Source organism: Pelodiscus sinensis, chromosome 5 (genome assembly GCF_049634645.1).
Source record: "Pelodiscus sinensis isolate JC-2024 chromosome 5, ASM4963464v1, whole genome shotgun sequence".
Lineage (NCBI taxonomy): Eukaryota > Metazoa > Chordata > Testudines > Trionychidae > Pelodiscus > Pelodiscus sinensis.
Genome location: NC_134715.1, coordinates 3,034,340 through 3,278,132, shown reverse-complemented (window position 1 = coordinate 3,278,132; position 243,793 = coordinate 3,034,340). Strand labels below are relative to the sequence as shown.

Sequence of the window (243,793 nt, the reverse complement as noted above, 5' to 3'; positions counted from 1 at the left end):
TGCCAGACCAGAGAGTTCTGGACTAGAGAGGCTCAACCGGTCATCGTTCTGCGAAAAGTATCTCCTAGTTTTAAAATATTCAGTAGACGCTCTCTTCAGATGTAAACAGGCTGCAGAGACTTGGAAAACAACACTGACCGGATCTGCCAGATGTTTTAATGGGATAAAATCCAACTGCATTAAGCTGTTTTCCCCTGAACTCATCTTAGAGGGTAGATAGCTTTAAAAAAGAGAGAGAGAGAGATCGAGTCTCCATTCCTTATCCTGACACCAAAGTTGGTCCCAACCGGCTCTTTTTTAACAGGGAATGCCTGATTTTTCTGAAGTGCTCAGCACCTACAACGGTGACCAGACATAGAGGAGAGATCCCCAAAGGTATAGGGGTGTATGGCTAGTGATTGTAATGATATGGCTTGTTCCAAGGGCTGTGGGAGTTTGGTTTTGTGTTATTGTGGATTAATCAGGTGGAAGTCATTAAACTGGCTGGGACCTAGCTAGCCACTGTGCAAAGAAAGCCCCAGGATATGGGGTCCCAAGAAGGAATTTGATTGAACTGTGCTTGAATTGAGTGAGTGTTTAGAAAAGCTCGGAAGGGGGCAGCGAACAGAGTAGGGCAAGGGTACCGTGATGAGGCGGCCCCGCCCCGCACTATAAATGAACTTGTGGGCAGGGCCCAGCTAGCGGAGAGGGTCCCTCCCCTATGGACTTGCAGGGCATGCTCACTGGTGAACTGCAGGATAAAAGGCCCAGAGCCGGCTCACTTGGGGCTGATAGTGGAGGGGGAAGGACCAGCAAGGCCAGCTCCGGACCCAGAGGAGTCCACAAAGCTGGAGCAAACGCTACAACCCCAGCCCTGGAGACAGTGGAAAGGTACAACTGCAGGGGAACGGCGGGGAGGTAGGAAGCAGCCCAGGGCAGGGAGTAATAGTACCCCAAGTGCTCAGCGCATTGAGGGGAGGAACCCCTCGCTGAGCAGGCAGTGGACCGAGTCACTGCCAATAGGGCCCTGGGCTAGGATCCGGTGGAATGGGAGGGCCCAGGTCCCCCTAGTCTCACCCCCTGTGGTGCCCCAGAGCCAAGGAGGACCTGCAGGCCTAAGGACTAGGCCGCAAGGCCATATTTACCCCAAGGGGGGGGGGATTCTAAAGACTGTGCCAGAAGGCCGTAGTTACCCTAGAAGGGGGGACTCTAAAGACTGAGCCGCTGGGCCCAAAATGAGGGAGATCCTGACCGAGGGGCTGCACCCCTCGACAGGTACCATGGCACAGGGGTGTCTGGATGGTGGCACTAGCTCAGCTGATTAGCAGAAGTGAGTACTTACAACTGGCAATGTATGTTCAGCTGCCCTTGCTCCCTCCTGCAGCCATGCTGTTCCCAGGAGTCTCCTGCTAGCCATGCAGAGTGCATGTGTGTAGGGAGGCGGGGAATAAGGGGAGAAGGGAGTTTTAGCAGCAGTTTGTAAAAAAAATATACTTTACAATATACAATAAAATATACACCAATATACAAAATATAGCGTAAAATATACCATAGAAATATATTGTAGAAAAATATACAGTACTTGTATTTGATAACTAGTCTCTGATTGTGGAGTTGAAGACCATACCCTATTGTACACATGAGGTGGGCAGAGTTAAGGTTATAAGAAGGCAGTTTTAAAGCCAGGCCAAATTCTGGCATCCTGGGTGGGATCTGACTCCATCTCCTGACCACTTAGGAGCCTAGTGCCCTCACCGTTAGCTAGTCTGGAATGAAACATTGCCTTAATTGGCGATTTCTTTAATCTTCTATGATTGGCTACTACAGAATATACATGAACAGCCTTAACTGTAGGGTGTGGATGGGGTGCGTTTGAGAGGGGGACACACAAATAGGCTTGAGAGTTTGAAATACAGAGGAACTTCACCCTTTCTCTTGAATGCTGTTTTTTCACTGAAGGAAGAATGAAGTTGCTTTTGTCATTTTGCTGTATTCATTTTCTAGGCTCTCCAAAGGCCAGCAATATGACATTTCCAGTCTGTATTTATCAAGCATGTAGTTCTCAGTCCTGGGATCAGTGTGCAGCCTGTGTTGGCAACTACAGTGCACATTTTGTGTAGGTCAGCTTTGAGATAATATCTGGCACCCTTTGACTTGCATCATTTTCCTAGGTGAGGGATTGTTTTTCATTTTGGCCGCTTTACGGGTCCCTCCTGACACTTACCAGACGCTAATTGACATTTCTGAGGCATCTCAGAAGAGAGGGACAGTACAAAAGGTTGATCTAACTCATAACCATTTTCAACAACACCCTACGTGGCATTTCAGAATCATTTTCTAAGCCCTCATTTCTTTGCCGACAAGGGAGATAATAGACGTGACCGAAACAACCTCGGAGGGTCTCAGGTGAAGTAAATTGGCATAACGTCATTGACGTCAATAGAATTATGGTAATTTTCACCAGCTGATTATGGTGACTTCCACCTGGCCCTTGACTATCTGCCTCTGTGTATTTATAGTCCCCCTGTCATTAGTGGATTTTTATCTTCTTTCCGTGTGTTTCAGGAACATTGTCTTGTATTATCCCCTTTTCATAGATGGGGAGTTGAAGTGCGGAGTTGTAATGACTTGACCAAGGTTACCAACTGAGCCTGTGGCAGAACTGAGTCTTGACTCCCCCTGCCCCCAGTTTTCTGAGTCCCAGTACGATACCTTAACCCTAAAACCTCTGTTTCTTTCATGTGTGCTCTCTCTTGAGCCTTATTTTATCAAATGTACTTCTGCCACTGCATTGTCGAAGTAAAATGAAGGCTGCCTAAGACTGTAGGTTGTCAGCGAATCTCCGTTGTTTCCAGGGATGAGATGCGACTCTTTTTGATCACTTCTTTAATTATCTTCACTAACGGCAGTCAATTAGTTAATGTACTAGTCTGAATAATCCTTTGCTAGGATTTCAAGGTGAGCTTGGATGCTTAAGATTCATTGATGCCTCCTGGAAAATCTTAAAATAGTTTTCAGAACTTTTTCTGCACTCCCATGAAACCAAAACTCCTGGTGGGAGCTTACCTGCAACGCCTGTAAAAGCAGCACTTTAAGGTTCCTTCTGGTTCAGTCTCACATGGGTTCTCTGTACTCCATCCAGAGATTCTTGTGTGAAACGCTGATCTTTAAGATAGAACCTCAGCTCGTGAAATTGACTGCAATTGATTGCAATTGAACTGAATTTATTAAGCACCAGAATAAATTGCCCAGGGAGGTTGTGGAATCTCCATCACTGGAGATATTTAAGAGCAGGTGAGAGAGACATCTCTCAGGGATGATCTAGAGTCTAGCCGTGGCCAACCCGCAGTTCGCGAGCCGCATGCGGCTCTCCCCCCCACTCCTCCATCAGTGTGGATCACGAAGCCTCCCCCACACCCTCTGAACACGGCCCACGCCTCCCAGCTCCCCTGTGCTCTCCGGGGCAGGGGAGACATCTGGATCAAAATGGCAGAGCCAATATTCCATCTGCCAGTTCTCCCCTCCTCCTTCTCTTCCCGATCTCCCCCGGCCAGCCCCCTACCTGGCCAGCCCTGCTTCCGCCGGCTGGTTCCCCCGCCCCCCAGCTGAGATCAAGAGTTCTTTATTTTTTTTTAACTCACCTGGTAACCGTAGCTATGCCTCTTCCGGAAGCCAGGAACATCTGGCTGCAGACTCTGCCCAGCCCAGCCGAGGGCTTGGGGGACCCAGTGCCACACGGACACTCTGGGAGCTTGGAACACCCCGGCAGCCATACTGAGGCCTGATATCTTTTTCCCCGGGCCGCGGCCCATAGTTTGGGAAACACTGCTCTATAGCGTGCTTTGGAAACAAGTGAAAGATTTGCTCATTCTCATTCTCTGAACCCAGCAAGAACTAGACCGGCCTCTGCTTCTTTAATGGGAGTTACTCGCTGTTGGGGCCACAGTGATGCTCAGTGTTTCAAGATGCTCTTCCCAAATCTGGGTGTCTCCTGTATGGCTGAAAAGCCTTAATCTGTCTTGGGAGGTTTTCTGCACAGCTCCCAAACACCCGTGTGTATCTCAGCACAATACATGTCTGTGTCAGAACCACAGAACACTAGAACTGGAAGGGACATCGAGAGGGCATCAAGTCCAGTCTCCTGCCCTCATGGCAGGACCAAGCACCATCCAGATCATCCCTGAGAGATGTCTGTCTAACCTGCTCTTAAATATCCCCAGTGATGGAGACTCCACAACCTCCCTAGGCAATTTATTCCAGTGCTTAACCACCTTGACAGGCAAGAAGTGTTTCCTAATATCCATCCTAAACCTCCCTTGCTGCAGTTTAAGCCCACTGCTTCTTGTCCTATCCTCAGAGGTCATGGAGAACAACTTTTCTCCCTCCTCCTTGTGACACCCTTTTAGGTATTTGAAAGCTGCTAACATGTCCCTTCTCAGTCCCCTCTGTCTGTGTAACTATCATTCAAGAGGTATGTTTTTTTCTATGCCTTTATCTTGTATGGTAGTTTGTGTTCTGCTGCAATCTTGTTACTAGCTGAGTGCTGGGTTTCTATTTAGATATATTCTTTGTACCTCTTCTTTAAAGATTCACACTTTCTTGACTTAAAAAAATGTTTCTCAATTGCTTTGCTTTGTTATGGAAATACTATTTACCTGGCATTTTCTCTGTTAAAAGTAATACACCTCTCTCTCCTGCTTTCAAATTGCAGGTCTCTTCAACTCTCCAGAGAGCTTGTCTTTATATTCAAGCGACTGTCTGTCTGAGGAAAGCGTAAGAGTCTCTAGGAAGAAGTTCTCACTCTGCAAAAAACAGGACTATGTAGCACTTTAAAGACTAACAAGATGGTTTATTAGGTGATGAGCTTTCGTGGGCCAGACCCTCTTCCTCATCAAACCACTTTATTAGTCTTTAAAGTGCTACATAGTTCTGTCTTTTGTTTCAGCTAGACCAGACTAACACGGCTGCATCTCTATCACTATTTCACTCTGCAAAAGTGAGTCTGTCGGTTTGCCCCTTGTCTCTTTTCTGCCAGTTTTTCTGCTAAGGAAATTTTATGATTAACAAAAATGCAAATGTAATGCAAGGTCCTGCTGTCCTTATTCTGAGTTACTGCAAACTCGACAGGGGGTCTTAAAGGTAGAGCGCCTCAGCTGTTGTAAATCAATGGAGCATTGTTGATTTAAATACAACTACACCAATCTACTCTCGTGGGGAATCTGTTCCAAATAAGATGCCAAGCTGGTTTACACTAAGACTTTATTTTGAAATAACCCCTCCCCCCCGGTTGAATTTACAAGTGGAGCGTCCACACTACCAAGCACGTTATTTCGAAATAACGGGCCAACGAATTCAAAATCTGTACTCCTTTTCATCAGGAGTATTGCTAATTCCAAAATAGTTATTTCAAAATAGCGGGACTGGGGACACTCCGGTCCTGCTATTTTGAAATAACGACTCCCCAGAGTCATTCAAACTAATTACTCCCCGGTGCTTCCTGGGGCTCTAAATTGAGGTAATGCATCCACCTTAATGGAGCCTGTCTCAGACTTGTTTCAAGGCTTCCCCCTTGTGTGGACACGCGATTTGGATTTTGTTAAATCGGAAGTTAAGTCAAATGTAGTAATTTTGAAATAATTTCCTAGTGTGGACAAGGCCTCAAGTGTTTGAGTGGCAGAATCTGGCCACGGTAGTTGTAACTAGGAAAGGATTTTCCCCCCCCTTGGCAACATTGTTGAGTTGTAAGTACAGGCTGAGAAGCTGAGCCTTTTCCTCTTTTTCTGGGTGGGGGAGGATTTTGCGTTTGATTTCACGTCCTAGACCAAAAATAGAGGCACTCTCTTGACCAGACCACAGTAGTAGGCCTTTTACAGGTCATCTGAAGAAGTGGGCCATACCCACGAAAGCTCATGATACCATCTATATGTTTTCTTAGTCTGTAAAATGCTACCAGACCATTTGTTGTTTTTTTAGTTTATCCTGTACAGACTAACTTGGCTACCCCCTGATGCTTTAGAATAGCTTTAATTAGCGTGATACATTCTACTTGGATTCCGTCTACTCCAAGTCTGTCTTGGGCTCTATGCTTGCAGAGGATTTGAGTTCAATTTAACATAGTTTTGAATAACATAGTTTCCTTGGTCTACTGGACCCCCATCAGCACCACCACATAAGGTTCTGACCTTTCCCCTCAGTTTTGTGGGCTACTCAAGCCACATTTAGCCTACATCTTGCATGAGAGGAGATTTGGGGTGCCCATGTGGCATGCCCCGGGAATGTATGATGCGTTTGGTCACCAAACAAAAATACGTGCGTCATAAGGCATGCACTTAAAACATTTCCAGATGAGAGTTAGAATGGAGGTGGTCAATAAGCAACCATGATGTAATTGATGTCCTGGTGTCAAAGTACAGCTGCCTGAGTCACTTATTGACTGGCATCCCTGTCCGTGAAGGAAGAGAGAATTAGATGACTCGGCTATGAAAGAAAAACGGTAAGAATGATTCCCCATGGCTCCTTTGAAATGAAGACCCAAGACTGAGTCTCTTTATACTATTCCCCCTTGAGCTCCACAAGTAGGCGACTTCTTCAAAGGGTCCATTTTCAGCATCACGAATTACATAAAACGTCCATCGAGCTTTGTCTCGCCGATAGTTTCTCTGCTTGTTAGACATATGCCACTGTGCGCGTGCAAATGTCAGGCTTCCAAAGTGCCAGAAACAGCACAACGAGAATGTGAAATGGTCTTGGCAGGGCATCTGGGGATTCGTCTCTGCAAAAGGTCCCTCCAAGTGACAGAGATACCATGTAGCAGATCGAAATCTATGCCGCAGTGGAATAGGTTATGTACTGGGGGCAAAGAGCAAGTGTCTAAAGTAGTGTTTCCCTCCCATCTGTGGTTGCAGAGCACCCCCTAGGGCAGGGGTGAGGAACCTCAAGCCTGTGGGCTGGATGTGGCCCTGGAAAGTCAGGGTTCTCCCCCCAGCACTAGGGAGTCCGTGCTGGTGCTCCAGTCCCCCTGCTACCCATGGTGGGGCTGGAGGCTCTGGAGTGTGAGGGGAATGTGGGGAGTGTCTCCCCTTCTCAGTTGGGGACCACGACAATGAGGGTTTGGGGGATTTTTTGCTTCTTGTGTGAGGTCCCTAATTGATTTTTCTGTGGGGCAGTGTACCCCGACATAAAAAAGTTTCCCCCATCCCTGTCCTAGAGAAACGTTCACATTTCAGTGCCGACAGGTAAGCTCTGAAGTTGAGTGCCTGGTTCTCAGAGCTCTCTGAACTCCCTCTGAAGTCAAGAGGACTTGTGGGTGCTCAGAACCTCTCAGTTTTAGTTTCTCTGACTTTAGGCACCTGAGTTTGGGAGGGTCTGTCCCTAGCGTTGACTGATCCAAAGCCCAGTGGAAATCTCGCTGTTGATTTTGAGGGGTGTTCGCAGTCACCGCACAACTCTTAGGAAACATAACTGCTCATTTCTGTGCAACTTTCCTGTTTGGGTTAACAAATCGAATTTCCCTAGTCTCTTTAGGGATCCATCGCCACTTCCATACAATGGAGTGGATGGAAAAAGGCCAGACACATTTAGCCCTCACTCAGGCAAGGAAATGTCACTTATCAAAAGTTCAGGTACATTCCCCAAGGCATCTGATGACCTCATTGTAAACACTATGAATCCATTTGTCTCTGAGATGCTAATGGCATTTTATGAAGCCTGCTTAAGGTGCACTCACCAGCAGAAAAGACTTTTCTGTGGATGGCTGTCTGGCACTCCATCCTAAGCGGTCAGCTGATCTTCCTTAACATTTGTGAAACTGATCGACTGTATAATAAGGCATTGCAAAGGCATAAGCCCCACCAGCTCTCCCCCGGACTGCAATGGAAGAGGGGACAGAAGCGGGGTGGATAGAAGCATATCCAGAGCCCCATTGCAATCTGCCAATTTCCAGGTGGTGGATGGGGTGTGGGGATTGTTACCAGATGGTGAAAGCTAGATTAGCCCCATGGCTGCTGTAGTCTATGCTGGGATAGCAGCTGTTCAGGACAAGGAACTGGAGGGTGCAACAGACTCCCAGATGGCCTGCCCACCCCAGCCTTGCCTGGGGAAGGTCCTTATACAGAATCAAATTAGTGGCTAGATTTCCTTGCATGCTACGTGCCCTGAATTGCAGCGGGTCACCCCTTTCTGGGAATGCATTGAACCGTGTTTGTAACACTCAGAGTCCCCATGAGTTTTATGCACACTGGGTGCCATGGAGAACTGGGCATGTCCCACTGTCAGCTGCATTTCCCCTTTGGAGAGGGAGCTGATGCACAAAGGCAAGCCAGTACCATGCATCTGTGCGTCTCCGAGTACGTGCCCGGTTTCGACACCTGCATGGGAATGGCAAGTGTGGCTGCAGCAGCCAGAACCACTTGAGGCAGGGTCTTCTTGGTGCCTCCTAACCAGGGCCGGCCTGAGCCATTTTGGCACCGCGGGCCCTGGGCGGGCGACGCTGCCCCGGGTGTATGGTGCATGCACGGGCCCGCCCCCAGGGCACATGGGCCTGCCCCCGCACACACGGTGCATGCATGAGCCTGCCCCCAGGTGCACAGGCTCACCTCCAGGTGCACGGAGCATGCACGAGCCCACCCCTAGGGTGCATGGGAGGGTGGACGGTGCATGCGCTGCCCAGCCACTGCCGCTGGTGTGCAGCCCAAGGCCACCCGGCTGGACTGTACCTGGCCATGCAGGACCCCTTGGCCATGGAGGGAAGGGCACTGCGGGGGTTAATGCAGGCCCTGCCCCAGGCAGCCACTGCAGCCTGCCAGGAGCCGGGCACGCGGTGTCTGATGGCAGCTATAAGGGGTGCCGTGTGCCCCTTACAGCTGCCATCAGGTGCCCCCCCATCGGTTGGTGCCATTGGCACTGAGGGCAACAGAGGCCTAACTGCCTGGTCCCCCATTTCTCTCTTGTTCTGGGAGGGGAGTTGGCTGCTGGCCTCTAGCAGAAGCAAGTTACTATCTGACCTGTGCTGACGTACCCGAACTGACTGCTGCGTACTCTCCCTTCCACCCACGTTTTGTCTGTGTGTATCTTTGCACTGAGCAAAGATGGCTTGAGCAGAGTAGAAAGGGTTTCTTCCTCTTCCCTTGCAGTCCTGCCCGGGTTTGTTTCTGATCCACAAACCAACCCTTCGGGCAGGAGCTCTTTGAGGCCTTGGCTGTGTGCAAGCAAAAGATGACGTGAGTCTGACTGGAGTCTCTGGATGCCACTTCATAACTGCAAAGAATTAATTTGCCTTCAGAAAGGCCATGTCTTCACTATGCTGAAGATCAACGCGGCCACGATTGATCTTCCAGAGTTTGATTTAGCCGGTCTAGTTAAGACCTGTTAAATCGCACTCAGAAGGTGCCCCCATCAGTGCCAATACTCCTGCTCTTTGCGAGGAGTAAGGGAAACCGATGGGAGCATTTGCTTCCATTGGCCTCCCATTGTGTAGACCAGGTGGAAACTCAAGTTAACAGAAGTCAACTTCAGTTACATAATGAATGAAGCTGGAGTTGCATCTCTTAATTTGACCTTCCCTCGGAGTGAAATCATGGCTCAATTGCTTTTCCTCTTTGTGCTTCTGTTTCCCCTCCTCCACTTTCTCTTGTTAGCTCAGATGGCAAGTTTTTTCTGACAGAACTCACCTCCTGCTACCTGCGTATACAACACCAAGCACAATGGGGCACTGATCTCTGTTGAGACTTCTATAAATAACAGAGCATAATTTACAAGGGTGCGCTTAGTTTTGTGCAACTGATTCCTTTCTAACCAATGTTTCCACAGAATATCCTGGTTCTCGTAGTGTGATAGAGGATTAAGACGCAACATTAAATTATACCATCTCTTCATGACCTGTCCCCCATGCACTCACTACTGATGCAGATTGTACATCATTTGCATTGTCCTTTGTTTCATAATTTTCCTAGTAACATCTGTCTTCTGGCAGACAGCCTCGGGCTGCAACTAAATGCCCTTCATGACTTGTTTTTCCTGTTCTCCTGAGATGGGTTGCTCTGAGCCCAGACTTTCTAGGACCTCCAGGCCTGGGTCACCTTCAAATACTAACAGACCAGAAACAGTTTCATATCATGTCTGCAACATTAAAACAAGTTGGCAGCGTTAAGTCTTGCCCTTCCAGTCTTCTGCAAGAAACAATCCCTGGAGCTGTGAACCTAGCAGACGGTGCCTCTAACTGCTTGAGCTAACAGACCGCCTGTGTCAGCAAGACGAGCCCTAAAAGCCCATGTGTGGTCTAGCTACCAGAGGGAGACACAAACGCACTGCTAATATATGCCCTTTTTGTCCCACTTCATTCATAAATGTCAAGATTCTCCTGTTTTCCTTGACTTTTCAGCTCAGAGAGAACCGTGGGAAACCTACAACTTTAGGACCATTCACTGTTAAGGGTCAGATCCTACTCCCCTTACTCAAGAAACACTTTGCAGCACAGGTGAACCTATTGACGTCCATGGGACCATTGATGGAAAGAAGTGAAACTAAACATCAGTAAGGGTAGGAAGAGCTGGCCTTAAACTATTTCTGTGTCCAATGCCCAGGTGAGCTGGACTATGAGTGCCTGCTGTGTAGGTGTGGAAGAGAGACCTACTCAGGGCAGAGCGAGTCACCACAGTGTTGTGGTCACCTGAGCATAGAGACTTTACATGACGATGGCCACTCAAAAGGAGACAGGCTGGAATAGAGGGAGGAAGCTGCCTTCCTCCTTGGAGCAACTTCTCTTACAACCTCACTGGAGGTGGTTAGCCAGGTTACATGGCCTTTAAGGGGGAGAGCAGCAGCACTTGCTGTCTGTAGGTGCCGGGTTGCTCCAGGATTACAGAATTCCTGCTACACAAGCAGAGCAGATACATATATACTGGTCCCAACGTGGACCAGTCATTGCCATTGTTATTAGCGCACTGGAGGTGATGGTAGGGCCCTGAATCTTGACTATTTGGTGCTGTACACATCGTCTGGAACTATTCCTGCCGTGACGCCTTGCCACCGAAGTAGACAAAGCAAAGGATGGGAGGGGAAACTTAGTCATGGAAAAGGGAAATGACTTGCCAGAGGCCAAACAGCCAGTCAGACCTGGGAGTAGAACAAAGTGAGAAGGGCCATACTAGGTCAGACCAATGGTCCATCAAGCCCGGTGCCCTCCCATCCAACAGGGGTCAGTAGATACTTCGGAGGGAATAGACAGAACAGGACAATTACTGAGTGATTCATTCCAAGTTGTCCACTCCCACCTTCTGGCAGACATAGGCTGTGGGACACCCAGGACGTGGAATTGAGTCCCTAACCATCTTGGCTAATGGCCATTGATGCACCTCTTTGCCTTGAACTTCCCTAATTTTTTTAACCTTGTTCTACTTTTGGCCCCTAGCCACACATTCAACCATCTGACTGTGTGTGGTGTGATGAGGCTCTTCCCTCGGTTTGTTTGAAATCTGCTGACTGTTCCTTTTATCTGGCAAGCCCTGGTTCTTAAGTTCGGTGACATGCTAATGACACTTCCTAATTGGTTTCTCCATGCTATGATTTTATAGCCCCCTCTCATATTCTCCCTCTTTAGTGGTCTCCTAGCTAAGCTGAACACCCTCTCCTTTTAACCTCTCCTCATATGGAAAATATTCCATACTGGCAATTATTTTTATTGCCCTTCATTGTACTTCTTCTAACTCTGTGATCTCTTTTGAGACGGAGTGACCAAAGCTGTATGCAGCATTCTAGATGTGGGTGGATTTATATTATGACATGGTATTATTTTCTGACTTATCTATTCCTTGGTCAATGATTCCGTACATTCTGATAGCTTTTTGGATTGCTGCTGCATGTTAAGTAAATGTTTTCCGAGTTCTATCCGCAATGACTCCCAAGATCTTTCTTGACTGGTAACAGCTAATTTAGATGTGCCATTTTGTCTGTATAGTCGGCATAATGTTCTCCAATGTGCTGTATTTTGCATTTATCAACATTCATGTTCATCTCCCATTTTGTTTCCTAGTCACCCAGTTTGGGGCGATCCCTTTGTAACTCTTCTCAGTCTGCTCTGGATTTAACGATTGGGAGTAGATTAGTGTGATCTACTAACTTTACTGCCTCACCGTTCACACCTTTTCCCGGATCTTTTATCGGTGCATTGAATTTCCTCTCTCCAGTGTGATAAGTGACCATTCATTTACAAATACAACATAGATGGGGCTACTATAAGGTGGGTGCATAACTGGCTGGATAACCATTCTCAGAGAGTAGTTATCAATGGTTCACAATCCTGCTGGAAAGGCATAACAAGTGGGGTTCCGCAGGGGTCTGTTTTGGGACCGGCTCTGTTCAATATCTTCATCAACGATTTAGATATTGGCATAGAAAGTACGCTTATTAAGTTTGCAGATGATACCAAGCTGGGAGGGGTTGCAACTGTTTTGGAGGACAGGGTCATAATTCAAAATGATCTGGACACATTGGAGAAGTGGTCTGAGGTAAACAGGATGAAGTTTAATAAAGACAAATGCAAAATGCTTCACTTAGGAAGGAACAATCAGTTTCACACATACAGAATGGGAAGCGACTGTCTAGGAAGGAGTACGGCAGAAAGGGATCTAGGGGTTATAGTGGACCACAAGCTAACATGACTCAACAGTGTGATGCTGTTGCAAAAAAAGCAAACATGATTCTAGGATGCATTAACAGGTGTGTTGTGAGCAAGACACGAGAAGTCGTCATTCTACTCTACTCTGCACTGATTAGGCCTCACTTGGAGTATTGTGTCCAGTTCTGGGCACCACATTTCAAGAAAGTTGTGGACAAAATTGGAGAAGGTCCAGAGAAGAGCAACAAGAATGATTAAAGGTCTAGAAAACATGACCTATGAAGGAAGACTGCAAGATTGGGATTGTTTAGTTTGGAAAAAAGAAGATTGAGAGGGGACATGATAGCCGTTTTCAGGTATCTAAAAGAGTGTCACAATGAGGAGGGAGAAAACTTGTTCTTCCTGGCCTCTGAAGATAGAACAAGAAGCAATGGGCTGAAAGTGCAGCAAGGGAGGTTTAGGTTGGATGTTAGGAAAATGTTCCTACCTGTCAGGGTGGTTTAACACTGGAATAAATTGCCCAGGGAAGTTGTGGAATCTCCAACTCTGGAGATATTTAAGTGTAGGTTAGATAAATGTCTATCAAGAATGATTTAGACAGTACTTGGTCCTGCCGTGAGGGCAGGGGACTGGACTCGATGACCTCTTGAGGTCTCTTCCAGTCCTAGTATTCTATGATTCTATGATTTCTGATGCTTGTTTTCAGTCCTTTAACCTGTTACTCATCTATGAGAGGTGCTTCTCTCTTATCCCATGACTGCTTATTTTGCATAAGAGCCAAAGGCTTTCTGAAAGTCCAAATATACTTTAGCCACTGAATCACCTTTGTCAGTATTTGTTGTCCATGGCTTCTATAGCTGGGGAAAGGCATGTTTGTCCCCTGGCTGGGGGACAGACTGAAAAACACACACACACACACACACACACACACACACACACACACACACACACACACACACACACACACACACACAAACTCTCTGAAATACAAAGTAGATAGGTGTTCCTTTCTCCACCCCTGCCCCTACTGGCCCAACAGGGTTGTAACTGTCCTGGTCTCCATCTTTGGCCCCTTGCTATTCCCATGTGGTCATTCTACAGTATAACTGTCCCTCCTATCAGACCCCTCCCTTTCCATTTTATGAGAAACAATCAAATTCCAGGCACATCCCATTGACCTTGCTTTAAGTTTCAGTAAGAGGAAGGTGCCTACCAAATTTGATGGTCCTGTTCAGGAGTTCTTGAACAGACTCACAGACAAATGGACAGACAGGGGCACATTTCTAAAATACATAGTAAGATTTGCACATAGGGCTTTGGTTTAGATGAATCTGATTTCCCTCTTCCTGATGGGGAAACCAGGTGATCAGTGAATTCATTTAAGGAGGCTTAAATCTGTTCTATTCCCCTGGATTTAATAATAATACATAGTGCACAGTAATTCAGAATACATAGTATCAGAGTGGTTGCCATGTTAGTCTGAATCTGCAAAAGCGGAGAGGAGTCCTGTGGCACCTTATAGACTAACTGAAGTGTTGGAGCATAAGCTTTTGTGGGCAAAGACCCACTTCGTCAGATGCATGCATCTGACGAAGTGGGTCTTTGCCCACGAAAGCTTATGCTCCAACACTTCAGTTAGTCTATAAGGTGCCTCAGAATACATAGTATTTCTCTTGTTGTTACTTGGATATATGCATGTACAAAACCACAGAGAAAGAGGGAAATAACCCAAATTGTAGGTATCGTGCTCTGAAATCATCTTCCCCCAGCCAGAAGTTCATTAGTCCTCTTGTCGGGCTGCCTCCCAGCCCCAGCACCCTCGGGGTCTGACCAGTCCTGAATGAAGGGATTTGCAGGACCAGGGGAGGTTCCCTGCCACTGGCCTCCCAGCCCACCTCCCTTCGTGGCTTGTGCCCAGCCTGGATGCAGCCAGATTCCAACTCCAGCCTCCTGTCAGCATCCCAGCTGGGACTCCCCCAGCTACCTAGCCACCACCAGCCCCACTGCCACCTGGGCCAGAGCAACCTGCCATGCCGCCCAACCCCTCTTGCTGTGGGGCTCCTGGCTGAGTTGCTGGCCTCCTAGCCCCACTCCTGGCCATGCCACTAGGAACTCCCTGCCCCTGGACTCTGTGGTCCAGGAACATCTGTGGTGTGGCAGCCTGACCAGAGAGTTCTGGTTGAGGGAGGTACAACCTGTACAAAATGATTTAATAGAGTTCACAGCAAACATGCAGAATATAAATCGGCCAGGCAGACAAGAACGGCTGCAGCATTGAATGTGTTTATGACCCTTTGAAAATATTGTGTGGTGGGAAGAGGTACACTCGTGGTTCATCCACCTGTGGAGTGTTGTTTTATTTTTTACCGTGTGTCTGTGGTGCTCTGCTTTGCTACAAGTTTAGCATGGAATGTACCTTTAAATGGATTGTGTCCACCATTGTCCAAATAGTAATGAAATGACTCTGCCCGTGTACATGAATTTAATCAGCAATAATGTGGCAATATATCCAGAAGCATGACAGCAATGCTCAGTACATCTGAGAACTCCTAGCATTTAACCCAGACCCGGGAGCAACACAGAGGGATCTCTATGAGGATCTTGATTTTCCAGGGTTTAACATTAAGATGCATGAACAATTTAATGAGAATTCATTGGATTTGCCTTTTTGAGTCTCATATCTTGCTTTCCCGTTAAACATCTCTTTGGATTCAGCCATGCAGGGAGTCCTCGTTCCCATTCGAAACGTCAATAAGGTGGATAAAGATTCCGAGTTCAACACAAACTTCCAATAAACCAGTCTCGGCTGTTTCCCGTAAATCAGGGAGATAAAATTGTAAGTGTTGATAGCTTGAATGCGCCGGTAGCTATCTTTTTTCTTTTGGCTCAGCGAAATAGCATCTCATTCTGCAACTGTTTGGAAATATATATATATTTTTTTTTGCTGTGGCCAAATGCGACACGTGTCGGGGTTTGCTCAAAGGCTTTCTTCGAAAAGGCAGCGATAAGCCATTCGCTAGTGGGTTAGGTTAATATTTTAGAGGGTGGGGTCCTTTTTTTAAAACACAGCCCTGAATAAAATGCAGTATTGGTGTGGTTCTTTCATTAAGATTACCAGTGCTATGAAAAAATGCTATGAAACAATGAATTCAATACAAACTCTGCTTTCCTTTCTGATCTCTGATTGCTTAGCTACACCCTGGTGTTCATTTTCAAAATAAATAAGTACAAAGATCTATTGTCTTCCAGGGTGACTCAGGCTGGCTGCTGGCTTATATGATGAGCCACTCCTTATATTTCCCTAGGGATCCGCACAAAGGAACATGCCGGAACAATGGCAGCCATCTTTGTTTGTTGATTGTGAGGGCAGGTTGTGACATCCTTACCCTGAATAACACTTTACCATCCTGAGTGAAACACTGTGTCAGAGGAACACTGCCAAAAGCATATTAGGGTTAGATCTAAAAATAATCTAGAGGACGCTGGGTGATTTTTTTTTCCCCAGGCTGACCTCATTTCTGCCCCAAACTGCTGATTTAGGTTGACCAAAAGTTTTGATACATTTGTAACAAATTCACCAGTACAATTTGGTTGAGAGTAAGGATGCCGATTTTTCTAATCCTGGAAACCAGAACCCTCTAATCCCGCCTCTTCTACAGAGACCCCGCCTCTTGTCCCGCCTCTTCTACAGAGACCTCGCCTCTTGTCCCGCCTCTTCTACAGAGACCCCGCCTCTTGTTCTGCCTCTTCTGCTGAGACCCCGCCCCTTGTCCTACTTCTTCTACCGAGACCCCGCCCCTTGTCCTGTCTCTTCCCCCAAGGCCCCAGCCCTGCCCTGTCTTGCCCCACACTCATGCCCCAGAGCCAGGCTGGGAGGAGTTGACCTACTGGCCTGCACAATGGGGGCACAGTGGGACATGGCCGGGGACAGTTCAAAGCACAAGGGTCCGGAATGGGGAAATCAGGGCATAGTGGAGGCAGCGGGGCAAGAAAGTTTAACACCCCCCATGTGAGGCTGGTACCTACTTTGGAGCCCAGTCTAGGAGCCAGTCAGTTCTCTCCATCAGACCGGGGGAAGCAGGGGTAGAAGAGACACAGCTGCTAAGTACATTGGGCATGATGAACCATTGGCCTGTCCCAGTATGGCTGTTCTTACGGTCCCTGACGTGCAGCAGAAGTCCAAAGTGGCTCCTAATGAAGCAACTCGAATGCTCGACATCTGGAACATGAGGCTGTAACTCCGCGGCAGAGGCAGCAAAACATCGGATTTCAAGAGACGTTCCAGTATAATTAGCTACCGCCTCGTCCTTCTTTTGGAAGTCACTTCCTTGGCACAAAAAGGGACTTGCTGGAGAGCCAGACTCATTCTCCCATGGAGGCGCGGCATTTTTTCCTGTGACATTTTGGCAATGTTTAAAGTGCAGTGGAGACTGATCAATGTCAGAGTGGAAGTTGGCAATGTGAGAGAGCTCTTCCCAGAACCCCAGCAGGGATGTGAATTGATGCCCGGAGTAATCCTTATGGAGCCCAGTTTAAACACACATCTTAAGTTACGTACGTCTTTAAGTACCATGGTGAATGGGGCTCGGGTTTGTAATGCAGGGACTACAGTTTGCTATGAGAACAACTACAATTAATGCTTTATTTTTCAGCAACGTTTTGGCTACGTCTACACTGGCATCCTTTTCCGGAAATGCTTAAAACGGAACAGTTTTCCGTTATAAGTATTTCCGGAAAAAGCGCGTCTAAATTGGCAGGATGCTTTTCCGGAAAAGCACTTTTTCCGGAAAAGCGTCCATGCCAATGTAGACGCGCTTTTCCGCAAAAAAGCCCTGATCATCATTTTCGCTATCGGGGCTTTTTTGTGGAAAAGAAATCTGTGCTGTTTACACTGGCCCTTTTCCAGAACAGTTTTCTGGAAAAGGACTTTTGCCCGAACGGGAGCAGCATAGTTTTTCCGGAAAAGCACTGATGATTTTACAGTAGATCGTCAGTGCTTTTCTGGAAATTCAAGGGGCCAGTGTAGACAGCTGGCAAGTTATTCTGGAAAAGCGGCTGATTTTCCGGAATAAGTGGCCAGTGTAGACACAGCCTTAGTGTTTTATGCATAAAGCTAAAAATATCTTTGGTTTTGAAATCTGGTTTGGTGAAAATGCTTTGCTTTTGAATCTCAAAACCGTATCTTTTTCTAGTAGTTGTATATTTTTAACAACAACAACAACAACAGATTTTATTTTCACTGCAAATCCAGTACATTTCAAACAAATTTACAACAAAAAAAGTGAAAATCTTCCTTTTGGCCAAGCCATTTTTCATCCAAATGTATACTTCATCCATATCGGCTCTGGGTGCAACTGAAATATAAAATAACCGTGAAAACATGTCATTTGTGGCCCGCAGAATAAGGTGAGACACAATCACTAGCATGAGAGGCATGTGTATTTGAGCTTGTGGTGGGGAGATTTTGTAGAACCACATCATAAATTGTAAATACCTGAATTGAACCAGCAGGAATTGACGTTTTCTCTCTCCCCCTCCCGACTTTTGCTGCAGGAGGAGTTGGGGGAACACTAGATCAGCCTAAAGGTCCATCTAGCCCTTGTTGCTCTGAGCTGCTAATATTTCATGGCCCGCTGTTGCAAAGTCTGGGAGTTCAGACAAAGATTGAAAACATTTTGTTTATATTTTCACCTGCTTCCTATGCATCAAGTCATATTTGCTGGAGCCATTGGACACTCTTCCTGACGCCAAGCCCTCAAGGAAAGGGCACTTTTTTGAGCCAGATTCTACCATCTTCTTTCACATGATTCAAAGTGTAATTCTATGAGAAACCACACTCATTCCGGTAGGCTAGCTTGTACTTCGGGTTTGCCATATGGTTTCCTCCACACCCCTTTCACACGCACTAGACCTTGGCTAAGGTCTTCTTCCATGAGACTTATCACTGCATATTTCCCCCATGTATTTGGTGACTTTGGGGTCAGCAAATGAAATTAATACATAACAGGTTTAAAACAAACAAAAGCTCCAACCTGTGGAACTCCTTGCCAGAGGATGTTCTGAAGACCAGGACTTTAACAAGGTTCAAAAAAAGAACTAGATACATTTCTGGAGGTTAGGTCCAGCAATGGCTATTAGCCAGGAATGGTGTCCCTAGCCTCTGTTTTTCAGGGGCAGGGAATGGGTGACAGGTGATGGGTCACGTGATGATTCCCTGTTCTGTTCACTCCCTCTGGGGCACCTGGCACTGGCCACAGTTGGAAGACAGGACACTGGGCTAGATGGACCTCTAGGGTGACCTAGTGTTCCCCCAACTCCTCCTGCAGCAAAAGTTGGGAGGGGGAGAGAGAAAATGTCAATTCCTGCTGGTTCAATACTGTCTCATAGGCAGCCCAGGGAAGGAGCAATCCAGGACTGTATCCCGCTGATTTCAGTGGTGCTACTGGCAGAGTGGGGTAGGATCTGGTTATAAATAATTGCAGAGCACCCAGTCTCTGATTTTTTGGGCAGGAGTCTAATGGGTTCAATAAGCCTCTTCATGAATGGTTGAACTTCAAAATCCATAGGCATTTCAGAGCTACCCCTGTCATCCTGTTCCCTGTTAATCTCACGTTGCCAAGTGCAGCTGGCACACAGCCCTGACAGGAGTGTTTGCGGCAGTTCCCATTCTAGGCCCCTGCGGTTAGCAAAGGTTCTGCAAACTTTGACATCCACAGATCTCATTACACGGGGGAGGAGGGTGAAATACTGTGATGCAAAAAAGCAAGGCGTGGGTGTCTTCAGGGAGCGCCCATCATCGCCTTAGCCTGAAGAAAACCTGGACACCTCGTTACCATCATTTGAAATGGTTGGGACGGACTCATAAATAATACAAACAGAAATGTAGGAATATCGTATCCTGTGAAGGCAGCCAGGAGCAAGCCTTCCAAAAATAACATCGGAACAGCTCTGCTTCGCAGTCATTAAATGGCTTGTGGGTAAGTTTGTCGCTCAAAGTGACAAACCTAGAAGCACTCGATTTTGATCTTTCCCCTGAAAAGAATGTATTTTAGCAATATTTAGAAAGCCCCCGCTGTCTTTAGATGACTAATTTATTCTGGTGCTTCTCAGCCAATAAATGAGGTTTGCCTTTTGATTTTTAAAATAATAATGATTGTGTTTTATCCTCAGAGGTAGAGCTGGGTGATTTTTTTGGCAGGGGGGAGGGAAGGGGGCAGGGATAATAGCAAATTCACCATGAAAGTGCTGTTTTCAGGGAACACAAAAACTTTCTGGAAATTAGGTGGAATCTGGTAAGTAGTTTCAGTTGATTTGAAAAGAAGTGGAAACACATCTTGGAAATGTCAAAATGGTTCAGTTAGAAAAAATCTAAACATGAATTTGAGACTCAAAAAAAAGGTCAGTGAAAAATGTTATTTCGATTTGACATTGTTTTAATGGTGCTTCAGTTAGACATTCAATGTGGTTTTTTTTTACCTGAATGACTTTCCCTGTGTTTTTTTTTAAACATGGGTGCAAAAAACCTTGAAAAGTTAGTTTTGATATGAAACCAACTGAATCTATTTTTAAGCTTGCCTACCACATTTAAATGATCTATTTTTGTTAGCTCTTCTTTGCAACGTGTTACCTTTAAGGGAGATTGTCTGTTTGTAGAGAGTCAGTCAGTCGGTCCGTTTGTCTGTCTGTCTGTTCCAGAACTCCTCCTAAATGGTAAGAGCTAGGACCACCACATTCAGTATGTGGCTTCCTCTAATTTAAACCAAGGTTTGGTTGTGCCAGGACAACAGGATGTGCCTGGAATGGGATTGTGTTTCATAAAACCAAACAGAGAAGAGACGGAACCACCAGGCAGGTAAACGGAGCTGGCTGTGGACGTCCCCCCTCTGGGATTGCTCCGGCCCTGAGCTTCCCAGACACCCTTTAGGGAGGGTGGAGGGTCTGAAGCTCCCCCCACCCATTCACATGGGAACAAAGCAATAGCCATCCAAGCTACCTAATTAGAATTATGATGTAGGATCTACGCACTGTGGAACAGATTCTCAAAAGTATGCAGCACCCGGTAGCTTCCATTTTTCTCTGTGTGCTAAGCACATCTGAAGATCTGCCCACTTCATTTAGGTGCCTACATGGAGGCTGCTCCATTTTGGAGGGCTTGCCCTAACAGGGGAGAAGAGCAGAAAACAAAAGCAAAATATTTTCCTTGGCTCCAAGAAATCAGAGGGGCAGATTTTGTGTTTTATAATGGTGCCCCATAACACATGGCGAGTAGACCCGCCGATTTCACTGAGGCTACTGACAGAGCATGCTCCACTGGGGGAAGGTTGCCAAAATAATCACAGGAGCCAAATGTCTGAGCTACTATATGTGGTCAAATCAGCGATGTTGCGCCAGGAAGTAAGCGGGGTTGCATGGTTTGCGAACAGGTAGAGTAATGCCAAGAGTGACTTGTTTGGTTTGGAAAATGCAGACTTGGGTAGGTGGGATTGCATCGGAAAGCAAGCCATGTTTGTGGCAGATAACTGCAATGCCTATCGGTTGGAATTAGTTGCTATCCTCTGTTTTCTTCTTTCCTAGGGGCTAGGTTATGCCATTGGACTTGCAGCCACCTTTGCACCCTTGTCCCCAAAGTTGTGCTGGGGGAAGAGGAGATAGTTCACATGATCCGGTCCAAAGGACTGAATGTTCTCCCTGGACATGCCTTTTCCTTAAGCGTTCAACCCATTTGTCCAGCTGGCTGTCTCCTTAGTTTGGATCCCAGGGTCCCTTGAGTGAGAACTAGTTTCCACTTTACGGTCTTAAGACAATTTTCTATGGCTGAATGAGAATGGTGAACTTTATTACATGGACTGCAGTTTTCCAGGGCAAACTCTCGTTAAGTCCATGAAGACACCCAGGGAGGTTGTGGGATGGCCACAACAGGAGATATTTAAGAGCAGGTCAGATAGACATCTCTCAGAGATGGCCTAGATGGTACTCGGTCCTGCTGTGAGGGCAGGAGACTGGAATTGATGCCCTCTCGAGGTCCCTTCCAGTTCTAGGGTTCTATGATCCTATGTATCCGATAGTAGATAAGAGTAACTCACAATTACTTTTCTTCTTCCTTTTTCAGTATCAGGCGTGGGGTTGCCTGAAGTTCCTTCCTGTTCTGCAACTAGCCAACAAGTACTGCGGCTCCCCCAGGGGAATATAAATAAAACTCTCCCACTTCCTTTATTTAATAATCAAAATGGCAGCCCATTGGGGGGAAGTAATTATGGACTTTATTACATGATTTATTCTGATAATCTTATCTACTCATTTTTGTTAAATTGAATGAACTTGTTTTTAAGAAACATCTCATTATTTGCTTGATGACAACTTTTCATTCCTTGGGAACTCTTATGAAGAAACGCATTGTGAGGTCACATAAGCCAGCTGCTGTCCTATCCACGCTCTAGTAAGAGTTTCATATATGAGAGCTCTGAGCACTGTAAGTGGGATTTTTCATTGGATTCTAGGGGAATTAGGCACTCAACAACAATGGAAGTCCCAAATTGCCTTGGGCACCATTGGAAAACTACCATTTCTTTAAGATGTTTAAAAATGAGGCCTTTATACAGAGTGAAAGACAGCTGGAAAATGAAAGGCCTGACCTGATCTTGTGTATGTGGTTCAAAACTCTGCATAACACACATTCCTGAATTCTGTCCTCTTTTGTCAGGTCCTGACTATGGAGATAACATGGAACACGCTCCCATGGTCCTGACTTGCCAAACAACTCATCTTCTTGACCTGCCGCTGGGGGCATGTGTTGCTAATGCTGAGGCCTTTCACAGCAAGGGTATGTCTACACTGCACAGCTATTTCGGGATACTGGATACCACGCATCTACACAAGCTGCCCATTATTTTGAAATATTTTTCAAAATAATGGGCATGCCATTTCACCATTCTGGTAAACCTCTTTGTACGAGGGATGGCTCAAAATAGCTTATTTTGAAATTTGGCATGTCTACATGGCCCCAAATTTCAAAATCACATGCTATTTCGAAATAAAATTAAAATAAGGTACACAATTTGCAAAGCACAAATTGCGTAGCTTTTTTTGAGTTTGGGGTGCTGTGTAGATGCGCCCCAAGAGAAACAAGAAATAGACCCGTTGTCTACCAAGTACTTCTGTGACTTGTTCTGAATGGGTCTCTGAAACATTTTTGCTGATTTCTGGAGCTGAGTGAATTACTCTTTGTAAATTGTGCATTAGGTGAATTGGGCATTGTTTTCAAAGAAGTAATGAATGGTCTTTGGAGTTACTCCCTACAGAGGAGAAAAGATTTCAAGCCTTGTGTATCCAGCATTTTTAACCTTAATGATTTAGCAATCCATTCTTCCTTCTTCGTACAACTATTAATCTGAGAGGGTAGGATCTATTACCTTTTACGTCAGTGCCGGTGCTCTTTTCTAGCACACCCGAAGTCCAGGCTGGCTAGTGTTCTCCTTTGGAATTTACTCCTCCACTTCCACCTCTGAGTTACTTTAAGGAATGCATGGTCCTGTCGTAGAGTTGATCCTCCACGCTACGAGTCCTGCCACTGAGATGGCCAAAATGGCATGAAAAAGACTAGAAAGAGGAGGTCAGGTCCTCACCTGGTTTGAGTAGGCCTGACTTCATTAAGGTCAGTAGAGCTATGCTTATGTATACCAGCTGAGGACGAGGCCTAAAGTCGTTTTACATGGTTCATATTCATAAGTAGCTTGGGAGCAGGAGAGAATGGTCACAACTCAAAAGCAAAGGACCAGAATGTTTCACTAAGGAGGTTGTGGAATCTCCATCACCAGAGATATTTAAGAGCAGGTTAGATAGACATCTATCAGGGATGGTCTAGATGGTGCTTGGTCCTGCTGTGAAGGCAGGGGACTGGACTCAATGGCCTCTTGAGGTCCCTTCCAGTTCTAATGTTCTATGGTTTTCCTTTTTACTCCCCAACCTCTACTGAATAGCACTGCTGGAGCAGTAAGATACTACTTGTTCTGAGAGTAAGGCTGCCAGATTCTGGGTTTCACAGTCTCAAATGGGGATTAGCGGATTGAGTTTGCCCCACAGAGAGGTGTGGCACTGTACATATTTAATTAGCCTCTGGACAAAACACGTCCAAGCTATGTTCCTTTCCCTAGCACCCCGTTTGTCTCTGGACTCAGAGAGGGGTACTTGCACAGACAAGATCTGAAATGGAGACTACCCAGGTGACACGATCCTGGAAGACAGCACCAGCCAAATTCTGTGCTGTTTACATGGCTGGGGAATTGGTGAAAGAGATGTCTGTGGCTAACATGATAACCCTAATCTTTTTAGCATGCAGTCAAGGGGGAAAGACGATGGAGGGGCAGTGGTCACTTGCAATGTATTCCCCTTGGAGAATGGCGCGCCAAATCACTAAACCTTTTTCTGATTGCACATCCTTTGTTGGCCTAGGGATGAAAAAAGAAAGTAGAACCTAGCGCTGCCATCCTTGACAACAAAGGACAACTAGATTGATTGGATGCACCTAATGTGTAATACACATACAATAAATGGCTGTGGTAACTGAATGCAGAATTGACACGAGAAGTAAAAATTCTCTGAGGAGGGGGAGAACCATGCCCTCTACTGTCATGAAAATCAGGACGAATAGAATGAATTTTTCCTAACATGTGTCTTCCTACTAAATCTAGCATCTCTTTTTAAAAAATGCCATTGTCCTCTCATCTTTACGCATGTCTGGGGCCGGACGAATGTGTGAAGTGCCAGATTTGGCCAATTTGCTTTTGGCTGCACTGGAGTTGCTCCCGGTCTGCAATGAGGAAAGCTGAGAGTCAGGCCCGTGCAGAACCACCAGTGAAGACTTGGCCATCCCTAGTCTGCACTCCCTCAATGCCCTAAGAGAGATACCTATGCCCAGGTTACCATGCCGATGGAGAGCAGGCTCCATGAGGCTGCTATGCAGCCTCCTTCACCAGTTGGCAGAAAGAGAGGGCAGGGGTAGTTCCCCGGGAAAAGCCGAGCATGGACGTAGGAGGTGTGGCAGGCGCAGGTAACAGCCTTCCTTCCAGGGGTTCGATGTCCTGGGGTAGAATGATTGTGCCCTGCCCTTCCCTCAGGGTGTGAGGTGTCCTGACAACCAGATGTTTAGATTGTAAGCTCTGTAAGGCCGGGACCAGCTTTGCCTCGGTACCTGCGCAGTGCCTAGCACACCGGACTCTGACCTCAGCTGGGAACGCCAGTGAACTGTCATGCAGTTAACGATGAATAATCATAGAATCATAGAATACTAGGACTGGAAGGGACCTTGAGAAGTCATCAAGTCTAGCCCCTTGCCTTCATGGCAGGACACAGTACTATCTAGACCATCCCTGATAGACGTTTATCTAACCTACTCTTAAATATCTCCAGAGATGGAGATTCCACAATCTCCCTGGGCAATTTATTCCAGTGTTTAACCACCGTGGCAGTTAGGAACTTTTTCCTAATGTCCAACCTAAACCACCCTTGCTGCAGTTTAAGCCCATTGCTTCTTGTTCTATCCTCAGAGGCCAGGAAGAACAAGTTTTCTCCCTCCTCCTTGTGACACCCTTTTAGATACCTGAAAACCACTATCCCCTCTCAGTCTTCTCTTTTCTAAACTAAACAAGCCCAATTCTTTCAGTCTTCCTTCATAGGTCATGTTTTCTAGACCTTTAATCATTCTTGTTGCTTTTCTCTGGACCTTCTCCAATTTCTCCACATCCTTCTTGAAATATGGTGCCCAGAACTGGACACAATCCTCCAACTGAGGGCTAACCAGCGCAGAGTGGAGCGAAAGAATGACTTCTCATGTCTTGCTCACAACATACCTGTTAATGCATCCCAGAATCATGTTTGCTCTTTTTGCAACAGCGTCACACTGTTGATTCATGTTAGCTTGTGGTCTACTCTGACCCCTAGATACCTTTCTGCAGTACTCCTTCCTAAACAGTTGCTTCCCATTCTGTATGTGTGAAACTGATTGTTCATTCCTAAGTGGAGCACTTTACATTTTTCCTTATTAAATAATAGACTGAATAGTAAACTTGGCTAGGGCAGGCTCTGTGTGTTGAACCTTCTGAGTTCCCTGAGGGGCCAGGCCACGGTCCCTGTTATAGTGGTCAGAAGTGCAGCCCCCTGAAAGGGGTGTTTCCGGAAATTAAATCCCATCACCCACCACTCAAACGAAACCAGAACATTTGCAAAGTCCAAAATGGTGTTCGATTGCCTTTGTTATTTTTTGTAAAAAAGGGGGATTTTCTGCATGTGCCGATGCTTAGCTTGGAAGTACCAAACATCCTGCAAGAGCCATCCGTGGAGGGAGATTTCCAGGGCAGGTTCACCTATCACAAAGCATCCTCCCCATTTTTTACTTTGTCAGTGTAATGGATTGTCCCATTGCCTCACCCGGATAATTATCACACTTTGCTGATATGGATTTCACAAAGATCGCAGTAAGACCTGACAATCCTATTTCTGCCTTTCGTGAAGTCTAATGTGCTTAGATAAAAGAAGCTCCCTCACTCACCTCCAAACAATGAGGCCTATTTTCTACCTCAGTAGGATATTACGTTCCCAAGTGGATCAGCTACCGTTGTGACATGTGGTGTGTGAGAGACTGGGAACTCAATAAAGAAAATAAAGTGGAGGGAATGAAATGTAAAGTGCTCTATTAGGTTTATTCCGGAACATAGATCAGAGTTATTGTCCAGAAAGAGCAGAGTGGAATCTGATTATATGTCACTATTATATCTTTATATTGTCCCTTTGTTACAGCTTGGAATTTTTAATGCAACCCCTTGCAAATAGATGGGCTTTCACTGTGGCCGTCTATCTATCTTTATTTTATCCAAACCACAAGATGAATGGGGAAGTGATGGGAATTTGACACCGCTTGTACTATACTTCCTCGTCCCGCTTCTTATCGATCATCTTCATACCCTCATTGTAAGTCACTTGGATACGGCGCCATCTCTCAAATGCAATACCGAGCTTCATAGAGGGAGGACACAAGAGAAAGTGAAGGGAATTGATGTGCTAGACACGAGAGACTCAAATTTCCATCCTTTTATTTATTTATTTGCCAGCAACCCACTGAAAATCCCTCTTTTGTGGCAATGGGGGTGGTTGCAACTTCTCTTCTGTCTCCAGAGAAATCTTTTGTCTTGTGTTTGTGATGGGGCCAAGCACAAAGGAACTTTAGACAAAGCACAAAGGAACCATTAGACAAGGAAAGTGATGTTTGTTTACTTTCAAGCAGGTAGGCAGATTTCCAGGAACAGGAGTCTAACGTTAGGTCCTCCCTTAGTCTTCTAAATAAATAACCTGACTTCAAACATGTTGCAAATCTATTGAGAGCAATGGGAACTCAACGGCTTTACCAATGCAGTGACTTATTTAGAAGCTTTAACATGGGTTATGGAACAGACCTTTCAGAGCCACTTGGTAGATTTAATCAATTCCTACTAATTTCTATACAAGAACATTTAGGGCAAAAAAGTTGAAAATATTCAGCACTCCAAAAATCCTCATGAGATACCAGAAACCTCTAGAGCTGGTCAAAATACAGCATTTCCATCCTGTGACAAATTCTGAGATGTCAATCTTTGTGGATTAAAAACAAAGGGGGAGCGAGAAAAAATGTAATATTCTGAAAATATTTTGTGCTGGACTTACTGAAACATGAAATTCAAAATTGATTCTGATCATTCCCCATGGTCACATTGATTGCAGCCGTATGTTTCTGCAATTGTTCTGATGATGTCAGATGAACAGTTGCTGATGGAACACCATTCCACAGGCAAATTTTCAACCAGTTCTCCTCAGCACTTAACAGCTCCCATGAAGGGCCCTATAGGAAAAGGCCAATTTTCACCAACCAACCAACCAACCAACCAACCAACCAACCAACCAACCAACCAACCAACCAACCAACCAACCAACGGCTCCATCTAGACTGCAGGCTTCTTTAGGAAGATGCTTTTCTAGAAGAGATCTTCCGAAAAAACTTCTTCCGAAAGAGCGTGTCCACATAGCTTTTTCGATGCACTTTGGCAATCTGCTTTTTCGAAAGATAGCATCCACATTGAATGGACACCGTCTCACATTTAAACTGTGATTACTATGGATGGCGTGCTACCAGGGCACCTGTGCTTTTTCCTCTCTCCTCGTCTTCCAAAAGAACTCATAGGCTGTGTTACACTGGCAAGTTATTCCGGAAAATCAGCTGCTTTTCTGGAAAAACTTGCCATCTGTCTACACTGGCTGCTTGAATTTCCAGAAAAGCACTGACGATCTAATGTAAAATCATCAGTGCTTTTCCGGAAAAACTATGCTGCTCGCGTTCGGGCAAAAGTCTTTTTCTGGAAAACTGTTCCGGAAAAGGGCCAGTGTAGACAGCACAGTAGTGTTTTCCACAAAAAAGCCCCAATCGCGAAAATGACGATCAGGGCTTTTTTGAGGAAAAGCACATCTAGATTGGCCATGGATGCTTTTCTGCAAAAAGTGCTTTTCCGGAAAAGCGTCCTGCCAATCTAAACGCGCTTTTCCGAAAATGCTTTTAACGGAAAACTTTTCCGTTAAAAGCATTTCCGGAAAAACATGCCAGTGTAGATGTAGCCATAGACTTTAGGGTCAGAAGGGACCATTATGATCATCTAGTCTGACCCCCTGCACGACGCAGGCCACAGAATATCATCCACCCACTCCTGGAATAATCCTCTCACCTATATCTCAGATATTGAAGTCCTCAAATGATGGTTTGAAGACCCCAAGATGCAGAGAATCCTCCAGCAAGTGATCCGAAGGCGAAAAACCTCCAGGGTCTCAGCTCCCTCGTCCCCGTCCACACACGCCTTTTTCCTGAACGAGCTCTTTTGGAAAGAGGCTTTTTCCTCGTAGAAAGAGGATTACCAATGCTAGAAAAACCCTTCTGTTCTTTCAACTTTCTTTCAAAAGAAAGTGATTGCAATGTGGATGTAATTGAAGTTTTTTTTCCAGAAAAACAGCCGTTTTTCCGAAAAAACTCTGTAGTGTAGACATACCCAAACTGAGCACCTAGTACCTCCACCCCCTCCCCCATTGTTCTCAGTAAGGACCAATCCCTCTTGAAAATCTCGCCCCAATTGTGGGTGCTAAAGTCTTATGAACAGGTGGCCTGTGGAGCCTAATCTTAGTCTCCCATTTTAAAAAATCATGGTGGTAACTTTCCAAAGTATAGTCATTGCTACAGATGGCTTCTGATAATGATGTATTGTCACTAGATATTCAATGGGCTGTTTAGTAGAAATTATGCCTGATGTCTGTAGCAAAGGTGGTTTAATTTGGAGATTAGGAAAAACTTCCTAACTCTCAGGGTGGTTAACCATCGGAACAAATTGCCTAGGGAGATTGTGGAATCTCCATCCCTGGAGATATTTAAGGGCAGGATGGATAGACACCTGTCAGGGATGATCTAGACGGTGCTGAGTCCTGCCATGAGGGCAGGGGACTGGACTTGATGACCTCTCGAGGTCCCTTCCAGCTCTATGATTCTATGATTCTTGGCATATCTTTTTCCATTGTGCCTAGTACTCTGGGATAGACAACCAGCTGAGAACAACCTTTGCATAGAGGAGCCCATGGGTGGTGTTTGGTTCTGTCCACGATCAGCCCTCCCCAGGTGAAGAGAACATGCCTGAAGAAACTCTGCAGTAACTGGAGTGAGATGAAAAGTAGGCTGTTGGGAGTCGAGGGAGCCAGCCAGCCAGCCAGAGCCGCTGTCTGGCAGGAATGCTTGTCTCCTCTTCCCAACCTGAGCCCTCTAGCCAAGCTGTCCTTATTCTCAGAAGCCACCAGGACTCGATTTCATATATTTTAACAGCTTGGTATCATTTAGCTCCTGGCCAGGGTGACATAGGGGCTCTTGGGCAAATGTCCCATGTTCTTTGCAAACAACTCTTGTCTCAGACCCATCAAAACACATTATGCCAATCATATGTCTTTCAGTCTCTTTATCCTTGTGTGGTATAATGTAACGTACCTCCACAAAGCATGTGCCGTTGCTAGGAGGGATGACAGTGAGTAGGCATAGACCCCATTTTGTGTCCTCTGGTTTTGTTCCTAGTGGCAGCGTGGTTCTTTCCTATGCTAAAACAAACCCGGGCTGATGAGGTCATGTAGCTGTCATCTGGACAACATGGGCCTGGATCCCTCTCAAGTAGGAATAAGAGATCCTCCGGAATAGGGCTTTATTCCGGAGGATCGCGCCAGTCTGGACGCTCTTTTCCGGCTTTTCCCCAAGCCAGAAAAAAGTGGCGACCATGTTTATTTAAATCCCCCCACAGGGGGATATTTAACTCCCCCGCGCATTTCCCTATTCTGACTTCTCTCATTTCCATAGCTATTACGGGTTATATGGCCAGTGTAGACACAGCCCAGGTGTTACAAGGTAATGCCCAGCCCTGGTTTGCATGAGATCCATTATGGCCACTAACCAAATGACTTCTCTTACTCCTCCTCATTTTGACACCCCCTCTTTGATGGGAGTCCAAGTGTGGCCATAGTGCCTAAGAGACTCCCCCCATCAAAGGGAAGACATGGCCTTCACTAGCCACTAGCTTCCAAACCAGGCTATAACAGAGCTCACTTGTGCATGACCAGGGCAAACAGGGTTGTCATTAACTCCTTCAACCCAGCAGGGATGTTGCCCGGCATAATTCTGGAAGAATTCACGCCAATCTTTGCTTAATTATTCTTCCCACAGTGCGGGGAGGGGCCAATCCAGTAGCCTCCTGTTGGGTCGTTAGAGCCCAAGGAAGCTTGGTGAAGGCGGGTTGGATTCACGCTATCGTTCTTACTTGACCAGAGACGTGGAATGCCTTCGGAGGGGGAAGCAAAGGGAATCCCACCCATCTTAGAGACACATTGGTGGGTTTTCCCCTGAAGCAGGGTTTTGATGGCACCTCAGAAGGAGCCATGGTCACAGGCCCAGGTCCGACACCTCATATGAAGCCACCGGTAGACAAGGAACACAATCTACTTTGACAACAATGGTAGCGCTTCAAAACCCATCCATGCTTTGGACAGCACTAATACCACAAAGCCTCTTCTATTGGCTTACTTGGAAGCCACCTTGACCTTCTTTTACCTACCTGCACATCAGCAATAACTGTACTTCCTGTCGTCCAAACTTTTCCCTCTCTTGTCTCATTACATTGTAACCTCTGGTGGGCAGAAACGGTCTCTTACTACCGATGACGGGGATCCTGCTCTCATTTGGAGCAGTAGAAATGATCAAGGCATTTCTTCTCCATATATTTTAAGACATTGTGAACTCGGAGAGGCAGGTGTGTTGTTCTTTAAAAGGAAAAAAGACACGTAGTGGATGAGCATGACAAAGATATGGAGAAAGGAACACATTTTAACATGGCAGTTTGACGTAACACAAGCAATCTTTAGCAATGTTTAACCGTTCAAAAATGAGTTATCACACTCATTTCATGAGGTAGGGTTACATATTTGGGTTCCGGTACATCAGGCAAAATTTATATTCTAGGTTTTGATTAACATGGGCAGGAGGAAAAACAGTCTAAAAAAATGAAATGCACCTCTTTCAGCATCTCTCAGGTGTATATCTGTTCCCGAGGAATCTCTCCTTTGAAGATAAAGTCCTCTATGATAGCAGTGTTTGGTATCAAATGGCAATTGTGGAAAATTGGGGACCTTAGCTGGATGTTAGGAGAAGCTGGTATTAGCCATTTATAAATGAGAAGGTATTTTATCGTTAAATCAATCTCTTTTAGCTCCCAAAGAGGTGGGCTTTCCAGTAACAGGATGACAAAACCATTTTCTCTGCTTGTACTGCCTAGTCGTGCTTCCCGTTGCAATTTTCTTCTTTCACCTTGGCCAATCTGACATTGACAAATGCCTCATATTGCAGGAAATACCCTCGACTGGGAGGTGAAGCTATCACACGTTGTGTACAGAGTGTCCTACATAGGTGACGGTAATGACTGTAATATATCAACAGGAAATGCTGCTGGAGAAAATGGGGTGATTCCAAATCCCAGGGACAAAGGTTATTTATTTTTGCTGTTTTGATAGGAGCTGCTAGAAGCATTTTTCTAATGGGCCTAATGAGTCTCTGAAGGTCTCTCTTCTTGTCTTATTTCTTTCAGGGGCTAGAAATAGAAGTTTGTGGTGTTATAGGGCTAGGTAAATAGATTTCTTGTGAGGTCAATAAACGACTTTAAACCACTTATTTTCCCCTGAATGGACTATATACTCCAACCTAAAATTGGGTGGTAAGTTTATCCTGAAAGCCTCTGAAGCGATGGAGTGAATGTTACACATGTGGCAGCAGTTTCTAGGCCGAGTTTGCCTCCTCTTTGGTTGGAAAGGTCTTTGCAGCACATCTGTACTTCTCTGTAAGTGTTCCCTGCTCTTCAGGGCCCATTACAATGGAACGGATGCGGATCCTTGGGGGAGGGTGCCACTCGTCATCTATTGGAAAAGAATCCTGTTTCATTGAAAAGGAACTTACTTGAATTTGCATGAAAAACAAGGAGCAGTCCTGAAGCCGAATCCATTTCCTAGGTCATGAGTTTTCATAGGCAAAAGTGTGTTAGGTCATGCACTTTTGTGGTAAAACTCAGATGGCTCCCTCTGCAACCCATTGATGCTTTTGAGCGTGGAGAACCATTAACAAAATTCCAATGCCAGCTGCCTTCTGTTAACTAGACTGTTGTGCATTCAGAGTGGATCGGAACCTGCTTGGAAGGAAAACTGATTTCCATGTCAACATGGGGAGGAGAGTAATATAACCAGGACAGATGAACTACATTGATAGTTTTCAATGATGAAAAATACCCCTACAGAGTCCTTTTTGTAACGCTTGCTTACTGCTGAAGAATTGAAAGGACAAAATCATCCTGCAGATGATGTGTTCTTGACTTATGAAGAGAGGCTGAGGGATTTGGGTTTGTTTAGTGTGCAGGAGAGAAAAGTGAGGGGAGATTTGATAGCAACCTTCAACTACCTGAAGGAGGGTTCCAAAGAGGATGGAAAGAGGCTGTTCTCAGTGGTGACGGATGGCAGAATGGGGAGCAATGGTCTCAAGTTTCAGTGGGGGAGGTGTAGGTTGCACTTTAGGAAAAAGTATTTCCTTAGGAGGATGGTGAAGCACTGGAATGGGTACCCTAGGGAGGGGGTGGAATCTCCATCCATAGAGGTTTGTAAGTCCTGGCTTAACAAAACTGTGGCTAGGCTGATTTAGTTGGGATTGGTCCTTCTTTTAGTGGGAGGTTGGACTCAGTGACCTCTGGAGGTCTCTTCCAACATTATGATTAGATTTTTTTCCCCCTTAAAAATATTCTGTCTGACATGGCAATATATAACACACTTCTGCACGTCTGTCCTGCATCTGACTAATGACTGCTTTTGGAAATAAACATTTCCTGCTCCCAATGAGATCAGCAGGAATCTTCCCATTGAGTTCAGTGACAAAAACAAATGATTATCTATGGCAAGGTCCACTAAGGCATGGAACCGTCTGATGGGCACAGTCTAAGGCCTTGTCTACACTGGCATATATTATCACCAAAACAGTGAGAGCAATTACACTACAATGCAACTTTTGTTGAGAAAAACACACAGTGTTCTGGCAAGAAAAATCTTCCACCCTGAAGTCCACCAGGACTTTTCTTCCTGGTGAAAGACTTTTGTCTTTCCCCCTCCCTTTATTGTTGACAAAGAGCCAGTGTGGACTCTGCTGTTTGATTGTTGAGAGAACTGGTTTCTGCCAGTATCCCACAATGCCGGCCCTGATGGATCTGCTCAGTGTTTTGTGATCTCTGCTGCCCTGTAAGCATGCCCCCCCCCCCCTTCAAAACTCTGGGAAGTGTCCGACAGCAGAGTGAGCTACTCCCTTTGGGGGACAAAGAACAAATCATTGGAATGCTCCTGTTCTGCCCTGCTAGGAACCCAGTGGCAGGCAGTCTGCTGCTGCAGAAGGAGGCCTGGAGAGACGGCTGTGCTGTTTTGACATTCCTCAGCATGGAGCTGAGCTATGAGGGAATTCCAAAAAGCACAGGGATCAGCTCTGCCTTCCCACCACACTGCCTATGGGATGCTTACCCACAATGTTTTGCTCTCTGTTGACAGGGGAGCTAGCAATGTGGCCATGAAATGTTGACAGTGGGAGGCAGAAAAACAAACCTGCCCAGTTTTCACATTTGCCAACGTTTTCCCATCGACAGAACTTTTGTCACCACACCTCCCCAGCGTAGACATAGCTGGAGTCTAACAAAGCATAGGAGACATAGACTAGCTGGGAACATGGAAAGAGGCAGGACCTTCCTCTCCTGAATCTAGATTCCATTTGTTATGGTTCTGATGTAATTCTTAATGGAAAATATTTTCTTGAAACCAGAGACTCCTGGCTTTACGGAGAATAGTGTCTACATGTTTCTGCAGGGTGCTTTTTAGACACACAGAAAAGGAAGGAGTGGGCTTTAAAGAGCTCTTTAGCTCCAGAGAAGCAGGGACGGGAGACCATAGGCAATCCAAGGAGGCAGATGGTAAATAAGTATGCATGGGTTGTTGCACAGAGCATGGTCTTGTGGACAGGCTCAGAGTCAAGCTATGCAAATAGGCTTGAAAGGATTAGGTTTTTACTGGTAAATGTTGATAAACATTTGGTCATTAGTGAGGCTACCTTTACACTGCAGGTATTTGTCGGCAGAGAGTATGCTAATGAAGCACTCATTAGCATTTGTCGTGCTGTCATTTGCATATCTCTGCCGATGCTTTTTGCACAAGAGGTTTTTGCGCAAAAACAAGCAGTGTAGCTGGGTGCCTTTTGCGTAAAACACCCCTTTTCACAAGATCCCATAGACCTCCTTTTTTGAGGCACAAGAGATCTTGCACAAAAGGGGGACTTTTCCACTGGTGATGATCAACATTTCCAGACAGGCAAACCAACTGAAATGACATGTCAGAACTTATTACATATGGGTCTGATTTTCCAAAGCACCGAGCAGCGTGCAGTGTTGTCTTCAAGTCGTCATTGACAAGTCCAAGTTGAGTCTCAAGTCACTACAGTTCAAGACTCAAGTCGAGTCTCGGGTCCCTAAAGTCACTTTCAAGTCAAGTCCCAAGTCTAGTCTCAAGTCTTAATTGAAAAAATGTCAAGTCACTTTTGTACAAGCCATTAATATCGGCATTTTCGGACAATCTTTTCACCAAGATGACATAACAAAATTAGCAAGTCTCAAGTCGAGTCTCAAGTCACAAACAATGAACCCGAGTCAAGTCTCAAGTCGAGTCACCTAGGCAACTTAAGTCGGACACGAGTTCAAGTCATGGGACTCTAGTCAATAACTCTGGCAGCCTGCATGCTGAGCTCTTCCAAAAAAACCAACCCCCGAGTCCTTTTGGGTGAGATTGTCAGAAGAGATTGTCCCGCTGAACCAGAAAGGTGTCAACCCCAGCAGCTAGCGGCTGAGTTTTGAAAATCAGACACGTGTGTAGCTGCTCCGATGGGAGGTGAACGCTTCTGGAAACCTGATGCTTTGGATTGGAATGCACGACAAGCTGCTAATTATCTTCCCAAACCAGAGCTCTTAATGGGCCTCTGGTTTCTGTACTCTGCTGCCTCCCCTCCAGAAACAACCATTATTCAATAACAGAGAGAGGGCTCTGATTTCTCCCATTTTCAGAATTAATACAGAGCGACTCACGAAGCCGCTGATGGCCTCGTTTTATTGTTTTACCAATTAACGGAGCCGGCGAGCCTTTCCAGGATCAGCTGTGATAAACTCCGTTTGACACGGTGCTGTCAGCCACCTCGTTTCCAATGAAAAGTGACAGTCCAAAGATTAAACTTTTATTCCCTTTTGAAGAAGACAGGAAGTCACATTTGCTTATAATTAGTATGCAGGATTGGACGGGCCAGACATTTGAAGTGCAATTTCAAATTACCACCAAAAAAATAGACTTATTAACTGCAGATTAATATTCATGAATTAGACAAGAGGTTAAATGTGACTTCCTTTAGTGAAGGATATTTCCATAAAGGAATAGTGGTAGATCAAAGAAGATTTCTTAAAACAAAACTTCTGGTTCCTTGTACCTTCTTTGTCTGACACACGTATACGTTATGTTTATCTAGAGAGAGATAGGATAGATGAGATGATATTGTTTATTGAGACAACTTCTGTCTTACCCTACTTGACTCCTCCCCTTAACTGGGCCCTTCTGACTATGCCACTAGTAGGACAAGTTCCAGTAAAAACGGTTACCTCACCCACCTTGCGTCTGTAATATCTTGGGAGCAACACAACCACACCAAAGCTGCAAGCACGTTTGTCCACAGGCCAGAGAAAATGGTGGACTTTCATTGCAATAATTTGGGGGCAGAACTTCAAAAGCATTCAATTCCCACTAAGAACACTGACTTAGAGCTTATTTCTGATATCCAAGGGCGAGGTGAGACCGTGGGAAAAGTCAGGTCCCAGTGCCGGGTGTTGTGATTTTTTTCCCAAAACTTTTCTGCAGGAGCACAGTGGGTGGCAGAGAGAAGGGATGGTCCCAGGGTTAAAATACTAATTTGGGAAAGTTTGTTTCAAGTTCCTGGTCTGTCAGTGTCTTCCGATGTGGAAAGCAACAGAGCACTAGAGCTACAAAGGAACTATGGTGCTTAAATTCAACTTTTAGACTCTGCTGAGCTCCTCAAACCCTTCCTCCCTCCCCTGCATCTCCGGATTCTGAAGTACCCAAATTCCCTGTGTATTTATGTGTCTTCTAGATGGTCATGTGCAAAACCATCTACATGCTGAGCTTGAGGGTGTCAGCATTGCCTACTTAGACTCATAGACTCATAGACTTTAAGGTCAGAAGGGACCATTATGATCATCTAGTCTGACCCCTGCACAGTGCAGGCCACAAAATCTCACCCACCCCTCCTAGAATAATCCCATGATGCCTGTTGGGTTGCCCCCCCACAGAAGGTAGAGCATGATGTGTCCCCTCCAATAATGCAGTAATTATACCACTCACCTGTGATGTGGGGGAGAGACTTCTTGGAGCAGGGACTTGATCTTGACTTTGTTTTGTTACAGGTGTTGGTCCCAATTGACAGATGAGAAAGTCATTCTCTGGCTGGCCCAATATAGGGTTTTATTTCTTCCACAGGTGTGTGAAAGACCTACATCAGAGTAGCCTGTTGTTAGGCTCCTAATTACTTTGTGGGGTGGGCAGTAGACCCAACCCTCTCAGCATCTCCTACCAGCTTGCTTAGGCCACGTCTACACTAGACCCAGAAGGTCGGCTTAATGTACACAACTTCAGCTATGTAAACAACGAGGCTGGAAGCGATATGCCTTAAGCCATGCTTGGCACCGTCTCTAGAGCAGGAGGTCAACAGGAGCAAATGCTCCTGTTGGCTTCCTTTACTCTTCACGGAGAGTAGGAATATTGGCGCCAACCAGGGGCAGCCTCAGCATTTGATTTAGCGGGTCCTTACTAGACCCACTAAATCAAATGCCAGCAGCTTGATCTCCAGTGTGGAAGTGGAGACGTGGCCTTAGATGGTTTCCTTCTCAGCTAGCTTTCTTCTGAGTGTCCCCTTCTTAGGTGCCTACTGCATGCCCATACTTCCTGTGCAGCATAGGTGACATATCCCAGGATGTGAATGACTGGGAAGGAGGGCACCTAATAAATAGATGTTGCAATGCCTAATCCCCCTTTCCAGACTTGCTCAAGTCAAGGGCAGAGCTGGAACCAGCCCACAGCTTTCCTTCTTCTGTCATTGTAATGAGCATCTGTTTGAGAAGAAATGGAAAATGCATCTTCTGTAACCCAACGGTACCATGGGGACATTACCTCAGGTGCAAAACTTGTAAAGTCCTTGGTTAACCTAATTCCTGAAATAGTGCCAAAAAACTGGGGTGAGCAGAGTGCAGTTATCCACTGTAAATTACAGAGCTGGAATCCAGGAACTAAGACGGTTTGCAGAAGCAAGCTTCGAAGGACACAGGTGGCAATAGTTAATTCTTAATTTCATCCCTTTTGCAATCTAACCTGGAGGAAGAGAAATCCTCTAAAACATGGAGAAATCGTTACGTATTCTTTTGAATCGCCTCTTATGAGAGAAATTATCACTGGACAAAGGAATAATGATTGTGTTTATTTTCCCAACCTTTAGATTCATTGCACATTAGAGTTATATATTTAATTTAGCCCCTTTTGAGGTCGGGCCTAAAGAGGGAAGGACAGCCAGGTATGTACAGAATTCCCCAAGGGAGCACATGGATTTAGTGGAGCAGGCCAAACAAAATTAGGTAACTATCACAGAAAGGTCTCCGGTCGGATGCCAGCCTACTATGAATCCACAAACATCCTTTTGACGTGCCCTTCAGTAGGAAGGTCTGGGGATCCCACTCTTGATTTATTTGTTGGCTTTCAACGGGAAGCCGGTTCACAAATCACATAAGTATTTTTGAAAAATGTTATCCATTGAGCTTAGTGTCCATAATTTTCCTGCCCCGGCACTCAACTCACCCTGACTTTGAACTTGTTTTGTTTGTCTTGGGATCTATTCACCGGGCATTTTCTAGTCTCAGCCTCTTGAGCGTGAAAGGTCTATATCAATTTGGCAGTGGTGAGGAGAAATGAGCCCTAGTGATGAGACATTGGGATATTGGCTCTTAGCAAAACTTGCTTAACGTGGAGTCCTGAAAATTAAATGGAAAAGTGTCATTTGTATTGCTTAAACTAAAAGCACTTTGAGACAGTTGTTTGCGGGGGAGGAGTGTGTGTGTCTGACTGGAATCTCTCAGTCCTCGCACAGTGCAACTAATAAAAAAGAAACAAAAGGGTTTAAAATTCCTTTCACGTGTCCTGTTGGAACATGCTCCCATTGTGTAAAAACAGGTGTTGTGGGACCAGGTATTTTTAAAAGCACTGAGGTACAAAAAGATGCTAAGAATGGTAACTTCCACAGGGCCTAGACACCTAACTGCGGTACCTGAAAACCTTTAAAAATCTTGCTTGAGGTGTCTTGGAATCAGGAGCCAGTACCTTGCTTGCACCCAGGTCTTCTTCATGAAGGCTGAGGGTGGGCATCTGCTCACTGTAATTGATTCTGAAACTCCAGTCCCAGCCAAATTGTCAAATACTCAAGAAGCATCATAGGTAACACTGGCTATCTCTTTCATAGCCGCTGTGAAGAAGTCATGACATCAAGCTTGCTAGGAAGCTATAGCTTGGTAAAGCCACAGTGATTCCAATTTCATTGTACAGCAGGGAGACACGGGTTTTGAGGAAGGCTGAACATAAGAATGTCCATACAGGGTCAGACCAAAGGTCCATCCAGCCCAGTAGCCTGTCTGCCGACAGTGGCCAATGCCAGGTGTCCCAGAGGGGGTGAATCGAACAGGCAATGATTAAGTGATCTCTCTCCTGTCATCCATCTCCACCCTCTGACAAACAGAGGCTGGGGATACCATTCCTTACCTATACTGGCTAATTGCCATTGATGGACTTAACCTCCATGAATTTATCTAGTTCTCTTTTAAACCCTGTTATAGTCCTAGCCTTCACAGCCTCCTCAGGCAAGGAGTTCCACAGGTTGACTGTGCGCTGTGTAAAGAAGAACTTCCTTGTATTTGTTTTAAACCTGCTGCCCATTAATTTCATTTGGTGGCCCCCTAGTTCTTATATTGTAGGAACAAGTCAATATTTTTTTCTTATTCACTTTCACTGAAGGATGCCAGACAGAGATTTTCAATTCTCATTGTTCTTATCAGCTGATCTGTGTTAATTGACAGGGTGAGACCCACAATGGAGATATTAGTAGCAGAATCCAGCAACTGCTACCATCTGCCTTGGTTTGCTTTCAGTATCTTGCTCGGGACCTGTTAGGAGGGAAGACCAATGAATTACAGAGCATGTTTAACAGGGAAATGCAGCTGTGTGGCCAATGATGGTCCATAATGAATGGAAGGTGGTCTGGATAGATGTGCAGCATAAGGACCTAGCCTAGAGTTAGCTCTGAGCCTCACCCAATGGTATAAGGAGGCTATAGCCTGCTAGAACTTGCAGTGATGGTTCACATCAACTGAAGATCTATCCCCATGTATGCTATGGTACTAGTAGATATTGAGAAAACTTCTCTTTTTGCTCTTCAGTACTCCAATAACATGTGTTACCAGGAGACCAGACTATATGGTCACCATGGTCCCTTCTGGCCTTGGAATCTACGATAGGCCTCATTTTGCACCCCCTGAAGTCACTGGGCAAACTTACCTTGACTTTATGGGAGCAAGAGCTGGCCTACAAAATGTAACATTGATTAATAATACAACACACTATAGGACAAAGCTGGCACTTAGGGGTGAAGTTTCATGGAAGTCATTAGCTGTGGAGATGCAAAAAGGAGAAGCAATTAACAGTAGGTACTATTATCTGTGCTCTCAGCAGGGGCTGGAGCATGCACAGGGCCTGAAAATCAAGTCTCTCATTTGGGGTGCAATTTTCAAAGGTGCCTAACTCACTTAAGTGCAAAAGTCCCATTGGCTTTCAAAAGGATTTATGTGGCTAGGTGATTTTTGAAAAATATCACCCTTAGGTACACAAAAGTGGATTTAAGTGTTCAACGTCAGGCTCTTGAGTTGGAAAATACGGGCCTATGGGTGCCATTTTTAGAAGAGCCAAACTTTCTTAGTAGCCCAAGTTCTATTTTCAAAAGAGCTTTAAGCATTTCCTAGCCCAATTCTCATTGAAGGTCACTGGGACTTAGGATCTCAAGTATCTGAATCACTTTCAGATAACGTTACATACCCTTTATTCATTAAACTACCTTCAGCCAAGGGACTGAGACAGATTCTCTTTTGATAGTGGAAACATCATTAGAGAGACTGTAAGAAACAACCAAGTTATAGGCATGGTGTCAAAGCAAGCTTAGATTACTGTAACATAAATATTGATGAACAGACTGTAAGGGTATGTCTACACTACAGCGTTATTTCGAAATACCTTATTTAAAAATAGTTAATTCGAAATAAGTTATTCTGAAATAACGTGTCTACACACGAAATGGATTTTGAAATAGCACGTCCACACTGAGTGGACGCTGAATCGCATTTAAGGCCGGCCAGAACCAGGTCTGGCAGGGCATCAGGTCAGGAGTTACTTTGTGTGGCTGCTGCCTGAGGTGATCTGAGGCCTGTGCTTAAAGGGACCCCCATGGACAGCTGGTTCCCAGCTTTCCCTGCTTGCTTGCCTACCTCGATGAGGGACAGCAAAGCATTTGGTCTTTGTGAGCTCTGGTTACCCTCACTCGGGACACCACAGCACTCTGCAACATGGAGTGCCCCCAGGCACTCTCGTGCTTCTCTTGGATGCGTTGCTGCGAGCCTGGCTGCACTTTCTGCAGGCTGCCATCCAGGAGGTCCATCAGAGGGCTGTCAGGATCCAGGAGGCCATGCGGGAGAGCTTCCACCCTGAGGAGCACTGAGAGCCTCCCTGGTCTGCCCCACTGGGGGCTTGTGCCTCATTCCTCCCTCACGTCCTTCCACTACCCTTCCCTAACCCCCCTTCCTGATGTCAAATACAATACATGTATTTTCATGAACACAAACTCTCTTTATTTAACAAAAGTGTGTGGGGGGATGAAACTCTGGTGAGACTGTGGAAAGGAGGTGGGCAAGGGGAGGAGGAAGGATGGGAGAGGGGAGGGGGGAACCTGGGAGGAGGGAGCTGGAAGGGGGAAGCAAGAGGAAGAAGGGGGAGGGGAAGCTCAGGGTTGGGGGACTCGCTGGACCAACTTGATTTTCATGCAAACCTGCTCCTGGGTTCGCGTGTGGCCTTTGGTGGCCAGGCTGGCAGCTATCCCGCCATAGACGGCTGCATTCCTCCGTCTAGTGCAGAGATTATGGACATTGGGGGCATCCCCCCCAAATCTGAATTAGGTCCAAGATCTCCACCCTGGACAAGGAAGGTGCCTTCTCTGGGCCCTGGCAGGCTCCTGGGCGCTGGCAGACTGCTCCTGGGGAGCGGTGGAGGGCTGGCTGACAGGAGCTTGCTGGCTCATGTTCTGGGGCCACTGGGTCGGGGCAGTGACGGCTGACTCTGGGCTGGCAGGCTTGGAGCTGGCACAGGCACTGTGGCCAGAGTCTACCCCTTTAAGGGCTCTGGGGAGTGGGGAGGAGTGTTCTTGGTTGAGGCTGGAGGCCCCCTATTTCAATATAAGTGTCTACACAGCACTTATTTCAAAATAGCTATTTCAAATTTGGCGTTATTCCTCGTGGAAAGAGGTTTACCAAATTCTAAATAAGTACTCCGCTATTTCAAATTAATTTCAAAATAGCAGTTTGGCTGTGTAGATGCTAGTAAAGTTATTTCGAAATAACGGCTGTTATTTCAAAATAACTTTGCTGTGTAGACATACCCTAAGTGTGGATTGAGCAGAAACAATAATCTGTGAGTAAGGTGACCAATCAGGTAGCAAAAATAACACCTGCATAGCACACAGGTTCTTGTTCATGTGACACCGAGTTTCAGCCAGACCCTGTTGCACTAGACACACTACAGAGGTAATAAAAGAGAACCAGAGGTGTGAAGAACACCCAGGATGTTCACGGCAGAACTTGGAATAGAACGCAGGTCTTCCGCATTACAGTTTAGTGTCTTAGTCATTTCCTCACAAATCCAGCTTTCTTTTTTTTTTAAATATAGCGTGCCAAGTTTGCCAAATACTCTATTGGGATGACGAGACTGATTCCATTCGGCTGAGCTCTGCTCTGCTAAAACTCAAGAGTGATTATTACAAAAGTTTCTGTAGTATATTTTTGTGATGCCATTTGTTATCCTGCACTGTTTGACACAGTGTAGTATATTGCGCCTATAAATCAGCTCCAGCAAATTATTTAATGATGCATTAACTGTAGAATTTCACATACATTACAGTTCTTTAGCCAATGCTGAATGCTTTTTCAATAGCTTAATCCATCCCCGAAGTAGCGAAGCAGGCATATTCATCCATCATGCTAGTGCACATAGTTTTCTCGTTTGCTCTTTTTTATTTTATTAAAGCCCTCGATCTACAGACACAGCGCTAAATAACAATCCCAAGAACCATTTTACCTCCTGGCATTCCTACTCCTTTTCTAATCTTTGTCTCCCACTCTAGCTCTTTTGATATTTTTTCAACGGAGCTAGGGAACAGCATGTTTCACCTAATGCGGTGTTCAGTTGAGCAACTTGGTTTGTAACCAATGGCTGGATTCCACTCTTGTGAAGGTATGCGAAAAAACTTCATTCAACATAAGGAAAAGGAAAAGATGAAGGATGGTCTTCTAGTTGAGATACAGGGTTCGACTTCAGATGGTCTGGATTGAGAGCCCAAATCAGCTTCTATTGTTATCTGGGCCTAAGTCCGCTTTGGGAACGGTTCTGTTCAATATCTTCATCAACGATTTTGATACCGTCATAGAGAGCACACTTATTAAGTTTGCAGATGATGCCAAGCTGGGAAGGGTTGCAAGTGCTTTGGAGGACAGGGTCATAATTCTAAATGATCTGGACAAACTGGCAAAATGGTCTGAGGTAAATAGGATGAAGTTCAATAAGAACAAATACAAAGTACGCCACTTAGGAAGGAACAATCCGTTTCACACATATAGAATGGGAAGTGATTATCTAGGAAGGAGTCCTGCAGAAAGGGATCTAGGGATCATAGAGGATCACAAGCAGAATAGGAGTCAACAGTGCGATACTGTTGCAAAAAAGTGCGAATACAATGCTGGGATGCATTAACTGGAGTTTTGTGAGCAAGACATGAGAAGTCATTTTTCCGCTCTGCTCTGCGCTGATTAGGCCTCAACTGGAGTATTGTGTCCAGTTCTGGGCACCGCATTTCAGGAAGGATGTGGAGAAATTGGAGAGGGTCCAGAGAAGAGCAACAAAAATGATTCAAGATCTAGAAAACACGACCTATGAGGGAAGGCTGAAAGAACTGGGCTTGTTTAGTTTAGAAAAGAGAAGATTGAGGGGAGATATGATAGCAGTTTTCAGGTATCTAAAAGGGTGTCATAAGGAGGAGGGAGAAAACTTGTTCATGTTGGCCTCTGAGGATAGAACGAGAAGCAATGGGCTTAAACTGCAGCAAGGGAGGGTTAGGTTGAACATTAGGAAAAACTTCCTGCCTGTCAGGGTGGTGAAACGCTGGAATAAGTTGCCTAAGGAGGTCGTGGAATCTCCATCACTGGAGATATTTAAGAGCAGGTTGGATAGACATCTATCAGGGATTGTCTAAATGATGCTTGGTCCTGCCATGAGGGCAGGGGACTGGACTTTTTGCCCTCTCGATGTCTCTTCCAGGTCTAGTATTTTATGATTTTAAGTCAACAGCCTCTCTAGAATCCATGTGGTAAAATGAGGATAATACTTCCTTTGCAGGGACTGTCTCTTACTATGAGTATTCTCAGCACAGCTGCTAGGTGCTTAAGGACTATAGATAACACAATCAGGCCCATAATATGCCATGTTACGAGGACTCCCTTATTGACTCTGAGACCTGCCAGAGAAATAGTCCCAGCTCTGTTGTTTTTCTTGTAGCATCCCTACTTCTTATTAATACCGTTCATATCATGGCTTCAGGTAGCAATAAAACTGTCCAAGGGCTACTCTCCGTGTAATAGCAATATTATTCTTAGAGTTCAGAAACTATATTGGATTTTAAAACAATATCTGAGCAGTACAGGGTAAGCACAAATGTATAACAATAAAATTAGAATAAAGGAGGTGGCATTATGAAAATCCATTATTTTGTATTCAAAAGCATTTTTCACCCCCCATGACAGAGTCACTGGGTGTCCGTTGTTAGGTGACCAAATTCCATCCTCTCTAAACTGGATCCTTAGTGTCATCAAAGAGAATTACAATATTTGCTTTTCTGAATACAGCCGCTCCGCTAGTTGCGAACGGTCGAGTTACGACCATTCGCACTTATGACCAAAGCTCCCATGGAGTGGTCGTAAAGGCAGTCCCCGAGTTATGAACGCGATCCGCGCTTACAAACAGTGTGGTCACATGTAACTCAACGGGGTCCGAGTTAGGAACAGCTCGAGTTATGGCCAAGTGTTTGGTCCGTAACTCGTTCGTAACTCGGGGAGAGGCTGTAGATTTTTTTAGGGAGGGAGAGAGGAGGAGAGAGAAGAAATGTGTACGTCTCTAGTCACGAAGAGGTAGCTCTGAGCCATCTGCCCAGTGCTGAACAAAAGGGAGGGACAGTAGGAGTCCGATACCACCTCAAAGGATTCCTAGCCTGGTGTTTAAGACCATGCCCCTTCCTTTTTGGGGATAGATTGCAATAAGCTCTGAAAGTGCGTCTTGCAAAGGTGCCCCTGCAGCTCGTGAAACTGCCCCTACGCCCCTGAAAATGACCCCTGGCTCCCTGTGCTCACCAGGGCAGGGGAGCCATCCACAGCAGCCATTCAAAATAGTGTCTTCAAGATGGCAGCAGCTGGGGGGAGCCTGATGTGGCCAAAAAGGCTTTAACCGCGTTTCTTAAAGGGGCAGTCCTCCCCCCCGCCCTTTTTTTTTTTTGCTCAACAACTCTGGGGAGCTTTTTTTTTTTTGGCTCTCCCTCTGCCCCGGGCTCTTTGCACTATATGCACAGCTAGTTTGACTCTTTGCCCATAACTGAGGTGTCCAGGAGGTGCCTAAACAGCTCATCAAAACCTCCTGGAAACGTGACCCCTTCTCCCAAGGATGCCATCTTCTGATGCTTAGTGCTCATGTTCTAAGCAAGTAACATGGCTGTCCTGGAACTGTGGGAGGGGGCTGTCCAGGCAAAAACGACTGCTACCAGATTTAAGAACACAGGGTGTTTTTGTGTTGGAGAAACAACTTTCACACACTGAGCGAACCCTTCCCTGTTGCCAGGAGACCGTAAGGGAAGTAGTGTTTCCGCTATGCTATGTACATTCCCTGATATCTACAGCATGAGGCTTTCTCAGGAAGGGCAACATTCTTTATTTAATCTCCCCTCTGTAACCCGAAGGACGCCCTTGTCCCAGATTCATACACCGATGACAGGGCCAGATCACCACCGCTTGCTGTTACTTTTGGCTCAGTCAGATACTGTTCCTTAGCATCTCTTTATGAGCCCCACATTTGTAAACTGAGGCACATTTTTCAAAAGCGCCTAAGTGACTTAGGAGCCACTGAAAGTTAATGAAGCATAAACTTGTCAGTGCCAAGGTCACTTTTGAAAAAGAGACTTTTTCAAACCATTAGGCCAGAATTCTCCTTGGCCCCTGCTTCCCAGCGAGGATAAAGAGAACTGTCGGGTGCTAAGCATTATTGAAAACCGAGCCTTATGGTGCTCAAAGAAGCCAGCCAACATTTTCAAAACTTGGAGCCTACAGTTACGCTTTGAAATCTCTATTTGGGCTCCTATGTAGATGACTGAACGCTCATTGGTTCCCCATTGGCTTTCACAGGGTTCAGTTCCTGTAGGATCCACCCTTGATATTCTTATCTGAGTTTGACCAAAAGAAATGCAATTGTAAAAAGCTGGTCAAACTTCAGGGAAAACGCTGTGTCTGCCCAAGAATTCAGCAAAGCACATGGGGAAGAGCAACAAATAAGGAAGAAGGCATGCTGATGGGCAGATTATAAATGCCCTTCAGGCTATGTCTACACTGGTGGCTTCTTGCGCCAGAAATATGCAAATGAGGCTAAGCGTGGAATATCGCTGAGCCTCATTTGCATACCTAATGAGCTGCCATTTTTTTGCAGAAGAGGCTCTTGAGCCAGAAAGAGCATCTACACTGCCCCTTCTTGGGCAAGAAAAGCCCTCTTGTGCAATGTCGCTATGCTGATTATTTTCAGGAATAACGGCATTGCGCAAGAGGGGTTTTCTTGCACAAGAAGGGGCAGTGTAGACGCTCCTTCTGGTGCAAGAGCCTCTTCTGCAAAAAATGGTGGCTCATTAGGTATGCAAATGAGGCTTGGCGATATTCCACGCTTAGCTTCATTTGCATATCTCTAGCGCAAGAAGCTAAGCGTGGCCCCTGAGTTAGAAACTTCAGGTCTATGGGGAAATTAAATCTCAGTTGGAAAATGTCGGGGAAAAAAAGGGAAATCAATGAAAGTGTATAAAAGATTAATTTGTAAAAAAGTTTTGTAAGTGCTATATTTAAAATGAACGGTGCTCACAAATTAATATGCAGAAAGGAGTGGTGATTAAAATGGGTTTTTTCCATGTTCAAAATAAAACCCCAACCCCCCATCCATTTTTAAAAATGGGGTGAAACATTCCTCAAATTTTTTGTAAAAAAATATCTTTTCTGAATGGCCTAAAGTAAAAGTGCACCTGTTAAGGGAAAGGTTGCCTCAAATTGAACAAAAAAAGAAATTATTTCTAGAGGTTGCTTTCGTTTAAAACCAGCTCAGCACCAGAATCTCATAACGTTGCTTGTGTTGATGAGGGATTGATTTCAATGGGGAAGTAGGTGGCTAAATACTTTTTCAGGATCTGGCCTTTACTTTGTGATGTGTCCTACTGACGTCAACATTACTAGATCTGCAGCAACATGCCACCTGATGTAAGTATTAGCATATCCGTCTGGCTCAGAGAACTTGCTAAGGAGTTGCTCTAGTCTAGACGTTTATGAAATATTTACATACTCTCCCGTAAGTCTGTATTATAAATTAGTTATGGTAGCACCTCCCAGCTCTGGTTGTGATTAGCGCTGCATAGTGTTAAGTTCTGTAGGAAGATGTAGACCTTGTCTAAATACAAATGTGGATATCCTTTACCAAGACAGGTGCATTTCAAGTGGCCCAAACCCTTTAGTGTGGACATAATTACATCGGTCTACAGGTGCTTCTGTTGGAATAGTTTATTCCCCTGTGGGAAAGGGCGAAGCCATGGTGGTGAAAGCCAACTTTATATCAGTATAACCATGTCCGCACTAGGGATTGTATTACTCCAAGTATGAAGATTAAAAAAAAGTCATCGTCAATGAGAATAGTTACAGAAAAGCTGTGTAGACCATTCCCCTTCAAAGAGATTATGCTGGCTTTGAAGACCAGTGAAATGACTTGCAGAGTAGTGGGACAACCTAGTCCAGTTTTGGCCCTGCTTGGTACCCTATCCGCTGGGCCAAGCTACGGATCCAGTACTGCGGTAGCCTTTTGGAATAATGAGTATAGAGAGACCTATTGGCTTTCTCTCTCTGAATTCGATAGTACTGTGCCACAACGGAGTCGGAGATATTTCATGCCATGCAGTGGGCCTGAGGTTCTCCACTCTGTACCCCCGAAGGTGCATGTTAATCATGAGTGGTTTCCTGGATTCAGGCCTTTCTCTCCCTGCTCTTTCGAAGCATTTTTGGCTCCCTTCGACTGCCACAGAAAGTAGCATCCATCCCACACCAAAGACAGCAATGTTTCTCTGCGCTGACCTTTGGCCAACTCACCTGGGGTTATTCCGCTTGGCAGTGTCCCCCGTCCCTCCTCGCTTGTGACGATAAACATTGGAATGGCAGAATCTAGCCATCAGGTAGTCATTCTGAACAGCGGGCCACACTAGCATTGGATGGCACTGTGTTAATATTGAACCCCACATCTCCTTCTGGCTGGTTTCTTTCCTTGCTCCTATTCCAATCACCTTCTGTTTCTCATTGTCTTTGCTTGTTGAACCTGGCCTCCTAGTGCAAGGCTGAGGCTATGAGGAGAATACTGAGTAGGAGTGGGGAGGGTTATTTTACCTCTGTATTGGGCACTGGTTAAATCCTGGGGGCAGGGTGGGTGTTCACAAGCAAGATGTTGACAAATTTGAGGCGGTTCAGAGAAGAACCAGAATGCTTCAAAGTATTAGGGGTAGGGTTGCCAGGTGTCTGGTATTGACCCGGACAGTGCGGTGTTTTCGCCTCCTGTCCGGTAAAAAAATCAGAAAATACCGAACACCTAAAATGTCCGGTGTTTTCTGATCATTTTCCCTGCCAGGAAGCAAAAATACCAGACATCTGGCAACCCTACGACACTCGGTGACTGGGCCTAGCTCCCGCCCCCCCCCTCCAACCCCAGACCCCTGGCCCTCTCCCCCACTTACCTGGTTCTGCAGGGAAACTGTCTTGTGGCAGGGAGGAAGAAAACAAGATGCCCCCCCCCCCCAAAAAAAAGCCTCAAAGGCCTTGAAAAGGGCCATGCTGGTTTTTTGTATTTTCTTATTTTTAATATTTTTGCTTATTCATTGTTGGCGTCTTTTTTTTCCCCCTCAACAACTTTGGTCTCCCCCTTTTTTTTCGCAACAGTGTTTTTTTGGGGGCAATTGGGGGGCGGGGAGGGTGTTCGGTAGTTTTGGTTAAACCATCTGGCAACCCTAATTAGGGGGAAATGCCTTTATTGGGAAAGGCTCAAGGAGCTAAATCTGTTTGTCTTCAAAGAGAAGGGTAAGGTGTGACTACAGGTTGTAAGTATTGTGCCTGTTGGAGTCTGGGAGGCTGAAGGACTGGCTGGAAGGGGAGAGAGGCAGCTCTTTTTTTTTTTTTTTTTTTTTTTAAACATTAAAGGCCCTGGCTAATTAGAGGCAGCTGAGACAGAGTGGCTATCAGTCAATTAAGGGCCAGGTGAGCTGATTTCAGGCTGCCTCAGAACTACTTTATACACCTTCCCTGTGAAGAAGGGTGAAGGAAAGGGGAGAAGGAGTTTGGAGGGGAACCAGCAACTGATAAGGTGATTCAGAGGAGCTGAGCAGACCAAAGTCAGCACTGCTGGAGAAGAAGGTGAGGGGCTTGAACAGGGAGTGTTTGGAGGCTCCCTTCCCTCCAGGGTGGCCAGAAACTTCAGTGGGTGTCTAAGGAGGACTGTTGACTCAGCCCTGACTGGCCAGGGGCATTGGCCCCCAACACCACTTTGTTCTGCCAAGGGACAGAAGGCTGCATGCTGAGGAAAGGCAAGTGAGACTTGTACTGTGGTCTCTAAACTGTGGGCTAGTGGGCAGAACAGGGGTCTCTGGGACCCAGGAGTGGGACTGCCCCTGCCACAGTATCTTCATTGGCTAATAGGCTCTTTAGTTTTGCACACAATGGTGTGATTGATTCTATGGCTGGAAGTGGAAGTTAGACAAAGTCTGAATGGAAATAAACCCTGGAGGTTTTTACATCCTGGCTGGGTTGACTGAGTTGGGGTTGTGCCTGCTTTGGGCAGGGGGCTGGACTTGATGAGTCCTGAGGTCTCTACCAGCCCTGGGATTGTATAATTGTAAAGCCTATGCCTTTAAATGTGAGTAATTAATCATTGGAGAAATGGAGTGAGAGCTACAGTGCTCTCTCTGTCCCTGGGTAACTTTAAAATCCAGACTGGCTGTTTGTTTCTGAAAGCTCTGCTCTAGTTCACACAGGAATTATTTTGGGGCAATGCTCCGGCCTGTGTTTATGCAGCTGATCAGACTGCAGCACAATGATCCCTCTGATTTACAATCTATATCTTGGAATAGATCATGGCTTTCTGATTTAGAAAAATCCATATAATCCTAGCCACAGGTTTGCAATGCCACGTGCATGTGACAATTGGCATCATTCTGGTGTTAGAGAACTGGACCAGCGATCTGGAAGGCAGGATTATGTTCTGTACCAAAGGCCAGCTGCATGCTTTGGGGGGAAGATCACTTCCTTGCTCTGTGCTCATGTTTCTCTGGTTCCTGTCTCCCTTTTCCTGTCTGGTCTGTCCTTTACCACTTGTTTTTACTGCTCCCAACAGAATGGGATCTTGGTACGTATCATATGGGTGCATATAACTCTCAAGTGATAGAAATGTAGCTGTGTTAGTCTGGTGTAGCTGAAACAAACAGGACTATGCAGCACTTTAAAGACTAACAAGATGGTTTATTAGGTATTGAGCTTTCGTGGGCCAGATGGATCTGAGGAAGTGGGTCTGGCCCACAAACTCATCACCTAATAAACCATCTTGTGAGTCTTAAAGTGCTACATAGTCCTGTCTTTTGTTATTCTCAAGGTCTCAACACTTTTATTGGTAATCTCTTTAGATCTCTCTGGAAGCTCTAATCCACTCCATCACTTTTTCCAGTGCATCTCTGTCACTCATTCGCAATGCCCAGCCTTACTGGTTTTTAAGTTGCCAATCTGGATTTAAGTTGCCCTGTTGTGACAGCATCAGCAACTTAAATGTTGTTTATATAATTCAGTCAGAAGTCCCTTTGGACCCCAGCCGTGTCAACTAGTTCTTTGAAAGTGCAACAGGTCTGGCTTAAAATTAGCTATTCTCAGTACAGCTTGCATGCAGAATAATTTGGTAGCTTTGTTTAAACTGTAGCTCAGCGTATCACAGAGCAACAAATGTGATTTAAAGGTCTAAAAGCAACAAGAATGATTAAAGGCCCACAAAACATGGCCTATGAGGGAAGGCTGAAGGAATTGGGCTTGTCTAGCTTAGAAAAGAGAAGACTGAGAGGGGACATGAGAGCAGTTTTTAAGTACCTAAAAGGGTGTTTACAGGGAGGAAAAACTGTTCTCCTTGGCCTCTGAGGATAGAATAAGAAGCAATGGGCTTAAATTGCTGCAAGGGAGATTTAGATTGGACATTAGGAAAAGCTTCCTGGCAGGGTGTTGAAACACTGGAATAAGTTGCCTAGGGAGGTTGTGGAATCTCCATCGCTGGAGATACTTAAGAGCTGGGTAGACAGACACCTGTCAGGGATGATCTAGATGGTCCTTCATCCTGCCATGAGGGCAGAGGACTGGTGTTGATGACCTCATGAGATCCCTTCCAGTTCTTGTGGTCTATGTGTTGGAAAATTACATGCATGTCATGCACAAAGACCAGCCCAACAAAAATCAAGTAATTATAATCCTCAAGGTTCGATTTCCATCAGGCATTCTCCTCCCCACATTTCCCCAGCGCGCCTTGCAGATGCATTTCGTTTGTGTCAGTCCCATGCTGACACCTCAGCCAGGAGGAATGTAATGATATGGCGGGGGAGTCATAAAAAATGATGAAATTGTTCAAGTCCCAACATGCTGGGTTTCACTGAATTCTTATTTTCTATCGTTGAAACCCTCTTCCCAGTCCCATGGAGAATAAAAGCTATTAAGCTAGATTGTCTGTAGAGTAGGCTCCTGTGACTGAAAGTTGCCAAGCTACTCCTTTGTTAGGATGTCCTGGATCACGTTGAATCAGTCCCAGAATGCTAAGGGACCGATGGTATGTAGCGACAGGCGAGTGGTTAGGGACCAGTGGTATGTAGCGACAGGAGAGTGGTAATCAAACAGGGGGAGACACTGAGACGTAGATCAGTGTCGCTCACCATTTCAACAGGGCAGCTGCTGGGAGCTTGTACCTCAGCATGGATTTTTAAACCCTGAAGGGACCTGTTTGATGGCCCAGTCTGCCCTCCTTCCTGTATTATGTGCATTACGGCACTGGAAAATCCCCAGGGAATGGGTTGTGTGTGGTTGGTGGTTTTTTTTTTTTTTTTTAAAAGGTGACATACCCTGTTTGGTTTTGGTGGTTCCCCCCTCCCCCAAATTCCCAGTAAAGACTCTGACAATGGGAAAGGGGTTTCTGAAGGCGTATTACCTAACGTAGTCTCTGCCTGGTTTTAGATCCTGTTTGCACCTGATGAACTTTTTTGTTGTCCTCTGTAATAACCAAATTACAACCTAGAGTGCACAGTTGAAGGGTTAATATTGTTCAGCTTCCTTTTTGAAGGAGGTCTGCTTGTCTTCAGTGATCAAGATAAGAACATACAAACGGCCATGCCAGGGGAGACCAAAGGTCCATCTAACCTGAAGTGCTGTCTTCTGACCATGGCCAATGCCGAGTGCTTCAGCGGGACTGAACAGAACAGGGAATCATCAAATGATTCCTCCTCTGTCACCTATTCCCATCCTTTCACAAACAGCTCATAGCCATGGATGGACATAACCTCCATGAATTTAACTAGCTCTTTTTAAAATCCCTGGTCTTCATAGAATCCTCTGGCAAGGAGTTCCACAGGCTGACTATGCGTTGTGTGAAGAGAAACTTCCTTTTGTTAGTTTTAACAAAGCTATTAATTTCATTTGTTTCTTGTCTTATGAGAACAAGACCAATCATTTGCATGGACTGAGGCCTTGTTTGCTTTGCGATAGGCTCTTTGAAATGCTTGCTGGGATTTATGCACAATTTGTGTTCTATTCATTGTTCCCATGTTTATGAATTTTCTGGCATTTTAAGCATCTGGAACTTTTGGGCCCCAATCCTTCTGGTTCCTTTGAGCATGGCGAGGAATCCCATGGATATGACCAGGTTTGCTTGTGTATTTCAGTCACAGGCTACTGCAGGGCCGGAGTTCTGCTTTATAGGTTGCCTTGTCATCGGTTCGGCAAGAACGGCTCCATCGGAAAGTGTTTGCGGAGGTGACGGACCTGAAGTTCTGACCATGCTCCACGGCGGCCAATGTGGAGAGCTCTGATGCATGTGGGCTAGGAGGGCTCATGTTTGTATGGTCACGGCACTTCATGTGGGGGGAATCCCCTCTCCACTAGCACTGTTCTGTAGTCTACCTCTGCGGCGACTCCAGGTTCACGGAGGGCTCTGATTTGAGGTGCAGGGTGCAGATTCCCTGATCAACGCCTTTTCTTGTGTGCATACAGCTCCCTCCAGTTGCTGCACTAGCAATACTGTGTTTTAACTGCCCCTCCACCTCCAGCTTTCCTTGCCTACCTGGGCTTAGAAGGCATTGCCCACAAAGTGTATCTGAGCCCTGCAGGGGTTCTCCTTCTTATGGTTTTATGCCCAGGTTTCTTTTATGCCAGGTTCATTTCAGAGCATTATGAGCTTCTGAGTTCCCATCACTTTTTTTCATCCCAGTCAAGAATCATAAAAACTAAAACTGGAAGGCACCTTGAGAGGTCATCAAGTCTAGTCCCCTGCCCTCATGGCAGGACCCTGTTCTGTCTAGGCCATCCCTGATAGACATTTATCTAACATACTCTTAAATATCTCCAGAGATGGGGATTCCACAACCTCCCTGGGCAATTTATTCCAGTGTTTGACCACCCTGACAGTTAGGAACTTTTTCCTAATGTCCAACCTAAACCTCCCTTGCTGCAGTTTAAGCCCATTGCTTTTTGTCCTATCCTCAGAGGCCACGGAGAACAGTTTTGTTTTTTTTTCTCCCCACCCCCTTCCTTGTGACACCCTTTGAAATACCTGAAAACCGCTCTCATGGCCCTTCTCACTCTTCTCCTTTCCAAACTAAACAAACCCAATTCTTTCAGTCTTGCTTCATAGGTCATGTTCTCTAGACCTTTAATCATTCTTGTTGCTCTTCTCTGGACCTTCTCCAATTTTGCCACATCCTTCTTGAAATGTGGAGCCCAGAACTGGGCACAATACTCCAACTGAGGCCTAATTAGCACAGAGTAGAGCAGGAGAATGACTTCTTGTGTCTTTCTCAACACACCTGTGACTGCCTCCCAAAATCATGTTTGCTTTTTTTGCAGTAGCATCACACTGACTCATGTTTAGCTTGTGGTCCACTATGAAGAAGACATCAAGCATGGGCAGCCCTGCTGAGGGGAAACGAAGTTGGAGGATGCCAACAGACTCCAGTGGCATAGTGTACCTCATTGCAGGAGAGCCAAGTTCACGGAAAATAATCTACCCTGGGGAGCGCTGGTTGAGTTTCTTGGTTTGCTTTGGTTTTTAAAAACAAAAAAGCAAACCAGTTGAGTTCTTTTGATTTAGAAAATCAACATTTTTCTCTCACACACATCTCCTTCTGGTTTTCTGTCAGCAAACGAGCAACCAGAAGGTGTTTTCTCAATTATTTTTGCACCCGCCTTCACCCCCGACCCTGCAGTTTTCAGGTTTCGATCTGTTTTTCAATGAAAAACAGAAACATTTTTCTCAGCAAACTGAAGAACAGGCACCCATTAAAAAATGTCTGGCAAAGAATAAATCGCATTTATCACGCAGCCGAAACATCCCCACAATAGCCTGAGAGGGACATCAAAAGTGGGCGGAGCTTATTTTGTGCTAAGAGCTTGAAAGGTCAAAACCACCTCCCTCCCGCTCCCCTCTTCCCCCATTTGACTCTTATTGTCAACTCCTTTTGATCAAGTAGCTCCCAGCAAGTATTTCAAGGACTATCATTTGGAATCTGCTGGCAAAAGCCATTAGTTGAAATTGCTTGATGCGAATAGTTCTTCTCTACTCTGTAGGGTTCTGTTTCTTCCCTTTCCGCATGCTCCTCTCCTCTCTCTAATGGGGTCATTTCTAACCTGACAATTCAGGTGCCTCGTCTCAGCTGAGCATATTTTGTAATGTGTCACTGAATTGGTAATCCATCTCCTCCTTGTCCTTTTCACTGGGTATGGAACATTTAATAATTGACACTTTACACAGCCAGTATTAAATCATGTTGGCAGCAGTCTTTCATTTATTGGTCTCCACACAATCATAGCTCTCTCTCTCTGTGTTTGCAGAACGGGGGGAGGGAAAGTGAGAGCTGAATCTGAGAAATAGTAAGTTTAAATACATGGGGATGAATGTTTCAGTTTTTAAAAAACTCAGAGGTTGTGTTTAATGAAACTTCCCTCCTCCCCCCGCAACTTCCAAAGAATACCTATAGTAATCTGCACCAGAAAAGTTCCAGAAAAGTTCCATGTAATCTGCACCAGAAAAGTTCCAGAAAAGTTCCATGTAATCAAAGCCATTTTTTTCCATTTGGAAAATAGTGGCACGTTGTTGTGAGCACTGGCAGTGGTGGTGAGGGTCATGTTGTAATAAGGAATTCCAGAGCTCATGGGATCCTGGCCTGTGTTCTCTCTCTCTCTCTTGTCCTCCACTAGCTTGAGACATGAGGTTACTGCCTTCCCCCTTTGTTGGTAGCAAGACAGCTGGCTCACTCTGACTCGGGCATTAGTGAGGCTGGAGCTCTGTCTTTTTCTCTGTTGCTACAGAGTTACCTAGCCTGTCCCTGTGTGTGGATCTAGACCTTCATGGGGCGTTTCTCACACGTTAGTTTCTCCCTCTTGATCTCACTGGATTGAAAGGAAAATGTTTGTATTAGAAAGTCACATGACTCCTCGGGAGGGTGTGTGTCTCACCAAATGAAATGAATAGGCTGAAGGTTTAAAACAAACAGGAAATTTTTTCTTCACATGCGCACAGTTAACCTGTGGAACTCCTTGCAAGGGGATGTTGTGAAGGCCAGGACATTAACAGGGTTCAAAAAAGAGCTAGATTCATTCATGGAGGTTAGGTCCATCAATGGCGATTAGCCAGGATGGGTAGGATTGGTGTCCCTAGTCTCTGTTTATCAGAGGCTGGGAATGGGTGATAGAGAGGGATCACTTGTTCTCTCCTTTCCCTCTGGGGCACCTGGCATTGGCCAGTGTTGGAAGACAGGACACTGGGCTAGATGGACCCTTGGTCTGACCCAGTGTGGCCGTTCTTATGTTCTCTTCCATCCCTTGCTACACAAGCAAATAGCCTGGGGTTAGTCATGGACAGATCTCCTCTCAGACATATACACAGCTTTAATTCAGTTTAATAATTCAGACTGGGATGTGTTTCCTAGGGCGGGGGTGGAATCTCCATCCCTAGAGGTTTGTAAGTCCCGGCTTGACAAAGCCCTGGCTGGGATGATTGAGTTGGGGTTGGTCCTGCTTTGGGCAGAGGGCTGGACTCTGACTCCAGAGGTCTCTTCCAGCCCTCGGATTCTGTGATTCTATGAGACTTTATTGAGACAAGAAGTGTCACCAAAGAGTTAAAAAACATGATCCCTGAGGTATCCATTTGGTGGGGGGATGACAACCCACCCTGTGTCGGGTCACATGCTGTATTTGGGATCTGATCTCCCCTGTCCATTTATTATTGCGGTCCATTCCCGATCTGATGGCAGGGTGTCGAGGAAGGCAGTACACCCTAGTGGACGGAGCATTAGACTTTTAAATAGGAGATGTTGGTTTAATGCCCAGTTCTGCCCCAGCTTGCTGGGTGACATCCGGCCAGGTATTTCACCTCTCTGTGCTTCTGTTTCTTTATCTGTGAAATGGTACTGGCCTGCTTTGTAAAATGCTTTGAGATCTATCGATGAGCTACACAAGAGCCAATGCAGTGCTATCTCTCTTTTTTTTTTTTTTTTTTTTTTCTTTCTTTCTCTCTCACACAGATACACACCCCTTGCTTTAGTCAAGGGGTAGCTGTGTTAGCCTGTATATGTAAAAACAGCTAGGAGTCCAGTGGTGCCTTACATACTTAGGCACAAGCTTTCATGGGTCAAAACCACTTGGTCAGATGCATGGAATGGAAAGCCGTGTGCATGCATCTGAACTAGCAATGACATGCTGCCCAAAACAGCTATTGCAATGATGCAGCCTTTGTCTTCAGACTCTTGTGGAGCTCGGTCATTGGGTTGCCAGTTTTGAACCAGACAGGTGAGTATTTGAGCTTCCTGTTTGGGAAACAAATTGAACATAAATGAGCAAATATAAGTGTCCGGTATTTTCTCAATAAGATGTCATGTAGATTGTGATGTCATGTTAAGTGTGTCCGGTATTTTCATTGGAACGATCTGGCAATCCTATTCAGTCATGAGGCCATTTACAGGAGGACAGAGAAATAATGAGCAGGCTGGGAAAATGTGTTCCCCGTGCTATATTTGCCTGCTTGGCAAAAATTATTTTGTGGGGACAAAACACTGCAAAATGTGCATTTTGAAATGGCACCCCATTTGTAGTTCAGGTCCCCCGTGTTGTCACCATCTTCCATTGGCTAGACTCTCTGGTCGGGTCACAAATACCCAGGTTCATGGCTTACCTGCCTCTTGGGGCATGTCTACATTAGGGCTACTGTATTTTCTGGCATATAAGGCGACTGGGTGTATAAGATGACCCCCTAATTTTCTAGTTAGAAGATAGGTTTTCGTCTTATACTAGCCGTATAAGACTACCCCGCCCCTTAAGAGGCCAACCGGTAGCGCCCCTCCACCTTCCCGGCTTTGCTCCCGGTGTCCCTGGTCTGCTGTAGATGGTATCCAGCAGTCCAGGGGCACCAGGACCAAAGCCTCTGAGGACGCCGGCAGCGGGACAGCTGCGGCGTGCCTGGGCTGCCCTGCTGCCGGAGCCCCTCCACGGCTTTGCTCCGCGTCTTCCTGGTCTGCAGACGAGGGAGACGCAGAGCAGCTTTTCTCGCCCCGGAGTACACAGGCGGCGGGACCGCGAGGTCCAGCAGTCTGTGTCCTCCGGGGCGAGAAAAGCCCCGTTTGTACCTGCAAGTCGGGGACTGCCTGTATACCCGGCGTATAAGATGACCCCCGATTTTTGGGGGATGTTTTTAGCATAAAAAGTAGTCTTATATGCCGGAAAATATGGTACATCTAGATTGCAAGCCGCTTTTGGAAAAAGGGTGTCTAGACTACAGCCAGTCCTTTCAGAAAAGCAAGCTGCTTTATTCGAAAGAGAGCACCCAGGCAGTCTGGATGCTCTCTTTTTGAAAAAGCACAGTTTGCATTACACAGCGCCTTTTTTCAAAAGAGCACTTTCAAAAAAAGGCGTTCTTCCTCGTAAAACGAGGTTTTCCACGGTTGATAAAATGCCGTGTTCTTTTGAAAGAGCAGCAGCAGTCTAGATGCAAGGCAAGTTTTTTTTTTTTTCAAAAAGGCCACTTTTTTCAAAAACACTGGTCTAGATACATCCTATGAAGCTAATTTGACTTAACTCTGGATTTTTACAAAATTGAACTAGCATGTCCACACTATGGGGAACCCTTGAAATGAGTCACAGGCTCCATTATTGTGGACGTGTTATCTCAGCTTAGAGCCCGCAGAAGCACTGGGAAGTAATTAGTTCGAATGACTCTGGTGAGTCGTCATTTCAAAATTGCAGCACTGGAATGTCCACCCTACAGCTATGTCGAAGTAACTCTTTCGAAAGTAGCGCTATTCTTTGAGGAAAGCAGGAGTACCGATTTTTTTTTTTTTTTTTTAACATATATGTGGCCCGTTATTTCGAAATAATAGGCTTGGTAGTGTAGACTCTCCGCTTATAAATTCAATCTACCGGGGGGGGGGTGTTATTTTGAAATAAAACGCTAGTGTAGACCAGGGGTTAGTGACCTCAGTCTGACCAGGGAACCCAACCCATTGAGAGTGGAAGCAGGAGACAAGCAAATGTCGGCACTCCTAAAGAATCGCGGCAGCATTTCCGAATCAAAACGTGGTTGTTCCTATTGTCAGGGAAGAAAGTCTTTGGAAGCCTTGTTGTGCAGGCAGTCTAGGGACTGAACTCCTTGTGTCAGGTTATTAACACAGATGGGAAGGAGGCGTCAAATGCCTATTCCATTCTTCATTGTAAAGCAAGGACTTGATTTGACCCTGTCCCCATGTGTTTTACCAGCCCCTCATGTCAAAAGCACCATCCAAGTCTTAATGAATATCCGTTGAGCGAGCGAGTACGCCTTAACCGTTGGAGCAAATCACTGGCGTTGACGCTAGCATGTAAAACTTGATTGATAACCCCCGTCACCACCTCTTTGTCAAGCTGTGACTCTGATAAAGAGACCCAGAACAACCTTTGTTTGTGGTGGTTTCTAGCAGTACTGGGCTTCCTGCCTCAGGCCTTTATTTGGTCTTCACCACATGATGACGGTTGCTGTACCGAAATACTTACATCTCCTTCAGAAGGCTGTGTTGCCGCCCGCGTGGCATTTAGGTGACCTTCACTTCATTGGTATTCTGTGAGTGTTAGAGACATGCTTGCCTCAGCTGTCTGGGCCTTGGTGAGCAGGTGGAAAAATGACCAGTTGAAAATGAGCTGTTAAGCCCATTACAGCGAAAAGATTGATGCAATTAATTTTTCATTATGTACAGTGTCTGCGGATTGTAATCAGTTTGGATTGTTCCTCCTCTGAGGCACAAATAAAATGCAAATGGCTTTGGAATGAAAGGAAATGGGCTTTGATGTACAGTGCTTATTCAGCATGGCAAAAATGGCTCGGAATAAATCGGAATGGCGAGGATGAGGCGATGAATCTCTCGGAGAATTAAAAGCTGCGTTTTGCCCAACGAGTGACCATTCCACCCACCAAGCAGTATTCCCCTCCTTCCCCCGAGCATTGCTATTTAGCTCTTCTGAGAAGGTCTCTCAGCACTTTACAAAGGTGGTTCATACCTTTGTCCCCATTTTACAGGTGGGAGACAGAGGCACGGGGAAGTGTTGTTTTTTTTTTTTTTTCTTTCCTCAAGGCCAAACAGTAAACCAGGACTAGGATCCAGCTGTCCTAGCACAGTAAGCTATCCTCTAGGCCACACCATTTAATGAGGCACTGGGATTTGGATTTGAAGAAGATGCTGTGCTAATTGTTATGGCAGACCAAACCGCTGGGTCAGACCAAAGGTCCATCTACCCCCGTATCCTGTCTGCCACCAGTGGCCAATGCCAGATACCCCAAAGGGAGTGAACAGAACAGAGAATCATTTAAGTGATCTCTCTCCTGTCATCCATTTCCAGCCCCTGACAAACAGAAGCTAGAGACACCATTCCTACCCATCCTGGCTATTAACCTACATGAACTTGCCTATCTCTCGTTAGAATCTTGGCCTTCCCAACATCCTCTGGCAAGGAGTTCCACAGGTTGACTGTGCGTTGTGTGAAGAAACACTTCCTAATGGCAACAGTCTCTTACCCAGCTAGACAGGAGGAAGCCACGGTTTATAAATCCCTGGAGATGCATGGCTTAGACCGTCTTTCCCTTGAGCTTGTGCCCAGTGCTGCTACCATGGAGAGTCCAACCCTGTTGCAAACACCAGGCCTGGGGATGGTCTCCTGAGGTAACCACAGGAAGGGCCCTGTGCCATCCAGCCACTGAGGAGAGCCCTAGCTAGCAACTGGGGAGCCCAAATTCTGTTCCTGGCATTGTCCTTCACTGTGAGGCATGGAGAGAGACATTGGTGCGGATGCTGCCAGAGCTCTCGGGTCGCTCAAACTGAGTGTTAATGACACGTCATAGGTGTTGCGCGAGAAACTCATTCATCTCGACACTTTCTCACGTGTTGTGTGTCAGGCAGCCGGGGTTCCCTGTAAATAGCTGCAACCTCTCTCTCTCTCTCTCTCCCTCTGGGGTGAGGCCTTCAAGAAATCTGTCCATGCTTAGGCAGTCGGTGTGCAGAGACTAAGTTTCCTTACTGACCCAGAACATCTCATTTCCTTACGAGCCTCCATTTGCTTGTGACGTTCACCCCCGGCCTTACCCTTTGTAAGCTCTCAAAGGCAGAGAGATTTTTTTTTTGTTTGCACAGGGGCTGGTACAAAGAAGGTTCTGGCCAAAGGGCATTACTGGAATAAAAATTAATTTATTCAAATGATAACACTGAATTAATAGAGAAAAACCTTCTCCACTCTGAGATTATGGTGTCAGTCAGCGGATCTTATTCACAATCTCATGAGGCTATATATAATTAGTTTCTAAGGGTGCATCTACACTGCACCATTAACTCAAAATAAGACACAATTTGAGCTACACAAATTATGTACATCTTGTCTGGATACTCTTTCAAAAGGGCTTATTTCATCTACATGGCGCCACATTTCAAAGTGAAGTGCTATTCCAAAACGTCCCTGACTCCTCGTGGAATGAGGCTTACTGGGACGTCGGAACAGCAAGCCTGAAATAACAGGTTTGCTGTGAAGACGAGGGATAGCTATTTTAGGATACTCTGGTGATTCTAAAGGGCATGGGGTTTCCGACGGCCACTCTGGGCAGAACTGAGGGCTTCTGGGGAAAGCACAGTGTTCTCCATGTGGTGCTGAGGACTACATAGATTCAGCCCCACCCCTTTTGCCCAAGGCCACACCCCTTCCAAGACATAGAGCAAAGCTCCTGCCTTGTCCAGGAGGCCCGGCCAGACTGTCAGCCCTGCTGTTGGCCATCTTATTGCCCTATCTTCCCTCCCTCCCCCAACAAACCCTCTCCCACCTCCAGGGCTGGCCTTACCATGAGGCAAACTGAGGCAGCTGCCTCAGGTGCCAGACTATGACGGGGGTGCCACTAGGACTCAGAGCGTTACTTAATTTTTGAACAAAGCATTTTAAGTTGTTAGTTCTCCTTCATTGGGGTAGGTAGCAGAGCAGGACCATGAGAGGATAGAACAGGGAGGCAGAACTGAGACTGTTCAAAGTTTTGGCCCAAGCAAGGGGAGCATGGAGGCGTCATTTGAGCTCCCCGCCACAGGTGCCAAAATGTTGTGGGCCGGCCTTGTCCACCTCCCCAGTGCCTGCTGAACGCCATAGAAAGGCTGATTGCAGCAGGCGGGAAGTGCTTGGACAGAGGGAGAGGAAATGATCTATCAGGTTTCTGAGCCCCCACTGTTTGCTTTCCCTGTGGGTGCTCTAGGCCTGGAGCACCCCTGGAGTTGGATCCTATGGTCAACATAACCTTTGTTTAAAAAAGGACACAACTTCCCCCACCACCACCATCAGAGCATTTCACTTCAGAATGCAAAGCCAGAAGGAAAGCACCTCATTAGGCATCAACTTTCTGTGGAGAACATGGAAATATTTTATCAACTGGTGCTCTCGAAAATATTTTGCTGCCTTTAGTGCACGCTCTGGGCCTGCTCCAGAAGCCCACTGCTGTCAACTGGCGTCTTCCAAATGACTTTGTGAGGGGTTGGGCCAGAACCTGCCTTCTGTACCATTATAGAGCTCATTGTCCATCTACCGCACATACAAACACATAAGTGAGATGACCAAAAAATGCCCCCGCAACTGAACAGAGATAAAGAGCCCAGGAGAGATGAAATGACATCTTTTTAAAAAGTGGAAGTCAAATCGTCCTGAGGAGAACAGGAAGCCTGAACTCCAGCAAGACAAGGCTAATTTTAAACTGAACAAAAGAAATAATTTGAAGCGCAACAAGCAAAAGTCACTCAAACTAACAGACTTTTTTTTTCTTTTTTCAAGCACATCAGAATCAGGAAGGCTGCCAAGCAACTACCAGGAGCCACTGGATGATCAAATTGCTAAAGGAGCACGGAGGGAAAACAAGGCTATTGCACAGGGACGAAATGATTTCTTTTTATCAGTCTACGCTGCAGAGGAGACGAAGGAGATCCTCACACTTTTTCAGTGTCCGTTCTGAGGAACTGTTCGAGAGTGAGGCGTGGATAGAGGTCGTTTCCAGAACAAATTGAAAAATGGAACAGTGGTAAGTCAGCAGATGGCATTCCCCAGGGGTTCTGAAGTATCTCAAAATATGAAATTGCAGGACTGCTAATTGTGGTATGTAACTATGGCTTAAATTAGCCTCTGTATCAGATGACTGCAGGAAAGCTAATATGGGAGGAAAAAAGAAAAGCTCCAGCAGCAATGTTGACAATTATAGGCCATTAAACCTAGCCTCAGTACCACACAAAATTCGTTGAAATCATCATGAAGTGCTGAATTATCAGATATGTTAAGGAACCGTCAATGTATCCTTTTCATTTAGGTGACTATTTTAAGGGAAATCCTGACTGGGCAATATACTAGGCTTCTTTGAGGGGATCAAATGTGTGGCAAGGGTGATCCATTGGAGATAATGTATTTGGACTTTCAGAGCCTCTGACAAGGTCTCTCACGAAAGGCTCTGAAGTGAAGTCATGGAAGAAAAGGCAAAATCCTCTGGTGTAGGATGGTCAGTTTTCACAGTGGAGAGAGGTAAATAGCGGTGACCTCCAAAGATTGGTGATGGGACTGTTGCTGTTAAGCACATTTGTAAATGATAAATGGTGAGACAGTAAAATTTGCAGACCATACAAAATTACTCAAGATAGTGAAGTCCAAAGCAGATTGAGACATTCAAAAGGGATCTTACAAAACTGGGCAACAAAGCAGTAGGGATGCGTCTACACAGCAGGGCTTAACTCTAAATAAGCTATGCAAATTGAGCTGTGTCCATTGTGTAGCTTATTTTGAAATAGCTTATTTCAAAATTGGGAGTGTCTACACAGCACTTATTTCGAAATAGAGCACTCTTCCTCCGACTTCCCTCACTCCTCGTACAATGAGGGTTACAGGAGTCAGAGTAAAAAGTCCCCTGGCTTGACAAAATTTCAAAACTGCCTGCTGTGTAGACACGAAGTAAGTTATTTCGAAATAACGTTGCTGTGTAGACATACCCTAGGCAATAAATGGAAAATGTATATTGGAAAACATCTCTCACCTATACATGCAAAATCATGGGGTATAAATTAGCTGTTACCACTCACACGAGAGATCCTGGAGCCATTGTGGTTAGTTTTCTGAAAACATTTGCTCATGTGTAGTGGTAGTCAAAGCTAACAATGGTAGGAAACATTAGGAGTGGTATAGATAATAAGACAGAGAATTTCATAATGCTGCCATAAATCCCATAGCTAGAACACTGGGTGAAGTCTTGTGACCCTGAGTGAAAAGAGGTGTGTTAGATTTGGGGAAAAAGTACAAAGAAAGGCAACAAAATTGAGTTTAGGGCATGGAAGAGGCCTCCCAAGAGATTACAAAGACTAGAAAACAGACGGCTATAGATGGCAATCTGTAAATCCATGAATGCTGTGGAGAAAGAATTAAGACGCATAGTTTACTTCTTCACATAACACAAAAACCATGTGTCCCCCAATGAAATTAGTAACAAATAGGCTTAAAACAGAAAGGTGTACTTCTTTACACAAGACACAGTCAACTGGTGATACTCCTTTCCAGGCAAGGTTGTGCAAGTCAGAATGGCCAGACTGGGTCAGCCCAAAAGTGCATCTAAGCCAGCGTCCTGTCTGCCAACAGTGGCCAATGCCAGATGCCCCAGAAGGAGTGAACACAACAAGTAATCCTCATGCGGTCCCTCTCCTGTCACCCATTTGCAGACAAACAGAGGCTAGGGACACCATTCCTACCCATCCTGAGCAATAGCCATTGATGGACCTAACCTCCATGAATCTATCTAGCTCTTGTTTGAATTCTGTTAAAGTTCTAGCCTTCGCTGCATCCTCTGGCAAGGAGTTCCACAGATTGACTGTGTGCTGCATGAAGAAAAACGTCCTTTTATTTGATTTAAACCTGCTGCCTATTAATTTCATTTGACTCCTACTTCTTATATTGTGGGAAGTATCTGTCTCTGGGTGATGATGGAAAGCAGGATGCTGGTCGAGATGGACTATTGATCTGACTTAGAGTGACCTTTCTTATGTTAGGTCAACGTAAGGCCAGATTTCTCAGAGCCCAACATCCGCATCCACTGTACTGAGCTCTGGCCATGAGGGTTCCTATTTTTCAGGTAGGCCACTCAATGTCGGCCTAGCAGAGCTGTCCCTGCAGTCAGTGACCCTTTTCACATTGGCTTCAAGGGAAGCAGAGTTACTTCTGTTCTGAGTAGAATTATAATTCACATGTTCAGGGTGAAAATCCCAGTTCCATGGAAATCAGTGGGAGTTTTGTCACTGACGTTAGTGGAGCCTGGATTTCCCTCTAGATGTCCAGCCCAATGGAGTCGCTGTCTTGAGTGGAGCCTTTGGAAGCCCCAAGAACATAAAAATAGAAACTCGACTAACCAAAAAACCGAAATCTTCAAAGGTGATGGAGCTCTGGATACTGGTCCACTGTGTTGTAAATCATCTTAATTGTTTTACGCTTTCTGCCGAGGGAGAATGTTTGCACGCATTTAAAATAAAAGCGTATATAAAACAGCGTATCTGTTGGGTTTCCTTGAATAGTATGGCCAATTGAACGGTGCATATTATGGAGACTTAAACAGAATCAGCAATTATGGAATTTGTGCTGGGTCTGCACACAGAGTTTCTCTGAACGTTGCTCTGGCAGGGTATGTGATACGCAGTGACATGGGGCGGGGGAATGAGTGTTCAGAAAAAAGCCCAGGCAGCCAGGAACCAAATTAAACTATTAATGGTTGGGAAGCTGGGAAGAAAGGCTGTCTGTCAACCTAGGTCAAGCCAGGGCTGTGAAGTGTAACCGCACTCCACCTCTGACCTGCCAAGTCATCAGTCTATCAGCACTCCCCCCAGCTCTTTGCTTTATGGGGTGATTTTAATGGTTTTTTTAACACACACCTTTGACCTTATCTGAACATTTTTTCCTGTGTGTGTGCTGCCCTCATGTTGCCCTTCAGAGCCTTGTTTTGTCATGCCCCGGTCTTCACTAGACAGACAGCGTCGTGCAGCCATTCCTCAGTGCAGTCAAATTTGCTGATGTGTCATTTTAACTAGGGGCTTTGTTAACAATGAAATCTTTCCGTAGAGCAGGTACAGCACACTTGCACATCACCAGCCGAAAGCAACCTTCATCCTCGTAATACCTTCCTTTGTATTGTAGACTGCTGAGATTGGCAAAAGTGCTATTTGCAGTTCTGCGTATTCATGGATGTCTCCTGGCTTGGCCTGCAGAGGGGGTGCTACCGGGCACAACCGTGAGCACCCCAAAGAGAAGCTGAAAAGGCACTTCATATACAATTCACTGTAGGCCACATGACAGAAGTACCCTTTTAAGAGGACTTAAAAATGAACACTTGTCTAAATTTTCCTCTGGAAAAAAAAATCTATGCTTCTTGTTTTCAGGAGGTGAGGCTAGACAATCATAATGCTCCCTTCTGGTCTGGGCGCCATTGAAGTCAATACACAACTCCCATTGATTTCAATGAGGTCAGGATTTCAGCCGGTGAGTATATTTTCAAAAGCACTTTGGTTTGTTGGGAACTATTGATTTGATCGGATCTGGCGTCATTTTGTTTTAATCGACCCCTGGGGATAAAGCACAGCTGAGAGGTCTAGTCAGGAATGGGTGGTGAAGAAATTAACAGCCCTCAAGGAACTCAGCGGATGCAAAATAAAGCCAATGACGCTATGTTGAATTACACCAGGAGAAAATTTTGTCCCAGAGAAGACTCTTTTTCCCCCCAGAAACGTGCCAATATCCAAGACAGTGGTACAAGCAGGGAAACCCTTCTGTCTGCATGACATCAGTTGATTGGTTGTTTGAAAGGAAAATGTCTCCATCGCTATTTCCATTGAATTGTTCCAGCGTATATTTTGTATTTCTCGCAAACCACTAAATAAGGGAGGGGGCAATTATGTCACGATCCATAAACAGGTTTTACCAACAAAGACTGGAAAATAGACAGTGTCCAGAATGGCTAGACTTTTTATCTATAGTGCCAGGAAGCAGGTGAAGACCCTTTTGGTATTGTAATGCACTTTCTCTGATCATTGGTTTTTTTTCTCCTTCGCCCTTGGATATGTTTCTGTGTCACTTTGGAGTCATATCAGTTATGTCAAGATGCATCAGATCACGGAGAGCGGCTATAAAGAATCGCTACTCTAAAGTCATTCAGACTTCAATTAGGCAAGCAATTAGTAATAACTTTGGGGCACCATCACACTTCCCTTCTCCCCCCCCCCCCCCACACGGGTGATAATTTGTCAAGCATCATCAGGTAGTATAAAGAAAGCTATAGAGTAATAAGAATGCATAGTCTGCCCTTTGTTAATTACACTTGAATGAGCAAGCGGTCCCCTCTGCTGAACAAAGTCCGCAGCAAAAGGTTGGTTGGTTTTTTTTTTTTTTTTTTTTTTCACTGTTTGCTCATCTGCTGGCTAAGTGCTTAACATTTAAAGCAATCAAAACAACAAGCAAGAGGTGAAGATGATCACACTCAACTGAGACTGAAAATGGTCAAATGTTAGTTGAAACTGATTTTTTTCAATAACAAATAGCTTTTTTTGGTCAAAATCACAACATTTAGAAAAAAGCATCCATAATTGAAATTTTGATCAAAATACTTTGGTGGGGGATGAATATGGAGCAATTTTCCTGTCTGACAGTTTTGGAGATTTCTTTCTTATATAAAAATACTTAAACAAGAAGTATTTTATATGAAAACTTTTTAAAGATCAAAAACCAAAAGACATTTCACTTCTGATTTTATCAGATGGGGCTTCTACTTTTTTTAATAGAAATTTCCATTTCTTTTGTCTTGTTCCAACTGAACTGACAATTTCCCATGAGCTGGAAAATCAGATTCCCATCCAGCTTGAACTGAAACCTGATCTTCAGGCTAACATGGTATAACTGCAAGAGCAGCTTGATACCTATTTTATTGAATACGAAATTCTGTGTGTTTGGAGGAGTTTCTGACATTGGAGTTAATTGGGGGACTAGTCCTGGTTTCTTCATAAAGTTAGCTGAAATAGTTCAGATGGTAAAACCACCCCTCCTGTTGGTTTGCCATTACCTCCAAGATTAGCCCCATCAATTTCAACTAAGGGGATCACATAGAGGGAGAATGACTTTATGGTTAAGGAACTGGCTATGGAGGCAGCAAACCTAGGTTCTTCTTGGCTCTACTCCACAAGAGTCTTCCTGGATCGTATGGACAATTTACTTAAACTCTGGTTGTTTTTTTTGTTTTTTTTTTTCCAGACAGGTTTGAAAAAAATGAGACAATAGTATCCTCTTTGTTTAATCAATTTTCATTGAAAACTATTTGTATATGTAGAGTGTCTCACATAGGGACCCAAATGTCTCTGGAAACTTTAGGTCCTACTGTTTTGCAATCTATGATGTAACAAAATAATTTTGGGTGTCTCTATTCCCCAGAGTGAGGAAGGAGTCTACAGTATGTCTCACAAAATCATGACAGGTATGGAGAAAGTGAATAAGGAAAAGCTATTTACTAGTTCCCATAACATAAGACCTAGGGGCCACCAAATAAAGTTAATGAGTTGTAGATTTAAAACAAACAAAAGGAAGTGTTTCTTCATACAGTGCATAGTCAACCTGTGGAACTCCTTGCCAGAGGATGTGAAGGCCAGGAGTTTAACAGGGTTAAAGAACTAGATAAAGTCTCGGAAGTTAGGTCCATCAATACTTAGCCAGTACAGGTAGGAATGGTGTCCCTACTCAGAAGCTGGGAATGGGTGACAGAGGGATCGCTTGAAGATTCCCTGTTCTGTTCATGCGTTCTGGGGCATCTGGCATTGGCCTCTGATAGACAGGACACTGGGCTAGATGGACCTTTGGTGTGACCTAGTGTGGCCATTCCCATGTTCTTCATTACTATCCTATGGAAGCCACTGACAACCTACCCATTGTTTACAAAGATGTCAGTATGTGGTATTCTGTCGTTGAGCTTACAAATTAGTCTCCCGTGTCATGTGGCCTTGTCACTTGTTCCTGATTAGGTCACTTAAACTTCCCCAGGAGCCCAGTGAAGGAAGATCAAAGAGAGCACCTCCAGCAGAAACTCTAGAGTCTGCTGGTTTGTGGAAAATTCTACCAGAGCTCCATTTGTGACTCATGAGCAGGGCCGGCTCGAGCCCTTTTGGAGCCCTGGGCCTGGGAGCGTGGTGCTGCCCCCAGGTGCAGGGTGCATGCGGCGGGAGCCCACCTCCCCCAGAGTGCACAGGTCTGTCTCTGAGGCGCTTGGTGCATGCGCAGGCCAGTCATGGCTGCTGGCGCGCAGCCCGGGGCCCACCCCCAGGTGCATGGCGCTTATGCTGCACTGCCCGGCCAGCACTGCTGGCACACGCGGCGGGCCTTGCAGGGCCCCACAGCCGTAGGGGGAAGGGTGCTGCTGGCTGGCACCATGGGGCCAGCACTGCGGAAGCCAGGCGCGCGGCTCCTGATGGTAGCTATAAGGGTTGCTGTGCGCCCCTTACAGCTGCCATCAGGCGCCCCATATCGGTTGGCACCCTGGGTAGCTGCCCAGCTCGCCCATGCCAGCTCGCCCATGCTCGTCTGGCCCTGATCTTGAACAGCAGGACCCCAGGCATACCAGTCCATTCAACTGGAGCGCTTTGCGCACTCTTCGTAGGCGTGACGCTCTGCGCTTCGCAGTCCACACCCAAGCTCCCATGGATCTCGGGTGTAGACACTCGTCCTACCCGCTGAGTCCTAGTCACATTTTCCTGCCCTGCAGATTAGCCTTGACCGACTAGCAAAACCCTGGGGCCTGGCCTACCCTAGACCAGGCAGGTCAGCTTAAGATACGTCCTCCATTTATACATAATGCATAGCTGGATTTGGCTTGCCTTAAGCCGAGCTGCTGCAGCATCTATACCGCGGGAAGCTGCCGGGAGCACACCTTCATCCAGCTTCCCTGACTCCTCACAGAAAGAGGAGTATGCAGGGGTGGCCCACAGCACTCGATTAGGGAGTCTACAGTAGACCTGCTAAACCCAACTCTGACAGATCAACCTCCGGAGGCTGGTCTTCTCTGTAGCGTAGACAAGCCCTGAGGGAAGGGATGGTACAAAACGATACCGCCCTGCAGTACCTACCTAAGCCCATTCCGAAGAGATGCTACCAGAGCACTCCAACCTCTCAGAAAAACAAGGAGGGGTGATTGGCTAATGCACATGGATATTTTGTTCAGATTGGCACCGGCCAGGATTAGGGTGGTAACTACCAACAGCAGGAGGGTAACCTGTAAGCAGTTTGTATCGGTGATGATTGAAGGGTTACACTGATACGCATATGCCCAAGACAGGTGGACATCGCTTTGGTGCGAGTACTCCACCAGTGCTTTGTGAACCACAAACCTGGCTGAGCTCCTTCACTGTCAAGCCATTGTGAACATGGAGGCCTGCTGAATCAGCAGCTAGGGGGGTGAACAGCGAAGCCCCCAGAACAGCAGCGCTAGCAGAATTAGCAACTTTTCAGAGGCTGGGAATCCTTCCCAACAGCCATCACCGGTACCTGCTGCCCAAGTGTCAAAAGCACCTGGGGGTTTAGAAGCACAAGTCACTTGTACTCCTAAATCACTGTTTGAAACTGTCTGCCGGCTGCAGTGCAGATACCCTATCCACAGGTTTCTTTGAAAACCTTGTGCTGGTTCCCATTAGAACTGCCTGTACTTAATGAGCTCTGCAAATAACCTTTCCCTGAAATGGAAAAAGCAATTATTAATCAGATTTCACAGATGTTTATAAAGGAAAAAAATAAGATTGCTGGGGCCAGGTCTTCTGGTCTGTTGTGGGACGCAGGGATCTGGTCCCTTTCTCTTGTGGAGATGTTTTGTCTGGATAGAAAAGCACCAGTGACGGGTAGCAAGCTACTCCATGCGACACAGGAGGGGCGGTTGGCAAATGGAATACAGAGTAGGCCTTGAATATTTGGGCCACTATACCCCCATCACTTACACAGAATGATTGTTCTACCCCTTTGGGTTCAGCCCCACTGTACATCTGGGTACTATTGTGATTGACAAGCCCCTTAGTCCAATAAAGCACAATGAGCGATGAAGAACTAACGGTTGGGGAAAGTTACAAGTGAGCAAGGCAACCCTGCTGGTGTCTGTCCAGCATGCGACTGATGGAAGTGCAGGCAACAGACACAATCTTTTCACCTCCCACTGATTTGGAAGAACCGCTGCTGTTCAGGGAGAGAGTGCTGAACCTCATTTGATTGAACTGTTAGTCCCTGCAACACAAGCCTCCTAGTGCACGAGGGTTGAGATCCAGGCTTATTTCAGACACGGATCAAAGAAGAACTAGAGGCACAACTGATGTCGTTTTGCCCCAGTGCAAGCTGCTATGATGGAACGCAGGCTCAGTGAACCACTCACGTAGAATAGTGATAGAAATGTAGCCGTGTTAGTCTGGTGTAGCTGAAGCAAAATACAGGACTGTGTAGCACTTTAAAGACTAACAAGATGGTTTACCATGAAAGCTCATCATCTAATAAACTATCTTGTTAGTCTTTAAAGTGCTACATAGTCCTGTTTTTTGCTTGAACCACTCATGTTATTTATACCACAAACTTTGCCTCTGACGGTGGGTTTCCAAGGTTTCCTGGCCTGCCAAGCACATAATCTTGGCCTAATGTCTATTATGATGCTAATCTACTTGTTTGGTAAGGAGTCATTAAAAACCCATCTTACAAAGTGCAGGGAGGGGGGGTTGCTAGCAGCCTTCAACTACCTAAAGGGGGGTTCCAAAGAATGGAGATAGGATGTCAGTGGTGGCAGATGTCAGAATGAGGAGCCATGGTCCCAAGTTGTAGTGGGGGAGATCTAGGTGGGATATTAGAAAAATGTATTTCCCTAGGAGGGTAGGTCAGCTTCACAAAGCCCTGGCTGGGATGACTTAATTAGGGTTGGTCCTGCTTTAGAGCAAGGGATTGGACTACACTACCGCCTGTGGTCTTTTCCAGTCCTAATCTTCTATGATATTTTCCCTTGACTTTGATGGGCTTTGGAGCAAACCCATAAATAGCATAATTTGTATTATCTTAGCTTGTAGGACTCCATTATGCTAGGCACTGTATACACTCAGAAGCACTAGATAGTTTCTACTCCGAAAAGCTTACAGTCCAAGAAGACAACAGATATATAGGCAGACTATGGGGAGATACAAGGAAAAGGTGAGCTGATAACTTATAAGACGGTGGGTTAAATAACAAACTTTGGTGTTCTTAAATGCCTTCACAGCACCAATGGTCTCCATAAAGAGTTGTGCTGGACATCAAAATCATCATCTTTTTTTTTTTCCCTTGGGAACATGTTGATTTCAAAATTTCCAGAATTCCATTGAAACAGAACACTGTGCTGCCCAGCGACATTTCAAAACATCAAAAATGTTGACAGTTAGGAAGAAGCGATATCATTGCCCTTGAAAATGTTGACGTTTTTTCAGTCTGACACTTTCACATAGTTTTCAGAGGTGTTCTTCAAAAATGCTCAGTGTGTCAACTTTCAATCCCATTTAGGAAATAAGGAGCAAAGTAGAAGAGTTGGAATTTCCTGTGACATGGCAACTGGGTTTTCCCGATAGCTTTAGTAAATCGTAACCACTCTACTAGGATTTCGTATTCAAATGTTGTAGTCATTTATGGTTCGTCAGTTTACATGCTGAGTGGTATCTTGTCTGATTTCTAGGAAAACTTCATGCTGTAGTGGGGTTTTTCCCTCATTAAAAGAGATCTTGCATGGTGGTGGAAAAGGATGCCCTATTTCAGTGAGGGAATTAAGCACGCATCTAGCTTCAGACATGTCAATAGCACCCTGAAATCAGTGCTAAAATGGGATATCAGAATATAGATAAAACCTCTTATCTGAATCAACATGAAACTGTTGGCCTTTAGCCGGGGTGTTCTCATGTGCTCTCTCTCTCCCTCTCTCTCTCTCTCTCCTTAGACTACCAACAATATTGTGGGTGGATTTGTACTGAGTCAAAGAACAGATCATGAATCCTAACTTCCATTGTAAGACTTTACATTTAAAGTACAATGGATTTTCCAAAACCACCTGGTCACCTGGCTCTTTTCAGCTTTGCCTGTGAAAACATTGCCCTCTAGTGGAAGGAAGTGGAATCTCATGTCTGTTTTGCTCCCAAGCCTACCCAGCTAGTTTATGATTCTACAGGGATACTGCTGAGATACCGCTAATAGATTTTTTTTTTGAAGGCCCAGGATTAGGTCCTGGAGTACCTGCAGCACACGTGTGATGTTGTAATTGACGTAACAAATCTATGTATGGCTTTAATGGTACTAAGGACACTCCACGTTGGTTTGAATGGCCGTAGAAATTATATGCATTGTAACCAAAGATAATGAAGTACAAGAAAAAAATCAAGCTGTGCAATCGGTAACATCTCCGTGGGGTGAATGTTATAAAACATCAGACCGTATGCTTCTGTAGACAGAAGGGGCTAGCAAGTTGGGATGTAAAATCCCATTTAATTAATCAGTCAAACGTTACGTTTAACCAGTTAACTGATTAAATAAGGGATGGAGGAGGGGGCATAACCCGTAAGCATCACGCAGTAAGAATGATGCCTACTGGTTAACCATTCACATCCCTACTAGCAGCATCCATAACTCCCACTGTTTCCCAAGAGTTTCTGCTTTTTGAATGTCAGGCTCCTTACTTAAATGCTGAGCTCTTCTGAAAGATTGTCTATGTACTGCCCCTTCCTCAGGTGGTGTAGATAAGCTGTGCTTTCTGGAAGCCTATGGGACAAATCCAAAGTTGGTGTAACTTGACCTGCCTCTATAGATGTCCATGGAGTGATGCTGAGGCTATAGCATTTATAACTGGAAAATACCATGAAAATTGGATAGGGTAATAATAGCCAAACTCTATTTGACAGGTAAAATGAAAAAAAATAGTCTGGTAGCACTTTATAGACTAACAGAACATGTCAATGGGATCATGAGCTTTCATAGGCACAGCCCACTTCTTCAGATGCTTGGAGCGTTGAATGTCTAGGACCAAAATAGATAGGGGACACAGGAGGAGAAGTGGAAGAAGGGAAAATTGCAAGGGGGGGGGGGAGAAAAGGCAGGGGGTAAAAAATATATCAAGGGAAAGCCGAGATGGAAAGCAATTGGAAAAACAAATAGTCTATAAGCATCTAAAGACTAGATAGTCAAAGGGGACAGATAAGAGCCATTAATTAGCGAACAATAAAGTCAAACACTTAAAGACTGATGAAACATCATCTAGATGGAATCATGAGATTCTTCAAAGAACCATTGTCGCCTTCATTGTTTAATAGATAGGTAATGACCTAACCATCCAGTATCTTTGTTTATTCCAGAGGTGTGAGAATTGAACTTGTGAATGAGTAGAAGTTCCAGTCTTTCCCTATGTATTTGGCTTCTGTAATTGGTTTGTAACAAAACAGCCACTTGAAGATCTGTTAATGCACGCCCAAGGAGGTTAAAGTTTGTTAGTTTATAAAGTGCTACCAGACGATTTGTTGTTTTTTCAGTTTATCTGTACAGGCTAACTCGGCTATCCCCTGAAGCTTCTCCCTGACAGGTAAATAAGATATTAGGGAGATGCACAGCAAACAGTCAACCAGTGGAACTCCTTGCCAGAGGATGTTGTAAAGACCAGGACTTTAACAGGGTTCAAAAAAGAGCTGAGGAATTCATGGAGGTTAGATCCATCAATGGCTTTTAGTCAGGAGGGGTAGGAATGGTGTCCCATGTCTGTCAGAGGATAGGAATGGGTACAGAAGAGGGATCACTTGATGATTCTGCTCACTCCCTCCAGCACACCTGGCATTGGCCACTGTCAGAAGACAGGATCGGGGCTAGATGGACCTTTGGTCTGAACTAGTATGGCCGTTATGTATCAGAGTGAAATAAATGAAGATTTTAGGCCCTGTCCTGCTGTCCAACTAGCCCCCATCAAAATTGTGTGAAAAGTGTGAGTCCATGAGGAAATGTGCAGGAAAAAGCAGTCATCTGGCCTGGCCCTCAGGCATGCTGTTTCCACTTCATAGCCACCTAAACTCCCGTTACTCTTGTGCATTGCACAGTGTGGATGAGAAATAGCAGAGAGAAAGGGGGAGGAGCTTCTCTTATGCCCCACCCACCAGCAATCAGATTTCTAGAGCTCTACTGGAAAAAGGTGTACGTTCACGGTACAGTCTTATCAATATACTGGAGGCAGCATGATGTAATAGAGAATTTCCCAAAGTTTTCTTTTTGTAGTCTCTATGGCTTGTAGGAGCCTGTGATAGACCCAGTGTTCAGGGTTAGCAATATTTTTTTCCCTACAAGTAGCCAACGTATTATCTTGCTGTACACTCAAGACATGTCAAAGGGTACACTCTCGATTATTTTTTTTTTTTTTGGTAAAGGTCTTTAAATCTAGTCAAGCTCTTTTGCAACCTGAAAAGCAGCATATGCTTTGGTAGTCCTAAAACTGGATCTCAGGTTTTGTGATGGCAACATGAGTTGATGACTCATTCGTTCTGCAAATAAAAATACATTTTTTGAAGCGGTCCGCTGTTGTGAAAAAATTAGATGTAGTGATTCGTTAATTCATGTGGCATTGGCGCTCTTTCTGGCAGCGATCATGGATCTGTTTGTGAGCTTCCTTGGCAAAACACCAAAATGCTTCCCGTAGAGGGCAAACCTGAGGTGCTCTCTTAGCACCAAGGGGTTTTGTATTCACAACAAAAGGAACGTTGAATTCAGTTCCGCAATCTGTAGTTAGGCACTTAACTAAATGGCTTCACCAATTTTCCTGTAGTTTGAGAAATGACTCTATGTAGTACCTACTATTTGTTAGATGCCTGCAAGTCACCAGGGCCTGATGAAATGCATCCTAGAATACTCAAGGAGCTGTTAGAGGAGGTATCTGAGCCTCTAGCTATCATCTTTGGAAAATCATGGGAGACAGGAGAGATTCCAGAAGACTGGAAAAGGGCAAATATAGTGCCCATCTATAAAAAGGGAAATAAGAACAACCCAGGAAACTACAGACCAGTTAGTTTAATTTCTGTGCCGGGGAAGATAACGGAGCAAGTAATTAAGGAAATCATCTGTAAATACTTGGAAAGTGGCAAGATGATAGGGAACAGCCAGCATGGATTTGTAAAGAACAAATCATGTCAAACCAATCTGATAGCTTTCTTTGATAGGATAACGAGTCTTGTGGCTAAGGGAGAAGCGGTGGATGTGGTATACCTAGACTTTAGTAAGGCGCTTGATATGGTCTCGCATGATATTCTTATCAATAATAGGTAAATACAACTTAGATGGGGCTGCTATAAGGTGGGTCCATAACTGGCTGGACAACCGTACTCAGAGTAATTATTAATGGTTCACAATCCTGCTGGAAAGGCATAACAAGTGGGGTTCCGCAGGAGTCTTTTTTGGGACCGGCTCTGTTCAATATCTTCATCAACGATTTAGATATTGGTATAGAAAGTACGCTTATTAATTTTGCAGATGATACCAAGCTGGGAGGGGTTGCGACTAATCTGGAGAATAGGGTCATAATTCAAAATGACCTGGACAAATTGGAGAAATGGTCAGAGGTAAACAGGATGAAGTTTAATAAAGACAAATGCAAAGTGCTCCACTTAGGAAGGAACAATCAGTTTTAGACATACAGAATGGGAAGCGACTGTCTAGGAAGGAGTACGGCAGAAAGGGATCTAGTGGCCTACCAGTTGAATATGAGTCAGCAGTGTGATGCTGTTGCAAAGAAAGCAAACATGATTGTGGGAGGCATTAACAAGTGTCTCGTGAGCAAGACACGAGGAGTCATTTTTCCACTCTGCTCTGCGCTGATTAGGCCCTCTGACTTTAGAGCCCTGGTGTGATGGGACTTCATAGTGGTGAAGGAGCTGGGTATGATGGGGTGACACTGACCTTCTCAAAGCTCACAGAGAAGGGAAAGTTACACGTGCTTCCCCCATGGATACTACTGATTTAGAAGAGTCTCAGAACTATGCGCATGGGACATGCATTCATCAAGCATGGAACATGTACATGATGCTAATCTCAAAGATGTTCCCTTACTAAACAAGTTAGTTTCCTGGGATTTAAGGGTAGAATTTTCAAAAACACTCAGTCCTGATCTACACTAGGACTTTATTTCAAAATAACTCCCCTTAGCTTGAATTTATAGGCAGAGTGTCCACATGACCAAGCAAAAATAAAGGGCTGCAGAATTTGAAATCTGTACTCCTGCTTTTCATCAGGAGTAATGCTAATTACCAAATAGTTATTTTGAAATAATGGTAGTGTGGACACTCTGGTGCCACTGTTTCAAAGTAATTACTTCTCAGAGTAATTCAAACTAATTACTCCCCTGTGCTTCCTGCAGCTCTTCATCCTAGGTAGCACGTTCACATTAACAGAGCCTGTCTCGGACTAATTGCAAGGCTTCTCCATAGTGTGGACATGCAAGTTCGAATTTGTAAAATTGGAAGTTAAGTCAAATTTACTAATTTCAAAATACTTTCCCAGTATAGACATGGCCCAAGTGAAGTAAGTGCCTGATTCCCATTGGAAGTCAATGGGAGTTGGGTGCTTGACTCGTTTAAACGATAAAGCTAAGATTTTTCCCAAGTGACTAGTGATTTCTGAGTGCAAGCTCATTTAATGCTTTATGAGGGCCTGGTCTTCAGGAAGGGCTGAATACCCGATCTGACACCATCAAACCCCTTTAAAAAAGTATAAATTGGGCATCATCATTTTGGAAAATTATAAGTTCAGGGCCAGTTCAAAGACTACTGAAGTCAATGGAAAGACATTTCCTCTAGGGACTTTGGATCAGACCCTGGAATCTAACCCTACACCCAACAAAGTTTTCTTTTTCTTTCCTTTCAGAGGGTAGGAAACAGCTGAAATAAAATGGAGGGGGGCGGGGTATCAGCGAGATATTCACATTTAAATAAAGCCCATTTTGCAGATGTTGGGGTTAAGGTGCATGGCAATCAGTGCAGCTGCCATGTTTTGTGCTAATTGTCATCCCTGTTGTTCTTTTATATTCAGCCCACATGCTCGAAGAAGAAGTGAAGAGACAATTTCCCATCAGCTAATTATTATGTTGATGTTATTAATTTGGACTAAGGATAATAATAAGATAGTGCACACCAAGAAAGAATTCATTATGCAATTAATTGCTCTGATTAGGGTCAACACACGAGATAAGGTTTACATAGCATTTAAGAAACAATTAGTTTTGATGGCTATTCTGCCGCCTAAGACATGGAAATCCAGGGTGTGAGTTTTACATTTTTCTCCCCACCCGCATTCATATGCTAAGTTCTCTGATAAACATCACTTGTTCAAAAGAAAATGGAAATCAGTGGAGTGAAGCAAAGCGGGGTAATGAGGTATTATTGATACAGTCTGTAAATGTTCCAATTATTCCTGCCTTTGGTTTGGAAATGATTTTGCAGCAAATGCAGGAAAAATGGCTTGGACAAAGTCAGTTGGGATCCTTCAGTTGCTGCTGCTGTGTTTCCCCCTAATAGCCATGGAGAGGGCTTGATTATAGTCCTCTTTCTGAATTTATTTTTGCTCTCCCTTTATGGTTGCCGGCTTTGGAGTGCTCTCCTGTAGCCCAGCATCCGTGATACGTGGAGCACCTGCTGCCTGTTGGTTGGCCGTCAATGAAACTGAACGTGTCCTTGCATCTTCCGTGCGTTGGTTCCCGTTTCCCCAAGATTCTGAACGAGGAAGCCAAAGCAGCATGGCCTCATGAGGCATCACTCGTGCGGGACAGACTATGCACCTCATGGGTGGGTTTAGCTTTGGCCTAATGCGGTTCCTACGGAAGTCAATGGGAGGATTTTACCGTTGGCGTCAATGGGAGCCCAGTTGGGTCAAAATGCTGAGGAAGGAGAGCGAAGGGATCCCAGCCGGTTCTGAGTCTCCCATACTAGCACTGAAAGCGTTAATTGGAGCACAAGCTCAGTGAAGGTATCTAGCCATACCTGGAAGGTGGGCCAGCCCCATTGACTAAGGAGTTCCATATGGAGGAAGAGCTGGTGGTTAGAACTATGGGAGGAAGGTGGATGTGGAAGCGGGAGGCAGGAACTCTGTCAGCCTCTCTCGGGTATGGGGGGGAGAGCCCGAGGAGGGTTTTAGCTGTGGACCAAGAGAGGGCTAAAATACCAAGCCTGCGGAAGACGAGTTCCATTTTCACCCTGGGACTGAATGTGGGATCCCCGTGAGCCCCACATGAAGGCTGAGTTGAGAGGCTGTGAAGAGGCCTGACAACAGGGTCAGTAGCAAAAGTGGGTCTGAGTATGGATAGACCTTGCCTGCTAAGTGCAGGTTCCCTGCACTGGAACCCAGAGGGAGCTAGGAAACCCCCATGGAGAGAATGAAGGGTGATGGGAGCCGCTGTGAGAGAACGTTATAAACACCCCAGAATCTTGGCGAAAGGAAATTGGATTTTGTTACCCTTGAAGGGGCAGATTTGAAGAGGAGAGCTGTTAGTCAAGTCCTGAGTCTCTGATTCTCAGATCTCAGCTTCCACCCACTCACCTAAATAATTGGCTAGATTTTCAAAACACTCAGCACCTAACATTTCCCATTGATCTCTTCTGAAAAGCTGGCCAATTACTTAGCTGCCATAATGGGAGTGAATTGTTGTTTGAAAATGTGGTCAAAACAATCCACGTCCTCCCCCCACCACAGGCATCCCTTCGAATACACTTTTCATTGCATAGCCGCATACTCTATTGTAGCATTGTTCAGGATTGTCCTTCGACTTAGAGCCCTGTGGACACCTCTCCAGAGAATGTACATAAACAAGTTGAACTAAGCCGTAGCAATTAGAACGGTGGAAATAGGTCTCTAAGGGTACGTCTAAACTACATGCCTCTGTAGGCAGAGGCATGTAGATTAGACAGATCAGCAAAGGCAAATGAAGCCGCGATTTAAATGATCGCGGCTTCATTTACATTTACATGGCTGCCGCGCTGAGCCGAGAAACAGCTGATCAGCTGTTTGTCGGCTCGCCACTAGTCTGGACGTTCCCCCTGTCGACATCAAAGCCCTTTGTCGGCAGCCCCGGTAAACCTCATTCCACGAGGAATAACGGGGCTGCCGACAAATGGCTTTGATGTCGACAGGGGGAACGTCCAGACTAGCGGCGAGCCGACAAACAGCTGATCAGCTGTTCGTCGGTTCAGCGCGGCAGCCATGTAAATGTAAATGAAGCCGTGATCATTTAAATCGCGGCTTCATTTGCCTTTGCTGATCTGTCTAATCTACATGTCTCTGCCGACAGAGGCATGTAGTCTAGACACAGCCTAAGATGCTACATCTGTGTATCTAAAGGCAAGGACTGCATGGCTGAGCATTGGTGTAACCAACTAACCAGTGGAACGCATTGCCATGGGATGTTGTGATGACCCAAAGTGTACTTGTGTTAAAGAAAGAAATGGAGAAGTTCAATGAGGACAGGCCCATCCATGTATGAGCCAAGATGAAGAGGGATGTGACTTCATGATCCCTAAACCCGACTCCCAGAAGCTGAGCAAAGGAAGAGATGTATCACTCTATCATTGCCCTATCCTTTACTCTGCCCCTGAAATCCTTTACTCTGCCCTTGAAGTCTCTTATGGCCTGTTGTGGGAGACAGGATACTGAGCCAGCAGGGCTCCTCTTAAGCTCTGAAGAATAACCAACCCTGTAGACTCCTGCTTTGCCTCTCTGGATAGCTGAGCAGGTGGATGGGGAGTTGGCAGAGTGTTGGCTTTCCCCTTCAGGCCCCGGCCAGCCCAGCTGAGCTAGCTTTCAAGGCACCATAAATTGTTGCTGTAGTGGACCAATACTTAATTACAACCCCCTTCCTGGAGCAAGAGGGAACTGTATTGTTCTCCCTGGTCCACTCTTGCTGTTTTAGCACATGCCTCCCAGCATCGGGCATCTTCCTTAAGGCTCCAAGAGTCAAGTGCGCACATGAAAATCCTGCTTGCTTTTTCTCTCAAGGCCTGACACAGTGTTGTAACCCTTGGGCCTGGCAATGCCGGGTAGGGGCTAGACGGCACTTTTAGGTGCAGCTCTGAGCACAGGGCAGCGTGTAAGCTGCCCCAAATGGGAGTGGCATGCAGTGGCACACTGAATCCATGGGAGGTGGGGTTTGTGCCCTGCCTAGTACAGGTGCGTAGTCTGACTCTCAATCTGGCACATCAGGACTAGTTCGAGTGTAGCCAGCTCCTTCCGTTTCAAATGTTTGTTGCGGTTTCAACGAAGTGCCGGCGGCCGTCCCCATCTGGAACTCTGGGCACAGAGATATCCCTGGCGTTACCGCAGAATCTGGACCTTTGAATTAACCAGTGATTTCCTCAGGCCTGTTAACTTCAATGGTGCTATGCTCATTTACACCAGCTGGTCCCTTAGGCCTTGCACAATTCCACATGCATAAAAAGTTAGATTAAGTTCCTCCCTCTCTTATCCCCCACCCCCGCCCAATCACAGCGCTCTGTTGCCTGGGGAGAATTTAATGGGGGTGATTGGCTTGTTTGTTCTTTAATTTCAAGGTGACTTACTGTCTGTGTTTCCATAATGAGATGTGGACGCCTTCCGTCAAGAGCTTTTATTAGTGGCAAAAGATAGGCAGCAATCAATTTTTTGTAATTGACTAGAGAATGTAATTTGCCCTGGGGTCGGCTTGGAAATGGTGCTTTTTATGAGTAAGAAAAAAAAAAAAGGAGGAATTGGAAGGAGTAACTGGAAGTGGGACTGGAGCATGCATGGCCATTAAAGACTAGCACTTAAGTCCAGGACAACCCCCGTTAGGGAACTGTACCAAAGAGTCCAAGTGCAGAAGTAGTGGCTCTCTGTAGACAGGCCCTCAGTCAAAGCCCAATGAGAGCAGGGTCCATGGATGGGAGGAATCCGAGGGGTGCAAGAGATCTTAGGAGTCATCGAGTCCAACCCCCTACCCAAAGCAGGACCAACCCAACTAAATCAACCCAGCTGGAGCTTTGTCAAGCTGGGACTCAAAAACCTCTAGGGATGGAGATTCCACCCCCTCCCTAGAGCACCCATCCCAATGCTTGCCTACCCACCTAATAGTTTTACCCAATATCCAACCTAGACCTCCCGCACTGTAACTTGAGATCATCGCTCCTTGTTCTATCTGCCACCACTGAGAACAGCCTCTCTCCAGACTCTTCGGAACCCCCTTCAGGAAGTTGAAGGCTTCTATCAAATCCCCCCTCACTCTTCTCTTCTGCAGACTAAATAAGTCCAAATCCCTCAGCCTCTCCTCATAAGTCAAGTGCTCCAGCCCCCTAATCATTTGTTTTGCCCTCTGCTGGACTGTCTCCAATGCGTCCACATCTTTTCTGTAGCGGGGGCCCCAGAATTGGACATAATACTCCAGATGTGGCCTCACCAGTGCTGAATAAAGGGGAATAATGACATCTCTGGATCTGCCGGCAATGCTCCTCCTAATGCACCCTACTATACCGTTAGCCTGCTTGGCTACAAGGGTGCCCTGTTGACTCATAGCCAGCTTCTGGCTCCTACTGAGTCGAATGGGTCTGCCATGCCACAGAGGTCAGTCCAGAACTGGGCAGAAGATGGCACTTGTATGAAGCAAAGCGGCCCAGCAGCTCTCAACCTCACCCCCCAGCAATCCCCCAGAGTACGTCTCAGGCCAGAGACCAGCTGACAAGAAGGGTGGCAGAGGGTGGAGATTTCAGATCTGTTACAGCCCAGTCTGCTACCTCTCTGCTTGTGTTAGCCCGGTGGGATTAACAACCCAACATGCCCCAGCTTTAGGGACTGGCAGGCCTACCTGAAAACAGGGACTAAATTGTCCCTGATAATTCAGCTACCACTAGATTCCCGGGGTTGGCAGACACCATCTGAGCGCGATGTCCCATGCTGTGCGGTTGTAATATTGTACATCTCTCCGGAGCGGCTGCTGCCTGCTAATGATGCCAGGAATGCATGCAGTTAATGTGCGAGAGACTGACTTTCCACACTGTGTTGTGTCAGCAATTCCCTCCTAGCAGTAGCTGTGTCTTGCACCTCCTGAGCACCAAATTCCTCCTTTGCCTCCCCTGGTGTTCGGGTGAGGGGGGAAGGGGGTAATAGCTTTGTTAGAAGGAAGTAGCAAATTATCACCCTGTAATCCCAGTCTGGCTTCTCCCCAAGCCTGTATTGGCTCAGATGACCTGCGATCACGTAACTTATTCCCTCCTCAATGCCTTCTCCTGTGAGAAAGTAGGTGAATTCCTTACTTTTACACCCCTGCATCTCACCACTGGTGAAAACACCAATCTTTTTGATTAAGTGAGCAAAATGGAAAAAAAAAAAAAAACCCTCCAAAAATTAATTTAGGATCAACCTAAACTGAATATTTTTTTTCTTTTCTTCCAATGTTTGGGTTGAGTGATGAAGTGGTTTTCTTTTTTCGTTCTCTATGCTGGTCTGTGTCGGTTTCAGTTTGGCTTTAAAAATGAAAATGAAATAAAGTTGGTTTTCTCAATAAAATTCAAAACCATTTAGGAAACATCCAAATAGAGAAGCCGTTTGTTTTTCAGTCTGTCTCGCTGCCATTTTAAAAACAAATCGAGGAGCTGAATTTCACCCGACTTCATAACTAGTTTTGGCCAACTTACAACTGCACTTTTTCTCTTTTTTTGGCAAATAAGCTATTTTGTCCCCCTTGTGCCCCCCCAAAAAAACCCCAAAACACTTTAGTTCTTCCTCCTTCCCCTTGCTCAGGTTCATAGCCAAGATCTGGCTCCGTTCTAACTCAGAATTCTGTTCTGCCACATGTACATTCAACTCCTTGGAGGAGCGGGGTAAGATATTGTACAAAATGGGTAAAGGGCGCAGAGTCAGGCTGTCTGTGTTAATTGAGCATGTGTTATATGAAGAGATTGATTCTGCATTCTTAATTCATCCAGTGTTCCCAGTGCAGTCCATCCTAACTACTGATTAGCATCAAGCAAAACCCAGTGGCATCGCCTCATCTTCAACATGTGTACAGGTGGACTCTGAGTGCTGCAGGGACATATCTTAACACAAGTCAAGCTGCGAGGGAAGAGAGTACAACAGTGACTGATTTCATTCTGAAATCTGTGATTCCTCAGTTGTCAGTTATGTACCAATATACTGACTATAGCTTCTGGGGCTGCTTTGAGTTCATATGTCCTTGGGGAAAAAATTGTTCTCTTTGGGCTCTCAGGAAAAGACAAGAAGCAATGAGCTGAAATTGTGGCAGGGGAGGTTTAGGTTGGATATTAGGAAAAACGTCCTAACTGTCCAGGTGGTTAAACACTGGAATAAATTGCCGAGGGAGGTTGTGGAATCTCCATCTCTGGAGATTATAAGAGCAGGTTAGACAGACACCTGTCAGAGAGATGGTGTTTGGTCCTGCCATAAGGGCAGGGGACTGGACTTGATGACTTCTCGTGGTCCCTTCCAGCTCTAGTGTTCTATGATTCCATGATTCTGTGTGGGGCTTTTGCCTCTGATGATGAGCTTTGAGAGTTTGTGGAGTTGCATGATTGCCAGAGTTGGGGATTCAGGAAAGATTTATTTTAGGATAGGATCCTCATTGATAAGGGTTGCGGTTATTTGATACTTGTATGGGTTTCGGAGTTGTGTGGTAGGGGTGAACGGTCAGAGGAGGTTTTATTTCTGTACTGAAGCAAATTCTTTTAGTGGCATTTGCGTGGCCATTTCATGATGCGATTTACTTCTCTGCTGGAGTGTCCTTGTTAGGCGCAGGCAGTTTTAAGTGTATATACCCCCAGACTTTTTCTTAGGCATCTTTTCTGTGGTATCTGAATGCCTGACTGTCGACAACAGATCTCTTGGTGGGTTTGAGATGGCTACTGGTTCTGTGATGGTAGGTGTGGTAATTTGTGGGTTTCTTGTATATAGGTGCCTATAGGCAGGGTTTGACGAATCGCTGTTTCTATTCACCCGTGGCAAGTAGATTTCAGCCAGTTGCCCCGTTCACCAGCGGCGCGCGCATGCGCAATGCGGGTCCTGCGCATGTGCAGTGCAGGGCTTACGAATAGATTTCGTCGCTGTTTATCAAGCCCTGCCTATAGGGTTCCATTGGTGAAGCTGACCATGGTGTGTACGAAGTTGATGCTACTGTGGGTGTGTTCCGGGGGGAGTTTAATGGACTGGTGGGTCGGTATCATATCTGAGGAAGTTTGCCATGTATCCAGAGGAGAAAAATATTGGTGGCGTAACTCACACATATCATAGGTGTTGTGGTGAGTTTACAGTATACAAATACCATAAAAATCCATTTACATATGCATAAAGATTTATTTCTTAAAAGGGAGGAAAAGACTTGACTGGGAATTTTTAATAGCCCACTTGTTTTTTGTATCTACCCTGCACTTTACCTTCTTGTGAAATATGAGGCAATAACAAATGAAGATAGATAACCTAGAGAGAACAAATGCACAATAGAATAGTTCAGCCAAACTTTGTTTTTCAAGCAGCTACAGAAGAAGCCTCTAAACTTAATATGACCTAGAAACTGCAAATTATCCACTACTCCCAGCAGCCTTAATTAGTGGGCGAAACTGAGCGTTTTACCACAACCTTCAAATCATCTCTTTGAATTTGCTCTTTGCTTCTAAGTCTCCCGAGTTTCCCCACGAGTTTTGCTTGTCTCATTTCATACAGTTAATGAAACAACTCAATCAAGGAGCCGACTTTGTACGTGAGCAGATTTCGCCTGAATTCCGAAAGGCTGCCCATGAAAAGATCTGTCCTCGTCTTTGTCTTCCTCCTTTTAAAACTGGGCGGTGGATTGTCTTTTACTAAACACGCAGCTTGTCAGGTGTAAAAGACTGTGTCCTGCTTTTTCCTCCAAGGGCTGCCTTCCGTCTGACACCTCTATAGGAGAGTAGTTATGTAATATGTGAGCCGCACATGATTCAAAGCTAATGACCACCAGGGTTTCCTTGCTCACACGCTGCCCTGCCTTGTGTGTCGTGGGATCTTGCTTCGTGCCCCGTGTCAGATCTTGTGACTAAGACACAATTTGCCCTTGGAAGTTGATTCGAAATCCGAAACACATGTCCACCTATGTATCTGTACATCAGACGACACCAAAACCAGAGAGCAAGGCCATTAGCCCGGGGAAGAAGCAAATCATCCCTAGCACACATTTAGGTTCAGATCAGATCTGCCAATTTGTTTTTTATTGAATTGATCCCAACCGTGTGATTATTTACTCTGTGAAAGAGACAGACCATTAAATGGTGCACCCAGCTTGGTTAGCGGAGCTCGCGTTTCACTGTGTCCCTCTAGAGACCCCAGCTGATTGGAGGCAATGGGAGATTTCCTAATGTGACGGACCCAGTCTCAGTCTCATGGTAAGTTACTATACGGGCTTCAACTGGATCAAATAAATCACCACCAATTTATTGCAGGGAGTGTCCCCTTCCGAGGAGGGAATGGGCCACTATCTCTCCTGGTTATAGGTAAGGTTGCCAGATGGTTTAACAAAAAATACCGAACACACACACACACACACAGGGGAAAAAATTCTGTTGAGCAAAAAAAAAAGGGGAGGGGGAGACCAAATTTGTTGAGCAAAAAAAGCAAAAAACCAAACCAAAACAAAAAAACCCACATCAGCATGGCCCCCGTAAGAGAAACTTTACTTTTGAGGCTTTTTGGCCCTAACAGGCTGCTGGTGGCCACCCACCATCTTGCCTTCCTCCACCAGGAAAAAAAAATCAGGTGTCTGGTATTTTCTGAATTTTTTTTTACTGGGCGGGAGATGAAAATACCGGACTGTCTGGCTCAATACCGGACACCTGCCAACCCTAGTTATAGGCTAAATTTAAGCAGGGGTTAGACAGGTCAGGAAGCTCAGTCTTGTAGGCCCCAAAGGAAAAGGTAAGAACCACAGGAAACAACCCACACCTGAGTCCCAGTTCAGGGTTACCTACCCCCAGGAAGGGTGTGGCATTCCACAGTTGTTTGTCCCAGCCCTGCTAGGTGTTCTTTCAAGGAGCTAGCACAAAATATACACCCGGTCATCCTCGTCCGCTACAGCCCTGGGCTGTTCCCCACTCTGTGTGACTCACTCACACCCCTCCTGGGGGACACACTTAACAGGGGCTGACCACAGTGCCCCTCTGCAAGTGTCTCCAAGTTTGTTCCCCACTTGGAGAGAATGGTGCCTCCAGGACTTGCCCTACTAGAGGCAACTTCTTGCCCCAGCTCCTTATCACAGTTCAATCTTCTCCAGTTGAAGAGGTTCCTTGATTGCAGTTCCAAGTAATCCAGTTTCCAATGCAAGTAGTAGAGTGGTCGCTCGCCACCGGCCCGCAGAGGGCGATGGATTGCAAGCAAAGCTCCCGACCTGTCTCCCCAGGGCTTGGCACAGCGCTGCAGAGCTCTGGGCTCTTTTGGGATGTGCTTGCTGCATTGCTGCAAGGCCCATCCCCACTCAGCGTCAAAGCCTACTTCTGCCTGCGTTTCCCCTCTCTCATGGAAATCAATGGGCCACCTCCATAGCTGAGGGAATCAACGTTTCCTCCTCATTCCACTTTCCCTCTCTTTCCACGGAGGTGCATTTATGGGCCCCATTTCTTTCCTCACTCAGAGAGAGTGGTGCCTCCAGGGCCTCCCCTACTTGAGACAACTTCCCCAGCCAGCCTCACACTCTGCTCTCCTTGAGCTCTGCCCTGCGCTGACTGCTGCTCTGCTTTGCAGCTCCCTTTGTAGGCCTTCCTGGCCCCTGATTGGCCGGCTACTCCGCTGCCTCTCTTGCTTGTTTGGAAGACCTCTCTATGGTTTCTCTGAAATGGGGTGAGGCTGGACCACACTGCCACATATCTACTGATCATTTATTAACTCTTTATAAACTAGTTACATGAGTACTTTGACTGGTTAGGGAAACAAGATCACCCATTCTTCTTAGCCGTTCTTCACAATGATGCATGTGGTTTCCCCTTGTTTCCATCCAACAAAGGTAGCCGCCCTCTGAGACCTTGGTCAATGAAGTGACAGAGAGCTACTGGCTAAGCACAGAAAGGTCCATAAGACTCTGTTATGTATTTATAAAATAAGAAACCCTTTACTAAGGATGTGCAGGACTAGTTGACTAGTCCTAGCCCTGAGGCTGGTGCTACACTTCAAAGGTGGAGGCACCCTATCGACTAATCAAAAAGTCAATGCAAAACGAATCGACTATTTGCTTAGTCAATTAGTCGATATTTAATATCCTTACTCTTTACACCCCCGAGGCCTCATTTTGTAAGTGTCTGTGTCTAGCTGATTTCTTGCTCCCTAATATTCAAAACTCAAAGGTGCTTTGCTCTCCCTGAAAATCACCATGAGCAAGAGAACTAGGAGGCATGAATATACACTCCGATGAAATCATTTCACCACAACTGGGTGTTCTTTAAATGTGTGCCGGTGTCCCTGCCAAGAGAGTGAAGAACGTGGATTTGTTACTGTACCAACACCGCCACCTGGTGCTTACTGCAAATTTGTGCGACTTCATTCCTTACCACCCTGTAAAATGTGTGCCAAACTGACAAGACTACAGAACTCCATATAAGACCTTTTCTCAGCACCGGTGTTGCGAGGAGAGATGTATTTTTCTGTGTTCTTCAATTGATACACCCTTTTCCTCTCTTTGAAATGAGAAACTGTTACGGTGACTATCTTTTGTCAGCTCATTGAAGGGTTAATGTGACCTGCCAAAGACAATTGGTTGCTGGTCCGGGGGTGGGCCACAATTAAAAATGAGTCCCAGGAGGAAGGGGATAAAGGCAGTTTGTGTGGCATAGGAAAAAAGCTGTAAACATAGACACTAGTGTGTTGTGCCAACGTTGTGAGAAGCTCCGTGAGGTACTCCTATTTAGACTATTAACTGGTCAGTGTGGGTTGACTGATGATTTATATTTGTTGGCGAGACACACAGGTGACTGATGCATGGCTAGTAAGGCTAACCCTCCTCCCCCAGCTGATCACCTGATATGGGAATGCAAAGAAAAGCTCTTCATAAGCATAACTCCAACTCTACATACAATATGATGGGGACAAATTTAGCTACAACTACTCAAGAGAAAGATCTTGGAGTCAGTGTGGATAGTTCTCTGAAAACATCCATCCAGTGTGCAGTGGCCATCAAAAAAGCAAAGAGAATGTTAGGAGTCATTTAAATGGGATAGAGAATAAGACAAGAGAATATCTTATTGGCTCTATATAAATCCATGGTACGCCCACATCTTGAATACTGCGTACAGATGTGGTCACCTCATCTGAAAAAAAGATACCTTGGCGTTGGAAAAGGTTCAGAAAACAGCAACAAAAATGATGAGGGGTTTGGAACGGGTCCCATATGAAGAAAGATTAAAAAGACTGGGACTTTTCAGCTTAGAAAAGAGGAGACTAAGGGGGGATATGATAGAGGTCTATAAAATCATGGCTGGTATGAGAAAAGTGAATAAGGAAAAGTTATTTACTTATTCCCACAATATAAGAAGTGGGGGTCAAATAAAATTAATAGGCAGCAGGTTGAAAACAAAGAAAAGGAAGTTTTTCTTAATTCAGCACACAGTCAACCTGTGGAACTCCTTGCCAGAGTATGTGGTGAAGACCAGGACTTTAACAGGGCTCAAAAAAGTGCTAGATAGAGTCATGGAGGTTAGGTCCATCAGTGGCTGTTAGCATGGGTAGGAATGGTGTCACTAGCCTCTGTTTGTCTGCAAATGGATGACAGGAGAGGGATCATGTGAGGATTACCTGTTGTGTTCCCTCCCTCTGCGGCATATGTTGTTGGCCACTGTCGGCAGACAGGACACTGGGCTAGATGGATCTTTGGTTTGACCCAGTCTGGCCGTTCGTATGTTCTCTAGAACTAGAGTATGGAGAGTCTGGGAGGGTTGAGGAGGAAGCCCCGGGGGAACTCATCCTCTCAGTTACAAGGTTACGAGGCCAGGAGAGAGACAGACCAGTCACTGTAGAAGCAGTAGAAGTGAGGAGCCCTGACAAAAGGGCAGGATCTAGATGTCTGGGGAGAGACTCTGGGGAACTATTTCAGAGGGCTGAGAAGTCAGACCTGAGGAGGGCATAAGGGGGCTTACATTTATATTTTTGATTCAGGATTTATTAGGAGGCGGGGGTGGGGGGGGGGGTGAGGGGAGGCAGTTGTGAGTAATAAAGCCAGCTTCCTCTTTGGACTTGTGTACACAAAATCCAAATGTGTCTGATGGTGACTTCACCACAGTGCTCATTCCTTGGGCCAGTCCCGGGGGGTTGGTCTAGTTGGGTGTTATGGAGGTGTATCAGTAGAGACACATTCACTTCCCTCCTAACTTGCTGTGATCCAGGATGTGAACCCACATCTACAGCGATTACCTCAAATACCCATTTGATGTCCAGATGGCTGGATATCACCCATGTGACAAAAGGGCACATAAAGACCTAAGTTGGCTGTGTGGTGTCTACAGGCGATGCCCTTACTGAACAGAACAGTGCTCTGTCAGATGAAAGCACCACAAAAGCCAGCCGTGATGCCACAAAAACGAAAATGGAAGCCCAAAGTTTGAAACAAAGTCATTCTGTACTGGAAAAAGTCAAGCGGGTACAGAAAATTGATGTAAGAATTCATGGAATATATATATATATATATATATTTGGTGACTCGGGCTCTCAGTGGGAAGTTTCATATGATAAATATCACCAAGGTCTATCTGGAACTCAAAATACCAAGATTGGCTTAAAAATTATTTGTTTCGTTAGTTGGGTTCACCACAGTCCCAGGGGGTTTTGTCGTGGGATTGTCATGCTTTTGTCTACTCGCATCCTAGTTGCAAAAAACCATAGATTCGTAGAACACTAGAACTTGAAGGGACCTTGAGAGGTCATTGAGTCCACTCCCCTGCCCTCATGGCAGGACCAACCACCAATTAGATCATCCCTGACAGGTGTCTGTCTAACTTCTCTTAAATATCTCCAGGGATGGAGATTCCACAATCCCCCTAAGCAATTTATTCCAGTGTTTCACTACTCTGACAGGGAGTTTTTCTTAATGTCCAACCTAAACACCCCTTGTTTCAATGTCGGCTCATTGCTGCTTGTCCTGTCATCAGAGGCCAAGGAAAACAATTTTTCTCCCTCCTTTTTCTGACACCCTTTTAGCTGCTTGAAAGCTGCTCTTATGTCCCCCCTCAGTCTTCTCTTTTCCAGACTAAACAAACCCAATTCTTTCAGTCTTCCCACATAGCTCATGTTCTCTAGACCGCTAATCATTCTTGTTGCTTTTCTCTGGGCCTTCTGCAGTTTCTCCACAACTTTCTTGAAATGTGGTGCCCAGAACTGGATACACGACTCCAATTAGGCCTAATCGGCGCAGCGTAGAGCGGAGGAATGACTCTCGTGTCTTGCTCACAACACTCCCAGAATCATGTCGGCTTTTTTTGCAACAGCGTCACACTGTTGACTCATGTTTGGCTTGTGGTCCACTCTGACCCCTGGCTCGTTCCCCGCAGTGAACTTGCTGCCTTGACCTTTCCAATGCACGTCAGTGGTGCTCACGGAAAAGGGCAAGGCCTGGGCAGCAGTTTCATGGGCGCTGCTCTTCCATCCAGACATGGGCAGTCCTTGTGCGCTCCCTTGGGCCACCGTAGGAGCTGCCACCGCCAGCAGGGGCACAGTCCATGCTGTGTGCTCCACTGCCCTCTCCGGTTCGGCCCCAGTGCCCCCAGCAATGAGTAGGGAGGAATGGAAGGAGAAGGGGTCAACCGGAGTGGCGGTGAGGTGCCCCAGGCTGGTTCTCCTTGCCACGGCTGTGGACCTGGGCCCTGTATCAGTACCTGAGCCAGACCAGATGGAGCATCACTGCTGCTATCCAGGCACTGGGTGGAGGGCTTCCTGCATAGGGGAGCCAGTGGGAAAAGGGGAGGAGAGAAGCCCTGGTGTCACTCACTGGGCAGGTGTGGGCAAAGGCACCTGACTATAAAAGGGGGCATGCAGGGCAGACTGTTGGAAGAGTCCAGTCATGGCGGGGGGTCATTTTCAGGATAATTCCAAGGAGATTTTTTTAAGGAGGCCTATGTGATTTGAGCACCTAATCCCCTTAGGCTCCTTTGAAAATCTCAGCCACCTGAGTTTCTCAATATGAAAATGTTGGCTTTCAGATTAAGATTTTATGCTTTAACAGAAATCAATAACTAGATAACCTAAAAAGACGGGGACTTTTCAGCTTAGAAAAGAGGAGACTAAAAGGGGATAGGATAGAGGTCTATAAAATCATGACAGGTATGGAGAAAGTGAATAAGGAAAAGGTATTTACTTGTTCCCATAACAACTAGGGGTCACCAAGGGCACATTTAGACTTGCTTTCTCTTTCGAAAGAAGATGCACAAATTCGGTACGAATTTGCATATCTTCTTCCGATGGCTTTTTCGAAAGAGGTTCTTTCGGAAAAGAAAGTAATCTAGATGCGGTTCTTCCGAGGAAAAACCCTTTTTTGAAAGAACCGTTCTTCCTAAAAAAAATGAGGTTTACACAGTTTTTTTGAAAAAGGTTTTTTTTTCTTGAAAGAACCGCGTCTAGAATACTTTTTTTTTTCAAAAGAGCCTCTTTCGAAAAAGCGATCGGAAGAAGATATGCACATTTGCACTGAATTTGCATATCTTCTTTCGAAAGTGAAAGCAAGTCTAGACATGCCCCAAATGAAATTAATAGGTAGCAAGTTGAAAACAAACAAAAGGAAGTTTTTCTTCATGCAGCACACGACCTGTGGAACTCCTTGCCAGAGGATGTTGTGAAGGCCAGAAATTCAACAGGGTTAAAAAAAGAGCTGGATAAATTCATAGAGGTTAGGTCCATCAATGGCTATTAGCCAATATGGGTAGGAATGGTGTCCCTACCTCTGTTTGCCAGAGGCTGAGAATGAGTGACAGGGGAGGGGTCACGTGATGATTGCCTGGTCTGTTCACTCCCTCTGGGGCACCTGGCACTGGCCACTGTCAGCAGACAGGATCCTGGACTAGATGAGCCTTGGGTCTGACCCAGTCTAGCCGCTCTGATGTTCTCACTGAAATGCTGTTTCCTCTCCTGTGTGCACATAAAGAGGAGCAAATCCTGAGGAGAAACAAAATAGTCTGCTACTGCAGCAGAGAGAGAGAGAATTCCCATTGAATTCCTGTCTGCCCCTACTTATGGAAATGTTGGTAAGAGCAGATAAGGCTAGAGGAGGAATCACAAAGGTCTGAATAACGTATCTGCCCACGAGAGGGCGCTGCTGCCCAATCGCAGAGGAGAGGTGAGCGTTAGGAGGAAAAGAGAAATGCAAATAGATGATTTCATTCCAAGTGTCTCAGTACAGATTTCATCTGAAATTCAGTAAAGTCATTCCGCTGCTCCTCCCTTACTTGCTCGTTCTGAAAACCTCCCTCGTTCCTGGCCTGAAACGCCTTGGCCCGGGCTCGAATCGAGGCGGGGATTTGGAGGGACGGCCGGGGGCTACGGTTCTGAATGTTCAAAACTAACACCTGGTGGAAGAGAGCAGAGGGGACGGGCACCCGGCATGCTCCGTGACCGATCACGCTCCTCTGGATCGTCCTGGTGAACCGGCTCCCTCGTGCCTTCACGAGGGTACGTGCACCTTTCTCAGCAGATGCAGAGTATGTACCTCTGCTATTTCACTGGTGGCTGGCCACGGTGCTGGGTGTGAATGGAGCCAGGCCAAATCCCAGGCAGTATTCTGTGGGGAGACGTGCTGCAGTTTCCACCCCAGGAAAACAGTCAGATGTCCCATTGGTTCTCTGAGGGGACAGGGCTAAGAGTTTCTGACTAGATTGTTGCAGGTTGTAGTAAGTTGAGGGTCAGTAACATGGAGTAAGTAGGCCTGAATAGAGGCCTGTAACATGAAGGCAGCAACAGGCCTAGAATTTAGTAAGCAAGACTTTGGTTCAGGAACACAGGAGCCAAGAAAGAGGCCCCACTGATAACTGTGTAATTGTGTAAGTTAGGTCGAGCATGGAAGGGCACAGGGAGGCACTGGGTACAGACTGTAAGCCAAAGGGGAGTAGCGGAACATCTTAATAAGAAATGTCTTGGTATAAAGACTCCTTAAAAACTAATGCACATTAGTTGAGGACCAGGTCGGAAGTGACAGTATGAAGGATAGTAAGTAAGCGCCTGTTCCGTAAGGTGAGAGGTGGTAACTAGGCAACAGAGGGTGGTAACCTGGTACGTAAAGAAGTAATGTAAATTGTTTGTACCTGTCTCTAAAAGGACACTGCAAAGGATGCTCTCCGGCTGACCTTGGGGGGGCGCACTAGGCGCCTGAACGGCAAGTGTCATTGCCTGAACTTACAGAACGCACAGTAGCTTAACTCTGACTGACCGCTGTTAATATCTGTTCTATGGCAATAGGCCGGCCCGGTGTTGGTACCTTGTCAACGTGGGCCATAGTGCCCAGTGGTGTCACATTGTACTGATCTCTGTTACCAACTGGTAGAGCTTTGCATTTGACAAACCTGCTCGATTGATTTCAAACCTTGCCTGCATCTGTTGTTTCCGGGGCCTCTCAGAGATCTCCTGTGTTGACCCAAGTGCACGGGGTCTAACACTCTAGATAAAGGGAGTACTGATTGTTACGCACGCAGCCAAACGTTTATCATCACCGACGGAGTAGAGGTCCTGTCAGGAGCGCGCCAGGACGACCCCGACCAGATGACGCTGACACTGACAGTCCAGACCACTGAAGGTACCGAGGTACGAAAACACCGAGGTATGACACAGGCTGCAGTGGAGAGTACACCCCTCATTATGGAGAGCTGGAGAACTGAGGCACGACACCTGGTGGCAACCGCAGGGCATGGCTTGCTCAGTGAAGGAGAAGACCTTGGATGGCTAAGAAGAAGGCTAAGGAAGCACAGCGGGAGTCGGCCTTGGGATCTTCCCAGTGAAGGAAAAAGTGAAAGGAACCTGGAAGGAGTCCCTGTAGGGTTCCTGGACTGGAGCCCAGCGTAGGGGGGCCTGCCCTCCATTAAGAAGGGGCATAATCTGCCCCCCCCACTCCGATTCAAGATCTGAGGACTACTGAAACCCAGAGAGAAGGGGGATCAGAACCACTGAGCCCGGAGTCGGGGCCTGACACGTGGTCATTGGGCTATTTGTGAGCAGACTGGTTACCCCAGAAGTGGGGAAGGGGATGCTAATGGACCTGGATGGGGGGCTGCACCAAGAAGAGGCACCCCCTCACAAGGCTACAGCCGGCAGGGCAGGGGCTAATGGAGGAAGAAGACCTGCTGCAGCGCCCCAAGCCACGCGGAGGTGCCCACGTCCATGCGTCACTCCTGCACCCAGCAGCTTCCCGTGAGGCTCTTGGGGTGGAATTAACTCAAGAGTCTAACGTCAGGCTCTTCCTTGTCAAAATTGTGGCCAGATTTCCGGGAGCCACTCCGTACCAATAGCCCGTCTCCTGTCTCCCTCGCACTGAGCAGTGCCCTCGGGAAAGGAGGGCTTGTCGGGGCCTTCTGAGCAGCGTGCCCAAGGCTGTGGGCAAAGCCACACAAGTTCAGCACAGGTCCCACTCTGAAGTGAAAAGGGCCTGGGGATGGGGCTTTGCGGTCTCTTGGAGGGGCAACACGCAGACCCACCCCTCAGGGAAGGGCACTGGGCTAACATGGCTTCCCTAGGGGGTCCTGTCACAACTGTGGTAGCACTGGGGCCTAACTGAGAGCAGCCAGCGTGGGGTGGGTAACTCTGCCTGCAGTTTCCACAGGGCATCCCCTCTCTGCTCCCTGACGTGCCTTCCCTCCTCATGACACGTCCTGTCAAGGGAGGCTTGGTGCTGTACAAGGCCACTAGGGAAGCCAAACGTCCATGACAACGACCCCGTGCCAGGTCTTTGGCTCTGACTCTGGGCCCAGTAGTTCAGGTACCCCCTTCTCTCTGGGTGCTGGGGAAAGACTCTCCGGAGGAGCAAAAAGTCCTTTCTGGGCTCTCTACGTTACCACAGCAGTGCCCAGGACATGGAAGGGGTGGATTCCCACCCTTTAAATTCCTTAGCAGCCCCTCTAGGTGCAGCTACTATAATCTGCCAGACAGGCCTGGATCCAAGAGGTCCCTCTTTGCTCTCTGGGGGGATCCGAGCACTCTGGGGGGAACCACTAGGTCTTTGTCACCTGAAGACCTAGAGACTGCCTTGGGAACTGGATTGCTTGGAACTGCAATCAAGGACCCTCTTCAACTGGATAAGGTGTCCAGAATGCCAAGCAGCAAACGGCCTAGTCCCTAGAGGCTGGATGAACTATTCCTTACAGGAATGGTCAAGTCCGGGGCCAAAGACGGGATCCTGCTTTGAGCAGCAGCCAAAGCCAACGGGAAAGATCCCAGGAGGAGCGCCCATGTGCAGCCGCTTTGAATTGCCCTCGTTTTGGCAAAGTGACAGGGCGGCGTGACTATTTCAGCGAATGTTACCACGGTGGAGAAAGCAGCACTGCTTAACTTGCATGGCCTTCACTCGCTGGAATCTCGAAATGGAACTCAATTAATGGGGCGCTGCCGGGCGTGCCCGAGGCAAAAGAAATACATTTGCCAACTGCAGTCCAAGCAGCAAGAGGATGCAAAACAGTCAAACTCACTCGTTACAGGCCAGATTGGGAGCCCAAGAGGATTACTTGTATGAGCAACTGCTTCTTGGGGGGAGTAAGAAGGCCTAATTGTGGAGTTACCTGTTCTGTGTGGGTGGACGTGCGAATTCCTTCACGTACTATAATGGATTAGAAAGAGAAAGGATTGTTAGGAGATAAACCTAGAAATGTACAGGACACTCATTTGTTAGAATTTCTCCCCTTTGAACAATGCAACTTCCCTGTTAAAAACGTACATCGGGGGGGAATCTTTTCCTGGGTCACTCATGGCTTCTTTCCATAACTGGGATCCAATAAGATCTCCTGCAGTAGGTGACAGTGCCCGATGAAAGCGTGGAAGGTATCTTTGATGTCTTGAACAACAGTAAAGAGCCACATTCTGATCTTATTTATATTACAGGTTGAACCTCTCTAGTCCGGCACTCTCTGGTCCGGCAACATCCGTGGTCCAGCTTGATTTGAGTGAGCCGGATGTTCACTTACCATGTGTGTGGCCAAGTTTCCTGCAGTCCCATAAAATTTGTTTCCAGCCACAAGGCCTGGCTGTCAGTGCTTTGGGCTGTTCTTTAGCTCTAATTTACCCCAAAATGTCTTCTAAGAGCCCAGCAAGTAGTAGAAATGTTGGTCATGCTGCTAGACGATATCAACCTCCCATGGGCCGGCAAATTCTCTGGTTCAGCACCAATCATGTCCTGAGGGTGCTGGACCGGAGAAATTCAGCCTGTAGTGTAAATCCAGACTAACTCCAATGATGTGAATGGATTAACTCCAGATTTATACTGGTGCAAGTACCAGAGTTTGGCCACAAGACCTAGTTTAAGTTTAGTGTTAGCATCTCTGGAAATCTAGCCATGAAGCCATGCAACTGCCTTGAAGTGTGATCCTTTTGGCTTCTAAGAACAATTGTCTAACAAATTCTTTATGGCGATTTCTATCTGCAGAGGGGGAAGGGACGGGTACTAAAACGTAGACCCCCTCCTCCACACGTGACATAAATGAATGCGGCTCCTGTGACTTCAATGAAGGAACATTGATTTTTACCAATGGAGGATCTTCTCTTCAGGTTTTTGGGGCACCCGGTGGCTCAGGTATTCCTGACTGCAGGCGGTCAGTGCTGATCAAAAGGTAGAAACTCTAACCAATGTCCCAAACTCCAATATTTCAACACTGGCTTGCATTCTGCAGCAGGAGGAGCGATGAAAACATCAACTTCTGGCAGAACACTTCAGAAATGTCACTTGTTTTATTTTGACATTTGCAATTGAAACAAAATGATTTTGACATTACTGAAAGGAAACATTTAGTTTCAACTCAATTCATACTAATCTCTGTTCCTTCCTGAGCTACTGCAGTGGTTCATCAGAATTGAAATTCCAAGTACCTCGTAACCCCATTGTCCCTATGTCCTTTGGGAGACGACATTTGCTCCCTGGGGGTATGTCTACACTTGCGCCCTAGCTCGAGCTAGGGAGGCAAATGAAGCATACCGAAGTTGCTGATGAAACGCGGGATTTAAATATCCCACGCTTGACTAGCATATTTGTGGCTGGTCGCCATTTTAAAAAGCCAGTCACCCTAATTAACTCACCCCTTGTAGATGCAGTAGTCTGATCCAAAATCCTTCCTCATTGTACAAGAAGTAACAGTTAATTCAAGGGAAGGGTATTGGATCGGACTATTGCGTGTACACACAGCGAGTTAATTCGGGCTACCGGCTTTTTAAAATGGTGACCGGCTGTGAATATGCTAATCAAGCGTGGGATATTTAAATCCCGTGCTTCATTAGCAACTTTGGTATGCTTCATTTGCCTCCCTAATTTGAACTAGGGGGCAAGTGTAGATGTACCCTGGTAGACTACATTTCCTATCGTGGATAGGGGTCTGTGGCTAAGCCAGTCCAGTGCTTCATGGGACTTTTGGCTTGACAAATGGAATGAAAACTTTCTTTCAGTTTTCCTCATGGAAAATTCCATCAAAGTCCATGTATTCCCATGGGACACTTCAGTTAGAACATGGAGTTTGTCAACATTGGAAAATCTTATTACAAACTTTTCAACCAGTCTCTTACTGGATATTTTACTGTGACCCACAGAAGGCTACAGAACAAGACTTCCAAAGAAAACTCTTCTTTAAATGGCCAGTCATGAAATACAATTTAAAGATACGCTACACAACACTGAGCAATTTTTTCCAGTTCAGTGTCTTTGCCTTCCTCAGCAAGTTTCTCCTGAAAAAGAAGATTCGAAGGCGAAGGAGAAAAGAAGAGGGAACTGCAGAAATCTTCATGCATCAAAAGATGCCCTTAATGATGGGTATTTATGCAGCATTAATAGTAGCACAAGAACGGATGTTTATGGTTCTCTGGCTTTCTGCAGGAAACATTAGTGCCTTATGGATCAGTGAAGAGCGTACAATTGAAGAGGCAAAACAAAAGGATGAAGCATGGAGACCAATGGGCATGAAAAAAGGAAAACAACAGAATGATCCATGCCAAACTAATTAAAAGAAAAATCATTCTGTCTCCTGCGCTCGTTCTTCCAGTACATTAGCTGTTGCCATTAAATGCAATCCGTCAAAGTGACAGGATGCGCCCCATCATCTTAAGAAAAAATCTAATTAAGCGGCAAACAAAAGAACTACAAAAGCAGTGCTTCGGCGACATAGCCGGGAGTGGTGTTTGCCTTTGAAAGGGGTTTGCAAGGGTGATATGATGGTACGGTGATTGGCAAGGGGGTCAAGTTGGCATGCAGGGGTTGGCTTATTTGATAGTTTAACATGATGGATGAAGAAGTGGGTTGTGCCTGTGAAAGCTCGTGATACTATCTATATTTTCTGAGAGCCTCTAGGGGCTTGTCTAGACTACATTCCTCTTTCGAAAGAGGAATGTAAATGAGCCCGATCGAAAGTGCAAATGAAGTGTGGAATTGAATTTCCCGTGCTTCATTTGCATATTTGCATCCGCGTGCTTTTTCGAAAAAGGGTTTTTTGAAAGTGAAAGTGCAGTTTAGCCGCGGTTCTTTCAAGTACGAGATCTTTCGAAAAAGGTTTTTTTTTTAAAAGAACTGCGTCTAGACTGAGCTTTCACTTTTGAAAAAACCTTTTTTGAAAAAGTGCGCGGATGCAAATATGCAGATGAAACATGGGAAATTCAAATGTGCGCTTAATTTGCACTTTCGATCGGGCTCATTTACATTCCTCTTTCAAAAGAGGAATGTAGTCTAGACGAGCCCTAGGGGTACATCTAGACTGCAAGCTTCTTTCAAAAGAGGGCATCTAGACCTCAAAACCAGATTGAAAAAGTGATCTGCTTTTTTGAAAGAGAGCATCCAGACTGCATGGACACGCTCTCAAAAGAAAGCCCTGATTGCTATTCACAGAATAGCCACCAGGGCACTGGTGCTTTTTTCGATTGCCTCTTCTTTCGAAAAATGTCCCTGTTCTGCCTCTGCCTCCACAGATGCCTTTTTTTGAAAGAGCTCTTTAGAAAAAGGCGTTCTGCCTCATAATTTGAGGTTTACCAATGTCAAAAACCACAGTGTGGATGCAGGTGAAGTTTTTTTTTCAAAAAAGGGCAGTTTTTTCAAAAAAAAAATGTTGTCTAGACATACTCTAGGTTGATACAGGACCATGTATTGTTTTGTAAGTTGTTTTGTCTGGGTTGGGGGGGAGAAACAGGGTACAACTGAAAGTCAGCCCAGGACAATGAGTGGATTGTGTAATTGGATTTTAATAATGCCTCCGCCCTGCCCATCTGCATCCTGCCCTCCTTCTGTGGGATCAGATAGCAAACGGGTGTTGAGCCGACGCAGAGCTAGGCTGCAGTGGTGAGAGAGGGATTCCTCTTCCTCATTGGAGAATCTCGCTCTGGGGCCTCCGGGCCTTCCCCCAGGTGAGGTCTCGGATGCTTTGTGTATGCTGACAAGAAAAACGGCAGCACCAAGACTTGTCCCCTGGGTGAAGTGACTCTGGCTCGTGGGACCCAGGCTACAAGGATGAAAACAGCAGTGTAGACATGCCGGCTTGGCAGGCGCCCAGGCTCTGAGACCCTCGCCAGGTTGCATAACCCAGGTTCTTGCCCCCAACCCTGAATCATTTCAGCCCTTTGAGAGAAGCCATTTGACCCAGGCTCCGAGGCTGGGTGCTGCATGTCTGTGCTTAGAAGGTTTTGTACATGCTGGCCAGCATTCCCTTAGGAGCCTAGGGGATTTAGGTGCCTAAAGGCTTAGACAGCTGCTGAACGGTGGCGTTCAGAATATCAACGGTGCCTACCTGGTGGGCTTAGGTACCTTAGGAGCCAGGACAATCCCAACTGCTCTTGTGGGGGGTCCCACTCCCCATTCCTTCACCCTACTGCTCACGCCCTGTGACGTGAAAGACAGTTCTGCTAGCTGTGGTGTGTTCCGTAATGATCCGGGAGCTTCAAGAAGTGGTGGGTTTCTAAATTTCCCTTTGACGTCTTTTTTGCCAGACCTGTTGTATTCAAAGAAATTTCCTCATCTGGCTCAGTATCCAGCCCCCTGCTACACAATTCCTTAGTAGCTATGGGTTACTCCGCATTTTTTAGGCGTAACGTTAGTTCAAACCAAGGGGTTTGGTTCAAACTAACGCGGCTCAGAGCGCACTTCCCAGTTCGAATCAGCTGGCGATCGGAATAGCATGTGGGCGAGATGATGCTAATGAAGCACGGGATATTTAAATCCCTGCTTCATTAGCAATTTCGGTTGGCTACATTTGCGTCCCTATCTTGAGAGCAAGTGTAGACGTACCCTATGATGCAGTACCCTAGCGCTGTTTGCCGCTTGTTATTTAGGGAGACATAATCAGCCCCTAGAGAACCATTAAAATTGCCCCCCATTTAATGGGCTTCAACAGGAGAATGAGTTGACAGCCACCGTTTTGCTTGCTGGACCACTAGATGGCACACTTGCATTGGCGCTCTGGATACTGCGGCTAACACGAAGCCGCAAGCAAAATGCCATCCAGATATGTTCTTCTTCAAATTGTTTTCCATCCTGCAAATATCTGTTTAATCAATTAAAGGGCTACAACCCACTAGGATTGTCCTAAATGAGAACAAGCAAGACGTGCAAACGACAGATTAACACACGTAAAGTACTTTACAAATACAACTTAAAATATATCTGTCCAGATTGTTCCTTTATCTTGCCATTACTAAGCTATCAAACTTTTCCTGAGTTTTTTAACACTTGCTATTGACTGTTCCTTTTCCAAAGGCCAGATATTGCTGTTGAGCACTGTTTACGTCTCCACTGACATCAATAGATGTCCGTCGGTTTAGATCTAGGTCAGCGTCTGTCTCCAAAGGCTGGCTCTTTGTTGGCATTTTCTGATCTGACAAACTAGCTCTCCCCTGAGCTTAGCTTTAAGTGTAGGAGCAGTTCACTGAAATTGACCAAAGATTATATCTTCACTGTTGTCCTCGTCTTTTCCAGAAGCTGTTTGGTGAACACTCTGAGTAATATACATCAAGTCAGATTTTGTTAAGGGGTTATTTATGAAAAGCTTTTAAAGGGTTAATCAGTTACAGTCGGGATGGGGAAACTGTTTTGCGTTGGGAGATGCTGACCCACAGAAAAATCAGTCTGGGGCTGCTCAAAAGTGAGAAGTAAACAACCTCCCTCCCAAAACAAAAGAACCCCTCGCTCATGTGGCCCCTGACTTAGAAGCAGAAAAACACTCCCCACATGCCCCTCACACATCAGAGTCTAGGGCGGCCCAGGCTAATGGATTTTGTGGGCCTCCTTAGGCTCTGGGGTAGGGCCAGAAAAGAGGGGTATAGTGTGTGGGAGGGGGCTACCAGGAAGTGAGCTTGTGTGTGTGTGGAGGGGGGGTGACTCTGGGGGGCGATAGGTTGCAGGAGCAGAGTGGGGGTGCAGCAGTAGGCTGGTGGTTAAGGGGCTCAGGGCTGGAACACCAGCACTGGCTCCCCAATGCTGGAGGGGAGCCCTGAGCTTATGGGGGCCAGATCCAGGCAAGCCATCAGGGGCGGATCCAACCCCCAGGCCATGGGTTCCCCATCCCCAAAGTAAGATTTGGTCTAAACCTACAATGTTTTGTCAGGTCGAAGCGTGGATACAATCACCCCCACCCCAGCTGACCCCCCCCGGGGGTGCACATAACTATGTGAACAGGACAGTGGCTCTGCTAGCAAATGTCATGCCAGGTGGTGATGTCTCTATGCCAGCAGGACTCGTTCTGTCGGTTTATGCTGTGTGACCACTAGGGGGCTCAGCCAGTATACGAGTTCCGGACAAGGTTCAAACCCCAGTAGATGTTACAGCCAGGACTAATATGATGTTGATGGTTATCGGTAGAAGATGTTACAGAGGATCAGTAGCATGATTATAAGCTATCTCTTGTGAATGCTAACGACTAACCCTCTATTAAATCCCCTATTTATTATAAATGTTTTTTAAACTGGTATGGATCCCAAAATACAAGGAGGATCTAGAACTAATTTTTCCTGGAATGCTTTGGAAACTAGCTGAGCACTGCATGGTCACCAATGGCTTTGAATGGCACCCGTCTGTGTTGTGCCATGTTACTTTCTGCCCCGCACTGAAAGAGAAGAGGCCTCTTTAAGTGAATTTGATGAAATGTGGGTACACGAGTGAAAGCATCAAGTGAGCCAGGAGTTCAGAAAACAATTTTTTCCCAATGAGCCTGTAGGAATGTTTTTTCTTCAGGTGCATTTTGTGTCAGATTTGAGACCCCTCCTTTCGTTTCCTCAGCCTGTCATCATGGAAATTAATTATTAGTCAAGAGATGGTATTCTGGGGAAGGGTGGAGTGAGACGGGCAAATTATTCTTCACATGAGGACAGTGACTATAGCCTTAATAAAGCCTTTTAACCTCTTTCTGGTGGCAAGTGATTCGTATATGGGTGTATATACACTTAGAAAAGAGGAGACTAAGGGGGGATAGGAGAGAGGTGTTGAGAAAGTGAATAAGGAAAAGTTATTTACTTGTTCCCATAAGAACTAGGGGTCAACAAATGAAACTAATAGGTAGCAGGTTTAAAACAAACAAAAGGAAGTTTTTCTTCATGCAGCGCACAGTCAACCTGTGGAACTCCTTGCCAGAGGATGTGGTGAAGACTAGAACTTTAACAGTGTTCAAAAAAGAGCTTGGGTGCATCTAAACTCCATTCCTTTTTCAAAAGAGGAATCCAATGAGGGAAATAAAAAATGCAAATGAAGTGCTGATTTACTAATCTGATGCTTCATTTGCATAATCTCTTCCAATCGCTTTTTCGGAAGAGATTTAAAAAAAAAACAGTCTAGATGGGATTCTTTTGAAAGAATACCCCTTTTTCAAAAGAACACTTATTCCTGTAAAAAATGAGGTTCACAGGGTTCTTTCGAAAAGCACCTGTGAAGGACAAAAACGTTACTCAGTTTCCAGTTTGGACAAAGCCTAAGCTCAAACCATCCACCTGTGTTTCTATATAACATTGCCATTTGCATAGTTCGGCTTCAAAACCTCCCAGCTGCGATGTGCCACTCCAGTCCATTGAATGATATTGGTCCCAAAAATGGGGAAACAAATTCAACATTTTAGTTTTCAAATTTTGAAAAAAAAAATCAGCTTTAAAAACAGTCATTTGAAACTTGAAAATTTCCACCCACGTCCTGCAGTTTGGCTGAAAAATGGGGAAGATTTGACTGAATTCTCTACCACTCCCCTTGCCGTATTTTCGAAATTGAAAACATTTCATCCAGCTTTTACCTGATGGAAGCATATTGGACTGACGAACGATCGGGGGGCAGGCCTAGCATTGTGTAGGTCTGAGACAGTGGGGGGGGGGGGGGGGTTTGATTTCAAACTGAAAGCCCCTGCGGGCATCCAAACCAAATGTTGACACCTCTGTGGAGGCTTTGGGGGTCACACTTTCCAACGTGTTTCCATGGTGGAGGAGTGGTTTCAAAAACTTCTCAGGCGCTCAGCAGTGGTTCTCAATGGGAACTGGCTGCATTTTTAAAGGCATTTAGGTGTCTAAAGATGCAAATTGGCCCCTTGTGGTAGTTTCAAAAGCACCTAAGCAGGTTAGTTGCCTGAATGAGAAGATTGATTTCTTCTGAAAACTCCATTAGGTGCTTAGCTGCATCATTAAGCAGCGAAATGCCTTTGAAAACCTGGGCTAGGTGTGTAAATCCCATTGCTAGGTCTTCCACAGAGTGCCGTATATTCCACCCCGTGGGACTGCTTAACACTGCTCGGGGTGTGTGTGTGCGCAAAGGGGCAGGTGGCACGTAGCCTCAGTTTCCCCCCTCCCCACCACCTCTGGGATTTCTTGGGTCCCATTTTGTGCAGGGAGACTGCAGAGACTGCAACTGTGACTTCAAAGTGGGGGCTCTGTTTGCCTCTTCTCTATCCACGATAACCCACAAGGTATTCGGTTGAATGATGAGCAAAAGCAAATTGCTAGCAACTCCCAGGAGCTGCGGGCAGGGAGATGCCATTGTTACGGACTAAGGTCCCTGGGTAAATTTCTCCTTGCCCAGCACCTGGGTCCATACCAATGAGCTGAACCTGTGGCAAAGTTCTTCCAGCAACACACTCCGGCAGGTTACCACAGCAGAACAAATCCTCCTCTATCCAGCATTCATTTCTTTTTTCTCTCCTACATGGGAGTTTCTTGAGACATTTCTCTGCCCTCCCCTTCGGTGACTGCTTCACGGGCCTTACTTCTATCCCCAGCGCTGTGTGTGTGACAGGCACTTATCTATGGCGAGAAGTCTCCAGACCCGTGGGAAGTGCACGCCGAAGAAATCTGTCTGGAGAGGCCATGGGCCTGAGAGCTGAGACTTGATGCGGATGGATGTCACTCGGAGCAGAAGGCTGGGAGGAGAGCACCCTGTCGCCTTTACCTTGATAAGCCTGTGAGTGTAAGAGACATGCCACAGGCGTCTTCCATTACACCGCTCAACAGGAATCCACCCAGAAAAGAAGCAGGCAGACTCCAGGGAGTGTGGGGTCAGGCAGGGATAAGCAATGCCACTTTCAAAGGGTGAGCTGTGCTCCTAAGGGGGGGCTTTGAAGACCCTGCGCTAACCAGTACCGGGTTTTCTCCCGTTCTAAGTTCTGAGTCTGGACCTTCTGGTTCAAGGAGAAGAAGTCTGCTCCCCAGATAAAATGAATCTGGAATCACCATAAAGGGAGCCAATGGAGTTTCTTTGCTCGCTATCATTCCGGCCAGGTTTTTTTTTTCCACAGTGGGAGGTGATATTACTCTGAGCTAGGACAGCTGGATTAGGCACTAAGACAGGTCTACACTAGACCTGGAAAGTCCACGTAAGATATGCAACTCTAGCTATGTAAAATTTGTAGCTGGAGTCATCTTACCTTAAGCTAAGCTTGGTGCCATCTTCACAGAAGGAGGCAAACATTCCTGTTGGTTTCTTTTACTCCTCGTGACTGCAAGGAGTACAGGCACCAAATGGAGCTGCCTTCAGCATTTGATTTAGCAGGTCTTCACTAGACCCGCTAAATCAAACGCCAGAAGAACTACCTCCAGTGTGGCAAATGAAGACGTGCTCTTAGTCAATAACACAACCAAAGTACTTCAGCTTTGTCCAGTGCTTCCACACTTAAGGGTATGTCTATCCTACAGAGTTTTGTCCACGCTGCAATCACGTTCTTCTGAACATAAATCGAAAGAACAGAGGGATTTTTCTGGCATTGGTAATCCTCTATCTATGAGGAAGAAGCCTTTTTTTGAAAGAGCTCTTTCAGAAAAAGGCGTGTGTGGACGGGGAAGAGGGAGTTCTTTTGAAAGAAGAGGAAAGAGGAAAAAGCACAGGTGCCCTGGTGGGCACTCTGTCCATAGTAATCACAGCTTAAATGCGAGATTGCATCCAATCAGTGTGGACGCTATCTTTCGAAAAAGCAGATCGCTTTTTTGATGCACTTTTGTGTGTGGACGCTCTCTTTCGGAAGAAGTTTTTTCAGAAGATCTCATCCAAAAGAAGCCTGTAGTCTAGACATAGCCTTAGAGAGGAAACATCCTCATAATCTTGGACAATGGGCCCTCTTTACTTGACTAAGAGCTCACTTGTCTGGAGTAGGTATCTCCTTCACTCCTTTCCCTGGCAACTGGCAGCTTCATCTCCAGGTAACAACACTCTCCCCTCCTACGTTAATGAGCTTGGGATCTGGACTCAGACTCTATCCTGGGCCTCAGTTTGGTTGTGACTTCCTTATCTCGATGATTCGGTTGGCAGGGAAGGAGGAGGTTGCAGAGACTCAACACCTATAAGATACCCTGCAGGATTTCAACTCTCTTATAGATCTTGTCGGGCATGTAGAAAACTGCTTGTTTTATGATAGCATCTCTAAGGTCTAAGTGCATCTGAGCTAAAATTAGCTTATTTAACATCGCTATGCAGCGCAGTGTTAAATATCACCATTTAGAGAACGCAGAAACATGAAGATGCAAATTAGACAAGTTAATTGCACATTGAGGCATCAATAAAAGGCTTATGCTTTATTAGATTCTACAAAAATAATACTGTCGTAATAATAAAAATCTAAGCCAGTAGGCTCTGAGTGTTCTAGAAGTTTCTGGCCTGTCTCTACCAGCACGATGCCATGGTACGTGGCCAATGTGACAGCCTCCTACTAAGTCCAAGTTTTCAATGTCTGAAAAATGAGCCTGGCTGAAATAATTGATCCAAGGTAGATTTGTTTCCATTTTGTCCCTGGTCTTAGTGTTTGCTCATCAGTATAATGCTGAAATAACATCCTTAGAGCAAAGCGGCATAATTTCAAGAATGAACGTCAGCGAATGTTTACCTTGGCAGGGAGATTGGAAACATTTTGCATGTGTCAATCAGTATGAAAATGTAATTTAATTCAGAGAGACAGAAATCAATGTTTTTCTCCTAGGATCTGAGAAAGCTAAATATCACCAGCTTAGCTTAATTAGTTTTTGATATTTGTATAGTCTCACCTTTAGTACAACATAAGTCTTTGTTCTCTGGAGGTCCTTTCCTTTCCTCCCCTCCATGACTTGAGTGCCCAGCTAAAGAGATAGGCTTCAATATCTGTAGTCAAGGGCCAAGTCTTAGCAAAACGTATAGCCTCTTTAAAATGGAGCATGGAATCTAACAACCCATCAAACTATGGGTCCTTCTAGTGGCCACGGCTGGAAGTAAGAGACTACCTATTTGGTGCTTCATAAGAAGGAAAGTTTTTCCTCTCCATATATGTTACGTGCCACACAAAATAGGAACACGGGCACATCAGAATGAAAGCACTGGGCTGGGTTCCCTAGGGAGGTGCTGGAATCTCCATCCCTAGAGGTTTGTATATCCTATCTGGACAAAGCCCTGGCTGGGTTGATTGAGTTGGGATTGGTGCTGCTTTGGGCAGGGGGCTGGACTCGATGAGCTCCTGGGGTCTCCTCCAGCCCTAGGGTTTTATGATTCTACCCTCTCTGGTGTGTTTGCAAAACCAGCTTTAAGGCCCTGAAAGCTCTCCCAGTTCTCTCCCCGCTGGGAAGGCTGCTGATGGGGATCCATAGGGGACACACCCAGAGATGAAGCTCTTGATTCATGGAAGCATGGGGGGCAGGGCGGGGCAACCCCCAAACGGGTGAAGTCAGTGGGAGTCTCTCCATTCTCTTCAGCAGGCTCTGGATGAGGAGCAGAAGACTATGTGGCACTCCCATTGACCATCAGCGGGATGGACACATTGTCTTTTTCTGGACCAGGGCCTTCAACTACCCCTCACCCCTCAGCAGGAATGGGGGGTGAGGAGAGCAGCATCTGGGTGGACCCTCGTTAAGGTGCTCCGGGCTTTTCCGGGAGTTGGGATTCAGGCCCGGCCCCATACTAGCATTACTGGTAGTTGCTATGGCAACACCAAGAGGAGCCAGCCCAGGGTTAGAATGGGCCCGCAGTGTTATTTGCCCTACAACTAGTGAGTGAAAAGTCCATTCCTATAATAACCCCGTCCCTTCGTTTCTTCCCTCCCCTGCACACCCCACAAGGATAATCCGCACCCGCCTGAAGGAACAGCAGACAACTTTGTTCCCAGTATCAAGCCACAATGATGGCGTTGACATGAAGGAGGGAGGGTCCATCTACACCCATCTCTCCCCTCACAGAGGCCATCTGCTTCCGAGGAAAGTGCAAGGAGACCCTGCAAGAAAGGTTCACCTGCCTCCATTGAAAGTCTTGGACCCCCCATAGAGAGAGAGCTGCTTAAGCCCTGAAGCAAGAAGATTTCTATTCCTTCCAGGGTTCTTGGTTCATCTCTAAAAAGTTTCTATTATAATTCTGAATGTTCTTGCAATCCTACTGAGCTCTTAGCCTCCATGGCATCTTGAGGCAGTGAGTTCCCCAGGTTAGGTATGTGTAGGGCTCCTCTCACCAGAAGATGAGTGCCTCCCAATCATTAATGTGTTTAATGTACCTCCTCCCCACAAAAGAGGGCAGTGTTAGGGTTGCTTTGGTTTGTGTGAAACCTGCTACCTACTAATTTCATTTGGTGACCCCCCAGTTCTTTTGTTATGGGAACAAGCAAATATCATTTCCTTACTCACTTTCACACCTGTTATAGACCTCTGTCATATCCCTCCCTTCATCTCCTCTTTTCTAAGCTGAAAAGTCCAAGTCTTCTTAATCTCTCTTCATATGGGACCCATTCCAAACACCTCATCATTTTTGTTGCACTTTTCTGAACCTTTTCCAATGCCAAGATATCTTTTTTGAAATGAGGCAACCACATCTGTACGCAGTATTCAAGATGTGGGCGTACCATGGTTTTATATAGAGGCAATTAGATATTCTCTGTCTTATTCTATATCCTTTTTTTAAATTACTTCATGTGCTGTCATCCATCTTCCTTTGTCCAGGGAGGAAGCTGAGTCCAAGGGCTAGGAAAACCTTGAGTCAGTTCCTCGTGTTAGTTACACAACTCAAGGAAATGGACGTAATGGGGGATAAAACTGGATTATATGTAGGATTTAAAACAATGGAACAGGCTGTGGTCCAGGGCCTTTATCCTTCCACACCCGTAGGATAAACGTGAGCAATGTAGGTGCAGTAATGCTAATTATCCAGAATGCCTGGGACTCTTTAAAGAATTTTTAAATTCTCTTACATTGAGGGAAACAAAAGACAGGACTATGTAGCATTTTAAAGACTAACAAGATGGTTTATTAGATGATGAGCTTTCGTGGGCCAGACCCACTTCCTCAGATCAAATAGGATCTGAGGAAGTGGGTCTGGCCCACGAAAGCTCATCATCTAATAAACCATCTTGTTAGTCTTTAAAGTGCTACATTGTCCTGTATTTTGTTTCAGCTGCACCAGACTAACACGGCTACATTTCTATCACTATTTTACATCGAGGGGTTTTTGTATCTAAATTTTTAGCAGCAGGCGCTTCCTTGTGGTAGCACTTGTAAAGGCCTCAGTCATGGGTCAGGTTGTCCACTGTGCAAGGTACTGCACAAAGCACATAGTGGAAAAGTTGGTGCATCCTCCTTACGCCAATGGGGAAGTACTTGAATCATGTGCATTTGTTTGACCAGTTTCAAGATATGGAACCAGTTTGGCTTGAATGAAACCGTTTATTTATGTGTCTATTTCCCCAGGATGGCCAACGGTGTGGAAAACCCGCTCTCTTCACACATCTGTTGTTTGGGGAGGTCCACACCAGAGAGGGAAGCATGCGGAAGCTGGTTTGCATGTGACCACCTCTGCAAATGCTGAAGTGTGTCACGTCAGTAGTAGGAGGTGTTTGTCCAGCTGGGACCTAGGAATGTGAATGTTTTACTGGGTGAGGTTCACTGGTAGGGGCCGGAGCAGCCCCCCATCCCAGGTTTGGAGAGGGGAGACAGTAGCGCCTCTGGGACAGACTGCAAAGGAGAGCAGGTTTTGTGAGCCGAGCAAGAGGTGTCCAGGAAGCAGTGACTCTACCATGCTAATAGAACGGTTGCTTTGGGTTCACTAACCACAACTCCTAGAGCCTCTGCTTGCTGGGTTCAGAGGGGCTCTTATGCACAACGGCTTGGCAGAGCACGTGGACGTGGCAGACCAAAGGCCCCGCCCTGGTCTCTAGGAACATCCTAGGAGAGGACCATGGTAACAGAGCCGCTGTGCTTCCTGCTTTCCCCTGAACTGGGACACCAGCTCATTTCCCCACCTCTCTGGGGATGGCGAGCTAGTCTCTGCTGGAACTGGGCCTGCCGGGAAGGGAGAGCCATTCGGAGGAGGGCCACGCTGGTGCTGTGAAGGGGAGGGTCAATGGCCCAGGCCCAGCTCTGCCCGGCAGCCTGGCTGGGAGCGTGGGCACGGCCGAGCGGCACCGGACGGGTCCATAGAAATTGCAACAGAGGAAAGGAGGCAAGTTCCCTTGGATGGATCGCTTATTGTCTGTTTCTAAGTGGCCCCAAGGACTGGTCCTTGTTCAATGCTCCAGGGGAAGGCGAAAAACCTCCAGAGTCTCTGGCCAATCTGCCCTGGAGGAAAATTCCTTCCCGACCCCAAATGTGGCGATCAGTTCCACCCTGTGCATGCGAGCAAGGACCCATGGTCACTATGGGAATGTACCCTGGCCTAGTCCGCACCTCGGATACTGTCTGGCTAGTCCTGGCCCCCAAACCCCACGGCTTTCCTCTTCTCCGAGGCAGCCCCCTTCTGACTGAGTCCCAGCAGATGGGACCAGCCAATCCTCTTGGCCTAACAGGTGCACCATGAAGCCTTTGGACGTTGCTGTTTGAATAGCGTCCACACCGGCTGCGTGTCCTTCCTCTGAAAGTACAGCCACAGCCCCTGAACTGCACTGGGAGGGACAAGCAGTGTCCTCGCCTCCTGATCAAGGAGAATCCCCGCGTGTCAGCCATGGCTCTTGGCTCCTCCCAGACCCTGAGATGTGTGTGACCCTGGAACAAACCTTCTGACATGAGTGGGCAAATGTGTGGAGCGGATTGTTTGCTCATTTGTTACATTTACCGAATGCTCCTCTGACCTCTCCTCAGAGCCAATGCTCTGGCTGTGTTGAGTGGAGAGTTGGTGGTCTCATATCTCGAGAACCAATCGCCTTCCAGGGGACAGGAATGGCCTAGAATGGATCCGCTAATTTGTACTCGACAATCCAGAGCATTGGTAGCGTTGATCACCTGAGAAGGGAAATCAGCTTCACACGTTAGGGACTGACACACACAGCCCTGGCTGCAGGGAGCAGAGTTCGACAGGTCATTCCGTTACTCATCAGGCCCATAAAGATTGCCAAAGGGACAGATTTGGAAGCCCCTTGTACAAGAGAGCCACAAACACTCACCTGCGGGTCAGTGACAATCTGCAGCAGTGTTGGACTGAACCTTGCTGATATAGGTGACTCTCTTCCTCGTCTTCCTCTGAGGTCCTGCCTGCTGCGTTTCTCTCACCTGAAAGGGAAACACAACCCGTTAACCCTTCTCCGTTGCTACGAGGCGAGTTTCCTCCCTTTTGGCAGCACTCAGAGATCTTCGAGGAACTTCCTGATGTTTTCTCACCTTCCAAGCTCAAATCAGCTGCATTTCCCCACCTGAAAGTGAAAGAGGATCCATTTGCTTCCACTTGAATGTTAAGAAAATGTGGTTTGGTTTCACTTGCCAACTGATACGGCCAGTTCCACTCATTCCAACTGAGTGAATCTCACCTACCGCACAACGGCCCTCGGGTCTCCTTCCGTCTGGAGATCCGGGAGCTGCTGTAACAATCAGTGTTTGCCAGGTCGCTTGATTGTCTCTAAGTGTTGCTTTAGCAGCAGATTCCTCTGACAACCTGGGACATGGAACAGCTCACCTCTGGCTGTGAAGCACTGCAGAGCTGCTTCGGATTTGGATTTGCAACTGGTAGAACGATCTGAAGTGACTTACCCTTGTTTCCCGGATTTCGATTCCAAGAGGTGTTCCAAGCCCAATCCGCTTAAAGTCTGGCATCTGCTTGTCACGCTCTTCCCTTGACCTTTCAGGCCAAGAGCAGTTCTTCTCCCTGAAAGGAAAATCGACATGGTTTGATATGCACATAGATACCTGAGTCCGGGATTTCTTACCTCTTCCCACCGTTCCTCACATCTTCCTGGTAGGCATGGTCTCAAGTCTGTCCACATCTCAGTTAGGAAAACCTGCAATCATCGATGGTGGACATACAGCATGTTATTTATTATTATTATGCGTTGCCAGCTAGGACGGAGATGGCTCTTTAGCAACCAGTTCATTAAATTTCTAGACACTTTTCAAGCTCACTTACCTGTCATGATGTTCGACCACAGACCTTGAATTCTTACCAATACCGCCAGGTCCAAGGGTTAAAACCTGAAGCAGAAAACAGGCTGCTGTTCTTTCTCTGAACTGGAAGGAAAAGCTGCTTTTCTTCTTGCAAGTTGGTAGAGTTACCCGTCTGACTCTCTCTTTAAACTCACCATCCTCTTCTCTTCCTTCTCTGAACTGCCAGATCTTCATTTTCCCTGGAACTAGAAATGCAGCCTTTTATTCCTAGGCCTGGGCAGTGAGTTGGTGCATTGCTTACCTGTGGACAGAAACGGACCAGTTCTGCTTCTTCCTGCTTGACCTTTGATAAATGAGCAACAATGGCAAAACCTGGAAAACTAGAATGAGTGGAGCAGTTAATCTCTGGAAATGAGAAGGTGAAGGCTCATTTTCATGCTGTGGTGGGTTTCACTTTCTTCTTGAAATAACGTCACCCTTACCTCCTTGTAGGAACAGCCAAAGGCATCATCTGGAAGGGGGAAGAAAGGAGCTCTCATGATCATTGGTAAAAATTACCGGCTGCTGTTCTTACGTGCGAACAGGCAACTCCCAATATTTGTTACTTTACTCAAAACAGCCACTTCTAGTGCTCTTTAGAGAGAGCCGCATTTCATCAGTTTCTTCCACCACAGAATGTGGCCAGAATCACTGACGGTTATGGGAACATGTTTTGTATTTCTTACCTCCTGAAGAAGGGTGGATCAGCTAGATCAGGGAAGTCCTTCCTGTGAAGTGCAGCCATCTGTCATCCCTGCAGCTCCACATATGACCTAGCTAGAACAGACAGTATTTTGTGAGGCAAGAAGTGTAAAAGATTTGTCATGGGATTAGTTTTGTAACAGGGAGTGAAATGCCTCCCTGCTGTGTGATGAATGGCTCTATTGGTTTATTTGTGCTCCCCATAAAGCCAGCAGTCTTGTTTAAAATGGAGGAGGGATACCTCACCGCTTCCTTGTCCGTGGCGAGACCAAGCAGGGAAATCTGCAGCCTCTCCCCAGACTGGGTTCTGCCCATTGCTTTACTCTGACAAACTTGCTTGTGCCTTTGGCAGTGAAGGACAGAGTCACTTCCTCCTCTGGAGAGAGCCACGGGGCTGGTTCGTGTCCACTCCGTTGCCATGGGAAGGAGAGTCCCTGAGCTCCGGATAGGAACGCTCAGTGTCACTTCTCACGTCTGAGGTGAGCGAAGCTGCAGGGATCCTATCACCTGAGGCAGGATCGTCGCACTGTTGCCTTTGGAAAGCTGATTCCACCTCTGCGCTGTGGCCACTTGTCCCCCGTTCCTGTGGGAATGGTACCGATGCCTGCATTGCTCGCCCAAGTAATGACACCTGTCTCTCTGCTTGTCGCTTGGCAAAGGCCAACAGGACTCTACTTGATACTGAAGAACTCAGCCAAGAACTCATCCACATCCTCTGTGCCTCACCTCCTCTCTCTTCTCTTATAGCCTCTTTGCCCCCCCTTTCTCCCTCCCCTCCTTGCTCCTTTTTTTTGGGGGGGGGGGATCCTTCTTCCCCTTTCTCTACTCTGTCTATTCCTCGGGTACCTAGTGTTTCTCTCTCCCCAATGTCCATTCCCCCCCCTCATTATCGATCCCTCGCCGTACCCACCAGCCTCACCCCAGCACACGCCACTCCTTTGCCCTGGTCCCCATCCTCACACCCGTAGGCGGGAGCCATGTGCTATGGACGAGGTGCTGGTGTGACATCAGTGACCCAACAATCGCTGCATCACAGCCGAGTCGCGGGACATGGTCACCACCTCCTTATTTGGGCAGAGTGAGCCCAGTGACTTGCCCTGTGTCACTCGCCTGAGGAGGGGAGTCAAATTACACTTCGGATGGAGAGTCACCAGCTGGGCTCTGTTCCAGGGTCATGACCGGCCCCTGACCTGTGACATGGATGGAGTGGGACTCGTGGAGCTCTCCCCTGCGCACACTTCCTTCAGGGCTCCTCTCTGCTGGTCCTAGTCTCCGTCAGTGTCCCTGCCCTAAGTGCGGAACGTCCTGCTTCCCTCACAATGGGCCAGGTCTGAGCAGTGTGATTCCCTGCATCTCCAATTGTACTGAAGGCACCTTGGGTGGTGACCTCGACCCTTCCATTGCACAATTGTACGGAGGTGTCCCAGTCACCGTGGTGACGACCACAGTATCTTTGGTGATCAGGAAACCCAACGTTCAGCATCCCCAGTAGAACTCGTGGCAAGCAGAGGAGGAATGAAACCAAACAAAATTGTTTGCAAACGATCCACTGCAAAATCCTGTCTCTAACAGGAACCAAGTGCAGGTGCATGGACTCTCTGCTGAAGGTCCTGGCATGAAGTGCAGAGCAGTGGGTAGGGATGATGCAGACTCGGCCATTTGCACAGGCCTGCTCCAGTGGCTGCAGCCGGCCATACGGGATCCAAGGGGCCTCTCCTTAAGTCACCCCCTAAGTGCCAAGAGCACTGGGGGGCTGCTACGGTTCTCGAGAGGAGTCCAGATGCTGGGAATGGGGCCTGCAGACCCCACAGTCTGCAATTCTCCTCAGCAATGGGCCAAACCAAGAACTGGGGGAGGGGTTGGAGAAGGGCAGTGGGGATGGGAGACAGACGCAGGACAAAAGGAAGGAGGCAGAAGCCAGGAGGAGACTGAGGGAAAGATCGCTTCGGGTGGAAAGAGAGGATGGGAGTCAGGCAGAATGTGTGCAAAGCAGGGGAGAGGGAGAGAAAGACGTGATGGGGTCTAAAGAAAGAGGGTGTAAAATAGGGTAAGTGCAGTGATCTGAAAACTATCAGATGCGTATTCTACCTTTAATCCCAGACAAATGAACTGGCCATATTTCTTATTATGAGGTCACTAGATTTGAGATGGTGCTTGGTCCTGCCGTGAGGGCAGGGGACTGGACTTGATGACCTCACGAGGTCCCTTCCTGTTCTAGTGAAATATGTAGACTCCTACTCCCCAGCAATTTCAACAGGAGTTCAGTGCCTAACTACCTTTTGTGGGTCCAGACTAATGTCCTATTCTGTTTTTCCTGGGTGCAGGGGGCGGGGAAGCGAGAGGGGTGTCACTGCAGCCCGTTTAACCAGTTAACCAATTAAACAGGATTTTACAATATATTGAACTGGCTAATGAATTAAATGGGGATTTTACATCCCTAATGGGATCATACTCCGGTGATGAGCCTATTCTGCTCCCTGTACCGCTTGTATTTAAGCAGGTAGCCCTGTTTCTACCCAGCGTCGATCGCAGTGGAGCCATGAACTCAAAGCAACCCAGTAGGCCCAGGACACAAGTAATAGGCCTGGAATCATTCCTGCTTTCCTGTAATATGAGTAGGAGCGCCCAATGGGGTTTAACGTTCCCAGTTGTGAACAAACTGGAAATCATTAGCCATGACACTTGAGAAATGGTGATTACTCTGAATTTACTGAAACAACCAAGTCGCAATTTATTTCCCAGCTCATTAGAGAGCTGTGTGTCATAAATCACCCAGCCCATCTCGTGCGGCCAACCTGCCAGTCCCTGGTTTACTCCATGCTCTCGATTATTTAACGTGGAGAGGGCACGCTTAGTTGGCCTTCATTACAGTGTGTACAATGGACGCTCAATGGCTGGGCACTGGATTGTCTCTCTCCCTCACTGTCTGGTCCGCAGGTGACCTGCTTATTTTAGCTGCATGGGGCTGCCTGTCACAGGCTCAGGGTTGGTATAGGAAGTGGGGCATCTAATCGCTTCCTTCTTACATCTGTTAGGGGCGGCACACCTGGAGCTCCCTGTCCCACTCCTGAGTCACCCTGAAGACCTCTTTGCTGTCTCTAGCCTTGAGGTAGAGGTGTCGTGGAGTGACCACCTCCCTTGGAAGCCCCCCACATGAACTATGGCCTCCCTGAGTCTTTGAGGCTATGTCTACACTGTGCCTGTTTGGCACAAGAAATACGGAAATGAGGCTAAGCATGGAATATCACCGAGCATCATTTTCATAATTAATGGGGCTCCGTTTTTGTGCAACCCTCCCCTTAAGCAAGAGCCGTTCTTCCTGAAAAAATAAGGAAGAACAGCTCTTGCGCAAGAGGGGGGTTTTGCGCAAAAACGGAGCCTCGTTAATTACGCAAATGAGGCACGGCGATATTCCACTCTTAGCCTCATTTCCATATTTCTTGTGCCAAACAGGCACAGTGTAGACATAGCCTCAAAGACTGGGTAGGGTATTTGCAATTGGAAAGGGTACAGTGCAATTGGAAAGGGTACAGAGAAGAGTGACAAGAATGATTAAAGGTCTAGAGAACATGACCTATGAAGCCAGGCTTCATGAACTGGGCTTGTTTAAAAAAGAAGATTAAGGGGGGACATGATAGCGGTTTTCAAATATCTACAAGGAGGAAGGAGAAAATTTGTTCCTCTTGGTTTCTGAGGACAGGACAAGGAGTAATGGGCTTAAAGTGCAGCAGGGGAGGTTTAGATTGGACATTAGGAAAAAATTCCTAACTGTCAGGGTGGTCAAATATTGGAATAAATTGCCAAGGGAGGTGGTGGAATCTCCCTCTCTGGAGATATTTAAGAACAGGTTAGATAGACATCTGTCAGGGATGGTGTAGGTGGAGCTTGGTCCTGCCTTGAGGGCGGGGGGCTGGACTCGATGACCTCTTGAGGTCCCTTCCAGTCCTATTATTCTATGATTCTATGATTCTAGCCTCATTGGCATATTCTTGCGCCAAACGGGCGCAATGTAGACATAGCCCCCAAGTGCAAATCGAGGTGGGAGATTCTTCCCCCCGCCCCCCAGCTCAAGGGGCGTGAGTGTTGCACCTGTTTGGTTTTCTGAGGAACGACGGTGAAGAAAACGAGCCCTGAGCTGTCTCCCCTCCCCATGACGAAGGTGCACCAGGGACTGGATCCTCTCTTGGTCTCTAGTCACTGCGAAATCCCACCAGAAATAAATGATGAATGGAAGGATGGAGAATTCTTCCTCGTCCAGCTCCCGGGTCCAAAGCAGATTTTCAATGACTGGGACTGTCAAAGGTGCCTAAAGTAGTTTACGGTTCCTCTGTCTCGAATTTCAGTGTGTTCTGGGCATCCTGAGACCGTTGTGTGAGAATCCCACCCTAAAAATCCCCAGGAAGGAAGCTGTTGTTTCTTCGCCAACCCCAGCCAAACTTGAATCTACTTTTGACCAATATTTTATTATTTTCCCCAAAATAGTTTCCGGTTTGAGGAGGGAATGCTCAGGCTTTTGTTTTTCTCCAAATGATTACAGCCTACTTTTAATTGCTTTACTATAACAATATTGTGATTGGAGGCTAGACTGGTGTGAATAATTCAGTACAGCACAGTGATAACTTTATCCACAAAAGATGGTTTATAGTAATTATTTGCAGCTATTTCGAAGACAAGCAGAGTATAATCTGAATGGGGTATGTAAAATGCTCAGAGAATGCAGTGCAAATGTATTCACTCTATTACTGGTGGGGAAAAAAACACATTTTGGTTTCCCATGAATGCATAATCTCTTGTGCTATTAAACCATAAACAAAGGTTCTTTTGAGAAATATTCCTATCCAAAGCTAATTGCTTGCGCTGTAGATGCATGTGCTGTTTATGCAAAAGGAAGACCTTCTAGTAGGCTAGGTAATAAATACACCAGATACATTGTGAGGCTTTCTTGCACAGACTAGAGATCACAAAGATGCTGAAAGTTTGCAGTAGAGCAAATATTTTGAATGTGATAGTTCTTGTTGGTTTGCTCTGGAAAGCAAACATCCCTTCCACCGCCTTTGGCAAATATCTCATGCTGGAGAGGACCATTAGAAATAACTGTAGGAAGTGGATAAAAAGAAAACAGTGCATGATTGTGGTGATTTTTTTTTAAAGAAACATGGTTTTGTTTGGAGGATGGTTCAAATAGCTTCTTCTCCAATTCTCGCTTAGGTGCTTTTTACCATGAAATACCCAAAGCAACTCTTAGAGATCTCTGAAATCAATTGGTTTCCCCCAGTCCAGTTACTAGAGGACTCGTGTTAGATCACAAAAAAAACAGGGTCAGAATTAATGCCATTGGCACATAAGTGAGACACAAAGGGGTTTAATGCATGGATTACTAAAACTGGTTCTTAAAGGTCAAGGTTTAAGCAGGCCAGTAATTGGAGCTGTAAGACAACTACATTTTTCCCCACTCTGTGATGGTTTTGTGGTTTGGGTTTTTTTTACTTCCTCTGTTTTCAAGAACAAAAACAAAATTTCCAAATTTCTCACGATCCAATTTTAAAAAAACACCTGATTTGTGATCAATTAAACATACCTCCACAAAACTAATGCTTTCCCCTCGCTTTGACTCTGTGGGTTTGTCTAGACTACATGGCTCCATCGACGGAGCCATGTAAATTAGTTTATTCAGCATAGTTGAAGAAGCGGGGATTCAAATAATCCCCACTTCATTAAAATAATCATGGCCATCGTGCTGTGCTGACGATCAGCTGATCCGGCACAGCGCAGCAGTCTAGACTGCCTCGTGAAACGAGGTTTACCGGAGCGGTCGACAAAGGCTTCCTTTGACGACCGCGCCGCATCTGGACTCCCTTTCAGGGAGAAGAACTGCTCTTGTCCTGAAGGGTCAAGGGAAGAGCGTGACAAGCAGATGCCAGACTTTAAGCGGGTTGGGCTTGGAACACCTCTTGGAATCGAAATCCGGGAAACGGGTCAGTCACTTCAGATTGTTCTGCCGATTGCAAATCCAAATCCGAAGCAGCTCTTCAGTGCTTCACAGCCAGAGGTGAGCTGTTCCATGTCCCAGGTTGTCAGAGGAATCTGCTGCTAAAGCAACACTTAGAGACAATCAAGCCACCTGGCAGACACTGATTGTTACAGCAGCTCCCGGATCTCCAGACGGAGGAAGACCCGAGGGCCGTTGTGCGGTAGGTGAGATTCACTCAGTTGGAATGAGTGGAACTGGCCGTATCAGTTGTCAAGTGAAACCAAACCACATTTTCTTAACATTCAAGTGGAAGCAAATGGATCCTCTTTCACTTTCAGGTGGGGAAATGCAGCTGATTTGAGCTTGGAAGGTGAGAAAACATCAGGAAGTTCCTCGAAGATCTCTGAGTGCTGCCAAAAGGGAGGAAACTCGCCTCGTAGCAACGGAGAAGGGTTAACGGGTTGTGTTTCCCTTTCAGGTGAGAGAAACGCAGCAGGCAGGACCTCAGAGGAAGACACCTCTGAGGAGAAGAGAGTCACCTATATCAGCAAGGTTCAGTCCAACACTGCTGCAGACCGTCACTGACCCGCAGGTGAGTGTTTGTGGTTCTCTTGTACAAGGGGCTTCCAGATCTGTTCCCTTTGGCAATCTTTATGGGCCTGATGAGTAACGGAATGACCTGTCGAACTGTGCTCCCTGCAGCCAGGGCTGTGCGTGTCAGTCCCTAACGTGTGAAGCTGATTTCCCTTCTCAGGAGATCAGGGCTCCCAGTGCTCTGGATTGTCGAGTACAAATGAGCGGATCCATTCTAGGCCATTCCTGTCCCCTGGAAGGCGATTGGTTCTCGAGATATGAGACCACCAACTCTCCACTCAACACAGCCAGAGCATTGGCTCTGAGGAGAGGTCAGAGGAGCATTCGGTAAATGTAACAAATGAGCAAACAATCCGCTCCACACATTTGCCCACTCGTGTTGTGTCAGAAGGTTTGTTCCAGGGTCTCTCATATCTCAGGGTCTGGGAGGAGCCAAGAGCCATGGCTGACACGCAGGGATTCACCTTGATCAGGAGGCGAGGACACTTCTTGTCCCTCCCAGTGCAGTTCAGGGGCTGTGGCTGTACTTTCAGAGGAAGGACACGCAGCCGGTGTGGATGCTATTCAAACAGCAACGTCCAAAGGCTTCATGGTGCACCTGTTAGGCCAAGAGGATTGGCTGGTCCCATCTGCTGGGACTCAGTCAGAAGGGGGCTGCCTCGGAGAAGAGGAAAGCCGTGGGGTTTGGGGGCCAGGACTAGCCAGACAGTATCCGAGGTGCGGACTAGGCCAGGGTACGTTCCCATAGTGACCATGGGTCCTTGCTCACATGCACAGGGTGGAACTGATCGCCACATTTGGGGCCGGGAAGGAATTTTCCTCCAGGGCAGATTGGCCAGAGACTCTGGAGGTTTTTCGCCTTCCCCTGGAGCATTGAGCAAGGACCAGCCCTTGGGGCCACTTAGAAACAGACAATAAGCGATCCATCCAAGGGAACTTGCCTCCTTTCCTCTGTTGCACTTTCTATGGACCCGTCCGGTGCCGCTCGGCTGTGCCCACGTTCCCAGCCAGGCTGCCGGGCAGAGCTGGGCCTGGGCCATTGGCCCTCCCCTTCACAGCACCAGCGTGGCCCTCCTCCGAATGGCTCTCCCTTCCCGGCAGGCCCAGTTCCAGCAGAGACTAGCTCGCCATCCCCAGAGAGGTGGGGAAATGAGCTGGTGTCCCAGTTCAGGGGAAAGCAGGAAGCACAGCGGCTCTGTTACCATGGTCCTCTCCTAGGATGTTCCTAGAGACCAGGGCGGGGCCTTTGGTCTGCCACGTCCAAGTGCTCTGCCAAGCCGTTGTGCGTAAGAGCCCCTCTGAACCCAGCAAGCAGCGGCTCTAGGAGTTGTGGTTAGTGAACCCAAAGCAACCGTTCCATTGGCATGGTAGAGTCACTAGTCTGCCCCCTTCAACAGTATTCACACACTGAAGTCCTGTTAGAGTCACTGGGAATTAGAAGCATAAATGTCTTGGAGGATATGATCCAGTCACCTCATAGTAGATTTTCCAACTAGCTGCAAGTGGTCTCATGGTCTAACGAGGCAGGAAATGATGCTATTCCTCAGTAGAGCTGGTCAGAATTCTTTCCTGAGGAAAGTTATTTAGGAAGCAAAAGTTTCAGTAAGTTGGCTTTTGGAAACTGAAAAGTTAAGGGAAAAAGTTGTTTTGTATTTAGATAGCCGCCCCCCTCTCCCCAGCCGTAAATATTTCACAGAAACGGTCATTTGTTCCTTTCAAAAGCTTTTTGAGGAAAATATTTAACATTTTCTGACCAATTCTAGCTGAAAGGTTTCTTTCTTTCATGTTGTGTGGACCAATCCATGCACTGAACCCGAATCTAACGTACCTGCTTCAGGAGTTTTGGTGTAGCTATGACAGGCTATGACAGAGACTGTATTGTGAGGTCATACCTTTTATTGGACCAAGGTATGAGGGTGGAAAACGAGCTTTCGAGCTTCTTGTGACCAGAAGAAGAGCTCTATGGAGCTTGAAATCCAGCAAAAGTTGATTCAGGAAAAGATCACCTGCGCCACACACATTGTCTGTTTCCTTTATCATGAGTCACAGAGACAGAGCTACCAGCCTAATTTGGAGCGGGGCGTTCTGGTGAGGACCCAAAGACTCAGATGGGGGACTTGGGGTAGAAAGCTTAGAAATGGGCTTTCCCAACTGTACTTTCCCCTGTTTGCTGACAGATGGTGGTGTAGAGCGGCATAACGCCTGGCAGCCTGAAACACAGGCGTTAGGCTGCTCTACACCACCATCTGTCAGCAAATGGGAAAGCCCATCTCTAAGCTTTCTACCCCAAATCCCCCATCTGAGTCTTTGGGTCCTCACCAGAACTCCTGTCTCCAAATTGGTCAGCTCTAAGGGTACGTCTAAACTATATGGCTCCGTCGACGGAGACATGTAGATTTGTTTTTTTGGCAAAGGGAAATGAAGCCGTGATTTAAATAATCGCAGCTTCATTTAAATTTACATGGCTGCCACGCTGAGCCGACAAACAGCTGATCAGCTGTTTGTCGGCTCAGCGCGCTAGTCTGGACGCTCCCCTGCTGACATGAAAGCCTTTTATCAACATCCCCTGTAAACCTCATCCTACGAGGCATAACGGGGATGTCGATAAAAGGCTTTCAGGTTGACGTGGAGCGTCCAGACGAGCGTGCTGAGCCGACAAACAGCGGATCAGCTGTTTGTCGGCTCAGCGCGGCAGCCATGTAAATTTAAATGAAGCTGCAATTATTTAAATTGTGGCTTCATTTCCCTTTGCCTATCTGTCTAATCTACATGCCTCCATCGACGGAGGCACGTAGTCTAGACACACCCTAGGTGACCAGATGTCCTGCAGGTGACCTGACTTCTTAAAAATGGGCCAATGGGCCCATCTCTTCTGTCCTGCTACTCCGTGGATCCCTGCTTGCTGGACACTCGCCCGCCAGTGGTTAACGGGGAAGTCTAGTGGCTGATGATGGAGGAGGGTGCGCAAGGCTGGTGGTGAGGTGAAGACGCAGCACATGGAACTGGCTGCTTCCTCTGCTGCTCTACCAGTGCGGTCCCAGGCCGTGTCCCTGTCTCGTTTCCGGGAGGCACTGGCCGAGCGCTGCGGTAACTGGTGAATGTGAGCCAGTGGCGGTTACGTTTCCTCTCTGCTGCCCACTCATTGGTCCTTTATGTTCTCCCTCTCTCCATGTGCTCTCCCTGCCTTGCCGTTTAAACTCTCTCAGCCCCACTGCTCTGCCATATCCCCCCTAGCAGGGTGTGTCTCCCCGCCCTCCCCAGCGATACGAGGAGAACCAGCCTCGGCGTGGCACACTCAGCTCACCAGCAGCCTGGCCATCCATCTTCTTTCTTGCCCCACTGTCTCAGGCTGGCCCAGGGCCCAGGGAAATGCCGGGAGCCTCCAGCCTGGGGCTGCTGGTGTGGAGGAGCCAAACCCTGCATGGGCCAAAGCCTCATACAGCGCTGGCCTGGGGAAGCCTCTCCGCACCCCCTATCCCCAGCCAAACTCTGGAGTGGGGGGAGGGCAGCCATTTCAAGGCCTGTTCACACCCCCGGCTCTGGTGCACAAGGGTCCCTGCATCCTGGTGCACAAGGCATCCTTAGGGCTTCACCCCTTCCTGCTTGTGCTGTAGCAAGATGACGAGGTTCTATTAGTGGCCAGCAGCAGCTTGGAGGCGGGAGCTGCTTTTCCACACTGTGTCGTGGCAGGACGGGACCAGCTGCTTTCAGCTGCACAGGAATGCGGGCAGAGAAGGGCTCTGTAAAGACTCAAGCCAGGTTACCCCTCCCCTGTAGCTGGAAGCGGCTCCCATCCCCTCCCTCCCACACTGCGCCAATAGGCTGCTGCTGCTGGCCACCTTCTGGTGTGAACCCTGGCAGGAATGTGTCTGGGGAAGATGCAGTGCCAGGTCCCAGGAATGGTGGGTCAGTCCCAGGAGTCTAGCCGGACATGGAGGGTGGAGAGTACTGGGAAGGAGGGTCGGATCAGTCATATACTGGAGAGAGGTGTATGGGCGTATGTGTGTCACCTCTCCCTGGGTGTGTATGGGGGGCAGGGGTGTGTGCGACCCCTCTCTTGTGAACCCAAAGTCTTAAAAGTAAGATGATTAATCAAAATAATCCAACTTCTTTTTATCCGGGACTCAGTCAACTTGATGTTAATTTGCACGAACATAAGAACGGCCGTACTGGGTCAGACCAAAGGGCCATCTAGCCTAGTAGCCTGTCTGCTGACAGTGGCCAGCACCGGGTGCCCCAGAGAGGGTGGACCGAAGACAATGATCAAGCGATTTGTCTCCTGCCATCCTTCTCCAGCCTCTGACAAACAGAGGCCAGGGACACCATTTTATCCCCTGGCTAATAACCTTTTATGGACCTAACCACCATGAAATTATCTAGCTTCTCTTTAAACTCTGTTATAGTCCTAGCCTTCACAGCCTCCTCTGGCAAGGAGTTCCACAGGTTGACTACACGCTGTGTGAAGAAGAACTTTCTTTTATTAGTTCTAAACCTGCTACCCATTAATTTCATTTGGTGTCCTCTAGTTCTTCTATTAAGGGAACTAATAAATAACTTTTCTTTATTCGCCCTCTCCACACCGGTCATGATTTTATATGCCTCTATCATATCCCCCCTCAGTCTCCTCTTTTCTAAACTGAAAAGTCCCAGTCACTTTAACCTCTCTTCATATGGGACCTGTTCCAAACCCCTAATCATTTTAGTTGCCCTTTTCTGAACTCTTTCCAAGGCCAAAATATCTTTTTTGAGGTGAGGAGACCACATCCATATGACTGCTTGCCATCGAACTCACTTGGTTACAAGGAATCTTACCAGATGTCCCATATTCAAAATAAACACATTTTAACATCCCAAGGCTATGTCTGCCCAGCAGTGACTGACGTTATTCCGAAATAACACAGTCCACATCCACACGGCAAGCAGTTATTTTGACATCGTGTCCAAATAATGGCGAGCTGGAGGGCTGCTTATTCTGACTCCTGTAACCTTCATTTTATGAGGAGGAAGGGAAGTCACAGGAAGAGTGCTCTACCTCGGACTTCCTGCTATGCAGACGGTGCCAAAAGCCAAAATAAGCTATTTTCGACTTCGGCTACACAACTGACATAGCTCAAGTTGCGTAGCTTATTTCGGCTTTAGCCCTGCTGTGTAGGCGTGCCCCAGTTCACCCTACAAAATGTGGCAAAAATGAACATTAACGAGGGCAAAAATTATCTGGATTTTACTGAACTATGGAATTATTCCTTTTAGGTTCACTTTGCATTTGGAGGAAAGCTTTGGGGTCAGTTTTATGTTTGGAGTTTTCTCTTTTTTCAGTCTGGTTCCTTCCATGTGCAGTAAAATCCACCCTCATGGCCAACTCATCCAGGGGAAGGGGAACACACCAGCTTTGGTTTAGTCTACTGCTGCTTTAAAAGATCTCCCCTGAAGCACACTGACCCTCCCCTGCATTAAGCAAATCCTCATGTGAATCCACTTTCATAATTATTTTCCCATTGAAAGACAAGAGGGAAAAAAGTATCTTCAGCGCACTGCACCGGGAAGAGGGGGAGACTGATAAATTCTTGATCTAATTGTCTTTCATTTTTCCATTCTATTACCTTTTATTCAGTGCATTTACCCCTTCACCCATTAAAATAACTGTCTCACGGTGGCATTTCTTGTTGAAATGATATAGATATGCTAAGTGGAGCGTGACAGATGAATTCTATAATCTGAAAACCTACTAGCTATTAGATAGTGAGCAAAGCCTTTTGCCAGCTTTATTGACTATTAAAGCCACATTTTATAGCACATGCTGCTCAAATGACTTGATTTTCCATCTGAAAAGCGTGATTTTCTAAATCTAAAAGAGCTCCCCTTTGGGATGAGGTGGGCTGTGTAATTCTGGGACATTTCTACATCCCCGAGAAAATCTCTATTGGTGTTATTAAAACACACACCTCATCTACTTTCTGCATTTAACGTTTTAATATTTCTAGTGTGCAGAAACCATAATCTCACTGAACAACACAATATGCAACTGCCACTGGCTTCTTTTCAGGGTATCTTTGCCAAAGCTACTGCTGTTTAGAGTACAAATCAAGGGACGGAGTTGACGCCTGTATAAATTAACTTAGGTCTGTTGATATCTGTGGAGCTATCCTGAATTACACCAGTCGAGGTTCTAGCTCAAAATCTCTCTTAATTCCTGTTTTAAGCCTCTGTTCCGTTTCACGCTGAAGGCAAATGATTCTTTTATACTCTTTGATAAACTGCTGCTCTTCCCCCACGCTCCCTAAGAGTTGTCTAGTTTGTTACCAAACTTTGTAATCCTCAATTCCTCCCTTTCTTTGAAGTAATGAAAGTACTAGAAGTTCATCCTGTATTTATTGTGACATAAAAGACCATAGTAACTATATTTATGCATCTCCTGGCTACAGCATTGTAATTACCATTAATTAAAGCCATCCAGATACCATGCCCAAAAAATATAATTGCCAACTGTTTGCATTTATAGGCAGATCTGGAAATCATTTTTCTGGCTAGCCATTTGCCTTGAACTTACAGTGCAATGTAGTAGATTTTGAGCTGGGTTAGTTTGAATAGACCAATGTGAATTGCTAATTTTTCAGTTCACAGGCGCGCACACACAAAAGACACACACAATTTTTTAAAATAAGTTCTCCAAATGTAACACACCACACCATTTTGAGTCTGACCAAACACCTTGATGTCAAAAGGTTTTAATGCCAAGCATTTGTATAGGCTTTTAAAAAATAAAAAGTGAGGGGAATTTTAAAATGTAACTATTTCATTTCAGAAGTATTGACACGTAATACTTGGATTAAAAAAATCCAGAGACTAACAGCTAAATGAAACCAGGACAAATATGAAAAATGATTCAGCCCACCAAATCAAAGACGGCATGGATCGCCTAGTCTAGCCCCCTATGAAGATGCAGGGTGTGTTGCATTGCCCTATGGGAACTCTGTCGCTGGAGTTGCTGCTACTCAGGTAAGATGAAAAATCAAGGTCCTGAGTATTTTTGGTCATTTCAAAAATGTAGGATTCTGAGACACCTGGTCACAGATGGTGAAGAATTTTTATGCTCTGGGGAATTCTGATATTTTCTCATTTGTGCTCATCGTGAATCGGGGGGAAAGTCTCAAAAGATCAAAACTTTCTGGAACAAAAAGTTCCAACAAGTTGTGATTTGGAAATGTCAAATCGCTTGTTTAAATAGTTTTACTGAAATGAATGGTTGTGATGTTCCTGAATCAATACGTTTAAGTTCAGTTTCCCAGCCTGAAATGGGAACGTATCATTTGGGGTTGGGTTGACATTCCAACCAGCTCTGTGTCCATCAGAGTTGCCACAATGCCTCATTGGATTTGTAGTTTTGGGACCCTGTGGCTGCCTTTCTGCCCTATGTGTCTTTCCCCCTGGCTCTTTGAGAATATCTCTACAGGAAAAAGAGAATGCTTTGTCAGCAAGTCTCAGAGCCTAGATTTACAGGCGCAGGTTTGTGCCACATTGCTAACAAAAGTTGTGTAGATGAAGGAAAGGTGTTTAGTTTTTTGTGTTTTTTAAATTAATACTAATGTCCCTAGAAAGTGTAGCTAACTCCAAGGGAGCCAGCAGAACTGGCTGGTACCCTGGGAGACCTGACAAAAGTACAATAAAAGGGATTACTTGATGAGGTGGTGTTTACCAAAGGAGAATTGGTCATCTAAAGGCAGTTCCACGTAAGAGGCTCACAGTATAGAACCACAATTCTAATGCAGTGTAAAACATAGCTCTTTTTTCCCCCTCAGAGTTGTAGTCCAAGTCATTATCTGTGTCAAAATTCATGGTGCGACCTTTCCTGACACCACAGGGTCTGGCCTTACCGTGCGGGGGATTTGTGATTGGTATGATTTGGTTTTGTTACGGTTAAAGCATAAGGTGTCTTTGCAATCACACTCTTCTTGCAGTTAAGGGGTAACACTCGGGGCTGCGGGGGCAAGAGCAGGGAGGCTGGTGGAGAAACAAGCGGAAGGAGGAATGGTGCAGAGGGCCAAAGCTGTGAGCTTGGGAGGTGGAGCAGGGAGCCAGGAGATTAGGCCGCAGGCCCGGGAGGCAGAGCAGAAGGCCGGGGAATTGGGCCACTGGAACTGGGAGGCAGAATGGGGGATTGGGGGACTGAGCTGCTGGGGCTTAAAGGCCAGCTCCCCATGAGCACTGGCTCCTACCTGCCCACCCCCATATTGTGTAAACATATAACCACTGAATTTTTTCAATGGTCACATGTTTACCACAATAAACACAATGTAACATCCCTAATTTCTATACCCCACCCTGTGCCCCGGCCCAGTGAAAATGAGTCAGGGAGCGAGGGTGGGGGTGGGGGAGCAAAATGGCGGGGGAGAGGGGATGTAGTTAATGGGGTTGGGGCTTCTGAGGAGGAGCAGGACAGGGGTGAGGGCTCAGTGAAAGGACAGGAAGTGTTGCAAGGTTTGGTTTTCTGCAACTGGAAAGTCGGCACCCAGCGCTGTTGGCGGCATGGGCAGAGCGCGGGTTGGATGCTCAAAGGCCAATAATGAACGCAGTCTATTTCATGGCCTGGCAAATGATGACATCGCTTTTGCCACCCCTTCAGTGTACATTAAATTGAATCCCGTAGGCCTAGGCACGTCACAGCCCTGTTCCCTAATGACATTTGTCCGTCTAATGACCTCGAGTTACGTTGTGTTCGGGGGTTTTTAATAATAGAAGCTAATTCCATTGATTTATGCCACACACGTGGTAGCTGTCCTGAAATGTATCGCACCACAGTCACGCCTGAGTGGGGGCTGTGAGACCGAGGTGGTGAGTGACATGCTGTTCCTAATGTGTCAGGCCACAAGTGCTGCCTGTTGGCAGTCTGAGCTTACATATCAGGGCCTGTCAAGCTTTCAGAGACTGCTAGGGCAACTGTGTTAGCTTGGGCCGTCGTTGGTGCCAAATGACTTACCACAGCCTTGTCGTCACACAGTGACTGATAGAAACAGCGAGTCGCTTCTCTCCGTTGGGCAAGGCAAAAAAAAATGAGCTGGTGACTAATGCTGTCAGGATGGTTCTTCCCTGCTTAAGGTCGCTGCATGCCAGCAGGTGCCTGAGAATGTGTCCCTTCTGTACGCTTCTAAACTTTGCATGTAGATCCAAAAAACTTCCTGTCAGGGTGGTTAAACACCGGAACAAATTGCCTAGGGAGGTTGTGGAATCTTCATCGCTGGAAATATGTAAGAGCAGGTTAGACAGACAGCTATCAGAAATGATCTAGATGGTGTTTGGTCCTGCTGTGAGGGCAGGGGACTGGACTTGAGGCTTTCCCGAAGTCGATTCTACGATTCTGTCATATAGGAAAGCAGAGTAAAGGGGAAATAGCTGGCAGTGGCAAATGTCGTGAGAAACATTTCCTCCTTCAGTCATTAAGTTAGTGCATTTGGAGGGATCGCCGCATTGCTGTGTTTGATGCTTTTCGAGTTATCGGCACCTGCATCGAAATCCTCCTCTTTCTGGAGGTTTGTATGAACTCATCCCAGGTTGCAGCTTCATATAAGTTCACAATCTAGGGTCATAATTGTCCTTCTGGGCAAAGTGAAGTTTAAGATAAGATAATTAGGGGAGGAACGAGGCAGACACTTCTCTCCGTTTAGTCCAGCCCTTTGCCGTTATGCATACAAGGTAATTATTGAATTCACAATTCTCCTGTATCATGAAATCTAGGGAGTTGAACTTTTGTACATTTTATAGTGACTGTCCCCCTAGACTTAGTCTCATTGTCATCACAATCCACAGACCGCATACTCTGTTTCATTCCTGTGGATTTCCATGCCATTGCTTTCAAGTACACACCTCAATCTTCCATCTTCTCTTGGCTCTCTCCCACAAGCACCATCATTTGCAAAAAGCATGCACCAGGGTGTTCTCTGACAGTGCACAGAGCAATAAGAGACAGAGTGTCCTGCCTCAATGGCCTTCAACTGCGACTAGAAACTGTTCTCTGTGTCCACATGGCCTTCCACCTGTGGTAACAGCACCCTGGTACATGTACCGGTTCAGTCTCGTTATAATCGATACGTATCTGTTCCATTCTCATATAAAACCAGATGACTTCTCTTGGAACATGGTCAAAAACCATCTCAAGATGTCTGAATACTATGTGCAGGATTTTTCCTCATTTTCCCATAAGCAATCTTAATGCAATGATAACTCCCACTGTTGACTTACCTGGCATGAATCCAAACTGATGGTCACTGACCTTTACTTCTCTTTGTAGTCTCTTGCTAATAACTTTCTTCCAGAGCTTCACTATGTGGCATATGACTTTTTGATAGTGTGGTAATTACCCCAATGGCTTGCATAAAGGGTAGCAGGCTCTGTCTGTGGTGCACCAGGATAGACACGTGCTTTTGCCAGTTCTAGTCTGCTCCCATTTGGAAGAAAGGCTTTGCATCATGGTATTTTTCTTCCTCATCCTTACTGGGTGGGTGATGGACTTCCAATAATGCAGTTCTCTAATCTGTTCCCATTAAACCTCAGTCCATTATCCATCCACGATGTGTTTCAGTATGGAAGCTGAAAAACCCCTCCCACCCATAATGCTGTCAGTAAAATACTCCATTGACAGGAAGTGAGGTCATTAAGGGTGTGTCTGCACTGCACCTGTAGCTCGAAATAAGCTATGCAATTTGAGCTACGCAAATTGCGTACCTTATTTTGAGTCAATTTTGAAATAGCTTATTTCTTAAGTTGGTGCTGTCTACACAGTGCCAAATTTCAGAATAACCTGCTATTCCCTAACCTCCCTTACGCCTCATGGAATGAGGTTTACAGCGAATTCGGAATAGCGAGCCCGTTATATTTTGTGGGATAGCGCTGCAGTGTAGACATAGCCAAAGCAAGGTTGTACTGACGCAAAGTCATATCAGCACCTATATACACTTCAATCATCCACTCAGTCCCTCTCTCACTACTCACTAAAGTGGGATGATAGCACAAAGCCTCGATAAAATGCATCTGAACTTGCTGTCCACGTGCTTTCTGGGCAGCTGAAAGAGATTCTCAGAGCTGAGCCTCACAGTGTTTGCCTCACCGATAGGCATGTGCGAGGTGTGGAGGTGGGTGGTTAATTCTTCTGAGCTCCTTCGCACAAACTTTCCTCCTCCCACAAGTGAAGTCAAGACCACCTTGTGAGTGAGTAATTAGACAATGACATGAAGAAAGGTTGCCCAGAGCTGCCTTTCTGGATGAGCTGAAACTAAGCCAGAATGTAGAAAGTGGGGTTTTTTGTCTCAAATCCAACACACTGTCTTTTTATGAGTCTGACTGATCAAGAAGCCAGTCCAGAGACTCCCTCCTCAGCAATTAAAAGATTAGCAGGCAAAGAGTTTGCAGTTTAATAGACAAGAGAGGGAAAGCGAAGACAGGTGATATGACAGAGCACTCCAGTAGCAGAGCCAGAAATAGAACCAATGTGTTTTCTATTCAGGGCCTTCCCCCCTCCCTTTGACCACACTGCCTTTAATAGCCAGCCTTTCTAACTGGGGATGATTTATGCTTTGTGTGTCTCCTAAAACTACTGGCGCTGGCCTCGTGACCGGCTCTTGGCTCACTAGTATGATTTATGAACAATGACTGTATCATCCCCAAAAAGGTTGGGCAGCAAGCGTCTGTTCTGATCAGACACGTCACTCACCGTAGAAACCAAGCACCATCGAGTGTGTTCAGCGGCTAACAGGGGTTGTGAGGAAATCTTAGTGTGAGGATTTCAACAGCAGACATATGTCTGAGGCTTTTGTGGGCCAAGTGCCAAGGACAGAATCCATAGGGGAACTTGGAGTCCACAGAGCCAAGCCAGAAAAAGTTCGTAATGTCGGTAATGCTCGCAGCTTAGAACATGTCAGGCATATCCTGAATCTCAGTAGCAAGTGTCCTTTCCTGGAGCACCATGCGTCCTCAGGCACTTCACTGAGGCTGGCTGGAAGTTGTCTCTGTCTTCTACTGCTCACCCCAAGCTGCACAGGCTGTAGAAGGGAATTTCCTCCAGATGAATAAATGGCCTGTGATACGTGCACAAATGTTTCAGGCCCTCGTCTTACTACATTCCCCCACGTTTTTGTGCTTTTTTTTTTTCTGTTTACCCATCATCCCAGAAAAGCCGCATGCATGGACTGAAGGTGACCTAGTAGACTAAACAGTGTTATGAGGCCACCTTACTTTACTGTTCAGACATTTAGGCCACAATTGTCCCTTATTCCAAACATTTCCACATACGACTGGACAGATTTGATTTGTCAGGTGTGTGTAGTCCCTTATGTGGGGTCTGAGAAGGTTATGCCCGGGACCACGACTGAGGAATGTATTTTTATGATGGAGCTTCTCAAATAATGAACATGGATAAGGTGTATATATTTGGAGTGTATAAGGGCACTACCACCTTAAGCTTCTCTGCATCCCAGCAGCTGATGACAAATGTTAAGCCTCATTAAACAGTATGCCAAAAGTACTGGCTGGGATCTCATAACCCAGAAATGAAGACACCCAACTTTGCTAGTCACTTCTGTGCTAAAGTGATGAGAAATGTTCTTCCAGTATCGGAAAAAAACCCTGTACAATTCATATCAGGCCTGGATACTTGTCTGTTTTGCCATTCTTTCCTCACAGGGAACTGCCAGCCCCCTTTATTTAGGGAAGTGTGTTTATGACTTATTGGCCGGTGTGGCTTATAGATACCACAGAGTAAGCAGTCTTTAGCAGGTATGGGTCTGTTACATGTTCTAGCCTAAGCCCTGGTCTACGCTACTGGCTTTATTTCAAAATAACCCCCCTTAGGTCAAATTAATAAGAGGAGTGTCCACACTACCTTATTTTGAACTCTGTACTTTGCTAATTTCAAAATAGTTATTTTGAAATGGTGATAGTGTGGATACTCCAGTACCACTATTTTGAAATAACGACTCCCCAGACTCATTCCAACTAACTACTCCCCAGTGCTTCCTGGGGCGCTAAGTCTGAGGTAGCCCGTCCACATTAACAGAGCCTGTCTCAGATTAATTTCAAGGTTTCCTCATAGTGTGGACACGGCATTTCTATTTTGTTATTTCGGGAGTTATTATATCGATTTTAGTTATTTCGAAATAGTTTCCTAGTGTTGACATGCCCTAAGAGGGATTTATTTAGCTTAACCTGGCTTTTGGTTCCAGAAGTCCTTTCTTCAACCTCTGGTGTCACCCACAATGGTATTTATCACATAAGCGGAAGTTTGTCCAGGTTACACATTTTTCGGAGGGTTATATCCATATCTGTCGGCTTGTCCAGGCAGAGGAGGAGTGGAGGAGTCAGAACTCCACCCCCAAAGCTTTGTAAAATCCAAATGCTCATTGATGGTCTTTAGGCACATCATTTACTAGGGCTGTGTCCTCTGGTATTGAACGGTCTCCAGCGTCACATGAAACTAGTGAGGTTACACTTCAGAATTAGCACACTGGGTTGTGATACCTCTCATTCAAGAAAAACTGCCAAGTGTAATGTGACCCATTGCTGAAGACTGGCTCTAATTGCTGTATCATTCAGATGTAATTTAATGTCTAGCCATCTTCCAGCTGTCTCTCATGTATTAAATTATACATTTATCTGGGGGGAGAGAGGTGGAGGAGAAGCTATGTAGAATGTCTGTCTGTCTATGGGTTCTCATTCCAAGACTTTTTTTTTGAAGTTGTTCACAACATTCACCCTCTGAAATTTGTCTTGCTCAGTCTCTGCCTGAAGATGACTAAATCTTGAAAAATGTTGTGTCATTTGAGGTACAACATATGTAAGATCCTGCAGTCTTGCAACAGGAGAGAAGGTTCCCAAGAGGCCCAAAATGAACAAAACCAAACTCTTACCACTCTTTCTGGTTGATATACATGATTCTGGTTGAACCATGAAGTGATATACCTACAAAATCCCTTGCTCCTCCCCTTCATGCAAATTAATACTCAGTGAACTCCCAGAAAAAAAATGCTCAATCAAATGGGTGTTTTACATCTAAATTCCATTAGGATAAGTGCTGGTTGATTGTCTCAGTTCACTATGGTGCTCCCAGTTTAACATCTGAAATCCCCTGCTACGTTTGCCCCTCAACATGCCCCGCATCAATTATGGAATGACAGGCCTCCTCTTAGGACCACCAGTGAAGGCAGCTGAGACAGTAGGGTGGCACCATCTCCAACAAGCTCCATATTATGAAATGCCTAGTCACTCTGCCCTACTGCTGATACATGTGGCGCCTGATCCTCGGCTTCTCCAGAGAAGCAAAGAGATGGCTATACCCCAATTTTATATTGTCCTCATGCCCCCAAACTGTGGGGTGCTGGTTCAGCCCCCACTATAACTTGTAGCAGCCTTGGGGTTGCTCTATGTTACGTGGCCAACATGTTCCAGTTGTGTGCCTTCCTCACTAGGCCAGATACCGATTTTTGGCACCTTTATCCTTTAGTTTCGATGGAGCCAATTTAAGCCAGTAGAGAATGCTTTAGAACTATCTCTCCCAGAAGGGGTATGTTAGATAGATATGTACAATGTAGATATTTCATATAAAAATCTATAGTGTAAATTCTATGACTTAGCCCTTGAAAGTTAGAAGACCCCAAAGTCTTTGGTAACTATTATAATTCAGTCTTTATTTACTTAATCAAATATTCATTTTTTCATTTTGATATTACACTGGTTACTATTATATACCATTTTCTATAACTTTAAAATATATATCTAGCATCTTGTAATAGTGTATATGGTTCTGTGTAGAGAAGATTCTAGCAGTCTACTGTACATGTCCAAATTCCTACTGTGATTGTTCCATAAGTGGATTCTAGTTGTAAAGAATCAACCCACGTAGCAGAATCAACAGAGTTTTTAAAGTCATTAACCCACGAGGCATTCTCCAAGAGGCACGCTGTTAAACTCCTGGCCAGATCAGGTAAAAGGGCACACAAGCAATTTGTGGCCGGCATTTTCAAATATAACAAGGAGTCCGGTGGCACTTTAAAGAGCAACACATGTATTAGGGCATCAGGGTGTAAGCTTTTGTGAGCTACAACTCACTTCCTGAGATGCTTGAAGAACAAAGAAAAAGATAAAAAAGGAGAGGCTACAGAGATGGGAGTGTGACATCAGTGCTAATTAAATCAGAGTGGATGTGACTTATCGACAACAGTGATAAGAAGATGAAAGTACCTGAATGGGAAATTACTTATTATCGTGAGAACCACTGCATCTTTCTATTTAAGCCTTTTTTCAGGGTGTCAAATTTGCATATGACTTCTAGCTCAGCAGTTTCTTGTTGTGGTCTGTTTGTGAAGGCTTTTTTGGCCTGAGAATGACAACTTGAAAGTCAGAAACCATGTGTCCAGGGAGGTGCTCCCCTGCTGGCTTTCATATGTTTTCCGTGCCACCAGACTCGCTGTTGGTTTTGCTGAAACAGACTAAATAAATGTCTATACTGCAAGGCTATTTCAGGATAACAGAGGTATTCCGAAATAGCTACCCTGCGTCTTTTGAATGCATCTGCCATTGCGAAATATAGCTGATGCACTATTTCGGCATCCCTGTAAATCTCATTCCATGAGGGATAAGGGGATGTCTCGAAATAGTGTGTTGCTTTGAAATTTGGCACTGTGTAGACGCGTCAAATTTTGGAATAGCCTATAGAATTGAAATTAGATACGCAACTTGCATAGCGCAAACCTTGTATCTTATTTTGAGCTAAGGGTGCAGTGTAGACACCCTAACAGGGCTCCCCTACTGAAATCTGCTTTCAAATATGTGTGTGTAAAGTGAAGCATTGAAATTACATACAGAGGCCCCTAATAAAGCTTGAGCACCCACAATTTACTCCAAAGTTAATGGCAGGGTCTCCCAAATTAGGCCCTTATTTAATTGCTGAGCTATCAGCTTGATCACCTGCCTAGCTTTAGGCTGGCGTGGGAACAATCATGACTCGGACAATGGAATCTCTGTTGTCGGAACACAGAGCACTCGCTCTCATCAAGGTTCCTGTGGGAAAGGAAGAATTCTTCTTCCACAAAGCCGACAGGAATGTAGGTGATAAAACGGTGATGGGTGAACTACTGTCGACAGGAGCTGGAAGTGACAGAGATGCTGCCTTAACAGCCGAAAATGCTGTAGACTGAAAGGAAATTTCCTTCCCTCCAGAAGGAGGGAAGGATGAGTACAAAATATTAGCACACGTTATTAAGGTGGCAGCAACAACCCAAGGCTATAGAAGGGGCTACAGATCATTGTGAGGCACTGTTTAAAGACACACTAGGGATGTGTCTAGACTACAGGGTTTTGTCGACAAAAGTGGACTTTTGTCTACAAAACTAAACCTGCATCTACACTACCACTGAGTTCTGTCGACATAACGTCAACAGAACTCAGCAGTTTTGTCGATGCTGGTAAACCTCATTTTACGAGGAATAACACCTTCTGTTGACAGTTCTGTCTACAGAAAGCATTATTGCATCTAAACTGTCCTTTGCGTCTACACTACCATGTCGACAAAGCAGCTTGCTTTGTCGACAGAACTGAATGTAGTCTAGACGCTCTTTGTCGATAGAAGCTTTGTCGACAGTATCTGTCGACAAAACTTCTGTCGACAAAAGCCTGAAGTCTAGACGTACCCTAAGAATCAGTCTTCCTCCTTCTGTAATGGACAACCTGTGGCCCATCAGGATCATCCACTGGTGGGCTGAGAGAGAGTTTGCTAATGTGACCACTAGAAGCTGTGGACACTTAACATAAACAAACCATCTCATGGCCCACTAGTGAATTGGCCTTATCCACCGGTGGCCCACCACCGATCTGCACCGACTAGACCTTGGATGGGAGAGGAAACAAGTGGGAAGTGAATTGCAGAAGGTCACCAGGCAAATCAGTGGCAAAGCCAGGACAGGGCAAGTCTCCAAAGTCCCATTGTATAGCCCTAGCCATGACTCAGTCCTGCTGCCTTTCTCCAAATGCTTCTTCCCAGCTATGGGTTCATTTATTGCTGCAAAAGGGCAGCGTGCCAGCATCCCTTCTGTGTGTAAAATCTCCCATTGCTCAACCACCACAAACCTGTAGTCTGTCTGCCGCCTCTCCACCTGGGGAAGAGGGGAGCAGCCCCACCTGGAAAGCTGCATAAAAACTTGTGTTGCCTGCGTGTGGAAAGCAAGCTGGGCCCAGGTCCTTCCGAACACAGGACTCGGTGGCAGGAAGAGATGTGGAGACAGCTCCTAGAGTTCCACAATGTCAGGGAACCCACAACAACTGGCTCTGCCAACCGTCCTGCCAGACCATGGTAATATTGGCTAATGTTGGCCCAAGCTCGCCACATGCCTAGTTGGGTTCCACGGAGACATTCCTGGTGAGGCTTTTGGTCTTTCTCCAGTCGACACCCCCCCCCCAGTCTTCGGCTGGGGAACACAGGCATGCACTGTCCTTCTGACAGAGATGGAGAACTTGGCTGTTCCTTCCCCACCCACATGTGCATGTCTGGACAGAGGGAAGCATATTTGGGCCTAAGAATTTTACATTGAAGTATTAAAAAAAAAAAAGGCAACCTAATAGCTGCTTACTGTACATCACCTCCCTTTTAAATCTTGGGTTGTCATTCATGTGCCCTGTTTTTGCTCATTTTTGGAAGAGTATCTCTCACCTACCTTGCATAAGTGGTTTATTTTCCACCTTTCACACCTCACTCTCTGCTGTCAAGGGTGGTATATTCCACGTCTTACACTCTTGAGTTAATATGAAAAGGAAGCAATTTGATCCTCAATTCCTCAATTTGTATAACTCCTAGTGTTACAAGGGAGGGAGAAAAATTGTTCTCCTTGGCCTCTGAGGACAGGGTAAGCAGCAATGTGCTTAAACTGCAGCAAGGGAGGTTTAGGTTGGACATTAGGAAAAACTTCCTACCTGTCAGGGTTGTGATACACTGGAATAAATTGCCTGGGGAGGGTGTTGAGTCTCCATCACTGGAGATATTTAAGAGCAGGTTGGATAGACATCTATCTGGGATGGTCTAGATGGTGCTTGGTCCTGCTAATAGTGAAGGGGACTGGACTCAATGACCTATCAAGGTCCCTTCCAGTTCTAGTTTTCTATGATAAATCATCACAATTGCCTTCAAAGAGGATTTGTACACCAGATCAACCCTGATTTAATTTACCACCAAAAAATTGATCTCCTATAGCTTTTACTTACCTTTTCACAGAGTGTTGAAGCAATATCAGTAAAAAACATCTGTAAATGTTTCATTGCGTGGAAATTGGTTCTGATCTATTACTGTCCATTTGCCAATATCAGATAATAAATTCATGCCATTCAAATGTATCCAGGAAGTGAAAGATTTTTTTTTTCAGTATCAACAGCAAAGTTTTTATGGTTATAGTTTTAAATCTTTGTATTTCATTTTTAAATGTAGATGCCTACGTCATTACAGAGCGTTTTCTATTCCTGTATTTGCATCTCATCTAATCATCATTGTAATTACTCTTTCATGGGTCTGTCATTTTCAGTGTAATCAATCAGCAGGCAGAAGTTTAAGATACATTTTGTATTTCATAGATCGGGGGTGTTTAAGGCCAGAAAGGATGAGTAACTCATTTAGTGTGACCTTTCTGAAAAATGCATAGAATTTCATCCAATTATCCCAACACTGCGCTTCATAACTTCTGTTTGACTAACACTTATCTTCCAGAAAGCCAACCAGTCTTGACTGTGTGTTCTTCTCTGATGTTTGCTCTCCTGCATTTTCATTTAGTCCACTACAGTTAACACCAATCTATCGGCTTCCCAGTGATCTAAAGAGTTAGACTAAATTGTATCAGATTTGTCTGTATTTGTTCTACTTGGCATATTGGCTCCTCTGTGGCTGTCGCTCATGTCAAAACTATTATCTAGTTTCTGAGTTGAAGGGTGGACCACTTCATCCGTCACAATGTAATTTTCCATTTGGCTAAGAACAGAGAAATATCATTTTTGTAGATTTTTTTTTTTATTTGTGAAGCTACCCAGATGCTACTGTGCTGAGTGCTAATATAAGAACTATATTAAATATAAGGTAGACAGATCTAAGGAGAGATCCTTTTTCCAGATTAACTCTTTCTGCAAGCTTTAGGCTCTGTCTAGATTTGGAGCTAAGGGTACAAATCCCAGTTTACATGGACATATTTACTAAAAGTTGCACCTCTCTAAATGGGGACACTCTTGTCCGGCAACATTTGTGGTCCAGCAGATCAATGGATGTTCGTAGACCAGATGCCCCAGGGTTGGGAGCCCAGTGCCAAGAGGACTGGGACTGGAGCCGCAATAGTCGACTGCCATGGGGCTCATGTTGGGCCTGTGGCATCCCCTGGCAGTGGGGTCAGGGCCTGGGCATTACCACCTTTCTTCCGCTTTGATATGGGTTAATCTCCATAGTCATTTCTTCTAGGGTTGGCAGGCTAGAGGACCGGTGGCGGGGGACCTCCCCGGTCTGGTTTAGGTTGGACATCAGGAAAAACTTCCTGCTTGTCAGGGTGGTTAAACACTGGAATAAATTGCCCTGGGAGGTTGTGGAATCTCCATCCCTGGAGATATTTAAGAGCAGGTTAAATAGACATCTATCAGGGATGGTCTAGATGGTGCTTGATCCTGCCATGAGGGCAGGGGACTGGACTCAATGACCTATCAAGATCCCTTCCAGTTCTAGTGTTCTATGCTTCTATAGTTTTCCATTACAGTGTCCTCCTCCTCCTGTTTCCATTGGCGTCAAAATATTAATATCCATTGGATTAGGTGTAGGCCTTTTTATTCCCTGTTGTCATCCCATTTCTCTTTGGTCGTAACTGATAAGGTGAGATCAACATTATAACAGGAAAATAACATATACAGGCCTAATCCTGGGCCGATTTATGCTTGTGCTTAGCTTCATGTACTGTGGTTTGTTGTGGTGAAACCAGTTGGATTACTCACCCAGAGGAAGTTAAGTGTCTGAAAGGCCAGGGCCTTAGAATAGAAATTTTATTTTCAGTCTGAGACTGTCATATTAATTTCAACGCATTCTCCTTTCCATTCCGGTGATTTCCCAGATATTGCATAGTGCCTCTTCGTGTTCAGCAATATCATAGGTAGACTGCTTATTTATGTTTAAGGAATGGTTGCTTTAAAGCTAACAGTCCTTATTTTCAGTGCACTGGTTGTAAACTTTTATCTTGCTGATGTGGATACACAGGCTGGATTATCGTACGATGGCACCCTTTGTCCTTAAAACCGGGTGGGATGACTTTTTCTGTGCCTACCCTTCAGGACCCATAACTGCAAGGCTGATCTTGATATGGGGGATGGAGTGAGTCTTCATTTGGTGCTATGCCCAAAATGCCCCGGAGATTGAGCAGGAAAAGGAGTGTAGTTCCATGTATATGGGAGAGAGGTGTTCCTGCTAACTAAGTGCCATTTAATGGCAACGCTCTGTGTAGCTCATTAGTTCAGTGAGACATTTGAGATGGAAAACATCAATATGGTGCCACTGCTTGGCTCACCCTGAATGTCTTTTCATCTCATCTATGCCTAGACTGCATCTCTCTGTTGGCAGAGGGATGCAGATTAGGCAGGTCGACATTGCAAATGAAGCAGGGATTTAAATATCCCATGCTTAATTTGCATAAAAATGGCTGCCATTTTTGCCGCCTCAGCACTTTGTTGGCAAAAAGCAGCAGTCTAGAGGGGGATCTGTCGAGAAAGAAAGACTTTTTCAACAGATCCTGTAAACCTCCTTGCAGGAGGCATAAGGGATCTGTCGAAAAAGGCTTACTTTCTCAACAGATCCCCCTCTAGACGGCCACTTTTTGCTAACAAAGTGCTGAGTCGGCAAAAAAGGCAGCCATTTTAATGCAAATTAAGTGTGGGATATTTAAATCCCTGCTTCATTTGCAATGTCGACCTGCCTAATCTGCATCCCTCTGCCAACAGAGAGATGCAGTCTAGACATACCCTCAGTGAGAAATGCAACCCTAGTAAGGGCATGATGAAAACGTGTTTTGTTTTAGCCAGACCTTTATTTAAAATTCTACCAGACTGACCCAGCACTGCTCAGGTCCTCAACTCATTTTTTTTAAATAAAAGGAAATTGTACGTGCTTTGTTGAAATGATGGCATTTTCCAGAAATACGGTGTTATTTTTATTAAGATAATTTTAGTCCACTTTTCAAATGGGAATTCCATCATCCCTATAAGCTCTTATAATTTACAATGTTTTAACTAAAAGAGTTTGGGTCAGTTTGGTTTCCAGTAACATTGTCTCCTCGTTTTCAGACCTTAATGCTTGATTTAGCTGGGCCAAAACAGATCATGGCTCCAAATTTCTCTGGCCATGTCTGCACAAGGAGATTATTTCAAAATGACTAAATTCGACTTAAGAACTCCCGATTTAATACATTCAAACTTGCATGTCCTCGTTATTGGGAAGCGTGGAATGTCCTCGCTATGGGGAACCATGGAATGTCGTTTGAGGCGGGCTCCGTTAATGTGGACATGCTACCTTGGACTCAGAGCACCAGGAAGCACTCTGGGAAGCTGCAGGAGGCCTCCTGGGGGCCATTTAGCACAATTTAGCAGCACCAGAGTGTCCACACTATCGTTATTTCGAACGTACAAGTTCAGAATTGGCATTATTCCTCATGAAAAGCAGGACTAAAGAGTTCAAATTCCACTGCCCGTTATTTTGGAATAAATGGCATGGTTGTGTGAATGGCACTGCTTACTAATTCAGACTTGAAGGGGGGTGTTACTTTGTACTAAGGTCCTAGTGTAGACCAGGACTCTGTGTTATCTCTTTTCTCTAAGGTTTATTGAGAAGCAATCCTGTTCCAGGGTCATCTCGGTTTTCTGGCTCATCTGGGTTCAGTCTCTTTCAACATTTACTCCGTTATGTCAATTTTGAGGATTATACTTGATTTGGTGATTCTGTCACTTTTCTGTTTGATTTTATGAGAAGCAATCCCATTCCAGACACATCCTGTTTTCCTGGCACAACCAAACCCTTACATTACTTTAAGTTATGATCAGAGGAAACTTTATACCGAATTTGGTGGTCCTAGCTCTTACCATTTGGAAGGAGTTCTTGATCAGACACACAGACAAACTTTTTAAAATTCCTAATCCAGGTTCATCCTATTTTTCTGCTTCATCTTGGTTCAATCTCTTTCAACATTTGCTCCGTTACGTCAATTTTGAGGCCTTTACTTGATTTGCTAATTCTGTCTCTTTTCTGTTTGCTTTTATGAGAAGCAATCCCATTTGCAGGCACGTCCCATTTTCCTGGCATATGTCTTCAGTTTATCTCATTTCTGGAAAGCATATTGGAGAAGCAATTCCATTCCAGGCACATCCCATTTTCCTTGTACAACCAAACCCTTATTTGGCTTTAAGTTATGGTAAGAGGAAGCTGCCTGCCAAATTTGGTGGTCCTAGCTCATACTGTTTAGGAGGAAATCTTCAGAGAGGTAGCTGAGTTAGGCTATATCTAGACTGCAAGCTTCTTTTGGAAGAAGCTTTTCTGGAAGAGATCATCCGGAAAAACATTTCTGAAAGAGAGTGTCTACACAGCAAGAGCACAACGAAAAAGCAATCTGCTTTTTTGAAAGATAGCGTTCACATTGATTGGACTCTATCTCACATTTCAGTTGAGATTACTGCAGACGGAGTGGCCATCAGGATACCTGTGCTTTTTCCTAAAGGCCTCTGCTTTCAAAAAAACACTCTCTTCCACATCCACACACACCTTTTTCCGAACAAGCTTTTTCGGAAAAGGCTTCTTCCTCGTAGAAAGAGGTTTACTGCTGTCAGAAAAACACCTCCGTTCTTTTGACTTTCCTTTGAAAGAACACAATAGCAGTGTGGCTGTAAGTGTATTTTTTCTGGAAAAACTCTGCAATGTAGACATACCCTTTGTCTATAATGGGAAAAACTTAAAAAACAACAAATAGTCTTGCAACATCTTAAAGACTAACAAAACATGTAGATGGTATCATGAACTTTCATGGACACAAACCATTTCTTCAGTACCCATTGTTTGGTTTGTTTAGGAGGAGTTCTTGGCCAAACAAACAGACAAACTCTCTAAAACATGTATTAGATTAAGGCCTCTTAGTTTAGTGTGGAACACCAGAAAAAGGGCTAACACCATCTTGAATTTTGGCTTGGAGTGGGGGAGAGGAGCGTTCAAATTACCCAGTAAGTTTCTTAAGCAGGTACATAACTTTAAGTACACGAAGAGTCCCACGGATTTCATTCTTTTTGAGCATGAACACTTTCCTGAAATGGAGACTTGCAATGGTATAATTTCTTTGGCTCCAGTGGTATTGGTGTAGCTGAGGAGAGAATTCTGCTTTGACTATGTAACATACCACGCATTGCATTCAGTGTAGCCAAATGCCAAACCTTTTCTGCCACCGGGGTATGTCAGCGACTCTCAAGTTCTGCTGATGAACTCTTGGCATTTTGTTGTTTTAACTTCCCCATGTGCATCAGCAGGCATCTCGGGGGGAGATGACATTTCACATATTTGTTTTCACATATGGACATGTTCAAACATCTAACCCAGATAGATAACTGTGGAATCCATTGCATTTCATTCCTAATCTCTTTCTGGCCCTGGAGTTTCAGGGACTGGCTTGTCATATTACAGAATCAAGATAAAGCGCGAAAGTAGGATGTGTCGTTTCAAATGCTGTTTAAAAAAAAAGCAGCAACGCAGCACATCACAATAGCAAGTTAAATATAGAAATGGATTAGAGAGTCATTGTTTTCAGTGCTGCTAAATAAGACTGGACTCTCAAAATGGAATGCCACTTGACCTTTCATGTCTCATCAGTCCATACTTGTATTTAACTGATGCAGGGAGGACACATTTCCCCCTTGGAAGTGTCCTGTGTCGACATGACAGTTGCTACTGCTGGGTCACACAATGTTTAGGAGGCATAAACCCAGCACGCCGGAACACAAGAAGGACTTTCCTGTGCATGGAGCCACACTGCCGAGCCTCCAGAATGACACAAGGTCTTTTTTCAACTTGTCTCAGCTTGTTCTCTCTGCTGGCCATCTCAGACCATCGCCTGTGTTGCGACATTCAAAGATCACGTACTTCGAAGTGGAAATCCTGGATGCCCAAAGTAAGAGGCAGATCTGCGTGGTGGATAAGGTGAGCCGTGTGGCACAGGGTGGGAGGCAAAAGATGCCGTTTGGGGGTTGCGTTTCCCTGCAGTGTCATAGTATCCCAATGTGGATTTCATCTTATTCATCTTGCTGGGACAGGTGCAAAATGTCTCCTTATTCACAGGCCTTCAGTTGTTTTTCCCTCATATTCTAAACCCTTGGCAAATAAATCAGGCTATTTATACCTGCTGGCTGGTCAGCAGAATCAAGCAGACAGTTTGCCTTTGTCTTAAAGTTTGCAAAGATTGCAATGCTGATTTCAGGGCCTAATATATAAACAGTCACTTTAGGAAAGTGAATTCAGATTTATACGATATTTGCAAAGGTTTGTGTCACTGCGGTACCAGAGGGACTGTCTAGTGTCCAAATGCATTTGGCCGAAGCCCGTTTATCCAAACGGGACATGGACTGCAAAGTAGATTTTCACTTAGGGCAGTCTGGCTAGGAGAGATTTTTGTGTTACTGATGTGCAAACAGGGGATTATGTTGCACTTAGTGATGAGGGGTTTGGATAAGCCTGGATTCTACCTCCTAAGTAAAGGAGGCCCGAGAAAATATCTCAAGTGGCTTTATCGGAAAAATAAACATTTTCGCCACAGATTTCTATTGCCGATTGCACGGAAGGCCCTTGACTTTGGGAGAAGAGAGGGTGCTTCATTTGGGCGTAGAGAATATGTGACTAGGTGGACTCAAAGTGGCCGACTCAATGGTTTGCCTGAGATGTGTTCTTTGCAAATATGGGACAGACGTACAGGAGCACAGGGGGTTGTAGCAGAGCTACATACACTGGTATAGGTTGGACCTCTCTGGTCCACCACCTGTGGGACTTGACTGATCCCAGATGAGGGATTTTGCTGGACCAGCGGAGGTCACATCTGACCCCTCTGCCACTGTTCCTCCCCCCTTCCGTATGGCCCATGCCGACCTACTGGGCTTCCAGTCAACCCCCCTCTGGCGGTGCAGCAGCTTCTCAGCTCCCGGGCCCCCCAGGCAGCCCATCTGGGCCACGCACCAGCTCTCACCTTCCTATCTGCAACCCAGATGGGCCATGCACCAGGCTAACGGCACCTCCTCCCCCCGCTGCATTGTGTCAGTCTCCCCTCTCCTCTGTGCAGCGCACCAGGCTCCCGACCCACCCTTCCTGTGCTTGGACTCTCTGACCCTGGAACATCCATGGTCCAGCAGGACCAGACCAGAGTCTGATCTGGACCAGAGTCCTGGTTTAAAGAGGTGTTGCCTGTATTTAGTCATGTTGGATAACTGTAAATATAGGGTCTGATCATGAGCTGGCAAAACCCAGCATCGTGTCAATGGATCAGTGCCCCGTGCATACCAGCACGTGATCTGACCTCTTGTACTTTGCTGTGCACATTTGTGCCAGGCACATTTCTTTAGCCTGAGTGTACAACAGTCGCATGGTGCAGCGGAATACAGAGACTTCTCCTTTGGCGAAGCAGTGACGGTTTATCATCTTCCCCACTGAGAATTCTTGTTCCTGCCACTGAAACAAATAGCTGAGATGTATAAAGATACTTATTTGAACATCTTTTATATGTGCTCACTGGGATACACCCAAGGATTTCCAGTGCACACGGTTTTTTCAAGTAGCATTCTGAAGTAGGGATATACAGTTAATATTAAATAAATACATTAGCCTGTTGATATTAATTATCGCAAAATATGTTATGATCAATGCAAATATAATACACGATGAATAAATAAATAAATGCCTATACTGTAGAACTCACCGAGGGCATGTCTACACTAGGAAATTATTTTGAAATAACTACATTTGAAAGAATAACTCCTAAAATAACGAAATTGAAATAGCACGTCCCCACAACAGGGGAGCCTTGAAATTAGTCGAAGGCAGGCTCCGTTATCGCAGACTTAGAGCCCCAGGAAGTACTGGGAATAGTTCTTTCGAAACAGCAGCACCAGAGCATCCATACTACCGCTATTTCGAAATAACTATTTCCTACTAAGCATTATTCCCTGAGGAAAGCAGGAGTACAGATTTCAAAATAACCGTCTTGTTATTTTGAAATAACGGGCTTGATAGCATGGACGATCCTCTTATTCTTTCACAATAAAGGGAGTGAATTTGAAATAACTCTCTAGTGTAGACCAGGGCTAAATTAAGACTAATACTAATATGTTTTGAAAACCTTACACTGAATAAAGGCTCCAGATAAAAAAGCATGTAAGCATTTACCTAGCTTCAGGTTCACCAGCTGTCCTGTTGACTTGATGGAATTCACGGTAAGAGGAGCAGAATTAGTTCAGTGCTGAGTCTCTATGAAAAATCCCACTCTACATGATTTGTTTAAATACACTTGCTGTCCTGCAATATCGACCAGCTGGGGAGACCAGAGGGCTTGGTTTAGTCCTGATGCAGTAGAACCCCATTCGTCTGATCTAATGGGAACCAGGGCCAGACTGGATCATCCAGAGAATGGGAAAGTCTGAGGCTGCGGCAAGGTCTACCCCTGCCGCCAGCCTCCAGTCATCGTACAGAGAGATCATGGGGAAAAATAACAGCGGATTCAGATTTCCAAAGCTGCCTCAGGAGTTTGGATTTTCTATATCTGTTCCTCCAAGACTTCAAACCCCATAGAATACTACAAAAACCCAATGCGACTCTCATGCTACAGATTAGCACGTTAAATAATACACACCACAGATGAATACATGGATTCTCAATGCCAACTAGCACTCACAGGTATCGGTACACCCCATTTCTGTGGCTTATCACAGCAACAAAGAGAACATTGTGCTGCATTTCACACAGCCTGCTGCTTAATTACATGTAGCATAGACACAGCCCTAACATGACACTCGTAATGTCTGCTTTCTGTTTCTAATGTAATTGCTGTTAGTTTCACTTCTCAGCACTGCGCATAATTATTTCTTGTCAAGATTAGTAACAGGCAGGCACATTTATGTATATGAATATATAGTTATTCATATATAGAGATAATTTTTATTTCATATAAATGTGCGCATATATATATAAATTCACACACACACATATATAATACACTTATGCAGTCCTTGCAAATTTTTAGCAATTCAGAGCAAGCTGCTGCTAAGCAAATGCACGCGTAATATTCCCAGTTTAATTAATGTGACTAGAAATCTAAATCAGTAACAGCAGAACAAGGGCCTCTTTGTCTCTCCCTCTTACGGACGTGCCAGTGGCCTAAAAGAAGTACCACGCACTGCTACCCCATGGGTTAGTTGTCATTTCACATGCACGGAAATCCTATTGGCGTTGATAGAAGATTTGTGTTTTCTAAAGGCAACTATCAACCTCCAGCTGTGGGCTGTGTAGCAAGGAAGATTGTCTTGTGGCTAAGGCAGTGAAGTCGGGTTTAGGAGATTTAGGTTCAACTGATCATAGACTTTTTGTGTGATCTAGGGTAAGTCACTTATTACTCTGGGCCTTAATTTGCCTCCTGTAAAATGAGAGAAACAACATTTCCTTTCTCTTATCTCTGAAGACTGTAACTCTTTGGGGCTGCCTCTTAGTATGTCTATGTAGAGTGCCTAGCACTAAAAGGGCCTAATCTGGTTTAAGCCTGCTTTGTTTATTAACTAATCATGAAAGTGAGATACTTAAATAGAGAGAAATTGACTCATTATTTCTTTCTTTTATAATCTTTATGGGTAGGTCTACACTGCATTCCTCTTTCGAGAGAGGAATGCAAATGCACACAAACGAAATTGCAAATGACGTGCGGATTTGAATTTCCCATGCTTCATTTGCATAATCGCGGCCAGCTGCTTTTTCGAAATACCGTATTTTGAGGTAAAAAAATGCTGTTTAGCATATTTTGAGGTAAAAAAGTGGTTATTTTGAGAAAAAAACCTTCTTTTGAAATAACCCTTAAACCTCATTTTATAAGGAGTTAGGATTATTTCAAAAGAAGGATTTTTTCTCTGAATAACCGCATCTTAACAGCGTTTTTTACCTCAAAATAGGGCATTATGAAAAAAGCGGCTGGCCGCGACTATGCAAATGAACCGTGGGAAATTCAAATCCGCACTTCAGTTGCAATATCGTTTGTCTGCATTTGCATTCCTCTCTCGAAAGAGGAATGCAATGTAGACATACTCTATGGGGGAAAGATGTCACTAGTTGCAAACAGAGTAAAGTTTCTGCAGGGCGAGGTAGAGGAAAGAAGTAAGTGTAATTCTGCAGTGCCAAACCCCAAAATGGAAAAAAATAATCGTCAGGACACCTCCCCCACCTTCTCACCTTGTGAGATTATCTTAAAAATCATGGCACGTAAATACTAATCAATAGGAGTTTCTTTTTACTGTTTTATGTTTTCTAAGCTTGTAGGTTTCACTTCAAAATGTCAGGCTTTTCTCTGAAATCACAAAGGCTAGAAATATTTTTTTTAAAAAGCCAAAATTCTCACATAATCCTCTGCCTCCAAGAGCGGGGGCTTAAAAAAAAAAACCTACAAGTGCAAGATTTATGCTAAAATCACAAGAGTTGGTGGCACTGATCCTACATTTGGCGTAGGTGCGTGTATGCCGTAGATGTGCTGTGTACAATTAATACTAAAAATACCTAGCTCTTGGGATTCTGCTAGGAATGTGGTTATGCCAGCGAAGCATGGAGCAGATGAAAATAGCAGCATTCAACTATCAGAGCCCCTCATATTATCCGCTCATATATGCATAGTATACATATATTGTGACTATAAAATCTGTGCCCCAAAGAGCTTTCAGCCTTCCAGGTGATGAGCGTTCTAGCTCAATCCAGCAAAACCCTCAAGCATATGTGCCATGGGAAGCATATAACTAACCCCATGGTCTTTAGTGAGACTGCTCGTGTGCTAAGGTTCAATATTTTGTTGGCTGAGGCTATAGCATGGTGCGCTAGCAAGACTAAATCCTTACAACTCAATCCAGGAAAGTGTCTCTAGTCCCTTTGAACACTTAGCACATGCTCCCCTAGAAGCAATTGGTCAACATGGGCCTAGCACAAGATGGTGAAAGAAGGTTGGTTTTATCAGCATGTAGATATAATGTGTGCGTTATTCATGTATAGTGAAGCATGAGTGTAGACTACCAATATGTGTCAGTAAAAATGTAGCCATGTATTTAAATGAAATATCAAAACAGTTCAAAAGAAGAGGGGTATGTTTGGGGGTGGGGGGATGAGCAGAGGGAATTAGTGTCAGTGACATCTAAGTGAGGTGGTGGGTGGTATTTTATTTAGTGTGTCAACTTTTCAATTGGGACAACCTCAGAAATTATATGTTACTGAAAAAAAATAGTCTGGAGATTTTCTGAGACATTCCAAAAGCTCATATATCTTTAATATTTTTTTGATTGAGTGGTTCTTCAAAATTTCCCCAAAGCTCTCTTCGAGCCATTTTAGACAAAAAAGATTTGTTTTGACAATGTTAGAAAGTTGAAGGAAGAATAAGAAAGTTGAAGGTATTTTAATTACATAGCTGGAGTTGACATACCTTGATTCATGTTTCCGCGCCATCCCAACAGCGAGAGGTCAATGGGAGCAAACGCTCCCGTCGGCTTCCCTTACTCTTAGCACAAACAGAAGTAGCAGCAGCTGTCTGGGGCACCCTCTGAGTTGGATTTAGCGAGTCTTAACTAGACCTGCTAAATCAAACTCCGGAAGATCAATTGAGGCAGCAACAATCTTCTGTTTCGTGAAGACATGGCTTTAGAATGGTAAGTGTTTTGCAGAATTAGCCCACATCCTTCAAACTCTTGGGTACTACTTAAATGTGCTTATCTGAGGACTGTTAGTGACTGCAGTGAAGCTACTCACACGAGTAAAGTTACTCGCTTGCAGTTTTGGAGTGGAAGGCCCTAATCCTTCAAGGAGAATTGTGTGGCTTGAACCCTGTGCCCACATGACACCCCAGTGGAATCAAAGTGGGCTCAGGCAAGCAGAAAGGGTGCAGCTGCCCAGATCCCTTTGCACGATAGTGTTATAGCTCCTCCCCTTCCCACCACGCCCGTAAGAAGTTACTTCAGCACGTGTCATGCAGTCGCTTTGCGTATGACACACAAAAAGGTAAAATCCAAGTGACGGTTGGGGACACTTCAGTGATACAGGCCGACCTGGGTTGTGTGGTAACACTAATTCGTTTACATGAAATCTATTTTAGAGCACACAAACATAAGCCTATGTCCCCACTCATAGAGAATGTGCCTCGCACTTATACAGGGGGGCCAACAGCTTTTGAGAGCCCCAAGGCAAAGTGAGGTGAGGCCCGACTCTGGGCCATGGGAAGGGGCGGAGCCTCAGGCAGAAGGGCTAGGGCTTGGGCAGCCAGCTCTCCTTGCCACCCAAATGGCGGTGCTGCCCCTCGCCCCCAGTCCTCAAGCTGCACAGAACTTGCAGACCAGTGCTTGGGCGGTGATTTAAAGGTCCAGGGGCGCTTGATGCTACTAGGCCTGGGGCAACTGCCCTCTTTACTCGGCCTGTTGGTGGGCCTCCACTTATGAAGTGGCGCACTGTACCCTGGAAAGCAAAGACCATGAAAAGTACAAGAGAGGTCATGGTAGAAAACTAGATGAACATGAGATCCTGATCTGATGCTGGATCTAAGAAGCTGTCCGGGATCTTTTGATGTATAGATGGAGGAGTATCAAGGCGGCGTAGGGAGGAGGCATTACCTCTGTCTATGGCATTCATGAGACCCTTACTGGAATCCTGTCTCCAGTCCGGGTGTCCAAAAAGGATACTGACAAATTGGAAAGGGCTCACAAAAGAGCTACACCAGTGGTGTGAGGTCTGGCAAGCTACAGCTGGCTGAAACATCGTACATACAAAAAAATCAAAACAATTGAAATGTTTTAATGAACACTCCTTACGATGTTTCAGCCAGCTTTATTGGTACCTCATTCCAAAATCCTGACATCCTTTACTTGTAAGGTTCTATATGCTGTTAAATCAACTCCGCCATTTTTGTTTCTGGCTCTGTGTTTGCCCCGTGGCATTTTGTCTTCGGATCAGCTTGTGGGAACATGCATTCTCCAACGAAGCTTGCGCATACATAATTCGGCATGGGTTGCTTGTAAGGCAGAATGTGTTGGACAGTTTTGTTTTGCAAGACAGCTCACCTCTGGGAAAGCAACAGAGAAAGCTTTCCTCATCACCAGTGTTTCAGCTGGTCAGGGATGCAATTCGGCATTTTGTTGGCCGAGCCCAGGACTTGCGCCTCTTGTAGGGAAGGAATGTCTTTCCTGTGAGCTTTCTGAGGTCTGCACAAGAGGACAGGAGATCCTCTTGTCCACGTTCTAACACACAGAGGAGAGAAGATCCTCTCCTGGCCCTCTGAAGACTTTGGGAACTCCACTTTCCCTCTGCTCTGCAAACTAGCCCCTGCCGAACCACGGCCCTTTCCCATTGCAATTCCACTCTCCCATGCCATTTTCTACATGCCCACAATAAGCACAGGAATGCTAGAGGCATCATTACCAACTCTTGGGACTGTGTTGAAAGTCTCATGATTTTAGGAGTGTTCTTAAAGCTCCAGCTCCTAGTCTACGTCTACACTATGAGGTTTCTCATCAAAAAACATGCTAATGAGGGACTCATTTACATGAATTGTGATCTCATTTGCATATTTTCTGCCTATCCGTTTTTGCACAAGACTGGTATCCCTTCTTTTTGGGGACATAAGGATCTTGCAGAAAAAGGGGGGTTTGCACAAAAAGACAACATCCACATGGCTTGTTTTTGCACAAAGCTCCCCCAGTGCAAAAATGGAGCGACAGAAAATATGCAAATGAGATTTACTCATGCAAACAAGTCCCTTATTAGCATATTTTTCCGAGAAAATTCATAGTGTAGACGTAGCCCTAGAGTCTTGTGATTGTGTGAGCCTTTTAATTTTTGGTGGGTTTTTTTTTAATTGTTCTTCAGTTTCTCGCAATCCCAGAGAAAATGTCTACCCGCAGTCCTCCGAAATCGGCAGGCAAATAAACCACCCAGCTTTATCTTGCTTGCTATTTTCTAGTTCATTATTTTTACATCCTCACAATTTGGGGGGGGAGGGTCCTGCCTCCTGATTTCTGAACGCTTGAAAAGCACGACATCAGAGTGGCGCATTATTGTTCTGCATTTAGGTATATGTAAATTATGTAAACTATGGACTGACCACTGACATTTCTCACTGTGCTTTGATTGGATGTTCTTTTGATCTATGTTTGCACAGCACCTAACTCCATGGGATCTTGCTCCGTGACTGGGGGTTCTCCCATCTTACTAATTAGCATCATTATTAATCCGTGTAATTCTAGGCCCCCTGTTGCTCTATGATATTGTGTAATCAGCGAAAGCCACAGCGCAGCATTAAGCCTGATTTGGATTTCGCTCACACCAGTTTTACGCTGGTGCCACTCTGTTGGCGAACTGAGCCTTCAAACTGGGCAAGGGACCATCTGTTGGTTCTTCATTTGTGTAGCACCTCACACAAGGTGGTGTTGCTCCATGGCGGGGCCTTCTAGGGCTACCATCCACCGTAATTTCAGTGGATTTGCTCTTGTTTTATACTCGTATGGAAGCACAATCCTGGTTTTACAGAAACGAGTCCCCGGTAACATAGCTCACCCAGAAGGCCCTTCACTGAGCTGGGATAATAAAGTTGCTGTTTTCCTCCAAAGCTCACATGCTGCTAAATAAAGCAGGCATGAGTCACACATGTATAATCATCTCTAGCAAGTAAAAATAACTGCCCACACCCTGACCTGTGTGCTGTATTTATAAATGTCACATTCATTAGTAACTGAGCAAATTGCAGCGGGGGAGGTCTAGGTTGGATATTAGGAGAAACTATTTCCCTAGGAGGCGGGTGAAGCACTGGAATGGGTTCCCTAGGGAGGGGGTGGAATCTCCATCCCTAGAGGTTTTTAAGTGTCATCCTGACAAAGCCCTGGCTGGGTTGATTTAGTTGGGATTGGTCCTGTCTTGGGCAAGGGGCTGGACTTGATGACCCCCTGAGGTCTCTTCCAACCCTGGGATTCTATGATTCTATGAAATGTCACCTTTAAAATAGGGCATTGACTGTTCTTGGAGCTGTTCTCTGCAATAGCAGGCTATTTCATTTTACATCAGTCTCCCCACTTTGGCTCTGCAATGCATCAGCGAGGGGCGAGGAGAAGTAGCCCGAACCGCTCCTTTCTGCTCGGAAATATATTCAGGTTGTGTCTGAAGACGAGGACAGGTTTTATAACCCTGTCCAGCTGCCAGTACTCACGATCCAGCAGTGATATCAATGGCAACAGCAGAAACCTACATTTTCAGCACCACTACAATCCATATACGATAGGGGCACACCACTTCTGCAAGATTCCTTAGACATTCTGAGCACATTCGATTGTGGCTTTTCTCCGGCTGGTGCACACATGAATTGTACAGCTGTTTTCTGATATAATTCAGTTGCCTAACAGCTATAGCCTTGTATACACCTCACAGATGAAGAAATGCAAATCATCTGAATGTAACATGAACTCCAACAGGTCTTTTTAAAGGGTTACATGCTGTATTAAACAGTGGAATTATTAGGAACCGTTCCTTCTAGTAGTTAAACTACATTGAAGACCTTGATTTACCCCTTCGGCTATGTCTAGACTGCAGGCTTCTTTCGAAAGAGCCTCTTTCAAAAGATCGCGTCTAGACTGCAGGCGGATCTTTCGAAAGAGCAATCCACTTTTTCGAAAGAGAGCACCCAGCGAGTCTGGATGCTCTCTTTCGAGGAAGCCCTATTTACATTGAAGAACGCCTTCTTTCGAAAGAGGAACTTTCGAAAGAAGGCGTTCTTCCTCGTGAAACGAGGTTTACCGCCATCAAAAGAAAAGCCGCGTTCTTTTGAAATTATTTCGAAAGAACGCGGCTTGAGTCTGGACGCAGGGGAAGTTTTTTCGGGAAAAGGCTACTTTTCCCGAAAAAACCCCTGAGTCTGGACACAGCCTTCTTGAATTGTCCTGAATATTTTTCAGGTAGCTTTTCCATCTAGCCACTGATAATGTGCGAACTATTTTGTCTGTTACTAGAGCTAGACCAATAGGTTGAGATGAAATAAGAAACTGTCTGGATGTTCAAAACAAAATGCCCTTGGGTCTGATCCAAAGATCACTGGAGTTAGGAAATGGATCTGTTTGGACTGAGCTATGGTTTTAGTTTACTGCCAGTCACTGAAGAAATTTTCATGTAAGTAATCTCCCATAAGCATGGAATTCTTGTTAATAAAATAACATCTACCTTTGAATGTTGAACATAAAAATGGTCAGACTGGCTCAGACCAAAGTCCATTTAGCCCAGTGTCCTGTCTTCTGACAGTGGCCAGTACCAAGTGCCCCAGAAGGAACGAAGAGAACAGATAATTATCACGTGATCCCTCTCCTGTCACCCATTCCCATACTCTGACAGAGGCTAGGAAAACCATTCCTAGCATTATTGGATTATTGGACCTCTCCTCCATGAATTTATCTAGTTCTTTTTTGAACCCTGCTAAAGTCTTGGTCTTCACAACATCCTGTGGTGAGGAGTTCCACAGGTTGACTTTGTGGAATGTTTGGAATGTAATTGTCACAAGCCTTATTCCTGGCTCAAGCTCAAGCTGGAGAGCATGTAGGGAGGAAATACTCTGAAAATGCGTACAAAGAAGAACACATCAGTGAAAGCCCAGTCCGGAGCATAAAAAATGAAGACAGTTTAGAATGGCTCTTTGGTCACACTGAGTTTTCATCAGTTGCTGCCTATTATTGATAGTGCTGTATGCCCTAAGCAATGGCTGTATACAAGTAGTAATGGAGAGATACTTGTTGCATGCTTAATTTGAACAAATAAATGGCATTCCCACTAGTTTGTCTACTTTTTAGGCTGGATCTTCAAGTGGTATAAAATGACATAACTCTACTTGAGCAAATTAATGGCCACTGAAGAGCCGACTGTCTGATGTTAATAAACAGCATGGTGTATTGACAAGGGTGTACAAATTACAAGAGATCACTTTAAATGGGAAGGGGTTTCCTGGTCTTCCTTGTGGGGCGTGAGCAGAGTCAGTCTGCACACAGACAGCCTAAAGCAAGGCGGGATGAGGTGTGGGGCTCTGCTGCGTGAAGCAGCCTGTTTTGACGCTTTCTGTTTGTGGCTTTTGTGTGCACAGGTTCTGGATTCTACAAAATAAAGTTCTGTTACATTTCCACCTTTCATTAAGAGTAGTTTCCTTATTGTACCCAACTTCTCTGTTTGTGCACCATGAATATAATAAACAGTTTCAATGGCAGAGTTTCAGAATTTCAACAGTCCCTGAAAATACATACAGACGGGGAGTGCATAATTCAACAGTGTTGGCCTTCCACAAACTTCAAAAACGAATTAAAATTCACCTACATTGATGAATAGGAAGATCATTTATTTGTTCAAATTCTATAATTAAAAATCCTTATTGACATTCATTTAACCTCAGTCACTAAACAATCATCCTTCAGCATTAGACAGATGCAACACACTTAAGTATTGTTGATGGACTTTCTTAGACCTATTAATGTGAAAGAAGATATAAAAAAAGGATAGGTCACTGATGAGCTTTACTCATAGTCCCCAGGACACACTCTCCTTATATAGAGTTGTTGCATTTGTTGATCTCTTGTTTAAGGTACTCCTATATTAACACCTACCATTGTCCATAGACCTCAAAGCATGTGACAAAGAGGCTTGCTACAGATTGAAAGTCTCTAGTCTGGCACTCTCTGGTTCAGCAACATCCGTGGTCTGGCATGATTTTTGTCAGCCAGATGTCCACTTAGCATGGGTGTAGCCAAGTTTCCCACAGTCCCATAAAGTTTGTCTACAGCCACCACGCCTGGCTCTCAGTGTTCTGTGCTGTTATTTAGCTTTAATTTATCCCTAAATATCTTCTTAGAGACCAGAACATGACCTATGAAGGAAGGCTAAAAGAATTGGGCTTCCTTAGTTTAGAAAAGAGAAGATTGAGGGGGGACATGATAGCCGTTTTCAGGTAGCTAAAAGGGTGTCATAAGGAGGAGGGAGAAAACGTGTTCATCTTGGCCTCTGAGGATAGAACAAGAAGCAATGGGCTTAAACTGCAGCAAGGGAGGTTTAGGTTGGACATTAGGAAAAAGTTCCTAACTGTCAGAGTGGTTAAACACTGGAATAAATTGCCCAGGGAGGTAGTGGAATCCCCATCCCTGGAGATATTTAAGAGTAGGTTAGATAGACATTTATCAGGGATGGTCTAGACAGTATTTGGTCCTGCCATGAGGGCAGGGGACTAGACTTGATGACCTCTCGAGGTCCCTTCCAGTTCTTAGTGTTCTATGGTTCTGTGATTCTAGCATTTGATTTAGCGGGTCTAGTATAGACCCGCTAAATCAAATCCTGAATGCAGCTCCCACTGGTGGTACCCCTTTTGCTTAGAGGTTCAACCTGTAGCTTGACAGGTGTTTATGAGAAGACACATGTGCAGTGATTACTCCTAAGTAGCCCCACTGGAAACCAGCCCAACTCCGACATGTTCCCATCTCTAAGGCCAGACTCAGATACCTTCACTGATAGTGTGTAGTTCCTTCTCCACACATAGTCCCATTGGTTTGATCTTTGGGGAAGGGACTTTCCCTTCAGATATCTCAGATTAAAGAGCATTTATGTACAAATCAGCACGGTGAGGTCACTGGGGTATACCTGGGCAGGAGCTGACACCGCTGGCGGCAAACTACAATGACCGCCTTGTGACATGAATGTGCTTTATTTCTCCCCTCCCCCACCTTCCTGAATGGGAAGAGGAGTAAAAACTAATCTGCTCCTGTCTGTTTCTTTTTCAGGTCCCTCCATCATCCACCCTCCTTGATGTGAAACACAAATTTCACAAAGCATGTAAGTACTCTGTATGGCTGGCTAGGGGCATGTTGGGGGCCTCAATGCTTGGAAAAGTTTGTCAAATGAACTGTTTCATGACACTTCACACAAGGGATCAGATTTGGAGTAACAGTGACACTTTGGGAGTGCTGTTGACTCCCAGAGCTGTTAGCTGGGTGGTATAAAGGACATATGACTCCCCTAAAAAAGGGGAAGATCTTTCTGGTCTTGATATTATAGTCACAGCTACAAAAGAGATGAGGCCATGCAATGTTTTGGGAGTTGTACAACAGATAGGGACTGACTGTGTTGCCAATCTAGACCATGATCTTCAAGGAGAAGGAGGTATTATTGAGAACTCCTTATAAAATGCCGACTTGTCACAATCGGAACTGTTTGCAGACAAATATCAGACTCCGTTTTGATGAACCCTTTGTCGGGAAGGCTTCGATTCCAATTTCCCATCCCATCCCATGCGTCCGCATGACTTCACCTGTCTGGGATCTGAGAGGTCATGTTGGGCAAAGGAGGCCATCCTGTTCTCCAAAGTGTGGCCACTTTAGGAATCACTGGTCAGGTGCACCCATTTTGTTAAACATTGATAGGAGGTGTGGCTAATGAAAACCAGGGTCTTGGAGAGCAGGCTAAGCTTTTGTGGCAGATGTCCTTGGCGGTCTCTCCTTAATTTGAGTTTTTTGCAATGTTTGTTAGATTTGGAAGAGATTCCTGAGGACTGTAGAGTGGGAAATGTAATAACTATTCAAGGACCCAGCTTCTGGAATAGGTAATCAAATGGAGAAGCCATCCAGCATACTGATTGAGGGAAGGTTTTCAAGGTTATGGGCAAAAATTGCTGAGGAAAAATGGTTGTGTCCACCAGAGAGTAGAATACAGGAGCCTGTTGGATCATAATGCAAATTTGCACCCCCAAGAGCCAGCTAGAAGAGGGCTCCATAAACTCTGACAATCAGGAAAGGGGAGAAAAATATGAAATCACAGAGGACATGCTCCCAGGCTGCAAGTGAGCTGCAGATCTGGCTAGAGGCAGCCCTCTGGGAGCTGCAGACGAGGGAGGGCTGGTCAGCAGGCAGCTGGAGAGCTGGATAAAGCTGGTCCATGTAGCTGGCAGGAGACCAGAGCTGCAGCAGGAGTCAAGGAGTCACTTCACATCCCTGGACTGGACTTCCCCGACAGTCTGGGTTGCAGAGACTCCCGGGTTTATCCGTTAGCTGTAACGGTTAAAGCATTCAAGTTAGGGTGTCTGCACCGTCAATTCCTGGCAGCCTGGTAAAGAAATCTGCTCGATTGACGTGTTCTTGGATACCTACCCAGGCCTGGCGCCCATACAGCCCAATCTTGGTGCATGCACAGCACTTCCCTCTGAGCCCCTGGTGCACAGGTCCCCCTGCTAGGCAGGTAGAGGGAAGTGGAGTCAGCTACCATACAAAGCAGGGGGTAAAGAGAGACGCTGGCAGATGCATGTGTAACCCATGCGTGCTCGGGGACCACACTGTCTCTCACCGGAGGGGACTGACCCTGCTAGAGAAGGGGGCCTGCTACAACCTGGGTTAAGAGAGATGCATCCTTTATGCATTAAGCCAATGGTGGGCAGCCTGAGGGCCTCATGGGGCCCATCAGGGTTCCATGGGAGGGCCACCAGACTTTTTGTTTGGCCGTGCCCACGTGCAAGGCTGCTGGTTTCCGACTGTTGTTTTTTCCCCCACTGGGATTACTCAAGTGACCCGTACATGGAGTCAGGGCAGACGAAGCGAGGCGCGTGCTCTTGGCACACAACAGCGACTGTGAGAGCCGCACGCTCCCAGTGCATCCAATCGAAGCGCTGCTCCGGGTCAATCGATGCATCCTGGGTACGCAAGCGCAGTGAGCAACACTGTCCTGTCCCGGGAGACTGCCTCTGTTGCAATAGTCTTGCATGCTGCTGAGATGAAGGAGGGCCCCTCGTGTGGCCCACTTGCTAGCCTAAGTCGCCCAACATGTCTGTATCCTTCTTGGTCTAATGAGTGTTACTAGCGTGAGTTCAGCAGAGTGAAAAACAAATGAGTGGAGTAAAATCCTCACCCTCTGGTTTCAAACCCTCCAGCCGCATCATTGGATGGTACAAGAGAGCTCTTCAAGTGAGGTGTCTGTGGAGGTAAACACTTAGTAGATGCCGCACCAGTAGATAGAATCAGCCGCAGGCTTTGCAGGACCAATAAAATGTGTTTCAATGTATTGCAAATGACTTCCTCCCTGCAGATGGTTGTGTGGGGTGCTTAACGAAGGAGATCTCCTGGCCTAAAGCCCTTGGGTGCCAGTAAAAAGATTCCTATTGACTTCACTTCCGGGGCTTTGGTAGCGTTAGGTGCTCTATGCACTGTGTGGTTTGGCAAGCAAAAGGTGGCAAGAAGACACATGCACAGACGACGGAGATCACACAGGCCTTTCCTAGCAGCCCCGTGGGCCCGTCCCCCGCTGCCTTCTTTCTGAACATCCAGGGCTGTCGGCCAGCTCTGCTCCCGCTGGGGTGTCTCTCAGCAGTGCTCAGCTCCGCAAGAAGCCTGCTCGTTTAAACCCTGCTGCTTCCTGCTTGCAGGCAATCCTGGGCTGGATTTACAAAAGGGGAGGTTGTATGGACCACGCTGGGGAGGGGGGGTGAACGAAGATCAAGCTTTCCCTTCCAGCAGCTGCAATTATGCCGGCCCCACATGCTCAGGATCCAAGTCAGCCAAAAGGAGGAGGATCTTTTCATGGCCTGGCTGGGATTCAGCCCCTTTCTGTGCAACCCCCAAGGAGAGGAACTTTTTAAAATGAGATCTCACCTGTTGCCAGCAGCTTGATCTTTAAGGAAAGACACCAAAATATGACACAAATCACAATAAAATCACGGGAGCTGGAAAAACGGCAGCTATCCGAGAGGAGGGATATTCTTTGTACCTCACTAATTCCATGGGGAGAACGGGCATGGCGCTAGGCCGTGCGGATCAGAGGGGTAAGCTGGTGTGCTCTGGGCTTTAGCCATGAAGAGCATCATGAAGGAGGCGAGAGTGCACTCGGCAACGCCTGGCCTACCAGGTCTGGGGAAGTTGGGAAGTCTGACGACCGTCTTGCTAAAGGCCTGCAGTTCCTCTAATTTCTCCACGCTGTCTCTTTAGGCTGGAGTCTAAGAGGGGAGAAAGTTAAGGAACTCTGTCAGTTTGGAGGCCCGGAAAGGCAGTAGTGTCCTCTGACTCCACCTTGTGGGGATTCGGAAGTGAAATCGTATTATTTGTGGCTCTCCAAAACCAGTTGTGTAGACGAGGCCTGTCACTCAGCCAGGGGGACCATCCAGTGCCACATGAGCTGACGAGACCCAAATAAGCTATGTCTAAGACAGGAAGGCTCACATGGATGTTGCCCACCCTTTCTACTGAGGAGAACGGGTTTTTAATTTATCAAAGATACTAGAAGATTGACCCGGCGTTGGTCAGATCCTTAACTCCATTGGTGTTTTTAGGAAAATAAAATGACAATGTCCATACTTCGTTTGAAGCATTGCTCTGGGGTGGGGCTGGGGATGCGGATTCAGGATGTGGCTGCCCTGGGGAGAGAGGACAACCCCAGCCCTTTCTCACCACAGCAGCTTGGGGCCAGGTGAGAAGCACCTCTCCATGGCCTCTATAGCCGCAGGGGTCACAGACGGGGGAGAGGGGCATGTCTCCCGGTCGGGGCAAGTCCAGGTTTATCTGACCCCTGCTTTCCCCAGCCAGAGTGAAGAATGCAATGGCAAATGCTTAAAGGCTTTGTTGAACTGGAGGGATCTAGAGGAACGGAGAGTTCTGAAGTTCACATCCGACATTACTGATGAAATGTTTGTGAAAACACTGGGACATTTCCTGTTGAGATTTCAGCACTAAAACCCTTGATAGAAGAGCCACGATCCTCTTCAAAACATGAATGAAAATGAATTCCTTTTCTGGCAGCAGCTGCTTTGATTTTATTACGCTGCTTTAGCTGGACTACAGATATTTCTGATGAATAAGGTAGCAATAATAATCATCATAATAAAAAGGCAATGAATCTACTGGGGCACCTTTTGGAACATAACTGGTCCTTTTTTCTCCCTGGGATATTTTTTTTTCCTGTTGAGATTTAGAGAGCTCTGACAGTACCTTATAATGACATCCTATGTCAACTCTCGCCGAACAAATGTAAGATGTCATTTAAATGCCTCATTAGGATATGGACATTTTGTAGCCCAGATCATTTGATATTTTTCTGACTTTATTTTATTGATTTATGTTTGGATTTTCAGGGGATTTAATTGACCGATATGCAAGAGAAAGGACATAATCTTTCTCCGTTTTGATGCTTCATGCCTACTAAATGCTACTGATGTGCGTTTGATTTTTTAAAAAAAAATAATACTAATTTAGCCTCAGACACCAAATTTTTTCCCAGAGACAGGTATTTTGAGCACTGAGGCTGTGATCCCAGTGGGTGTGTTGGGAAAAATGTTGAATGCAGGGTACAAACCATTCAAAGGAATCATGGAATATTAGAACTGGAAGGGACCTCGAGAAGTCATCAAGTCCAGTCCCCTGCCCTCCCAGCAGGACCAAGCACCATCTAGATCATCCCTGATAAATTTCTATCCAACCTGCTCTTAAATATCTCCAGTGATGGAGATTCTGCAACCCCCCTAAGCAATTTATTCCAGTGTTTAACCACTCAGGCAGTTGGGAAATTTTTCTTAATGTCCAACCTACACGAGAGGAATCTTTGCTTCATTGTCAATGGAAAAGCGCAGTGAGGTCAGATTTCTAACTGTGCTCAGCACCTACAAAGGGGACACATTTGCTCAAGATCTTCACTCCCATTGAGGCACCCGAATGAGATGAGGAAATTTTGCAGGAGAGCTCGACGCTCAGTCAGTTCCCTGTGGGAGCTACAAGATCTTGTACTAACATGGCCAAAAGTGGTGTGTCTAGTGAGCCATTGGAAAACATGGTCCTGTGCATGCTGGAGGGAGTCATAGAATCATAGAGCTGGAAGAGACCTCAGGAGGTCATCAAGTCCAGCCTCCTGCCCAAGGCAGGACCAATCCCAACTAAATCAACCCACCCAGGGCTTTGTCAAGCCGAGACTTAAAAACCTCTAGGGATGGAGATTCCACCCCCTCCCTAGGGAACCCATCTCAGTGCTTCACCCCCCTCCTAGTGAAATAGTTTCTCCTAATATCCAACCTAGACCTCCCCCACTGTAACTTGAGACCATTGCTCCTTGTTCTGCCATCTGTCACTACTGAGAACAGCCTCTCTCCATCCTCGTTGGAACCCCCTTCACGAAGTTGAAGGCTGCTATGGAATCTTCTCCCCTCACCTGCCACTTTTCCCTTCTGCAGACTAAAGAAACCCAGGAGGAGAGGCAAGGATCTCCCTTAAGTTCAAACAAAGGAACGATCCTTCTCTTCTGAGTTCTCACCAGGGCGTAGGAGAGGAGGAAGAAATTCCTAATGGTCTGTAAGGACCCTACTGCAACCTCTGATGTGAACCAGAGCCCAGTCACGGGCCTCTCTCGACTGGCAGGTAGGCCCAGATCCACAAAGGTTCACTGCATTGTTTAAATCAAGGGGCGTATGCCAGATCTGGGCCATTGTATCTAACCTCCTGATGTGCTGGCTAGTCCCAGCTCCATCCCGCCTCGCTCAATGCCAGTTCCAGTCCTCTGGAAGCCCCCTGCTTCCAACCGGCCAAGTAACATTGTGTCTGCTAGGTCCGGGGTGGGCTGCGCAATGGAAAATGGCGTGAGGAAGGTGATGGCATGGAATCAGGGAGAGGGGGCTTGTTAGGGTGCTGGGAAGGGTCTCTCAGAAAGATGTGCTACAAAGGGTGACGCTTCTGGTGAACTCTGACATGAGTCCAATCCTGTATCTCATCAGAGAAGAAGGATGGATTAGAGGTTGAGAAATCAGCCTGGGACTTAGGAGACCTCAGCCCATTTCTCGGTCTGACTACTGACTTTCTCGGTGGTCGTGAGCAAGTCCCTCAGGGCCTGGGATGTAAAGGTATTTAGATGCTTTGCATTGCGGTGAGGTACCTAGTGGAGGTCTCAGTAACGTGTAGGCACCCAACTCCCATTGCTTTCAAAAGAACCTTCCATTTGACTGTGTTTCGGTGGCTTTCGTCAGCGTAGCTACTCTGAAATGGAGGGGGAATGAATCCGTACCAGGGTAGAGCTGGTACAGATGACTTGCCCCTGGAACAAAGGGGAGCCGGGTGCCTGATTATGATTCCACATCACAATCTGAACCCAGATGTGCTGCTTTTTACTTCAGGCTTGTCACAAAATGACAATTTTGCCTTATGCTAGTAGCTGGAATTAATTTTTCAATGTAGTGAATTAAACAATGAATTAAAATAATTTAATTTACCGTATGCAAGAAATAAGGTCAATTAAAATGTACTCGGTTAACTGTAACAGATGTTGGCGGAGCTGTGTGATATTTGAACACTTTGCCATTATGAAAAGTGAATGAATGCATCCTAATTAGATTAGAGATTAGTTTTTATGCTGGAATCAGTCAAGCAAGCATGGAAATATAACTATAATGTTACCTCTATTAATAACTGCTAATTGCCTGAGAGGTGGTGTTTTAATGAAATGGGGCCAAGTCTTTGGCTTTACTTTTTCTGTGCAGGCCAGGGGATGGACTGTAAAGACATCTTTAGTATAGCGGGGCAGGAAATGGCATTTCCATTCCTCAGATATTTTTTAGTTCATTTTTTTCCCCATCTCAAATTGTGTTGAGCAGTTCAAATATGTTTTTGCAAAGCAAATATACAATGTGTCTAGTCTGAGGCCTTGTTTTCACTTACTGGGAGATCGATGCTGCAGAGATCAATCTCCCAGGGTTTGATTTAGTGGGTCTAGTAAGGACACACTAAATTGACCGCTGATCGTGCTCCCCTTGACTCCAGTACACCACCGGGTTGGGACGATTAAGGGAAGTTGATGTGAGAGTTACTGTCGTCAACCTCCTTCAGGATGGACTCTGCGTTAAGTCAAACTAAGATATGTCTTCTCCTGCTATGCTATTCCCGTAGCAGGGGTTGCGTACCTTAGTTGGACATTGGCCCCTCGTGGAGACCTGGCCTAAGAAATCCTTTCACCTTTTTAAATTTGCATCTGGAGATTCTTCAAAACAAACCTAGATTCCTGAATTTTCAGGTTTGACAAATCCACATTTTTTATTAGAGTGGGGGGCCAGCTTTAATCTTTCTGACCTTTATTCCACCCCCATGGATTTTCTAATCCTGGGGAGCAAGTGGCAACAGAGCAGACTTACGGCTTACATTCCAGCAGCTGAAAAAACTTTAAAACCAATGTCCTGCAGCACCTTAGAGACTAACAAAAATGTAGATAGTCTCATGAGCTTTTGTGGGCACAACCCAGTTCTTCAGATGAATGGAATTAAGGGGTCCAGGGTAAAAATAAATAGCAGAGAAAGAGAGGGGATGGGGAGGGAAAGAGAAGGACAAAGTGGGGAAAAATATTGTCATTTAGAGTGTCCATGCTAAATGAAGCTAATAGAGTGGGTTCTAAGTACTCTTAAGTACCCGGTGCTTGGCTATTTGTCATTAGGGTATGGAATGTAGCAGACCATCTGTTCCAGCAGCTGGCAATTCATGAGTGCAGACAATAGCCACACCCCTTTTTGGTCAATCCCCCATCTTATACTAGTGGTCACTACTGTCTCTATCCCATCCAGGGATTTGCCCACACTTAGGGAATCCTCAAGCTACCGGCCTTGTGCCTGTTTTGAGTTGAGGGACCGGTCAAATGTCTGTGAGAGAAAGATTGCAAATACCACCATCCCAAAATATCCTGTGGTAGTCAGAAAAGACTCTACATTTTTTAGACAAGGCACCATTTCCGGTAAAAATTCTACTGCAATAAGTCAGTTGGAGCATGTTTCATTAGCTCTAACCTTCAGTGAGTACGAAGATCATTCAGCATCTCCTCCAAGGTGGTCAGCCCTGGGAACATGCCGCGTCTCAAAGAAGACAGAGAATTCAAAGCTGAACTCTGGTTCAGTTCCCTTGACCGCCCTGCGTGTAAACTTCCCCACAGACCTAGTCTTTCTGGGGAAGACAAGCAGAGGGGAAAGGATTCTGCCCAGGTCAATTAAACTCTCATCAGCTGTGTGCTCTCTGCCAATAGCTCTGTGCCACAGCACTTAGGCAAAATAATAATAATAATATTTTGCAGCCTTAAAAACAAACTGCAGTGTCCAAAACAAAGCTTTCTGGAGCTCTGCTAGAGGGACGAGGCCACACGTTATCGGTGTGCTGGGAGCTAAGCATCATCGGAACGACACTTCTTCATTGCAAGCCACGGCCTCTCTCTTCTGTCAGGAACTAGCACCGGTTGAAACTGATTTAAAAATACATTAAAAATGAGCCTTTATTTCACATTGGGTTTTTCGAGTCCAGGTGGGATGGTCCAACGATTGCTGTATTAGCCTAGGGTTTGAGAAACAGGCCTTCGATCCCCTAGTCTTCTGTCAAATGCCTGTGTATGGGCTAGAGCTAGACTTTCAAAACTATTAAGTCAGAGCCAATGGGAGTTAGGCACCTGCCCTGCTTAGGCACTTTTTAAATCCCGTAAATCCGTATCTGAATCTTTAGTGCCTAAAACAAGGCACTTATTCTCATTGTGCCTCAGGTCTCCATCTGTACGATGGGGGTAATAGACTCGTTCATCTTCTCACAAGTATTGGGAGGGTAAATGGATTAGAGTATGAAGTGGTCAGTCCAATAACCATAGTTTCTATATAAGTATTTTTGTTCCATAGTGTGAGATCCCTGGAATTTTTGTCACTGAGGTTCCATTTATAAGGGGTATAAAAGCAGGGCCGGCCCACAACATTTTGGCACCTGAGGCGGGGAGCTCAAACGACGCCCCCATGGCCCCTTGTTTGGGCCAAAACTTTGAAAAGTCTCAATTTTGCGTTCTTCCTGTTCTACTCCTCTCATGGCACTCCCATCTCTGTGCATCTAGAGCAGACAGAGTACATATGCACCAGCAGCAGACACAATTTTCTACACTCTGGGCCCTAGTGGAACCCCCCCACAGTCTGTCATCTGAGGCTGCCTCATGGTAAGGCCAGCCCTGGTTAATAACTGAGTAATGTCTATTATACACCTGTTACCAGCACAAACAATGTGTTTTGCCAATGGCTATAAATGCATCAGAAGAAAACAGTGTCAGATGGTCATGAACAACCTGCTGAACTCCAGGACAACTGAGTCAGCATTTGTTCAAATGTTGATTTGTCATGCCTTGATTGTCCCACTTAGCCATGGAAATTCATCTGTAGGTCCCTGCCGGAGGCTTGTGGAAAAGCCACAATGGAACCCATTGGGGGTTTTCTAGCCCATGTGATCTGGAATCAACCATAGAAGGAGGTCATCATCCTGATATCTCTGAACTGGCTAGCTTGCCCTTCACTTGCCCAACAAGTTCATGGTAAATCCACATTCAGTTCATTCCCTACGGGGGTATCTCAGCCCCGATGTGATAGTTTTCAAAGTCCTTCCTCAGATTGGTAATAGGGAATCCCAATACAACCATAATTACCATGGGACAGATAAATTTAAGTCTCCAGCATGAGCCAACGCTGCTGTTTTTATTGTTGCTGCCATTTCAGCGTGAGCAAAGGCAGGCCTCCAATGGACCAGTTAGATCCGTCACATATGCAAAAGACATGCAGCATTTGCACTGCTGAATAATGACGTGTAGCATTTTCATCAATTGTGAGCACTGGTGTTAGGTGTTGATTTCGCTCAAGTCACGACTCGAGAGGCAGCGGCAGCGTTAAATGGATTGATTTATAGCTCTCACCACACTTCAAATGCCAGTCCCGTCAGAATATCTATTTGCCTGTTTTGCCACATTCTACTTTGTTTGTTATTAATGCAGTAAAAATAATTTAAATGCAAATGTGTGCCTAAAATTCAAAATTAATTATAGCTTCTGCAGGCTACATGGAAAATTAATAATGCATGGACTTGGCTTTTTCTTTAGACTTTACAATCTAAAAGACTAAAATAATTTAATGACACTAAAATACACAGTTAAACGTTTGATTTTTTTTTTGTAGTGTGCTGCTGAAAATGTGGCTATCAAAAACTTCTTTTAGGATACAGTTGCTTTAAGTCTAAAACAGAACACAAAACCCAGAAGAGACAAATAATAGGAGCTGCTATATGAAAACAAGAATGTTATTTTTGATACTTATAACAGTTGACCTTCATTAGGTCAATTATAGTAAATGTTTCCAATATATTCATTATTCTTTAGTGGTTAATGTGCAGTTTTCAATTTAATTATAATTCTTGAATTCTAAGTATTATTTTCTTCCACCTGTCTAATGAAGTATCATTTGAACTTTTTTGCAACTAAATCAGTAGGGTTTAGAGCTAAACAAACTTCCTGATTTTTTTTCTAACTTTGTGGGTCCTGGGTGAATAACAGTTTGAAGATTCAGAGATTCCAAGGATAACAGGGATTAGTGTAATCATCGCATCTGACCTTGTGGGCAACATAGGCCAGGGATGGTCCCCAAAATAACTCCTACACCATAACATTTGGGGAGAAAAAACCAATCTTGGCTGAAAAATTGTCAACCAGGAGATTCCACCATGACCCTGGTACAATTTTCCAATGGCTAATTAGGGTCACTGTTAAAAATCTACACCTTGTTTCCAGTCTGACTTTGTCTAGATTTTACTGTCAGCCTTTGGATTGTGTTAGGCCTTTATTTGCCTATTGAAGAGCCCATTCTCAAGTATTTGTTCCTCTTCCAGCTCTGTGTACATACAGTTGTCACCCCTTCCTTCTCTTTGTTAAGCTACATAGTTAGACTCAAGAAGCTCCATCACTATGGATATGTCTACAGTTCCGGTACTCCAAAATAGCTATTCCACATCTTTTGAGCAAGCCCATTATTTCGAAATATAATGGGCTTGCTATTCTGATGTCCCTGTAAACCTCGTTCTGCTCGAGAATTACAGAAAGAAAAAAGAGATTTGGTTATAATCATGCAACTCTTGGAATTGGGACTTTAAGAAAAAAAAACCATTATGGGCATGTCTACAGTAGGAAACTATTTCAAAATTACTAACTTCGATTTAATAACTCCCGATTCTACAAAATCGAACTAACGTGTCCTCACTAAGGGGAAGCCTCAAAATTAGTCTGAGGCAGACTCCATTGATGTGGACGCGCTACCTTGACTTAGAGCCCCAGGAAGCACTCAATTGTTTTGAATTTCTCTGGGGAGTAGTTATTTTGAAATAGCGGTACTGGCGCATCCACTCTACCGCTATTTCAAAATAACTATTTTGAAATTAGCATTATTCCTCGAGGAAAGCAGGAGTACAGATTTCAAATTAAGCAGCCCACTATTTTGAAATAATGGACCTGATAGTGTGGATGCTCCGCTTATTAATTCAACCTAAGGGGGATTATTTCGAAACAAGACCCTAGTGTAGACCAGGGCTAAGTGCTGTAGGATGCCAAATGTCGACTGGACTGGACTGCTAAAGCTGTTTCCAAAGGTGTGTGGCCTTTGGTTGGAAGGCTGAAAATAACAAGGGGAAAAAGCAGAGGACCATTTCCCAGCCCTGTTGTGTCTCTGGCTATGTCTATACCACAGGCTTCTTGGGCAAGAAGCTTTTTGTGGAAGAGATTTTCTGCACAAACTTCTTGCGCAAGTGTGTGTCCACGTTGCAAAAGCGCATTGGAAAAGTGATGCGCTTTTGCAAAAGAGAGCGTCCAGACTGCATGGATGTTCTCTCGCAAAAAAGCTCTGATTACCATTCACAGAATGGCCACCAGTGTATCCATGCGTCTTTCAATAGTCTGTTTTTGCACAAAAAACCCTGTTTCCCGTCCCCACACACCTTTATGTGCATGAGCTCTTGCAAAAAGGAGTTGTTCCTCTTTTTGCGCGGAATACCTATACCGCAAAAAACCCTCTGTTTTGTCAATTTCACTGACAGTTCTGTGGTCACTGGGTTGGTACAGGCAGAAATAGTCCCATGGCTTTTTCTCAGAATGAAAGTTGGAAAGAAGAAACCTCCAGTCATTTCAACTGCTTTCTGTGAGCGTGCTCAGATGCAGGAAGTAGTGACCCGAGGGCTCCGCTATCAGGATGATAGTATCTTTATCTACTCCTGGTTACTCTGACGTGTTCTTGAGACTTCTCAGATGCTCCATTCCTACCAACAGAAATGACATTCCTGACCCCGGCGGTTTAAGGGTTGAGGATGTAAATAAAGACAGTTGCTCTGCATGCACTTGTCATGGAAAGACTTTTGACAAGCTCAGTTGTCAGATAATCTGGGTGTCGCCACCATTTATGTACCACTACATTCCAGTCACGGGTGTCTCATAGCAGCATAATGGCAATGATTTATAGGCATTAGATCTATAAAAGGGGTGAGCAAATACTGGCCAATGGGCTAGATCCGGGAAGGCAGAGTTAGCCCCTGGTGGGCTGCCGCCACTATATTTATCTGCACCGCCACAGGTACAGGCTCCCATTGGCTGTAGATTGCCATTCCCGGCCAATGGGAGCTGTGGGAAGTGATGTGGACTGGGACATCACTTCCCACAGCTCCCATTGGCTGGAAACGGCAATCCATGACCAATAGGAGCTGCAATCACCTCTACCTGCAAAGGCACTGGTAAATATTTTGGTGGTGGCCTACCAAGGGATAACCCTGGTGAATGGCCACCATTGTATTGTCCACCCCAATCTACATCCTAGACAGGTTACACCATGTCTTAGTCAGGGATAAGCTATAGAATATTTTGTTGGAAATTCCTGTTCCGTTTCTCAACTGGCACATCGCAATCTGTGACCATGTGATGGGATGTTTATGAATTGCTTCTACAGCAGCCTACTCCAGAACATCCTATATTTCCAAGGTTTTTAAAAACACGCGGCAGTTGATTGATTATAGTAATTTTGCTGTTCATATTGTCCTATTCATATCCCAGCAGGTGTTGCACGTAATTATTAAGCCTCATTGTTATTAGAGATGCATGGGTAGTAAAATACAATCAGAAGCAAACAATTTAACTGATAATAAAATTAGCAGTTCATGGAAGGCAGTCTGCTAATTATCGCCAAACAATGTCCATCAAATCCATTATCTGGTTTTTAGATGGCTTATTGCATGATGGAGTAACTGTCAAAGGGCGCAATTTGAGGGAAAATGTTTAATTTTGCAGCGTGAGAGGCACAGATTTTATTTTGTCTGTGTCTTGCATTGTTTCTTCCTTAATACTTTCTAATGAGTGTCCAGTCTTATAATTTACGGCTTGAGGAAGTAAAGCACAGAAAGAACTTTTCTTACTTCTTAATGAAATGGTCCAAAATGATCATGTTCTTACAGGGAACCCCTCCATTACATAGCGACTGGAAAATTCACAACACCGACCTTTGGTCTTTCAATGGACTCTGTGGGGTTTTTGCCAGGAAGTGCCCATTAAAGTCAATTTGAGTCATGCAGCTATAATACCACTGAGAGCCTTTACAATTTTATGTGAACCTTTAAAAAAATGTCACTAGTTCCTATGATGCTGACTCATTTCTTGGCATTTTTAATCCAAAAGCACACAAAAACAAGAGTCAATAACTTTGTACTGCCAGGAAGGTATGGTACCTTTTGATATAAGGCCTGGTCTACACTAGGACTTTAGTCCAAAATTAGCCCCACCCAGGTCAATTTTGTAAGCAATGCATCCACACTAGCATGCCTGTTGTTCTGGAATAAGGGGCCGTGGAGCCATTAATGTGGATGTGCTACCATGGATGACGTTTGATTCTTTCCCATAGTGAGGACAGGGGACTTCGAATTTATAAAATCTGGTGCCCAGAAGTCGAACTTCATGAATTTTAAATAATTGTCTTGTCTTGTGTAGACATGGCCCAACAGACTCCTTCTGGATACATCTTAGCCTTCTTGCTATTTTCTATCTGCTCGGAAATTAGATCTGTCCAGACTTTGATGAACGAGGTGTGTGTTTGCCTGTCATCACCACAGCCCCATTAAATGTTTGTTGCTGTTAGAGACTAGGTAGGTGAGGTAATATCGTTTATTGGAACAACTGGGGGTGCAATGGACAAACTCTCCAGCTCCACGGAGCAGGAAAAGGTATCTCCCGCATCTAAGCTAAGTACATTTTGGTGCATATTAGTAAGTGCAGAGTGTTGACACAACCGTAGTCGCAATTACAGGGTAGGCAGTCAGTTGTGTGACAAATCATTATAATAAACAGAGAATCTCTGTGTTTTTTTAGTGGCCATCGGAGCTCTGAATCTGAATTCCCAAGGTCATCCTTTGAAGGGATTCTGGAGGCTTGTTGTGAGCACGGGAGGTCAGATATGCAGCGATTATTTTGTGAAATTAGGGAGTGATATGGTGTGTTCACATTTCACCATTGATCGGTGAGCATCATGATTGTCTGATTTCACCTCCATAATTGTTGTGGATCATTGGAAGTGGCTGGATGAGGGGCACCCTGATTGCTGATAGGCATGTGCAGGACCCAGGGTTCTTGATGTTGTCAGTTGGAAGTGATTTTTCTTATGCATGGGTGTCTGCTCCGTTAGGCAGAGACTAGGTAGATGAGGTAATATCGTTTATTGGAACAACTGGTGGTGGAATGGACAAACTCTTCAGCTCCACAGAGCGGGGAAAAAGTATCTACCACATCGAAGCTAAGTACATTTTGGGGCATATTAATAAGTGCAGAGTGTTGACACAGCCGGAGACAGCCCCAGGCAGGCAAAGTAGAGAAGGACAAAGCAAGCAAACCTGCAAATGGGAATGTTTACGTGATGATTAGCAACATGTCGGTGGGTGGCAGGAGCTCAACACGCACAGCAGCAATGGCAGTCACTCTGAGATACCTCCAAAAGTCAGGGAGGTGGGAGTAAAAATCATTATCCCAAAAGCCATGTGGCTGAGAGTCAAAATAAAGCTACTTATTTGGCTGGAGTGTACTCATAAGTTTGGGAAAATCTCGCTGTGTTCGCTACCTCCTTGACAAAACATGCATTCCTCCATGTCTGTCATATCTGGGAACATTTCAGTAACCAAATAAGACCAATATTCCTACTATTCAGGAAATGTATTCCTCATCTTGCAATTAATGAATCTTTGTGAAGGCTTCTGCATTGTTATGTTTTGTGCTAGTCAGGATTTTTCAGCTCGACATTCTGTGTGCATGTGTGTGTGTGTGCATGTGCATCTGTGCGTGCACAGGAAGAAAGGCCAATAAGGTAAGTTGGGGGTGACTAGCCAGGCCCCAGGATAAGTTGGGGGCACCAGTTCCGTTCTCCCGGAAGGGGCAAGGCCTCAGGTAGAAGGGGAAGGGTCTCAGATGGAAAGGGCAGCGTTGGAGCAACCAGGTGTCAGCACCTCCCAGAGCATGATGTGCTATAATTCTTCCCCCTGCAGACCTCAGTGCTGTTGGAACATGCTACGTGAGGCTCTGGAGGTGATTTAAAGGGCTGGGAGCAGTGGTCCTCTTTGCTCCCCCTGTGAGTGGGTTTGTGGGTTTATTTGGGAAAAGACTTTTTGATAGAACAGAAATTGTGACTGAAATGTTTTGGAGGGTAAAAAATCCTTTTCCTCATGGAAACCTGAAGAATGTAAAAAACAAAATGTTGAAGGTTCATGCCAAATTTTCCTTGGCAAAGAACTAACTCATGAGCAGCTCGAATAACTTGGCTCCTTTTGTCATTCTGTTCGACCAGTGTGGTGTTTTGATTCATGTGCTGGTGCTTTCCAGAGCCCCGTGCAATGAGGTTTTGCTCCGTGACGGTGGCTCTGAGGCTTTGCTGCAGTACAAATAAATATGAGGCTGATTGGAGGCTTGCTGAGTATGCAGGGTAGTGATAGACTGACGGCGCTCAATCTATTTAGCTTAACAAAGAGAAGATTCAGGAGCGCCTTGATTCACTGAGAAGCACCTACGTCTGGAACACAAATGTGATAAATATAGAACACTTCAAACAAGCACAGAGATTTATAACAAGATTCAATGGCTGGAAAATGAAGTTAGACACATTTAGTCTGAGATTGGATTAAAGTTGTAAATGTTGAACGCTGGGAGAAATTTAAAAATCAAGCAATAGTCTAGGAGCACCTTAAAGATTAACAAAACATGTAGATGGGATCATAAGCTTTCGTGGGCACAACCCACTTCTTCACAAAGAGATCTGGACAAATTGGAGAAATGGTCTGAGGTAAACAGGTGAAGTTTAATAAGGACAAATGCAAAGTGCTTCACTTAGGAAGATACAATCAGTCTCACACATACAGAATGGGAAGCGACTGTCTAGGAAGGAGTTCTGCAGACACGGTTCTAGGGGTCATAGTAGACCACAAGCTAAATAGGAGTCAACAGTGTGACGCTGTTGCAAAAAAAACAAACATGATTTTGGGATGCATTAACAGGTATATTGTGAGCAAGACACGAGAAGTCACCCTTCTGCTCTACTCTGCGCTGATTAGGCCTGAGTTGGAGTATTGTGTCCAGTTCTGGGCACCACATTTCAAGAAAGATGTGGAGAAATTGGAGAGGGTCCAGAGAAGAGCAACAAGAATGATTAAAGGTCTAGAGAACATGAGCTATGAAGGAAGACCGAAAGAACTGGGCTTGTTTAGTTTGGAAAAGTGAAGACTGAGAGGGGACATGATAGCAGTTTTCAGGTATCTAAAAGGGTATCCCGAGGAGGGAGAAAATTTGTTGTTCTTGGCCTCTGAAGATAGAACAAGAAGTAATGGACTTAAACTGCAGCAAGGGAGGTTGGACATTAGGGAAACACTTCCTAATTGTCAGGGTGGTTAAACACTGGAATAAGTTGCTTGGAGGGGTAGTGGAATCTTCATCTTTGGAGATATTTAACAGTAGGTTAGATAAATGTCTATTAGGGATGGCCCAGACAGTACTGGGTCCTGCCATGAGGGCAAGAGACTGGACTTGATGACCTCTCAAGGTCCCTTCCAGTCCTAGTGTTCTATGCCTCAGATGACACCGTCAGTCTTACTGGATTTCTCCATCATTGGCATTTTCACAATAAAGATTGGCTGCTTCCAAGAAGATCTGTTTTAGTTCAATGCTGTTTGTCCTCCGCAACCAGTTCTTCTCAGAGGTCCTCACCGATCCCAATTTGAAATGGTATTGCCTTATGTTGGTTTGCTGACTAATGAGCAATATATATCTCTCTATATATCCAGCTCAGGAATCCCTGCAATATGACAGCACTTGCAAGCTAACTATGGAGCCTGGGCCCGAGATGGCGCACTGCCCCAAACACCCAGTGAAAACCTAAGCAATGACAAGTCTAGTTTGTCACATCTCAAGCCCAGCAATATTCTACAGCTTGTGAATTTTACACAGAGGCCACACACAGCTCTTCCTTGTGGAACCTGGGAGACACAGAGCAGCACCATCAACAGAGATTGGCTTAACTTGGATATGAAGCCAACAATCTTTCTACATGGAGAAGACGGAGTTAAAACCATGTTGTGTTAAATAATAATGTGCTGCTTTTAGCACAGCCTTAACACCAGACGATCACATTTCAGGCCCCAAATCACAACCTCAATCCTTCTCGCAGCTGCTGTTTCTTCATGTACCTTTTTTATTTAACGTATATCTCTAGTAGCTGTGCTCTGTTCTGCTACCTTGAAAAAATGAGTTGGTACTTATTTAATAGGTTTTTTTTCTTGTGCTTCTAGCAACAGTTTGTGGATAATTCTTTGGTTTGCAGAGATCAAAGCTGACGTGGATCTGGGTCATCAGTATGCCTTGTCTAATCAATGTCCCTACTCTGTACTGAACGGTCTCCCAAAAGTTAGTCTCACCATAAAAAAAATATATAAAAGAATTCTGGGCTTTGTTCTTATATTTCAGAGACTGTGTGCTAATGCCTGCAGCTCTGCAGTCCAAAGCTTGGCAGGAGCAGGGTGAATAACACAGAGTTTGATTTCTTGGCTGTTTTGAAAGATTAAAAAAAATGTGGAGGGTGATATGGAAAATGACAAATTTTTAGAATGTTCAGTGAAGCAAACAGTTGAAGAACAATTCAGTTCAGGTCAGATGAAATGTTTCATTTGACCCAAGAGATGGCTCTGGTTGAAAGCTCAACTTTTTACTTGTAGGTTGGGCAAGATCGATATGGAAATCAAGCAAAAGGCTAAAAAAATCCCATGGTTTGGCCTTCTTCCACTCCATACAGATATGCATCTTGGTGCAATTGTGATCTTAGACTTGGGCATTCCCTCACACCTCGCTCTGCATCACTCATGTGTCGATTGCACACTTAGCATTCAAACCAAGTCAACCAGACCGTTTGGGGGTGAGCAGTTTCCTCATAACTATAAGTACTGTATGTTGATTGCATGTTTCTACTATATTTGACTTTTGGAGTTAAAACCCGTAGACGGTTTTATAGTATCATGGTTCTAGCTAGGATCTGAACAAGATACTGTTGCTACAAGTAGGAAATGATGCTTAAAAGCTACTCCATGAAATTAAATGTAGTTCTTTCTGAATTAAATAGATCCCCAGTGGTGCCCTTCCCGTATTGGCCTGCGACTAGAACGCAGTAAGTATTTATTTGGATGAGTAATGTAGTATGAGTCTGTTAGCTGGTGTTTCTTCATAACACTATCATACCATATGGGCTAAGCCATAAGCGCTGTTGCTAATTAATATGTATGACTAACTAATTAGCTTTCCCCTCAGTTAAGAAATCTGTCTGAGGATTTTTATATTACCCTAGCTCAGTTGGCACTATTATGGCTAATATTAATATTAGGAAAGGATGGCCGTTTTCGGTGGAAAATTGCCATGCAAAACCGCTGCCACTATCATTGTTGACACCAGTCATCCCCCTTCTTGGGAGCCTCAAGAGAAAAGACAAGGACTGAATAGGCCATAGAGACCACCCTATAGTTTATCTCCTTTAGATAAAACAAAAAACAGGACTATGTAGCACTTTAAAGACTAACAAGATGGTTTATTACGTGATGAGCTTTCATGGGCCAGACCCACTTCCTCCGATCAAATAGTGGAAGAAAATTGTCACAACTATATATACCAAAGGATACAATTAATTTTTTTTTTAAATGAACACACATGAAAAAGATATACATTTTTTAATTGTATCCTTTGGTATATATGGTTGTGACAATTTTCTTCCACTATTTGATCTGAGGAAGTAGGTCTGGCCCAGGAAAGCTCATCACCTAATAAACCATCTTGTTAGTCTTTAAAGTGCTACATAGTCCTGTTTTTTGTTTCAGCTACACCAGACTAACACGGCTACATTTCTATCACTATTCTCCTTGAGATAGTTTTTGAAGGACATGGGGAACATGCACTTCCATTGTCCTAGCTGCCCCTGTGTGGATAAATACGGGATTTGTACAGCAGGCATGCCAACCTATTTGAATGCACCCAAATTCACCCAAGACAGGTTGGATTTTCTGATCTTATCTAGGTCCAAGACTAGACAAAGACCCAAGAGAAGTTGGGTTATGGAAAATTGTCCAAACAAAAACTCACTTCCCAGTCACCGCTGTTCCACCCCATCACCTATTATCACTGAGCATGAAAAAAGGAAACAGTTGACCCGAAAGAGTTCAGGTATTCACAGACTACGACATCATCTCACATGGTTCCTCTCTGTTAACTGTCCAAGATGTGGTCTTAACCGGCTTTGGAAACGGCTTTGTGCAACTTTGTCCCATAAGGCTCTTATAGATCAATGAGCATGAGTCATCAGCATCACAACCCTTGTGTGTTGCATCCCAATGCAGTGTCATTGTCACTCTTGAATCTAACTCAAAGCCTGTGTGCTCTAAGGGCGAGAAAGGAAGCACCAAAGATGCCAAATCACTCAGAAAAACAAGTGCCATCTTTTCCACATCCTGGTCAATCCATGGGGTGGAACATGAATTGTAACTTCACTTTGCACCTGTATGGCTTGCATTTTATGCTGAGTCACTGCAAGGGGTGTATCCTTCAAACCTTTTCTTTTTGCTTGTCATTCTAGATGGGCCCTATTTGAAGGATTCTGTTAGCATTCAAAGCTTGGCAGTTTCTTCCATTATTACTCTGTATTTTACCGATCTGGGCCAGCAGGTCAGTTGGACCACAGTAAGTACGTCTTTGTAACAACTCGCACGGCAGATAGTCATGTAAGACGCATTTCAGTTTGATTCCTCCCACTTCCCTGATCTGTCCCTCTCTATGTCAAACTGCATAATTATTTGATTATCCCTCAAACTTGAATTAAATGATAGCCAGCCAAAGTATCAACCTCATAACTAGGACACCTGGTTAAAGATTGTCAGATAGACATAACAAAAGGGCCTCCGGGGGAAAAAAATCCATTTTTAAAAACCATTTTATCTTATCTTTGGCTAATACACCAATGAAAGACCTTTTAAACAAGGATGTTAATTTGCTGCACAGGCTCTTTGGGTTTCAGAATGAAAGGCTAGAGATAGAAAACTTTACCGGAACAGAAAGATAATGTGGGTGTAGTGTCTCAGCATGTTACCCATCAGTTTGCCTGAATGGGGAATAAGAAGGAAAAGGTTACTGATTACATTGATGAAGCTGACTAATGAGGCTCAGGATTGTGAAGTGTTTTAACTTGTTTGAGATGGGGTGATGCAAAGGCAGAATTAATTTGCAATAGATACAGAAATGTACTTTATGACATAGCAACATAGTTGTATTACAGTAGCTCCTGGGTGTGTGTGTGTGTGCGTCCGTCCAATACATAGTACATGGCCGTCTATGCCTCAAAGATCTTACTGTCTAAATAGACAACTACAGGGTAGGAGAGGACTTGGTGATATAGATCACACATCAGGGTGGTGGGGGAAGTTTGATTGGAATCCAGGCCAAGTTCTGTCTGCTTGACCATGCTGCTGTAGCCAGTGACTTGTCTGTAAGATATGAAATGTGTTTTTTGGGGGAGGCCCAGACCCATCAGCACACTGAGCTTCTGGGAGATGGGAGAGGGAATTCTCGTTTTCTGCATGCAGAAAGATATGTGTCTTCGAGTCGCTTGGTTTCCGAAAGTGATAGGAGGAAGTATGTAGTCACTCCGAGCAATTAACGCTCACTGTAAATGACTTACACTGGCATTAATGTGGCAATTAGTTTTTAATTGCCATCAGTGAGGAAGACCTAGCTTCTCACAGCCTTCCCCACACTAAGTCTTCCACTACTTAGCAGTAGGGAGCCGTCTCTGAATAAGGCTGTGCTCAATGGGTTTGATGGAGCCAAACTGCACCGCGGGAGTGAATCCCCCTTCCCCTCCCCCCCCCCGAAGGATGGAATTGTGACTCAGGGAGTGGCAGGACAGGAGGCAGTGAATAGCTGCAAATCGGAGCAGTGTGCAGGAAAAGAGCCAGGCCTGTGTTCTGCAGTAGGTCCAAGTAGGCTGAGCAAGGGATTGGGAAGGTAGGTGAGCCTGCTTGGCCAGGCCCAGTCTAGCCTTCTGTGAGGAAGGCTGGTGGAATTTGGCCCTTCGTTGGTCAGAATCAACAGGGGAAGCTAATTTGTAGCATGTAGCCACAGCCCTGCAGAAGCGCAGGGAGCACTGGGCAGATTCCCACCTTAAAGAAGCAAAAAGTGTCTCAAAGCAGCTCCTTTGCCCTGTGGGAAATGAATCCGGGACGTCCCCTCCAGGGATGCCAGGCACTTCCCCTTTCCTCTCTCTGGCTCCACAAGCTAGAGTAGAGGGCGATGGAGTCCATCCACTTCTACCCCCTTTGTAGGGATTTGCGCCCAATCAGCTACAAACCCTACGCTCTCTGAAATAGAGGGGAAGCAGTTCCAGCTTGGCCTTAAAGGGTGAGTCTTCTCTGCCCAGCCTGGGCTAGCTTAGGCCACGTGGCAACCCTGCTGCAAAGGGCTACCTGTGCCCGACCTTTGTATGTGCATCCATGCACTGGGGTGGATTTCCGGTGGTATATCCCATGGTTCTTTGCGGCGCATGGGCTACTTAGTGAATTTTTTCACAGGGCACTCTCCCCTCGCATGGGGCTGCTAGCTGTGGCAGCGACAGGGAGCAATACTTTTTATTTGTTATGTAGGCAGGTAGTTCTGAAAGTGAAAGCAAACACCATTTGGCAGCAAGAGCATTGAATGAGCATGTCTTTAAGGGATTGCTTTTGCAAACCCTACAGAACACCGTAGCATGCTCAACCTAATTCCCTACCTCTCCACGTCATTCCTGTCTGCCAAAGTTAGAAGAGGGTCTTTACACCACCGGTGGGAGCTTCTGAACAGCAGATAACAGGCTGGCAGGAGGATTTCTTAGACGGTATCTCCATACGCTGCCTTTGAGCAGGCAGAGGTTGAGTTCAAATGCACTGCAGAAATGGGGAGGAGTCAGACACTAATATACAACCCTGGTGGAATTGTGGGATAGCTCTGGAGGGCTGAGACTCTTAAGTGCTCATCACGTGAAGGACTCAACAACTCCCCTTCCCATTGAGAACAGCTCTTCCCCAGAATGTAGTCTCAACATGTACTGAAAATCTGGCCTCTTGATGGGCCCTGAGCTCTTTCACAAATCAGCCCTGTGTCTTCAAAGCAACTGACTTCCTTCTGATCACTCTTAAGAGGTTTCTTTAGTTCGATTGGAGACAACCAAATCCAAAGAAATTCCCCCTTACAGGAAAAAGGGAAAATTATTAGACCAGTAGAATTTTGTATCCCTGAAAGAACTTTTAAAGCATAAAAGTGTACATAAACAACAACAACAACAATTAATAATAAACAATTAATAATTTATTGTCCCAGTTTATACAGTAGTTTTTTAAGGGAAATATTTCGAGGGGAAATTGTTCTCTTCTCTTTGTCTCTTCTAGTGCTGACAAGACAGATGTGGTTCTATTTATCAGACCAACTTCTGCTGGTCAGAGAGGGTTTTAGAGCTCTCCTTTAAGTTAGCTTCTAGAGTGGGTCAGGAAAGGGATTATTGAACCTACAAAAGAATTTGAGATTTGCTCTCATTTATGTTGAGTTTGTACAAAAGTTTCTGGAAAAAAATTGGTGGTTCAGGTCAATTAGTGGATACATTTTTTCTCCCCTAAAAGATCTGCTGTAGGACAGTGAGGGGCAGACTAGGCTAGAGAGTCAGGAGCATGAGTGGCCCTCCTTCATCTGAGTGGGTCGCAAGATTGTTGTACCAAGATGGCCGCCCGGGAAAGGGTGGTTTGCCATCTGCTCTTGCGTACCTAGAATTTGCAGGTGTGCCGACAGAACTGTAGCAGCGCTTTCATTGGTTCAGAGAAAGCACATGGTTCTCAGAGTCCATGTTGTGTGCAATCAGCATGCACTGCACTTCATGTGCCCTGGCTTTAAGTGTGTGGCACGTTTGTAGGGGGGGAAAACAATGTGGATGAAAACCAGTGGAAGCTGCAGCCCTGTGCATGGGCAACCATGAACAAAATGTCGTGTGGGCCACACATAGCACCTCCACGGGCCGCATGAGGCTCTTTGGATGCAGGTTGCCCACTACTATTCCAGGACCTCTTTGTGAGACGTTCTTTGCCTTGTGCTAAGTAGGACAGACGAGAGGGTCACAGTGGTCCTTTCTGGCCTTGGAATCCATGCATTAAACGTTTCATTTCTGGTTTCAGCCTTTTTTTATTTTTAATTTTGCATAAATACAATACAAGAAGTTTTGAAACCATCAAAACTTTTCCCGCTAAAAATGTCAAACCAGAATGATTTGAGTTTTTCCCCCAAAACTTATTTCAAAGCTTTTCTGAAATAAAATGTCTTCACAATCGATACCATTTTGTAAAACATTTCCATTTACTCACAATGGCTTTTTCTGACAGGGCATTCCATCTCTAGTTTCTCCCTCTCCCTGTTTCTCCTGGAACTAAAATTAGCACAAACTTGTAATTTACTTCTATACAAGCACTGCTGGTTGTTTTAGCCTCACACTGGTGGTAGGAAAGGTTTTAGACTGCTCCTTCAGAGATGTTAGGGGAGTTTGAGTTCACATATCATTTTGATATGGCCCTGCAAAAATGATATCTTGGTGGGTATGAATTCCCCCTAATTGGAGAGTTTACTCTGTGTTCAATTTTGGGCCTAAACTAGTAGTCAGAAACCCTTTTTAGATGTTTCCATGTTATCTGGCTGGCAGATAACAATACACATGGCTCTTATTGTAAGTCAGCTTCAAGCCGCTCCTCTGTCTACCTAATTCAGGCTTTTGTTAAAACTCTCCTAAAAGTGTCAGACGCCATCACTATCGTAGTCAGAGCTAAGGAAAATATGATTTAAAAAAATCAGCTCAATCAGATGAGAGAGAAGCTTTATTAATTTGAGGTTTAAGTCCGCCAATTAAATGGTGTTGCTAGGACCTGAATTTAGGCTTCCATTGTATTTAGGCAAATGCCAGTGATTTATGCATATGTTTCAAGTTAGGCAATTTCTTAATTACCTTAATTTGGGGGGGGGGGGTTAAAATGTTTGATTTAACAAAAGAACTGGAATCCTAATTTCAGGTTTGTCTATACAGGCCACTCAGGAAAGTTAACTTGAAGTAACTAAAGGTGTGATTTACAGTGGCTTGGTTAAACTCCATTATACCTCTGTGTGTCCTCATTCTGAAATCAAGTGATTTTTAATTTGAGGTGCTTTAATTCATTTTTTAATAAAAAATAAATTAGATTAAGTCCAATTTAATTCTGTATAATAGCATCCATGCTAAAGTCATGTGTTTTAATTAATTCACTTTACAGTTAGTTCAGATTCATCTTTTTGAGTGTCCCTGTGTAGATAAGCTCTGAGGACTTAGATTATAAACTCTTTGGAGCAAGGACTGTCTTTTTGTTCTGTGTTTTTACTCTGCTCAGCACATTTGAGTCCTGGACCAAGATTGAGGTCCTTAGATATTACTGAAATACAAGTAATTAGTAACAATCCATTATCCTGATTGAAGTGCAGGAAAACTTTGATTCTCTAACCTGATTTACTAATGCACAGCACAATGGAAGTGTTAATATAGATGCAGTTGGTTGATCCTATGAAGTCTGTGTAAAGAAATTGGGATATGCGAGAAGCGGACCAAGCTCTGACTCGTTATGTTTCAATGTATTGTGGGAGGGAGTTGCCAAATCACCTTGATTCTCCCCTTTTTCGTCAATAGGACCACATCCTCCTCTCCAGTCCAGATCTTGGTCTAATGTGGCAATAAGGGAAGATAGCTTGGTTCCTTTTGGGGGAACTCCTAGGACAGGGCTGTTATCTACAAGATGAGAAACTTTGCCTGAGAAAAATCAGATTATGTGGCTTGGACTCAGTGTGTGATTGCGAAGCTATACATCCACGGTTGATTTTGTTCTTCAGTGAATTTAGTCAAATAGTTTTCAACTTCCAGAGCTATCAATAAGGAACAGATTGCGTTTGCCTGACACCATGCCATGGTATAATTATGTTTAGGCCTTTCTTTGGCCCACTCATATTCTCAGTTCTTGGGTATTGCCCAGCGGCAGCAGTGAAATCTCCTGATAAGGGAATCAGGGATCTTCCTGCTGTTGAAATTGGCCAACTGGCTGCTCATAATTCATCAGATGCCACTGCTAATACGGCCAAGTAGAATGCTGTGATTGTTTCTCTCTCTTGTCTCAGGAGCAAAAGCCAGGAAGGCAGCTAAGAGCACAGTGAATTTTAGAAGAAGTGAATGTTATATGTGCTGTTGAGTGTGTGTGTAAGAATGGGTGCACAGGTACGGTAGGCCTCTCTTGTGGGTTGTTAATGTTGTAAAGACAAAGTACATAGAATTCCAGGACCCTTAATTCGCCAACTAATTTTCCTAATGGCTTAGAGCTGGTTTCTAGCCTGAAACTCTGTGTCGTGACTTACTCAACTGAAACCAATGATACTACTGGAAAAAGGAGGTGCACCTCACTGTGAGGATCATCTCTCCTGTCTATATTTTGTGGGAATTGTGGCTCTGCAGTAGTGGATTTCGCCAACACATTCAGCATTGGCCTACTGCTCTTCAGGTTGTTAGTCTTACCCTTCTTGTCACTGGGAGCCGAGCTCGGCCGGTACGAAGTGCTGTTGGAAGTCCCTCTCTAAAGGTCTCTTGTGAGCTCTTGCAAGCCAGGAGTACCTGGGCCCTGCACAACCAATTTCATACAACTTTACAACAGAGGAAGCTGGAGATGACAGACACGTGGAGTGTGGTGCTCAAGAATGTTTACAAGTTTAGCAGTAGGAGTCTCGGAGCTAATTGGAACTGCTGATGTGGGGAAGGACAAAAGGGGTAGTTTCCCTGGGGCCTGGCAATTTCACAGGCCTGCTGCCACCATTACTACAGCAGCAACAGTGGCTGAAGATCCACGTAGCATCACTGAGGACTGGCTGCATTTAGCCCCGCCCCTTCTGCCAAAGGCCCCACCCCTTCCAAGCTTGCCCCCGCCCCCATTTTCCAGGGTCTGGCAAAGTCTGTCACCAGTCCTGCTGCTAGTCTTAGCTGCCCACCACCTCCCAAAAGGCATGGGCATGCGTAATAATTATTTAAATTATATTTCTGGTTGGGAATCCCCCATTCTCTAAGGGACCCAGCTTCTACTGAATTTATCCTGGGAAAATCCCAGCCGCTCACGTGCAAATACGTTCTGAACTGTAACAAGCTGTGTGGTGTTTTCCAGTGTTGAACAATTGTGTGGTTTAGATTTGCGTGACTGGCCCTTGCGTGGACTGTGGTTTCTGCACAAAGTGTATGTGCAATGTTGAACATTCGCATAAGGACCACTGTGTGACTCGTGACTCAGACAGCACAACAGCAATGGAGTTTGCAGAACACGGAGAATTACACAGCCACCTTGACTGACCAGAAGATGGTGGAGTCACCTTGAATGCACGCGATTCCTTGCATTGTGGCAGAGGAATGTTGTGAGGCCGGAGGAGTGGTTGGGTGTGCAAGGGGGCATGTATTGTGCATTAACGGTGGCTTGTACTCACAAACGTATTAACAAGAGGCTGTGCATAAATTGTCAGTCTCTCCCCAACTGTACTCTCTGCATTCTGGTGGCAGAGTCCAAAAGCTATTTGGAGCAGCAAGCTCCAGGCTTCTAATCAGCTGTGTGTAACAGGAGTAGAGCCACACTGAGATCACAGCTCTGGCATGGGCTGAATTGGCTGTCGCCCTGGGAACCTTGCAAAAGGCGAGCAGTAGGGAGGTGGTGAATAGATTCTTTAAAGCTTCTAAAGTGGGCTCTTGTGTGGGTTGGAGTGGAGTACAAAAAGAGCTTAACTCTTGAAGGACAGGCTAGGTAGGAAGTGAGCCCCATACTGAAGAACTGGTAGTTATATTCCAGCAGAAGAACCCAAAACTCTCAAGCAACTTCCACTTAAGTAGCTAAATAAGAGAGGCAGTGTTCCCTAGTGGGTAACGTGACTGGGACGTAAGTGCTAAGTTCTTTTGGAAATCTGGCTCATTTGAGGCTGAGTATTTTAAAAAATTAGAATACCAAATAGCCAGATTTCTGAAAATAGCATCAAACGAGCCAGATTTCCAAAAGAACTTAGCACTTAAGCACCTAGGACATGTTTACTCTAGGGAAATTATTTCAAAATAACTTACTTTGAAATAATAACTCCCAAAATAACTATTTTGAAAAAGCATATCCATGCTGCAGGGAAACCTTGAAATTAGTCCAAGGCAGGCTCCCTTAATGTGGACGTGCTATCTTGATTTAGAGCCCCGGGAAACACTGGGGTATAATTACTTTGAATGACTCTGGGGACTAGTTATTTTGAAATAGCAACACCTGAGCATCTACAGTCACGCCACTTCAAAATAACTTTTTTGAAATAAGCGTTATTCCTCGTGGAAAGCAGGAGTTTTTCTTTCAAAATAACCAGCCCATTATTTTGAAATAACAGGTTTGGTAGTGTGGACACTCCCCTTATTATTTCAAATTAAGGGGAGTTATTCTGAAATAAGTCCCTAATGCAGACTAGTGCCTAGGTAGCTAAATAAGAGGCAGTGTTCCCTAGTGGATAATGTGACTGGGATGTAAGTGCTAAGTTCTTTTGGAAATCAGGCTCCTTTGAATTTTCAGACATTTGGCTATAGTTAAAGTACCATATATATATATCTCTGTGTGTATATATAGATACAGCTGAGTACTTATAGAAATCTAACTATAGATGGCCTAGACTAAGAATTATAAACTCGACCACCCTCTGTCTTGCATTTGTCCAATAAATAAATAAATAAAATAATTAATAAAATAAAATAAAATAAATTTAAAAAAGACCCAGCAACCCTAAACACAGTCCCTTAGATCAAGGGTTCTCAAAGTTTGTGATACTGCGACCCCCACTCTAAGTTGCTCATGCCCCCCCGGGGATCTAGAACCCACAGTTTGAGAAACGCGGCTTTAGAGAATTTGTATACTGCTGTTGTGGTTTCCCCCACATTTTTGCCCCACACATGCTTACAATCTGTCCTCGCTACTGCTTTGCTGTTAGCCTCAGGCAATGGCCCAAACTCATTTCTCCTACCAAGGGTGTCCCCTCCTCATGCACTCTCTACCTGTTGGAAGTGTCACCCGTGAACAGGCAGACTCCCCATACAAGGCATGGAAAGATCTGGGGCATGAAGCTGAGGAAAAAAGCAGCAGGGAAAGGTTAAATGGCCTCTCTGGAGTTCCCTCCTGCCACTCACCGTCCATGAAATAACCCTCGACTCTTCCAAAAAGCAACATGATCCCCCTGGGGTGTGTTCCAGCGCCGGAGAGAAAGGGCACGTTACAAGGGTTGGATGGGGAAGCAGCTAGTATAGTGTTGAGAAGACTGATTTGTGACTCTGTGGCTTCAAGTTTGGGAGTCTGGGATTTTCCTGCTGTTTCTTACTGCCTCAAAATAACATTTCGGTGTTGGCCTCCAAGCTCTTCCCCTCTCCCCAGTGGTCCCCCTCCGCATTTTTTTCTCTTGGATTTCACCAGGGTTCTTAACTGGCATTAGGAACGCTCTACTCCCCTCTGCTGCCGCCGTTCAAATCCCGTTGCACCCATGAGCCCGAAAGCCGGTCTCATGCCCCTGCCACATTCCACACGTGTGACACGCCAGGGAGAGCTGTAAGGAGCTCCCCTCACCTCCTCTGAGGTCGTGTCTCCGAAATATGCCCACTGCCTCGTGCAGGTTGGGACTGTCATCCCTGATTTGAGGGTACCAAAGGGTTTTTTTTAAAACTGTTTGAGCCTGAGGGCACTGAATAACAGTCAGACCCTGCAGCCCTGTCAGAAGAGGGAACAATCTGATCCATGCAGGATGAAGGCGGGAATGAGGCAACAGCCTCGCTTTGTCACTTGTCTCCTTTAATGCAGATGGAATTAACATGTTAGGGGCTCCCGTTGTTATTATAGACAGTCACGGTGGCTACGTCTACACTGGCATGATTTTCCGGAAATGCTTTTAACGGAAAAGTTTCGGAAAAGGGCGTCTAGATTGGCAGGACGCTTTTCCGCAAAAGCACTTTTTGCAGAAAAGCGTCCGTGCCAATCTAGACGCGCTTTTCTGCAAAAAAGCCCCGATCGCCATTTTAGCCATGGGAGCTTTTTTGCGGAAAACAGTACTGTGCTGTCTACACTGGCCCTCTTGCGCAAATGATTTGCGCAAGAGGGCTTTTGCCCGAATGGGAGCAGCACAGTATTTCCGCAAGAACACTGACAATCTTACATGAGATCATCAGTGTTCTTGCGGAAATTCAAGCGGCCAATGTAGACAGCTGGCAAGTTTTTCCAATGTTAAATCACAAGCCTAATTTAGGTTGGATGTTGTGAAGACTATGCACAGTCAACTTGTGGAACTCCTTGCCAGAGGATGTTGTGAAGGCTAAGAATACAACAGTATTCAAAAAAGAGCCAGATAGATTCATGGAGGTTAGGTCCATCAATGGCTATTAGCCAAAATTGGCAGGAATGGTGTCCCAAGCCTCTGTTTCTCAGAGGCTGGAAATGGATGACATGGGAGGGATCACATGATGGTTCCCTGGTCTGTTCACTCCATCTGGGGCAGCTGGCATTGGCCACTATTGGCAGATAGGACGCTGGGCTAAATGGACCTTTGGTCTGACCCAGGCTGGCTGTTCTTATGTTAGGTAGCCCTTAATGCATAGGCCTAATTCAATGGCACAAAGTCATATGAAACATAGGCTTTGTGTTTATTGGTTGAGATTTTCAAAGCCTCTAGAGACTTGGGAGATTTTCAGAACTGCCAGAGAACTGGAGACTTGATTGAAATTCAGCCCATAGCTGCTAATGGAAGAAAAGAGAAGAATTGTTGTATGCCAAAGTAAAAGGGGTGCCAATTAAACGTTGCCACGCCAGAAAAACTCTGTTTTTTGTAGTCATTTATAAGTGCTGCTAAAGATAGATTTCAAAAACAAAATCCACGGGGGTCCATTGATGGATTGCCAAGCGCTATTTGGAGAAAGGGATTCACAATTAAATTTATTTCCACCCCAAGCATTTAACATTTAAGTCCTAAAGCACTGCGCACGGCACCGTTAAGCTAAATAGCCCATTCGTTATGAATATATATCCCATTAAACTCCTTTCTGCAGTGTTTATGCTCTTGAGCCACAGTTTGCTCATTACGATCTCTTGTAAATATGTAGTACTACAGAGTTTTAATCCTGGCTTTCATTCCAGAGAGGCTAGACAATCAGATTCATGCTTCGTGTTGTTCTGGTCATATTATAGTTTCACCAGCTGGGATTGTTTAAAGGCTAAGCATTGTGTCAGTCTCAGGGGAAGGCTGTTTTCCACGCGCTGGACTGTAACGTTACAATCGGCCCTGAGGAAAGGGCAGTGTGTAGCTATATCACCCAGTGGAGAGAATTGAGGGCAACTGAGGTCTGGTCTACACAAGGAAATTAGGCCCATATCACTTTGTTGCTCGGAGTGTGTGTGTGTGTGTGGGGGGAGAGGGAACCCACAAAAAATCAAACAATTCACACAGCCACGTGCTGCAGTTAATCTGACCTCACAACCCAAGTTGATGGTGTTCGGTTCACAGGAGACTCCATCCGCCTCTCAGGGAGGTGTATAACTCACAGGAGAACCTCTTCTGTTGGTGAAGGTAGTGTTTTCTCTGCAGCCCAGTAGTCTATGGGCCGGTTTACACCCAACGCTTGCCTCAGCATAGCTATGTTTCTCAGGGGTGTGAAAAAGCCACACCCTAGGAGGCCGAGCTATGTTGCCCTAACCCCTGAGGGAGACGGTACTATTCTTCAGCTCATTCTACCGTGGCTTTAAATTACCCTCTAAATTGCCGCCAGAGCGCTGTGAGCTCTGAGTGGCTTGGAGGACTGGAGGGGCGGAGCAGCATGGTGAGCTGGCTGCAGTGGGGAGCAGGGAACAGCATGCTCCAAGTGCCCCAAGCCCCGCCTCTTCCACCTGAGGCTCCTCCCCTTAAGGGCACAGAGCCAGGACACCACCCATTCACTTTCCTTCTGGATCACAATGAGGATCGAATCGTGGACAAGCAATTCCCACTCCTCCACCTGTGGCAGAAGTACCCATTTGAGTGGGGCTGGGAAAGACCAGGGCACACTTCATCTTACTGCCCTCAAAGGCGGAATAGGAGCCATGACAATTTATCCAAAGGGATCTACTTTTCTGAATGTCCTTTCCCCTTAAAAATGTGGTGTTGTGTCTGCACAGCTCCCCAGTGTAGACACGGCATACTTGGAGAGGAGGAAGAGTTATTTTTTCTTTGGAAAAAAAGATGCTGTTCTTTATAGGCCCCTCTTGACTGTGCATTCCTCTCCAAAGCTTGCAAGAGCAACCCCTTTTCAGTAATTTCAATGGAGACTTTCACTGACAAGTGACTGAAGGCTTCATATGGCAAGAATGTTGTAAGAACTAATGCGGAGCGAGAAAGAGTCTTCCCATCCCTGTGAACATTTTCAGACTTTTGCCATTCCAAATGGGAATGAAAAGTCAAAACCTTTTAAAAATATCGTGAAGGAAGAATCACATATTGGGTCAGTTGAATCACATTCTTTCCATTTCAGCCAGTTTTGAAGGGTATTTTCCCCCCCTATTTGTGGTTTTGTCTGATAATGAGTTCAAGTTTTGAAATGAAAAGTGATTTTGGAACCAAACGCGATACATTTTGACTATTTAAAAAATTATTCAAAAATTTTCCAGTTAAAAACAATTGTCAGAACTGGTCCCAGGACTGGAGAGATGTCTAGGGTCAGCACTGGCATAAGAACATAACAGCTATACTGGGTCAGAACAAAAGTCCAGCTAGCCTAGTCTCCTGTCTTTAACAATGCCAGGTGCCCTCACGTGATCCCTCTCCTGTCCTCCATTTCCAGACCCTGACAAACAGAGGCGAGAGACACCATTTCTATCCATCCCGGCTAATAGCCATTGATGGACCTAACCTCTTTTTTGAATACTGTTATACTATTAGCCTTCACAACATCCTCTGGCAAGGAGTTCCACAGGCTAACATGAAGAAATACTTCCTTTTGTTTGTTTTAAATCTGCTGCCTATTAACTTTATTTGGTGATTGCTAGTTCTTGTGTTATGAGAAAGAGTAAACAACATTTCTTTGTTTACTTTCTCCACACCAGTCATGATTTTATTGACTTCAATCATATCCCTCCTTAGTAGTCCCTTTTCCAAGCTGAAATGTCCCAGTCTGATCTCTCCTCATATAGAAGCTGTTCCACACACCTCAGAATTTTTGGGGTTTTTTTTCTGTGCCTTTTCCAACTCTGATATCTGTTGGTGTGACCAGATCTGCATGCAGTATTCCCGATATGGGCGTACCAAGGCCCCCTCTGCCAACGCAGATCAGATACTTGACTCTGCAAATAACTAAGCTTTTCTTGTTTCTTTCTTGCTATAATTCCATGTTCTGAGAAGTCTTTTTTTCATTTCTAGGTTTTTCTGACAGAATACAGTGGGCCCCTAATAATCTACTTGCTCTTTTACATTCGCCTCTCCAATATTTATGAGGAGGAGGAAAGCAGAGAGAGCTTCCGCCACCCAGTAGTTCAGTAAGTATATGACCCGAAGTCCCCCAGGTTTGTAACCCAATATATACTTCCGACAAATTGCATGATGAGACTGTTGGGTTTTACTGCCCTCTGTTGCTTCTAGAGTGGTAGAGTCCAGTGTACATACCCCTCCATTCCTTCCACATCCAAACCCCTCCTCTTTGAAGTCAATGAGAGATTTCAGGGTTTTGTTTCTTTTGTTTGTTATTATTTGTTATATTACAAATGATCCCACCCAGTAATGAAGTCCTGGGGTGTGTGTGTGTGTGTGTGTTTGTGTGTGATGGAAGACAGTTCTTGCCCTCTCTAGTTTCTATTGAAATAGACGAGCCAGACAAAAGATGTGATGGGAAATGGGTGGAGGTGACTCACCCAAGGTCACATAGTATATCAGTGGCAGAACAAGGAATAGACTCCAGATCTCCTGAACTTCAGTCCAGTGTTTATTAGGCCAGAGATTTCCATGCAAGGCTCTGACAGAATAAGCATCAGGCTCCTAAATCCAGTGGTGTTTTTGAAAATCACACAGTGAAAGTTCCATCAGGACCAGATGGGATCCTTGCAAGAGTTCTGAAGGAGCTTCAGAGCAGTCACTGAGTTTCTATTAAACATGATTCCCTAGTGGTCAGCAGAGTGTCCTGTGGGCATAACAGTCCTTTACGTGCTCACGGCTGTAGCATCAAGGGAACCTAAATAGACGAGAGAGCTGTGTGTAGAATCCAGAATAACTCCTGAGTTATTCACTCACTACATCCCTCTTTTGACAGAGGGATGTAAATTAAGCACTTTGAAATTGCAAATGAAGCTGGGATTTGAATTTCCCGTGCTTAATTTGCATAATCACGAAAAAGCGCTAGTTCAAAAGTAAAACCGCGGTCTAGATGTGGTTCTTTTAAAAAGGGAAGGCTGGCTTATAGGATCTTTCAAAAAAGCCTTCCCTTTTCGAAAGAACCGCGTCTAGACCGCGGTTTTACTTTCGAAATAGCACTTTTTCGAAAGAGCACCATAACGTGATTATGCAAATGAAGTGCGGGAAATGCAAATCCCGGCAATTTCGAAGTGCCTAATTTACATCCCTCTGTCGAAAGAGGGATGTAATCTAGACACAGCCTCAAGTGCCAGAGATACACCCTTCCTCTTTGGGGTTTTACATTTCAAAGGAAAGAAAGTCTTTTTAATAGGTGAGAGGTTAAAATAGCTGCATTATTTATTGTGGGGCTGGGATGCAGAGAGCCCTTCTGCTGATTTTAAGGCAAGCTCTTTAAATGCAGTCCCTGAAGTAAGCCCAAATATTTCCAAAATTCCTAACGAGAAAGAGTGATTCAGCCTTCTGCACTGTCATTCATTATCTGAGTTTCCTAAGCTCAAACCTGGCTGATTGAATTACTTCAGAATTGTTTAATCTTTGACTTTTATTGAGCATTTTGTACGGTGGCCAAAGTATCTGAAACTTTACCCACCGAAAATCACTTTTCATTTATGTCTCATAATTGGCTTTCAATGAGACAGGCAGAGCGGGTCCGGTAAATACAACCAAGATAAAATGCCGCCATGAATCACTCTTGACATTTGTTTTTTAAACCCAATCTTTATGAGCTTGCGGCTCGTTCGGTGGAGCAGATCAGAAGTGCTGGTGGTTGTTTCATAATCCTCCTCCAAAGGGAACCTGCGTAATAGATTCAATAACAATTACCTCATTCCATTGTAACTTGGAACAAAAAAAAGCCATCACAAAAGTTTCACTCTGCAACAAAATCTCGTTTTGTCTCCACAAGGAAATGAAATAGAAACTATCTCTGTGTAGCTACTGTACTTACTAAAGGACAAGTAAACCATTCAGAATGTTTTCAAATGTCAGAGAGATCCTATGAGAGCATTAAGATATCCCTACAATGTGGGAGACGTCGGTTCAAAACAGAGTGGGCGTCTGCTTGTACACACAGCTGTACTATTTTAATCAGCCGTCGTAGCTGTACCTTGCATTCTGAGCATGCTGTGTCCTTTTTAATTCAAGGTTGGTAAAAAATGTTGCTGCTGCTGCTGCCGTAAAATGTTATATAATGCTGTAAAAATGATTCCGCTCATCTCTGTGTTTAGTTTTCACGAGGGCAGAGTCTTTTGCCCAGGGATTTCAAGCGTGACTCTTCAGTTCTAGAATATTAGTCTTTTAGTTATGATGTGAAAATAAAGTGTGACATACCAGCAAGTGCATGTGAGATTTTTCGTGTTCTTTCCCTTAAAGAAGACAAAACCAAATACCTCCCCCTCCCGATCCAATCTTTCATGTACGTTCAATCCCCTTTTTCATTGTCTTTCTAGCTTGGCCTGCTTCTGTCATTGTTTACACTATATCCGATACCTTCTGGAGACATTATTTGTTCACAAGATTTCTGGGGGGCACACTCCCCTGAAAAATATGCTAAAGGTAACCCTTATATTTTTCACTGTATGCAATATAAAGACATGTCTCATGCTAACAGGGACCAGAACAATGGTAGGGAAAAGAATATTCATTTGTATTCCACGCCCACTAATTATGTTCCCTTTACAGGACTTAAAGTCTTAAGGCCAGAATCTAAGCTGGGATAAATCAACGAGAAGATCGGTGCTCCGGAGGTTGATCTTCCAGTGTTTGATTTAGTGAGTCTGGTAAGGACCCACTAAATCAAATACTGAAGGTACTCCCATCAACCCCAGAACTCCTTGAAGTTGGGAGGAGTAAGGAAAGTCGACAGGAGAGTTTCTCCTGTTGACCTCCTTTTGCAGGGCTGTTCCAGAAAAATCGATGCAAAGTACGTTTACTCCAGCTACACAATTCACATAGCTGAAGTAGCTGTTGACTTCTTCAGAGCTGTGTTGATTTTTTATTTGCACCCTCCTGAGAATCCAGCCATCAGTGGTTATAACACTCCTCTGACTGAACGGTATTTATTTGTTGTTGTTATCTGAATCACATTAACAACTATAGTTCATAACTGAAATTGGACTTTGCTCTGCTATTGGTTCTGCAAACATACAGTCAGAGACCATATCTGCCTTGAAGAGGTTACCAGTTAAATAGACAATGCAAAGGAAGGATTCTTATTCTTGTATTACAGATGAGGGATCAAGGCAAAGAGAATGTCATATTAGTTTCCCACAATCATGTGGGACTTCGGTGGCAGACATATGATTAGAACTAACATCTCCAAAGCATTTGTCTTGCACCTCAACCAAAAGTCCAGTCTTCCTCTTTTTCCAGTTGCTGTTTTAATTATGTTATAGCAATGAACAAGAAGAAAGAGGGAACATTAAATTAAACGTCTTTCAGATAAGTATAGGCTGTGGAGGTGAGAACAAAAGGATTGGCAATTCAGATACAAACAAAGAAGAAGTGAAGGTTTATTGGGCATGTGCTATGGAGGATGCCAAGTTTCCAATGAGATGTAAAACTGAGGTCTTTTGATCCAAAAAAACACCTCAAAATAAGAGGTAAAATTCCCAAAAGCACCTGTAACTTTCCAATGGGACTAAGGCACTTGGAAGGAACACTGAGGCCAGGTCTACTCTGGTGGAGAAAATCAATGCAAGACGCATGAATTGCCTAGCTGAAGTTGACATACCTTCCATCAATTTTTCTTGGGGCAGCCCCACAACTGGAGATCGATGGGAGAAACTCCCATTGACTTCCCTCATGATTGCAAGAAGTTCTAGGCACCTCAGTGTTCAATTTAGTGGATCCTTACTAGACGGGTTAAATCAAATGCTGGAAGATCGACCTTCAGAGTGCCAGTCTTCCCGGAAGTGAAGACAAGCCCTGATTTTCATATTTTTAGTCACTTAGAAGAATTGGATCCCGTGGTAGTTTTGGTAAGAATGGAGGTATTCACCATTGCATGCAGGCAAGATGACCGTCGGGTTATTGGACTCTGCCTGCTTTCACCCCCATCATTTCAGTTGGTTTTCTTCAGTCACCAACAAGCGACAGCTATGATCCCTCTTCAGAGATGGCCATGTCTCAAGGGTGGATAATGTGATGCTGAATACATAGGTTCAGCTGAGTGAATTTTAGTGGAACTGCACCTCTCCCCATCAGATCCATGAGACCCAGACCTACAACCAACTCTATGTGGTCTTCTCCTCATTCCCATAAGAAGACCCTCTTCCTTCAGACTGCAGGGAACCTCCAGGATGCCTAGTCCAGTAGATTACTTTGGGATCCTTCCTGGTAAAAGAAGCAATACATGTCTTAAGAAAGATCTTCTGGGTGTGGCTCTCTGTCCTATGTAGAGGCACTTAGACCACTTACAGAGAAAGAATGAGTTTGCTCTACAGCCTTAGCTGAGAGGCAGCTGGCTTTTAGCTAAACCTTTAGACACTCATGCACTAATCTCCACAGGTCCCAGGTTCAGTTCCACTTGCCGGTGATACAGTAGCATCAAGAAAACATTACCTATAGATAAAAGGTCTTTGAGACATGGACTGTCTTTTTGTTTTCCATCTGTACGACACCTAGCTCGAGAAGATTAAGTCACACTACTATAGTAAGGCAAATAAATCATAATAATCCATAAATTTTAACTCTGTTCCTCAAGAACGTGTGTAGGAGATGGAAAACGCTAACAGGTTTTACCGAAAGATAACATACATTTGTTGAATTACTTATTCTACAGAAATTACTGCTGTTCAACAACTAGCACGCACACAGTTTTGTCACAACTAGTACTAGTTGCTGAAAATTGATCCAGGAATAGTATTCAGCCAAGTGTAATCCTCCAAAGGAAACTTATTTCTGAATTCTTTTTTTTATTGCCTTTTAACTTTTACCTCTACATGACCGTTGCTACCTCAGTTGGGAACATAGGCTGTGAAAACGATTTATAGATCAACACGTTGAACCAACCTGTGTTCTCTTACAAATAGATGTCAGATCTGTATGAGTCTGAAGGAATATGCCTATACTGTAGCGAAGTCCAGTTATATTGCACTCTGAGAAAGTGATATTCCTTTTATAGGGCTAGAAAATTGATTTGTCATGATCCCTTGGTAAGGGGAAGAACAAAAGTAGTGCTGCCTTAGAAGCAGCCTGAGACTCATTTAACTCTGTGTTAAAATTCTCAGAGAGGGAACCAGCCATGTTAGTCTGTAACTGAATACACTTAAAAAATAAATGGTCCTGTAGTACCTTAGAGACTAACAAAAAATATAGATGGTATCATAAGCTTTTTTGGACACAACCCACTTATTCAGACCAATGGAGAAAGGGGTCCAAAGGTACAAATAAACAGCAGAAAAAGCAAAGTACAACCTGTTCGATTAGCCTCGTTTAGCACAGATACTTTAATTTACAAGATTTCTTTTATTTTCTTTCTTTCCCCTTCTCCCCTCTTTTTCTGCTATTTATTTGTACCTCTGGACCCCTTGCTCCATTTGTCTGAAGACGTGGGTTGTGCCCATGAAAGCTCATGCTACTATCTAATTTTTTTTTGTTAGTCTCTAAGGTGTTGTAGGACAATTCATTGGTTTTTTTTAAAGTGTTTTCAATGTTAAAATGTGCATTTAATTACAATTTGGGCTTATGTAATGAAATCTTTTAAGAGGAAAGAGTATTATCTCTTTTCAGTAATGAATCATGTTTTTAAAAAATCACAGTCATCTGGACTCAGAGGACTGCTACCAGAAAATCTATATGAAATTATAGATTTGTATTTACCTGCAATTTCCCCCCCTGAAATGTAACTTTTTTTTCTATTCCAGGGCTGTGCCTTTTACTGGGGATTCACTTCTTGGATTGCTTACTATATCAATCACCCCCAATATACTCCACCATGTATGTACAAGTAGACCATGAAAATGGCATTGATTTCAACAAGTGCAAGGTTGGGCCCCAAAAGTTTTAAAATCTGTGGAAGTTTTGGGTATGACTTCAATGGAAGTAGGACTCGACCATTTGCCAACCAAAAGTGTAGGCTTGCATTGCTTGTCAGTAGAAAGATTAATGTAAGCGTCTCTCTCATACTATGTGAACATATGTTACTGTTTAACACAGTTTAATCATCAGAGTTTTGTGAACATGAAATATTAGCCAAACGAAAGAAACAGCATGATAAGTATTATCCTCGCTTTGCATATCCTTTGCAATATGTTTACATTAAAAATATATAAGGGGATTAGAGCTGAATGATTATATTCAAATGAGAACATTTTTAGCAAAACGAAATGGGTTGTGAACCCAAGAAGGCTTTGTCAAATACGTAGAGCAAAACTGTAAAAAAGCCTTCATTTTAACATTTTTTTCATGTAGTTTTCATTCTTCATTTTGTAATTTTTATTTTTCTTGTTTTCCATTGTTGCACAATGAGATTACATCTACTCTACAGCTGGGAACGATGCTCTGAGATCAAACCACCCATGGTCAATTTAGCAGGTCTAGTGAAGACTTGCCAAATCCATTGCCGATCGCTTTCCATGTTACTCTATCCCGGACAAGAAAAGTAAGGGAAGTTGATGGGAGAGTTTCTCCCATCAACTCTTCCATGTAGAGAGCCTGTGGTAACTTGACTGAGGCTATATCTACACTACAGCAGAGAGTTAACTTAAGCTAAGCAACTCCTGCTACATAAAGAATGTAGCTGGAGTCAATGTACCTTAAGTCTTTCCTGGGTTTTATTGTCCAATCATTGAACTTTCCTTTTTTATTTTCCATGTTCGATCACAATCATCATAATTTTCTTCCTTTCCTGTGCTTGGTTGTTTCACCTTCCTTTGGCTACTTCATTTTGCTGGCATTGCATCTTTGTGCTTATCTCCCATTTTGTTTTATTCTGTGGGTTTGGGGAGAATGTAGGATTTGGCCTGCCAATTTCAAGTACTTCTTTTAGTGTCACAGTGGGTATTTTTAATTAAAAGTGTAAAAAAAAAATCCTGGCATCCTTCCATTTTCAAAAAATCATCACATTTCATGTTGAAAAATGGCATTTCATGCTATGTTTGTGTGCAAATGGCAGTAGTGCTTAGAATTGCTGTGCAAAAGTGAACTCTTAGATTCTGGTTCATTGAATCAGAAGGCATTGAAGACACTATTTCTTTGAAACCAGTTGTTTTCCCCCTTAGAAAAGGAGGAGTACATATTGATCCTCTCCAGTTGGCACTCTCTAGTCCGGTAACACCCGTGATCCGGCGTGGTTTGAGTTAGCTGGATGTCCACTTAGCATGGGTGTGGCCAAGTTTTCCATGGTCCCATAAAGTTTGCTGATAGCCACCAGATCTGGCTCTCTGTGTTCTGTGCTGTTGTTTAGCTCTAATTCACCCCTCAATGTCTCTTAAGAGCCCAGTGAACAGTGACAGTGCTGGCAATGCTGCTAGATAATATTGACCTCCCCTGGTCCGGCAAATTCTCTGGTTCAGCACCCGTCAGGTCCTGAAGGTGCTAGACTAGAGAGGCTCAACTTCTATCAAAATCCAAGGGCAGCCATTTTTGGGGGGGTCTATTCTTTCTACATTTTTCAGTGGAGATCATCTCCACATTGAGTGCACTTACTCCTGAAACTGATGCTTCTGGACTAAACCTCATTGAGGGGGATGGCCGCATTCTTGGATGGTTCAGGGAAGAATGACATGAACGTTAGCCCCTTCCCTTTTGGAAATGTCGATGGGCAGATCCCCTCGCAGATGCAGAGATTGTTACTTTGGTGACACACAGTGATGGATAACTTGGAGGAATAGGTTATAAAAGGAACCATGAAGAATATCTGATTAGAATCCTAGGACATTAGGACTGGAAGGGACCTCAGAGGTCATCAGGTCCAGTCTTCATGGCAGGAACAAGCAACATCTAGATCATCCCTGATAGCAGCCACCTGGGCTGGCCATCTTGTCAAGGTGCTGTCATGGCATGTCAACATTGCACACGTGAGGAGCTGTGTGCCAGCCCGAGTTGAGATGTGGTGGTGGGTTTGGGAAGGAAGAGAGGCAGGAGCAGGGAAGGAGCTGCAGAATCAAGGAAGTGAGCATGCTCTGTGTGCCAAGAAACATGACTGAAACTGTGGAGGAGGCCTGCAACCCTTTGAGATGTTTATGGTGCAATACTGTTGTGATGTGTGGCTACCAAAGGGGTAAGGAAATGCAGGGTTGAGTAGCTGAATACTGTTGGAGCTCAGTGTTTTTACTGGGGAATGTGTGGCTGAATTGGAGACCGTTGATAATCAAAGATGACACTCTGCTCCAGAAACGAAAGTGCGGGATACATCTCAGCTCCATCAATGCAGTGTGGAGTAGTAATTAAAGCACCTGCCTTGGAAACAGAAGATCTGGCTTCTAGTCCCACTACTGCCTTTAGCCTCTGGCTGAGCTTACGCACATCACTGTGATTCACTTTCCCATCTGTAAAATGGGTAGAAGGATGCTTTCCTCCTTTCTGCCCTCATGTGAAGTCCCTGTGGGACAAACGCATTCCTAATCCTCTGTTCCAGGGTGTAGTCCATCCACAGCGAACGTGCACATAGACTAACAGGTAACCCATTATTTCCTTCTCTTTCCAGCATTTGGCAACAGGCAAGTTATTTTTGCTGCCCTCGCTTTTCTGGTATGTACAGACAAAATATTAAGTGTGCTTACGGGATAAAACAGGCTCGTTATTTGTCAAGAGTGAAAATTTGTGTCAGTGAAAATCAATGCCTAGTCCTGCAGACGTTCAGCATGTCCGTTGTCGTATTAACGTGAATGGCTCTAGTGAGTTTTCTGGGGCAGGAACAGTCCTTGTGTTGTTTGTATTTACACTGCTGGCTATAATGGTGCCCTGTCTGAGATTCTTAAAGGTTACATCGTGATGATGATGGTGCAAAATTTGGTCCAAAGTTAAAGACCGAAGCAGTTGCCATTATTTCTTGAATGGGATGATAAAACCATATGGAAATATATCCCCAACTGGCTTTCCAATAACATGCTCCTCTCTAAATAATGTGCCTGCTATCACCTGGCAAGAGAATAAAAAAAAAATAGGGGCATTGATGGATGAAGAATGACTAAGATTTGTTTCCTCACCAAGGTTTTCCCTTGTTTTTCCATTCCTGGAGATGCCACCTTCCCAAGCGCTGTCTGCCCAGTAACACCACTGGAAATATCTCCATGGCCCTGAAAGAAAGGCCTGTGCTCTGTAACCCCAACAGGAAGGCGATCATGCCCCCGGAGCTGGTTTTGTAGCCCAGTATTAGATCTGTGCCCCGCAAGGGGCTAAACGTTCTGAGGTAGAGTTTTTGCAAGCTGGTGATTTTTCTTATCGGCTCACAGATACGGTGATTTAGGAGCACTGTAAAGGCCCAAATAAATCCTAAGGACATCCCTGCATTAGTGCTTATGACATGGGCAGGCAATAACACGGTGGCGATTCGCCAGGGTTAGTCTCTGGTGGGCCCGCACTGCCATATTTACCTGCGTGGCGATCACAGCTCCCATTGGTCACAGATCACTGTTCCCAGCCAATGGGAGTGCTGAGAAGTGGCACAGACCATGACACTGCTTCCTGCAGTTTCTGTTGGTTGGCAACAGTGATCCATGGACAATGGGAGCTGCGATTGCTAGTACCTGCAGCACAGCAGGTAAATATAGTGGTGGGGGCCTACCAGGACCCACCTCACGTGGACCAGGTCTGGTATGTGGGCTGGTGTTTGCCCTCCCCTGGTCTACTATGGAAGATGGACAAGTCCAGGGATGTATAGGAATGCGCTAGCGTGAGCACGTAGAACTCTGAGGAAGTCGAGTACGACGCTCTGATTACCACACCAGAATGGGCATCTAGTTACACAGAAGACCAGTGAGGAACTCTCATGGAAACTTAGTTTCTGTCCCACCCAATGCTCAGCCCCGTTGAAAATCCAGCCACCTCAATGAGAAGAGGGGAGTGACCGATCTAAGCGGATCCAGGAAAGCCACCCTAATCCAGGAGGCGTTGAAGCATGTACTTAGCATTTAGCAGCTGTGTAAAGCTTTCCTGAAATTAGCGCCAATAAGATCACAGTTTTGGCAGTGGTCCAATCCTGGAGGCTCAAACGTGCCCCACGTTTTCCTGACCAAATCCAGTCTATTGAAACAAAGCTGGAGAAGAAATCATTTTCCTATCCCATGAAAATATTTGAGGGCAGAATATTGTGTGTTCCTCAGTGAGGTAAAACCAAGACCTTTCCACTTTTTTTTTCACAGAAAAATCCATAAATAAACACAGAGAAACAGGCTGGTTGTTAAGGCACCAAGGGCACGTCTAAATTTGCTTTCACTTTCAAAAGAAGATATGCAAATTTGGTGCAAATGTGCATATCTTCTTCCGATCACTTTTTTGAAAGACGTTCTTTCAAAAAAGAAACTAGTCAAGTAGTCTAGACATGGTTCTTTCGAGAAAAACGACTTTTCCAAAAGAACCGTGTAAACCTCATTTTTTTAGGAAGAATGGTTCTTTCGAAAAAGGGTTTTTTTCTTGGAAGAGCCACATCTAGACTACTTTCTTTTTCGAAAGAATCTTTTTCGAAAAAGCAATTGGAAGAAGATATGCAAATTCATGCCGAATTTGCATATCTCCTTTCAAAAGTGAAAGCAAGTCGAGACGTGCCCTAACTGGGCACGTAGGAGTCCTAGATTCAAATTGCTGCTCTTCCTAATGGGAGTAGGAATTTGAAACTGGGCCTACCTTAGCCCAGGTCAATTCACTGTCCACCAGGCTATTTCTCTCCCTCACTAGGGTTGACCACATGTTCCATCCTAGACCTGAGAACCTTCCGGATGAAAAGTTGTGGGAATTTTTCTGTCAGAAAGCTTCAGTTTCAATGAATCCGCATTTTTCCCCACAAGAAAATTGCATTGAAAAATTCCCAACTAATTTCCTAGCAAGGAGATGCTGCATTCTTATGTGAAGAAAGAACTTCATGTCGTCACGGCAACCCTGCTGCTGAAAGCAATAAGTGCTTAAGGTAGCGTGTTGGGTCTGTAGGGTGTCGTGTGTTAACCCAGTGATGCACAGGTTAACTGACTGCCACCACGACTATACCGGTCTGTCGCTCAAAATCAGTAGAAACCGATTACATGTGTAATTTTTGTTAACGATAAAAAATGGTACCTACCCAAAGTAATAGCTTAATAAAAGCAGTGCATTTCTTCCTCAATGTAAGTGGAATATTCCTTTTATTTCCTTCATGATTGATGCAATTACTGCAAGAAGAAATGAGTTTTATTTATTTTTTCTGTGCAAACAATTGCAGACAATAGTCCAGCATCAGGACAAAGTCTTAGGTGGGAGCTCAGGATACATATACCATTGAAAAAGGAGCTTTTCCCCCAGATACACATACTTACTTCTAGTCTTGGCCGGTTCCAAGATTCTGAAGCCTACAATTGCAATATGCATGAAAAATATTTGTGAGTTCATTTGTACAGGGACCTAACATATATGACAAATAATGTTATTCCTCCTTCAAGATTTGTCTTTATTAGATTCCTCTGATCAAACTTAAGTATGTGCTTCTACATTCATGGTATGCCCCTCGGAGAGTTTTATTCATGGTAAATGACAGCACTGGGTAATTTAAGAATCTTAATAGGCATCTTTCTGAACGATATTTCCATTTGGAGAAACAGAAGCAAGTCAGCCTCAGGATAAATTTTCACATAGGGTGCATTTGAAATTTAAGACAAAAAATATGTGCTAGTATGTATAAATATACAGTCATTAAGGAGATATAAAATAGTCACAAATTGCAAATCAGACGTTTAACAAATTCTGAGATTTAATATTTTTAAGACATTGGCTAAACGTTGGTTTATATTTAGCTATACTTCTCCATTGGGTGGATTACTGGCCAATTTTTAAAGAGGGGGATAAAAGCTCATTGCAGCTGGCTGCAGCATCAAAGTTAAGCTAATTAAAATCCCCCCAAATGCTCCTAACTTGCTTTGATTTATAATTGAGTATAAAATTAGTAGGAGTTAAATATAACTTGTGAATTTATGGTGCTGCGCAGTCATATGTGTGTCATATATTTGCATTTGAATAATAATTCATGCAAGAAATTTTCACTTTGAAAATGTGTGCTTCTAGCCACTAGCATTTTGTAAAAGAAAAAAAAAAGTTGTGCGCTAATATTATTTTTGTCTGGAATATAGCAACTGCTTCTAAAGTGATATTGATGCATGTTGAATTGTGCCACTTCTATAGTATTTTGGGATAATATTTCCTCTTCTGTCAGCATTTATTTTTGAGGTGCAGAGATTTTCCTTTTTTTTTTTCCATCGTGGATGAAATGTGCAGGAAAAAAAGAACTGGGTCTAGTTCTGAAGTTTTTATGCACAATGTTACAACTTTTAAATAGATCTGATCAAAATGTCCCAATGAAAATCTTTTCAGCTGAAAAAATGGGGTTTCTTCCAAAGTAATATTTTTCACAGTACAATGTTGGTTCATGATTTTCAATTTTTGATGGAACATTTCAAAAGGAAATGAAACAAAAAAATTGCTTGTTTAATTTAAAATTCATTGTCAATCCATTTCATTTTGGTTTTTGAACATTGAATAAAAAGAGATGTTAGATTTTTTTTGCTCCCCCCCCTTTTTTTGCCATTGACTATCATGGAATTAACAATGTCTAGTTTGTTTTCCTTCACTTCTTCCTTTTTCTTCCATTTTCCACTGTAACTTTTCAAAACTTCTCCATCGGAAAAGTTAGTGGTAAATGATATTTGAAATGGAGTAAAATGTGTAACATTTTGAAAGTTAAGAAATGTTTAGTGTGTGGCATTCAGAGGCATCTGTGTTCTCACCATGAGTATAATGTATTTCTGCTTGAATGGGTTTCTCAGCATATTTTTTATGCTCCGCTTTTATTTTGAACTAGCCAATTAGCCCGTCATAAGACGGGATTTTCGGGTCTCTCCTCCACGTCCGTCTCTCTCTCTCCTCCTCTTCCTCCTACTGCCTCCCCGTCTCGCTCTCTCAGCTCTCCTCCGCCTCCTGCCTCTCTCTCTGTCTTTCTCTTTCTCTTCTCCTCCCCCTCCTGCCTCTCACTCGGGGGACCGCGGAGCCCAAATGGGAGCAACTAGCACAAGGAGCCGTTTGGGCAGCCATGGAGGCCAAACAGACGCTTGCGCCGCTTGCTTCCGCATGGCGGCCTGGCTGAGTGGCGCAGAAGTCAGCCGAGTGCCACAATGGGAGGCGAAGGGGGGGGGGCAGGGTGAGGATGTTCACAGCCAGAGGGCGGGGCCTAGAGCCGCTGTCACAACGCACATCACTGCCCCGCCCCCTTCACCTCCTGCCGTGGTGCTCAGCTGACTTTTGCGCCTCTCAGCTGAGCGGCGCAAAAGTCAGCCAAGCGCCACAGCAGGAGGCGGATGTGACTGAGACAACAGCGCCGCCCAGAGGCAACAGCCAGCATTTCAGTGTTACAGCGTCACAGACGTTGGGCTACTATATATATGATGCAGAATTTAATGTTAGAATCAGGTAGTCACGCAGTTATCTATAACACCCTAAATGCAGAACGGTGACCATTCTTTACAATGTTTTACAGATGTGTGAAGCTGGGAATCACTTTATCAACGTTGCTTTAGTTCATCTGAATCACTCAGGTTTGTCTCTCCTCTCTTGCTCTCCACCCCCTATCTATATACTACTGAATTGCACTTGGTCTCTTGATTTTTCCTGATGTCCAAAAGTAAACACCAAATAAAGAAAGATGAGTTCAATATCAGGGCTAGCGTCTTCTAAATGGAGAACGTAATAAAGGAGACATTTATAATATTGCTGTTTCTCTAAATCTTGCTGCAAATTTGTCTTCATTATAAATATCCATAATTTAATTGTAGATTGGAGTGTTTAAATGTAAAGTATGCTGTCAAGTGACAGTGAAGGATTTAATTTTAATGAAGATTCAACCAACATTAAAATAACTAATTTGAATATTGTTCCCCTCTAAAATCTGTGTGCGCGCATAAGCATGCTGATAAAATGTCCTCCACACCTCTTATTTTTGGCTGGGGGAGGGGGAACGTTAGAGACAGCACGTTCCTTAGAAAGAAAATGTATTGCATAATAATATTTTGGGGGTTTGGGGCATAGACCCTATTTCAAGAAAGTGCTTCTTCATGTGCTTCTTTCAATCTCTATGCAGAAAAGCAGTTAAAGTTAGCTTAAATTTAACCTGGGGCTTACGTGTGTTCTTGAGAAGGGTCCACATACTTAGAGAAAATCTACGCTGTGCATATTACAGCTAACACCGCATTGTGATGTGAGCGCTGTAGTCGTTTTTTATTCTGGCGATTAAAAAAAAAAGTGAATAATAGGTAGGAGCTTTATTCCTGGGAGTGTGGCTTCCAGCGATAAAGCGCTGTCTGTACCGGTTCTTTTCACTGCTACATTTTTAAATCACCCATAGGGGTGTTTTTTTTCACACCCCAGCACATTTACAGTTTTAGCACTGAAAGTGACAATCTGGACCCTGCCTCACACATGTGACAGCATTTCTCACAGCATTCCACCGTGGGTAACACCATGCTGCCGTGCGAGGTGACGGGTGTTTGCGTTATTCTCGTGTGGCATCTTAGAAGAGCAACATTTGCACTGCGGGGGAAAAGAAAGTCAAGTTCTGGAATATGCCATCCTGTTATATGACGAGCAGTCAGCAAGCGATGATTTTTCTTACTGCAATGCACTTCCTTTCTAAGGACTGCCTGTTACTGTGACCCGACTGTAGGTTTTTAAAAAAGGCTGAATTTCCACAGTGGCTGCAGTGGGGAAGTGTCGTTTGGGGAGGGTGCCATGACGACACATGTACTCGTGTACCCATGTGGTTCAAAGCACTGAGCAGTGGCCACCCCGAGTGGCTTCGTTGCCCTCTACAGCGGCATTCCCATAGTCCTAAAAGGGGTGCCACAGAAAGGACCAGCTCAGAGTGGAGATCCTGCCTCCCCTCTCGGCCGTGCCCAGCGCAGCCTGCACAGGTGAGAACTGGCCCTGGAGCTGAAAGGAGCTGTGGGATTTTCTGGGCCCGGTGCTCACTGACAGAGCAGGGTGCAACTTGGAGAGAGCACAGAGAGGTACAACGCAACCCCCACGGAAAGTCCCAGCATTCGGTCTGCAGCACCCCCCTCCCGCTGCTGCCCCAGTGCTGCCCCAGGCTCAGAAATGTGCCAGGGCTTTCCTAACCGACAGCGCCTGGATGTGATCCCTGCTGGGCAGGGACATGGGCATTTCCAGCCTGTTTCCCCCCTCCCATCCGGCCTTTGCTTCCCAGGAACAGACGGACCCGGACAGGCGCGAGCAGGGTCCCCATGGAGAAGTGAGGTTGGGCACTTCTTTTTAATATAATATATGGAGAGATACGCATCTCAGAGAGCTGGAAGGGACCTTGAGAGGTCTTCAAGTCCAGTCCCCTGCCCTCACGGCAGGACCAAGCACCATCTCTGACAGATTTGCCCCAGATACTTAAACAGCCCCCTTGAGGATTGAACTCACAAGCCTGGATTTAGCAGGCCAGTGCTCAAGCTGCTGAGCTATCCCTCCCCTCAACCAAGGCCCCCCCTCCAATGATGCCAACCAGTTGTACGGTTACACCCAATGGCAACTCCCACTCCTTGGCATGACCCATGTTCCCTCTCCATTTTTCCCATCCTTGTGTGGAATAAATTTTGTTCTGTGCACTGAGGCATGTGTGAATGTGCACCACCCATAGAAACACACACTGCCAGTTGTGGGCGCTCTACTAATCAATTCGGTGGTACCTGACTCTCTTCTGGGAGGCTGCCTGGGATCTCAGCTTACAGGGAGCCCTGGGCATGACCCTGTTGGCTCTTTTGTGAGGTAGTGAAGGACCCCAACCTGAGAACAGTGTCTCAGTGCAGGTCAGTAAGGAGCATGCCAGACCCACTGGTCCAACTGGTCTTGCAGTGGGGGGAGCTGTCCTTTCGCTCTAGAAGTTCCATCCACCCCCGGGGTGTCAGAGAAAACGGTGGCCTTCCGATTTGAGGTCCCTTTCCCCAGTGACTCCCACTGTGGTGATGTGATGGGTTTGTTTTTTCTTCTTTCCCACAGGGAATAAAGCCTCTTTCCCAAGTCCAACGTACAACCCCTTCACGTGGCTGTTCACACTGGTTTCCTGCCCCAACTACACCTATGAGGTAGGTGGGTTTCGTCTCTGTGGGTGGGAGGGGTCAGCCACAGCCGACCTGTGGCCTGGTCCACGGTGAGCTTCCCCCCTCCTTAGAGCAGCCCCCTCCACGCCAGACAAATCTCAGACCAGAAAACCCCATTCACCCCGCTCCTGCCTTAGGCCCCTAGGCTCTGGTTGAGTGACTGATGTCCTCAAATCAGACCAAGTTACAGAGACAGGACATCACTTACATGAGTTTAAACCTGCCGCAAAAAAGGGGGGGGGGGCAAAAAACCCCTGGGGTCTCCGCCACTCTGACTTGGGGGGGGGGATTCCTTCCAGACCCCAGATCTGGTGATCAGTCAGACCCTGGGTATGCGGACACCAGACCTACCAGGCAGTCACCGAGGGAAGGAATTCTGTGTAGTGTAGTACCTCAGAGCCCTCCCCATCTAGGGTCCCATCACCGGCTGTGAGGTGGGGGGGGTTGCGCCTGGCCATCACCGATGAGCCGCCTGCCACTGTAGGTAGCCTCATCAGACCACGTTAACAAGCTCAGTCGTGAAGCCAGCTAGGTCATCCGTCCGACTGCTCCCCTTGGAAGGTTGGTCTAGAACTTCACTCCTCTGAGGGTCAGAAACTGGAGCCTGGTTTCCCGCCTAAACTTGCTGATGGCCGGCTTATAGCCACTAGTGTCCCCGCTGGCGCTTACTTTGAAGAACTCCTTTGCCACCTTCATACTTATCCCTCTGATGTAGTTACAGAGAGCAATCATAATACTGCTCAGCCGTCGTTGGGTGAGGCCACACAAACCACGTTCTTTGAGCCTCCCCTTGTAAGGTGGATTTCCTATTCCTCTGATCATCCTAGCAGCCCTTCTCTGCATCCTTCTCCCTCATATAAATATTTGTTCTGTCCCTCAGAGTCACTACCCGCCTCCTTCCCCATCTCTGCATTGAACACTCACCTTTCATCCAGCCACACCGCTCACCTCCTACAGTAACTGTAGTATACAGTCGAAACCTTGCCCTATAATTCCTACATGGGGACAGGATTAACAGTTCTTTTCTCTTCATCTAGATTGGGTCTTGGATTAGTTTTACGGTGATGACACAAACACTACCAGGTAAGATTAAACCTCAACTGAAAGAACGAGATATAAACGCATTACTTGCAAAAGTAAACATACACTAACCCCCAAAGAATAACTGATGGATTCTGGCCACCAAATAGTCCTCTTTGATCCCATCATGTTACTCTTTAAAGGGTCATCTCTAGGAAGCTGGATACAGGGTGGCGCTCATCAACAATTTCCAGAAACCATTTATTATTGTGATTAAAAACTTGCTTTTTTAGCACGTCAGTGACTTTTGCAAAAAAAAAAAAAAGATTTTAAAAATATTTCGCAAATAAAAACTAAAATTGTATAAAAAATGCTATAGGATTTTTTAATGTAACCCTCCTTCATTTTTGATGTAAGAAATTTTCTGGTTTTTTTTCTTGGGATTTTTTTAAAACAGACATTTCACTAGGGTCCACCTTCCCAAAGGTATTTAGGCACCTAAAGATGCAGCTAGGTACCTCTTGGGATTTTCAGAAGTGCTTAAGTGAGTTAGGCACCTAACTCCTAATGAAAGCCCATATAGAAGTGTTTTTAAATACTATTAGGGGTCAATCTTGAGATGTCTAAGCTCCTTTGTAAATCTAGCCCCATGGGACTAAGGTGACCAAAACATTCATTTTAAAAATGTCTTATTTTTGTTACCAGGAAATAAGAAATGCTACATTGTAACATTTTGCAGTTTAAAAAAAATAGTTTGAAAAATTAACTACAAATGATCTTAAGGCGGGATGAAAAAATTAACAACAAACTAACTGAAAATTATTTCTCTTTCAGTGATTGCAATTTAAACTCAAATATTGCCCAGACATCGTTAGAGAGAGTTATGATGGGGCTGCGGATGTAGTGAGGGACACGGCAGTAGTGAGTGGAGAGGCAAGGAACAAAGTGGGCTGCAAGATGTTTATGCTTCCAGTAGGCACCCTGAGGTTTCCCTGACATCTCTCAGCAATGCCCGTCAAGTGTATTGTGTCAGAGCAACTTCCGGAAGTGAGATTAACGAACCAGTGAAAGTCTCTTCAAAGTGGTTACCAATTTATGCAGATTAAACCTGATCGGTGCTGTTTGTGGCAATATTAGAGTAGTATAACAGTGGAGTCTCTCCACCCCCACCCCCACAGTGGAGTAAAGTTTCTCTACGTTCTGCATCACCTGACCTATGCGTAGGGTGTGTCTCCACCCCAATCTGAAGTGTGTTTGTGGCATGGGTAGACACACCTGCACTAGCATAGCAAAAAGCAGCTCTATAGACTTCATGCTTGGGCCTTATCGGAAGCTATAGAAGCATGCTGGGAACCCTAGGTGCATATGTTAATAGCTCATGGTGATGTGCTAGCCTCCATAGGAACATAAGCACGGCCATACTGGGTCAGACCAAAAGTCCATCTTCCAACAGTGGCCAATGCCAGATTCCCCAAAGGGAGTGAACAGAGCAGGGAATCATCCAGCGATCCCTCTCCTGTCATCCATTTCTAGCTTCTGACAAACATGCTAGCTAATAAGTATTGATGGATCTAACCTCCATGAATTTATCAATCTCTTTTTTGAACTCTTTTAAAATCTTGATCTTGACAACATCCTCTGGCAAGAAGAAAAATCTTCCTTTTGTTTGTTTTAAACCTGCTACCTATTAATTTCATTTGTTGACCCTGTAGTTCTTCTGTTTTGCGTAGGTAAAGCTGTGTTGTTACCCACGTTGTTATCACACCACTGAATTTTTTCCACTTTTTTGTAAATGTTCAAACTTTCATACTAATTTGAACCAGAGAGTAAATACTATTGAACTCTCAAAAATTCTCCCAGGACTGGAAAACTCTTTCCCACTCAGCTCCCAACAGTCATGAGTATGTAAGATACCCTGACACGCTTAGGAAATGTAATTCCAAGTACTGTGTGGAGAGTAACTCATGTTGAAAGGATCTATTTTATTCATGGTCAATATGAATGTTGTTGATACTCATTTTCTTGTTTGCAGTTGGAATTTTTGCTTGCCTGATGGCCATCCAGATGTCATTTTGGGCCCAAAAGAAACACAGGATCTACCTGAAGAAATATAATTCCTACGTGAGTAGGAAAACAGCCCTGATTCCGTTCATCTTCTAAGCACTGCAAGCCTATAGTCATTGTTTGATAACTGACTGGAAGCAAATCCGCCATTTTATTTAATAACCAAAGAGGGCTTATGCGAGAATTGCTGGGCATCTTTTTCAGACAAATTAACCTCAGGGTGGGATGTTTGGAATGACGTGACCAGAATCTGGCTTTGAATTATGTTAGAAGATGTGATTAAACTACATTTTGTGCAATGGAGCTAATCAGCAAGACATAGGAAAATCCGCCTTGTGAATGTTGGACTGGATCTTCAGCAGATGGAAATAAACGTTTTCCATTTCAAGCCAGTGGGATGATGCTAAAGTTTTCCACCTGGGGATCTGGCCCTTTAACGTTCAGTACCAAATGTTGATCAGATTCTGAGCATGAGGGGCAATGCCAAAGCTTTAACTGGATTCCAAGCAGCGCACATTGTGTAAATCGCTGTGCCACTAGACTGAAAAAATAACAAAAAAAGCTTTGCAGTTTTGTTTTACTGAACCAGTCCCTTACTGCTAGCAAGTTGCTTGGTGATGCAAAGTGACTTAAAATCAGCACTGTGGAGAAATCCAGTGTTTTAATGGATTGAGTAGGAAAGTGGATATCAGGAGAATGGAATTCGAATTCCAATCATAGGAATGTAAGAACTACCACCATGGGTCACACCAATGGTCCATGTAGTCCAGCATTCTCTTTCCAAACTGTGTCCAGTGCCCGAGCTTCAAAAACCGTGCTCAAAAACGGTGATTATGGCGCAAAGCGTCATTGTTTTCCCCTCGCGGCTTTTGATAGCTAGAAGTTCAAGGTCACCCCAAGAATGTTCCAGGTTGCCACCTATGTGCTCTGCCGCCTTGGGAAACTCACTCAAATCCAGAATAATTCATCACGACAAAGGGTTTTGTAATCACACCTGAACTGATGGAACTTTGTACAGTGAATTTCTACTCAGTAGGCTCACACGAGGATCTGGAACATCTCCGTGCCTCCAGCTTTCCATCTCAAGAGAACACAGAGACTCTGTTTATAAAGCACTGTGAGATCCTTAGATGTCACCGGTACATACAAACCAATTGTTATGGAAGCGGAGAGGATCGCCATCTGCATTCAGTGCCTGTCTTGGTTCAAGCATGCCGGGACAGGTACAAATGGGCAGTACTTCATGGATCTCACTTGGCAAGTGCATCTTGAGGTTGCTTTTGGAAGCCAAGCCTTGGGTTGAGTTGCTTAGTCTGTTCTTTCTTTGCTTTTTCTTTTCTTTTTTTTTTCCTGAGTCTCATTCTTCTTTTCCAAGGGAAGGTCTTTTATTCAAATCCCTGGAAACGCTATGTAAATTCATTTGCAAATCACTGATTCCTTCAGTGCTGAGCAACACAATTTTTAGAGGCAAGGTAGGAGGTCTGGCGAGAAGAGTTGCCTCATTAGGCATTAATGTGCTAAACCCTACAACTTCAATTATTCATTCAATTTCTTTAGCACCTTAATAGATGCTTCTCACATCCTCTTGGCAGGTTAAATAATAGGTCTCAAAACTGAGTCATTAGTGCAGTACCAAGCTACAATAGCAAAGCAGGACAAGTTTTGGTTACGAGAGGAACTGTTATCTTACCTAGCAGCACTGTGCTCTAGTGCTCTACCAAAGTTAATTTGTCCAATAAATTGGGTTCATATCCCTCTTGAATGTCTAATCTACAGGCTCGCAGGGTTTATCCTGTTAGTAAGACAGACAATGAGCTGTGTGTGTTGACTGTATCTTTTATAAGTATTGAAGTGAAATAGTGGCCAAGTCACACTAGCCAGGTCTACACTAAAGGGGAAGGTCAACTTAAAATACAGAACTCCAGCTATGTTAATTGCGTAGCTGGAGTCGACATATCTTGACTCTCCATATACACATTGGGGGGTCAATGGGAGCAAATGCTCCCGTCAGCTTCCCTTACTCTTCATGAGGAGCAGAAGTACCAGCGCTGGCAGAGGCATCCTCTGAATTTGATTTAATGGATCTTCACTAGACCCGCTAAATCGAACCCTGGAAGATCAACTGCAGCAGCGTTGATCTTCCACATAGTGTAGACATGGCCATTGTGAGTTTCAGCAACTCTTCTAGACTGGCAAGTAGAGTAAACTATGCTGTTTGAAAAGAAAACAATTGAGTATGGTTATTTGGCAAAGGTCTGAAAGAAAGAAAGAAAGAAAGAAAGGTTGACTTGAAAATGGTTTGTGCTGATGAAGAAATGGAAGGGCACATACTTATTCTTGACTATGATAATATTGGTGGTCCTGTAAGTCCCAGGAGATGCATATATTTAGAAGGCAAGGCATAGATAAATCTTAGCCCTTTCAGTAAAACACATCAGATTACATGACAATTGCTACAGGTAGATTTCCAAGTTACCTAAACATATTAGAATTGTAAACACGAGTAGTCCTGTGGCACCTTAGATATTAGCAAATATATATATTTGTTAGTATCTACTATACATGATGGCTACGTCTAGACCGTAATGATTTTCCACAAATGCTTTTAACGGAAAAGTTTTCTGTTAAAAGCATTTGCAGAAAAGAGTGTCTAGATTGGCACGGACACTTTTCCGCAAAAACACTTTTTGCCGAAAAGAGTCCGTGCCAATCTAGACATGCTTTTGCGCAAAAATCCCCGATCGCCATTTTCATGATCGGGGCTTTTTTGCAAAAACAAATCTGAGCTGTCTACACTGGCCCTTTTGTGCAAAAACTTTTGCATAAAAGGACTTTTGCCCGAACGGGAGCAGCGTAGTATTTCCACAAGAAGCACTGATTTCTTACATGAGATCGTCAGTGTTCTTGCGGAAATTCAAGTGGCCAGTGTAGACAGCTGGCAAGTTTTTCCGCAAAAGCACCTGCTTTTGCAGAAAAACTTGCCAGTCTAGACACAGCCGATATGTCTAGTTTCATGAGCATTCGTGCAAACCCCACTTCCTCAGATGAGAGGAATAGTGACATGGGACATATCAAATAAATCCTGTGTAAGGATCATGTAGGTAAAAAAAATTCCATTTAATGTTGCTAATGTAAATACATAATTTCCCATCTATTTTTTTAAACGGGTGGCCTGTTAACAGCGGGATGTTTTTTCACTGCTCTCTGTAGATATACCACAATCTCTGAGCAACCAATTAGCTAACATTATGTCCCATAATAAAGATCTATTTTGAAAGAAGGCATTTGTGGTACACTTTTGTGCTTAACTTCTATTTACATTCTTCATACGGATTTGTTTCATCGATTCTTACAAATATAAGGTTGAAAGGGAATTTTAAAAAGTTGTCGAGCCCACCCCCTCTGAGGCAGCAGAAAATAGACCTAGTCCGGCCTGGACAGGTTGGCTAATCTGTTTTTAAAACCTCCAATGACCAGGATTCCCCTGGTCTGGAAACTATTCCAGTATTTCACTCTCCCCTTACAGCTATAGAGCAACTTTTTCAGGAAAAAAAAAATCCAGTCTTGAATTTAAAATATGTCCTAGGGATTATTTTGGGTAAGTTTTATGGTTGGGGTGGGGGAGTGTCAGACTTCATTTAATTTCAGAGACCATGTTTCTCTGCAGTGTGTTAGTGTTAATACAGCTACTGCCTGTATGGTCTGGACTTCCATAGTCCGGCACCATCTGTGGTCCGGCATCTCCATGGGTTCTCCTGGAATGGAGCACTCAGCAATTCCTCCCAGAGTGCCACAGGCTCATAGAGGGAGGCACGGGGAGAAGCGGAGATGGGAGACTTTTGGGGGAAGATGGTTGTGGAGCCGCGCTGTTAGTGGCAGGGGCTGGTGGCACAGCCTGGCAGTGGTAGGACTCAGTGTGCTCCCATGGGGCTGCGATCCTGGCCCCTGGATGAAGGGCTTCTCTCTCCACCGGTCACAGCTTGGTCAGCTTGGACCCTCGCTGCCACCAGAATGGAGGCCGGCAGACAGTGGTGGCAGCAGGGCTGACATTGACTGCGCCTGGTCTGGCAGAGTCCCTGGTTCAGGTCCCAAGGGTGCCGGCCCAGGGGGGTGGAGTCTGTGTAAGTACCTAACAGTTCCTTGGTGACTCGGCAGAGATGGTGAAGAATCGTATTTTGGGTTTTAACTAAGCAACGCTATATGCATAGTTCCTCTTTGGTAATCCTAGAGAGTCGCCTAAGAGAACTTCCAACCACTGCTTCATGCAATTTCTTTTGGTGTTTTATACCAGACATCAGCAACTACAGGATTCACAGTTGTGAGATTCCTTTGAGAGACGTGCATCCCAGTGCACTGGAGAACTACTGAAAGGGGAGTGAAAAAATGTCTGCGAGATACTAACTGGTTACTCTAAATAAATCCCATTAGAAAACTTAGTGATCAGCCTGGGAGCTGGAGGAAGCCAGTCCATGGGGGGCCAATCAAGTGTCTGGTAGCATTGTGGGCTCCTGCAACTTCTTTTGTGCGTCCCACAAACTGCTGTAATCCTGTGACCCTGGAAGAGGAGAGAGACAAGCCAAACGGAGTTAGCAAACTTTGAGCTCTCACAATGTGTTCTTATTATATATATCCAGATCGAGGACTGGCCACAGGGGCAGTGTCCATCCTATTCCTGTTGAACACTTGTCAGATGGCTCTGGCTTTTAGCTGTTTCTCTGAGGCTTCCCTCAATATTCAGAAGATGGCAATGGTGCCTAGAGGTTGAACCTCTCTAATCCAGAACTCTCTCGTCCAGAAACATCCATTATCTGGTATGATTGTAGTTAGTTAGATGTCCACTTTTCATGGGTGTGGCACAGTTTCCCATGATCCCATAAAGTTTGTTTACATCCACCAGTCCTGGCTCTGTGTTCTGTGCTGATATTTAACTCTAATTTACCCCGAAATGTCTTCTAACAGCCCAGTAAGCAGTGGAAGTGTCGGTAATGCTACTAGACAATATCGACCTCCCATGGTCCAGAAAATTCTCTGATTCAGAATCGGTGAGGTGCTGAGGTTGCCAGACTAAACAGGTTCAACCTTTAATACATTTCTCCTGGGTTTTATTTAGCCGGAAGCTTTTTATGTTTAATTCATTCGAAGGATTGTATTTCTACATTTGCCTATAGGACTCAGACTCTGAATTGGAATGTTCCCCTTTTCCTGACATTTCTTTTACTGTTTCAAAGTCAGAACCTGGTGAGTTGCTTCTCTCTTTTAATATTCTCTTTCCTGGGCTCTCCTTTCTGCTGTTGGACAGTTATTAGCAAGGAAACGACCAAACCCCTTTATGGTTCCCCTGAAAGTAGTGAGCCCGGTCTGTGTATGCTTTGATTACCTAAAAGGAAGAATTTCAGTCCCTTGAGAGCGTACAAGAGAACAAAACAGCTTAACCACAGCCTGAGAGACAGTACCTTTGTTGTAAGGTAGGCGAATGTATGCATCACAGCTGGGCGAAAACTAGTTGGTTCAAGTGGCGGGAAGTTTGTTTGGTTTCCGAGTCACCCAGCAAATTATTCATGAAACAGTTTATTGGACTTGCATTGCTCCTCCCCATGGTTCTGTCTTTAATTCCCTGTAGCCAAGTGTCAAGAAGGGATTTCTATCCAAATGACAGGAAATTCCTGTGACTCTAGAGGGGGTGGTGAAAACTTGGAAGAACACAAGTGGGAAAGGGGTCAAGAAAGGGGTGGTGGGAAAAGCCTGCAGACAGGAAGGAAGGAAGAAACCCAGGTAGGAAGCATCTATTAGATAGACTTGCCTGCTTGATGCTAGATGGGACCACCAACCAGCAAGTCAACTCGTCTCAAATTGCTTGAAGACTTTGTTGAACGCGTTGCGGAATGTGGACTTCAATATCAGTGTATCTGAGCATGCTTTCAGATATACATGCTTATCTCCCATTGCCTTTAGATCGCTTAAGAGGGATTAGTCTCTGGAACAGGTGAGTGTTCCCTTAGCAATCTGTCTCCCTAGCAATCTGGATTTCATCAGAGTGATTGGATCCTGATTACATAGAAAAAATTGATATAGCCCTATCTTTGCCTATTATATATTTAAGGCAGGTTTGACATTGACTTTTCTAGTAGAGGCTGGGGTAAAAAGTATCATTCAGAGAGTAGAAGCAACAGTCATCTATTGACAGGAGAATGGCTTAGCTTTGGAAGGCAACCCCCAAAGACAAAGCAATCAGATCCTGTTAGAAGCTACTAGTAAATAAATTCTTTAGACTTCAAAGCAGCTCAGCATTATTCCTTAGTAGCTCGTTTGTTTTCTTTTTTCTAGCCCAAGAGGCAGTGATTTTGTGAACAGAGTGATAATTGAAAGAGCAACCCCCTGACTCATAGACCAGGTTGATGCAGTTAACATTCACTTAAACATCTCAGGAAATTCTTCACCCAGCTTCTAGGTTTGGGAGATATTGTCAGTAAGGGTGTGTCTAGACTACAGGCTTTTGTCAACAAAACTATACCTGCATCTACACTGCCACTGAGTTCTGTCATCATAATGTCGACAGAACACAACAGTTTTATCAACGGCTGTAAACCTCATTCTACGAGGAATAAAGCCTTTTGTCGACAGAGTTCTGTCGACAGAAGGCGTTATTGCATCTACACGGTCCTTTGTGTCTACACTGTCCTGTTGACAAAGTGGCTTGCTTTGTCGACAGAACTGGCTGTCATCTAGACACTCTTTGTTGATAGAAGCTTTGTCAACAGTATCTGTCGACAAAACTTCTGTCAACAAAAGCCTGTAGTCTAGATGTACCCTAAGTGACAAAATCTCTGGGGAGGGGGTGGAATTGGGGGTGAGATGCAAACCCCCCCAAAAATACAAAAAAATCCCTCCCCCGCACACATACTTTCCCACATGCCTGGCAGAAATGATATTCTACCTGATGAAAACCCTGTTCCCCAAGATGGAGAAGAAGACATAAGAAGCATCTCCTCCACCGCTGTCCCTCAACTAGCTCTGCCAGCGCATTTCTGAGGATTGAACAGCCCATTTCTTTTTGTGCACGGGATTTTTTTGGGAGAGGCATAAGGATCTTGCACAAAACTGGGTTTTTGCACAAAATGGAAGCAGCTACACTGCAAAAAGAAACAGCAGAAAATATGCTAATGACATTGCAGCTTATGCTAATGAGTCCCTCATTAGCATATTTCCTGCAGCAAATACCTTGTAGTGTAGACATAGCCACTGTGTTGTGTGAAGTGCAAAGAGGATTAATCTCCTCTCATGAAGACGATTTGGGTGTGTGCATGTCCATTTTCCTTTGCAGAAGGAGTGGACTGGGTAGTAAGTTCATACTGGTCAAGTCCTGCCTTTCCGGCTGGAGATTTCAGTGTATGTTGGCTGTCGCCTCTCTGATATGAGTTTATAAGTGTCTGGCCAAAGCATTCATGAGTGCAGTTGAGTGTGGTATGAATGCCCCGCTCCAAGGGCTTTGCTGTTTCTCACAGCGCAAAAGAGAGCCAAGACTGGTGAGGATACAGGCTCTACTGGCCATCCAGGGAGTGGCCCATCCCAGTAGGGACTCCTCTTTCGCAGCTCTAGTACGCAGCAATAAGAGTTAAAAGTTGCTCTTCTGTTAAGAATTTTTTTTTTTTTAAATGCCAAACCTCACCTCTTTCTGTGACCTATCTCCTCATTTTCTGGTTTCCTTCAGAAACGCATAACGACAGAGAGAGTGTTTGCCGGCAAGTCCTATTTTTGTTCCAAATATCCTAGCATTCTGCTTAGGAAGAGAACGTCTGTTTCAAAATTACAGCTTATGCCTAGTCTCTTTCCTCTGCACTGTCCCCAGACAGGCTGAAGTAGAAATCTCTCTCAGGGAAATGCTGTTTCCTCACGACACCGATCACCTTGAAATGCTTTAGCTCTTGCTATTTGCCTGAGTATTATAGCCGTGAGTATAGTCATGAGGAGGGAGAAGAACTGTTCTCCTTGACCTCTCATGATAAGACAAGAAGCAATGGGCTTAAGTTGCAGCAAGGGAGGTTTAGGTTGAATATTAGGAAAAGCTTTCTACCTGTCAAGGTGATTAAACATGGGAATAAATTGCCCAGGGAGGTTGTGCACTCTACAATATTGGAGATATTTGACAGCAGGTTGGACAGACATCTCTCAGGGATGATCTAGATGGTGTTTGGTCCTGCCATGAGGGCAGGGGACTGGACTTGATGACCTCTTAAGCTCCCTTCCAGGTCTAGTATCCTATGAGTCTAAGTGATACACAATAACAATTTAACTAACCATTATTTTTTTTAAATGGTACTTTGGAAATGAAAGAAATGAAAAAGAATCTCTTTGCAATTTAAGCTACTTTCTAAGTTGTAGGAAGCATTGATTGGAGGGGGCGAGGGATCCAGAATGGTCACGGTGCACTGTCAGGGATTAGTGGCTATGTCTCTTTGCAAAGAAATGTCACCTTTTCTGACCCTGCGCCTGACAGCAATGGATTAAATATGACACATCTCCAATACTCGCTCTAATGAAAAGTCCCCATTCTTAACCCCCAGGGAATATTTGTCACAGAAAAGAACTTTGTAATCCTCCACTCTTTGGCTTAAACCACAGACTTTCTGAAGGCCCTTTGCGTGTGGCCTCCTGATGTCAGAACCCCCCTCACTTCCTCTCCGAAACCGCTGTGCAGCCTTCATGGCCTGAGCCAAAACCTAGGGTCCAGAGAAGGGGTATCTGAGGCTCTGTGCCTGGAGGTCTCCCTGAGGGCTCCCTTGTGGTCTTCCTGAGGGCTCTGCCGGCAATGGAGCTGGCTCCCCCAGCCCTGTGGCTCTTACTGGCTGTGTGAGCTAAGGGGGCTGCGAGCTGAGGGACAACTTCAATCCCCTGCACCAGCAGCAGCAGCAAATAAGGAGGGACCAGCCCAGTTGTGCCAGGAATAAGGGAAGTGCCTTGACTTCTAAGCTACGTCTACATCGGCATGATTTTGCTCAAGAACTCTTTTGTGGAAGCGTTCTTGTGCAAAAACTCTTCCAGAAGAGAGCATCTACTCTGGCATGTGCCTTTGCGCAAGAGATGTGCTTTTGCACAAGAGCATCCATGCCCGTGTAGACGTTCTCTTGTGTGAGAAAGCTCCGCTGGCCATTTTAACCATAGGGCTTTCTTGCGCAAGAAATTCATGTTGCCTGTCTACACTGTCCTCTTGCGCAAGAACCATTGCGCAAGAGGGCTTGTTCCTGAGTGGGAGCATCATAGTTCTTGCACAAGAAGCCCTGATTTCATACATTAGAACGTCAGTGTTCTTGTGCAAGAACTCGCCGCCAGTGTGGATAGGCAGCAAGTTTTGGTGCAAAAGAGGCTGCTTTTGCACACGATCGCACCAATGTAGACACAGCCCTATTGTTTTCCATAGCATGAAAGGGAGGGGGCTGATAGAAGAGCACTAGCCAGAAGAGCAGCTGCCCCACCCTGCTCTGTCCTGCCCGGCTTCCTGCCTCCAAACTGGCAGGTGGGGAGAGTGGAGGGGTGGGTCTGTTTCCAGGACTGCCCTGCATCTCCATTGGGGGGAAGAGGGCAGCATCCCCAAAGCCCCCAGCTCTGCCCATGGGCTGCGGGGGATCCTGCTGCATGGAGAGTGCCGGGGATCCAGGCCACTCCTGGTTTCAGTTTTTGAGAGGGTGAGGGTCAGAACTTCAACTCCTGCAGGGGTTGCCAAGCCTGTGGCTTCAGCCCTGGGGGGAAAGGAGTGCCGGGGGGTTGCGGCTTCCCCTGGGTAGTCCCGGGGATTCAGGGGGCGCCCCATGGATCAGGGCTTTAGCCTTGGGGTGCTGGGAATTCAGTGTGGAACAACACACTGGGGAAAATATATTTCAGCCCTTCCCCCCCCCCCCCCAAGCAGGTACCAGGACTCGTGGCTTCAGTCCTACAGCCTGGAAGGGCGGGCAGCCCCACCCCCTTTGGGAAACCCTGCTCTAGGGTGCCCATGGGGAAAGGGGGTCACAAACCTCTGATTCACCCTTACCCCTCTATCACACACAGGCTGCCCCTCCTCCCACGGACTGCCTGCCTGAAAGCGCCCCCTGCTGGCCACTGCCTGCCACAATCACCCACCAGCCACACACAGGAGGCTGCTGTGGCTGCACTGATGCTGTCTGACCAGCAGAGGGAGAACTAGAGCTGAAAAATACAGGACAATTTGCCCATTTACAAAAAAAAAAAAAAAAAATCCAGACAACTACAGGAGGGTTTAAAGATGGGACTGTCCCATTAAAAACAGAATGGCTGGTCACCCTAGTTGTAGACCCCACACCTTAATGGCAGTTAACCAGTTATTAAACTTGTCATATGCATAAATGATAGCAATTAGATAGTTCAAAGCTACCTACGGGATTTTTTTGCTTAATACATGAAATTGCAAGGATGATATTTTCACTCAGCAATAAGTGGAGGGGCAGAAATGAAATAATTAGGGTTGATAAGTTAGTTCTTTGTTACCCAGGGGGGGAAAAACTTAACTAAAAGATGGGCTGTAAATACAAGGCCAAGATTTTTCAAGTATGAGGACAGCACGTTAGAGTTATGAAACTTTATACAAGCATCTAAGTGCGTGCCCTGGTTTTTCAGCATGTTAAGTACAGTTTGAACCTCTCTAATCTGGCACCCTATGGACCCACCCAGTGCTGAACCAGGGGTTTTGCCGCACCACGGGAGGTCAATATTGTCGAGCCACAACACCAACACTGCCACTGCTTACTGGGCTGTTTGCAGCCACCCAGCCTGTGCTGTTATTTAGCTCTGAGTTACCCCAAATAGCTGCTAACAAACTTTATGGGACTATGAGAGACTTGGCCACACCCATGCTACGTGGCCATCCTGCTAACTACAGTCATGCCGGACCATGGATAGTGCCAGATTAGAGAGTGCTGGACTAGAGAGGTTCAACCGGTACTAATAAGCTGCCATACAAGACACTGAAAGGATTTTACACCTTCTTCCGAGGGTGGTGTTACGCATCATTGTTAGAGACAGGAGACCAGACTAATTAAGGGCTCAAGCCAGTATGTCAGTGTTATGCACCTTTTTTTTCATTTGTGCCCCTCCCCAAGAAGTTCAGATGGAGTTGTAGACCCCCCCAGGAGGTCACGGACCATAGGTTGAAAGCAACTGGTCTAATGTACCAACAACCTTTCTAGACAGATACCAAGGCCGCCCAGCTGATGAGCAGAGCACCCACAGAGAGGTTTTAGTAGTGCACATTGGCAAATGGCTTGGCGCACACAACAAAATGTAGTCCACACATGGCGAGAAAAAATCCGCACATGAACAGAAAAGATTAGAGGAAACATTACTGCTCAGCCGCAACCTCTCCCATGCAACGGGTCACAGTCTTTTAGCATTGGTCAGTGTTCTGGGTTCTGTGACTTGCTGGTCCCCCATTCTACTGGACAGTGCCTCTTCTCAGCTGTCGCATGCAGGGAATTGTCCCATGCAGAAAGAACAGCAGCAGCAATGGCTGTTAGCCACTGCTCAGAAAAACATTTCCTGGTCTCTCTGTACACGTCGTTTCTACAGAGGCACTAAAGCTGGACAAATGCATCATGCTCTACTCTGACCTAGCGTAGCTTTATTATATTCCCAGGAGGGCCAGTACATACATGAGCTGCGAGCATCTCCCCTCCTGGCATTATCCCAGTGCGGGGCTGCAGGTACATGCAACTCACACAGTATAAAACATGTGCCTGCTCCAAGCAGCCTCACGAGGGGTCTTTTTCAGATATTGTTGCGCAAATGGAATGAAAAGCAAATCCTTCAGTGGCCCGCAAATGTAAAGGTGACATCGGCAATCAATAGGCTCCCACAGAGACAGTCAAAATGCCGCAGGGGAGATAAGCGGAAAAGAAAAACACAAGGGAAAGACGGCGCGTGTTCTTTGGGTGACAAAAATAAAATTGATCCATTCGCTACAACAGAAGGCGATGAACTTGCTTGGCAGAGATTAAGGACATGCACAAGGTCACGTGATGTAAACATTTCCAAGGGCAGAGACCAGGGCTGGCTAAATCGACTTCCATTTTCCTGGCTCTTGTCGATAAAAATGTTCCCGTGAGTGGACAGGTGGGAGGATGAGCCAATGGGGAAAGGCTGAAGGAGAAAGCAGAATTGTGGTGCACGCCCAGTGTCTCAGCACCATTGGTGGCAGGTGGGAGGATGAGCCCAACCCAGGCAATTAGTTGAACGTGCGATCATTCATGTCCTTGCAGCGCCGGTGTAGGCCTCAGAAGATGGTCCTGCTCCAGCATGAACGTGCGTGGGGTGGGGATCATTAGACTCCTAGAGCTGGAAGAGACCTCAGGAGGGCATCAAGTCCAGCCCCCTGTAAAAAGCTGGACCAATCCCAACTGTAGGGGTGAAGCCTAACCATCCCCCGAAGTGAATGAAAAACCATTCACTGCTGGAAACGGGGCCCAGCGTTCACCCTGCTGGTGCATGGTGGCGGGCAGCTCATTCTGTGGTAAGAGGGCAACATGGGACAGTATCTGCAGAGCACAGTCTTCCGTTGTCTCAGTTGCCAGTAGGGGGCGTGCTGTTCAGTTTAGTGAACAATCAAGGCCCCTACCCATTGACTCGTCCAGGGCCCGCACTGCGGGACTGCTCCCTCATTCCCACGTGTGCCAGGTGTAAAAGCGGAGCAAGGGGCGTGACCAGAGTGAGGGCATGTTGACAAACGCTAGGCTGAAGTGAAATCTTCCAAATGCTAACGACACACTGAGGCCATGTGGGGGAAGGAGGGTTGCCTCAGGACTAACCCGCCAAGGGAAGTGTCCCAAGATTTGCAGAGACGGCTGGCCATCTCAGAAGCACCTGCCCCACCCCTGTCACACACTGGACAAGGGAGCCCTTGTGGCTTTACTGCTCTCTGCACCCACTGGGATCCACCCCCCCCCCCCCGTCCTCAATTTTTTGCACCACTGAAATCACCCTCCCAGGGACACTTGGTGGGGGCTGCCTCAGCATTGCTGTTGGCAGGCCTGCTGAATGGGAGGGAGTGTGCGTAAGGGGGGCAAGTGCCCCATGGCCTGAGAGTCAAAGGGGCATGGGGCCCCAGCTGCCATTGCGGCTGTGGTTGCTTTTCAAATCCCCATCCCGGCCCTTTCAATTGCCCCTGGATTGCCACGTGCTCTGAGCAGCACTTAGGGCTGGGGGAGAGGGCACATGGTGCTCTGGGCAGCACTGAGGGCTGGTTATCTTCTGCCCCGCCCCTTCTGCCCTTGGCCCCGCCGCTTCAGGGAGCACCCCCCCGCTAGTCTCAGCGGGTGCCTGGGGCAACGTCAGCTGCACTGTCTGTTGGGGATGCGGGGCTCTGTCTCAAAATACAGACGTGTCCCACCTAGCCCAAGACCTTGGCCTGCTTCATTACCCCATGCCCAAGCCTGTCCATTGCCACGCCCCATCCCCTCTGCCTCACCAGACACAGGAGGATGGGGAGAAGGCAGTCTCCTCTCCAGGCATCAGCCCACACCCCTGTCACACCTGGGACACATCAGTCCTCCACGCGGGATTCCAGGGAGCTGAGAGAAACCGGCAGGGGCAAGTAGAACAAAAGTACACTCTCCAAAACTAGCTGAGTCATATGCGGGGGAACCATTCCCTGGAGAAAATGAACCAACGGGCCGGCCCGTCAGAGCCACAGGGAGGCCTAAAGCTCAGCATTGCTGGCAGGCGTTGAATGGCTCCTGTTTTCCAGCCTGCCACAATCAATGGTCTTTCACCTTCACTTGCTCACTAGGCTGTTTACCATTCTTTCTTCGCACTAGCTTTTGTGGGGTATACTTGCTTTTATTTGGCTGCACCCCCGTCAGCGTCCCTCGGCCCTTACTGTTCTGTTTCTCCACATTGCTGTGACTAGGCACCTGCATTTCATGCCATAGGAAGGCAAGAAGCAGCCACACGAAGCAGGCTGAGCCACAAAGTCTACACTTCAGGCTTCTTGCACAAGAACTGGTTTGCACCAGAGTTCTTGCACGAAAGGTCCTGCACAAGAGCGCGTCCACACTGCCATGTGCTTTTGTGCAAGAGTGTCTATAATGGTGTGGACACTTTCTTGCACAAGAAAGCTCTGATGGCGATTTTAGCTGTAGGGGGTTTCTGGCGCAAGAAACCCCTGTTGCCCATCCACACTGCCTTCTTGGGCAAGAGTGCGTATTCCTCGTGGGGAGAGGAATAACTCTTGCACAAGAAGCCATCTGTTCCGAGGCTGTACTGTAAATTTACTTGCACACGATCGCGTGTGCAATGTAGACGCTCGACAAGTTTTTGCGCAATGCACAAGATACCTGCAGTGTAGATGTAGCCTCAGTGTTTCCTGCAAGCTGAGCACTTCTGCATAAGACTAGAGCAGATGGTACAATTGTGACCTGGGCAGCCTTTCGCCCCCGACTGTCTGGTTTCTGGCTTCTGAGTCTGGGTGCCATTTGGTTCAGGTGCCATTAACTGGACACCTGACAAACCTAAAAGTCCAGTGATTGCGGGGCAGGAAGTGGTGCTGGGTCATTAACCTTCCTCAGCCCCTCTTCAGCCAGGGTTGCCTCCTACCTGAAGGCAGGCTGCTTGAGAGGATCCAGAGAGCAACTGGGAAAAGAGGTGGAGAGGAGCGAGCCACAGAGGTTGAGTCTGGGGAAGGAAGAGGGGCAAAATGGGTAGGTCCTGAGGGAAGAGATGGAAAAAGGAGGCGGGGAAAGAGGCAGGGCCTCATGGAAGAGGTGGAGAAAGGGGTGGGGCCTTGGGGGAGGAGTCGTGGCAAGGTGCAAGGCCTCAGGGAAGAAGGTCCCTTTTCCACCATTTAGAAAGGTGGCCCTCTAGTGAGAAGTGATGGAATATTAGAATTGACCTGGAACAGCATGACTTATGGCTAGATTATGGACAGATAGAGGTAGATAGGAGTGCTAGTCAGCTTACCCTAGTCGTGGAGCAGGGCTGGGGTGGGAGAAAGGATGAGAAGGGGATTGGGTAACAGGTGAGGCCTTAACTCCATCACTCCATACTCACTGGCGGAGGTAACTGAGCTCAGACATATGGCGGTCATCCTTTGCTCTGGGGTAGGCCAGCAACAAATTACTGCCTCCCGGGAAGAATACGAGGTCGGCCCCCGAACAGGCGGTTTGCCTTAAGATTAGGAATGAGTTAATACACCTAAAACACCAGCCTCCTTCGTCCCTTGGTAGTGGTGCCTTGCATTTCTTAAAAAAAACCCAGTGTGGCTGCCTTTGCAGATGGCTACTGTAATTGCACGGATGGGCATAAATAAAGTGGAGGGATGCAAGCAGATAAATGTGCCACTCTACGAGGCTTGGTTGTGGTCCATTGAAAAGAACAGCTGGCTGTCAACAACATATTTATCAGGAATGTAAAAGACAACAACAGTCACATAATCCAGTGCATTTAATGACATGGTGGAATAATCGCTGCGTAAATTGCTCCTTTTCATATACTCACAAACATTTTAGTGCTGAAACTGTGATTTCCTGTCCCATATGGAGAAATAAACAGGGACGATGGCCTCGTGGGGACCAGTACTAGAAAATGCCTCTGCTGAGAGAGTTCAGCTCTCAGGCCAGCCCGCTGTTTAGTTTTTCCTCGTTCGGTAATAGAACGGGTGGGGAAATGGGGTTTCTTCCCATGGGAAATGCTGCTGCTTCAAAATTTGTTCCCATCATGAAGCAAGGAGGCAAGGCTGAAATCATGAAATACTTGGCAAAGAGGAAATTCGGAACAATTTTGATTTGGAAATGAGCTTACTGAAACAAGGCAGCTCAAGGATGTAGCAACATTATCATATGAAAAATGGACACGTTTGGAAAGCAGGCTGAAATCCTTGAAATGAAAAGGTAAAGAGCACACAACACAATGAAGTCAAAACAAATTACCTCATTTTCCATTCAAATTGGGCTCGCGATATTTCATTGCGAGAGCTGCATTTCTCTTCTGACAAAGCAGCATTGTCTGATTGGGAAAAATTCGCCAGAAGATTTTTTTCCCATCAGTTCTACTTGATGTGGTTAGCAAGGTTAACAAAATATTCATCCTGTATTCATGCTCCTGAATCCTGTCCAATCTCTGTCAGTCACAGTACAAGTCTTAGGGTGTGTCTACACTGAGCTGTTATTTCAAACTAACTAGTGTTACTTCAAAATAACTATGTGAGTGTCGACACAGCCATTCCATTATTTCGAAATAATTTCAAAATAACGGGCGGCTTATTCTGACTTCTGTAAACCTCATTCCATGAGGAATAACGCCTCTTCCGAAATAGATATTTCGAAATAGGGCGTGTGTAGACTGTCCACGACTGCACAAATCAGGGAGTACAGTAATAAAGAGCGCAGAAGCTTGGGATCGAATCTTGGGCGACATGGATACATTTAGTCACTTCCAAACTCTTCATTGAAGCGATAGCAAATAGATAGATATCTTTTTAACTCTAGGCCCTGCCATGGGGTTCCTACCCAGCACAGTGGCACCTCCTTGCCAAAGAACATTGTGTGGGCCCGGACTTTGCTCTAGGATCATATTTTCCATGAACTGATTACTTATTTGGTGTGTGGGGAGAGTGTCTAGAGGCCTCGCTCCAGGATCAGAACTTGGTTGGGTGCCGTGCAGGCATTAAAAGAAGAGAGCTGGTCCGGCCCTAAATAGCTCGCAATGTAAGTATATGATGAGCGAGCATGGAGGGACGTGAGACGGTAACTAGGAGATAACTAGTGTAATAAACAGTGGGCTTAGTGGGCCGGGTGCTTAACCAGCATCAACATTTTGTAATCTTTATGGCATACGTGAGTTTTAAGGGGCCCTGGAAGGAGAAGGGGGGTGTAAGCCGCATGACATTGTCATTGTGAACTTCGTTTCCAAGCCTGTTCTTTGGCATGGGAGGAGCTCCAGGAACAATTGAGGGAATAGTCCATCTTCATTTTACTGAGGGGGGAGGGCGGAATGACATCTTTTTATAATTGATCAAGACAAATTTCTTCTATTTGTAACACCATGTAGAGTGGGAGGAGGGGGGCCTTTTGGGGTCAGGGGCTGCTGACCCACAGAAGTATCAGCTGGGGGCTATGCACAAGTGAGAAGGAAAAAAGAAAAGAACCCCCCAACTCTTATTCATGTGTTCCCTGACTGAGAAGCAGAAGCCAGCACATTCCCCTCACATACCAGAGCCTAGAGGGGCCCACCCCTGATGTAGACAAGTAGGTATTGAAGACGGATAGCATCGCAAGCTATCTCTTTAAAAGTAGGGCTCCCAGCTCTGGCTTAAAGACTAGTGGGTCAGCAGCCCCTGAAGCAAAATGAGGGAGAAGAGTCAGTCTGGGGACGAACCAGTTTCGAACCAGGTAGGAAGAGCTGTGTTTTGCTGCCTTCGTGAGCAGCTTGCTTGGTCACTCTCTCCCTTGACTAGTCTTCTTGTGTGTTATCGGTCTGTATTCTAAGAAATGTTGCATTGCAATCTTGCAGCAAAAGAATTATGTTTGCACCTAACTTCTCCGAGTGCACCGTAAACATTAGAAGCAGCACCGATGAAGGCTGAGACAAGGAGAAGGGAGAAGGGAGAAGCTGGGAATGACAGGCGGATAGCTGACAGGATAACAGCAGACGGGAAGTTGTATGAACATGGCCTCACAGGGACCAGCACGTCCCATAAATCTCCCTTTTGCACATAAAAGACCAAGCCACCCAGGGAATATTTGCATGATTTCCTGGTCTCTTTTTCACTGATCTTATCAGAGAGAAACTGCTATGTTTTGCAATGCAATGTCTTACTGGTGTTTATAAAGCAATGCGAAAGACGTCATGTGGCCCTCTATTATGTTTCCAAATACACAACGTAGTAGTATACAAATCTTACAGATCTTGGTTCTAGATGCATGTTACCATCAAAGCATTTGAATTAACATGTCTAGGAAGTTTATGGCAAGCTAACAACTCTGTTCAACTGAACAATGAAGAGAAGTAAGTTTTCCCTCAGTAAAAATTGTAAGCCTGAAAATGCTAACACAAGAAATCTCATATTATGAAAAGATATAAGCAACAGAAGAGATAGAACTATATTCTTTATTTAATTCACTTATACATTTCCTCACTGTACGGTACATCAAGTCTGATCATAAAAGTGGAGAGATTATAGCTTGCCTAAAGACGAAAGTGATTCAGGGAGATGGAAGAATCATTTCTGGCAAATATATATGCCTTTGTATAGATGACCATAAAATATCTGTTTGGAATCCGTTAAAATGATCAAATACCTAAATAAGTTCTTTTCTTTGACTCAGAGTGACACTGTCAGCACCAGCTTGGTTGTGATGACACTTTAAACAAACTACGTATGGTCCATGTTTGCAAAGGGCACGAATTACTGACGCATACGGAAACTTGCGATTGCAGCAGCTCATGTTCCATTATTTCTTCAACATGTTGCTAGGTTATAAAATGGGCGGATGGGCACAAGAAGAATGTATGCCATTTAAGGAAAATCGAATCCAATTTCTCCACTAAATCTTCGACCCTGCAATCTTGAAAGAGAAGATGAATGCAATGTAAATGTAACCAGCGACAGAAAAAGAAATGGGAATATGGTTTTAAAGGGTGTAACCTCCAAAGAGAACCTGCAACAAAAGTCTAATGCCTTCTTGCACCAGATAATGAAACATTAAGGTGAAAATACCAAGATTTCTTTCCAAATGACAGTCTTCAGCATAGTTAAACCCATGTATGGACTGATCAGATGGGTGGTTTTATCAGCAAAGGTAATGTGTCAAGGATTTGAAAGAGTGGTGAAGATTCTCCACCCATTTTGTGTGAATTGAGCAGAGCAAAATATTCTTTTGTTATTATTTCTATGGTGATTAAATTGCAGGTACAAAAATTGGGAATTTTATGGATGCTTTCCCTTCACTCTGCCATGAGGGTAGCATAAGGAATAAAGCCAGATTCTCTTACCCTGACACTTCATGTGCTCATTCACATCTGAACATACTTGGTCTAAAATATTACTGTATCCACATGGTAACGTTTGACACCACAAAGTACATGATGTGGGAGACTCAACTTTCTTGTTTTCAGTACCCCTGCACTGGTTTACTGCTATCATCAAAGAGTACTGGTGTTAAAAACGTTACAACACCCGTAGATTTTTTTCCCTTCTCTTGCTAGAAAATGCACACGAGTGAAATGAACAGAAGCAGCTGCATAAGCTTGGAGATGAATATATTTTCCTGACGCCACGAGCAAAGTTGATCAGAGACAACGGAAGAAAAATAAGTAAATAAAAAAACTAGGAAAGATTATGCCACAGTCGTTCTGGAGATTTTCATGAGGGCATAATGGATTGATGGGATCCATTGAAAAATTCATCTTCCATTGACCACTGAATATGCCGACATAAAGGCTGCCTTGGATTCTCCAGCCAAAGCTGTCCCGGAAGGATCTATGAAGCACTGACTTTCCTGAGGGCCAGCATCAGGCATCGGTATTCGTGTTTCCCACACAAAGCCCTGTGCTTTATTATTAGCCCTTCATCAGGCTCTATTCTCATGTACTGGAGATTTAGACGATTTATTTTACGACATATTAAAACAATCATGATTAAAAGTGCAAATTATATTTAAAAATACCTATGGCCATACTTTTGTTTCTTAGAAGTAAAATGTTCCTTATAACACACAAATAAGGTTGAAATATGTATGTCCATTTTAAAGCAAGCACCATAACAAAGTCCGTAATGCGTGCGCGGCAGTGTAAAATATAGAGATAGGCTCCTATGTCATGCACAGTGGGCTAACAGCTGTTTTGACAATTTGGAGTGTGTTAATCATGTTAATGTGGTGGAACGTGCTTTTTGTTAAAGTTCTGTAGTAGATTTGTTTTCTTTGTCGGTCGGTTGGTTGGTAGGTAGGTTGGTAGGCCCCACCCTGATTTTTTCTGACATTCTCCTGAGATTAATTCAAGATCTCCACAATGACTTAAGGACCCAGATATGATTGGTTCTAGCCCTGTTCTCTTGTGCAGAGGACTGGCTCCTTGACCATATCTCCATCCATGCTAGTCCTACTACTGTTTTTACTTCCTTTCCCCACCTGGATGATGTGACTGAAGTTCTCTTCAGTCAGGACACAATAATGTCCTTAAAGATGCATTAGAGAGCTTCTTAGCTCTTGGCAGCTGCTTTTGGTCTAAGGAATCCTTGGTTAAAACCAAAAATCCAGAATGCTGTTGCCAGGCAAGTTGTGGAAACAATGGGTGATTTTATCTCTTTCGGCAGTAAATCATCATCAAATCGGTGTATGGTCAGCAAGACAGCTGAAAGAGAATCCATTCAACAGTCACGTCCAGGAAGAACCTTCATGAGGTCTAGAGTAAGGCTCTCTCAAACCTATGTACTTCCAGTCCTCTGAAATAGATTGGAAACATGGACATTCCTCATGTTCGGTTTAAGCAGATGGGAGGCATTTCATATGCGTTGTCAGTGGTGACTGCTGGGCACCAGATGGTTTGATCTGATCAGCCCTAGGGATGTAGTATTGAGAACTGTCCTCATGGGGATTGGTTGTAGCCAGCTGGCACTGGTTGGTCCTATCGCCACCTCAGAGATAAAGTTCTATGCAATGAGCCATGAAAATCAGACCTGAGGTCAGGAGGGGACATTGCTTGTGTGATGAGTTGGATCACAGAGCTCCCCTTAAGACTTCCACACAGATGTTGATCTGATCATAACATTCAGCCCACCTCCCTGCCCTCTGGGGTGCCCCACCACTTAATCCTACTGGGTGAGAAGCTCCAGTCTCCCCCAGCAAAGATCCAGTGTTTTTATCAAGTATAAACAAGGATTTAAGTAATTTGCAAGTGAAAACAGATCAAAGTAAGATACTAATAAAAAATAAACAAAACCTGCCAGCAAAGACTAATACACTTACGCCGTGTCTGCACTACGCGGACCGTGGTTGATCTTCCGGGGTTCAATTTAGCAGGTCTAGTATAGACCTGCTAAATCAAACTCAGAGGGTGCCCCTATAAGTGCTGGTACTCCTGGCTCCTCACAACGAGCAAGGGAAGCCAATAGGAGCATTTGCTCCTATCAGCTTTCTGCTGTGTGGATGGAGAGGAAACACAATTTAAGATATGTTGCATATCTTAGGCCCGGTCTACATTACAGTGGAAGGTTGACTTAAGAAAGAGTGTTACAGATCATATTTCTTACCCAGGTCCTTATTTCAGCTTAAATCCTTCAAGTTAGACTCTGGCTAGAGATAAGAAAACCAGCTCTAACAGCTTCTTATGTATACTCTTAGGATAGGAAGGCAGCTTCAAAAGCCAGCTGGGGACAATCACTAGTTTGGACAAGGGTTAGTATTTTCTTAAGGAGCAGCTTTTGAATAGTTTTCTTTTCTCCTCCAGCATATCTCTTAATGCCTCTACTCTCTTGTAAGGGCCATATATAGTTACTGCACATCCCATGCTGTGAAAACCTGTCAAGAAATCTCAGTCACTGCATTTGCTGGATGACATCAGTTGCCTGGGAAATGGGGGAAGAGTGCAGAGGTGGAGATAAATCCAACTTAGTCACAGACAGGGGGGACTTTGGATTTAGTAAAAAGAAGGATGGAAAGCATCAGAATTGCATGGGATGTAAAGGATGAAGCCTGTTTAGTGAAGAAATGTAAGAAGTCAATGTGATATAATATCACTGGGCAAGTGGCTTAAATGAAGGCACAGGACTGATATCACATGTACAGCATATCAACACAAGAGTGTTACTCCTGGACATTCTGTGCTTGTAAACTGTAAGTGACAATTAAGCTCCTAAAATTTTTTAAAGCATTTTTATAAGCGATATTACGTAACACATTTGCAAACAAAAGGGGCTCATATAACAGCGCATCCTCTGATGTGATATATACTATCACGTGCCACAATGCCCCTCTACCGTGTATATTGGGTAAACTGGACAGTTTCTGCGCCAAAGGATAAATGGACACACACCAAACATTGGAAAAGGTAACACACACAAACCTATAGGGGAACATTTTAACCTGCCTGGTCACTCAGTCATGATTTTAGAAGTAGCCATTCATCCACAAAGGAATTTCACTCATTACAGAGAGTCTGCAGAGCTGGAATTTATCTTCAGATCTGATCCCATTTCCCTGAGCCTAAACAAAGACATTCGCTGGTTAGCACAGAACAAGGCCAATTTCTCCTGCCATTAACATCTTCATTGCCATATCAAAAGCTTTGTATGGGACACATCCAGCCCACTTAATTAGTCTCATTAACATGGGTTCTACAATTCTGTCGGATCCTACAATTCTTCTTCTTCTTCTTCTTCTCTCTCTCTCTCTCAAATATAGATCTTGGCTTTCATTAGTTCCACTCCAATTCATCTGATGAAGTGGGTTATGCCCATGAAAGCTCATGATTCTATATATTTTGGTTAATCTCTACCGTTCCACAGGACCACTTGTTTTTAAAGTTTACAGAATAATATGGCTCCCCCTCCGACATTTGCAAATTGGTTGTAGAAAAAGTCCATGAGGAATATGGACCCAAACCTATAACAGAAGCATTCGCTCTAACAAAGGCTCTGCTTGTTTCTCTTAAGAATGTATTTGGTCTTTGGTAAAACAGCAACTACATTAAACAACAAGGAATGTACACAAGAAATGTAGCAGATGGTTGTATCTTAATCTGCACATGAAATCTCTCTCAATTACAGAATTAGTTGCTTAGCATTTCAAAGTATATTTTAATTTCCCATTCTAACAGAGGGGTGTTTCTGGAAAACTACAGGATCTGGTTGTGAGGCTGAATAATTTTCAATGCCACGTTTTATTGCTGTTTCTCACAAAACCAGTTAAAATCTGACAAAGAAATGTTGCCAGATGGTAGCTGATAATGTGATGTGTTGTGTAGCCTTTTTTCCTCTGCAATCTTCCAGGAGGAAAGGGTAGCACAAAAATCTCCTAGTAACTTGACTTGTGGAGGTGAATCTAACACCTTTCCCCAAAGGGCAAAACTCATCCTGATGCAGAGAGGACAGCAAAAGCTTTCAAAAATAAGTAGGATTCAAATTGTACATAGGCTTTCTGCAGTGTAGCGACATTCACTCAACAGTAAAAGATATTTCAGACACATTAAAGACCTAGTTTTATTGTGCGCACACACACATACTCTGTAAAACTGCAAAACCGGGGTCAGAGGAAACAGGCATTTTATTATTAAGAAAAGATTAAAACTGCCACAGCAACTTTTTGTGCTAGTTAATCACGTTTATTAAATTTTATTAGGTGCCTTTGAAGTAAAATGGCAGGAAATAAGCTATAAAAAGTAATGTGCTTTTTAATACAAGGGCCATGCATCTGAGCATAAAAAAAGCAACTGAATCTCTAATTTAGTGGAACCCGGATGATTAAAAATAATTACATATGTATAGTGAACATTTGGAGGAAAAAAATGATTAACGGACTTAGTACTATCAATCTAATTGGTATAACGAGCATTTTCATTTAAAGTCATGTTTTCATTCAAAATGTGAAGAGATTATCAAAGAATAACTCAGCATTATTAAAAAAAGCAGTTCCACATATTTATATGGATTGTTGATATTACATAGCTTTCTGGCTCTGTTTTGTCACTTCGTCTACCCCCAAAAAACCTCCAAACAGATGACAACTTTTAATTATTTTTTTAAATTATTAGTGTACTTCCATGCTGTGAAATATTAATTGAGGCAAATGAAAATAAAATATTAGATATTTAGTTATTGATTGCATGCCGTGTCAGCAAAACCACTGATTTTAGTAGTGTATCTGTGACAAATTAGTATTCATTAGCGCTCTATTAACTTTGATTGGTAACAACCTTGGAAAATATTAGTTCCCCTTTCCACTAATAGTTATAACTTTAGGTTGTGGATTTATTTTCTCTGTTATATTGCCACTATTAATTTTTTTCTAGGAAAGACTTTATTATTGTTTCCCTTGTAAATAGAGGGGGAAGTTGGGTTCATATCCAAAAAACATGGCCTGTAAATCCTTCATATTAAAGCTGGTTTATACTATTTCAGATATATTAAAAATGTGAAGCGCCAATATATTTCAGGGAATTTTCAACCGTTAAATAACCCACATGAACAGCAAAACAGCACACAATATAACACGGATGCAGCAGTATGACATCACTGGATTTTTGAAATATGTACCAAAGAATGTAATTTTGTGATGCATTAATTTAAGCTACTTTTCGGTGCTTGCAATATTGCAATGAAAAGCGAGAATTTTTAGAGATGTGTAAAGATATTAATGATTTAAACGCTGGCCCTCCTGGCCCAAAATTTGCATTCAAGTTAATGGCCATATGCTAGCTGAGGTTTTAGGCCAATCCTACGTTTGGGTGTAGCTGGAATGCAGGACTGGGCTCATACGGCGCAGTTTTAATTATACCAATTTATTTGTATGGACTGATTTTCGCAGGGCGCACAAGTGGAGACAGATATTCAAAAGTGTGCAGTGACTACCCAAGAACAAAAAGGCTGGTACCTAAATAGCCACTGTGCTCTTTTGTCCAGATACAGGCGCACAGAACTTCTAAAACATGTAGCTTTCAATGCAGAGGGTCACATTTGCAAAGTTAGGTAGAGATGGTTGCACACTTATTTCTAATACGTGCCTAGCGTATGCAAGAACCTACATGTGTGTATATGGGCAGTGAGGTCAGAATGGAATAGTGGCTGAATTGTTAAAAAAAAATGAGGAAGGAAGACTTGAAAGTCCTGTCAGAGGAAATAAAGAATATGGACATGGGTGGTGGGGGAAGGCAGGGCTGGGAGAGGCGAGCCCCCAACCCTGCCCCTTCTTCCCAGGCCCTGCCCCCCAAGGGAGCCAAGCCGTGCTGGTCTCCCTTCCCCACTCAGCACCACGAGGAGGTGGGGGCACAGGCTCCAGGCTCTCCAGCCCTGGAGCACAGGAGAGGGAGGAGGGTGTGAGGCTCCATCCTCCCTGGACCGTACGTGGCCCTAGCCTGCTCAGCCCCAGAGCAACACTCCGCCCCCAGTACCCCTACAGCAGGCATTCAATGGGTGGGGCCAGGCTGGTCGTTTGGGAAGACAACGCTTTCCCTTGCCTGTGATACACACCGCCCATGAATATACGGGGTCAACGGCAGTTGATTTATCACCTCTGAGTGCTCTTCCATTGACTCTAGCACTCCACCTGAATGAGAAGCATAGGAAGAGTTGACAGGGGAGCATCAGTTGTAGACACACTGCAGTGGAGACTCTACAGTAAGTGGAACTTAGTTTACACTACCGTGGCCCATCAGTCCAAATTACGCAAGTTCAGCTATGCGAATGGCATAGCTGAAGTCGATGAACTAAGTCGATGGCTGAGTCAGGAGATTTGCCAGAAGACATTACAAGCCCACTGTGCAACCCCCCGCCTCCAAACCAAACAACACCTAGGTCATGTTAAAACAACAGATAATCCAGACTAGTATCTCGTACCTCTAAGAGGAGTTTGCTTATTTCCTTATCAGTTGTTCAATGCTGAATGCAAGGAAAAAATTGCAAACAACTGTGATGTTGACAGAATAGGACAGATACCATTATTCACACATTTCAAGGGCACAAGGAATCTCTGTGATTATCAAGTCTGACCTTCTGCCTAACAAAGGCCAAAGAACTTCCAATCGCAATTCAAAAATGGTCGGCAATGGAGAATCCCCACCACTTTTGATTGGTAAGTTGTTCTAATGGTTAAGTACTCGCCGTTGAAAAAAAACGAGGCTGCATTTCCAGTCTGAATGTGTCTAGCTTCAGCCTCTGGCCATTGACCATGTTAGACCTTTCTCTTCCAGATGGAAGAGCCCCTTGCAGAATATTTGTTCTCCATGTAGGTACATTTAAACCGTAAGAAATCACCCCTTAGCCTTCTCTTTGTTGAGTGAAATAGATAGCAATTTAGCTTCTGGAGTCTAAGGTATGTTTTCTAATGCATTAATCCTTCTTATGGCTTGTCTGAGCTTTCTGCAATTTGTCAACGTAGTTCTTGAATTATCGACACCAGAATGGGACACAGTCTTCCCAGCCACACATCACACAGAAGTAAGATTGCCTATTAATCCTACTCACAATTCTTCTGTTTATCCAGCCCCTGCAAGCTCATATTCATCTGATTATCTACCACACCACATAAATTAGTGCTTCCCAGAATAGAGTCCCCCCTTGTATAGGAAGGGTTTACATTCTTTTTTTCCTAGATGTATACATGACCATTTAGCCATATTAAAATGCACATTGTTTGCCTGCAACCAGCTCACCAAATAGTACTAATAACGCTGTATCCCTGGCTTGTATTCTTCCTTTTTTACCACTGCCCCAATTTGGGCCTCATCTGCAAATTTTATTGGGGGTGATTTCACGTTTTATGCCAGGACATGAATAATAATTTAATAGTAGGGATATAAACCAATTTCCATAGGACCCCATTTGAATGCACCTGTTTGATTATGTTGATTCCCTCTTTACAATTACATTTTTAGACTCATCAATAAGTCACATTGTAATCCGTTTAACGAGTGCCATTTTAATGCTCTTTCTATTTTTAAAAAAATTGCCTTGTGGTACCAAGTGAAATACCTTGAAGAAGTCTAAGTAAATTATGTGAGCACTACAGGTTGGACATCCCTGTCTGGCACACTCAGCACCTGATGGGTCCCGGATAAGGGATTTTTCCGAACCAGGGAAGGTCATTTCAGCCACGCCCCCTGCTAGCTTCCTGGCTCCCCCCGCAGCCCAGCTGAGCCTCATGTTAGTTCATGGGCCCTCCCCAGCCCAGCAGAGCCATTTGCTGGCTCCTGGAACTCTCCCCCAACACAGCTGAGCTGCACACTGGCTCTCTGCCCTGCCCCTCACAGCCCACATGGGCCACGTGGCTCCACCCTCCCCTCACAGCCCAACTGAGCCACGTGTTGGCTCCTGGCTCCATCCTTGCAGCCCAAGTGAACCACGCACGGGCTCCTGGCCCCACCCATCACCCTGCAGCTCACAGGGACTCTCTGATCCTGGAACATCCGTGGTCATGCCAAACCATGGGTGTTACTAGACCACAGAATCCCAGATTATAGAGGTGCAACCTGTATTACCTTTATCAGCCAAACTTGTAATCTTGATGATAGACAGATAGATAAATAAAGATCTGTTTTCCATAAGTGAACTTAAAGCTACTATTGTGTTGAAATGGGAGAGAGGAGGAGAGGCGGGGTATATTTGATGTTTCATTGGCTTCCAAAAGACGTTTGATAGAATTTTCTGTTCAAAATTGCTCAACATAATAAGATCTGTGGGGACCAATGGTTATGAATTCAGAGTAATAAAAGAATTATACCTGAATCAGAAGGTAATTATACTAGGAGAGAAAATGTAAACAGAGATCAGGCGAGGAATGAGACAGGTTTGCATAGTCACTGACTTTATTCAGTCTGCACAGTGAGTGTTTAATGAAATTAATCAAAGAAACAAGGCAGTATTAACATTAGTGGGAAATGGGTGAATAACATTCATTACACAAATGACACGGTGCCATTGGTTGATTCAGAAGACGCTTAAATGAGTGAAGATTATTTCTGAATATGGCAGAGAATGTGATCTAGAATTCAATGTGGCAAGACCAAAACTATGGTGATATGCAAGAATCCTGGGAAAATACGCAAGAATCCAATGAATGGCAGCCGTGCAGCAAGTGAAAACCCATTGCATCATTAGAGAAGGTGGAAGATTAGATGTAAGCACTCGAATAAGAGGAAGAAGAGAATTCTGGAAGAATAGACATCTGATTAGAAGGGACACACACCTGAAGGCAAGATTTCATCTCTCAAAAAGCTATATTTGATCTGTGTGGATGTTCATGTTTCACAAGGGATATAAACTATAATCCTATATATAACGATAATCCTTCGAATTATGGTGCTAGAGAAGAAATCTAGAGATAGCCCAGACAAACCACATGACCAAGAATAAACGTATGGAAAAAGACTGACACTTAGAAAATGCTAATCAGAGCATTATGAAAAGAAAGATTTGATTTGCAGGGCACCTTTTAAGGAGCTCAGTGGGTGACGCCTGTGTATGGTCACTAAAAATAAAACGTTCTTGGCAGATGAACACTGGGCAGTAAAAGATTTTGGGTGGAAGAGGTGGTATGTCGGGTGAGTCAGAAGGACAATTCATCTATATAAAGATTAGCTGAGGATCATAGATAATGGCCTACCATGCTTGCAAACATCAGATAATGGTGTTGCCCCTGAGAAGGTCAGCTAGGTGACATGCCCAGTTTTTATGATGTTGCAGTAGCCCTAAAGCTTTGGAGGATAATTTTATGGATTGGTTGGGTATTTGTGCACTCATAGAATCCCAGGGCTGGCAGAGACCTCAGGAGTCATCAAGTCCAGCCCCCTCCCAAAGCAGGATCAACCCCAACTCAATCATCCCAGCCAGGGCTTTGTCAAGCCGAGACTTGAAAACCTCTAGGGATGGAGATTCCACCCCCACCGTAAGGAACCCATCCCAGTGCTACTTTGCTAGGGTAGAATTACAATAGTGCCATGGCTAGTCTCCCAGTAGATGTCCCATCATTGGGACTCTGCACTTGTGCACAGTCAACTTGTGGAACTCCTTGCCAGAGGATGTTGTAAATACTAGGATTTGAACAGGTTTTTTTTTTAAAAAGACCTAAATTTATGGAGGTTAGGTCCATCAATGGCTATTAGCCAGGATGCGTAGGAATGATCTCTTGCCTCTGTTTGACGGCACAGCGTGGTAATTTGGATGCTTCGCGGTCAGCAAGGGAAGCCCTTGTCGACCGCCCCGGTAAACCTCATTCCACGAGGCATAACCGACTTCCCTTGTCCACCACGGAGCGTCCAGACTACCATGCTGTGCTGCCAAACAGCTGATCGGCACAGCGCGATGGCCATTTTGATGAAAATGAAGCGGCGATTATTTAAATCGCCGCTTCATTTCCCTATGTCTAGAAACCTCATCTACATGGCTCCGTCGACGTACCCTCATATTCTTAGATTTTTTTAAAAAGTATCATTAAATCTAACTTCCATTAAGTAGATAACAGTTTCCCATGTGGACAAACTCTTTTCCTCAAAGAGCTGTTCTTGTCTGAGTAAGCAGGCACATGAACCAGTTTAAGTATAAGAGTCTGTCACTATTTAACTAGATCTAGTCTGAATGAGTTCAGTTAGCCTTGGTCTACACTAGGGCTTTATTTCTAAATGACCCCCCGTTAGGTAGAATTAATAAGTGGAGTGTCTATGCTCCCAAGCATTTCAAAATAACAGGCTGGTTATTTCAAAATCTGTACTCCTGCTTTCCTTGAGGAATAACGTTAATTTTTAACGTTATTTCGAAACAGTGGTAGTGCGGATGCTCCAGTGCTGCTATTTCGAAATAATTCCCCAGAGTAATCCAAACTAATTATTCCCCACCGCTTCCTGGGGCCCTAAGTTGAGGTAGAGCATTAGGGAGCCTGCCTCGGGCTTATGTTGAGGCTTTCCCGTAGCAAGGACACACCATTGTTATTTTGGGAGTTATTAAATCGATTTTAGTTATTTTGAAATAGTTTCCTAGACGTGCCCTTAAATAGATGCAGCTTCTTCTCGTGTAGACAAGGCTACTTTTTCTTTCTTTCTTCCTTTGGAAGGAGGGGAAAAACACAGATTTGGGCTTCTGCTCTACACATATTGTTCTTTATGCGGGGATCAGGGAGGGATGTGTGTGTGGGTGGGTGTGTATGTGGGGGGGAGGGGAGAGGAGAGGGAGTGAGATAGAACAGAAAACTAGCCTGTCATGTCTAAGGTAAAGCAATGAAGAAACTGTCATGACCATTATTCAACTACTCATGGCTAACATCAGCGGCCCCATTCTGTCAGAATATACGTACAACAATGACCTCTTATTTTATCAGGAACAATGTGATACGACAGCGCAGCTATTATTTTTCCTCCCCCCCCCCCACACACACACATACACACACATACCCTGAACAGTGATGAATGCTTGTAGCTTTCACTAGCATCTCACATTTCTCCTGTCTGACACATTCGGAGGCCAGCACTAATAAAGAATTTGTTTGAAAGCCCTTGTAAAGATTCATGGGCGCATTCCACTAATGGGAAGTAATTGACAGCGGTTGGCTGGAGTGTTCGTTTGAGGCATTGGTTGTCCAGCTTTGTTAATAAAGGGTAGACAGACCGCGATTGCGATTTTAGGTCAGCTCAGCTGCGAAACTCTCACGCAGGGTAATCCAGTTGTTACCTGCTCAGATATTTGAACTCACTTAATGCAGAAATTCACTTGGGTATTGTTCTTTGGCTTGAGTTGTGCAAGAAGTTAGCTTAGATGATCTTAGTGGTCCCTTTTTGGCCTTAAAATGTATTAAAGCTGCATTATAATGGTTCACAATTCCTGACCTACATTTCCTGCAGGATTAAGCCCATAATTTGTGCTTTAGCACAAGTATGTCCTTTATCACAGCACACAGAGCATGTTTACACTAGGAATTATTTTGAAATAACTCCTGAAATAACTATTTTGAAATAGCATGTCCCCACTACAGGGAGGCCTCAAAATTAGTCCGAGGCAGGCTCCATTAATGTGCTACCTCAACTTACACCCCAGGAAGAACTAGGGAGTAATGACTTTTGAAATAACTGCTCCCCAGAGTCATTCAAATAGCAGTAGTGGAGCATTTTGAAATACCTATTTTGAAATAAAATGCAGGACAATGTAGCACTTTAAAGACTAACAAGATGGTTTATTAGATGATGAGCTTTCGTGGACCAGACCCACTTCCTCAGATCAAAATGTTTTTGATCTGAGGAAGTGGGTCTGGCCCATGAAAGCTCATCATCTAATAAACCATCTTGTTAGTCTTTAAAGTGCTACATTGTCCTGCATTTTGCTTCAGCTACCCCAGACTAACACGGCTACATTTCTATCACTATTCTATATTGAAATAAGCATTGTTCCTCATGGAAAGCAGGAGTTATTTCAAAATAACCAGCCCCTTATGTCGAAATAACGGGTTCGGTAGTGTGAATGCCCTGCTTGTTATTTCAAAATGAGGGGAGTTATTTTGAAATAACTCCCAAGTACAGACCCGGGCTAAGTCTTTACATCTCAGCTTGACAAAGCCACTGCTGGATTGATTTAGTTGGGATTTGTCCTGCTTTGGACAAGGGGCTGGACCTGATGACCTCCTGAGGTCTCTTCCAGCCCTAGGATTCTATGATTCTTATCTACCACTCCACCAATAGTTGTCATCTGCAAATTTTACCAGCAACAATTTTATATTCCTCAATCGCAGACAAAGGTGAACTGAATGGTATTAGGTCAAGAACCCTGTGGGATGCTAGTCAAAAATGCCTTCATTCAATGTTGATTCGTTACTTGCAATTACTTTTTTCAGCTCTGTCCATTAACCAGTTTGTAAATCCATTCAATATGTGGTGCATAGAAATTATATAGCGATTTAAAAAAAAAATCAGATAATCCTATAGGACAAAGTCAAATACCCTATACAAGTCTAAGTATATTGCGTCAACCAAACTTGAGAGATCATAAAAAAATGAGAAGATTTACAAGTGATTTGGAAGATTAGCTAATTTCCATAAAGCTAAGTTGATTGATATTAGTTATGTGACAATATTTTAATTCTTTTTCCTGAATTCATTCTATATTAGCCTCTCCGTGGTTTTGCCCAGGACTGATTTCCCAATATTCCCCTTTGAGATCCTGGTCTCTCGTTTACCATTTTTAAATATTGGCACAGTATCTGGTACATTTGCAGGGCTCCATGATCAGAAATCAGCAGGAAGAGTTCAAAAAGGATGACACAGAACTTTGAGCCTCCAGAATAGGATCTGAGAGAATCAGGCACATGATCCCATAGCCTAACGAATACAATGTTCCCCTTGGCAGTATGAAAGCCAAGCTCAAGTCACCTTTCTCCAATTACTTTTTTTAAATTCATTCTCCACAATAGAACAGGATAGACTAAGGGTACCTACCACCCAACTCATCCATCCAGTGTCTCTCATAGCCCAGTGGTTAGGGTATGTACCTAGGAGGTGGTAAACCCCAGCTTACGTTCCTCCCCCCTCCCCATCATGGGGAATGGGCACTCCTGCATCTAAAAGCCATGAGGGAGGCCTTTCTTACCCCCTCCACCTTGATATGAAGTGAAACCTCTATAGGGGTCCAACCTGGTAGATGAGCTCTGACCATGCTCACTGGATCAGCCTCCGCAAGTGAGCTAGCCAGAGCACCGCCTATCTTCCCCTGGTTTCTGATTAGTCGGGGAGCTTAGACAGCTAGCCGCTTGGCATGGGGCTGTACTGCGTGTGGCCAGCAGCAGAACCACAGACACATACGGAACTCTTACAGCAAAGCTATCGGTGCGGAAAAAGTTTGCGTGGCCACAGAATTTGGGGCCAGTGTGAGCACAGGCTTTGTGAACTCCAGTAGGACTTGGAGCTAGGCACCTAAGCATAGAATACTAGGACTGGAAGGGACCTCGAGAGGTCATCGAGTCCAGTCCCCTGCCCTCATGGCAGGACCCAGTACTGATAGATGTCTATCCAACCTGCTCTTAAATATCTCCAGAGATGGGGATTCCGCAACCTCCCCAGGCAACTTATTCCAGTGTTTTACCACCCTGACAGGTAGGAAGTTTTTCCCAATGTCCAACCTAAACCTCCCTTGCTGCAGTTTAAGCCCATTACTTCTTGTCCTATCCTTAGAGGCCAAGGAGAACAATTTTCCTCCCTCCTTCCTGACACACCCTTTTAGATACCTGAAAACGGCTATCATGTCCCCTCTCAGTCTTCTCTTTTCCAAACTGAACTAGCCCAATTCCTTCAGCCTTGCCTCAGAGCTCAATGTGTCACTTAGGGCTAGAGTCACAAAAGAATGGATGGACCTGAGAGGGAATGGAGTTAATTTTGAATATCACTGAATTACCACCAAAATCCTGTTCTAAAATGCAATTATGTTTCCCCCACCGTTGAGAGACAGATTATACCTTGCACCCTGATTCCCAAGGAGACTTGTTTGATTAAACTAATGAAACATTGATGCCTGCAAAAGGATTCTAGGAGCAGTGTCTTAAGCAAGTATTTGCCTTTGATAAAAGGTTTGATTGCTTGAAAACCCTGAAACCTTCGCGTTGTGTTACAATATTTATAAATGGAAGAGACATTTACAGCCTCATAAAAGCAAGTGTTTATTGGGCTCAAATTGCAATTGTGTGTGGAAACTTTAATGTGTGGCTTAACCTTTTTGGTGACTTTGTGGCAGGAAAGACTACCGTCTATGAGGATGAATGGAGAATGTCAAAAAGGCTGGCAAAAGCCAACGGAGATGAATGAAAGTGTCAGAGAAAAAAGGCACATTCAGGGAATGCTGCCAATGCTCCTGCTTCATCTTGGCTCTTGCGTGCAAAGGGAGAGGTTGAAATGGCAGAGGGAAGTGTCTGAGGTGTGGAGAACATGCTGGGCAGGGGCGGCCGGTGACTGTAGGCAGACTCGGCCATCGCCTAGAGCGCCACCTTCAATGGGGTGCCCGGAGCGCCCGATGATGATGTCAATCCATTGACGTCCATGCAGGCGGGGGCACCGATCGCGCGTTCCGCCTGGGGCGCCAGCTGCTGCAGCCCGCCTCAGGCCACTCCTGACACTGGGTAGATTGCATGAGCTTCTGAGGAGACCCAAGTAGTCTTCTCTATCACGATTCTGGATAGAACAGTAGGAATGCCTGCCCACATCCTCGTGTATATCAGGAACTTCCATACTGTGCTCTATCGACTCCATCTACACACAGCTCCTCCCCAACTCTGAACACATGGCTTGTTCCACCTCCTTTCCTCAAACCTTTATCATTTAGCACACCCCCAGCTTGTTCTTACTGGCTTTACTGGATCTCTTGCTTTTAATATCCCTTGCTAAGTGAAACTCATTTTGCTCATTAGTCATTCAGGTTTTGTCCCTCCATGCGTGTGCTATCCTTTTGCAGTTAACCTTCATGTATTATCCGTATTGTCACTTTTGCAGAATTCCTTTTTGATTTTCAAGGTTGCTTTTGGGGCTCAAAGAGATCCTGCTGGAGCCATATTGGCCTCATACTGTTGTTTCTATCTTTCCTACTTCTCTGGGTAGCTTACTGACATGCCTTTAATATTGTCTCTGATAAAC

The 243,793-nt window shown here is 45.2% G+C and overlaps 1 protein-coding gene and 2 long non-coding RNA genes across 10 annotated transcripts; 1 reads left to right on the top strand and 2 right to left on the bottom strand.

Annotated features, from left to right (window-relative positions):
• The first annotated feature begins 238 nt into the window (after positions 1–238).
• Positions 239–211,773, top strand: TECRL (trans-2,3-enoyl-CoA reductase like). 6 transcript variants are annotated; one of them, XM_075929241.1, is made up of 18 exons: positions 239–375; positions 22,293–22,412; positions 62,569–62,812; positions 66,189–66,288; positions 119,895–120,008; positions 126,813–127,006; positions 157,076–157,127; positions 162,490–162,673; positions 175,738–175,782; positions 177,235–177,338; positions 190,146–190,261; positions 192,581–192,686; positions 195,998–196,070; positions 198,781–198,824; positions 203,788–203,845; positions 206,307–206,392; positions 207,445–207,490; positions 209,460–211,773. In XM_075929241.1, the coding sequence occupies exons 8-18, from the start codon at positions 162,601–162,603 to the stop codon at positions 209,585–209,587; spliced, it is 879 nt and encodes a 292-aa protein (XP_075785356.1). In that variant the 5' UTR covers positions 239–375; positions 22,293–22,412; positions 62,569–62,812; positions 66,189–66,288; positions 119,895–120,008; positions 126,813–127,006; positions 157,076–157,127; positions 162,490–162,600; the 3' UTR covers positions 209,588–211,773. The 6 variants fall into 6 exon arrangements, with proteins under 6 accessions (XP_075785356.1, XP_075785353.1, XP_075785354.1 ...); XM_075929238.1 differs by lacking the exons at positions 126,813–127,006; positions 162,490–162,673; XM_075929239.1 differs by lacking the exons at positions 22,293–22,412; positions 126,813–127,006; positions 162,490–162,673.
• LOC142829509 (uncharacterized) lies at positions 110,118–112,484 on the bottom strand. 3 transcript variants are annotated; one of them, XR_012903938.1, is made up of 4 exons: positions 111,988–112,484; positions 111,774–111,879; positions 111,446–111,612; positions 110,118–110,246 (listed from the first exon to the last, which is right to left on the bottom strand). It is a non-coding gene; the product is annotated as an uncharacterized LOC142829509 (long non-coding RNA). The 3 variants fall into 3 exon arrangements; XR_012903939.1 differs by lacking the exon at positions 110,118–110,246 and having other exon boundaries at positions 110,618–111,612; positions 111,988–112,019; positions 112,138–112,484; XR_012903937.1 differs by lacking the exon at positions 110,118–110,246 and having other exon boundaries at positions 110,620–111,612.
• LOC106732341 (uncharacterized) lies at positions 112,664–113,923 on the bottom strand. Its single transcript, XR_012903936.1, has 5 exons — positions 113,692–113,923; positions 113,430–113,520; positions 113,187–113,215; positions 112,899–113,084; positions 112,664–112,791 (listed from the first exon to the last, which is right to left on the bottom strand). It is a non-coding gene; the product is annotated as an uncharacterized LOC106732341 (long non-coding RNA).
• Positions 211,774–243,793: the final 32,020 nt, after the last annotated feature.

Excerpts from the sequence above, each read along its gene's own strand:
- TECRL (XM_006127961.4), top strand. The coding sequence starts at position 143,988 with ATGTTTAGGAGGCATAAACCCAGCACGCCGGAACACAAGAAGGACTTT. Across the intron at positions 175,783-177,234 it reads TGGCCTGCGACTAGAACGCA|ATGGGCCCTATTTGAAGGAT; the intron begins GTAAGTATTTAT and ends TTGTCATTCTAG. Across the intron at positions 198,825-203,787 it reads TTGCTGCCCTCGCTTTTCTG|ATGTGTGAAGCTGGGAATCA; the intron begins GTATGTACAGAC and ends AATGTTTTACAG.